The following is a 243,858-nucleotide window of genomic DNA, read 5'->3' on the forward strand; positions in this document are numbered from 1 at the left end:
TTATGGCAAAGAACATGAATATAGATCAGTTCCTGTCATATCTTCTAAACTCAAGTTTATAAAAATGTGTTGTAGTAGTAGCTTCTAGAAATCTCTGCAACATCTGATGAATAGTCATATTCTGGTAAGGGGCCATTTATTATTAGCTATTTCACACACAAATTTTACTTTAAAAAAATAAATAAATAAAAACCAGATCTTATTTGACCATTATTCAAACTAACTTTTTTTTTCCTTTTTATTTTTTTTTCTTTTCTAAACTCACATATGCTAATTGATTTAGATAGTCTGATGTATTCTAAGCAAATACGTGTACTGGAAAAGATCCAGAGCGGATGAATCCTACTATACTATGGTTAGAGGAGTAATATAGAAGCACACCAAGAAAGTGGTGTATGCAATAGTATATAGTAAATACATAAAAAAGTATTTTTGTTCCCCTTCGTATATTTTCCTTACACATCCTCAAAAAATTGAGTGAGAAGATTAGATTTTTCACTTCTTGTACATGAAAGTATATGTTCTTTTCAGAGTTCCCTTTCTCCTAGAAATAACTTAGAAGAATGTAGTGCTGCTGGACCATCAGAAATGGTAAATAGGTTAGTGATTCACCTACCCTTTTGTGTTAGCTGTGCAGTACACTCAGTGTGATCAAGCAAACTATAATGAGTCAAAAGGAACTTTCCTTTTGAATTTAATAATTACAGCTGGTTTCAGCTCATACACTGATTAAAGACACTTTTTATCTTTCCTAGTTATTTTTAACACTTATACAGTGCTTTACATCTTCAAAGCACTCTGCTGACATTACCTTATTAGTCCTTACAATGCTCCTATGCTATTTTCAGTGTGCTTTTACATCCTGGTCCTATTTTAATTGCTATTAAAAGCTGCATTATTTATAATGGACCATAAAGAGGAATGTTTAGTAGGAAAGCCACCGTGTTGACAATTTGTATAGCACATTTCTTAAACTATAAAACATTTTTGGTGTATATGACACTTCAAATTTAGACCAGTATTGAACTCTGCCTATGAAGATTTCAGACCAGTCTGCTCCATCTGTTTTCATTGCCATACTGGTGAGACTTTTATTCCTGAACATGCTGGATGAGATGGAAATCAATGCAAATACTGTCATTGAGGTATCAGCACTCAAATTTCACCAACTGGAGTCAATGAACAAACAGCATAGGAGTCTTGCTAAACAAAGCTGCTTCCAGGAGCAGGTGGTCACGAGGCCCTGCAAAAGCAGAGCTGCCAGTTTTCATGGGAGTACTCTTGAGGACGGTCTTTTTTATTTTTTTCCCATGAGAAACCTACAGTCAATTCTTTACATCACATTTAAGTTTAGTGAGCTCATGCTTTTCTCATAAGTTTGCTTCTTAACATCCAAAATGTCATATGAAATGTTAGGCATTCATTGTTTGAACTTTTCGAGCTGTTACAGAAAACACTGCATGTTTCTTTACATGTCCATTGTCACAAAATCAGATTTGTAAATTCTTGTATTGCTGAGACATATAATTCAAACCCATCATCCAGCATGCGTAGCAGCTTGGATCTGTCCCACCTACTTGATGTCTCTGAACAACAAAGAAAATACAGTTGTTAGAAAACGACGTCTAGCGACCTACTGCACTTAATGCTAGCTTGCAATGAAAAGCTGCACTTCCTTGTTGGTGGTGACTATATAATTATGAATTCTTAGTTAGGGCTTGATTTCATAGGTACTGATCATTTGCAGCCATTGAAATAAGAAACTGCTCATAGTTCCTGCAGTGTAAGTCACTGTTACATAACCAAGTTATATAACCTCCCTATTTATGCTCTTAAATGTGTGTGCTGTACATTGGCATCTCTTGGCATTTCTTGCCCTTAGTCACACCAGAGCCACACCTTTTTGTCACCTAGTAACTTTTTAATAGTCAACATCAACTCAGAGTTGCTGAGCTAGAGCTTGATTTTTGCAGTGTGTGTCGAATATAGTACCTTTTTATATGCTGTTTAAGTTACAAACAATAAACAGCGCAGTCTGAACAAAGGACATCATCTTGTGGAAGTGTCTGAACACCAGAAAATAATTGTGGTAGGACATATATATTCTGAATATAAGATGGAAATGGCTGAAGGTAGGTTTACACCTTCTGCAGACAAATCAGAACAACTGGAAAAGATCTGGCAACTGAACCTGCTAGCAAGACATGTGCTTCTGAAAAGTGATAATGAAGAGAGAGTGGAGTATGTGCTAAGACTGACCTCTTCGACAAGAGAGCTGAGCGGATCTCTCAGCCAACATCTGGGGAGCATTACAGAAAGCCTTCAAGACACTTGCCACTTGCTGAGTGTTCTCCATGACAAACACAAGGAATTGACTGCAAGTCCAGGCAAGTATAGAGCAACCTCCCCACAAAGAGAATGGACTGGGTGTATCGGATGCTAAGTTCTGACATGTAATGATGCTCAGGGACCTCACCTTTCATTTGTTAGTATTTCAGTATTTGGCCACTTGTTAGACTAAATGAATTAATATTTCAACAGTGAAATCATGGTGTATTATATGACTCCATATAAGACTCATAAATTCTCATTATGTGAGAAGAGTATACATACGCACGTATAATGAACTAAGCAGTTCTTTCACAGTTTTATTTATATTATGATGTGCTGGAAGGACCTTGGACAGATGCCTGCCACCCACGCAGCCACACTCTCACTCCCCCTCCTCAACGGGACATGAGGAAAAAACATGATGGCAAGGCTCGAGAGTCGAGATAAGGACAGGGAGATCACTTACCAATTCCAATCATGGGCAGAACAGACTCAAGGAGGGGAAAATAAATTTAATTTATTAAATATTTTATTAAATATTTTATTAAATATTTTTAATTTATTAAATTTATTGGCAAAAATCAAAATACCTTCCCCTACCCCTCCTTTTTTCCAGGCTCAACTTCACTCGTTTCGCCGCTCCTCCCACCACCCAGAGCACCGGGGGCATGGGGATGGGCTTGTGGCCAGTCCCCAACACCTCCTCTCTGCCCCTCCTTTCCTCCTCACACTTACTCCTGTTCCAGCATGGGATATAGCTCACAGCTCCTGCCAGGCCCCTGCTCCAGCCTGGGCTCTCCACAGGCTGCAGTTCCTTCAGGGAATACCTGCTCCGGCGTGGGTCCTGCATGGTCTGCAGCGTGGAGATCTGCTCCACCATGGTCCTCCCCACAGGCTGCAGGGGAACCTCAGCTCCGGCGCCTGTTTGTATTTTAAAATCTCTAAGCATGTTATGTATTGTGAGAACTAAATCTGGATTTTATTCCTGAAAAATGAAATGCAGGTTTCGTGACAAATGAAGCAAATCTCTTTCCTCAGAAACAGCATCTTAATAAACATTTGTCATGGTAGAGAAGAAAATTTAACATTTAATAGTGGTCTAAGGGCATGATTCTAAGACCAGAGGGGGAGACTCCAGACAAAAATCTTCAGCCATGCCCGTATTTATGAGTCTGTGTCCTGAAGGTTTGTAATGTAATAAAACAGTAATAAAACAACATTTTTGACAGGACAAGAGGGAATGGCCTCAAGTAGTGCTGAGGAGGTTCAGGTTGGAAATCAGGAGAAATTTCTTCTCAGAAAGAGTGGTTAGGCATTGGAACAGGTTGCCCAGGGTGGCATCAACATCCCTGGGGGTCTTTAAGGAAAGGTTGGACCTGGCGCTTAGGGACATGGCTTAGTGGGTGATAGTGGTGGTAGGGGGACGGTTGGACCAGATGATCTTGGAGGTCTTTTCCAACCTTAATAATTGCATGATTCTATGACAGGACCTGCTTCCGGACTCCAGGATCAAGCTAGTTTTGCCCTGTTGGCCTCGTGATCTATATGACCTCTTTTGTTCGAGCTTTCTAAGAATTAACTGTCTTGCTTTCCCATAAAATAATCAGTTGGCAAAAGGTTTGAAGACACTTTGCATATAGACTACCTAAAGTCTAAAGTTACACGGCAGTGTCTTTGGTTGGCTTTAAGCCAAGTGCGGAACTATTAATTTATTCTTTTAATTTTAAATTTAAATATTTTATTTAAATATTATTTTAAAGTTCACAATGTAGGAAAATACTATTGTTCAGAAAGACACTATGATCTATATGTTTGATTTTAAGAAAGTTAAAGTTGCTGTAGGTTTTGTTGTTGTTGTTTAGAGAATGCAAACTTCCGGTAGTAAACAGGATAGTTTGCACTGCCAAAGCTTGAGGTTTGCATTAGTGACACTGGGAAATGTTTTTTTTTTACAACCTCTTATGTAAACCAAGCTGTGCAAGCTCTGTTATTTCCAGTCCTTTTGTTTATCTCATGCCTGTTAAACTATTTGGAAGTTCTTCACCATTGTAAAAGTACCATTGGAAAAACAGCAGTGTCTTAGAACAAACTCATTTTCTCCTTGAACTGCCAGTGGAAAAAAAATACATTTAAAATGTGTTGGCTTTTTTTTTTTTTTCTAGATACAGTCAAGTTCCTAAACCAAATCATTTGGAAACTGAAAAAGTATTGCAAAAGAATAATTTTTAGACTGGGATCAGGAATAAAAAAAAATTATACTGAACTGTACTCTGTAGTTTTTAACTCAATCAGGTGCAAACAGAGATGAAAGTGAAAGGCCTATCTAAACCATGAAATATAGCTATGAAAATCTTACTCAATGCAATTACTTTTTGAACTTGAAAACCTTGAGAAACTGATTTACTTCATATGACATTACTGAATAAAGTTAACAAAAATCACCATTTTCCCCACTGGTATCAAAGGTAGCAAAAGTGTCAAATCCCATCTGTTGCCATTCTATTCTCTCCCTCTCCCTCCCTCCCTCCCTCCCTCCCTGTCTCTCTAGGGAAGAGCACACTATACCATGTTTCATCTACACAATTTTCTTATTTGTGTTGACTTCCACTAGATTTAACAAGCAAAACAAAGCTTTCTAGGTGTTTATGCAGCAAAAAGAAAGTAAGAATTTCTCCCAGAGGTTTGTAATATACCTAATTAATGAAGGCATAGTTCCAGTTATAGAGAGATTGACAACGTAAGGTGAGGGGAGAGCTGAAAGTAATACAATGAAACCTCTGGAGATAATACCTGGGAGGCTTTCTAAGAAAAGGTATAAGATAAGACAAGTGAGGGATCATAAAATAAATACTTTCATTAAAGACAAAATATTAAAGGAATGGCAGGGAATGTTGCTTTTGTTACATGCTTCTCCACCCAGTGCTTTTAGTTATATGCAAGGCAAACTTCTACCATTCCTATAACAGGATGCTACAAACTGCTGAACTTCAGCATTGTAAATGTGCTGGTATTCTTGCATTATCCTCTGTTCTTTAGAGCAAAAATTCAAAGCTGCTAAGCATGTTTAATACTAAGGTCACGTATAATAGCTTTGTTGGAGACCTATATGTTAGAATCTTGCAAGATTCAATTCTGGGAAATATATGTAATTAATGTTTAGTTTTCAAGCTGTTCCCAAGCTGATTCGACTATTATTTACCAATTCCCTGCTGTAGATCAATTGTCATTAAGAATTTAGCTTGTGTCTGATCATTAGAATGGGGTTCATTAGAGCTGCCACAATAGTACTTGGACAAGCACACAGTTGTACTTCAGTTCCTCAGAAATTCACTCAAAACTGAATAGCAGAAAGTGCAAAAACATTAAATGAAAGCCAGGAAATATATTTTGCTTCATGTATTGCATGGCATTATGGAATTAGGTGCAATTCACTACATATACATGTAAAAGTCTTCACATTTTTGGCTAGCTTTCATAGCAAAATTTAATCGGTTACTTTTTTTTTTTTCCCCCTCAGAGTACAATGACATTATAGATTGTCTGCAGAAAATGAAGGATTATTTGACAAACACAGTCTCACACCTTCAAGAGGCCAAAAATAAACTTTATGCTGCTAGCTGCAAACCAGATGATTCTCAGATCCAGACTGCTAAAAATACTTCTGGAGAAACAAGTGTGTGTTGTTCTGAAGGAGAAGCAATGGAGTCTGTGCAAGCATCTTCTAGTCCCAGTCAGCAATCCCAAAAAACTCCTTCACCAAACAAGACAGAAAGTCAGAACATTAATCAAATACAGCCAAGTGACACTAAAACTATGGCAAAAGAAATATTTGTATCATCAGCTGAAAATGTATCTGCTCAAGAACAGGACATTAGCAGAGAACCTCCAATGAAAAAGGAAGATGGTGAATACAGAGTGCTAATGACCTCCACTCCAGAGAAAAAGGATAATAATGGGAAAGATAAACCTCTCAGAGATAACGCTCTTACAGAAAAATATTCAGAACTGGCTTGTCAAGATGCTCTTAAGGGTACTCGAGAAGGCCTTCCATCTCAGACATTGGCAGATATTTATGACAAAATTGTCACAAGTCCTTGTGAAGAGGAAAAAGAGGCAGTAGTCACAGAACCGCCAAAAGAGGTGGAAAGTGAAGAACACAGACTGTCAGAGCAAATGGAAGACAGTAAAATGAAAACAAATTATGAGATTTGTACAAATGATCTAATTACCTTCACATCTTTAGCACAAACATGTGATCTTGCTGCTGTGAATCCTTCTACAAATGATTCAGAAGTGGAAAAATCTAGGCACTGGATGAACAAAGAGTAAGCTCATTCTTCTTTCAGACATACTTTGATATTGCTTATTAGCATATATATAAACATCTGTGGGCCCACAAGCTCCATATGCACATATCAAACAGCTGCTGGCCATGCTCATACCAGTTTACAATTTAAGTTTACTGTGTGCAGTTTATAACATGCAAAATGAAGATCCTCAATTTGGTCTAAAGTAAACTGAAGCTTTCTAATTGATTGCACAGATTTTTATTTTTTAAACCAGTGAGGAACTGAGTCACAGACAGTAAAGTCAGTAATTCCAAAATTGCTGGAAATCAGTAGAAAAGGACCCCAGTTAGTCTGTTCTGTAATAATTTGTAAACTGCTCAGACAAGCTCAACATAAAATTTTTCATGATCTTCTTATCTATTCATATATGTATGTTCTTATGAAAGATCTGTTTTTACTATAATGAAGCAATGATTATAGCAAGACACCACCACACTCAAAATACAAAAACTAATATTTTTTATTCTTTTTCTCCAGATTTCTAGTGGAAGAGAGTGGTAAGAATGAACGTAAAGTAGTTTGTTTTATTAAAGCCCCTGCAACTGCTCTGGAGAATCTGACATGTAAGATAGTCAATGACACGAGTTCCTTGGTGGTTGGTGATTCCGAGGAGCTGGTCAGCAATGTTATCAGTATCGAATGCTCTGATAATGAGAAAACAATCCCTTTCCCTATCAACATTGCAATCCCGTTTACTTCATGCTTCAGAGGAAATTATCGGGAGATTATGGTGAAGGTGACAGAAGTGAACTTTCAATCAAATTACTTAACTCCCATTTCTTTGGAGGGATACCAAGGAAACCATAAGGTTGGTAACCTCTTATCTAAACACTGTGAAAACATCAGTACAGTTGCTCAGATTAGCCTGTGTGGAGTTATACAAGTAAAGTTGTCCTTATTAAGCCATATTGCCCATTACATAGGGTTAAACTGAACTTTCCTTCCTACTCCCTCAAGCATGAATTCTATTTGAAAGCTGGTATTTAACAAGGTCCTTTTTTCACTAGTAGTCATAAGGGAAGTGCTTGGTTCCACAATACTAATGACTGAGTAGTAATTTATGATTTTTGTAAATACGTGTGATATGTTGCATTCTTTGATAAAAGTAAAATCTTAAGGGGAATTGGTTTGCATTCAGATCACAAAGAAGTAACACAGTTCTGTGCGTACAAGTCCAAACTCAGTTCTTCTTTTAACTGCAGAAGTAATCACATTGGGTAAGATTCATCACCCAGTTGATGAGCTCATCTCATTTCATGCCAGTCACACACTGGAATATGAATGACATTACATGATGACTAGAAATCACCAGATAACTGAGCATCCAAGTGGCAATAATACTTCACAATAATACTTCATTTCTTTTTGTTTCATACTTTGCTCTATAATTAATGTTGCCCTCTCAAAATGCTAATGTGCTGCAGAACACAGCTTCCTTTCCCTCTGATGTACTCTACCCCACTTTCTCTTTACACAGGAAACATTTGCGGAAGTGAAAGTTTACCAGCTGGGTGTTTTTTCTGTGTTGTCATGCTTAAAGAGAGAAACTTTTACTGTTCCAAAGGTAGGACTCTCACAAAAGCTGAGCATGGATTCTAGAATCTCTTTCTATTATCCTCCGGAAACGTTCAGTTCTCCAGCAGCCATGCAGTTAAAGGTGAGACTGAAATACGCAGTACTTGTTCCACAACTCTGTGTTATCTGATCAGTTCTGAAGTACCGATGATAACAATGTTAAAGGGCAACCTGTTCCATTATTAGATGTCTATGAAAAGTCGTGAGTGGCACCTCCACATCCTGTATTCATAGCAAATGGCTTCCTGTCAGCATTGTTAAAACCACATGATACTGCTAGTAGTCAGTACGGTATCTGCACCTAAAAAGAAGATCAATCAACCTGTGTTCAATATACTTCAGGAAAAAAAACAATTGCTTTCCACAATGATTTAAGCATCAACACCAAACTTCCACTGTATGGCCCAGTTTTTAAGCTAGGGGAACAATTTTTCTCACATGACCTTCTTCATTTCTGCCATGTGCTGCAACAGCTTTTGTCACCACTTAGTGTTAGGCTAGGAACAATCTCAAAATTTCCTTCAGTTATACTGTGTTTCTCCCTTCCCCCATAACAACCAAAGTACTACATGCAGAGAAGCTCAAGTTAACAGTCAAATATTTAAGTCAGTAAAGTTTCCAGTTTTTGATTACTTTCAAGCACTTGGCTGTGTATTGTATAAATTCCTTGTACATTACTAGGGTTGTTCCTGGGTTATAGAGGAGCCTAAAGCCTTTCTAATCTGATCTCAAAAGATAATACAAATAGAAAATGAAGGCATGTAAGGGAAGATTTATTCATTTACAAATTACTTGTACAATTGCTTTCCATATTTAGGTTCAGCCAATTGAACCATCACTGATTTCCACACTGAAAGCAAGAAATGATATGTACTACTCAGTGGTATCCACCAGTGCACTGGTTTATGTCCAGCATCCTTCAGCTCAACCGTTTAATAACTCAGTCACTATTACTCTACCCTGTCCTCCAAACCCAGAAAAAAAAAGGCAAGGAGATGAGACAGAACAAGTGAGAGCCATCAGTGCTACAGTGAAGAGGGTTGCTGCAGCATACCATCCTCAGTAAGAACAACTCCATTACAAATTCAGCATTCTAAAAGCATTAAAATGAATTAATTTTAACAGATGTTCATTAATAATTTTTGTATTAAAAATGTGTTCCTTCCCGAATACAGTCTGCTATAGTTACAAACGTTGTTAGAAACACTAGAGCAGATCCACACAATTCTCATGTTATCACTTCACAAGGAAAATCCATATAACATGTTGATGTATCATGTAAATATGCTAACCGCTGCTGACCACTTTCTTTCTAGCAGGAACGAGGATGAGAAATGCACTGAATTTTCTGATCTCTACTTCTACACATTCCAATGGCTACTTGAGTCAAAATTTCTGAAATAATGATTTAGGGCATGTCAGTTTTTTGGTACCTGCAGCACTAGAGAAAGGGTCAGATTTTTCCAAAGCACATGCTACAAGATTTGTAAAAATCAGACCTTGAAACACCTTTTTTTTTTCTAAAAACAAACAAACAAACAAAAAAAAACACATGAAAACATGGGGACACCTAAAAAAAAATTCTCTAAATTTCAGTTGTTAACTGGCAGTGTAATAACATTTATGATTATCTTCAAAGTAAGCAGGGTACAGATGGAGAAGGAAGACAATGTTCCAGCTTTCCATTTCTGAAATACTTGTCACATCATATTTTAAAGAGTTTACAGTCACATTGATCTCCTTGACTAGACATCCATTTTTATCACAAGCTTCAGATTTGGGAAGGTTGCCCATGGCAGTTAATAGGAGATTCAAAATGCATTTCTCATACCAGAAACACTTCATTGTGCAGCAGTACCCCTGTGGCACTTATCAGTTCTTAATACTAGTTTAAATAGTATTTTAGATTCTCAGTCAAAGCACTACTAGAAAAGACTACGAATTGGTTGTTTCTATACAAATTCCTTAGAAAATGATGCCAACATTTTCCTTCATTTGCATATAGGCTGAGGCTAACAATTATACCCCTTATGTGCTCTGGAGTATTTTTTCAGAAGTAGATTTTCTACAAGGTGGAAAAAAATGCATAGTCATCAAGGAAAGCAGAAGGGAAAGCAGTGCTACAAATACAAGCCTTACTCAAGCCTTACTCTTACTCTTTCTGCAGCTGTGGTTTTGTTTTGTATCATTTCTTGGCTTTGCAGGGCTACAAGTGCTTCTGTGAGAAAGAATGGAGAGAATCTCAGCGATTCTTTGAAATTATTAGGTCATAGAAACAAAGAACGGGAATGGATGGTGTTTGATGATATTAATATCCAGAATGCACGGAATGGGCTTGTATCATTTGAACTAAATGAACATTTAGAAAGGTAATGTACTGATAATTTAATACATTTTTATTTACTATTTACTTCCAAGTGCATGGGTCAATGTAAATTAGTAGAGTCAAGAAGTCATTCACTGTAAATTATTAACTTGCCAGCACTTCTTTCTTTCAGTTTGTAGTATCAGGTCATTCAGACTTGATATGCATATGTACAGAAAATATAAATTTAATTATTTTTTCATCTATTGATTGTGCACAATGTAACATATCCAAAAATTGAGGGAGAAAATACAGATATTAATCTAAATTTGGCAATGTGATTTAGCTCTCTAACTACAAAACCATTATATTTTTGGAAATTTCTTATTAAGAAATAGTTTCTTAATTTCCTCTAAAATTCATATATATTTTAATTCATAGATATAGAGCCAATATACTCTACAGAAGAGGTAGATTTTCACCCTTTCATTTGTTGGAAAACAGAATAAAAAGAGATAGCAAAATGTCTATTAAAGACTGAGCCCTGTGTTATTTTACATAATGATTTGTTAGATGTTGAACTTATAGAACTGTCTACCTTCTTACCTTTTTTAATACAGCTTTGTGGTCATTCGGCTTTCATTCCTCTTGGAAACTACGTATCTTCTCCTTTTTGCTCAGGCTCTGGAAGAAGCTGTTTGTAGCACAATGTCTAATGTGATATTGTATCGGAAAAGAGAAAACCCAAATCAAATAGTAGTCTTACTATGTGCATCCAAAGAATTGTCCTGGGAGCTACAAAATCTCCATGAGGAGGGCTACTTTGGTCCCCCAGAACCTACGCAGCAGTTTCCATTAAGAGAAGGAGAACAGATTCATTTTCAATTTACAGGCAATATATTTGCTTCAGGTAAGGTAATTAATTGATGCTTCTGGATGTACTTTATCAGTCAGCTCAGCTGTTCAGAAATACTGTATGTGAACAACAATAGATTGTGGTTAGTCACATCATATTTAGTTATTTCACTGTTTTATAGCTTATAAATGACAGGCACATGGAACTGCAGAGGAAACTGCTCTAACTGACAAATAAAATGTGCTAGATGAACAATATCCTGAGCAACCTGCTCTGTGGTGGTTTTACTCAGGTGGGCAGCCGAGCTCCACCACGGCTGCTCTCTCACTCCCTCCCCTCAAGGGGGAAGGAGGAGAAAATACAACACAAAGGGATCAAGGGTTGAGATAAGGATGGGGAGATCACTCAACAATTATCGTGACAGGCAAAACAGACTCAGAGTAGGGAGATAGTAAGATTTATTGCCTATTACTAACAGGCTAGAGAAGTGAGAAACAAAGGAAAGAAACCAAAAACACCTTCCCCCCATCTACCGCTTCCACCTCCTCCCCCCGAGCTGTGCAGGGGAAAGGGGGGAATGGGGGCTGTGGTCAGTCCCCAGCGCTTCGTCTCCACCACTCTTTCTCAGACACTCTCTGTCCCTGCTCCAATGTGGGGTCCCTCCCATGGGATGCTGTCCTTCCCAAACTGATCCTGCGTGGGCTTCCCACAGGCAGGAGCTCTTCAAGAACTGCTCCAGATATGGGTCTGTGCCACCGGGTCCATCCGTCAGGAGCAAACTGCTCCAACCTGGGTCCTCCACAGGCTGCAACTCCGGCCCAGGGCCTGCTCCTGCGGGGGCTCTCCATGGGTCGCAGCCTCCTCCAGGCCACATCCACCTGCTCCACCACGGTCTCCTCCTCGGGCTGCAGTGTGGAGATCTGCTCCATGGGCTGCAGGGGGATAGCCTGCTCCACAATGATCCTCACCACAGGCCACAAGGGACTTCTGCTCCGGCACCTGGAGCACCTCCTCCCCTCCTTCTTCACCGACCCTGGCATCTGCAAGGCTGTTTCTCACTCCTCTCTCGCTCCCAGCTGCTGTTCTACAGCAGTTGTTTTTCCTTTCTTAAATATGCTCTCACAGAGGAGCAAACAACATCGCTTCTTGGCTTGGCTCTGGCCAGGAGCAGGGCCCTTATCTAACATGGGGCAGCTTCTGAATTCTTCTCACAGAAGCCATCCCTACGGCCCCCCCACTACCAAAACCTTGCCATGTAAGCCCACTACAGTGACACTGCTTTGAGCAGGACTAGCCTATGAGATGATCTTTAGAGATTTCTTCCAACCTCTGACATTCTGTGAAACCTGGTTCCTTGGAAGCAGCTGGTTTTTCTTTTATTTTAAAAGGGCAGAATTCTATCAATGAAATAATGTCTTTGTAACTTAATGAGCCTTTGATAGGAATTAAACAGATTCCAAATAAAAATAAACAGTCTGCTATTTTATCTGTGTAGATTCACTTAAAGTGAGCAAGGTTTAATACTGAAATCCAGGGCAAAATGGTGGTTATTGTGAGTTGCATCATAAACTGAGGCGATGAGAGAGTTATTATGCTGTTCACATTAGCAGTCTTGAGCATTACATGCACTGGCTTCCACCATTCAGCTTACTTAAAGGGAAATGAGATAAGAAACCTCAGAAAAAAATTCACACAAAGTTACATACAGTTTCTTCTGTCGGCTTTGGAAATTACCTATTGACATGTATGTAGCTCCCTGAACATTTTGTACATCTTATATAAACTCTCCCATTGAAAACTCCATTTATGCTAAAGAAATTCTCCCAAAAGAGAATCCTCCAGGTTGCCTGCTTATCTGTGGAAAGGATAGTGTTAGAGATGTATCACATAAAATGAAGCTACAAATCCTAAAAATGCACGTACCCCTCTGAACTCATTCCAGTTGCTGTTACAGATAGGCAGACATCCATCATGAGTAACTAGAAAACATGTATTTCTAATTCAATTCTCAGCATTATTTTTATTTCTCTCTGTTATATACTTTATCACCTTCCATTTCCCTTTCTTTTCAACTTGTAGCACAGCCTTCACCACTTGTTCCCCAAGCCAACAATTCAGGGGCTAAGACAGCTAACTATGAAGATATTCCAACTACTGAGGCAGGCTAGCAGGAGGGTTTGAGCTTCAGGTGTCCAATATAAAGTAAAAACAATGGCAAAGATTCTTATGTGATTAGTTCCATTTGACTCAATTAATTATTTTAAATACTACACATCCAAATACAACATATAAAATGGTGTTCTGTTTGTTTTTGTTGCATTTTTTTGTTCATCTTTTTTGTTGTTGTTGTATGGTCTGCAGAAAATGGAAAAGATTTTGGAAAAGCCTACAGGCTGACTTTTCATTCACAAAGAAAGCCCAAGCTAGAGCTCCAAATTAAAGAAGTGGATGAATTTGGTAACCACAGCTCACCTCATTACAAAGGAACAGCTGTTTTTTATAAAATTACCAGAGAGATGATAACCAAGGAATGGAAACAGCCCTTGCCATGTGCTGATTACCAGCACCAGTCAGCACTGTGCAAATTAGCACTAACATTACCAAAGGTGAGTTTCTCACTTGATAATGCTAGAGATCTTTCCCATTCTCCCTTACCATGTATTTGTAAGGCAAAAGGATGTTGGTAAATTTCTTTCCATTACAGATAAGCCAAAGAGTTGCTGATGGAGCAGTTCTGATCCATCAGCAATGTACAAACACCCTCAGAATTTCTCTTAGCAGGTGAGAGACTCTCATCCAAGGACCAGCATAGAAAAATTGTACTTAGCAGAAGTTTTTCACAGATTTGCCCTTTCCAGCTTGTATGGCCCTGAGAAATTATTACTTAAGTGTCAGTTAAATACTCTCTGTAACCTTGTCTAGGCAGTGCAGAATTGCAAATTGTAGGTGCATAAATGGTCAACGTAACCTTTCTCCTATCACCTGATTTTCCTATTATACTTGATTAGCCTCTGCTGTACAGCCATGTGGGCATTTGGCTTCATCTCTGGTGAAAGCTATTCCTACATAAATTAACCTTTAATGGAAAGAAATCAAATTGTAATCTTTTCAAAGATCCCAGATATCAACATCCTGTATTGTATAAAATGCTGCCACTAGACTACTTTTATCAAGTTTACATACATTTTAATCTCAAAATCTGTGCAGGTAAGACTGGTCTGAACCTCTAGTGGCATATAGTAGCACCTGTTTCTTTTTGAATTTAATTGAACTCACTCTTCTTAAAGTATTACCTGCAAATACATCTTCTATTCTGTAAGCATAGCTCTTGGTTTCTCTCTCATCTCCATTCTCCCAAGCAAAAAATAAGAAAAGTTAAGTGTAGAAGATTTTGAGAGGAGGCTTCTTTTAGTGATAAAATACATATAAAATGTAAATTTGGCAGGGGGGGAATCGCATACTTTCACCCTCTTTGCTTTTCCACAGAGGTCGCATCCCATGTATAGTACTCAGAGAGAGAGAAATACAAACTCTTGAGGCTTCACTGGGGAAGATCACAATCAAACAAACAAAAACCTAAACCCATAAACAAAAAAAACAGGAACCAGTGACACAGCCTAGGTATCAATTAGTTTTCTTCCATCCACTTTCTTCTCTTCCATCCCATTTTTCCTCTTTAGTTAATCTTACTGTGTATTAAGAATAAGATTTAGTGAAAGGAGATGCATTTTTATTAAACCACAGATAATTATCAAGTGTTTCAGATTTGTTTTGGTGTATATAGTCTCGTGCTATACACACTAGTCTTAAAATGTCCAACTCAGATTTTTCAAAACAATTATTTCTGGCTAACCTTTTTCTCCTACTGAGTTAAGGCCACATTTTCTCTTTCCCAGTGTGGCTGAGATCTTAAAATCTGGTCACTCTGTGTAAGTGTATGAGAATATGTAATATATGTTGACATGCAAGAACACTCAGGCTGCCTACTTGTGTAAAAGAAGCAGAAGAACTGTATTATATGGTTATGGTTGTTAAATTGTAAATTTTATTGGAAAGGAAGTCTAACATCAGGAATGCATATTATCTTCTGTCCTTTCAGCCTTTGACAGATACATTCACATGTCAGGAATTATATAAACTAGGAGTACCCTAGCTCTGCAGGTGGACAGTAAATGATGGGAGAATCCTGGTACAGGACTTTCACCTGACTAGACATGTTAGCACACACAAAATTAAACACACACACACACACAAAATAATAAATAAATACTGCTACTAATAAATAAATAATAATAATTAAAAAAGGGTTATGCCATTTATCCATGAGGCATCCATATTATGACTACACTCTGCAGTGGTTCCATGTAGAAAGACAATACATTAATGGTAACTCTTAAGGCAGTTTTAGTATTAGTGGAAATGTTGTATACTCAGGAAGAGAAAATGGAATGGTTACAGCCCCCTTTGCAGGATACAAGAACAATGATATTGGTAAGTGACAGGTATATATAACTAATGATACAAAAGAACATACTTTTTGCATGCAAAAATAATCAAAAGATGAACTCATTTTCACAGGATATTGCAGCAGTTAAAAATGTGTTTGAGGAACGAATTGACTGGAAGAGAGACAGAACCTTTTATTAAACATAATGATCCAGACGCAATTGAATGATAGGGCAACAAAAATGTAATTCTAATTACTTACCATTTCTTATTGTATGTTCTAAAATTGTTATTAGTGAAGAAAGCACTGACAGTAAAATTAACTTAGGAATTTTATCTTATCTTTACTCTCTATGATGTGATCAACAATTTTTAATCAGATATATATGCACATTTTGGTTCCTAATGAATAAAAGAAATAGAAGGAAATTGTTAAAATTGGATGAGAAAACACACTCGTGGAGAAATTGAACACACTAATTATACAAGCAACTACACCAACCATCTGTCAAATGCAACTGCTATTTACCACTTCATAAAAGAACAAGTCTAGCATTAATGTTCATATAATATGAACAAAGACTAACACTGTCCATAATTAGTCATATGCTGATGCCATTAATGTATATTGCCAAAGCACCTAGAACTATCTGACCACATTCATGTGTATAGACTAACAATTTTCTAACAGTAAGGGGTTTGATTGTTTGTGGTGCTTTGATTCCATGTATAACTCCTGTTTATCTGCTTATTTAGTACAATTTGAGCATTAATAATAGACATTGCCCTGATGATGACAGATATACTCAAGCAATGATTCTTCAGTTCTGCCAGTTTCTACCACATGCATACTACTACAATACAGCAATTTAGCTACCACATCTCTCTCAAGCATATTAAAACATAGTTCTCAGTTTTCATCTCTCTCCTATTGATAATGCTGTTTTGTTAATAATATTGCTCTTACACTAACAGCTGCTTACACATTCCCAGTTGTCACAGTAAGGCTCTTGTCTCTTAAAATGAATTAATTGACTCTAAACTGTAGTGCTGATGAAGGATTTCTCACTTGCTCTCAGTATATTGGGGAACCCTTTCAGGGTTTGGGAATAAAATCCCTGAAATACAGGGTCAGAACAGCAAAGACTACTTACATTTCTGCTACTTTCATAAATATCTTAAATTTAGTGTAAATGTAATAACAGATTAACTAACCATTAACTAAGCCCTATTTATAGGGCTTTCATTTCCTCAGCATTCAAAAACACTGGTTGGTCAAACCTGTTATTTTCAACATAAGGAAATGCAGTGGATCAGGTTCTAATGTCAAGTATGTGTGAGCATATCAGTGATTTTCCTACTGATTTCAAAGGAGTTGTATGATTGTAAAGCTGGGCTGAAGAGTTTAAAAGGTTAATTTCTTCTTTTCTGTCTGTCCTGTTTGATATGCAAGCAGAGTCTGGCCATGTCTGAAGGTCCATTTTGCAGGGCACTTCAGTATTACTGACTGAAATCAGAGCGCTTTGCAGAAAATAGTGGTGTAATCCATTCAAGCATTATCAAATTACTATTCTGCTGAAGTTTCACGTTTAATGACTGCCTAACAGCAAAATAGTATGTGATCCTCTGCTTCAGAAAGGCAGTTGCTTAGCTAATTTTAGGGCCTTCCAGACTAAAAAACTGCTTTGACCGCTAAGAGTATTTTACTTACACTGTCAACCAAAACAGCGGGGCCACATGCCAGTGCAGCTGAACCGTGGATGAATTGAGCTCTTCACCAGAGATATTTAATCTTTAAAGGCAGATTTAATGTTTTAGGTCTAATGCCTTGTATATTATCGCACTATTTCTAGACAATACTCATTTTCAATTCTTACCATTTTTACAACTGTTTTAAAATTAAATAGCTTAAAGTAGTTCAGATTAAAGTCAGTCCATGGGTGATTGAGTTCATCCGTAATAACTTTGAAAATATCATACAGAGCTTTGAGGTGCTAAATTCTCATTAATGAATAAAAATACGTTCAAATATAAACGCATAATAAAAGGAAGCCAAAGAAATTCCTGTCTTGGAAGAAAAACAATGCCCCCTTCTGGAAGAGCTTTATATTCCCCTTACTCTGAGGGGTTTTTCAGCCATGTTATGCTACCTTCACACTTAGTGCATGTCAGAATTGCTGTAGAAGCACACAAATGAGAGTAATTTATTCAGTGAGAGTTTCATGCTATTAATTCATAAATGGAAAAGGGAAGCTCCACGAATAAACCTGGAGCAAGTCTCATAGGGAAAGCATAAACAGCCAGGTAATGCAACTGAATGCGTGATGAAAGTACTTTTAATGTGGGCACTAAAAGAGGACAATTTCAGGTTTTAACAAAAAAGGAGCCCCACTTGACTTGATGCAATTTAGTCTTTTCTTGTGCTCAGTGTTTTTGTAAATAATTTCTTGTTCTATATGGAGTAGGAAACAAGATTAAGGCCCACAAGACTTTCCTTTTTCTCAGTCATAAGGAAAAAAGACAGGTTTTTGTCCTTCTCTCCAGTGTTAAAAGGAAGAAAGAGGAAGAACTCTGTATTTGCTAATGAAACTTGCCTTTTGAATTATGATGATTTTTAGCGATTTATAATTAAAAGTTGAACAATGTAAAATAACTATAGCTACACACATAGTATAATTTCTAGACCTAACAGTTTCTAAGTATGCAGTATGTATTGTTACTTTCCTTGAAACAGTATGTTATGCACACAGTTATAATAAGTACACAGGGACAGGAAGGAAAAGTTAATGCAGCATTTGAAATTAGAATACATCTTGTGTACAAAGTTTCCCTACAGATTTTCTATATCCCCAGTTTCTATACACCTATCACAACATAATGCTACTGAAGAAACTTTTATTAAATTGCGTAAATCAATCTTGTTAATAAGATGCAATAAACATTCATTTTGTGTAAACAGACTTCATTTCATTAGTTCGATAGCTGTTTACTGATCTATACCAGCTGATGGTGTTGCTTCACTTTCAGTAGTAACTCAAATGCCCTGTGTAGGTAGGACCAGTCTTCAGTACTATGACCCATCCCTGTGCTTCATCCCGTGCTCAGCTAGTCATTTCTCTTTCTTCAACACATTTTGTTTGATAGCATGAAAAGTTGGTCAACCGTCCACGAAGCACAAAAAGAATTTCTTCTGATTCATCAGGTAAGAACATTTACATGACACATTAACATCAATATAAATAATAGTTATATTAGCTATTTATTTTTTAAATGGCAAGATTTATTTCTGTTGTAACTGACATTTTAAAATGCCATAATCAGGAACCAAAGTAGTTAATGCATTAAAAGTTATTTAAAGCAAAAGGTGATTTGGTTACCAGGAGATGTAAAAGCTCTTTAAAGATAACTGGGGGGGGGGGGGCGGTACTTGAGCAGCATACAATTTTCTGTATGATAAGATTCAGTTTGTACTGGAAAGCTCCAGTGTAACTAATGTATCAGTTATAGGAAATGCCTTTTATTTTATTGCTATCTTTCCCCATGCTGTTCCAAGAGCTATAGATCATTACTGAATCTGCTTTTGACTATATCCACTTCACGTCTCAGTGCAGTTACCAAAAATTACATTAGAAAGAAGAAGTGATGATGTTTCCATTACAGTAAAAAACAAACCACGTTTAGTTTGGGAGGTCACCCACTGAGCCTGCAGCTTTAGAAAGCTTTTTGAAAGAAAGATTTACATAACAGAAAAATAATAGCATTGCTTTACTAATTTTTGCCCTTCAGAGGCCTTATGGGACAGCTTGCTCTTTTGGCTTGCAGAAGAGCTTGCAGAAGATAATACATCACTGCTTGCTTTACGCCTCCCTGTTCGGCGGAGCGTACTTCAGCTTGTTAGGCTGAAGTGCCCCGATAATTTAACACACCAGATCTATGAGCTTCTTTGCTGCTGGCAAAAGACCCTTCCGAGGTCGGCTGATAAACAGCAGCTCCTGTCTCGCTATTTGCAGAAGAGCGGCAGAAAGGATCTTTCAGAAGGACTTCGTTGTAAGTGGCAAAATAAAGTGTTCACTTGACAGAGTTACTGGCAACTAACAGCCCAATTTCTCTTCTTTCTTGTTGAGAAGAGTGAATGTTTTCAGGATATGTATCATCTGATGAAGCGACAGACCACTGTTTTATTTGTCACTTTGCAAACTCTTTACTAAAACAAAGAATGATAACAATGCCCTTGCTTGCTAGAAGTGAATATTTACCCTGTGGAAAAGTGATGTACTGATAATACAGGTATGAGGAATTATGGACTGGTGCGCACACATGCCTAAGGGCTCTAATTAAACATACCATACTCAGTTGACAGAGGATCGTGTTTGTAAATGCTCCTAAAAAATAGGAATTATTCATTATACTTTATCAAAAGTCTTATGCATCATTCCTTGATATATGGACTACTGTATGTCCAATAATAATAGCTATCAGATTCTTCAGAGGAAACCATAATGGATCATTAAAATAACAGAAGAAATTTCTTCTTAATATAAGGCTGTTTGTAACTATTCCTGACTTTTATGTTCTCTGTGAATGTTTATTATCCTTGTGAATGTCATCAAAACTTTCAGCATTACCACATTTCAATATCTAATCTGTTTCAAGAAATTAACAGATTTGGTGCCTCACTATTATCTATCACGGTAATGTTTCAGGTTTTGTTTTTGTCTTTGTTTTTCACGCTACAATCAAATTTGGAAGAAGTATTTCTTCTTGTAAATTAAAAAATTTTTTGCCTTGTAATTTTATTCATTATATTGACCTCTTGTATTGAAAGTGTAGATAATAAAACATACGTATTTGTACCATTCTTTAGCCATGCATTTTAAACTCTAAAAACTCATTTCTTTTCAGAATGCAAAGTAAGATTAACCTATTTTTCAAAAGTCAGAGCACTAGCAGATTTGGCCTTTTATTACTATGTTTCTGCTGAAATAATATCCTAATTGATGGTCTTCTGTTAGTTGCCACTGTACTGCAATCCACCTCATACAACATACCACAGATGTCTCTAGAAGATGAACTTTGACATTTCTGTTACAAGTCTCAAAGTAGCTGACAAGTCCAGTGAATCACAGAGTTCTGGGGAAAGCTGCTTGGTATTTGCATATGCAAATATCAATTTCTGATTGCACAGGCTGTCACATCTGTGCAGTTTCCCTAATGCACTAGCAATGTGCAGTAGATGCAGCTCTTTCTTAAAGTCCACCGGTACATACTTATTTTTCAGTTATAATAATAATTATTATTACGGTTTCAAATCAGCAATTCCTTTACTCCTCCAACCCCTACCTCCCAGCCACTTTAATTATTTAATTAATAATATAATACAAACTTTAAATGTTAATCTAAATCTAAAAGTTATTAATCTAAGATTTATTAATATTTAAACTATTTAGAATCTCTGTACATCTTGCTGACAAAACTTAATTGTGATACTCATTGTTAGCCTGAATCTTTTATTTTCAGGGGGTTACAAATTTTCATTTGCAACATTTCCAAATCACTACAATAAATGTGAAAATCACATTACAAAAGAAAAGATAAAAAATAGTATTCATTAGTTTCATTATTCTATTCAGTAATGTCTTGTCCTGCAGAATTATCATTTTTTAGTTGTAAGATAGAAATACGAGGAGCTTGACCCCTTCACAGTGACATAATCATCCTTCCCTTTTTTATTTTTTTCCTTAAAGAAATATGTCTTTTAAATGTAGCCTGATGTTCTGTTACCAGAAAATGTTATTGCAGTTTTCTTGCTAGCATATTTTGTCTTCAGATCTTTTGTCATCAGTACCTGCTCTTTAGGAATGAATATTCTGCTGCAGGCCCAGCAGGTGCTGTCAGTACATATATATATCATAATTATGCTTCAATGTATAAGGGTACTACAAATAATACTGGAAATGTTTCAAGAAATTGGATTTAATTTTTCCATCTAAATTAGTATTTTAATTCAACTACCATCATCCTGCCACAAGATGGCCTCTGTGTCCAGCAAAAAACATAATGCTTGTATTTGCTAGAAATAATGCTAGAAAAAAATGTGAATAAAACAAAATTAAAAAAAATTAATAAAAAAAAAAAACTAGCCACCTATAAAGACCTGGATACCCCCACTGTACCTTACAGTATCAACATGAGTGTGAAGCAGCAACTGGGGGAATTTCAGGAGCATCTACACAACAGGGCCAGCTGCATTCAGTCTCTTCTTCCTTGGAATTTAAGATTATGTTTTACACTGACTGACATGGATTTGGAGATCCTCCACAGCTCAGTGTACAGTCAATATGTTAGTTGTATCAAACCAATGTACAGCATCCTACCTGCTCTAGGTAACTTTCATAGTAGTTTTTCCCAATTTTTTGTTATTTCAGCTCTTGGAAGAGCACGGGTAGCACGAAGCACACGCTTTCTCAGGTCACAAAAACATTGTATCATAACAGCATAGTTAAAGTACAGATTTTAATAACAAATTATATGAACTAATCACACAAAGATGCATATTATGTCTGCCCACTTCTTCTCCTTTCCTCTAACATACATCCACAGAAGCACGCTCCTTCTCTAGGTCTTCCTGACCCCAGGGTCTCCAGGCAAGAGGAGGAAATACAGAGAATATGTGCTTTCTTGTTAGGTCTTAACCAGCATATTCACATATAGATACATTTTTTAACTACAATTTTTTTTAACTACAATTTGTGTCAGAGAAGAGATTCTTCCCCCTTCAAAGTTCACAGCCTGTAAATAAAACCACAAACAAATGAGGTATTAGACCAAATCATGTCCTTCTGTGCAACAGAACAGTGACATCAGCAGCAATCAGACCCCAAAATACAGTTCTTTACAGTTGAGATAAATTAAAATTAAGTTGTAACAGAATCTAAAGAAATTTCATTGAAAAGGGAGGAGCAGTGGAACATCAGCCAAGGCAGATCTCCAGTCTTATGGAAGAATGTCTGACTATTTTGCTTCTTTCCAAACAGTGCATGCAGTCATAGGCTGACATCAGTGAATTATTGCTGTGGAAAATCCAGTTTCTCATCTAGCATCAAAACTGTGATTTACTTTTCATTCAATTGAACATTGTCTCCTAAATGAAATGTTTCTCTCACTGAGATTCACTGAACTGAAAATAAAATGTAGTAAAGAATGCAGTCTGTAAGGAACAAATCTGCTCTGTGCCATGTTTTTTATTGGCTATAAAAACTATATGGGACTGAGAGCAAACCCTGAGCTTTATTGCTTAGAGTGAATGTGCTTTCTACCCCTAAGTAAAAGTTGATGCTGCAGATTTCAGCTGAACAGTGGAGACAACTGAACAGAAAATGAGCTAAGACTGGAAGCCACTTGCTCATAAAGAAACCACCTAGAGAGCTGTAATATGGTTGACTGAATGCAGAAGCTAATTATTTAAATACTGAGCAGTTAAGCAAAAAAGAAAGGAAGAAATGTGTATTCCTTTTGTAGCACTGTTACAGGACAGGTTGCCAGCTGTATATGAGACTGATGAAATATAAAGGTATAAAGCAGACTTCGCATTTTCAACATTTAAAATACAAATTCTCTTTAACTAGTGAAACAGGGCTCAATAAGTAGGATCAGTAAGCTCTTGGTTTTAAATTAAAAAAAAAAAAAATGAGAGAGACAGACAGCATTTAATCAATATTCCATCCAATCCCCTTTTTAGTGGCAGCTATTTTATTCTTTCAAAAAAGCCTGGAAGAAGTACTGCTTTTACAGAAATAACTGTGTAGAAAAGTCATTTTCAAGAACTAGAACTTCAGCTTAAAAGCTGCTCCCAAGCAAAGGAGTTGGGGGATCCTATGAAGCAGAACCTCAGCAGAGGCTTCTGCTGGCTCTTCTAGACAACTCGTGTCAGTACGCTGGTCTTACATGCAGTGAACTAAATACCCAAAAGGGCAGGACCACTCAGGGCCATGGCATAAAAGACACCAGTTGAAATTATTCCTTTATTTCCATATAACTCTACACTTTACCCTAAGACAAAGCAAAGTCCTTGAGCATCTCTGATACATCTCAGAAAAGGTGTCAACAAAAGAAACCCTGCAGTTCCTCCGGTTCTAAGCAGTAGAGGAGCTTGAAATTAAGGTCTACATAATCTACAGTAAATACATAGAAAACCTATCAAATCTATAGTAAACAAATATATTAATAATTATTATTATTAAGCAATAATAATGATCATCCTCCCAAATACCTGAGTTGCTTTTTGGAACAGTTTGTATCATTACAAGATCCTGATAAATTGAAAAGCATTGCCTTAGTACTTCTGTTGTTTGTTCTTATCTTAAGAAGAATTCATTTATAATGCTAATTTAAAGAGCTCCCATTGTTAATATTGACTGACATAAAACAATTTTCTCATATAATATTAGAGGTTAACAAAAGACTTGTTATAAATTAATAATCTACAGTAATATTGTAATAAATCACAGCATATCTTACAAGAATAGAAAAGCAGTACCCATGTTTCATCCTTTCTCCCTGAACAATGAAAGTATCATAAACATAAGAAAAATGATTTTATAATACAGAATGCAAATGTAAGACTTTGTCTTTATCTAAGGTCAAAGTGAAAAACTACCCTTAGTCATCACTATTACAACCCTATACTTAGTATTTCAAAAAAAAAAATCATTTGCTTTTTGACTCCCCAGTACATATATAAATACTTTATGTTATCCTGGGTATATCACCTTGGTGGAAGATTTTTCCAAGGCATATACAAAACCTTACATGCCTACAGATCATTGACGTTATTGTCCATTGAGTACCCACCATTTCATTGTTCCTATCAAGATGTTTTGTGCTGTGGCTTCCCAAATGAAAAAATGGTGGCTTTTCAACGTGTTAAAATACTTTCAAATCCATGCATAACCTTTATCATTATTGCAATCTATTTAGGAGTCCAGTTTTGATAATATGACTTCCAGAAATTTTATCACCTATTTTAATTTTGGTCTTTGGTCAGATTATGTCCAGTGGAGAATAATTAAATTTGAGAATCTGGAACAGTTTAATAGAATTGGAAGGATTCCAGCTAGGATTATCATCAAAGGCTAGCATTATAATGCAAGTGCCAATTTAACCAGTAGGTGTCGTAGAAGAACTGCTACAAATACACTGTTTTACCTTTCAGAAAATTTCAAGCCTGAAATCAATATATGTCACCTCACTAAGATAACAGAAGAGAATTTCCTGAAAAACTGTGCATTATTCACTTGTCTCTCAATGATACTTACCCCCCTTTTAGAGCCTTTTGAGATGAAGGGATGCAAGTTGTTTAAGACGCAAATATTATGCAATTAGAAATAGGAAAGCTTGCTTTCTGAGGAAAGGAGCAGAAAACAGTTGAAGGAGCAAACACCTAAAAATATTCAGGAGTATTCTATTTCCAGAAAGGAAGAGACAGTGATTCTGTAATGAAGAAACTGACAACATTATCAGAAGAGTTTGCTGCTTTGTATACTTCCAAACATTTAAATAAACTAGAAAAATTTGGGGGGTAAATGAATAATTACTACCACAGATTCACACACCCCCCTCGCCCCCCCCATGAAGTTTTGCTGAAATATCATTCCCTGGAGAAAACAAGGCAGTAGAGGAAGTTTTCTGAGAATGTCTTTTAAGCATTAAGTTGATAAAATAACAGATTTTATGGTACTTTTAAAACTAAATCCAAGTAGCTTGAAAAATACTGTTTATACATATGGAAGCTCCTAAGAGCCTCAGACTTATGTCTGTGTGCAAGTAAAAAGTGAAAGCCTTCTGTTATTTATTTTTTTAACCTATGCGGACATCTTCTGCAATCTTTCAGAAACTAATCCTTACTGAGAGCTGTGCATTGAACTGAATTGTTTGGAAGAAAATAAGGAAGGACAGAAGCATGCAAAGTCGGCAAGGCTGCCATGGGTTTACTGAATCATTTCTACTCAACTCATTATTCCCTTAGGCTTTGCTTAGGAGTCCTTTTAACTCACAGGCTATGCACTGTACAAGGACTGTGAGTTTTAGTCAAGAGCTCTACATTTTACTCATCATTGCCATGCTATATGTAAATGCAATCCTCGTATATGCCAAATAAACCTTCCTAGGAAGGGCAGCAAACTGTGAATGCCAGTCTAGAACAGATGGAGGAGACCTCTTCTGATTGTGTACATTTCTGCTCATGTTTATTCAACAAGGATGAATGCAAATTGCTGAATCTCTTTGCTAAGTCCATCTGTAGAGAAGGAAGAGCTAACTGATCATGGAAAAGGAGAAGAAGTATAAGCTTGTCTAGTCAAAAAAAAAAAAAAAAGAAAAAAAAAAGGAAATTACTTTGAAATGATGAACACAGTACTGGTTCCCAAACATATACAAAAATATAGATTTGTAATTAGAAGTATTTTCCTAAACATCACAACCTACCAGCAGGATTAATAGGAAAAAATGTTTATGCATTTTGAAATGCAATTTTTAAATTTCATGAAAGATTTTATAACAGGAATCTCCAACTATGGAGCACTGAATTCACAAAGGGAATTCCCTGTCCACTTCTGTGTTCCTAGTTTATACAGACTGGACGGGGATTATCAATATATACTTTATACCAGTTGTTCAATGCATCTTCATGGGCTTGGGGATATGCATTAGCTATGCACCCCTGAAACAAACCACATCTACTGCATATTTGAACAGGGCAAAAAATCAGTGACAGCACCTAGGTTTATAAGCCCCATGTTGCAGCTGGTGATCATGTCAAGTTTAATATCTAGTTCAGTTTAATATCTAGTTCAAGTTTAATATCAAGTTCAGTTTCTATGTGTCTTTATGTGGTTTGCAGATGACTCACTGAGCATCATCATAGATTATGATGAGCATAAAACTACAAACGCTGATCAAGCCAGAGGGGATCTCAAATGGGACATTACGGATCTACAAATCTTTTGTTCTTTGGTTATAGCATTCTTCTATTGCTTACGTGTCTGCCATCCAGAGTTGGGGTGTCCCAGCAAATTTCAATGAAGGTCAACTAAACCCATTGGATTCCCTATGTACACTGCCTGTACGGTATGGCTTGCCTTCATTCCAATAAGGAACAACAAAATAATAACAAGAAGGTTCACATCACTCCATCATGCTACGCACTGCCTATGCACATGCACACACCTAAACCTGACAAGCAACGAGTAGCTCCAGCTCATGTCTGAAAAGAGATGAAATTGATTTGATTTCTGGTTTCATGGCTGACAACAAACTGCTGTCAAGTCTTTGTCTCTTTCCTATCAGGGACTGGTAACCATGGCTACACCTTGTAATGAAGTTAAGAGATCCACACTGCTCTAATAAAGGGTGTGTTCATTGTAACTGAAATTAGCTACTAGTTAAAGTTTTCCTGGTTTTCCATCTTAATAAAAAATGCATGCTTTGTTGAATGTCATAATTTCTTTTCCTGAATAATTTATGGCAGCCAGTCTGTACTATTGAAATGTTCGTATTAATTTTAATGAGCTTGTCAAAGACATTCTATGTTTAATATAGTGGAGGTAATATTTTAACCCCTTGGTTCAGACATAAAAATCTGTTTGATACCAAACAGCTGTTTCATTTTCTTTAACTTAAAGATGAAGAAATATGGTCCAAACAAATATCAGTAATGTTTTGAGCCTCTACATTACATTTTATATTTCCATACTAATGTAAAGTTTTACTCCGCAGGAAAAAATAAGTCAGAATTTGGGGTAGGGGGAAGTAGATTTCTAGTAAACTCTCCAAGGCTAAAAGAAGCATTTCAATGACAAGTTTTGCTCTGCAGAGGTAATATTTGTATTTGCATGATATTTTTCCCGTTTTTAAACTCAAGGTAGCTAAACGTATTCATCTCCTTCGGAACAGGCTGGGCCACATTTGATGTGCATATTTTTCTTCTGTTTCTCCTTTTATAGCTGTTTATGCTTCCATCCAGTGATTCTCTACTTTCAGCTGCTTTAAATCATTAACATTCATTTGAACTATCGATCAGCAATAAGTATAGAAACCCAAACTACCATCATGCCAATTTACTCCTTTCCTTCAACGCCTTCTTCACTGCATTCATATTGGACCTCTTGGAACATAACTATTTACCAGCAAACCTTTAATTTGATAGTTACCTGGGTAACTACCAGGACCAAACTCTGATATAAAAGATACAAAAACTGTTTATGAACTAATTGTAGCAGTTCTGTTTAGAAATGTAACGAGCAGAAAGTAAAAGTATTACTACTGGTACATCCAAAGGGAATGGGAATATGCCTCCTGCTGAAATGTGATCTAGTTTGGATTAGATAATTCAGCTGTTTAATGTAAGAATTGATCCATTTCAGACAACTATTTCTGAACTATAGAAACATTTTTAAAACTTATTTGTATAGTATCATTCTGGTTGTGTGTGGAAATAATCCTCTTCAGAAGCCTATGACACTCTCAATGTTTCTATGTGGCCTTGGTTGAGCTAACACCCAAAAAAAGAACAAAGTGTCAAGTTCTACTAATTCCTGCTTTAATTCACAACTTTATCATTTTAGTTCACAGTGACAGTAAAGAAATAAGTCTGGGATATGAAGTCTCATTCAGAAAATGGACATTCTGTTACCTAAAAATAGATATGGGAACAAGAACTCCTCCACAGCTAATTTAGTAGTCTTCTCTTGGGTAAGGGAGACTAGAGATTATAAATTAACAGAAAAAAATGTCTTAACAACATGGTTTTGTGAGATGCTTCAAATATACATATGTTGTTATAATGGTTTTAGAATAAAAATAGAATGATGGCATGCAATGGAATGGCAAGTATTTATTTTTTCCTCTTTGTCACTATATTATTACAGTGCAGTAAGAGGTTTTAAGACACTGAGTCTCCGTGAGCCTCTAAGTCTACCTTTAGGCAACAGGAGGAATTCTTATTACGGAATAAAGTATAACAGGAAAAAACACAGATGTATAATAAATTGACACAAAGGTCTGTATGATTTGAAAGGTGAATTTATCTTCCAGAAGTATTTTGAACTTAAATCAAGAAAAAGACTCAAAGCATGCAACTCTCCCCTTTTCCTTGAGGGGAAAAAAAAAAAAAAAAAATTATATTCTAGCATATAATTTCAGTGACAATGATGTTCAAGTAAAATCTTTCAAATGAGCTCAAAAAACCACAGCGGAAGGCTTATTCTAGCAATTTTTATACTTGCAATTATTTTTGTAGTCTGTTAAAGTACAATTTTGACGTATTTTTTGTTCTCATAATTGACGCTGTTGATGCTTCAAAATCTGTTAATCTGTTGCAGACTTCCTTCTTTTACTATACTCAAAATCAAGATGGGATTGCAGCCAACTTCATTTCTCTGCAATGGACTTTCTCTTTGTAAGCTATATTTGCAATTTAAGCACCAGCATTTGATGGATCTCAAATACAACAAAGCCATTCTAAGTCTTGTAGATATGGCACTGAAGCTGTAAGATGATAGAGCAGTTATGGGACTTAAAAACAAAAACAAAAAACACAGTATCACATAAGAAATTTGAGATTTAGAGGTTATGGAATTTGATTTTTCCAATGCACTGAAGACACTTGGTACTTAGAGACCAAGTGTTCCTTTCTTGTCAGTCTTTGTCCACCCAAGCCTCATGGTCACAGGTGAGTGGTGATGCTGTGGAACATGATCTCAGTCTCTTACAATGCCTGGACAAACTCCATGTGCTAGTGCAAGTTGGAATCATATTTGCTTACACTCCCATGATGTTGCTTAGAAGCCTGGCAAACTTAGCCCCTGCAAAGTAAACCGGTGTTTTATTTCTTTTATGTACTCACAGCACTACTGATAGTAAGAAGGCAACATTTTAAGATGAGTATTTTTTGTTAATAGAAAGATGGGAAAAAATGGAAGAAAAACTAAGTTATTCCTGCCAAAATAGGACTCTGCCATAAACAACAGTGAAGCTTTACAGGCCTAAGATGTCCACGTGAATAAGAAGAACATCCAAGGTTACATTAGGATAAAATAACATAGACCAGAACATGGGCAGGTTTCACGCATCCAAGAATAAACCATACCACTCACGGCTTTGCAATAGGAAAATACGTTTCATTGCCGCTAAACCAATTCTCACCTGTTTTCCTGAAGCAACAGATTATGGCCACATCAAATTAGACCAGAGGGATGTTGATCCTGTATTGTATGTCTGACATTTCTGAGGTCCAAAAAACTTAGCGAACCTGTAGATTCAAATATTCTAAACACAAAGCTGAATTCCACTGTATTTTGTACAATGTCTCGCACAGCCAGGCAAATACATTTCAGTTCCTCATTTCTCCCAGGGAAGTGGGATACTATTCATGGAATAAACTAATGCATAATATCTGCCATATCATCAAGTCTGTCCTGTATCGTTGGGTCCTTGTCATCTACACTAATTTATTTATTTTTTTTTCCTTTGCTGAATACTTTGCCCATGTTGTGCTTCACAGAACCAGTACAAAAACAACAGTATAGTCTTGCTCAGGATTGCATAATACTGGATATGCTTGAAAACAGCAAAGGCTGTCTGTAAAACCTTAGCTTTGTCATCTTCTGGATTGAACGCTTGTCATGAAATGCTAAGTATATCATATACAAAATACTATCATTAAAGAAAACAGTGCAAAGAGTTTCCACTGTAGTGTGTTAACATAAAGCTAGACGGGAGGACTCTGAAGAAAAGAAGGAAAATCCTCAGGAGAATAGGAACTGCCTAGGGGATAATGACAGGATTGGAAAAAATCCCTAAGGCAAGAAGGAAACTCAAGGAGCATAAATACAAAGGAAGATGACAACGCAAATGGAATGTGCCAGAGCAAGAACAGAAAAAAATCAAGGATCAAATTTATTAAACACTTTCATTAGTGTTGTAAAATATATAATAAAGAATGTGCTCTAAAAATAGTACATGACACCAAGACTGGAAAGGTTATAAGCACAGCAACAGAATCAAAAAATGGCCTTTGAAAAGCAATGACGGAATTCAATATAGAAGTATGACGTTTGGGAAAAAATAAAATGCAAAACTTTAAGAATGGGAGAATAAATGATTAAGCATAAGCATTTTAAAAACTATATTTTTGTGTTTGCCATTTTAAATTTTGAATGTTGAAGGGAAGCATTTTAAATTTCAAATCTTATCTAAGGCAAGCAATTCTTTGCATTTTTATTCTGAGTATATCAAAAATAAAAGTCTCCTCCTTTGAGAGAAATGAACAAAGCAGTTAAGGTAATGTTTCCTTGTTAATGTAGAAAAAGAACTTGCTTTATGGAGAATTCCACGAGGAAGTCTAATTCTGCCACTTTCTGATGGTAATAATGACTTCAGCCCAATTTTATATCTTATCTTCAAATTCTCTCATTCAACCTAGTCTCAAAAACTAGTTCAAAACTTAATTTAAACATATATGTTCACACAGATGACAACTGTAAGCAGGTCATCTTATGACACTGCTGTAGAGTACAAGTTTTGTGCCCCTGAAACAAAGTCTTTCTTCCTGTAGAATTTTCTCTTTGAACATGTAGCATCTTTACCAAAAAATTCAGTGAAAAAGGCTTCTCTGAATATCAGTCCCATCTGGTACAACATCTCTTCCTACAGTGTTGCTCTTAACTTACTACCGCTGGTAATTAAGGGGTATAAACTAAAGATTGTGTCTGGAGATCTGTTTATCCACTATGCTGCAGTATAAACACCAAATATTTCCATTTTGAACACTCTCAATTACCCTCTATGCCAAGACTGGCGTAATGCTATACATGGGGAAGTTTGACATCATTGTTGACATACAGATATTTTCTGACGGTATGATGCTGTACCTTTGCCAGTTCAACCCTTTTTTATTCCAGTATGCGTAAACCTCTGTGTCAGCAACAGGTACCTTGCATCTTTATATAGGGTTCTATTGCATGGTATGAATCCTCTCCATACACCAATTCTGCCACACTGTTAAAGGGATGTTCAATGTACATATGAAGGATGCTTCTTATTAAGATGCTTCATGGGTTATTCAATGACAGTCCAGCTTGAACTGAAGTATTGGATTTCAACAGATATTGCAAAAGTTCAATAATTTTCTAATCAACAATTTTCTTTGTTCCTACCACTCATTTTCCCTTTAGAAGTTTTACAGCAGAGAAAAAAATGAGAAAAAGAACATATTAACTACTACATAACTTTCTGTACTAACCATTCTAGCATGCATAGACATTTTCCTTTTCCCTTTTGGAAGCACCCTGAATAGGTGAGCTAGTCTGGATTCAGAATTTAGAAAGACTAATGCCCTTCCCACTGTCTTCTCAAACAATTACATGAAAAATAAAATCTTTCCAAATAATCTTTCCACTGAAATGCAGAAGTTACAAAGAAGTTTATAGTCCTACTCAGTGAATGCAAACGTGGTATAAATTATCAAATTTATTTCTTCCAGATATATCATTCCCCAGGTAGAAGTACCAAAAACTTCATATTTTCTTCATTTGAGAAAGTCATAATCAATAAAACAGTACCAGCCTGGCCAGTGACAACCTCATGACAGGAGTATGGATGTCCTTTCATTCCTTTAATCACATACTTAAGACCTTCCTCAGCAAAAAGATCCTTATTCAAGAGAATCTTCCAAAGGAGAGAAGCTACTTAGAAAAGAATATTAAATATTCATCAATCTTTCATCCTTAAAAAGTAGTTGTTCAGAAAAAAAAAAAAAAAAGTATTCCAGAAACAGCAGCAAAGGTCCAGATAAGCTAATATATATTCACATAAATTCAGATAGTCTTCTCATAAGTCAGGGGAATCTATAGTTTCAATAGTAAGTGTCTTACATTTATTTTGGTCTTTCAGATCTTATAAATCATGTATAAAATCCAATATCACTTAGGGAAAGAGAGGTATTAGATTCAATCTTCTAATTAGAGCCTCTGAACTTTGCAAAGCCTTTCATTTATCCTATCAATGCTGATTTTCCACTGTGTTCAAAGGCTTCTTACTATTAAAATGCTATGACTTCACTAATTAAAATTAATGAAGGAATGCGATAAACAAAGCAAAATTAATCATATTTTATTATTAAAATAAAATCACAGAAAAACGAAATCAGAAGCAGAAATATAAATTCACTTTAACATGAGCTCTTCAGTAATCTGAGGACCTAGGCTATTGCAAACCAATTTACTAATTAGAAACAAAATGACAAAGTTGTTGGACCAACTTAATCTCGACGATTACATGGAGGATAAAAATGTCCCACCAACCTTGTTCTTTAATTTATATATTTGTTCTTTATTGTGTTATTTACACAAGTGTGTTTTCAGAATTTTGAATGTCAGGAATGGGGGTCTGCGTACAAAAAGATATATAAAAATATATTTCTATCTAATCTAGGTATGAAAATATAAGGATTTCTTCTTTTCAGTTTTACAGCTGATGCAAACACATTCACTGAACTATATTTTGTAGGCATCATGTACTGGGGACCTGACACTTTTTAGATAAATAAAATCAAGCTTTCAAAGTATGTTCAAGCTACTTAATGCATAAAGATATTCAACTGTATATGAAGTTCAATATTGAAAGTATAATAAACCTTAAGTATAAAAAGATACAAGGAGGTGACAAGTACCCAAGATTTCACTCCTGGCCCAGCTCACATCAAGGCCAACTGCTTCTTCTGGGAGAATCATCTGAAAAATATTCATGAAGGGACAGTTTGGTCCTTTGGCCTTTGCACCACAAGTGAGGCTCTTTTTTTCGTTATGTGAAATGTGGTAATATATAGACTACAAAAAATCTAGTTGCTGACTATCAGATTGTAGCCTCCAGTACAACAATGTAAGAATCCTCAAGAGCAAAGGATAAGGCCTGGAATCTATTCTTTTGTTAGGAAAAAAAATGTATAATGTAAGGAAATCTTGTAGACAGATTTTTGAATATGAAAAGCTCCAGGTTTCCATGGAAGTAACAACTCAGACTAAAGTAGCTCTGAACCTTCTGCTCAAATCTTTCAGAAAGAATATTATGCAGTTCATTATTATGTTCACACTATCTTTACATTTTAGCAAACAGGATAAATAGGTGTTTAAGCATCTATCTGGAATATTTAGAGGGGGAAAGAAAAAACCCTTGCATTATCATGAGGAAGATAATCTAAGTGTCATCAGCAAAAGGTCTCATGCTGCCACTATTAAGAGATTGTTGTAATTATGTAAAGACTGACATGGGATTCAAGTAATAAGCAACTAAAGGAAGATAATATAATTACTGCTAATCAACATGGGTACACTGAAAATAGATCTTGTCAAATTAAGTTGATATAATTTTTTACAAAATTATAAATTCAGTTGATAAAAATCATCAAGGCACATACTACTGGGATTAAAAGCTGAGTAACAAATATATATGAACATGTAATGTAAACAGGGAATATAGACAAGTGGCTTTTTTTTTTTCATCACACTTTTCAAGGATTGATTTTACATTTGTGTATATTTTACGCAGTTGGGGAGAAAAGTAGTTCAGTCAATGCTGTTAGTTTGCTGTTGATTCAATGAGTGACCGAGGAAAGCAGGGTCAATCAATGAAGGAAAAACTCAACACGGCAATAGCTGCATTCAGGAGGAGTGGATGGAAGTTACTCTTAGTATGAAAGTAAGAATTTGAGATTCCCTATGCAGGACTCACAGGTAAAGGGGGCACAACTCAGACTCTTCTCTGAAATCAGCCTCAACATCTGAGTAACTCTCCAGAGATCTCTATGCACGGTGCACAAGAGCAGTAAACAGAAACCCACCCAGGCCCTACTCCCGATTACAATAACAGAAGGGGATGCAATATCGAGTGTCAAGGAAAGAGGTGACCCACCAATGCTGCAGGGCAGTTCCATGAAGCTGAGAGTCCAGAAGCTTGCAGTTGTGGTACTCCCATGCCCAACTGCAGAAGCTGCTATAGCACTAAACTGAGCTCAAATCTTTAATTCTGGGTAAGCTACAGTTATAAGGATGAGAGATGAAAGAAGCACTGAATGAGTGACTAAAAGTTATTCAAAGCAGTAAAAGACATAAAATGTATTATAACAACAACGAAAAACCTCAAGAAGCTTTGTCTGTTTATCTTAAAGGATGGAGATGAGTTGAGAAGCTAAAAGAGTGCTTATACGGCTCTTCAGTGTAATTGACTACAGATGAACACAAAAATTCAGAGAAAGAAAAAAAAAGTCTTTACAAGTGTTTGCTTCCTAGTAATATCTGTAATAGCTTATTGTCTCTCTCTATGCATCTGTATGTATATATGTGTGTGCCTTATTAATCACAGTATACTTTCTAGTAGTGATTTGTGGTGATCTGGAATAAACAGAAATCCCTAGAAAATAAAGCCTCCATTTCTTTTTGTATTCCAGAATCCTACAAACCCACAGTTGCGATCTTTATATACCAGTGGATCAGGTGATCCTCTAGATTGTGACACCGCCTTCTACTAACATATCTAAACCACCAAAAACACAGACCTGACATACTTATCACCAAAATACAGAACAACTTAGAGAAACTTAACAATTTGTTAAGCATTTCTAAATTACAAAGTAATGCCAGACCCTTGGATGCAAATATTTTACTACTAATTAAAAACAGTTTTAAAAGAACTTTTCAATATTTGATTTCAGTAGTATATAGCCTTCAAAGATTTCTCTTCTGTTGAAAAGGGAATAAAACTTCCTGATGATTTCAACTCTCATTTTCACAATGTATACGAGTAATCTGGATTCTAATTCTTTCTTTACTAACCTGACCTCTGGAAAGCACAGATATTACAGGAAATGGGACCTTCTGAAAATGTGAAGTGTATCCTGTTGCCTTCAAGCACTCCTGAAGGGCTGAAATATCTCAGTAGAAAGAAGATTTGCAGCTGCACACCCACATCTGTATTTTGGAAGAGCTGGATGTGATGGATGTATTGTGGAAATTCATTGCTTTAAGGGAATATTAATTTTGTTTTGTAGAAGAGACAGCTTTATGATTAGACTTTAATTCTGTTTAACCACAGCTCACTCCCTGGAACAGAGCAGAGCTAATGGTTTATTTTTCTCTGTAATGGCAGTTCTCAGACATTCCTCTTCCTGTGGGAGATATCCTTGAGGATGTCCACAAGCTGTATCGATGAATACAATCTGGATCTATTTTCGAGGGGAAGTGGGCAAATACACTCTTTTATACAAACACTTTGGTCTTCCTTAAAGCATTAAAATTATTATCTATGAATTAGGAAATATAATCATAGTACAAGGCAATGTGTGGAGTGGAAAACAACATTGAAAGATGGATGTGGAATTTTCCAGCCATATGAATACTAAATAATAATAATAATAATAATAATAATAATAATAAAATCAAGATTATGAAAACATGCTAGGAAGCAAATCTATCACAAGGCTGATGTTGTCATAAGCCAATAAAACTGAAGTTGTATAGCTTCTAAAACTGAAGTTGTACAACATCTACAGTTTTGGTAGTTTTATAATCACTGAGGTTTTGGGTGTCCACAATATCAAAGGCTTTTCTGTAACATGAGAAACACCCCTACCTCCTGCACAATCCCCCAGAGATGTGCACACGCACTGGCACCAACAGGTATAATGTCTCCCTGACTTTTAGATTGTCAAGCAGCAGCACTGGCAGGATAGGGCCTGTCCCACAACCCCATGTTTGGGGTGGCAGGGCAAGGGCCCGGCTCCAGCAGGGACATCGAGCCAGCAGGTCAGGATCTGGATCAACAAGGCACAGGCACAACATTGCCACAGAGCAGCTCAAGCAGTGACCAACCACAAGAGCCTCAGGAGCCCCAAGCAGAGGAGGGAGGAGCTCCAGCTGCAGAGCTGCATGGAGGTCCCCTCGAAGGAGGTTTTTGCTTGCTCTTTATTTCAAAGCCATCAGCTGCACTCTCTCCATGTTTGCCCTGAGCCCAGGTGGCCAAAACCCCAAGAAGGTCAGAGGAAAAAAAATCCCTCAGGGCCCTAACACTGATTTCCCGTACAAATGTTTGCTTAGGCTGTAGAAAGAGGTGAGCAGCTCTACTGACATTTTGCAATCTTTAGCATAGGCGGCTTATCTGGGTAACAATTGCATGTGAATTGCAGCATGAAGCTTTTCCTGTCTCCTATAAAGGAATCTCTTTTCTTTCTTTTCTTCCTTTTCTTCCCTTTCCTTCCTTCCCTTCCTTCTTTTCTTTCTTTTCAACTCTTTGGTCTGTTGTTGTTTTTATCTTTTCAGTATTTTGTTGAGGTCATGACATTGATGACAGAAGTAAGAAATTGAAAGTTTAGGTCGACATACAAGAGGCTGAGTTCAAGTGACATTTGTTTATCAAAGGTCCTAATGTAGAAAGTGCTCCCATTAGGAGGTGGGATCCGAATACAAGGAGTCATGTTGAATAGTTACATCTAGGACTGATACCACTGTTTATCATTAAGGTTATCCAACCTTCCTCATTTATAAAATTGCCATACTCCAGAACTGAATGAGACAATATTCTGCTTGTTAGAGATCTGTCACTGATAGTGTTGTTCAAAGGTATTCTATGTAGTCTGGCCAACTTATCTGAGAGTTCCTGGTTGTTGCAAAAAATAGTTGCCATTTGGAAGAATTTAGAGAATAAAACAAATTCAGATAACCTTTTCTTTGAAATGGCTGAAGCACTATGCTTTGGAGGAAAGAACTTGGATGTCTGCAGTTCTGTCTTGGACCAAAAAATATATATATACTGTTTCAACCGAAACAGTAATGCGTTATGAAATCTCATGTACTAAAAAACGTGGGAAATGAAGTCAGGCAGGGTGGTTAAGTGGCAGCTGGACTCAATGCTTAAAGCTACAGACAGCCCAAGAGCAGGCCCATATCACCCAGTTTAGCTGGGTGTGCTTAGCTGCAGTGAAGATGTCATCCACATTGCTCAGTGGTTCTAAGCTGCCACAGTAATACCACATTAAACTATAGAGTTGAGTTGTGAACATTGACACCGTGAGGCAAGTTGTCAAAGGTGTTAAGGACAAAGGACAGACTGGAGCTTTTCTGGCATTAAATAAATAAAATATTTGTTGCAGTATTAGGTATGAGGGATCCCCTATGAAGTAGGAGTTAGCTTGGAATGAACTGTAAATGTTTAAAGTGTTTTACTGGCAATTTCAGAGTCTGTTTGCATCAGAGTGGTTCTCAAATGATGCTAAGCAGTTTATTTAGATTAGGCTGTTCTAGGCTGTGTTCATTTTATGCTGCTTGAATAACAACCATAGTTAAGCTTACAGGATTGCCCAGAAAGCTAGAAATGCACCTGAAGCCAAAGACATTTCCATTTTGGATTTACTGAATTACTACATACTCCAAGAAAATTACGTCCCAGATATCTCAAACTAAGCATTCCTTCACCAAAAAGACTTAATACTAATGCCTTTGTGTCTTGCATTTTACACCTGTAAAATACTTCCTTCCTTTACCATTCTATGTGATCATTCAAGAAACACACATTCTCTAGCGATTCATAGAAAACAAAGTTATGAATAGCTCCAATAGCTCTGTCTGATGCAGATGTTGAACAATATGTGATAAGGATAGGATCACAGACTGAAGAATAAACAATGTAAAGTATAGAATAGCTGCTTAAGAGACAACTGAACTATGAACAAGAACATTACAAAAATAGAAAGCATTATTTTAGAACAATATTGTAATGCACACTTTCACTGTTGGCTTGTGCTTAAGTCTTAATGCTGGAACTTGCTAATTGTGGTGGAGGCTTTTACCTCCTCTGACAGGCTGTTGGTGGTGGTAGTTTCATTTTTTTTCAAAATGCAAATGCTATTTCAACAAGATGCAGCCTACTTACGGTTTTATTCTTGCTGTTGTAATAATTTTAATTAAGTTAATACACTGGGGAAGGTGGGGAGGAAGATATCAGTGTGTTTTGATCATATTTCTGTTTGTGTTGACAGACAGCTCAGCTGTTGACAGCTCTGTTGACTCAGGCTCAAGTAGTCCTGAGTCACTTAAGGCAGCAGATATCACATTTGAAACAGATTAATGCCAAACAGGGCGTACAATAATTAAGGAACTAAAATGAAGCAAAAAGATTAAAATGCAGAGAAGGCATTACCAAGAACCAGATAAATTCCTTCTCAGTTCAGATGTTACCAGTGTTTTATATCTGTGTTTTGAGTTTCACAATACTTTCCTTCTTCCCAACCCCATTTTACAGGGATTACATTTAAATTGCCTACACAAGCACATTTGCCAAGATTAGTAGTAATTATAATAAATTCTTTATGATACTTTGTTGTCTAAAAATTAGATTTGAAAAAGAATTGTTTATAGATGCTCTGCACAAAACCTTGGGGAAGAACTTCTACAGCAGCATGCACACTGTTTTATGTAGCAGCTAAAGCCTTCAAGAGCAGAAGTACAATGAAATGAAGTGCTTTGCAACAAAAGAAATTAAATGCATTTAATCCAAACTTTCCAATGTTCTTTTCTCTCAAGTGACTAACCATGCTCCTTTAAAGTTGCTGGAGATCAAGCAGAAGATGAACACAAGACTCATCAACTGGTATCTTGAGCTTCAGTCCTATGCATACACCATCTGCCTGGACCACATCCATAGATGAAGAATTTCTCCCAGGAGCAAGCACAAATGTGATACTTGAGAAGTATTTCTAACTCAAATTGTGTGGCAAAACCACATCTAACTGCACACTTCTAAGGATCTAAACAAGCATCTGCTATGCTGTATGAACAAACAGTCCACAGATGCTGGAAATCATCTGGGAGGCATGACTCACAGCTGATAAGCTAAGATAGAAGTCAACCCACAGGGAAAATAGAAATGCGTGCTTTTTCGAGAGAAGCCTACTTGAAGCTACAGTGACAAGGGTTTGTCTTCCTAGACCCAAAGAACACTGATGTCTGACTCAACATTATCAGTTTCTTTAAGCTGGAATATCTAGTAACTTTCATATAGGAGGAGAAAATATGATTTGCTTGATAAACTGTTAAAAGACTGCCAAAGCAACATTTGTTACCTGGAGTAGAAAATATCCAGAAGCTACTTGATTTGGTTGTCCAGTAAGCCTGTCAGCCTGACATACAAAGTAGCTAGATTGACATAACTTTTCTCTAGAAAAAATAATACAGATCTGCTACCTACAGAAATCCAGAGGCTTATGCAATTTGGTTATTTTGTTATTTTTCAACAGCATGAATTCAAACACCATCCCTATTTCTTCCATCCACCAGATTTAATTTTTAGTGAGGCTATGACTTCACTGGTCTTCAAAACACATCTCAATCTGGAAAGCCCCCTCATGAATGACCTGTAACTGCATTAGAAGCACTTCATCCATTCTTTAAATATCCTGAGTAAATTTCATCAAGCCTACACTGTTTAAAATTGCTTGACTTTAATTAGATTATTCCTGGCACTGCTAAATACTTCACCTGAAATACCTAAGCCTTCTTTTTCACAGCTGCATCTGAGCAGCAGTCACTCCAAGACTAATTAGTGCACAGAGATGCTTCCAGCTGCTGTGTTTAGCTGGGAGAGCATGATGGCATGGCTGCTCCTCTCCTACCTGCCAGTGCACCACTTTGTACTTGGAAATTCTGTATGCATTTCCCCAGTTGTATTATTTCTGTCTTCTCCAGTCCTTCTTGGCAGCACCCTTTTCTTAGTAGTATTAGTCATTAGTCCACTTCTACTTTTTCTGTTCTGGATTCTCAGTAGAAATGTTAAGATCATTATTCAGAACCAATGTGACAGAATAGGGTAGGAAGTGCCTGCGTTCTCAGGAATTTACATTTGTTTGGTTGTGTGTGTGTGTGTGATAGCCTTTCCTATTATCCACAGCACAACCAGTCTATTCAGTTTCTTGCCTGCCAGCTGCACACTTGGCCAGGCTTCCAGGCTTGACATCAGATAGTCCCTGAATCAGACATTAAAATACCCAAACTCAGTACAAAATGTGCCTTATGACCTGCTCTGTGACAATGCTATATTACTATTTACTTACTGACCTTTAAAGAGGTCAAGATTTGATGTTGCTTTGCTCCTCTGCTCCCATGGCAGCAGCCACTAGGGGTTCTTGTAAATTATGACATTTACTCAATTTCTTTGTTGTATTGGATCAGAGAAGTCTTTTGGAGATGGACTGGGAGTTCATATAAGCAAAGGTCAGCAGCAGGTGTGTAGGCTATTCCTTTTGTGGATGTGCTGGTTCTCATGTAACTGTATGGCTGGATTTTTTCTTTGAAAACTAGATTTGAGGCACTAAATCTGTTCACTGGAGAAAGCACAGATAATAACACTTTTGAACCCTACCCTTAGCCAGGATTTTACAGCTTCACAATAAGGTTGATGCTCCCCTACCCCTAGCTGTTATATTAGGATATTGACTTGACATATTTTTTTGTGTCCTACATAAGCCTTGCCAATTTTGATACTCCTGTGTGTAGCAGGAATAGGACTCTGGCACTGGATGTGAACAGCTTCTATTTGTTTTAATATAAAGACGAAAAGCCTTTTTAAAATTAATTATTTTTTACTTTATTTTGGTATCTTGGCAAGATGCAGTTCTCCTTGAATCTTGGCAATTCTCATATTACCCTTACATATGACCTCTGAGAGAGAGTATGTTTTCTCTGATCAAATGTTTTTTTCTGTTCCATGTATGTTATCAGCTTAATTGTTTGACACTTCACAGATGTTCATTCATTAGTTTGGACTGGTGTTATGTAAGTTCCCTCCACACTATTTTCGCTTGAGATGCAGATTCCTCTTAGTTTTGCCAGTTTTTACAGTCTTGCAGGGCTTCTTCATCTAGTTAATTCTACTAATTAGTTCCCTTAATGAACGAAAGGCTGCCTTTTGAAATTGAGAACTTCATGGAATGAGTACATGGATAATTACGCACTGAAATCCAGCATGTCAGCTGCTCCACAGTAACCACCTGTGCAGTCCCTTGTACCTGACTAATCCTTCACTGAAAGAAAAGTAAACTGATCCTACCTAACAAACAGTATGACCTTACGTACGAATTACTACTTTGTAGTTCCCACTTTATTCCACAGTAATTTGTACCGCAGACTTAAAGATCTTCTTTCATTTACCATTTCAATGTAACAAATTTGTTGTCATAATCATATTCATACCATCCTGTGATGTTCTCTCCTCATTGGATTAAGTGGCATTTAAAGGTGAATTTTGCTAGAGTGGCAATTAATATCTACACCTACTACTGTATTACTAATTATTCTATCTATTCAATGCCATACCACAGACATTCTTGATAATATTTCTCCAACAGAACTGCAAAATCATTTCTTATATTCAAATGAGCCAGTGGAAAAACACAGAAAATCCTCAGCTTTAAGTAAAGTCCTTATTGATCCTTTCCTAAAGTGATATTAACCTTAAAAGATCTTTCTTTATCCCTTTCTGTCTTATTTTTCAGTAGGTTGTTCCAGTGTTGTCAGCTCAACATCATCTCTATTTTTCATCTTTCCTCCCAGCAGAACAATGGCTTTAAAAATAACATCCACGATTATCATTCTGTCACATTTTAGTTACTCTTTAATAAATTGCTTGATATCCTGCAATATTTCAAATTCTTCCATATTCTTTCTCGTGTGAAGCTTTTCATTTAGGAGTAATCTATTTAACTGCGGCTTTCACCAATATTAATACCTTTTCGACCGATATCTGGCTCCCTACTTGGGGATATTCGTCACCTATCTGTTACATTTTTTACTGACTTTTCACCCACACTAGCCCATAATGTCTTTATTTTCCAAGCCTAGCGAGGGGAAGGCAGTTGGAATATGCCTCTTAGTTCACACCCCTTGTCGCTTATGCAGGGCAGTGAGCATACATGCAATAGTAAATATGAGCATAAATATGATCACATACCATTTAAGTACACTGCTAAGACTGAAGTAAGAACAACTTTACTTCAAACATACATGGCCACTCATGCTTATGTGTAAAATTAATTGAATAGTTGGGGTTTGGCTATTCTAATTGTAGGGCTCTGCAAGACTGAGAGGGGTTGGCTGAGAGCTGCTGCCAAGTGAGGGCATGATGGTTTATGTGTAGGTGTATCTGTGGTAGGCAACAGTATTGCTAAAGCTGGACTGAAAGTTAGGATGAAGAGAAGGCTGAAGAATTAGATTTCTTATTGAATAAGCATCCTGTAATAATGCTGGTTCTAATAGGAAAATGTGGCTGAGCACTAATTCTGTGCCAGATACAGGACACACAATGCTGCATTTTGAACAGAGGCTAACTCACAAAAGAGGGATGGGGCTCAGTGAACATAATTTCTCAATACACAGATAGGTTCTCTCTCAATTATTTTTCAGTGATCTTGGGAATCTGGAGAGGTCCCATTGGACTGGAAGCTGGCAAATGTTGTGCCAATTTTCCAGAAGGGTAAGAAAGAAGACCCTAGCAATTACAGGCCTGTCAGTCTCACGTCAGTGCCTGGTAAAATTATGGAGAGGATGATCCTTGAAGTTATTGAAGCGCACCTGGGGGACAATGCAGTCACTGGTCCCAGCCAACATGGGCTCATGAGGGGTAGGTCCTGCCTAACAAATTTGATTTCCTTTTATGATAAGATCACCCATCTAGTCGATCAAGGGAAACCAGCTGGTGATCCTTTTGGACTTCAGCAAAGCTTTTGACACGGTTTCCCATAGGATCCTACTGGACAAAATGTCCAGCATACAGCTAAACAAAAACATCATACGATGGGCGAGCAATTGGCTGACGGGCAGGGCTCAAAGGGTTGTGGTAAATGGGGCCACATCTGGCTGGCGGATGGTCACTAGTGGGGTTCCTCAAGGCTCCATTTTAGGGCCAGTCCTCTTCAATGTTTTTATAAATGATTTGGATGTAGGACTAGAAGGTGTTCTGAGCAAATTTGCCAACACTAAACTTGGAGGAGTTGTGGACTCAGATGAGGGTGGAAAGGCCTTGCAGAGAGATCTGAACAGATTGGAGAGCTGGGTGATCACCAACCACATGAAGTTTAACAAAAGCAAGTGCCGGGTCCTGCACCTGGGACGGGGCATCCCTGGCTATACGTACAGACTGGGCGACGAGACGCTGGACAGCAGCCCCGCAGAGAGGGATCTGGGGGTTGTGGTTGACAGCAAGTTGAATATGAGCCAGCAGTGTGCCCTGGCAGCCAGGAGGGCCAACCGTATCCTGGGCTGCATCAAGCACGGCATTGCTAGTCGGTCAAGGGAATGGATTGTCCCACTCTACTCTGTGCTGGTGCGGCCTCACCTCGAGTACTGTGTGCAGTTCTGGGCACCACAGTACAAAAAGGACATTAAACTGTTGGAGAGTGTCCAGAGGAGGGAGACGAAGATGGTGAAGGGCCTAGAAGGGAAGACGTATGAGGAGCGGCTGAGGTCACTGGGCCTGTTCAGCCTGGAGAAGAGGAGGCTGAGGGGGGACCTCATCGCAGCCTACAACTTCCTCGCGAGGGGGATTGGAGAGGCAGGTGACCTATTCTCCGTTATCACCAGTGACAGGACCCGCGGGAACGGTGTTAGGCTGAGGCAGGGGAAGTTTAGGCTGGACATCAGGAAGAGGTTCTTCACCGAGAGGGTGGTCATACACTGGAACAGGTTCCCCAGTGAAGTAGTCACTGCACCAAGCCTTGTCTGAATTTAAGAGATTGGACTGTGCATTTAGTCACATGGTCTAAACTTTTGGGCAGACCTGTGTGGTGCCAGGAGTTGGATTTGATGATCCTTATGGGTCCCTTCCAACTCGGGATTATATGATTCTATGATTCTATGAGGTTAGTTTCATGTAGGCCAAAGGTTGGGCTTTCCTGTTTTGAAACAAACTCCAAAGACCTGCCACCTGCACAATACCTAAGACATCCAGTGCAGCCTCCCATCCCAGCCATCTCATCACGTAAGGCCATCAGGACAATCCTACTGATTGGTTACAACTACGTTTTGGAGGAAAAGGAGCTAACTCATATCAGGACTTAGAGTGCTCTTCTGCTCAAGCTCAGCACCGCACAGCTGTAATGATCAAGCTGTGATAACTTGCTAGTACAGCAGCTTTAAACGTGTAACCGTTTGACTATCTCTTTTTCCCAACATCATTTATTTCCACTGAACTATCCTTTTAGCCACTGCAGTGACTGTGCATAGGCAAAAATAAGGTGGTAGCCCCACATATATCACTGTATAACCTTTGGATACGTTGCAGATATAGTTACATGATTTGTGCTCTATGCCCTGTTTTTAGTTTTTTTTTTTGTTTGTTTTTTTTTAAGGGGCATATTTGTGCACATGCTATCTATATAGAGAAGATGCAATTAATGTAATTCTCAGATTTTCTGTGCACTCTCTGTTCGTCTACATCAGGACAAAGCATAGCAGCTGAATTTGAGGAGCACTGTTTAAATACACTTAGTTCTCTAAAGATGCAAAACAAAAACAAAAGGACCAGACTGAGGTCCAAAAAAAATTCAAGGATTGCTTTTTTTCTTTTTTCTTTTTTTTTTTTTTTAATTGAGACACTTTGAATCTAAAATGCTAGTAATATCACAGAATCACAGAATTGAAGGGGTTGGAAGGGACCTTGAAAGATCATCAGGTGCAACCCCCTGCCAAAGCCGGTTCCTTAGAGCAGTATGATGTACATAGGTGACCTTTCAGGGAAAGACTACTGGCCACATCCATGATTCAGTTGTAATGTTACTCTGTTTATATATGTAGAAATGGCAGTTCGAAACAACCTTTTGGTGCCTAATGAATACTGGAGCAATATTCTTTACTACCACACGGTGTCACCTTTACAACTCTTGGATGAACAACAAATTCACCACTAAATTTCAAGGGAAACTATTAGATAGCATCATTCCCCCCTTATTCCTGAACTTTCTATGTTAATCTCTCTAGTTAATTTATTTATTTTCACATGAAAATTGAATTAGCTGCATGTTAGAGCTGAGCAGCATCTCATTAAGAATAATTATTTAAATTAGCTGTTGTTTTTGCTTTTGAAATTTTAGGAGCAAACTACAATTTCTTTCAGTTTGCTAGTTCTTTAAATTTGTAAAATAGCAATTATAAAAATTGTGAATAATTGCAACAATGCAAAATTTAAATATTGCACACTGGATATTGGCTAGGCAATATTTTTAATATTTCTGCTCTTTGGTTAAGCACTTGTGCAATTATAAAAATCATAACTCAATATTTTTACACAGCTTTAAACATTCTTTTATAAACTTTTCTTTTTTTTAATGAACTATACAAATTCACAGACAAAATTTACAAAAGGGACAGGGACAAGGATTGAAAGATTCAATTTAAAAAAGAAAACAACAGCTGAATCCTTATGAAGAAAGTGGAGTTTTCTCTTATCATTTTGATAGGAATAACATGCAGTTATAAATAGCAGTTTTAATTGCTTTTCCAAATGTGCTGCTATTCTCTTTTTCAAGCGTGCCTATTCATTATGGTTAGAGTACGTGATTAAAAACTCATTTCCACGAGCACAAAGGAGTGTAGGGGGACATGGGCAGGTAGGGGAGCCCCAGCCACCCACCAGAGCCACAAGACCCAGCCCAGCCCCTCCTGGCATGTCCCATGGGCTTGGGGTGGCAGCTGTCAGGTGCACCAAGGGGTCAGCTCTCAGATCTCCTCACAGACCACCAATACCTAGGCAGGGTTACAGGACTCATGATGGGATGCAGAGGAGGATTGCACCAGATTTCCTATGGGATGTTTAGCAGAAGGACTGAAGATAGGAAAGGGAGGGATCAGAGGAGTCTGCAGGTCCTGGGCCAGCTACCATGCAGGCTGTCCCAGCTGCTGAAGGAGCCTATGTTGTGTGTGCGTAGACATGTCTTTGTACATACACTTTCCATTAAGAAGATTTTCATCCCGCTCAGCAAGAGAGGAGACCAGGGTGAGGTAGCTGGAGCTGTCTTTGTACAAGTGCTCTGTTTTCTGACTGAGAAGATCGGTGTGGCCGGCTGTGGGTATATGTGTATAGAGTACTGCATCTGGGAATGCGTGCTCAGGCTCACTGGGGCTGGACCTCTGTAAGGCTCGTGGATTCAGCAACCCCAAACAATCACCGTACTAAAAAAAACTTTGATAACTTCAGCTATGACCTACTGAAGGTCAATAGAAACATTCCTATGAGCTTCAATAGATTTAAAATAAACCATACTTGCAGTAATAAATACTTTTTACTTTATTTAAGATCACGGAAGAGCCTAACTAATTTCTTAAGAAGACCTATCTAAATACATACATGCTTTAAAGGTTGGAATTTCACTCTAAACCAGGAAGACAAGTATAAATAACCAGCTACAGCTGATGTTAGAAAACTGTTATAGAAAATGTGAAATACGCAGAACTATTTTCAAGGAAGGCCTTGATCTTAACTGGTTCTGTTACTACAGCTTGTGTCAAAAAACAGTTTCATTGCACGTTCTTTCCTGTGATTTCTCACTCAAAAATGCAAACAAGAAATGTTTTAAAGAATTTAAAGGTTACCGTTTTCACTTTAAATGAAGATACAAGCATAACTTGTTAATTTTCTCACTGCATACTTTGTAGAATTATCAGCTACACTGATACTTTTTAACAAATCATGTATAGGTATAACATTGCTCATCAATTTTAATAAGCTGGTGTGATTTTATAATTGCCTTGTAATCACTGATGTGGTAAATATCACTGCTACAGTGCATTTCTACCTGGTAAATGAAGTTCAATTACTTACAAAAACATTTACTGTGACTTCTACAGAAAGCATTGTCCTTCCTCTTCTGAACAGAAGTAAAACCAGCTCAGTACAACAAAATGCTTAGGTTTAGAAAAATCACACCATTACTCATCTCGGGAGGTATCACTTCATAAAAACTTGCCCACAAATTTTTGCTGACGTGTCTGAAGCAAAATGCAGAATAAACAGTACCCATCATAAAATAATAGCATAATATCTTCATATCCATTTCTTCCACACACAACATAAATTCTACTTGAAACAGCTTTAAAATGTTTACATCTAGTTCTTGTTTCCAGTTTGGACCACATTTCTCACATCTATGGGTTCAGAAATGGGTTAAAAGTGACAGAAAAAATATGCATTATTCCTTGCCATAAGAGAATTAAGCAGATGTGGTTGTGTAGAACACTGCCATTTGACCTTGCACCTAGACCAGCCTCAACCTGAGCCTGAGAGAGAGAAGGTAAACTTGGTTAATGACTCTGTCAGCCACTCTCCACTATAAGCAATGCATCCAATTATGCATACAAGTCTAAACAGTATCCAGAGTAACACAAATGCAGTAGTTAAACCATTTTAACTGTTATAACAATACTGGTTGGCTGCATATTCTTAAGTAAAACAAATCAAGGAACAACTCTCAAAGAGGCAACAGGGAGCATGAAAGTAGAAACTAGTCAAGTTTGTTTTGTTAATCATGTTATCAATACATTTTAGCATTTATTTTTTTAAATACTTCAAAACAGTCAATGATGAGTTCGCCTTGATTATTTATGTACCTTGGGTAACACCCCAGGGTGACTGAGATCCTTGGATACACTGACAAAGACTTTGGGAAAATTAAATGAAACTGACAGTTTTTTCCTTAAGTGCTCATCTAAATTTAACCACAAAGGTCATTCAGTGATGCATATTTGCATGGTGATACGTAGCCTCAGATGACAGGCAGCTAATTCAGAGATTAGCACCCTGTTCCAAAATCTGGCTGACAAACTAACCATTTCTAATTGTTAAAGCTATGCCTTCTAGAGGATGAAAAATAACTGGTCTTATTCTGATGCTGTTATTTCTCTTCTCTTTAATAGAAGATGTAAAAAAATCTGCTCACGGGTAGATTTTTATTTTTTTTTTTTTTTTACAGCACAATGATTTTTACAGAGGTGAGCAAACCTATACACTGCTAGTAAGTCTCAGAGTGCACCATGTGAAAGTCCTGTTGGTAAAAGGACACAACCTTTTAATTTTCCTCTAATATGTATGCACGGTGTTCCTGTAGGCTTTAATATATATACCATGTTTTACATTAACAATCAAGGCAAAAGGAACAAATCAGTAGATTAAGGCAGTGCATGCTGAAGTTTCTCACGTCTGTATTATATATTTGCCAGGGTTAATTCGGGATAGATGCAGTCTTGTTCTCGGACCAAATATCTCCACCACACTTGTGGAAGTTTCAAAAGCCACAGACCGTTTTTGTGACAGCAGGCCACTGCTGAACATGATGCCCTGTCCTTTTCTCCATCTCACACAGGTAATGTTATCACATTATTGTCCACATCTGTTCATCCCCCATGATTCATATAAGGCCTCATGGGTGAAAACGTGAGGCTGTCATACAGTGATTTCATTTCCAAAAATTAATAATTTTAGGTTAGTACATCACAGTGATTTCTCCTTACAGCCTAAAAGCTCAATTATCATTTTCTTCTACTCATAACTGAATAAGGGACTCATCTGCAAAACAGAGATTAAGATCTTTTATGGGTTAGCTAAAGAAAAATTTATTTGAATTAAAAGAAAATGTTAATTTTTCATACCATACTTTGCCTAAAAAAGTATACTTTTTTTTTTTTCTCATTACATTGTGGATGATTAATATAAATTCATACTAAAAGTCACGGCAGAAGTGACTGATGAACTCATATTGTTAGTCAGATAACACTGCCAGCATCTAGAGTACTTGTTAGTGAAGGTTTTTGTATGTTTCTTTTTTGTTTTTGATTGTTTGTTTGTTTACCTTAAGTTTATATTGCAGAGCTAACTAACAGAGCAGTCAGAGGAATGCCTCTGTGACTGAGATATTTAATCAGGAATCATCTTTTCCAATTCTTTGTCATGTACATCTGCATTCAGCAAATGTGTATCTATAAATACATTCTCAAATTCCACTATAGTCAATGGGACTACATTTTCTTCTCCATGAGAAGAGAGATGGATGGGACAAGATAGAGAAGATGGATGGGATAAGATAGAGAAGAACTGAGTTAAATGGTTAGGAGGTTCCATTTATTAGACTGAGGACGGGATTCATCTTGAATAATCAAACTCTCTTGAAAGTTAAGCATCTAGTCTAAATTCATTATTTGAGTACTCTAAAATCAATGGAAAGAGTCAGGCTCATTCAGAAGGAGATTTATGACAATTATGTATGCCTTTGGAAGGTGGTTAATTTTTCTTTGGGACCATCTAGTTCTGCCCACTGACTACAGAAGGAGCTTCATCTAGATGCATAACATACCTATTTAAAAGACAGATGAAATTAAATTGATATGATAAAAGCTTTTTGTTTTTCCCTTTATTACCTGATCTTTGAAAATAGGTCATAGAGAAGAAAAATCAGGCAGATTTTTATGTAGTGTATTCTCAGTGTCAACTGAAGTTTAAAATTAAAAGTTTCCATTTATATTGTTCTATTCATTCTTTTTTTTTTTTCTGACAAATTGTACTCAAGTATTTTAAGACAGAATTCTTTTATTACTTCTTTACTTTTGTACTACCGTTTCTTCAAGCTGCTTTCCAAGATAAAGTTTGTTGAACAAGTCCTTTGAGGCTCAGTTGGAAATTCTAGACTTCCCTCTTGTTCACATATAAAATCAAAGTTATAAATAACCTAAAAATAGGCAATATTAATATTCTTTAATCCACTAATTGCTATTGTATAAAACAAAATTTCTTGACAGATTTTGTGTTTATTTGTTTATGTATGGTTTACTAAGTGCAAACATGGATAGGATTATATTATTCAGATGATTGTCATTTATACTTAATTTTGATAGCAACTGAAATAATATTAGAACATCCTGGAAGGATACTGGATCACAAAATACATACTAACTTCAATTTTTCCCAGTGTGAGAAAAGAATAACCTGTGTTTGAACACTGAAGTTTGAACAACCTGTTTGAACACTGAAGTTTTCCAAAACTTTACATTAAGCGTATACGTGTAGGGAGAGTCATTTCACTAACTTGAAAATGAGGAGAGAATTCAGGAAAAGAGGAAAAAGATTAAAAGGCTGGAGGACTTTGTTTGGGTATTTAATAAGAAACAGTAAGTATGTGTGTCTGTGTTTAACAATTACAAATGAGGAGTTAGGAGAGACTTCAAAACTCAGGACCTCAAGAAAGTTTATTATTACTTAGGTTCACCAGTAATTCAATAATTAATTGTTATCACCAGGTTCAGTACTAAGTTTTGTCTTACTAGATATGTAAAAGCATTCTCTCACTGAATTATCCAGTAAATGAGTTTTTAGGCCCAAGTATGCTGCCACATTGGCAGCTGGAAGACTGGCAGCTAATACTTGCTAATGATTTCTCAGTGAACAGCGTATCCATTATCTGAAATATTCTTCAACCAGTATTTGCTAGTGACATGGGAAGCAATCTTTTGCCCTTGCCAGCCCTCTTTAGCACTTTTAAGATTTGTTACATCTGTCCTTTTTCCTTTCTTAGGGTAAGTTCTATTCACACTATTGACAGCAGAGGTTAAAAGTAGTCCACAAAAGATTTTTATCTTCTCAAGTCAATGTACTCATGTAATGAATACCTAAAGCTCTCTGTATCTGTACTCCTGTCCAACAATATAATTAGCTAGAAGCCAAGTATGTGCTGATGGTTCATACCTGCTCCTCTACTACTTTGACTAAATAACAACCTAATACACTAATGCCAGAAGAGTAACATTCTCTTTTACTTTGCTCAGGCACACAGGGTGTATACTCAGACCCTACGCAGATAGAAGGAGACACTATGTTTAGATCTATATCAAGATGACTTAGCCACTACAACTTCAAGTTAACATTTTCCTTCCAAAGGTAAACGTAGATCCTCATCCTCTCCCAAAATTTGTTTCTTGAAGCAAGCATTCAATAGGTTTCACAAGAGTGCAATGAATATAAAATATTATCCTCTAAAACATAAAGATTACTCATCTGTAGGATATAAACACTTCCAACCTAATGATAAATTCAGCCTCAAGATTTTTCCTTGCTCATCCAACAAATGATTTACACAGGGTTTTACATACTACTTTGTGGCTTTATTGGCACTGCTGAAATAATAACATGATTCTAAATGTTATTGCACTGTCATGTAAACACTGCAAATAAGGATCAGCTGACTGAAAAATATATAAATTAGAAATACTTGTTTTTTCACAAGTATTTTATTTTCTAAGTAATTCTTATTTTAGAATAGGTTCTACTCGGTTGAATGCTTTTCTTGAAATTAAGATGGTAGCAGGTGCTTTCCTTTCAGGCTTGCTGATTCTCACAATGCAGAGACAGATTCCTGGTTATGAGCAAACTGGGACATCTGAACTTGAGCAAGCAGGACACTTTTATATAACAAACTTATTGATTCCATCAAATGCAGGAATAACTTTAGTCCATACTAAAAATGAAGTGATAAAATGTAAATGTTGATTTTATTCCTTTAAATTCTACAAAGGCAGACCTATGTGCATTTAATCATATGAAGGCAGCACAAAAAAATAAACATGATCTCTAATAGGAAAGATAAAGCTTTCACAGTTAGTAAATCCCTTAGAGCATTTTAGAGGCATCCAGGTGTTTATATTGGAAAAACAAAAACAACCCTTTAATGTCACAAAATAAGAAAACCCTCTTTTGAAACACAATAAAAAGCTATTCTAAGAATACAGTTTATGAATATAAAGGCAGAAAATCTAGCTTGAAAAACATAAAATAGGTCAACGTATAGATAAATTATATCTATTAAAATCTATAATCCTAAAAAGAAGAGATTTCTCCAGCCTCCCACCTCATCTTTTAAAATCAATTTAGGCAAGACTATCTTGTATCATCACAAAATTCTTTTGTATGTTTGAATGCAGAATACACATTATCCTAGTATTATGAGACTAAGTTCACTGATGATGTGCTCATAATGTAAAGTTTACGTTTACGTTGTATAATGTGGCATTCAGTGGTAAGTGAATGACATAGTAACAGAGAAGAAACTAAGAGGGGGGCAATGCCTCTCAGTTCTTCCACATTTGAGGGCTCCCTTAAGTCCTGTCATATTGATTATAAGGTCTGCTTTGACCACATCAGCTTGCACACTTTTCTTGTCCAACCAGTCCAGCTGTTTCTTTTTATTCATAAACTTAAATTCTCATATCCCTAAAAATATTTTTACATTACACTCTGGAGAAAAATTATAATGGTTTTGTATTCTCATATCTTAAATGCTCATTCATAATGGATACCAGTAAAAGGTGCATGCCTCTTGGGACTAAAACAACACTGCTGTCAAAGGCAGAAGCTATTTGAGTTTGATAGAAAAAAACTTACAAGCTTGAATAAAACAAATTCTCTTTTGCATGCTTGATTTAACACCTCCTTTACAGGTTATTAGAAGACCTTCATCTCCTATGTGTTCCCATTACATCCAGCTGCTCATAAAAACTTTCTACACCTTTGATTTGTCTTAAGATTGCTTAGTATGAAATATTTTTTCATAGCAATTTAATTAGAATATATTCTTGATTATGGCTTTTTTGTGAACTACTGTGAACTATGTACATGATGTCATCTGCTTACTTTGAGAGATGTTTGCTATGTACAAGAGGCCATATGCTTATTTTCCTACTACACATTGAAGATAGACAAATACGCACAGATGTATTAACACAATGGACAATTATATGAATGCTGTTCATATATCACACCATTTTCTAAAAGAAAAGAAAATGAAAAGTTCTTTACAAGAACCATGAAAACCTGTCAAAGGGACAGGTTTAGACTAAGGTGAATAGAGGCAGATGCTGGGCATGAAAGTAGTACGATAAATTACACGGGGAATGTTTTTTTGAGCTGTTTGAATTTTACACAAAAGAGATCAGAGATCAGTCCCCTGTACAAATTCAATTTCTCCTCTGTATATTTATGATGGGAAATTGAAATTTTTGCACTGATGCATCCACATCAGCAATGAAAAAAAAAAAAAAAAAGGAGTCGTAATAACAGCACTTAGTCAGCTTAACGACATAGACACTGAGCGATTTATTTTGTTGTCTGTGTATATTTGATCATTGCTCTCCACTGGTACAGCTCCCTAGCAAGATGTTTGATCTCCAGATAACACTCTAAAGTCCAAAGTCATGAAATGAAAGAATCTGTAACAGTAATAGAAGGCAGTAATAAGATAGCAGAGGGTCAGATAATAATGGGAAATCGTCTAAAATACCATCTAATGGTAATTCCTTCCCCTAGGAGCTGCAGAATCGATATATATGCTGGAAAAGCCAAATCAAGTTTTAGCATACAAAAGGATAAGAGCAAAGTAATTTATAAATTATTGCAACACATGAACCTGACCTGTAAAGGTTACTGATAACACATGATCTTGCAATTTTAATTACCCATACAAGCGATTATCTCACTTTGGCTGAGCAGAGGGATATTCAACTTCTTTCACCGTGTTTTCCTTTCTCCTTCACATAAATTTTGGTTTACAGCTTCAAGCTATAACCTTTCATCTCTCCCTCTTACAATAACAGAGTTGTTTCCCAAAACAATGCGTATTTGTATGGAATACATAAAGAAACACTAACTCAACCCACTGGTTTACATAATGAATATGAATGTACAACCAGCAACAGTGAGGTTTTAAAAAAAATCCAACCCATACCTTGCACTTCGTATGTTAGCCCAGTGATGTCAGGGATTAAATTACTCAGTACTTCTTATCAGCAAGGAGATGAGGAACAAATGCAAGCATACTATTTCTTCCAGTGACATTTAGACATCAAAGGTATTCTAGTTTAAGATTTTAATCAATTTTTGCTCATTGCTATAGTTTCCCCAGTCCTAACTGAAATTATGATTTTCATGTCATCCTTTATATGCAAGTGTAGCTGAAAATTTTCCAGTTTGGAACAAAAACACGGTGTAGAATCCAGCCTGTTTGCAAACCTGTGTAAATGTTGATGTTTGAACCTAAACATCCATTTCTGGTCTTGTCTCAAACAACACAGAGGTATCAAGAATAACTTATATTTTTTGCAAAGTCATGTTTTTTGTGCAAATTTACATATATAACTTTTTGCAAAGCAACAATAAGCTTATCCAACTAGAGTGCTCAAATATCAAGTTTGCATTTCTGGATTTTTACTGAATTAATGATAATCATGTACACACCATCAACTGCTCAGTTTCTAATAAGCTAGTCTGTGGCTTGTGGAACTGGTTAGAAAGCCACCCACAGATGTGCCAACTATGCACGTACCATCCAATTTGCGATATTAAAAAAAGTGAAATAACCTGGAAAATTATTTTTGTATTAGAAGGTTCCTGACAAATTGGGAGGATGATTTTATCATGAAAAGAGGTAGGAGAAAGATATCTAATTGTACAAATTGTATAAAGTTTGAACCTGCTAGTCCTATTAGCTCTATTAGCCTATTAAGTGAAAATTAATTTAAAAACCAAATCAAACCAGCAGAAAAACTTGTATATTCTCCCTTAATGGAAAACAAAAATATTTAAATGTGGATGAAATCTGGTTGTAACTGTTGCAGCTTGGAATTTTTGTCTTTCTCCTTTTTTTTTTTTTAAGATTAAGTTCACCACAGAATAAATCTTAATGCAATAACTGATATTACTCATATCAACTGATCCATAAAGATCAACTGCAACTTCCATTGCATGACTTGATGGCAACTTTTGTTAGCAACTTGTTTTATTTTCAAACAGCGTTTTGCTCCCTCAAACACTGTTTCAAGTTAATTAGAATGCAGATACAAAAAAGTACAGACAGAAAACCCTTAGAATAATCCTGCCTTTGCACATGCATACAAGGAGACAGAATTAACTCTGTTTTCACTTCACTTCTAAACAATCCATGCCATTCTGCTAAAAAATTGACATATGCTTGCTCTTACAGGAATATATATGAAGAGTTCATTGGCTTGGCTATGCATCTAGCTTTACAGGATTTTCTGAGAAGTAAGCATGGCATGATGAGGATTGTTTCTGGAACAGGGGAATTAGACAAAGAATAACTGTTTTTAACTGGGTTTTGCAAAACATGGGTCAGGGTTATTGATAGATATATGCATAAGAACAGCTGCACTTAAACTTTTTTTTTTTTTAATTTAGTCTTGAACATATATTAATAATACTCTTATTTGCTTATTTAGTAGAATATCAGCCTGCATGAACAATCTGGTATCTTTTTACTTAAAAACTAACAGATTTAGTTTGTTCTGCGTTATGGTACTAGAACAGATCCCATCTGAAAGCCGATGTGGCACTCTGCCCAGGCTGAAGTATAAATGATTGGATTTTAAAGATTTCTAAATCAGAATTTTTTATTTACAGTTTATATATAAATTTACTACTGTAGTATTCTGCATAGTTTCACATTAGTATTTTGACTGTTCCAAACACAGGACATGCATGACTTTGAACACCTAAGTGCAAATTGATGAACGCTCAGTTATTGTTCTACTATTGTCAGTATTCCAAGACAGAAGGACTGAAACACATGAATATAGTTTTCAATTCCTTTCTCTTTGGGTATGTGTGTATGTCAAGAACTCTTTCATAAACTTCCTATGAAATACCATATACCTGCCTCATTATCCTTGCAAAAGTGTACACAAAATGGTCTCACAGTCTCACAGTGGAGAGGGAATCATTGTCTGCATACTACATTTTGGATTTTATGACAGGTCTTCTTCACTGTTTCAAATCTAGCCCTTATAATGATTGTGAGAATTATGGAGTTATGCTCTTTTATGTTTTTCACCAGCTTGGCGCCTATAGATCTATCATTTTCCTTGTGTTAAGATTTAAGTAATGACCTAAGCAAGGGAGTGAAGAGAGAGAAAAGCAAAGTGTCTGGAAAAATAAAAATCCTTAGAAAAAATCCTTTCAAAATTGGCATTCAGAAGATTTCTAGAAGGAATCTGTTGACAGAACTAGGTTCGGAATTTAAGGGAGAGGGACTATGGAGAGGTATTGCAGGTGACTGGCTGGAGAAGTTCTAGAAAACCAAATACCCTGAATAAAGTCTTTTCTGAGCGGATAGAATTGATACTATCTGATTTCTTTGCGAACAAACACTAAAAAACAAACCCTGTTGTATTTCAGATTTGATTCTCCTACTGAGAGAATGGGCTGAGGGTGTAACCATATTAGTGTTTTAGTTTGCATCAGCAGCATACTTTTGTATGCACTAACTACCCCCACTCACCATGGTTTTAGTTTACATCGTGTAGCGGTCTTGGAGCAAATAAACTACATTTCTTTCAGATGAAACTGGACTAGAAGATATAACACGGGAGCTTGCCTACTGTATTCCAACCATTCAGTCACTGGAATCAGACTGACTCTAGTCCAGAATAAACTGTTTTAGTGTGAATAGAAGATTGTCAGCACCAACTATTTCACTCTGTAAATCTCCTGCAGGTAGAACTATTGCTAGTGTACACATAACTAAAGTGAGGAAAGTCAGCTCAGCTCAGCAACAATTTCTCCAAAAAGCCTTGTTAGTCACATGTACTTTTTGGAAAAAAAGGCAATTCCAAAATCTAACAGCATTTTAAAATTGTTATTGAATCTGAGATGTCCAGTCAATACAATTCTATTTTACAGATATGGAAACTCAGGCTCAAAATATTAATAAGCTCACCGACAATGTGAGGCATTTCTGTGGCTGAGCTGAGAATTAACCCACTTCTTCTAACTCCCACTTTTATAGACAAGGAAAAGTTGTAGGTGGTTTTACCACAACATTAGAGAATGAATATCTGCTGTGCAAAACATACTGTCATGGATTAGTTAAGGCAAACACATTTCTACTGCACATAGGGATTGCAGAAATATGTAATAGATGTTCTACCTCAAATAAATGCATAGACCTACAAAAGTTAGAGAAAATACTGCTAGGTATCATGACATAGTCATATTTTAATACTCCAAGAATGGAGCAAGACACAAGTAATGCTTTTACTTTAGGAGCCACAAAGACATTTGTCTTCTGTTAAGGAGTCTGGATCTATATTAATCCAGGCTGAATCAAAATATTAGCTTCTGTCCTGAGCAGTGGGAAGGGGAAAGAATGAGATAAGCTTTATAGCCTGAAAAGATCCACAAAGCCCAGTCAAAATACTTCCTCTGAGGAAATTTTTGACTGTTAGAAAAACATCTCTTTACAGAATAAATATTTAAATGTACTGTATCCTACACAATAAATGGCAATTGGTAGCAGCTTCCAGTTCTTGAAAGTACTGATAAAAGAAAGCAGAACCTGCTATGCTGCAATTAAAAAAAAATATTAAAAAAAAAGGATCTTTGATACTTCTGTAACAATAAAGTTGATGTCAATATGACTTTAGCTAGGAGGTTATCAAATGAAGAAAGATTTCCTCTGAGAAAGAGTGCAGTGATCATACATACCTGAATGTATCCTTTGGTCCATGAATACATATCTTAATATTTCAACTCATGCTGAAAAGTCCTATTCAGAACAGAGGTTAATAAAGAAGTTTACCTAGAAATAATGACCCGTGCTATAATGATTTATGCTAAAAGTTATTAAAGAATAGGTCATTTCCCCTACTTAAAAATGCATATTGTACTTATTTCATAAATTGTTCCATAAAGTACTGACTAAATAGAAGTGCAGCATGAACAGTCAGCAGTACTCAGAGGAAGATGAGCTACAACATTTCTGTTTCTAACATAAAGATACGAAAGATCTCTCACGATTGTTGGGAGAACAACTATATCCTGAATTAGATCTACTGGTACTGCACACAGCTATAGAAAAAAAATAAATATCCTTTGTTAAGGAGTTAATTTGTTTCCCTTGTTTTCTTGGTTAACACCCCAAACGATGTCAGACATGCTGTCCACATCATCCCTGTACTCTGTCTGTAGCATACTTGTAATAGGTCCAACACATTGGACAAGAAAGGTCTGTCATGATCTGAAAAATACCAAACACAAATTCCTCAAAGTCTACACAAATAGGGCTAGAGAGAAAATGCAAGCACATGAATTCCTCAAAGCCTAACCAAGAATATCTACCCACATAAGATTTGGGAGTGAATAAAGATGATATACAAGGAGAAAAACAAGTGATACTTCAGGAACTGCTATATAGGAAATTCCTGTACTAGGTTCTTAGACATTCTTCAGAGAGTTCCCTTTAGGTTCAGCTGGTTGTCTGAAAAGTTTAGAGTGGCAAAACCACATAAATTCAGTAGCTAAATCTGAAAAGAATTTTGCAGCAGAGATGAAGAGAGACCCCAGTTCTGTGGGTACCTTCTAACCTTCTCCATTCTGTCCTTTTCCACATTTTCTAGACATCTTTCAGAACTTGCAGTTAGTAAAGCAATAGAAAGAACCTCCTTCGTTATCTCTCCCCATGACCATTTCATTCTGCTTTCAAAGCCACTTTGAGAAGGAGCCATGAGGTGAGAACTCACTCTAACAATGTAGAAAAACAGAAGGCTAAAAAGCATCTCAGTGACAAAGCACCATCTGCCCTCTACATTGTACAAGGGGTTCTATCATAGAAAAGGGATGGTATCTTGTAAGAAAATATCTGTATGATGGGAGCTCAAACCCCACTACAGAGACAAATGCTCATAGAGAGCGCTTAGGAGGGAGAAGCCATTTAGAGGAAGCAAGGTCTGTAAGTTAAACATGCCCTATAGGAAAGGAGAGGAAAAGCATCCAGAATCTCAGAGAATGAACATCATTTTCTCACCATCAGAGATCCTGGGAGAAAGCCTGGTATCTCAGATAAATGTAACTGAGGCTCACCACACCTAAAGGAACTACTTGGATCCTGCCCATACACATTCATAAAAGTTATTCTTCCACACCAGCTTATTGGCTAAAAACAAGAGTCACACATTCCCTTGTAATTTATTGCATTGCAACACAACTGATATTTAATCACAAAGGATTAAATGAAGCTCATATCATCCTTATGATATGACTTTGAAATCATACTGACATTCTTTTTAAAAACAGAGCATTCTACATTTGAGTCTGTGCAACTTGATTTTAGGTATTCCTCCTCTAGCATTTAAATAGTTTATAGCTATTTCAATGCATCACAGAAGTTCCTGAATTTTCTTCTTCAGATCTCCCATTCAAAGAGACAGTAGGTGTTCAGTCCATTTCCATCTTCAGCTACTTCTTTATCTGTGTTAATGTTATAAAGAAGACAAAATTGAATTTCTGAGACTGCATTTGAAATTACTTTCTAATAACATTGCTTTTATATATACATAAACAAATACCCTAATGTTCAGCTTTGAGTCTAACCTGTAAAATTGATTTCTTTTAGGCTCAAGTTCCCCAAGCAAAGGCATGATCATAATACAAAGATACTAATCGTGAGGCACTTGCCATGCGCTTCTGCTTAGTTTTCTGTCTGGAGAGAAAGAAGATGTAGAATTCAAGGTGGCAGCTAGGAAAAATGTACTTCAGGTGTCCAAATGTGCAAGCATAAAGGATGGGAAATAGCTTACCAACAGATAAATTACCCTTTTTTAAAGTCAAATACAGCAGACAGAGTGATGAGTCTTCAAAGAGGACGAAATCTTTGCTTTAGTACCTGTCCATGTTTAATATTGAATACAAGTTTGTTACCAGAGATGAGGTTCTCTCCAGGCAGCTGCAGGAGTTGTTTACTTGCATTTGAACTCTGATGGACTGTGAGGCATGGTAATCTTAGTATCAGAGGCAGACTATCAGAGGCAGGATACTATTTGCCAATTCATCAACTATACCAGGTGAAAACAAACCTCTTTTCAGAGATGCAGAAAAAGAGGGTAGTAAGAAACAACCATTTTGGATTCAGCCATCAAATACAGTAGAGTTGGCAAGTACATTCTCTATCTCCACAGAAATGTGACTGCCTGTGAAATAGCAAAAAGTTCTTGGAACTTTGGCCTTTGTTTCAGTTCACTGTTTTTTTATAATTTGCTATAGATGTCTGCCTGATGTGGAAATGTCAAAATTCATAAGCCTTCAAAGAGACTGTCAAAGTATTCTTACACAGAGAGAATGTGTAATATTCATCTAATGATAATAATTTATGTCCAGAAAATATTGCATTCATGGTATCTTGCAATCATTTCTGGAGGACAAAGGAATGGCTGTTTCTCCATACCTACTGAAAAATCACTGTAGAGTGAACTGGTTTAAGAGGATTTCAAGGAGTCCTTTATTTCTGAGCCAGTCTAGGTGTACACAATAAGTATTAGCTCCAGCTCAGAGGTCTGATTTCATATTTTGGTTTTCTTTACAAACTAAGTTTAAAACAGCTTTCCCCTCCCTCCTTGTCTTCCCCTGATAATGTTAGAGCTTTAGCCCACTAGAGCAGGTGGTAAAACCTAAAAATTTGCTTCCTAAGCTGCAGTTTTAGCTTAATTTGTCAGCATTCAAAGAGATACAGGCAAGTATCTAGACCCAGGAGAAGAAGTAGCAATATCCACAAGTAGCTGATGAATACCTTCTCTGTACTACCAATTCTCCTCCTCTCTGCTCTTCAATTTAATGCTAGGTTACCAGACAGCTTAATGAGTACAAGGGGTCAGTGCAACCACTTATGACTATGGCATCTATGCAAAGAGAAAAGTGACTTGCAAGTTTTTCAACCAGCCTATGTTTGTTAAAATGAAAGATAATACTTTGTCTTTTTTTTTCCGTATAAGCAGCACTTTACTGTCAATTTTATATAAAGGTCATTTAAAGTTTAAGGAGATTGCTTTTTTTAGTGCTTTAATAGACATTTGAAAATATGTGAAGAGATGAACAAGTGGAATGTTGCTCTGTACTCTTTATTGCTCTGTAGATGGGTTTGGTAGGAAATAGGAGTGAATTCACTGCAGAAATAGCTAGCAACTCTCTGAGAACAAAAGCATCTAGACTAAATGATCCTTGAACTAGCTTGATCACGGACATTCATGTTGCTGTAGGATCTATCTTCAGAACCCATCTGAATTTGGTTGGAATGGTGGTTTTCAGGGCTCATACTGAGAGAAGCTCAAGGCTAGGTTTCAGTTAAGTAATGTGAAAAGCAACAGCTTAAAGCTTGAACAATGTTCAGTTCCACATTTAATACACAAATATAAGCCCTGATTCTTTCCACGGTGTTTAGCCAATTCAGCACTTACTTGCTTCGCTTAGTAACCTAGTTTCTGCTGCTAGCTCTCATCTTGCAGACCATCTTTCATTTCTAGCGTTTTCCAATAGTGTTAGATACACCTTGTTTGCTACAACATTTATTGCTAGTTATAACTCCAACAGCCAAATACTATTGAACTGTATTTTAGCATACAGATGGGCTTCCAAGATATACTGCTTTTAATTAACATTTAACAGTTATCATTGGACATAAGGGCATAAGGAAGCATGCAGAAGATATACCTTGTAACACATGAATTATAACTAGGCCTTTCCATCGGGATTTTCAGGAATCAGACCTGTTAACATTTTCAGTTCTACTTTACTTGTCCAAATGATGGCAAAGGATTTCAAATAGCAATTACCCACTGGGAATTTACTGTCTCTTGATATAAAACAGATAAACAGACATTATGGCTTCACATGTAAACAACAAGCTAGTTTCACTTACAATCAGTGTCAGAGATGAGATAAAAATTACCCAAGGCAATGAGGTAATTACTGACTCACTATCTCCACTAGCATTCAGAAGCCATGACAGTATTTTCACAAAATCTCTGTGTATAACATTTTTCTTCTGTGCTAAAAGGTTGTTTATATAAATGTCTATTCACTAATTTACAGATCCCTTTGAACAGGCTGTTTTACAAGATCTGCTACTATTAACACTGAAATGCTAGGGCATAAACATTTAGTATGAGTCATTTCTTCCTGTTTCTCTCAGAAATTATTAGAAGAGAACCTGACTGAATAAAATTTCCTACCATTTCCCAAGACTCACAAGACCTTTAACAGCACAAAATGAAGTTTTGAAGTAGAGAAAAGAGACTTTAATTTGTGTGAACATGTTAATATGATTTTCATCATTATAATGAAGTTAACTGGACATATATTTTCTAGTTTACCATGCTGAAGTCAGAACGAATACAGAATGTCAGAATTACAGGTTGATATTAGAAAAGAAAGTAGTATTTTTCATACTGGTGAAAAGGGGAGAAAAATCTCAACAACAGCATTAGGTACAGTATAGCATAGATGTTAGAGATACTAACTTAATACAACACAGGACCCTCACTTCAGAGTTTTTAAACTTAATTCATTTACCAGTTGGGTTTAGAACTTGCTTTTCAGATAGTGTCAAACAGATGTATCAAATGTAGCCTCTCTGAAGTATGCCTGGTTTGTACAAAGGTCTGGTCCTCCTGATTTCTCTTGATCTTTTAAATTTTCCTTTGAAGTTATAACTTAGGTCATTAAGTGTTTAAAATAAAAATTATGAAATAAGTCTACTCCACTTATATCAGCTACTGTTCTAAAACAAGTGGTCTACACTCTTCATTTGCACATCATACCTAACATGAAAATACTCTATTAAAAATATATGCATGTTAAAGAAACTCAACCTTTTCATTTAATCCCATTTACAGTATTGCTATACAAACTCAAACAGCCATGTTTGAGTATAAAAGTATAAAAAAATTAAGTATAAAAAAGTATTAAAAAAAAAGTATAAATTTCTAGCTGCCTGAAAACATTAATTTGTGTATACTTATGCATTGTTACTGTGTATACTTATTCATGTATAGTTATACTCATTACATTTTGAACCATGGCAATGTAGACATAATTTAGTACTATAGTACTATTATCCACAGATTATTCTACTTGTCAGGTACTGTATATACAAGCACATACAAATCTCTATTTCTTAGAACACATTTTGAATAGCATTTAACTGCAGAACCATAGAAATTATAAGGGCTAGAAAGGACTTCAGGCAATCATTAAATGTGCCATAAAGAGAAATATATACAGATTCTTAAAAATCACCAGTGATATTCTTTAATTCATCACATTCCCTGAAATTATTGTGGCATCTATCAAGTCAATTTGAGATTTTAATGCCTATATATGAGAAGAATGTAAACATGCGCATGCACCTGACAGCTGGTGGAGAAAGATTCTAATGGAAATTCTCTGGATTTAATAGTTAAAAAGTTCCCAGTTCCTCTATGTACTGAAGACAGGATGCTCATTCCCAATCCATGGGATGATGGTTTGAGCTATCTGTCTGTGAGGATTCTGCTGGGATTCATTCATATGGAATTTATTGCATGCACAGAGCAATATCCTATTATACCCTACTTAGCCTCTTCTATTTGCTTTTTTCAGTTATATTATATCAGTTAAATCTGGAAACAAGTGACCGTGATTTTCAAATTTAAGGAAACCTCTTCTTTTGTGTGTGCCTTACACATATACATATATCTCCACCCATAACCAAAAGAAGGATGAAAATAACTACATTGATCAGCTATATTGGCTGTTCTGTAATTTCTATATGGCTCACTTAAGACTTCCAAGCAGACTAATTACCTGTCAGCAGAACTGAAGATAATTCAGGTTATTTTGGTATTCAAAGCTTTGTCATTTCACAAAAGAATTTTGAGAGAAAATACCATGAGAAGTACATGGTGCCCTTCAGGACTGAAATCCAGCTATTCTGTATTCTGTGATCTGGGCAGCAATATCTAAGCAACAGAACTCTGTTTCATTTTTTATTTCGTATTTTTACATTAAAGTTCCTCGGGAATCCAAATCTATGTTTCTGTACCTCCCCAGGTCTAACTCAGTTATCACAGACTTTTAGATACACAAGACTCTCTTAGGCCAATCCAACATGTTCTGCTAACCCCTACAAAAATAGCATCAAGTGTTTTCTTTTAATTAAATGGGGGTAGTGCTGCTCCCTTTATGTGATAGCCACTTATCAAGTTTTTAATAAGCCAAATACAAATTCTTTCCTGCCTAGAGGTATACCAACCCACACCTTTCACGTGTCAAAAAAGTACAATGGTAATGGTCTGGCACTATTCTGTACTTGACAGAAAAGGCATTCAAAAATCTGACCATTTTTTTTTTTGATGTCTAAATAACAGACCTGTTTTCATAGCTCAACTGAGCTCATTCAAAAGATTTTAACCTGCTTTTATAAACTTGGTTTTAAATCCACATGTCTAGAGAAACAATTGTACATTTAAGTTTCAGGCTTTTGTCAGTACAGGCATTTCATCCCCCAGAAAAATTCTACATTCCCTGGAAGAAGTCTTGAAAATACACAATATTTCAGCACTACATAATACCTCATTGCAGGAGTTCTTGGAAATGTCTCTAAAATTTATGTTTCATCCTCAAAACTCATTCTTTGCAGAGAAATCTTATTTAAAATTGTTCATAGCAGCTTAACTATTGATTTCTGTCTTATGAGAAAGATCTAAAGCAACTATGTCCTTAAGCAATTTCTTATCAGTGTTAAATTTTGCATCCGATAAATAAACAAATAATCAGAGAGCCAAGGAATTAATTTGTGCTTTATACAAGGATTTTCTACAAAAGGACATGCTTCTAGACGCAAACACCAAAAAGATGCCTGAGTTAAAAGCATTATCATTAAAGTTTGCCAGTATCTTAATGGGAAGAGAGATGCGTTTCTACATCACCACATGAAGGTGATTCAGAATTTATGGAACCTAAAGTGTTTGTGCTCTTAACTCTGACATCCCAATTTAGTGCCTAACATTAGGTGGGGATAGTTTGGCCTTTGGCTTCTTGAGCATAATCCATAACCCCAGGTGTCATATATATATACATATGCCATAAAATACAGAATATTTTGGCAGGGGCAGTCAATATCAGTGCTGAGGACATATGTATTAAATCTTGCCATTTTCTGGGCATATCTGGGTTATGTTTCTCTCTTCTTAGCTTTTAAAGACCCCTTTTTTTCTCAGCAAGATACAAAGCAATGACCAGTTTTTTCAGAAGACAGTCTGTCACTAATATCCATGTCAGTGTGGCTAAGACCAAGAATATTCAACTTCAACTGCTTAAGAGAATTTGTTTCAGATGATGAAACATATTTCCAGCCTTCCCATACAGTTTCCTAAGCATGCGGGTTCAATCTTGATGACAAACTGTTGATTTTGAGGGTGAAGGAGGCAGGGGAGGGAACGGACACAGGACAGGTTTACTTTAAACACAATTGATAAAACAACATAAACAACAATTGACAAAATGAGTAAAATCCAGACTTCCTGTCCAAGACTAAGGGGTAGTTCATATCTAGGAGTCAACACTGCACCCAACAATACACTTCAAATCTCACTATCATTTTTGTGATTTTTTCTTACTTGTGTCATGAATAACACAGCAAAGGTAACTTGTAATATGAAGGAAGGATGTAGCAGTAGGAGAGTGAAAGCTATGTGCAATAAATTACAACATGTAGCAACTTGCTACATGCGACAGGTTTCCATATGGCTCTTTCCACTAAGGCTCATGCTAATACAGCTTTTGCTAATGCATCACCAAGATAACATGCAGGAGAAGGGGGTCATGTAGGAAAAGCTTAAAAGGACTTTCATTTTTTTCCAAAGTATAGCAAGATAATTTTGCTTTCTTAGTACTGTTTTGATAACAAATGCCCTAAACTGCTCATGTTTTCTATGATATTGTTATCTTAAATCTCTGGTGCATTATACACAGACACACAAGCTTATTGCAAAAAACTCCATGGAGATCCCCAGAAAATAAACAGCATTAAAGCTGCTTCTGACTTAGACCCCGGATGGAGCAGGGACACTCAGCCTACAGCTCCATGTTGACAGAAAGAAAAAGTTGCCAATTATAGCTATAATACAGCCAGACAAGGGTTTTGAGAGGGGAAGAAAGTATGTAAAAATTACTCTTCTCTGTGAAGAAGACAAAGGGTATCTTGCCTAAATCTCAGCTTAGGTTTAGAGAAAGTGAAAGCCCAGAGTGAAATAACAATACAGAAGAGCTCCCAAAGGAAACTGGGGGGTTGACAATAACTAGCATTTGGTCTCTGGATGAATCAAAGGGCCCCATTTCTCAGCCCAGAGATGGAGATCAATGACAAGGAAGGCTTGGAGATACATATATAGCTGGGGACTGGAAAGAATTACCTACAAACTACCAAGGACTGACGCTGGAACTCTCCCACTGAGAACACTGGGTTCCTTTAGGGAGAACAGTTTCCTGGGGTATGATAACTTATGTATGGTTAGTGATGTTAAGGCCAAGAGAGAGCACAGAGCTACAGCTGAAGGCACCCTAGAAAGGGGCTGCCAAAGGAGACAGAAAGCTGCATAAAGAAACGTCCCTGAGGAATTTTTAGTCTTAGGAAGGTCAAAAGTGCCTAACCCAATGCTTAGCATAGCTTTTGGGTTGAGGGAAAGAATAAGCCTAGAGCTACATTTGCAGGGATATGGCAGAGTGCATTTCAATGTAAAATAATGGTTGTTTCTCATATTTATTTATTTATTTTGGTGACATTTATGACTATATCATCTCTAGACAAGATAGCATATCACAGAAACATTGATGTTGTACCAGTGGGCAAGTGAACTACTCCAAAGAACTGAAAACTTCTATAATAGCACGTGTGTTCTACTGAGATCAGAGATTAAACTGAGGAGGCAGATTTTGCATTTAATAACCTTAGGAGAATGCTATTTTGATTGAAAACAAAGTTAACATTAACAGAATAAAATCATATATAGAATTGATGTTCCCTTCCTCGTTGAGGTGTTGGACTGCCAAGTGCTGCTTCTGGGAGGTCAAATTCTGTTTCTATAGAAATAGAGTAAGACTAGGAAGCGTGAATACAAAACAACAAAATAGTGTCAGTAACTGAAGAACATCTTGCTGATGTACTGGCCTGAAAGGAAGGGACATTTTATAGTTATATCATGACAGCATCCTAGAGGATTATTCTGCTATCACTAACAGTAATATAGGTGGGGAAAAATTTAAAGGAATAGGAAATCACATGGACTTCTTCCCTGATAGAGTGGGAGTGGTGAAAATAACACAATGGACCTGACTGTCACCTGATTAAACTAAAACAATTTCTAAGAAGAGAGAAACTCTGTAGGTAATCTGACATCTTGCCTTCATTTGTGAAGGAAGAGAATTAAATAGTATGCTGCGTCTAGGATAAACCCAATTTTATTTTTTTATTGAATCATAATATGATTTCTAATACTACAGACGAACCACGATTTTAAATCCTTCCTAGTAGTTTTAGATAAAATTTAAAGATTTTTCCCTAGTATCAATCTATCTTCTTCCTACAAATTGCATTATTTCAAAGGCTTTGCTATAGCCTCGGAAGATCACTAGATTCCTAATTAATTTTCTTCTGTCTTTTAAAGGTGATGTTTTGCTATACACAGACAGTGATAAATTTTAGACCATGAATGCTAGGATTTAGAAAATTACTTTATTGGTAACAACTTGGCAGTCCCAATCCCTGAATCAATATTAAAGTGACTCATGCTTCTCGACTTCCTCTTTGAAAAGGCAGTGCAGACTATTAATTTGTTGGTGCCACAAGTTGTGAGCACTCTTGCATATGGAAAGGACATTCAGGCACATATAAGCAGATTATATTCCTGGGGAAAGCACAGTACTGTAGCCTTATTCAGAGCAAAAAGTGATCTGAATATAATTTAGATCATAAAAACATTCTTTGAACAGTAAATGAGTAAATAAATGAACTGGGAGGATTACTCTTTGTTACTCTTTCTGTACGAAATTCAAAAGGCTACAGAATTCATTCCTTTTGTATATTGACTTCCAGTTCAGCTGAAGAACAGAAATTTATGAAAAAAAGTTTTAAATCTTTCTGTGTTTCTTACCAGAAATACTAGCTGAGTAGTAGTATTATTAAATGGACAGAGGAAAACTATAATCCTTTGCATTCTCAAAATTGTTACAGCTTAACTTTTTTCTACAATTAAAGAAGCAGTTATCATTATCTTCCAAATTTGACTTTAATAATTTTCGGATAGAAATATAATGTTTTATTATATGCATATTTAACTTGTTTTTGCTCGCTACTAAAAGCAGTTGTGTATCTTCAACTCTGGAAGTCAGCAACAGATGAAGACAATTGAGATTACATAAAATAAATACATGATTTTTTGTGTGTATCTATTACACTTGTGATGACATACTTTCAATTATTTGAATGAAAACGGGCAGATTTTGAACTTTTGCCCCTGAAGTCAAAGAAGTTTCATGCACATACAGGAAATTCCATTTCAGGATCAAGCTATATACTAGAAAAATACTCACTTAGACCAAGGATTCTTAGGTAAATTAGATCATTTGTCTCTTCATAATTGATTGGTTTTATTCTAGTGATACAAGTGATATTTTCTAAAGGGATTAGATCTGCCAGTAATGCAATGAAAAAGCTCCTTTCAGACTGGAGACCAAGAACAGAGAAATAAATTAAGTTGTTCATATTCTTTACATTTTGACTACATCAGGCAGAATAATTCTAAAGCTTTTAAATCTGAATTATGGGATTTCCATATGAATTTTCCTTAGGTTCAATATCAGATTCATGAAAGTGAAGGTTGTTAGAATTTTGTTACTTATTTTGTTAGTATTTTCACATCTTCAAATTTAATGAAAGTATGGAAGAAATCATTTGTTAAATAATCAACAGATAGCAACAATTTTTCAAACAAAGTGTCAGTGCAAGAGCAAGTGGGGAAAAATTGATCTAACAATCATAACAAAAAAAGTACCTAGTAATTTTAGATGAATGATTAATAGGGCACCACAGAACTTGAACAACAGACACATACTAATGATGAGAGAACTGCAAATGCCAAACAGAAAAAAGGAACAGAAACAGAAAGGAATACTAACTCTTAAAAGTAGAACTGTGCCAAGGGAGAGGGGGGGCATCAGGGAGCACTGCCAGGAGAGAGGAAGGACATATGGAAGCTGCTGAAGTTGTGGCACATCTGTCATTATAAACGTTAGAGGACATTTGGAGTTATAGGTAAGGAGAGATTAATGTTTAGAACAGAAAAAGCTGTTGGAGTAATGTAACACAAGGCCACCTGAAAGCTGTGTAGAGGAGCTTGACCCATGAACCATGACATAAACACATAGACGGCAATGCCCTAGAGCTGGATCCCACATTTCATTTCTCAGTCAGTAATGTCTACTGGTAATCCATTTAGAGATGCTCTAAGCATAGACAAATTTAAGTTAGCCAAAGGCAGAGGGAAGTTACAGTCATCCCTCCTTTCCTCCTCTGAAAATTATAGTATTGCTTCAGGGAAAATTAATCTAAGTAGTTAAATACGCACAGGCAAGGGAAGGCCACACAAGTTTTCAGATATGATGGCAGCATATGCAATGTTAATTCCATGGAGGGAAAAGGAAAGAAAATACAGTATGATTTTGCCAAAAAGATTAGAAATGAATACGTGCATTGAAAAACTATGATAAGAGGTATCAGAATAATTTAGTTCTGCTCATAGATGACAACATTTGGGTTCATAACCCAAAACTTGTCTAAGAGTTTGATTTGGAACAGACAGAACTGGAGAGTCTTCTTCCTAGAAGGGTCAGTTTATAAAATTTTGACCAATCATCTGCTGAACAATCTGATATCAATTTCTGACTTTTAGGATTAAAGTCCATGGTGATTTTCTTTATATTAGAACACAAATGATCTGCTTTTGCTCCATCAACTTCTCTTTCTTCAGATGTCTTATACCCATTACACTAAGGAAGGGTTTGTGTCTTTTTGATTTATCTGATTTCTTGAGTAATATTGATTGCCTGACAAACACAAAATAATCAAGTAAAAGGGAAACTACTATTTGGTCTTTTCTTTAAATATGATTCAAAAGATGTGTCAAATGACATTCAGCAGAGGATAGAAAATTTAGTCTGGTCTGGAGCTTTGTCTACATAATATTTTAGTTAGTAGAGCTAAAGAATCCTACATGTAAAGAAGATGGCCAAACAGGAATGACAACACCTTAAAGCATGTTGTGATGGCCAGAGGCAGGCAGTGGCCAGCTGCTTCTTAGATTCAACTGCTTTAAAAGCACCGTGGGTGCAAGAGTCGGCTCTCATTCCAAATATCAGATGGACTGTAACATAAGAACAGGTTGGGAAGAGCTATTCTAGAAAAACTGACATGCCAAATGCTGTGCTTTTTGACAATATCTTGGGGTTAACACAGGGGTCCAAATGCATCCATAAGAAGTATGAAGTCCCATATGCTTGAACATCAAGGTTTCTCTGCCTTCCCCCTCCACCCCAGGACTAAAAAATTACTAAAATATTTTTCCTTACTGAACAACCCAACAGATGAGTTTATTTGAGTAACAGTATATAATGAGACTGAGCAGAAGGTTTCAGTTCATTTGACCTCTCTCATTAGGGAATTTACAACTTGCTTTCTATCACAGATATTGCCTTAGTCTTCACTGATACATATAATTGTAATGAGGTTTGGGGAGTTTTTTGATCCTGACAGAAGCTGGAGCTGGGTATACCAAAACTCACTACAGTGATAAATATCAAGAGGATAAAGTAAGCATAACAAAGATTCTTAAAAATGACTAAAATGTTAGAATTTTCTCAGTGGCAATCTCAATAGAGAATTATATAGTGAACTCTTTAAGAGTTAAATCTCTAAAATGAACTAAGATCTAGCAGAATTTTTATGGCACATTATTAATTTAATATTTACATTTGCAGATATCACTGTGCACTACTTTGTGCACTAATTCTAGATCAGTCCTGCAGCCTTCTATCCGTGATGTTACACAAGTCCTTGGGGTGAGCAGACAATTTTCCTGAGTGAAACAAACCGTACTAATAGACATATAGATGCATTCATTGGAGGAGTTCTTTACTGATATTATTATATGAAAATGACTGCAGCAATAAAGTGCTCTAATAAATACACAGCTGAAGGCTTCAGGTATAGTAAATGTATTGTAATCATAGCTCAAATACTTTACTATTCAATTAGAAAAAAGTAAGGAAAGGTGTCCCAGTGTAATTGTTTTTCTTTCAGAAAAGAACAACTGAGGATATTTTTTCTTTCTTTTCTTGGTCAATGTTTAGAAAAATATTCCTGGCATTTCAAAACACAGCTTGTATCACTTGCACTGATTAAAGATCCCAGTACCCCTTCATAATAGATTTATTATTATTATTATTATTTATTTATTTATTTATTTTGCTTAAGAGACCATTTGCGATAGGCAGTCTTTCCAAGTCTCGTGTATAAGCTTGGGCACAAGTCAAGACCAACTGAAGCTAAACAAATATTTTCTTTCCTCAATGGATTTTAATTCAGATCCTGTTTCTCAGTGTCTTGATTCTGCTTTTGTGTAATGAAGTTAATCATACTACCATATCTCAATGGTGTTGTGAAGTTAAATGTCCAGTGAAAGCACTCATATTATAAAGCAGCAGGAACAAATTAAGCTTAATGCTGTATGGCCCTAGCTAAAATTCAAAGAGGATAATTACATTTTATGCACCTGAAAAATCACATTCGAATTTCCATTTGATACCATATGCTACAGTATCTGCCTCAAACATATTTACAGAGCTGTTCTACATGGATAGGCATCCTATTTCAGTACAAAGAAGTTACACATCAAGGTAGATAAAGTGTATGATCTGTAAAGCAGTTTGCAATTTTTCTAGGTGTAGAGAACTAGAGTCATATGGAGTCTGCTCTTTTTAGAGCAGATAAATATATATAGAGAAGAAGAAAAGGATAATAAATCATTTTATATTGTTATTACCCATTTTTTCAAAGTAGAGTAAAAGGCCAATAACTTTACAAGGAGTTTGTAAAAGGGGTTTTGTTGGCTGCTAATCAATCAATATCATGTTTATGGATTACATGTTATATCCACAACTAGAGATAATAATGCAGATCAGGCTTTAAATGAAGACTTTCATGTAAATTCAGAGTGTTTTTTCTGTGAGTGTGAGAATATACAGTACTGAATATTTTGTAAAGTAGTGTTGGCCATTTTAATATAGCTAGTCTCCCAGACCTTTTGACTTACTTTTTCTCTGACTAGGAAACGGTGCTATTACGGAACATGCAGAAATGTAGCAGCGTGACACAAGCACAAGCAAAATAACTTGTTAATGAGAAATGCTCTACCTGTCAGGCTCACAGTTGCAGAAGTAAAGAGTCTGAACAATTAATTCAGAAGTCCATGTTGGCTAGAAGAAAAAGAAAGGAAATATCCTGCTTCATTTAAGAGACCAGGCAGGTTTGAATATAAGATTGGACAGGCTCATGCAAATGTGAGTGATTTTATGCAAGCTAATAGAATAACATACTGAAACAGAGTTTGCTTTTAATTAGAGCTGGCAAGCTGGAAGGAAAGCCCATTAAGCCTGGAAGCTTGTAAGGTTCATGGTGTGTTAGACCACCCTAGAGAGAATTTAATTTTCAAAGACTTTCCACTCTTCTAGGAGCTCTCCAACATCAAGAACAAAATTGCTCAATTATAAATGATTTAGAATCTAATTGAAAAAAAAAAAAAAAGTTCACCCTGTATCATGATTGATTAATCCTCTGGAAAAGAGCATAATCTTTCATTGCCACTCATTGTCCCTTGCCATCCAAAGGAAAAAAGCGTACCCCATAGAGCTCTGCTTGAGTTACCCGTAGTACTCTTTAGGACTCTGGGAATGTGTATAAAATCAGAGTATAGAGGGAACATGCAACATTTTAGAAAGGAATTACACAAACTTGTAGACAGATCATTCCCTCACAGTGGAACTACACAAATGCAACTGGATCACATCTGAAAGCTGTTCCTGTGAAAACTGAGAATTTCAAGGCAAAACTTAATAAGATTTTCCTTTACTTAACTCCTCCGTACTAAGGAGTGAAAAGGGAAAAACTGTGTGGAAAGCAAACGGGACAGGTGGTTTAAGAGCACTTGTTTAGTAATCAGGAGTCTCAGCATAATAAAAATGAAAACAGTAGAAGAGTTATGTGACTGGGAACTCCACTGATTCCTGGAACCCTGATGTTGGGAACAGATGAAGAATTGAGTATCACTGTTTCATCTCATGTCTTGCTTTGGTGGCATCCCTCCCTATGGCGGGGGGGGTTGGACATAGGTGATCTTTAAGGTCCCTTCCAAACTGAGCCATTCTATGAATTTCTTCTTGTTATCCTCATGACAAATGACTCCTCTTCTCATGCTCACTTTCCACTGACATGAACCACGTGGCATAGCTAGGTTTCATAGGACAACATCTACTTTCTTGCCTTGGAGATGTGGTTGACTGAAGGAGGTGTGTCACCCTTAAATATAACCCACTTTATTATTGGGATGAGGAGAGAGCAGAAACCTTTACTGCTGAGCCTTGTTAATGAAAAAGTATATGGTCACAGAGTTCATCTGAATCACTAACAGTAGCAAGAACAGTCAGCACGAATGCTGTGTATACTCAGAATGGAGTATGCCCCTTTCACAGAAGGTGGAAAGTGCAGAAGGTACTCTTCTCCCCTTTGTAAAAAATAAAAAATAAAAAAAATTAGGGCCTGATTTTCTGAGGTGAAAAGGTACATCATATAGTGTAAAGAAACAAATACACTCTGGATATAATGGTTGCACCTGCCTGATGGAGGATCTGAACCTGGGCAAACCTGGAGCACACGGCCTGGGTGGGAGATCAGCCAGCACCGTAGCTTGGCCGCCCTGACATTCCACCAGAATATCCTCCAATCACCTGGTCCTTCCATCACCTTCTGAACAAGTGAATGCATATTCACATATGCAAATGCCAAACCGTTATTAATCACTAATAATGAATTGTGAAGCATTCAAAAACAATATCATAACATCAATCAACTACAGAATTTAAATTTAAGTATAATTATTTGAGGAGATAATTTTCCATGTACCTTGAAAAATTAAACGTGGAATCAGTTTTTCTATTAAAAGAAACACAATATCAAATAACATAATCACGCTAAGAAACTTATCTGATGACACACATATCAAAAATAATGTTGTGGTTAGTTTCACCCAACATTAGAGGGCAATTGTTAAAGAGTGAAAATAGAATCAGGTAGGAAAAAATAACCCTCAAAGCAAAGCTTACCTATACAACATGTAAATCACAACTAGCTTGAAAATATAACAAAATAATTATTTGTAAAGAAAATATCAGACTGGAACATCTGTCAAAATTCATCACAGGGGTTATTAGTTGGTTCATGGCAGAGTGTTCAGCAATGCCAGAAAAAAAAATCTAACTCCCTGGGAATTCATGGTTATAGGCGAACATTAAGAAATTCACTATTTGAAACTGTCAGCAATTAAACAGGGGGAGAAACTTAGCTGTGATCTTTGCTTGAGAAAGAAAAAAAAGGCAAATTCTATTGCTCTCCATCTTATTGCTGCCTTGTTTAGATTTAAAGAGTACATCTTCAGATCAAAGTAATGCAATATCCCACAAAAGTTTAGGTTAATAGGAGAAAATATTTAACAATGTCAATTTACTGAAAATTAAAATGGATAGTTTTCTTACCTGAGAGAGTTAACTTTTGGGTTGCAGAATGCCTAATGTCAGGCATTCTTTTTATATTCACCTCAAACTATGAAATGATATATATATATACATATATATATTTAGAAATTTAGATATTTAGAAAAGGAAAATGTAAAGAAGTCAAGAAATGTTTAAAATATTTTAAATGCAGTCTGGTTGAGATAGAATTATTATTTTTTTAATCCACCTGCCTGGCCTTCCTCATGTAGAGGTCTTATTAAACAGAAATTGTTAGGAATTTTATACATGAAAGACTGCAAGCATTTGGCCTACTGCCAACAATAAGTTTGGTTAAATAGGCTGGATCACAAAAGAGAGACACTTGTATTTCTTATGGATTCATTTATGAAAAGGGTACAAAATGCTTAATAAAACATAAAAAATTCTCATTTGGGCCTGATGAAACTTAGTAATTCACATCATGTTCATGGACAATGTGATTATTTTATAGCTAAGGTTCTAAGTAATTAATCTGCTCCAGAACATTTACCTAAATTAGATTAACTGGATTCAATTATAGAAAGTAACTAACAGGCAATTTACATGTGAGAAACCAAATGTGATTTGTTATCAGAAGCAGCTGCCAAAACTACTTGGGGGCCAGCAGCGGTTGGGACTCAGCAATCCTACAGACATTTTAGAGCAAAGCTGCACTTTCGCCTTCTCTTTCCAAAACTAGCTAACCTATCTATTTGGACGCAATTACTCTGTGGCTCGGATCCCTAGAAATCCAATATCCCTAAGTACCTTGGAAAATATTCTTTAAGGACGTTCTGGTGGCTGCAGTACATTTGCTTGTTTTCAATGCGTCATAAGCTGAATGCTGTGTTTGAAATGGGGTAGGTGAGCAGCACGAAAGGCACCCCTGGCCTTTGTCTTGCTTGTTTTGCCCTGGGTCAGGTGAGAATCTCCAGAAGTTTTTCCTCTGATAATAAACCATGCATGCTTACTGGGAACAGCTTCAGTAAGAGAATAACTAAGGAGGGCACATGAGGGTGATGGTAAACTTGGGGCTTCAGTCAGTATTTCCAAGGGAAACGTGAATTTTACTGCTCATAGCAATCATTGGGAAAATCAGCCTTAGTGAATATTCTCTCTTTTTTTGTCCCATTAGAAGCAGTGCAACGTTGGGCCCTAAGCAACCTGCTCTAACTTTGCAGTTGGGTCCTGCCTCGCAGCAAAGGCTGGAGGATCGCCACTGTATCTTCCAGCCTAACATATTTTATGGTTCTCTGACCTCTGAGGGCAAGTTTGTCTTTTCATTTCTCTTTTCATTATATTCATAATATGAATATAGCACAACAAATTGTAGCGGGAAAAAAATAAAAAGACACTATGAATTTGATATGTGGATACTTTTTAATGGATGCAAAGAGCACACAACTCTGCTCACCAGCCTGGGGCTGATGCCTACCATCTCCTACCACTTGCCCCTATCTGTGTGGATCTCATACCACCTGGGAAAGCAAGTTACATTCCCTACCACTAGAAGTGCACAGATTCGATCTTGTCAACATAATAATGTTGAGACAACAACAACAAAAACACCCTAACCCTTACAAACTGTATTATACTGGTATACAACAACCCTTTGTGCAAATATTTTGTGTCACAGATGCACAGATGAAACCTTTCTCATAAAGTCATTGGAACAAAAAAGGAAAGCAAGAATCTGTTAGACAGATTTCCTCCAATTAATTTCACTAGACATTCTTGCAGAAGACTAAATTTTACATACTGAATATATACTTCTATTATTAGAAACATAAATGAGATACCCAAGATTATTTTTAATCTGAAGAAGTCATGTACTGAAATCTATTTCAGAAAAGTTTATATGAAAAAAACTTCTGAAAAAACATTGGGTCAACAGGGAGAACAGTCAAATTAAGCCAAATTGTCACACAAACTGTCAGTGCAGCAATGTGATGTTTTGTCTTGTATTATTTTAAGCGAATGAAGAAACAGACCTTTTCGCTTCCATTAAAAGACTGTTCTAATCTGCTTGGTCTGACTGTAGGGACATTTTTCCTGATGCCAAGTTCAGATACTTTCTACTTTCAAGTTTCAGATACTTTCTTCCCATGTCATAAGTTACATCATTGAAATAATTAGGTGGAATAGCAAGCAGTGAAACACTAACTTACTTCTCAAGAACACACAGGTGTTTTGATGAAAATTAGAAAGGAAAGTTTGCGGAGCTTTAAAAACATGCATGTGAAAGAAACATAGCTTTGTTTGAAGTTTAGCTCCTTTATATTTTTCTCCAGAGGTGAACAATCTCACTAGCTAGCTCTCGGGAACATACTGGGAAAGTAGGATGAAGGCCATTTCAAGGACCAATTATTTCCAGAGTCAGTGGATGGTCTTAAGTGCTCACCTGTAGAGGAGTGAATAGCCCCACTGAAATGTCTACATATAGAAGCAGTAACTTACATAGAAAGTAAAGCATTTAAAATAAGCTACAAGCTGTGGGCTGAGAGCTGTGTCCATAAAAATCTCTGACACTGATGGTGTTGAGCATGTATCGCCTAAGCTCCTAGATGCCTGGCCTCTGCAGCAGAATCCAGATCTCTGGGCCAAGTGCATTGTCTCCCTGCTTAGTTTATATAGCTAGAAGTTTCAGAGAGGGAAATATAACAAGCATTTTCAGTGAAGATGTGCCAAAATTCAGACACAAAGCAGGAGAGCTCATAGAGGAGAACAATCTGAGCAGAAGCATTGCATCTTAAGTCTGCCTTATTGTAAAATTTCTGGACTTGGTGTTTCAGAAAAGAAATAAGCATCATTCTGTTGTATTGGGCAGCACTTGTAGTAGTGGTTCAGACATTCTGCAGACAAATGCTATTTAAAATGTAATTCTGTCCTCAGTTCTTCACTGGTCAATGTACCCTCTCCTCGAAGCACACCCAGCAACACTAAAGTCCCCAAAGCACTCGAGATAACATCAAAAATCTTTTCACCTCCCCACTCTGCTGAAGAGTGGAGGTACTTCAAAAAGGAGACTTGAAAGTAACTACTGCGTAAGAGTAGTGCATGATCTGTGGAGGTGGAGATGTGGGTTTGAAACTGTTCAGGGACGAGCAGTATTCAACCCAGGTCTGTTATAAACCATTTGAACTGTAACCGTAATAACTTTGCAATCTTCATATCTTTAAGAGAAAGGAAAACACCTGTGCAAGCTTTCTGAGTTTGCTTGCTTTTCTTGGTTAGCCTTTGTGGACATCTGAAGGGCACGGTGCTACTGTATGAATAGACAAGAGGCACTTCATCCACCTCAACTTGAAGTCAGATGCCTGTATCCTGAGCATAGGCCAGAGACTCGTAGAATAGATACTTTTGGAGCATGTCTGCTTGAGTCTTTCAGGAGAGAAAGATCAAGAACTACTAAGGTTTTACATTCAATTTTTTCTTATGAGGAGGCAAAATGATATTCAAACAAACCTGAGTCAGGTCTGACAGTGCTGTCACTATGTTTGTGTTCCTGATGTACTGTCTGAGAAGCCAGGTAAACTCTCTGCACTAAAACTCCTGCAACCACTTTGCCAATGCTAATTTAGGCCAACTTAAACTGGCAGCTTCTTCACATCTCTCTCTGCCATGCTGCAGTAACTTGTATGCCTGTACGCTCTGGGTGTCTGCACAGTTGCATTACTTTATAGCACATGCAGATCTTGCAGTTCTATACGAACTCTCCTGTGTGATCCTCAAGAGCACTATGGTGTTTACATGTCTGCAGCAGCTGGCAGCAATTGAAAAGGATTTTCAGGCTCTCCATTTGGAATTGAGAAATCTCGGTTCTGTTATCTAACCTTTAGCAAAGTCCTTCTTGGCGATCTGTCTCTGTGTGGTACTGAAGCTGAGTAAATGTCAGATACTCTCAGTAAATCGCAGAATAATAGAAAATTCTAATAATAGAGGTGAACGGAAATCGGAAAGATTATACAGTCCATCTCACCATCTTAAACCAGTATCAGGTCCAAATGGGCTATTCCAAATATTTTTCACGTGTGGTTTTAAATTGCATCTGTGGTTGAAATTCCACAACATTTCTATGTGGTACTATTTCAGTGCTTGGCTGTTCTCACCATAAGAAAATGTTCATTATGCTAAACCTAAATCATTAGTGCAACTAGTGACTATACTAAATAAATCATATAATTCATATACAGCTTGGCAGCTTTTTCTTGCAGATAATTGGCTTTTTTTTTTTTTTCAGAATAAGCTTTGTTTCTTTGAAAAACCTTCAATTACTTTGATTTTTGTGTTTCTTTCATACTGGCTTTTTTGATGTGAACGAGATTATTTTTTTCCAGAATATTGCTTTAATGATTTACTTGCTACTACATCATTTTATTAATGAAAAGTTCTCAATAAAAAATTACTATTTTATTCCTGTCTATTCTCATAATGCCCGCTGTGGGTTTGCACAAGAAAAATAACAATTTTTCTCCTTATACAGAGAAGAAAAATGCCTAGCAGGGTTTTCACAAATGCCTTGGTATATTTCTGAAAGTCTGATTTAACATTTCCATTTCTTTTAGGATTAGCAGTCATACAGGATCAAAACTAAGGTTTGAATTATTTACCTATTATACCATCTTTTATAATAGCAGGTGAAAAACATATCTTTCCTATATCATGGATGGCATTACACATGTGCAGGGCTTTCCCTCCCTTCACTTCCCTTCCAAACCAAAGCAGCCTAGCCCTATAATCTCTGCCTGTAAACTGCTCAAGTTTGAACAAACACCAGTCTCTCATTTCACAGGTAGTTCAACAATGATAATAATACAGCCAAACACTCCCAAGTCTCGTTTCTGAAATAAGCCAGTAGCAAATGCTTGCAGGGAAGGTATATAAAATAAGAAAAATAAAGATCTTTTCACCCCTGTGCTCTTCCATTTTCCAAAAATAAGATGACTACGGCTGCCATCGCTAATTAATTTGCTTAATCTCTCTCCTATTCCTATGTAATCTTTTGGCTACCACAGCTTTACAGGTGGTTCTACAATACAAGCATACATTTTGTTAAAAAAATAAATCAAAAAAATAAAAATCTGTTGTTTAATATCTTCTGCCTGGCATTATCCTATAACTAGTCACAACTAGCTCTTCCATTTTAAGAATTAATAAATAAATGTCCTCTGTAAGCACTGCTCCACTACATTTTTAATTTCAGAATTCTTTATTACATCTCCTCTCAGTCGTCTCTTTCCATGCTGAAGTGCGTTAGTTCCTACAGCACAACTACTACTGTGATAATTAAATACCAGTGTAGCTGCAACCTAATTAGAGAAATGCAGACAGATAATTTCACTTTCAGCATGTATCCAATTTATCATCATATTATAGTAGCGTCCTTTTTGTAATGTCACTTTTTTTTATATATGTAACTGAATTCACACTTGTTTCTTCTAGTGTGTTGTTTTTTTTTTTTAAGTTTGGAATTAAAATGTATATGGGAATAAATCATTTCTGCTGTTGTTTTGCTAATGAAAACTTTGTAAATGAAAGCATTTGGCAACATTTCTAGATTTTTTATCATCTTAAAATGTTATTGCATTAATTGATTGAACACTTTAAATTTGAAACCCGATCCTGTAGCAGAAGGTCAATATGTATATTGTGGCAGGTCTTTGCATTAGTTGCTGAACTCAGAACAGTTATTTTTTTTGAATAAAGAATTGTATAGCTTAGCAAAAGAGCAGGTTTCAGTGAACAAACTAGATTTTGGTTATTTGAAAACCATCTGTTTTCCTAGTATCTGTATTATTTAGTACTAAGTTTAAAATGTTACCTGTACTGAATAACATGATTTCCCACAAAGTTACAAAAAGTTGAAAATGCCCATTTCTTTTATCAAATCTTAAGGAGAAGGTATTGGGTATCCTTTGACTTTTTGAAGTGCGTATTTAAATCCCTTTGAAAGAGCTTATGGCAGTGCATGACTAACCTAATGGGTCTACAGTAAGTCAAGTGTACTTTGCTTTGTGTGTGAAAATCTATATGCAAGCACAATACACTTCTAGGCAGATTATCTAAAAAAATTACCAAATGTTTTAATTCTAAATATATGAGGACAAATTAGCTGAGCACCAGAGAAAAGCTCACAGTGTGGGGAAACACAATGCTTCTGACTCCAGCAGTGTCTACTTTTCACAGTTCTGAGAAAGGCAAGAAAATATGAACTCCAGAGGGTTTTTTATTTTTTTTTTTCCAGAAAGGTTATTCCTGGGTTAAAAAATATCACTTTTCTAGTATTTATTATAATACAATATGATCTTCCCAGCTCCTTCCTTTTCAATTAGTAGAAAACTATACATATGAGAGAGTGGTACAGACCTTCGGAGGATTTTCAAAGCTCTTACTTAGGGTAATTTAGTTGGCCAGACTACAGTTAAATGGCTAAAATTAACAGAAACAAATCTGGGCCATTCTGATGCAACACAGCAACAAAAACAAGAAGGCAATCTCAGATCACTTCATACAAAATCATATTGAGGTCATGGTCCGTAAGTTCCTCAATGCCTAATGTACAATGTGTAAATTGGCTTCAGAAATCCTCCAGCAGTCTCCATAATCTATTTCTCTCACTCCTCTCATTGCATTGCTCACTTGACATCAGGCCAGATATACAGGAAATCTTTTACAGTGTGAGCTTATGCCAGTCATGTCATAAATGGTGCAAGAAATTAACTTAGAACAGCATATCTCTTTCAAAGAAACCTTTCTCATTTTATATATCAAAAGACAAGCATCGCTCTCAGTGGGGGTGTAGTTTGTCTACTCAGGTATTCTATCATATATGGAAGGCTGTGTATAAATTCACTCCACAGATTCGTTTTCACAAGTGCCGGGATATGTATTTAATGTTAGGAGATGTACCAGTGTAGCAGAAGTTCAGATACTGGTCCATTTTAATCATGACTTATAATGGAGTGTTTATGTATAGGAACCTATTTTTAAAAATTAATGCCTCTGAGAATATGATAATCTCTGTTTTACCTAGCACAGTATTATCTTTAAAGCTTAACCTTAATGATCTCAAAGAGGAAAAGCTTTTTTCTGATACTACACAAGTAGAAAAATATGAATTCTGTTTTCGTTTTGTTTTTTCTCAGTAAGTCTTTTCCCTAAATTTAGTTATATAATCCAGGGTACACTGGACATGTTCAAAGAGAACAACTCTCTACAGGTGGTAGGTAATGAGGGGATTCCATCTACATTTTCTGTTGTTCACAGGTCGTTGAAGTATGCTGAAGAACAGATTTCATCAAATGTGAGAAGTTGTATTAGATTTTAATGGCTTCTTTTTAAAGAACAATGAACTAATGGTCGCTTTTCTTTCTAAATATTTGCACAGACGGTTAAATCACCAGAGCACTTCTGGTCAAATATTTTGAATTCTGCTATCTACAAAACAGTAAGTCATTTTAAGGAAGAGAGTATATATTAATGTTTTCATATGAAATTGATGAGAAAAGTATTTACATCTTTTCTAGCCTAATCAATCTATTTAAGCAATCTACTCACGTAAGTAGGAGACAGCTAATCATTGTTCTGAAGCAGAAGGTGCGAGTTTGGTAACAGGCATCCAACTGTCAAAAGCAGCTATCCACCTTTGAAACAGGACTTTGTTTTTAATGCCGACAAGATGGACAGCTGTAAGCCTCTAACCGAAATACAGGAAATTGAAAATAAATCCAAACATAGTTCACCTAAATAAAGTGTCTCAGTCTCTGGAACCTCACTCTCATTGCTTCCTACATCTCTACTCTGAAAGTTTCCAATTTAAGGGGAGCAAAATTAAGATATATTTGCTGTTTTATTAAGGAATGGAAATGTTTGTAGCTCATTGCCTAATTTACCATGTAACAGGATTAATGTATCATTTTGTACTGCAGAATATTGACTAGACAAAAATAGTACATAGATGTGTGCTAGGATTTGAGGGAAATCTATGAAATTACAAGCAGCATCTGCCTTTGAGGGGTGGGTGGATTATATTTACAAAAATTATGCATGTTCCAGTAAATAAATAAAAATCTCGCTTAACGTTAGCTTCTGACTTAAAATTTTTTCTTTTCTAACTTTCCTGAAATTATGTACAAAATCCTATTATTACTATGAAAGAAATACCACCACTAAGTTTATTCAGGTTTCGTGCCTGCCATGTAAGGATAGTGAGCACATACATATTTCCAACAAGACAACTATTTAATACAATGTGCAATTGGCCAAACAGACATAAAAAAGTAGTACAAATTTTAGAATCCAAAGAGCAGAAAGAAATACTCCCCTATGTTAGCTGCCATATGCTTTTTAAATGCTCTTATATTACATGTATAATTTATTGTTTATAAAATTAACCATACTTCAGATTAAGAGAAAAATTAGGCTACCACAGTTTTGAGAAGGGATATTGAGACAAAACAATCCATGTACCTGACCTTTACATAACAGAAAAGAGTAACTATTCAAAATCCGTGTCTGGGTAAAGAGAGCATCTGCCATTTTACACAGATTAAGTGACAGAGGAGAAAGACAACAAAAATATTGACTAAAATAGATGATTCTCAATCCTTTTAAAGCTTTGCAAATACTGAATAATGAAGATGATTTCTGTAGTAACAAGAAGATGCCTTTCTCTTACATTCTTTATAAAAGAACGGAATATGGAACAATTTCAGAAATACTGTATGTCAGCACTTTGACAGCGGCCTATTGCCACAAAGTGCTGAAACAATAGCAAGGGAGATTTTCATCTAAACAGGTGACTTGCATCAGTTTCTTTAGATTGGTTTGTCTTCTGTGGTACACTAAATGAAATTTAAGCAAGTCGTGCATACTGAACTTAAACTTAGACCTTGTTTGTCACAATGATTACAGATTAATTATGTTTTGGCTTTCTTGGGGTGAGTGGCAACTGATTAACTACTGTAAAGACTGTATATGGATGAACTGTGGAGTAATATCAGTCAATGATAGGCTTCGATTTGTTGGTTCCATGGCAGCATAAATTCATTTCTTCAACAAACATTAAATGCCTGAAATTTCCTTACCCTGTGATATAACTGTATGACACCTTGGTATTTTTTAATTCAGTAATGCTGGAGGCCTCTTTATAATAAAAATAGAAGTGATTGAACTTGGATTGAACTTCCAAAATTTGGTATCAATATTAGAACATGGAAAGCAATCTTGCTGAAGCAAATGCAGGTGAGATATGGTAAAACAATACACTTGGAAAAAGCAGCATGACAACTGAGACATCAGAACATTATTTCAAAAAACTCTAAACTGAGTCTCAAATAATGTCTTTTTAGTTAGATAATGCAATATTAAAAACAATCTGTTTAAAGATTCCTGGTCCTAAGTTATGGTGAAAAAACAAAAACAAACAAAAAAACACCTTAAAGAATATCTAAATATTTCTTCTCTTTCTTTTAAACACAGATATTGACAGGTTCCCAGAACTGTGAAGTGGTATATGATGAAGAACAATGAAATTCTGAGAAGTTCCCCACCTGAGTCATGGTTGTCTGTGACTAAATTATTAATAAGAATTTTTCCCAAAGGAAAGGCATTGGTCAGTATTATGAAATTTTCATTTATCTCCCCAAAAATCAATTTCAGAAGAAAAAAAGCAAACCCAATCATTTTGGAAAGATTAAACCCAACCTGATATGACTTATTAATGCAAATCAAAGCATTTCATCCAATTCAACTTTTAACTCTGTGTTCTGTGAGGGGGAGTTCCATTTACGTGTGCTCCAACACAGACTGGAAGTCCTGTCATCTTATGTCTTGTACCAGCTGTTAATGCTGGAGCAGGTACAACACCCAGTGACTATTTTCTTCTGCCTCCTTCCCAGCAGAAAGGATATTGCTCACTTCTCCAGTAACTGCTTTTATTCATCAGAAATGACAGCTTATGTAGTTACTAGATTCTCCCATTGTATTTTTCCCCAGAAGCAGGACTTGGTATGATCTATGCAAGCAACCAGGCATTCTGTTAACTAATCATAGCAGCTAGGACGTTTTTCCTAACTGAAACACAAATGATCCAAGCTGAAGTTTCATTGTGCAGAGCTATATAGAATAACCTCCAGATGCCACCAAGCTAAGCCACAATGTTCTTGTGCACTGTTTACTTAAGGCAAGTTCTATCCCACTGTTTTCTAAATAAGCAGGGATGCATGGACTGCAGTGATCTGCAAATTGCTGCTACCTATTTCTAGCATTTTGATCCTAGCAAACTGTTCACTGACATCATGTCATTTCCCCGTGTTATACAGCAAATGTTTTCAGTTAGCATGCATAATGATTTTCAATTTACAAAGAAGGAAAAATTACCTAAGGAAACAATCTTGTATTTTCATGCAAAAGCTTGACGACCTTTGCCACACAGGAAGGCACTGAACTGAGAAATCTCACCTGTATACCATAGCTAATTCCAGATCATTGGCTTAGAATCTTAGTTCCCAAAATATTTTCTTTAAACACTCTCATAACACAAAACAAAGTTTACAGAAGATTACCAGATAACCAACTGATCTAACTTTGAAAAATAGTGTTTTCTGAAGTACAAACACATTGACCAATTATGCAGTTTAATGAATCTGCTACCATGAATCAGCAGCGTTTTCTAAATTAAGTCATATTCACTATAAAAGCCTCATTGTTATTCAGAACACTTCTCAGCTACAGCTGTAAGATTTGATTAAATCAATAAGTGCCTACTAGGAACTTCTTGTTGAAAGAAAGCAGTGTGAAAATACTTGCCATGTTCACAGTGCAAGACAAAGAAAACTTCCACCAATAAAGTCAGAGCATGCACTGAACTCTGAGACTTTGGCTCTATTATAGCAGTTTTTTTTATAGCTATAAACTGCTAAAGATTGAAAAAAATGAATCAGAACATTTGAGATTACTGTACATACTGTCTTTACTTCTTGCATATCAAAGCATGTAAGGTGGTATAAAATTAACACACCACGTTACGCAACAAATCTGAGGTCATAGAATCACAGAACAGTGAGATTGAAAGGAACTCTGGAGGTCATCTGGTCCAAGTCCCCTGCTGAAGCAGGGCCATCTAAAGCCAGCTGCTCAGGACCATGTCCAGGTGACTTTTGAATGTCTCCAAAGAGGAAGACTCCAAAGTCTCCCTGAGCAACCTGTGCAAGCGCTCTGTCACCTGCACAGTAAAGAAGTGTTTCCTGATGTTTAGATGGACCCCTCTTGTGTTCCAGTTTGTATCCATTGCCTCTTGTCCTGTCACTGGGCACCACTGAGAAGAGCCTGGCTCTGTCCTCTTTGCACCTTTCCTTCAGATATTTATAGATACTGACAAAATCCCCCTTGAGCCTTCTCTTCTCCAGGCTGAAACAGTTCCAGTTCTCTCAATTTTTCCTCACAGCAGAGGATCTCCAGGCCCTTAACCATCTCCATCACCCTTCACACATTGCTGATATTCAACTTAGCATCCACCAAGACCACCAAGTCATTTTCTGCAAAGCTGTTTTCCAGCTGGCCATCCCCCAGCATGTACAGGTCCCTAGGGTTATTCCTCTCCAGGTGCAGAACATTGTACTTCCCATCACTGAACTTCATGAGGTTCCTGTCAGACCATTTTTCCCATCTATCAGGGTCCCTCTGGATGGCAGCCCACACCTCTGGTGTATCAGCCGCTCCTCTCAGTTTTTTCTCCATAAAGTCCATGCTCATTCATGACATAGAGGAAACAAGATGAGTATGAATTTAGAAAGACATAACGAAGAAGAAACAGTTTCAATAAGAATTTTATTTTTGGATTTTATTTTGATCTGCAGTTTTCTTACCATTTATGTCAGTCATTGGGAAAATACGTTCCTGATATTCACTATAGAAACGAGTTTCAGGAATCACCACTATTATTTAAAAATACCTACTACTGGCTGCAGGTCAACCGGAGCTACAACACATTTCTAAGAGACTGGCATCCACATAACATCTGTTGCAGTGTATTGTTGCTATTACAATTACGGAAGACACAGTTAGCTTTGAGAAGCACTCTAGTGGGTAAGAGAAAAGAATGGAAGCATTAGGATCTTGCTAACAATGGCTTACAGAGGTACCATTCTAATATGTTTTAGAATCTCTTCCAAAATAGGGCTGTATTTTTCCAATCATGCAGTTTTTTCTGTGAAACTGAAGTGTATTTTCTTTATGTTCACTATACAGGATTTGAAGTTTTGTACACCACTTTCACGCCTCCTCTATTTTACTGGGGGGGGGGGGGGGGAATACAAAAAGAGACTGGCATAATTCAATACTAACAAAAATGATACTGCACATCATCTCTCTTTTGGTATTTCCAGGAAAGTCCAAGGAACCCAAGGAATACAAAAGTGATTACAGCAGTGCAAGGCTTATAGTGATTCTAATGAGCAGAGGTTGGCGATTCTAATGAGCAGAGGTTGGCGAGCTCTTGGAAATTACCCATGATAACGGTATGAATATTGATGAGGTAAATCTTTCTCTCTTCCCTACCCTAGCACTAGAGCAAGAAGGTTCTGCCATAGGAAAAGGAAGTCTTTGGAAATCAGTTCTTGATGCAGGATGACACCTTAGCATGGGCTACAAGTACACTGGGAGGAGCAGAACAGCTCAAAATGCATAAGTAGAAACCGTTACACACACTTTTTTACGTCACAGTTCTATAAATGTTTCACCCTGTTCCTCAGGATGTATTATCTGGACCATTATAAGTTCAATAAACTTAATTAATGTGAACTACTTCTAGATAGATTGCTCTTAAAAATCAAGAATTTATGTTTCGCATGAATTAATGTCTACTTTTCCAGATCATGGTAACTTCTGTAGCAGAGATAAATAACAGAATCTGACGCAAACCAGGGAGTTAGAATTCCATTTTAAAATTTCATTCTAATTTAAAAAAATGTAACCTCCAGCAACTCTACTGTCACTGCAATCAACGAATGTGATAGCCTTGAAACTGCAAACTGTTTCCTCAGTCACATCTGCTACTGCAATATTTATGAATTGCTTTCTTGGTCATAATAATTTAACTGCTACTGGTTTTGGCTGGGATAGAGTTAATTTTCTTCCACGCAGCTGGTATGGTGCTGTGTTTTGGATTTAGGATGAGAATAATGCTGATAACACACCGACGTTTTAGTTGTTGCAGAGCAGTGTTTGCATAGAGCCAAGGACTTTTCTGCTTCTGGTGGTGGTGCCCTGCCAGTGAGCAGGCTGGGGGTGCACAAGGAACTGGGAGGGGGCAGACCAGGGACAGTCGACCCAGCCTGGCCAAAGGGGTATTCCTTAACATATGGCATCATGCTGGGCAATTAATATGGGGTAGCTGGCCGAGGTTGGGGGTAACGCTGCTCAGGGATAGGATGGGCATTGGTCAGCGGGTGGTGAGCAATTGCATTGTGCATCACTTGCTTTGTATATTCTTTTATTATTACTATTATTTTCATTACTATTCTCTTCCTTTCTTTTTCAGTCCTATTAAACCATCTTTATGTGAATCCATGAGCTTTTACCTTTCTTTTTCCCCCAGTTCTCTCCCCCATCCCACTGCAGGCAGGGAAGTGTGAGCGAACGGCTGTGTGGTGCTTAGCTGCCCGCCAGGTTAAACCACAACATGTTACTACAGAGACAATAGGGCAACAGCATGTCGAATACTAGCTATCACGATTAATGCACAAAATTGTTAATTAAATACACTTTACGCATGTGAAAACTATAGTCATCATAGGTAATCACCGTGTACAAAAATAATAGCTATTATTGAAGCATTTTAATTGCCCTTTAATAATTAAATGTATGGGGTGTTACTTAAGTACTTTGCAACCTTCTAACACAACACAATAAACACACACACACGTATGTGCTAACATATACATACAATATTTCTCCCATCAGCTAAAGGTCCATGCTATTTTCAAGATGAAAATGCACCACAGCCCTCTCTAATGAAGGGGGACATTTAATTTTGTCTCCCCATTTTACACGCGAGAACAGATGAGAAGATTAATGCTCTGTGTCACAAACATGACATCTGTATTAACTTCACAATACCCTCCAGTAGTTAAGACTGTGTTCCAGAAAGGAATCAAGCTCAGGGATGCAAATCCTAACTGCTTTATGGCTGGTCCTTGGAGTGGGTTTCAAGCCTGAACAGAGCCTCCCTCTAAGGTGCACAAAGGGGAACAGGCCATAGGGACTGGGACCCTCATAGATCTGGCCAGCAGGAAATGCACATGGATACTCTCAGGTTGCACCCTTGTGTATGTGCCTGACGAGAGCTGTAAACTAAACAACCAGAAGTCAGTCTGGGCTCAGAACCCACTCCTGGGACAAGCATTTAGGATGTGAAAGCTCAGATGTTCTGAAGCATAGCTTTGGGCTTAGTCATCTAAATTACATCTAGGTTTAATCTTAGATATAGCCTTGATTTTTGTTTCTTAGATCTGTCCATCATACACTTGCTGATCTCAGGAAAAAAAAAAAAAGAAGACGACAGAAATCCCACACTAATCCTAGTGCCATTCATAATTTGCAGTGAGTACAATTTGCATTATTTATAAGCCACTTGTGAAAGTATTTACATGAATTTAGCTGAAAAAGAATTTCACTGGAGCTGCCTTCTGCTGCTTCTTATAGGATGTTATTCTTTAAACATACATAAGTAATACAAACACTGATCTGTGGCCAGGCTTCAACTGACTAATAAATCATGATTAATTTGCAGTAGCATTGCAGTTGTCAGACATCTCAGAAAGAACCCAAGCAGAGTGGGGATTGCATCTCACTCCCGATTGCTTTCACCTTTCTCAGTCTTGCACAAAATATTACAGTGGATCCTATACCTAGACTGAACAGTTATAAGCTCTCTCAAGATATTATAGGCTTCAGGCATATTTCTTTTCCTTTTCTCATTTATTCTTATTTCTTTGAAATTGCTTATAGCTACACAGACATCATGACTGGGTCTTGAAATTCCAAGGGGTCAGTACCATGGCTTGGATCCACACGTAAATGCTTCTGGTTCTCTAAGAATTTGATTCCAGAGCTTTAGCTTAATACCAGAAACAGCACTGTGTGACTTCATACAAGAACCAGGATGTCCCTCTAAAACTGGAGTGACTGCTGATTACGTTCTGTTCATGTGAAAATCAGGTAGACAGAGGAACACAGCTCCCTGTCAGATTGTCTGCCACACATCAAGTGTAAATTTGAAGGCTTAAATCTAAGTAGCTTGCAACAGTTCTAATCTTCCTTCTAGGTCTAAGCATCTTTAGATGCTGATGACTGTCCCTTTGAGAGCAGTCCCTGAAGTACCAGTCTTTTTTAATTTGCTATAAGTAACATGATACGTAGTATGATACAAAAATACTGCCCTGACACACAAATACCACCCTGGAAAAGTCATTATGTTATTAAAGTTGATTTTTAATATCTGCTTGTAACTAGACAAGATTCCCCCCCCCCATTCCCAACTTCATATGCCTTTGTTTGTTTTTTTTTTAAATAAATTTTAAAAATTAGTACCCTATTGTAGGAGCCTGAAGAGAGCCGTCTTACAGAGTTATCAGACCATTTCTATCCCAAGACCTCATTGAACAGAGGAGAAAAGCAGTCCACTGTTTGAAACTATACAATGCGCAGTTCAGCCAACATGATAGGTCCTAATTTGCTTTCTAAACCAAGGAATGAGATCTAGCCTAAGTTCAGTTCACAAAAAAAATCATGAGCAGACATAAGTAGAAAACCATCTCCTTGTTTTCTTCATGGAGGGAATATTAACTTGTGGTTATTAAAAATAATAATAAATTATGAAATCAGAATGATCTATTTTATTGACATCAAATACACAAGGAATATCTCATATAACTACAACTTTAGCATTGAATGGTAAGTTCTTTGGGGTAATAATAAAAGGAAGTTTATGTGTTATAAAATTAGCTCCCATAAAATTATTCACTACATTTTGAATGAAATGGCTTTAAATGTTGTTACTGGAAAACAACTACTTCTCTGGATAATGTAGCTTTGAAGGCACAGGCTCACATTTTTGAAGAAACTAGGAGAGTTAACTTTACAAATCTCATTGGAGCTTGTGTTTCCATTAATTTTCTCCAGCCTAAATGCTTAATGCATTTCATATTAATCAGTCTTTCCTATCTGAAACATTCAGATCTTTATTAGAAATCATGTTTGTTTGGTTTTTCCCTAAATTTATAATTGATCCTGTTGACTGAGCATGTTAAATGTTAAAGGTGATAACAGAAAGGTCCTCTGACTGATCTGTGTCCTCACCAGAATCCTAAGAGTGAGTGAGAATGTGGTTTAAAGACAAATTTAAATAACTAGGCCTGGAGATGATTCAAACTCCTGCTATAGTTTAAATATTCACCCCAATTTCCTTATGCCAACTGTAACGATCTTACAGACTGGTATACGGAAATACTGAACCTTTCACAATCAGAATTTCTAATGAAGTTCCAGGTGTTCTGCACAAGACTCAACCAGCTATTTGCTCTTTTGATGGTTCATAATTATGCTAATCAATTATGTTTAATAAAAAGGGCTTTTGTTTACATATCTACCATTTTGCATGTGCTCACTCAGAACATGTTTTGGCAAAGCACTTCAGAAATTCCTTGTGAGCATGCCCTTATATGCAGTATAATCTTTGGCATTTCATCAAATATCTCTCATTTTTAACCATATTCTGTAACACGGTTGCAAAGTGACACTTGACAGAGTGGCTGTTCTAATTTACTTTAAAGAAAATTGTGATAAATTGAGCTAATATTAATTTTCTGCATTCAGAAAGGGTAAATCCAGTGTTCTTGTACTTCTAGCTTTTGGCTATTTTGTCTGTCTTGAAGCATAAACTTCTCAGGAGTCCCAAAAACATGAGTCACCATGCAAGATTTACTAACGTGTTTCCTGTACTGCTAAATATGTTATAATAAAGTAAGAAGAACCAATGGGTCATCTAAAATATATGCTGAAAATAGAAAATAAGCAATGCAAAGACCTCAAGCTTTCACCTTTTTTTTATGAATGGCTCAAATGAAATTAAAAAATATATATATCAGCTTGATAAAAGAGGTTATATATGTTACACATAGATACAAAATACATGAAACAACCAGTGTGGGACTCAAGAAAAACAATTTAGTTACACTCCTATTTTCTGTTCACCACTTTCTTATGTTCACATTACAGTGCTTATTTTCAATTGTTTCTCCTCAGCTTGCAGGTGTACTACACCACTGCTGTCACGAAGAACACTTTGACATGCTGTTCTAAGCACTGCCTTCTCAGTATCACAACCCAATAAAAGAAGCAATAATGCTCTGACAATCTTTGTAGCTCCAGAAAAAAAAAATGTATATATATATAAATTTTTATACGTGCAGTTGAAGGCAAAAAGTGTTTATATTTCATCCTTACCCTTTACTAGTTTTTTTCATTTTTTTCTACACACAAATAGATACCTGCAAGGAACAAAACAATAATATGGAAGAATGAAAAACACAATGTTCTGTTTCTACAGTGCAGCTTCTATCTCTTTGCAGTATGAGTATCATGTACCTGTGTGGCTAAACAAATATAAAAGAAGCAACAAAGAATTAAAGTGAAATCAAGAAGTTTCACTTCCATCAAGGAGAAATGGGACAATCTGTGACACTAGAGGATTTCCAAACCAATATCTTTCAACTCATTTTTTAAACAGTATTCTCAAAAATTTTACTACTAGAAAGCTTAGTCTGACACAATATGGGCTTAGAGTGGTGTCTAAGGACATTTTTCCTTCTTTCTGTGTTTACAGGGCACCTAATGAAACACAGACATGTTCAAATCCACCAGACACTGCTATAATATTAAACAACAATTGTTTGTACTGTACAATGAGACACCTATTAATAGACAACGTGAAGCAATTTAGAAAATTATGCAGTGTTATTCCCACCTGACTTTTTTTTTTTAACCCTGAAAACTTGGCTTTTTAAAATAATCTTCATCTCTCCTAGTTTTTAGCTCCTTTTGTTTTGCAATTGTCTTGCAAAAAAAAAAAATGTTAAATTTTTAGCTTTAGGCTACCATCTGACTTCAAATACAAATACATATGTATCTGAAAAAAAAAATGAGTCATCGTGCTAGATTTCTCTGATTTCCCCCTGGGTTCAGAGTTCCCAAAGCTTAAGAGTAGTCCCTCAGAGATATCTAAATTTAAATGAGTTGAATTCTAAGAGACATATAAATTATGAAACATGGAGGTTATTCTTAGATCTTCAGCCTTTTTAAATGTTCTTTACTGCAGAAGACTACTTTGAATGGCCCTTATAGCATTTACGGTGGTGAGATCTTATTTTCTTTTCATCTTCTCTACCTATCTTCCATGAAAGATATCTTTCATAAATAATCTGTGGTCATTTTGCCTTCCTCATTGTCTTACTTTCTGTCAGAACTTGTTCAAAGTGTGATCTGGGATACTTTCCTTATCTTCCAGAACTAACCTACATAGTGAGTACTTGAATTCCTTCAGATGTAAGATGCGTTTTCCACCGATGTAAAGGCTTGTATATACCATCAGCATATTAAGACCTACAAATTACCTACCAAGAATAAGACAACCTTCAGTCCTACTTCATGTACTGGTACTTATGTATTCAGTATCACCTGTCATAACAAGACACAGATATATGAATGGGATACTGATGACTAACATCTTTTTGCACAAATAACTATAAACGTATCTTTTTCTGACTTCTATGTCAGACTATTTAAAGAAGTATCAAAATTTATTCCTGGTAAATAAATGACTGAGAAGTTAATAGATAATGGTAATAAAATGTAATAGAATAAAGGAAAAAAACACATTCCCTAGCCTTAAGCCATCTAAATGGAAATCACACAATAAAATAGAGATGGCAAGTCAGTAACAGTTGTAGTAACTAGAAAATTATTGCTACCTAACAACTCTTGACAGACAATCAGCACAGAATATAAGAATCAGTATCTACCATATTATTTTGAAAATATATCACATCATTTCTTCTGTATTTATTGCAATTTAATAAAATATTCATGACTTTTCAGATAAATTTGTGATGCATCACTGCAACTAATACTAAAAATGAAATCACATATTTGTTTACTTTTGTACTCTAATTAAAAAATATTAAAATGTGAAAATATTTCATTCTTGAATTATGGCATACAAAATATGTATTAGCCTGGTAAATATCCTATTTTTGCATTTCACTAATTGCCTTTGAAAGAAAAACAGATGGGAGGCGTTGGTTACCAGAGAAATTAGTCATAGAATTGTTTTTTGGTTATACAAACACCGAAGTTACATTAATTTTTGAAAGTTGTAAGGGAAAAATTACATTGTAGGTAGATAACTCATCTCAGCAGCAGATTCTTCTTTAATTACTAAATTTTGTCATAAAACACTGGAAAGAATTTCCCTTTCTTCTTGGAAAATCAATATGATTACATCTAAGAGCCAGGGTATGCTTGTCTTTCAGAAAACTATCATACAGTTGTATTCATCTTACAATCTGAAGTGAAGTAGGAAATATTTGTATCTTTTTGTAGCTACAAACTAAGTGTTTTTATGTATTTCTTTGCCACAGGCTTTGCCACAGGGGAAAGAGACATGAAGGTCAAAGAAATCCAAGCAATGAAACACATTTTGCTAAAGCAAATAAATCACTGAATGCATTTTTAACCTTAAAAAACATTACATGACTTTTACCAAGACTACTCCTTAGCAGTTTAGATCCATCATTTGGCCTCCAGTGGATGATAGGAACAGAAATGATAGAGCTTAGCTAAACAAACGTGGAGTTGATTGATAACAGAGATAGGTGATTTGATCGATTTATGAGAAGACAGAGTGTTCAAGGCATCACAAAAAACATTTTGTGCAAGAAAACTCCAAGAGGCTTACAGAACTGTGAATATCGGGGTTTTTATTTCCTACAGTATCACACAGTGGGATTACAGGAATTTTGTATGAAATAGGAAACGTATGGAGCCGGAGCAGAGGTTAATAAAGAAGGATGCTTTGGATACAACACATATGAGGGCTTTAAAGTTTCTTTCCCTTATTTTCATACCAACAACATGAATGAAAATATTAAAAATTATCTGTTCAAAACTATGCCATGAGGACAACTGTAACTCCACTTTCCCGATCTCACCACTTTCTTTATCTGCCTATTACCATACATTCTTTATTAAGCTCTTTACTCAGTTAATAATATTTCAGCTAGTTCCCACTTTCTCTAGCTTCATAGTAATTTTCCCATGTGTCATTACAGTATATATTTTACTACTTCGACATAGTACTACCTACCACAAAAACTCTGCCTAGATCACTTATCAAAGAAAGTTAAGTTAGATATTTTATGATATCCCATTTTCCACTTCCCCACTTCTTTAAGTATTTTTCTTTCAAAGTTGGTTATACCACCTGGCAAGCTGGCCTTTCAACCTACCAAATAAGTGCTTGGGAATAGCCCCTTCCAACACATCAGACCAATGAACTACAGAAAGATGTGATTGTTTTAAAACTCATCCTTGTGTTTCCTTCATTTTCCTGAATTCCCAGTTAATGGCTTACAGCAACAGTATAGTGGGGACACTGTGAAGTGACTAGAATTACACTGTAGTTCTCAACTCCTGACGGAGCAGACTGTCCTCTGTACTTCCAACTTTATCCATTATACGATTCATTTTTTCTGACCTAGCCTTGAAGAATTTCATTGGAAACAAATGAACAGGGGAGACAAAAAAATCTAAGCAAAGATAGTATAAAAGAAAGACCAAAAAATCTAACTCAAAATGTTTCTTTGCACATCAAATTCTCATTTTATATAGTCTGACTGAAATGTGATTTCATAAATAAATTTGAGGTTGAAAATATGTTCTTATAACCCCCATCAATACAAAATACAGTTGGATTTTTTGGAAGTGGGGTTTGATCCTTATTTCCCAACTGAGGGCTGACATATATATCTCATTTTACTCATTTGACATTACTTTGGTTTGTTGTGTGAAATTAAAGAGGGCTTCTAGCCATAACAAACAGGAAAAAAAGTAATGTCATCATTAATAACTCTTTAGTCGGAATACTAGGAATCCCTGAAGGAAATAATTGGTGAACCAGTCAGTAATAAATATGTTTCACCAGCCCATTTCTCAAGCTTAGAAGGACCACTGAACTGTTAAGGGCCTTGGCCTGGAGGAAAATAGAGGTGAACGTGCAGCTGAAAGACTAACAGTATTCAGGACACAAGTCTGTCTCTCCATGCCAAGTTAGATGGAAGCTGTTGCAATGCTGTGGTACTAAGCTAGGGTCATTTTCCAAGACTTCAGATCTCAGCTATGTTTTGCAATAGGTGAGCTCCAGGTTGTATGCATCCTATGTACTTTTGGATGAAGAAACAATACATCAATTTAAAAGATGTTATGCCATCTCTCTGTAATTAGTTACTTGCCTCAGGCTCCTGAAGAAACGTCTTCTAACTTTAACTTCATTGCACTCTCTTGCAGGGAGAGCATTTCAAACACACGAAAGAGGTCAGTATAAAGACTGAAAGATTTGTGAGGATCCACACAGGAAGATTTTAATACAGTAATGACTGTTATCAACAGAATGTTACTCCTCCTAACAAACCACAAAGAAAGACTACAAAGCCCTTTCCACCTCTAAACAGACAGTGAGGACAAGAAGTGTTATTATCATGTCATCCACCTGTATGGCTAGCCCCAGTAAGAGAACCCACGGGACAGAGTCCAGGAGAGAGCTTGAAGGTACAATTTACCCATAACTAGTCATAGCAGGCAAAGTAAAAAGTGTGAAAAATGAATGATTTGACATGAAATATTTTGACACTGCTGAAATTAAACAAAAAGGTAAAAATTCATTTTGACACACTCCTGTCAAAAATAGTGTTAGAATTAATGCAGTCCCACAGGATAGTTCAGTTTTCTTTAGAAAAATACAGTTTTGTCAAAATTGTTCAGTGTGTTACTTTTCATCCAGATTTACAGCTGTGGCAGCAATTCCCTCTTGTTATTAATATCATTCTTCCAGAGTATCCATCAGTCTCAAGAAGCTTCACTAAGAAGACTAAGTATTATCCTCATTGCCCTTGTTTCACAGATGGGAAAAGAGATGCATAGGTGGGGACAAAGGATAACTGACACCAGGGCACTTCATCAGTGGAAACAGGTATGGAAACATAACTTACATGGTATAGCTGGAGGACTAGGTCATGAAGGACTGCCACAGCTGTCCCATGATCAAGCCACCTACACCAGTGAGGCTCTTGATTACTCTGCAACCATTTCCACATCACTGTGTCTTCAACACTCACTGACCATTTAGAATTCTGACTACAAATCTTGTTACACAAGCCAGCTACTCCCTCACTACTTAGATGAGGATACGCATATAAATTATTAATGGATTTTGCTTTAAAAAATAAACAACCTGTTTTCACCATGAGAAAAAGGAAGAAGACGTACTTACTAACCACAGCAAAGGCCATCTACAGCTGTATATCATTGTTCTTGGTCCTGTAAATGAAACACATCAGAGGAAATGTTGTCAGGATCCACAAAACACAGTACCTCCTTCTAGCCATTCTCCCATCCACCCAGCCCTACAACACTCCCAAGGTCAAAGTTCTCAGTGGCACTCAAGCTCATGCAGGTGCTGGTGGTCAGATGCCAGGACCATGCTAAGGAATTCTAACAAATTAACTGTGTGGATAACTCTACAGTAGACCACAGAAATGGCTTGGCACTATTTGCTAGTGCAGAGTATAAGAATTACAAGTTCAGTATCCAAAACCATGCTCCATAAGAAAAGCTCTCCAAAACCTGCACTTCTCTAAACCTTAGTTTTTTTGCGGACATGTCTCAGCTTTCCATGGTGAAAATCCCATAACAGTGGTAGTATGTCCATATGTCTCTGCTTTTATTGTCTTTCTATTTAGACTGAGCCATTAGATACATTTACACAGTGCATTGAGTTTTACAACTCCAAACTTAGCTAGGTCCATCAGAGTTACTTTTAATACTGTTAGCTATTGCTTTGACAATACTGTGTCTTAATTGACTATATTAAATTGTTCCATTTTTCTATATAAAAATTATTTTGTGAGCTTTCCCCGAAGATCCAAGATACCTTTAGCCATTTCACAAATGTTATGTGTACTAAGCAAACTAGATCAAGACACTGCTTTCACCAAGTCCAAGTTTGTTTTCCTCACGATGCTTTTATTTGTTTGGCCTGTAAATAAATGTTCTAGTCCAGTGCTCCTTAGAAGAAAACTGCCTTAAATTTAAATCATATCAGAGGTTGAAAAAAAAGAGAATAAAGATTATCAAATTACAGTATCAGGGTAGCTGAGAGGTCTGTTAAAATCAAGATGTTTCAAACTGTTCTAGACCATACAATTTTACACTATCACTTCTCACTGAGAAAAGGCTGATATGCCATTACTGGAGCCAGTGGGGAATATCAGACACTGCAAAGTAAAAAATGTGAAATAGCAAATAGTGAGCCTTCAAACAGCACAGAAGAAATGCGTGCAGAACTGTCAAATGAAACCCCAGGGAATACTGTATTGAATTATGAAGTCTTTCTTAGCATACTACTTATAAGGCAACACAAAATTCCATGGAAAAGTTGGACAAGCTAAAACCTTCTGTGGGGCAAGAGAGTAAGAAAGATTGGATATATTTGACTACTCTTTCCATCTTCTTGAAAAAACTACTTTTCTGATATTCTTATCTAAAAATTCCTTTCATTTTATGCAGTTGTAAATGAAAACTGTTACATTAATCACCTCCAGTGAGTACTCTGAATCACCATTCTTTTGGATGGTGACATTATTGTTGGTCTCATTCGTGTCTAGCTATGTTTTGGTTGCTAAGGAATACAATGCATTAATTAGAAATTACACTGCCAATTACAGTGGAAAAGATCTAGTCTTTACTAACATAACTTATAAAAGAACTTTGAGAAAAAACAGAAAACAATTAAAAATTAAGAACAATCCACTGTTTCTCAAATTCCTTAAAGTTTGCTTTATGACATTGACTGTTTTGTTTTTGAAAAACTGCAGAACAGAATCATAGAATCATGGAATCATTAAGGTTGGTAAAGATCTCCAAGATCATCTGGTCCAACCATTCCCAACCACCACTATCACCCACTAAATCATGTCCCTAAGCACCACGTACAACCTTTCCTTAAACACACCCAGGTACGGTGATTCCACCACCTCCCTGAGCAACTCATCCCAATGCCTAATTACTCTTGCTGAGAAGAAACGTCTCCTAATTTTCAACCTGTACATCCCGGGCACAACTTGAGGCCATTCTCTCTTGTCCTGTTGCTAAGCCACTGCATTGAGAATGTGCATCAGTTCAAAAAGAGATTGTGGCTTCCTATTACATTGTTTACTTCATCAGTAGAAATTATAAAATCATCAGGTAACTACAAAATGTGTAGAAGACAGCAGGATTGTCAGAGTTTTTTGTTCTTAATAAAGTAAGATTAAGTAAAACATTTAGTATCAAATGTAATAATAACCATTCTTAGCAAAAATTCAGTTCAGCAAGTGAGTAGAGGAGGAAAAATATCCTTTTACATTTTCATGGTTTTGGCTCTATATTTAGAAACGAAGAAAAAAAAAAAGCTGGTTTTGGCAGGCTGCAATAGGAAGTCAGTATTCCTGTTTCAAGATGGACACACCAGTGGTAAGAGTCTTTGCTAACTGTTAGAGCTCTCTACAGCCAGTCAACTTCATAAACTCATCATAACAAAAAAAGGTTAATATACTGTTAATACTGTTAATTTGTCTGCCATGCTCAGAATGATTTTGCAGATATCTAAGCTTATTATTTATTTAAGTTTCATGATATGAAAGTCCCAGTGACTAGGCATAAGCAGTATAATTACGTTTTCCACTATGCACCTCATTGTGATTTACAGCAAGGACAAATTCACAACACCATTCTGACTAGTTAAGTCTTTCTAGAAAGGCCTGATGCCACACAGAGCAAAGGAAATGGTGGCAGCTCAGTCGGCTTCTCAGTCCAGCTCCTTTTTTTTTTTTTTTTTTTTTTTTTTGCAGTGTCTGCTGTGAGCAGTCCAGAACCTACACAAAAGCTGACCTTTGCGCAAGGGCTACATCCATCATGTCTAAGTATCTAAAAAGGGTAGCTGCTGGAAGCACAGTTTCAGCAGAAGGCTGGCTCTTAAGCACATGCTGTCTGAAATCCCTACTCATGAATGTCATGAATGCTTAGCATGCAGTCATAGCAGAGATCAGAAGTTGTTTCCTCATGACACTTGGAGAAAGGGTAAGAACCTAAGTCTCTTTCTCTCCAGAACTGTGCTGATTGCTTGGCATCAGTGTCATGTTTCCCACCTCTGAAACATCAAATTATTTGTTGCAAAAAGCTCAGTCCAACCAGAACAGATCAACTTTTCCTTGTTAGGTTACTCTCCCAGAAGAGAGAATATGAGGTTTACTTCAGTCAGAGAAGGCACTGAATATTCATCATCCACACCTTATGGCAATTATCAGGCTAAAAGCAAAAAGGGAGCTCTAATCAGTTATTTGAAAGAAAGAATAGAAGACTCAATGTGCAACCCTAAGTGGTGTGTCTGAGAACTAAAACAAGATCTGGGAGTCAAGAGGATATTCAGCCTGTCCCATTGGCTACCCACAACTACTCATAGTTAACACTCCTAGTCTAAGTCTGGTAGGTCCCATTCTGAGAAGCCTGAGGGTCTGCCTACATGGGTGGATGTGAAGAGACAGGAGAGAGCTTTGGCTGCACCCTGAGCTCCTCAGACATTACTATACTCAGTAAAGCTTGCAGTAGGCCAGCGTTGTGCTGTGTCGCATTGCCAAGACTGAAAAATAAATCCCAAATAAATCACTGAATGATTTCGGCAATGCCGGACTCAAAGGCAGTGTGTTCTTTCTCCACCTCTTACCACTGCATGTAAGCTCAGGCATAATTAGACTATCTAGTGGTAGGCAGCACTATCCCATATTCCATTAGTGGATGTTACCTTTCCACTTAATTAAAGAAATGGAGGGATTTATTGCAGAGTCAGGCTTAATAATCAGTCACTGTAAATGTATCTTGGCCAAAATCCCATTGCTTAGCAGCAGTAATAACCTTGCATTCTGCATCGCTTCTAGGTTAATTGACACAACAAATCTAATAACTTTAATCAGGCCAAAAAATACTTTGTTGACAGCAGTAACTAAAGAGTTACCATGGTTGCTGTTTCATGAGTAACTAAACAGCTTTTTTTTTTTTCAGCCTGTCTTCTTAAGCAAGCAAGGTTTATATTTCATCCATATAATACAGGGAAGTGGCAATATTCACTTGTTTGTCTGTTGGTCCCCTCATAATCTCTTTCAAATTTTTTAGAAATCTTAATCAAACTGGAAAAACAGTAACAGGCTGAACAGGTATCAGAATTTTGCAGTGGAAGAGAGCAAATCTGCAGGGATAAGCACAGCATGAAATCACTTTCAGCTACACTGCATAAAGCCTGTGCAGAGGGAGGCATTCTGAGCGTCCCAAGCACAAGGAGAGCTTTGACTGCCTGCAAGGGACTGCTAGGAATCTGGCTGCAAGACATGCATCTGTAACAAACTACTCCTTGTTTGTTCCACTGGAAATAAAGCTGTGAGTAGACATGAAGACAGAAGGCACATCCCCTGACTGCTATCTCTGTCTTGGTGAGGCACAGGCATTGAACTTTATGCCATCAGCACATCACCCACAATGCCTGAGCTGAGGAGGGCTGATGGGGAGATGGCTATGTGGCTCACGGATTTCTGGGAGATTTCTCTTGTCGCTGGATCAGGCTGTTTGGTAGATTTTCTCAGCCTGGCCATAGCACTGGGCTGATGTAACATTTAGTGAAAGTAAAAGAGTATTGAAAGATGTCAGAGAGAAAGATGGGGAAAGAGAAGGCAAACAGATAACATCTTCTAATGTCCACTTCTTACAGCAAGTGTAAAGAGAACCGAGTCTTTGGATCTATAAACTACATCAGCAGTTTAGAAAATGCAAAATTCTAAAATATAGCTATTTTACCAGGATAAAAGACAATTTGTTTATTATTTTTATTTATTTTTTTCCAATTTTAACAAAGTGCGTGTTCTTTCAAGCCACCCCATTTTCAGGGGTGTGATGTATATGTGATTTTCCTTTCATGTCACCTGTTAGGACTTTTAATAACAGAAATTTAAACATATGAGCCTTGCACTGAGCTTATTTTGGTATGATTTGATATTTTCCAGTCACAAACCATCTCCAAGGAGAAATTCAGCTGCTTACTGTAAAGAACATTAAGAACATAATTGCAGTTAGCATAAAAGAAATTTTCTTAACATGAGAAGTCAAGTCGCTTAATTGCAGTAGAAAACTTCAGGACAGAAGACATAGAAAAGAAATTAAAAGAAAGATAAGTATTTTCTTCTGGGCAGAGCTGATCATTTCTAACATTGCCTCTGTAGTTGGAAAATGGGCATGCTTGATTACAGTAGTGTTACAGAAAACTATTGTTGCTACTACCTTCCCATGAAATACTTAAAACTGCTCACATGGGACTGTGAAACATCCCCATCCATAACTGGGAAATAACTGCAGTTCCGGTGATAACCACAGATGTTCTAACCAGCAACTCCACAACATTAACAACAAAAAGTGATGTTGCAAAGACCATTTATGGTCAAGTGTAAGATTATCTTTATTTAAGAAAAACCACAAAAGATGAAAGTTTACTCTCACATCTACATTCTATAGCTTGAGGATATCTGATCAGTCTTTTCAGCAAGTCAACTACTTCTATCATGTTGTCCACTAGACCAAAACGTCCTCCACATTCTTAAGGGAACTTTTTGTCTGATATGATCCCACTTGTACAAGTGTTACTCTGAAATCTGTAGGGCTTTGGCCATAATTTCACCAAAAAAAAAAAAAAGTTGTCAAAGCAGGGTTTAACCATTCCCTTATTCCCTTCCTCCTCTCATTTGAACTTTTTCTCCCAGTTTAATCCATTTCTCCACACATGCTTTATCATTGATTCCTGTACAAATTTTTTAATAAACTTGCTCAGGGTCACTTCCAACTCTCTCTGCATCTTAATAATATCCTGGACATCTCCCTCTTTGGCTGCTGTTCAAAAATAAAATGTCACAAATGGTTTTAGCTCTATTAGGTACAGGCTGTGTAGTCAATAGCAGGAAGCTCTGCAGAATTTGGTCTAGAAAGACAGCAGCTCTCTGAATAATCCCCTCTTCGAGAATTAGTTATTTTATTATTATTATTATTTTAAACTCCAGGAAGAATCTCTAAATCAATAAATTATTCTCAGCAACAATGAAATACACTGAGGTGTCTTTTAAAGACACATATATATATTTTTTTCCATTTCCTATGTGCTAAGTGGTAGCTGAGCTCACTGGAATTGATACCAGACATTTCAGTTTAGCTGGGGTAACAGCCTGCTCTCACTGAAAGAGAAGGTTCTGCTCCTCTCCTTTCACACTCCTCACATGCCCTTACTTCTAGATTTGTTTCAGGAAAATGGTAGAAAATTGACAAACTACTCCGACAGTTAAATACTAAGTGAACAGCTTAGCTGGTTTATCATGCAATCAGAGAATTCAGTATAAGGGAGGCTGGAGAACCTGCACATGGGAGCTGGAGGGGAGGAGTAGGCAGTGGGGAAGGAAGACTGGAATCTCTCTTGAGCTGTTGGCTCAGCCAATGTCTTCAGAAGTTCTGTTGTTCAACTTCCTACAAAACAGCAAAAGTTTTTTTTTCACTTGGACCATATTGAATGAGTCACAGTGGGACTGCTCTTTTTCCTAAAATTCCATATAAATCTGTCCTAGCTTTCATACCATTCAATTTATGAATGTAGTAGAGAAGACTGTAAAATGGCATAAATTCACAATCTGATCAATTTGCAGGTCCCCTATATTATAAACAGAATACTCGCAAAAGCCACAAAAACTTCATGAAGATGCAATATTTTTCCTTCCATTTCCCTTTAAATTTTTCCAAAAAAATATATTTGCAAAATTTATATTTGCAGTGATCAAGGCAGTGTATATTGCGTAGTATACCTGCATTTTCACAAATGTATATCAAATGGAGTGAGCCCTAAACCAGCAGAATCTTTTGATCCTTCAAATAACAGAAGAAAATCCAAATTCGCCAGTGACACTATCACTGTTCTCTGATATCTCCTGGGACTGATTTTCAGAAGGGTAAACATTTATCTGCAATTTATTTCTGCTTGTAAACAATGGTCTGTCAGAAAGCCTGCTCAGTAAAAAGTGCACAAGCAGCACAGAATCATGAATTAAACAACACATTTTAATTTCTAAAGTCAGAGGGAAGCATGTTATATTGTACTCTTTCTCAGATTTAAAACTCTATTTCACTTTCCTGTAAGCTGGTCATTAAGTATATCATCGTTATATATATGAGAGAGAAAAGAACAGAGTGATAGAGCCATGACTAAAAAGCAGAATAATGTGCAACAGAGAAAAGACTTGGAAATTTTTATGTGCTGAATCACATCCACTGAATAGAGTAAAATATGAATATTTGGCTATAGAAAACCACTATAGCTAAATGTTCATATTTAACTGTATTCAATTGGTTTCTTTTACTAACACCTGCAAAGGCCTTTGTTGATCTTACAAGCAAGGTGCACCTTAGTAGTTTCCATAGGCTGCTTAGATGCAAGAAGAGAACACATTTGTTTTTAAGACAAAAGCTGACTAAAAAGATGGAAAGGCCACTTAAAATTTCAGCAGTGTTGCTTATTCCGTGTCCAAATTATATTTTAGTTGAATTTCAACAAAGATGCAACTTGTTGCCATGACAACAGCTGAGGCAAGAGGTATCGACAAAAGAGAATTTGCACTCCACATAAAGGATGAGCTGTGTGTTAGAACAGACAAAACAGTAGTAAATGGCCTCTGTCTTCCAAGCTTTGTGAATACAAACACCTCAGAACCAGCCTAGAAAGGATATTTCTTCTGTTCACAAAAGAGAACAATGTCTACGACAAGTCTTTGACATTGCAGATCTCGTGTTCTTGAACAGGTCACCCCTTACGCTGGCTCTATAAACACCATCTGTGTACAGTGAAGAAACATTTCCAGAAATAAATGAGTCATGTACCAGATCTCTTACTTGTCAGTAATGTGGAAGACAGATTTGTAGCAAATGGTAAATAAAACAATAATAAGCTAGTATTCTAGAATCCATCCCAAGACTTATAATTTCTTACATAAAATGGATAAAACACATTAGAATTTTGTTTTCTTGTTTTCTTCAGCTTTCTAACATGCCCTGCTTGCTTCTTACCTTACTACTAACCACAGTCAAATTGAGGACTGTCAGCATACACCATTCTTGGATTTCACTCAAAGTCTCATGATTTGAACATACATCAGAAGACTTGTAAAGTTACTTATTAAAAATGATTTGCCACATCTTTCAAACAGAACAGAGGAAGAAGAAGCAGGCCTAGGAATACCTGTCAAACCATGCCAAAATAGAGCTTTGTCGAGTTTGCACAGGTCAAGATTTGCACGGGTCAAGATCAAGTGAACATGAGTGAATTGCATCAGTGCATTTAGTTCTTACAGCTCATGGTATCTGCTATGACAAAATCTAAGCTGACACAGAAACATTGTTGGCAAAGCCCTGCACAAGTACATACTACAAGACAGACACTGTCCCAAAGACATTACGAAGGAATGAACAAGACAGATTAAAGATGACACAACAAAGAGAACTCAAGGAGACGTTTGCCTGACAGAACCCACCATTCAGCCATTACTGCAGAGGTGCAGTAATGAGCCCTGTGTCCTGGCTGAATCTCAGATTATTCATTCTTTTACACCCTGAGCTGGGATCTCTGGAAATCTGAGCTTCGTGTATTTGGCTTGTTCTGTTTGTTTCCTTCATTCATTTTCTTTACATGAAACTATATTTTTTGGACAACTATTTCCATGAATTTCTTACATACAAGGAATTACATATATCATGAGTAAAATGCTGTTTTCCGTGGGACAGAATGTAATGGCTATTTAAGAGTATGCAGATAAACCATGTTGCATTCTACAATTGTACAAGATGCTTTCCAAATGTAAAAGGAATACCAGCTTCTTTCTCTAAACAGCACGTATCCTCAAAAAGACAGCTGGAGAGAAGAGTACAAATTGATCAAATACATATTTCTGACTTTCTCAGATGTGTTATAAAACTCCTGAATAAGGAGTGGCCTTGTGAACCAACTCAAAAAACACTTTTGAATCAGGAAGACAGAAGAATGCTTGGAGACGACTCTTTCAGGACCAAAGAACGAATTGATGAGAAAGACATCTTTTGCAAGTCATGTAAAATAGCAGTATGAAAAAAAGACACAGGTATCAAATCAGAGGTGAAAGGTTGTGCAAGAATGTTGACAAGAAAGACTAAAAAACGATGGCATTTTCTGCAGCATGAGAAAGGGGAAGAGAAGGCACGGGGGAAAAAAATGGTTTGAATTGGGTGGTCAGGGGAGATGATCCATGAATACTTCTGAGTAAATGCCTACCCGGGTGAACACAATTTGCAAAAACAGTACTTTTCATGAAAGATTCAGCCCAACTTTCATCCCCAGAACAATGCCTCACTTCTCAGGATAAAGGTTATTTTAGGATGAATAAATGTGGGGAAAAAACTGCAATTTTATTTGTTATGTTAGTGGAATTCACCTGGAATCAGAAAGTTTTGCCTTTGGGATCTGAAGGAGAATAAAGTGAAGTCAGAGAAAGAAATGAATTCAAGGAGAAATAAGCACAGACAATAATCATGATGGCAAGAACCAAGTGGTTAGCAGAAGCAAGTTAAACAAATTCAGACATGATCTGGACAGCACAAAAGTGAAGACTGACATCTGGAATATGAACGATGGACTCAAGAGAAAGAGAAAAGCCTCTTATGCTGCCTATTCTGCAATACGGTATGTGAAAGAGTTTTAGAAGAAAACAGAGAAATACATTTTATAAAGGTAAGATTTTATAAATCATTTTATATAGGTTTATAAAGTGTGAGATAACAGTATTACCGGATGAACCACGAGCAGAACTAAATAAGTGACCCAAGAGTGAAAATGTGTTCTTCCACAGGATACCAAAAGAGACGAGGCAATCACAAACTACTTTTAAAGACCAGACTTCAGTATAAAAGATTGCCCTCATCAAATTCAAAAGTTTCTCTTCACATAGAAAGTACTATGTTCAGAAAGCACAATGTCAGAGCGCGAAGCAATATTCTGCAACTTTACAATATAATCTCTTTCACTCTGTGCTTAATTACATCTTTCATTGGCTTGTATGATGTTGAGCTTTCAGACCCTGCTTTTATATTTTTTCTTTAGCTTTGATCTAGAAATGTTATTTTCTGTGCTTCGATTTTATTTTTGTCATTTTTATTACCAGTGCATCAAAATGCAGTTTTCACTGTTCTGACCAAGCACTTACAAGGAAGCCCATTAGTGAAATGTTGAATTTGTATTTATTCTTCCTGTGGAAGACAGACCTCTAAAACATCGCTCTTATCTCTCAGTTTTATCCTTTGGCAACAACAGCCCTTCTAATTTTGAAAGTTCAACAGCCAAAAATGAGAAAAATGGGGGAAAAAAACCTAAGTTTTCAAAGTATAACACAATTTTATTGATGTGGAAGATTTAAAGTGTCTTGTATTTTCTCGCTTAAATGATTGTGTAACACTTACAATTTTTATTTGTTCCTCTCCTAATGTTCTCTGTCCTGTTATCTCCATTTATATCAATGAAAAGTTTAACTTAAGAAGACTTCTGCAAGACTGTGAAATATATTGCACCATTAGAAGCTGTTATACAGACCACATGTGAATTTATGTTTTGTGATATGCATAAACTTTGTGGAAATAATAATAATTCTCTTCCTCCTTTCTGGATTCAGACATGCCTCATCTTGATGGGGAGTGCTCTAATCAATGAACCTGAGGCTAATCTAAGGGGGAATGTCAAAGCATTTTATTTAAAAATGGAAAAGAATTGAAATGGATGAGTCTTGATTGCCAGCCCCTGTTCTAAGAATTGTTTGTATTTTAATTAACAGACAGCTAGTATTAACAGCAAAAATTACATAAATTGTGGAAATAGTTTTGCAAGGCCTGAAGCTTAAGCTTCTATTTTATCCTGTGGATATTCTCAGCACTCTGCTTTACTCTCTCTCCTTGGCATGATGAATGCTTTAGTATTTGATGATAAATGTCATCCTGAAGATGAAATATACGGGTCTGAAGGAAATGGATTTATCTTCTCAAGCTCTCTCTGAACTGCTCGATAAGAAATAAGGTGCCCTCCCTCCTCTAGATAAGTTTTGTGGGAGCCTGATCTACTGGGTCCTATGCAGAAAATGTTGTATTTGGATCCCAAGGTAAGATAGGTGTGAAGCAGTTATTTAATCCTGTCAAAATGGAGATGTTTCCTGATACATCCAGAAAAAAAGAAAAAAAAAAAAAAACAAAACAAAACACCTCTGTTACATAGGACCTCTACATATTGAAATATGCAGACTAGCTAGCAACTGGCTGGTAATCATGATCCTGAAGGTCACAATTTCTGTATAGAGACACTAGAATCATCACTCAGAACCACTTACACCACACTAGTATCATATTCTGTTTTTACAAACAGCTGAAAAGTGTATATATTGCAATGAAAATATATATTTACATATACCCACCCACATACACCATATATATATGAAAACTATGACTTACAAATCTGCATTTTCTCATTTGTTTCTTAATTCAGCATATGTAGAGTAGACAAAAACAACCCTGAGTCAGTTGACTCAAGTACAGAGTTGTTACTCTTTGTCTAGCCAAAAGGAAACCGTTTTGGCTCACCTCATAGAAATGCTGCCTAGGAGTCAAAGGCGTCCTAGTTCAGTTCCTGATTAATAATCAGCCTGTGCACACACACTAGAGTTAAATCTCCAGATGGGAAGGATGTAAGCTTTCCTAATTAGTTAAGTCTGCTCTTGTATCAGTCCATCACTTGGCAGATGTTCAATGCTCTGCTCTAAGCTATTCTGTGGTTTCTCAGCTTCTGCAGAATTTACTGATTCTGCAGCTGGCTATTTCCCAGACACTCATCATTATCTTTACTTGGTGGATCCAGCAACATTTTCAGTGTCTCTCCTTTTAGGCAGTCATCACATAGATTAATTATATTGATCAGTAACCTCAGACCTGGAGAATTTAAGCTGATGAATCTGTCTTTAACTCTAAATCAGAAAAGTATCTTGTAATTCATGTAAAAATATCAATTACATAAACCTCATTATTGCATATATCAAAGTAATTTAATCCTGTGCTATTATTACCAATCAATTCACCTTCAGATCAAGCATCTTATCGCTATTCTTTTACTTCACATAGACAAAAAAAAATGCAGTTTTATTTTGTAAAAAATGAAACAATCGTTTCTTTCTTTAGTTCAACAGAAGCATTTTGTACTGTTTGGTAGTAGTCCTCCTAAGGAAAAACTGGATTTATGTCTGATCTATACAGCTACCTGTAATTATGTCTAGATTTTTCCAGTTGCTTTTTAATATGTGGCAAACATTTACTCAATCAACAAGTGAGATTATTTGTCATCACAGCAGTTAAATCTTTGAATTGTGGAGTGAGAAACAAACTGACAGTATTTATGCTATACTGTCTTTATACATTTTAAGAAGGTTCAAAGTACATATACGAATAATAGGTAAAACAATAAAGATAAAACCATTTTGTTTTACTCTTTAGACCTCCCCACTGATAGAAAAAAAAAATCTTAAAATGTGAACTTCTACCATCACATATAGAGCAACAGTAATCTCATCAGACTCTATTCTGTGGAATACGGATTCACAGAATCACAGTTTCATCCCACATCTCACATACTTTCAGCTATGGGGACTCCACCACTTTCTTGGGTAGCCTGTTCCAGTGCTCGTCATTCACAGTATCATTCTCTTGTTCACATGATAATAGATATCTTTGCTATTAGAAAAAAGGAGTGCCTGATAGCATTAAATCTTGAGTTGTAATTAAAATATGAATGGATGCAGCAATATCACTTATAGCCTCATATCACTATTTACCAGATATTATAGCACATAATAGTACACTAGATGTTACAGCTTCCCCTGTATGAAGTAAAAAGTGAGACATGTTATGTGCCACTCTTAGCGAGCCTTAGAAAATACTTACTTTTGTTGCTCTAAGTGCACTAATAAATACTACCACACTCTGGTTCTGGATCTTCTGCTAAAATATTCTCAGGTATTGGATTCTAAAGGAAACCTGATTGTACAAATCCCCATCCACTTAAAATGGCATTTTTTGCTTCTGTTATGCCTCCCCAGTGTTTTATAAAAGCAGAAATGAATGCTGATTATGAAGAATTTCCACAGATAAATTCAATTCTCAATAAACAACCATAATTTCTACAGAATTAATCTACTCAGGTATTCTACAGAACCGTATCTATGCATATATTTCACTGTTATTTCCTTACTTCAGATACTTTCTTTTTGGTCTTGTCTTCTCTTCAGTTGCAATGAGGCTCATAGCTACAACACAGGGTAAAGCACCACTGGTGACAGATGGTTGATTAAAATCATGGGCACAGATTAAACAAGAAATAAGTTGGAGGGCTGAAAGAGGTAATTTAAATGGCAGCTTGCTCAAGAAAGCAGAAGAGAGGTCATTTTTGCCCTTAAGAAATGTATTAAGCTACGCTACAGTAATCAAGATTACCAACTGCTCAATGGTTAGTGACATAAAATCCACTCTATGTGTATTTTGCATCAAAATCAGTCCTCAAATTTGATTCCAGAAATGCACAGTTCTTTCTTCAAAACTTAGAGGAGCAGCAGCACAGTCAGCTCTTCCAAAAAGACCATACAAGTCCTAGAGTGCTTGTTGCAGCTGTGGTGATACATTTTAAGTACAGGAAACATTACCAAATTTTGCAATCCTAATCATTTAAAAGGCACTGTTTTCTATTTTATACTGAGCAAAATAACAACTTAATGAACATCTTCGGAAGCAGCTTTAAATGGCTATATTTCTTGTGGCCACATGTTGAGAACATACCAACAAGTTTCTTTAAATGTAACTTTATTTTGCCTTCTAGAAATATAAAGCATTCAAAGTCTCCAAAAACTAAACAGAAACTAAAATATAGTATATTGTGCTTACTAACAAAAATTAGAAAAAAATACCAAGAACTTGGGCCAGTCTAAGTAAGTTGCTGTTAATGGATATTCTGTCTCATTTATTTTATGATTACATTAATTTTTTAATTTTTTTTTTTTTCACAGATTCAAAGATTCACAGACTGGTTGAGGCTTGCAGGGCCCTCTGGAGACACCCCTGCTCCAGCAAGGACACCCCCAGCAGGGTGCCCAGTACCACGTCCAGGCGGTTTTTGAAGACCTCCAAGGAGGAGACCTCACAGCCTCTCTGGGCAGCCCGTGCCAGGGCTCTGTCACCCCCACAGTACACAAGTGTTTGCTGGTGTTCAGAGGGAACTTCCTGAGTTCCATTGCCTCTGGGCCTGTCACTGTGCACCACTGAAAGGAGCCTGGCTTTGACTTCTTTACTTTCTCACTTCAGGTATTTATATACATGTAAACTAGATCCCCCAATCTTTCTTTTCTCTAGGCTACCAGGAGAGATGCTCCAGTCCCTTCTTCATCTCCATGGCCCTTCTCTGGACGGTCTCTCCAGCATGTTCATGTCTCTCTCATACAGGGGGGTCCACAACTGCACACAATACTGCAGGTTTGGCCCCACCTGTGCTGTCCAGCCACTTGGCCCACATGTGCTGGTGCTCTGGGTTCTTCTTCCACAGGAGTAGGGCTTTACACTTCCCTTAAATAAATTCACTTAAATAAAATATATAAATAAAATATATTTCCTTTCAATTTTAAATATTTCTTTTTGTTCGGTTATAAATAAAGAACTTCTTCACCATTCCTATAGTAGGTGGCAAAGGAATTTGTGAAACTCTAGTTGTAATTGCAAAGATAAAAATATATATGGATTTTACCATTCATTTAACTTGGATTCCACCATAAACATTTTTTCCTGAACTTATGTGATCTGTTTATACCTTTTTTTTTTTGGCTTATCACTTCACAAGTTTTGCAGTTCAAGAAGAATACCAACAGCTCATTTTCACTTGAACAAGATGCAAAGTGAGATAACTGGTGAGTAGAGCTTCTGGAATATGAACTTTACTTTTTCTATTTTACTTAATACATATAAAGTCTCACATATTAATAAAATAATCTCACATTAAATATAAGAATAAATAATCTCACATAATCTCACATATTAAAAAAAATAAAATCACTGAATAATAAAAAAAATCACTGAAATCTGTGTGATGCTGCCAGATTGACTCAGTTATAGTGAAATGAAATGATAAGTACTTTTGGCTAAAACATATCCCAAGAACCTCAATAAAAATAATTTTCATTCGCATTCAGTCTATCTCAAGAAAACAATCATTCAGTTAGATCCCACCCAATAAATTCTTCTCATCCCAGACAAGTGGTAATTTTTAAGTCTTTACTGTATTTGTTGAAGTCCAACAGACATCCCAGCAGTACTCACATCTACAGGAAAGACCTTTTGCAAGCTGTGAAAAGAAACAATACACTTATTTTCAGGGACCGATTTCCACACTACCAAAATCATTATTTCCACATTTAAGATGAGATACCCTTTATTTCATGGGTCTTTCTAACTTAAATATTTCAGCCTCTGGCTATGTTTGTTGCACTGTGCCTGGGCTCAGGTGGAACAAAATTGACATGACCCAGTTCAAATGTGTTTTTAGTCAGAGTACAGAAATGAAACTGCTCTCCCATGTGCATTTCTATCAATCTTTATCCAAAGTATCGATTGGATAAAAGGTTGCTGAAAGGCATGTGAGAACACACAGAGAGGTTCAGATGTAGGGGAAAAAAAGATTCTACTCTACAATAACATCAACAACACAAGGAGAAATAGAGAAGCTAGGAAGGCTGTGAAAAAAGTACCAAATTCATCCTCGTAAGCACAAAGCTGAGCCAGTATTAATCACCAATTTGTTTTATGAAATTCAGCAAACAATTAAGCAACCCCAACAGCTCACCTACAGTTCATTAGCTTAAAGTGGTTTCCCTAACCATGCTCTCTGCTACACTACCTTAGGAATAGCAATAGGTGCTTCGGTGCAAAATGTTCTCTCTCACACTTTTAACACCAGGAAAAGATCAAGGCAGGGAGGGTAAAGTTCAGATAAGATGGACCTACCTATACTCGTCATTTGTTGCTGAGAGTTTCTGTAAAGCTCTTTCTTATGAGAAAATCAAGATGAAATTTCAGTACTCCTCCAAACAAATTAAGAGTAATAGAAACTGATTAAATCTAAAGTCAAACATGTAAAGCAAGCACCCATTCTCAGATCTAATGCAGGAAGGGATCAAACTAACAGATTTGGGGACAGCAGTCGCACCCACTCAGGTGACATTGTTTATTGGCAGGGTCTGTTGCCATTCTTTCAAACACCTCATTATTAATCCTCAGCAATTTGAAATGAAGTATGGAAAAAAGTAGCCCTGTGCTTCAAAAGCAAAAGTATACTATGTGAAACATCAGATAGATGTTATAATGAGAGGTGCTGCCAGGTGTCACCTAGCAATCTCTGCACAGCACAGGCTAGAGAAACATCGGGGTTTGAATCAGTCCCTAGTATCAACAAATGACTGAGTCACCAGACATGAAAATTTAAAGTTAGAACCTTTCCATAGCAAAGAAATACAGAAACTGCGGAGGGCACTTGAGAAGTAAGCTTAACACCAATTGCCCAGGCTCCTCCTGCTCAGGACCGATGCCAACAAACCACATCGCTCCAAAGCAGCACATGTGGGACTGTAGGTGAAAGTCAGGGGACTGACTTTCCAAGGGCAGTGCTGTAGGCGTGCTTGCTGAACCTTGCAGATGGCAGGAGAAACATCACAGTTTGAAACGTTTCTTTTTGTGTTTGTAGCTCAACCTTCCTCCAATGCCACTTGTTCCCTGGAATAAACAAGATGGAGAGAAGCCTGTGCATCATATCTGCATCTTTCACCCCTCTAGCTCTTTTCTGCATGTTTTAGAGCACTTCCAATAACCCAATGAATTTTAGGGCACTTAAAATGATTGCCTTTTAAGCAAAAGCGATGTTCAATCATCATGGCAGCACAGCTGCTGTCACACACTCTAAAATAGGGATTGAGAGTCTATTTTAAGTGCCCATAGCAGTGACTTGGAGGGAAGTACACACTTGCATCTTTGCAATATGAGTCTAAGGCCTGTTTAAAACATGCATTTTCATATGAGAAAAAAAGAGTTTAAGTAATAGTTTTTACTTGCACAGCTATCCCTGCTCAAGGTGTTACAGAAATACCAAATGCTCACTTCATGAGAAAAGCATCGTGTTTGAGGATGACCAAGAACAGACTGTAAGCTCACATAAGTAACAAACTACATTCTGCGTTACCTTCTACACTTATGTGTACGTATTTGCATTAAAAACAATATAACAAGTAGAAATGAATAAAAATTATTTAGCTTTACCTTATTAAAGACCAATGAAGGGAATTAAAATGATCAGTGAATGACCAGGTTTTTAAACTACATTTTAACACCTTTTGGAACCATTTTCATTGTTGGGAGGTTGTTTGTTTTTTATTGACTCTTACAGTCGCGTTTGAAGACGACACTTCTGGGTTGATCCTAGGTCAGCTGTTCTAAAACAATTGAATATTTCATAGAATGGGCTGAAAGGGACCTTAAAGACCACCCAGTTCCAACCCCCTTCCATGGTCAGGGACACCTCCCACAAGATCAGGTTGCCCAAGGCCCCATCCAACCTGGCCTTCAACACCTCCAGGGCTGGGGCATCCACAGCTTCTCTGGGCAACCTGTGCCAGTGCCTCACCACCCTCTGAGTAAAGAATTTGCTCTGGATATCTAATCTAAATCCACCCTCTTTCAGTTTACAACAATTACCCCTTGCCCTACAAACAAAATAAAAAATCAGTGACTGGACTAGAGAAAGAACTTCAGAAAGGGGCAGATGGAAAGAAAAAATAACTGTGAGAACAGAGAGAAGCAGCTCGTACAGAACCACAAAAGACAATAAAGAAGAGAATGGTACAAAATTAGAAAAGATGGACAAACGTCAGAAAGTCTGACATGTTAACTTAATTTTGATCTGAGTTCAAAATTCCTCTTCAGAAACTCACATTAGCAGAAAGGAAATAGTATTAAAAAACGTGTCATTTTAGGGAAACAGCTTCACATTCTGTCCTTCATTCTTTTAAATCTTTCTTTTCTGAGGCAGGATATAGCACAGACATTATCATATAGGGATTTCAGCACAGAACTGCTCAATTTAAATTATCTAGTGTAATGGCTTTCTTATTTGTTTCAAGTTAAATGTTGGTGTGACTTCTCTTAATTTTTCAGCATCTTTATAGATTGCTCTCTTTCAAGTGATTAATTAATTTGCACCTACTATTTTGCACCACACATTTCATGCTAGCACTTTTTTCCTCCTCTTTTTTTCTGTGGTTAACTTTAATTAATACTTTGTTTAGGATGGTTAAGACTTTTTCTTCACTAATGCAACTCACTTATTTTTTTATGATATCTGCTTTAAAGTTGGTTGTTGTTTTATTGTTGTTGTTGTTTTGTCTTTTGGTGCCAATTTTTGAAAAGTTATGATCATGCTATGTATTCTTTTTATTGAGTTTAAGTTAGCCAGCCGTTTCATTAGTTTTAGCATTTTACTACTTGATTTACTTTTCATTTTTTAACTGATAAAACCCTAAAGTTTATTGCTTTTCTCCCTCTAGCCATAGAATAATTCCTAATCGTAGAATAATTCTTAATTTTGTAAATTGCTGAGTGTTTTCTGGTAGATTAATTATGTTTCATTTCTTTTTACTTACAGAGTATGTGATACCATTAGAACAAACATTTAATTCAAATTAAGTTAATGTAAATTTTTTTTAAGCAATGTCCAAGCTTCCGACTTCCATTACAGTTATTAGTTTGGCAAACCCATTAAAGGCTGCATTCAAATAATATGTGCTCTGTCTTACATTAATTTTTAGTAGTGCCCCAAATGCATGAATTGGTATCCCACAGACAGATCCAATATGTGATTGATTAAGCAGTAAGACAGATGGTTTTAATGCATTTTGCTTTAAATGCTTGGTTTCAAGTTGTTGCAAAGGCATCAGAGTGATCACTTGAGGTGTGGCAGCTTCCAACAAATACACTCAGCATAACTGATGGTCTGCATGACTCAGCTAACTCAGGACTCCTTGTATTTATAAGTTACTAAAACAGCAGTGCAAAGGTTTTTATGAAGTATTCCTTATTGCATTTCCCTTCTGAAGTTTACCAAATTCTTTGTACTGTCCTGTGCCCTCCTTGGCTGAGAATGACAATGACATCCAGCTCAGCCAACTGAAGGCAGGGTCTGATTCTGCCTTTCTGACCTGATCGGGATCATAGTACTCCCCAAGCAATCACTCTGCAGTCATCTGTGAGGAGTAGCATCAGTTCTTACAGACCCAGCAACAGTGATATTGTACTTCAACTACTTCAAAACACAAGGTGAGAAAAATTCTTTGATGCCTTTCCTGCGCTCCCCTGCAGAAGGCTGACTATAAAACATGCAATAAAATCCTCGAAGCAGAAGCCTTGTTTTACAGGCTGTGAAGCAGCTAGCATATTTCTGTCACTATATCAATAATAAATAAGAGTTGTGACATAGCACATGGTCGTAGTTACTACAGGTCATGCAATCTGCTGGGAATAGATTTGGGAAAATTAGGAACTGGCTGACCCTCAAACTGCGTGGTCAGAGCAGAAGTATAGTACAAGAAACCCATTTTCCATCTGATGAGAAATGCTTCAGACATTTCACTTAGCGCTGTCCAAAAGATTTCTGTTACTATACTCCCAACATACCTTATTGGCAAGTCTTTCCCAACAAGATATTAACCAAGGTCTCCCCGACAAAAAAAAAGTCAAGCCATTTTATGTTGTCCAGTGTCTCTACCAAACAGTTGAAATTTGACTGGCTCCTTTTCTATACTGTCCTCATCCTTGACACTGAGCTACACGGCAGCATGCTTAGAAACTGCTGAGCATGCCCAAGTTGGAGACTTGTTTGTTGTCTATGTTATGCAAACACAGCAAGCTTAAAGCACTGATCTGGAACTCTTGGCCAGTTGTATCCTGAGGATTATGACCATCCTCTTTTCATTCACAGTTAGAAAATGGAAGGATAAATGAGACATAGGAGTACTTAATGCTTGGTTCCAGAAGAGAAGAAGATTTGGAAAAGAAAGTTGTTACATGCTGACGTGTACTAATATGTGCAAGGCCAGTGTTATGGTCAAGGTCCAAGCCAGGCGCCTCCACAGACATCTTCCCTTACTTACAGCCATTGCACTTTGGAAACCTCTGCTGCTTACTTTGTGATTCCTCAAGGAAAAGAAAGATGACCAAGATTTGGTCCTTAAAAAGGGAATAAAAATCTGAAATAACATAATAGCCTAATCAGCTGGTATTTGGGGGGGGCATCAGAATCACAGAATATCATAAATAGTCAGCTCCAAGTTGAAAATGAGTATGAAAATGAGTAATGACAATCTTGCCAGATCCTTTACAGGTGTTATTTAATATCACTATTTTAGTGGCGAGTCCTAAGCTAAAGCTTGTGGCATTCTGGCTCGTCAGTGATGGCATTCAACATTAGATACTAACATAATGCAATGGATGTAACATTAAATAAGACCAAGAAAATTGAGACAAAGTTGGAGCTAGAATAGTTAATGCAACTGAAAACACAAACTACAGTACTGAATATTATTGAAGATAATCAGTCAAGAGTTAAAAATTACGTAAGTTATAAATCTACTTTAAGTTAAATCTTCAGGAAACCTTACTTATATATGGCTTGAATCTATTTAAACCAGAACTGAATTTTTAAAATCTCCTTGATAGTCAAGCAAAAGGAGCTCTATGACAGAAATAGGAAAGGATCTTCATTGTGTCAAAAAGTTGCCAGTAGTAGTTTTGGACAGTGCAATTGTTGAATTGTTACCACAGCAGTTTGAAATATTTCACTATGTATTTTCATATTAAAGTAACTACCCATGATTTCCTTTACTCATCTCCCTTGCCCAAAACAAGGAAGCATTTTTATTAGGTAAGGAGAGCAGCCCTGAAATTGTGGCTTAAGTCTTGTCACAGCACTTTTAATTCCAGAAGTGAAAACGCTTGCAAATGGCTAATACGATTGTTAACAGCCACTGATGCAGAAACATGCACTTGCACAGCAGTGTGGTGCAGGAAAGGAAGGCACTCCATACAGCATCGATGTAATGACCAAACTTAAACGAGAGAAAATTTCAGCAAGTGGGGTGCAAAAGTCACTGTCAGAATTCAGCAAGAAGTCTTTAGAATAGATTTTTTTTAAAGCTTTTCATTAAATATTCTTTCTTTGTAAACCTTTTGCTCTCTTTCAAGAGGGTATATGGGGGAGGAGAGCCAAAAAAGAAAAGCTATGTCTAAGGACAAAAATGCATGTGAGTTTTGGGATGGATATAGGGGAAGAGATCCCCTTAGACGCACATAAGGAAAGTTTGGGGAGCAAAGATAATGGCAGATGTGAGAAACAGGTGAGGGGTGCTTTGTAGAGTCTTAAAGCAAGAATAAAATATTACTTATTTAGGAGCCAGTGAAGTCTCAAAAATATAAGATGGAGCTATAGTAGAACCATTAGCATTATCCAACAGAATTTGACAAGGGACCAAAGAAAGAACAGGGAACTGCCATATCAGAAGTGATAGCATAAGCCACACAAGTAGGCTAAAACATTTTCTAGAAGAAAATCATGAACATTGTATACTGTAAAATAAGAATTATTTTAATTATTAGTTGTGCCACACTCATTAATTATAATATTCTGATTCTAATAGTTCTCTACAGAATATTCTATTCTACTTTATTCCAAAAAAATTCTACCTGATATCCTTCTCTGAATTATAATTTATCCTTTGAATTAAACTTGAAGTATTTAAAATAATTTCAGTAGATTAAAAGTCTTAAATTTCTGACCCTTTCTTTCTTCAGATACACTACTTTTCACTTATGGTGCTCTTGTTTCTTTCCAGTCCTGAAAGTCTGTAGGATATCCTTGGACTTCAGTGAATAATTTTTTATTTACTTCAGTAAAGAATTAGCGAATATATAGATTTAGAAAGGATTGAAAGTGATTTTCTTTCTTCCCACTATTCTTAGTCTCTTGAGAAAGAGCACTGTACTATAAAAATAAATGAATAAACAAGCACAAGTAATATTTCCTGATTATTTTCAATATTTGACACTAAAAGATAAAATTGTCTACAGGGAATTTCATAAAAACTATGTGGAGCTTCACACTTGTAAATGTATTTACCTGGCGAGCCCCTGCTCGTTATTTTATTACTGGGAGTAGAAAGTGTTCCTGTTTTATAGCCCTATTGAAGGCTCAGAAATTTAAACAAATTGTATTTTTTCCCTTCTAAGACCATATAATTTATCAAGCCCTGGCCTTGCTCAGTTTATTACATTATTTTTCCATGCATGAAAATCCATTTGCTGCTCTGCTTCTTATTGAAAATGGTAATTTCCTGGGTGGATGCACATCTGTTATCATACTGGAGTCCAGTATGATGAGCCTGAGTGCAGAAGTGGCACACCCACTTCTTTTCAATGACACTAGAGAAAGGGTAATACTCTTTTTTTGTTTGTTTGTTTCTATTTTAATGAAACACCACCAAGAAAATAAAAAATAATATTAAAAAATATCTATTTTTCAACACTGGATGCTACTGAGAGCCATCTCCACTCTTTTCATGTCTTTCAGTCTCTTTTTGAAGTCATATAGTCATCAAAAGTTATACCTACTTCTATATGAGAAAATATTTGATGAAAATGTTGTTTACATATATTATGAGTGCCTTGATTAATACATTCTATTGCTTTGGGTAATAGAATCACAGACTAATTTAGGTCTGAAGAGACCTTTGGAGATCATCCTTTCCAACCTCCTGCTCAAACAGTATTAACTCAATCAGGCTGTCCATGGCTGCCCATGACCTATTGAGTTCTGAGTATCTCCAAGGGCAGGGATTTCACAGCCACGCTGGCCAACCTTTTGCAATATCTGACTAATAAAATCGTTAAACATAATCCATAATGAACTTAAGATAGTCCTAAATATCTAGAGAAAATAAAAATGGCAGTTCTTAAAGGAAGAATAATTTCTCTTAAGTGAAACCACCTAAAGGAAACTAAGTGTACTGTGATAATTGCCTAGACTACCTCAATAACAAAGAAAAGGAAAGAGAATGATCCTGAGTAGATATTTCAGCCTGCCTTCATTTTAGCTGCATTCAAGGACCATATGGTGCAATTCCTTATAGTAATTCCTATTGCATTGCTTACCAGGAAAAAGAAAAAAATTTCCCTTAAATTTCTTTATTCTCTCTGCCACTACAACACACTGTCACAATGCTGTTTCTGATTTATCAATGATACTTTAACATGGAGGTATCCATGAAAAAGTGTATTGCATGTCAAACATGAAAAAATTATAACTCAATGAGTCAGATAGATACATGTTACATAGCAGGATACATAGCAGGATAACACACCAACAGAAGCTCTATCAGATTTTTGCTATTGAAATTCCCTTAGTAGCACATACATGTCCCCTTGTCTGCACATACATGTCATGAGGACAAAGTCAAACAAAACCCATAAAAATAAAGCATTATAGCTTTAATGAAACATTTATGTGAGCACCTTTAAGAGCAGAAATGTTTTTTAAAAGCCTATTCTTTCTGAAGTTGACCACTTCCAAAATATTGAAAATACAGGCATTATATTTATAGCACAGCATGAATTACTAATCCAATTTACAATTTATTCTCACATATTCTTATTAAGTGAAAAAATACATTCAAAAGCAGACACCTTTAGTATCTTCCAGGGACTTTTTTAAAGGAGAACACTGACACCAGAAAGGATTTTCATTCTGTTGAATTTCCTTCCATTCCTTTAGAAAGTCAGAATGTCAGGAGAGCCATGTTAAGAGTTTTCTGTACAAAACTATATTTTGTACAGAACATGGAGCTCACAGGTTAAGTCATGGGGATGGATGAGCTCAGTAAAATGTCCAGAAAACTGAAGGTTAACTATCTTCGACTCAAGATTAAGAAGCCCTGCAGTTGCTTTCAGTAACCCACCAATTAGTCTTAATAAGACAGGAAGCATCCCATGGGGAAATACAGACAAGACTAATTGGCAGCACGCACCTGCTTCTAAAGAGAAGAGGAACACCTCCCCACATCAAGGAGAGCATTAGAAAGCATGCAAGTTGAACTACCACATCCCCAGAGCCCATATGTGGGCTTTCGCAGTTTTTTAATCTCTGCTACCTTTAATAGATCTTTTGTGCAAATCAACAGCTTTCATTTTCTGTTTGATATCAGGTGGCAGTAATTTCCTGCGTGAACATAGAAGAAAATGTTTAATTATCACAAACATCACTTACGTTAGGCTAAAAAAACCACTAGTTTGCTAACAAGTACAGTTCTGTCAATAGTTTTAAACCTATTCTAATATTGACCTCTTAAACACCTGATTTTATTCGGAATAAAGTAAACTCATCCTATGTGCTAAGCGTTTTTCCATATACTGCAGCAGTACAAGGGGAATCAGTAAAGAGTATTGGAAATGGTTATTTTAGACTGTATTAGAAAACAAGTATGAGAACCTGTAAACCAACTGCTTGATAGCAAACCCAGGAACATCAAGTTGCTCTGGGGATTGTAGTAACACAATGCAGAGCATTCTCTGTGAACATAACTGCTTCTGATTTGATCAAGGTTAGTATCTGAAAAGCTACTTCCAATACATATTCTGCATTCTTTGCGGACTCATATTCTCAGACCAAGTTATTCATAAGAAGTAACCCTACCAAGAGAATCACAATACCTCTTACATCCTGTGACAATGGTTTCAGTTCTGCTAAAAAAAATAAATTATTAAATATAGTGTTTCCAAGACAGAATATTGTCTACTATTCAACACTGTGAAACTAGGTCTTTATATGATGTGTGGTTGAAATCCGAACTTTATTCTCGCAGCCTGAAGGGTAAACTGTATTACATTAAAGAGTGTAAAGTATAACCTCACAGCAAAACATATAAAAATATATATATATATATATATAAAATATATATTTTAACAGGATACTTGAAAAGACTGTAAATAGTTTTAGTAGTTAGAGCACCACTCTTCTTATTTCTTTTATTGGTGTGTATTTCCTCATAGCCCTGCAATTCACTTCCATTTAATTGCCTGCAAATTTACTTCAGCAAATCTTTATACCTTTTACTAAAGACATGAATTCAGGTCATTTTCATTATATATTTTCCCGCTTTTATTGTAGCTAGAACAGAACAGAACTTAGCACAGCTTCTTTTATCCTGTTTTTCAACACTTTGTCCCTTGTACTATGTCAAGCAAAGTACGGATGATAATAATATCTGAAGCCTTTTTGAAAGATTAATGGGCCCATCTGTCAGTATGATCATTCCCTAGTCACACGCTAGCTTGAGCACTGGTAACTACAAAGGTTCTTAATACATTGATGTTTGTTTCCACTGTACATCAAAAACAATCAGAGAAACTGAGGCAGGCTTGAGGTCCTAAAGTTGCAAAAGTAAAAGCAGGGGAATTCTGCCATCATGCAATCAATGCATTTAAAAAAAAAAAAAAGTTTATTTTCATCATTGTTTGTTAAATCTGGAAGAAAATCATAAAAGAAACGTGCACAAATTAAAACATGCTGTTAAGACCACCTCCTTCAGAAGTGTTTGAATTGCAGGAATGGACTTTCAGGAAGAGACTAAAAACGCTGATGTACGGGATATAGCTGAGGTCCCATGGTTTGCACAGCCCCTTGCATCCTGCCCCATTTGCAGAGGACATCAGCTAAGACCTACTCTGTTCCATTCTTCAGGGGCTAGAGGCAGCAGGGAAACAGCATTTTAGAAACTGGCAACAAACCTGAGGCAACAAACAGTATTTTGTGCTGCCACATGATTTTTCAGTGATTTCACTGCAGATAGTGTGGAAGTCAGAGAGAACTGGGAACCTTATTCTCTCTTTCATCCTCCAAAAGCTTCCAGTAACACTTCTCAGGTCATACTGTATAATTCTTGCAACAAATCATAGCAATTTCAGGTCTTTTGCTATAAATAGTTCAGACTAAGATATAGAGCAAGATTTAGTCTTTTTATGTTAGTAGAACTAGAAAATGATTTTGTTATATTCTAGTGCCATATTTCAGTGACTGCTCCTACCACACCTAACAACGAGGCCAGGCAGTTTTGCACATATTGCTTGAATTTTCTTTTTGGTAGGAAAAACTGTAAGAAGAACCCCTTAAGTATGATTAGTTCAAAAGAATTATAATTAAAACAAATATCTGAATAGTGAAAACATAAAGCCTTTAGCTCAGGAAAAACAAACTAGTGGAAAGTGGAGTTATTTTACACTTTCTCTTGAAATTCACACGCTAAACTTTGAAAGTAGTACATTTAATCTCCAGCCCCTCTTCAGACCAAGTCATTTAAGATTAAAAAGACCAGAGAGAGATCTTGCTGAATTACCACACCCATTACCCAGCTCCTGACACACAAGTCTGATCAGCTCCTGATCATAAAATTGCATGCAACCTGTCTACTTAGAAAAAACAATGGCTGGATGAATTACCTGTTATGGCACAAAAACTCTCCAGTAAATAGTACACTACATAACTGAGACAAGAGGAAAGATATCTATCATCCTACTGTTCAATGTGGCCTATTAATTTATATACTCAGCCTCCATAGCTCTTCATTTATTGTCAGTGAAAACGGTGCAGTTCCCCATAGACATCTACAGGGCTTGTAAGCCAGGCTGCTGCCCAGAGGGAGCCTCTCTCTCTTCATTGACAGCATGAGATGAGACATACTAAACCCCAAGCTTCAGTATCTACAATAGATATCGAAGAATGCCTCTTCAGAACCATAAAAATGAAAAATTAAGCTATTTTGGTTTCCTGTATCTGTAGCTATATTTCACTGTTACCATCAACGAACTCCCTGCTCCTTTCAACTGACTTCCTTCCAAAGTTCTACGGTCACAACATGTTGTGTTTTTTTTTTTTGTTTTTGTTTTTGTTTTCCTAAATCCTGCCCAGAGGATGTTGTTTTGGGGAACACAGTCAGCAGACATTTAATTTCACTAGTAGCAGAGCACCTACTGGAAAACTGTGCCAGAAAATCCCTTCATATCTACAAGATGTATACACAGAAAATTATTTTTATGTGATCTCTAAAACTCTGAAACTTATGCAGACTGATTACTTTTGTTTAGACAGGTACAGACAATTTACCATCTTTGGCCTATTCTACAGTTAATCCCAGATGCCTGGATAAAAACTGTGATAGTGTGAAGCAACAGTCCTCAAGTATGTTAGTTAAATTATGAGCCTACTTCCTTGGTATAACCTATGCATGAGAAATAAATATGTTTTTATTCACTGCTCAGCTTTGCAACCAATAACTCCCTGGGAGTTTATCATCAAATGAAATCCAGAAGCCTCTTGCCAGCCACTCAGCTCCCCACAGAGATCACGAGTACAGCGATAGCTTAAAAAAAAAAAAAATACTCGCCAGCTGAACTCCTCACACAAGATAGATACGAAATATCAAAGACAAACTCTGAGAAAGCAGTAGGGTTTAAGCACCTAATCCTGGTATGCCTGACTGCCAAAGGAGCTACATACCTTCCCCTGCTTAAGACCCTCTCCTTGAGTAATGTTTGCTTCTTATTTATGGATTGTATTTTCGAAGTTCCAAGGGTTTTGATACAAATAGGGGGAGCTGAAACCAGAGCTTCCTTATTCCACAAGGCAATCTAGTAGAAGTACTGGAAAGATTTAGACTATATCCTTCACATGTAACAATTCTGGTGGATTTTTGTTTGGAGGGCGAAACTCAGCTCTGCTATAGAATCATAGGCAGCGCATAATGCTCTTTAGAATATGTTAATTAAAGGGTATTCTATCAGATAAGTAGTTTTATAAGATAGCCAATTTTTAAATGAAATCACGTCAACTGTGTTTCTCTAATGTGACATTGTTAATCCTAAAACAGTGTAAATTACAAAGCAAAAATAACTAATTAACATTGTTCTTGTGAATGGCAGTTACATGAAGCTATTGGGCAGCTTGCAAACACCACAGTAATCATGCCTTTAACTAAAGATAAGAAAAATAGAAGCAAAGTTCTAAGAAGAGCTAATACGTATGAGAGATGTTACTAACATCAGTAGTTATCAATTCATACAGAGAAAGCATTCCTAATGAAGTCCAAGCAATATTTACCTGAGTGTCACTTATCTTGTTAATCTGATATCCATGTCAGGTTTACCTTTATGCTTTAATTTACCACTTTACCACAGCTGTGATAATTAGAAGCTAGTTTTCAACTTAAAATGTTATGAACAATAAAATACTTAAGGCTCCAAAAAGGTTATTTTTCATCACCATACCTTATTATACGGGCTTAAATTTCAAAGTCACATCAAGGGAATATAATTTTTATCACATGATCTTGGGTTTGGTTTTCCCTTTTCACTTAATTATTGTTTAACATCAAAAATACAGTGGCTTTGCAAGCTCAAAATTTAAAGCCAGTGATGTTTACATAATACAAAGATATAAAAGGGAGTCCTATCAAGCTATTTGCAGCTTAGAAAATGAACATCTTTCAGTGAAATATTTTGTTTTTAAAGAAATTTAATTGCTTAAAATACAAATGATTTTATTCTTTACTCCCTATATCTTTTTTTTTTTTTCCTGGAATGTTTCAGTGGATTACAGAAGGTTAATCACTTAAAAGATCTCTCATTTCTAGGTTGGATCTTTCAGTGTAGTTTTGGACATTTGGGACTGCAGGCTCATGCATAGCGTAATGCCTCTAGGTATTTGTTTATTAAGGCCGTGTGCAAGACTATGTCAAAGAGACTAAGAGAATTCACAGGAGTGTTATTTTCACAGACTGTCAAATTTTATCAGTTGCCATAAAACTAGCGCAGTAATCCACCTCTAAAAGTAGCTCTCTCCTACATTTTACAGAAACAAACAAAAAATCAGTATTTCACATTAAAATCTCTTCAAAGACCTCTAAAACCAGTTTGGAGTTTTCCAGTCAAAATTTTAGGAAACTCCAGAATAGCGAGTTTGCTAATTATATGTCATACAACTATGAAAGAAGAGAGAATTGTTGAGAATAAATTGGATCACATTTTGTTTCTCTGCTCTGTTGGAATTCTCTTGGGGTTCATTAGTAGATAGTTACAGAAAACAGGCATCCCAGAGAACGTACTGGAGAATATCATTTTCCTTAATTATTCCCTGACTAGCCTGCACACGTTGATCTTGAGGCAAAGACCTCCAAAGCCTGATGCTTAAAAGCAGTTATTTCACTTCCTTTCGATTGTACTTATGTCCTGCTGGCACTAACGTGTATAGTGTGTTATGCACAAAATACATTTACATTTTGTATTATGAAGCAACCCTTTCAGGCCATTCTGGAATGGTCTGGAATTTTCAAATATTCCCTTTAAGCACTGTTTGTTTCCATTTCCAGGAAGAACTAATATTTTGAGAAAATTAAAAATATATAATAAAAATAAAGGACCACTTCAAACCTGCCTATCTCTCTCTCTCTTCTGAGAGAGATTTTAGTCTAGCCGTTATGTAAGAGCCTGAGTGTTCGTGTATCAAATCAACAGCAATAGCAACTTTCCTACTGGAGCATAAGGAAACTCCTTCAAGCTAGTAAAATACATAAGGAGTTGCATTTATCCAAGATTTAAGCTCATAATTCAGCTCTTGGGAAAAACTGCAAAGAGAAAACAATATAATATCAAAATATTTTTTATGACTAATCTATTTATTTTTAATGAGGCAATTTTATCACACAGGAATTGTTTTGAAAATCAGAATCTGTTGAGCAAGGACCCTTATGATCAACAGGTTGCTCTCATTAAATGGATAAGTTATTCCAGACTTACAAATTAAACACAGAACTGTTTTTGTTTTCACTGTTGCTTTTGAGTGATTATGAATGAAGACAACACAGAGGCCATTCTCATGCTTCAACAGCAGCATCTAATTCCATAATGTCCATTATGCCAAACCAAGGGCAGCAGTATCCACTTACGCGCCCAACATATGTTAAAGAACATGTTGCAAAAACAGCTTTTACACAGGCAACAGATGGAGAACACCTTTGTTTCCTGACAGTCCATCTGCTTTTTTCTTTCTTTATCAAATAACTTACAGTTTTGAATATGTTAGCTGATATTATAACCCTTTGAAATTCATTTATTTGGCACTGTTGGTAAAAGGTTGAGAAACTGCATTTTGATGCAGTTCGTTATCTATAATAGAGGGATATTTTTTTCTTATTTTAGTGTTACCATGAATGCAATTTTCTTAATTTTAGACCTTATATGGTGGCATTACAGTAGTCTGATGATTGAATTACAATTAAATAACAAGTTCTGCTAGAAGGCGGAGCTCTGTGACAGGTAGCCTCAACTCAACATGTACTATGCAATCCCTCTCCATCAGCTCTGGGTGCGCTGTCCAGGTGGGAATTAACTGTGCCAAGACTTGGCTCCCTGGGAAGCCATCCTGCATCTGGAAGCAAGGTAGGTTTTTTTTGCATGGCATATATAATCCTGTCTGAACTCAAACTGGCTAAAGCAAAGCTGGCTCCAGAGTCCCTGTGCTACCTCAGACTCCAGGGAACACAATGATCAGCACAAGGCCAATTCAGCATGGCTGGGACCCAGCTAGACATACCAAACCCAGCCAAAACTGAGCTCACCTCTAACGAAAAGCACTCAGTAGCTTGAAGAACAGAAAAGGGCTACCAAAGAGAGTTATTCTCAAGCATCCTAAATTCAATTTTGTCTTTTTCAGAGCTGCTCTGATTGGCTTCAACTTCATACAAGTTACCTCACTCAAATAAAAGCAGTTCCAAAGTACACTTAGTCAAAGCCATATGTGAAACAGAAAGGATTGGTTCAGAGAACAGCTTAATTATTGACTCATCTGTATGCTTACAAAACATTGGCACAAATGTGTACAGCAGAGCCTATAAGGTAGGCATAAGCATGCTCTTTCTGGAAGAGCGAGGGCTGCTGTGGTGATATATGACACTGTGATTGAGGCTACACAAACCTGTTATTTGCACATCCTGAAGCACAAGAAATAACTAGTACTCTTCCTTCAGTGGGCCTTGCACAAGGGTGGGCTGTGTTGGTATCCTGCTACAGCAGAAAACCTAAATATATTGCAGAAGGATTGCCCAGATTACCCTGGCTAATATACAGCTACCATACAAACAACATATGAGCCTGTCCTCAAGTGGGTCAACAGTGGAGAGACTGATATTTAACGTTTACTCTGGCAATCTTACAGACAAAAATTATTGAGCTTACATAAGTATCCTGGGGCTGCAAAACTTCATATTGTGGTGCAGTGCCCCTGCTTATAACATCCTAAATAAGGCAAAGTTTTTCCAGACTACGGGTAAAGTAAGTGGCTCAGAAAAAGTGTAAAATCTAAGAGAGGCACAGAGTTGCTCAGCTTCCGTCTCCCTTCAGCCAAGAATGGCAGAAAGGGATGGGATGCCTGCAGTCTCCGTGGCATTGCCTCCCGGCTCTTCCTCACCAGTCTCACATCTCCCATTCAAAACGCATAAGTAGAAAAGTGACCCTGAGAAAGGCTTGCACAGATGAAACAATAAGCATTTGCTTAACTAAAATAGTTTTCTGCTTTGCACAGAACAATTAGGCAAATCACTTTTCAGATTTTTTTTCCACAGAAAAGATCAGAAGAATACATGCCAAAATATCTATGCTGTTGTATTATATTTAAAGCTCAACATTTTAGCTCTTGTAGCTTTTTAAGTACAGTTGGTGAAGACAAATGAAAGACCATATTATGCAACTGACAATTACATTGTCTAACTTGCATCAAGTTACAATGATCTATTTAAATTAACATTTAGTTTAAAAGCTCATCTATTAGAGAAAGAGAGATTAGGCTTCCTGAACACAGATTTGCAAAGCTTCCTCCTTTTGGAATCCTTCCTTTTGGCCTTAGTCAACCAACCTCCTCCCTTCTCCGGGCCTGCATGGCACAACCCTTCTCTCTTAATAGGCCTTGCCTGGAACACCAACCAGAATCAAACATGAAACCATTCTAACGTTGAGAGCCATCTGTCCGTGTGCATGAAGCCTGCAAGGTTTTCTTCCACTGCTCACTGTGGGGTAAAATGTGTCACAATCTGCAGAGGGCTCCTGTCTTATGCAAGCAGACACAAGGGCTTCAGAGCAAGAGCATTTTCTTACTCTTTTTTGCCACCTCTGTCCTACTGAATAAGATGGAACTGCATTTGAAAACCCTGCAAGCTGAACATCAGCCTGGCAAAGAGGGAAGAATAATGAAGAACAGCACAGAGGTGATACACTATTGTTTCCTTTTCCCTCTGAGCAACCTAAACAAAGCATCTGGCCCCTTCACAGAGAACGTCATGGGTGAGCCTCACTTGTGTAAGGACAGTCACCAGCTCCATCTACATTTTCTTGCTGTAAGGATACTGGACTAATTATTATTAAGGAGCTTGATATCAATTACTGCAATCCTAAAGTGGGCTACATTTCAGGCAATATTTTGTCTTATTTTCACTTATCCTGTGAAAAGTATGTCTGCATATACTCGTTAGTATAAGAGCTATCACATGCATCAGCTGGAAACAATATCCAAAGTCCCAATCTTGGTATTACCAAGACATCATTTGGGGTAGGTAACAATCTAAAAAATATGTGCTCCCTGATTAATTCATAAATGAAGATGGATAACTGAAAGGAAGTTGACATTAAACAAAGCAATCTTCAGGGAACAACCTCAGCTCTTGTCTGCTCTGCTGGGAAATATCCTACAGGACTCAAAAAGCTTGTTTATCAAGGCAAATAAGCCAAGGGGAAGTTATCCAGATGTAGCCTGAAAACAATATAGCTTTTAAAATTGACTTATTTAAGGTGTTATAAGGACTATTCCCCAGAGAAAAGCAGTTGGGATGTCACACAAACAGCAAATAAATGTAATCAATGACTAAAACTATAGAATAAGAAGAACAAAAAAGTAAATCAAGAATAGATACACAATTGTGTTTAACAACAAAAATATCAAGAAGGCCTGGGTCCAACCAGCCTACACTGGGACCCTCCTACCCATCTTTGTACCTTTCTGTTTTGGCAGTTCCACCTCTATCACCATTCTGCAGCTCTGGCCTCTCTGCTTCCCTGTTCCCACATGTCATCAGTCTTCTTCCATTCCTTGCACCATTCTTACACCTCCTCCTAACACATGGCTGCTGAATGAGTAGAGAGAGAAAGAACAACTTGAGAACAGGAGCAGTCTATAAAGTCAGGGAGGAATTTAGAAGAGTCTGTAAAGCAATGCTTGCTTCTGTCAAGCAAGAAGATTGAAAGGATTAAAGATCTGATATTGGCAGCACCGACAATCCTACCTATTTGTCCACGGTAGGAGTTCTTAAACCTTGCTACCTACACACACACTATGTGATAAGCAACAAAGGCTCTCAGATACTGATTCAGACAGCCTAAAAAAACAGACACTAGTCGGTCAATTCCAGTATCATCTCTCAGACTCAGTGGCCTACCTCACCAAAGAGCTAAAGCTACATACTTAATTTAGACTTTGTAAATTCCTGTATGAAGCTCAACACCTACTCGATCTCATACTTGTTACCTTCACTACCAGAAAAACAAAACATAGAAGACATTTTTTTTCTTAATTAGAAAATGACATTTTAAATTTTATGCCAACAACTCTATGTTCCATATTTGCAAAGCTGACAACACAATCAACTGTCACGATTGAATAGACACGATGTACAAGTTAATGCAGAGATCCCTGTATCTTATTTGATATGGAGCAAGCCTAGAAAATCACAGAGCTAGCAGCTAGCATTTGATATAGTAGTAAAGAGTAAAAACTAAAAAAGGGGGGGAAATGCTCTTGATTCAAGAACAAACATAGGTAATGCCAGTCCTTTCAGCTGAAGCTAACCATCTTTTACTGAAACTTATGTGAATTCAAACTAGCAACTAAAACTTTCCCAAAGCAGATTTTTGGCTAGTCAGAGCTGAGTGTTCTTTACATACCTGTTTCTTAATCCTTTCATCATCTTTGCTTTAGACAGTCTCATTAGGCCAGCTCAGAAGTTTGAGGCAAGTAATACAGGGTAATCAGGCGAAACATATATAAAGCAAACACTTCTTTTGGTGATTGCTTTCATCAGACATATGCTGATAAAAGCTTTGAAAGTAACTCCTCATAAATCATCACTTTTATTTCCAACAATAAGAGAAGAAGCATACAGTGAACATCCCTAAATTTAATACTATGATAGGATTATCCTCCAGAAAAAAAATCTTTGCAGAAAAATTATTGGCATATAAAGCCCTCTATAGAAAGCTTGAGAATGAATTTATTGTAACCAGGATAATATGATATGTCCCACTACCTTCTCAGAGAATGCACAGGAAAAAAGGGCAATTTGGAGAAGAATCTGAATCAGAATGGCTTTGAATTTCAAAGCTACTCCAAAGACATGTGGCAGTGCAGTGGTTCATTAAACCTCTGCACAGTGATAAGAAAAGGGCCTTGGATTTTGCTAGAAGAAAAAGCGGGGGAGCCTTTATAATAGAAGCCTCCTCTAACTCTTCCTCTCAAATAAAAGGATCATTAGAGCCACAAAGGTGTATCTGATTTTTAAGCTGCAGAACAATTCCTCCTTCTGTTCCATGAGCTGCAATATGAGTATTAAGATGGCTTCCTTTTATCATCAGTTCTTCTGCAGTTCAGATTTAGACTTGTAAGAATGATCCTGAAGGTATTCCTTTGCCTTGGTGTTCTTCCTTCTTCCTCACATTTTAGAACCAGTCTCATCATCTCCAATTCAGTCTGTTCAAACATGACCTTTACTAACTTAACAATTCTTCTATCCTGTTTACCTTTTCTAAAGCATTCAGCAACTCTCTGCCCTTTCTGTTTCTCAAGGTTTATGATAAAAACAAGCAAGTAAAAACTATAATAAAAGTTCTCAAAGACAACTGCTTTTCTGTTCTCAAGAAAACACGAAAAAACAGATTTTTATTTTTTTTTGCAGACGGGCATATTCTGCAGTTTTGAAAGGTTCACACCAAGAAACTCATATTAAAGTGTCATCACTAGCATTTACCCTAATTTAGGGAGCCAAAAAGATCAAGTCATATAGAAAGCTTGACATTCTTCTGACCTGCAACACTTATCCTCCTAATTAAAATGTATCTAGCTGTCATTTTACATTCACAATAGTTTCAGCTGAGAAGAAGCTGTTTCCTCTACATCAGGACTTAAGGGAGTATCTGGCCCCAACCTGCAAATACAGAACAGTAATGATATTGAAAAGTTCTTTATTTTGTTTTTGCTACTATGGAGATTTCCACAACTTCCAACTACCAGTAGAGTCAAATGGGTAGATACAATTGCTATTATACTTCAGAAAGTGAGATATTGGCCTTTACTTCACTGGTAACTAAGATTTTTTTTTTCATCCATTTCCGTTATTTTCCTCCAATTCCTAGCTTCTAAATTAAATTACTAGCTTATGATAATATTGATTCCTATCAAGTTACCCTTTCTCATACCTCTTCTTCCTCTTCTCGGGAATTTGTTTTTATAAATAAGCTTCATCTCCTCTATAAGCTAGCTTCTTTTTTAAACAGCACAGCTTTCTCCTCTTTTTATGGCACTGGGGATTTGGGGACATCTAATTAAATGTTCTTAAACCGCTCCCAATTAGCATCATGCTATTTCAGTTTAAATTGTCTTCCACCTGAATGGGCTTATAATTGCTTTCTAATTGCCAAGCTAGTCCTTTGAATACACAGAGTAGATGTCTATTAAATATCTGAACTTTAGTATATGTAACTCAAGTTGAAGTGTCCCCCATCATAACTTAGGTTTTGCATGTTTTATACATTATACAGAGTACTGGATAAGACGATTATTTCATTTTCTATTATGCCTCACTGTTTTGCTGAAGAAATTGGTCTGCACACTGCATTCACTTTACTATAGCTTGTATAAATTAACATTGACTTAAACAAATACAGCAAGTCTTATTTTTCCACGTATTTTAAGTACTCATGAAACAGAGGACTGAATATCAATATAATCTGTGTTACTAAGAGATTACAGTTATCAGTTATTCACCTTTTTTAGAAGGTAAATCAAAATTTAACAGCCTACTGTGAAATAGGAAGAGCATCATTTTAAGGCCATTCGACCTGTGCTCTAACATTTTCATTTCATCATAAAGCCTCCTCTTCAAATCCTGAGTTTATTAATATTCATTTTTGTGTAAGAGACTTTGAAATTGAGTAACACATGAAACTACACTTTTTTTTTTTTTTTTATCTGTGTGCAAGTAATAACTGGAAACCCTTACTGGATGAAATGATTTTGGTGTGGGTTTAGGGATTTGTTGGTTTGTTTTCCTACATAAAACTGCATTTGAAGCTGTCTTTAGAATCAACAGCCTGCAGTCACCCAGTACTCTCCAGAGATTTCACAGAAGATGAAGAGGGACTAATTTCTTTCTGTGCTTTCATGACCAAGTTATTATGTAGAGGTATGAAAAGTTAGTGCAGAAAGATTCTTCAGTCATCCTCCAGTTAAGAAGCTTAGTAAGATATTATTTAATACATTCTTACTGGTAATTCTTAACACTGAAATTATTCATAATTTGCTCTAATATTAGAAATGGGCACACTTCAAAGGAACAAAAGATTAGTTCAGATAAGCACAGAAAATCTGGAAGACCAAGCAGCCACCTTGGAGTTGGAAAACCTTTGAATGTGCTGCCTGACACTTAAACACAGGTGTTATAGTAATACTGAAAAGCATTAGCAGGATGAGGTAACACTGTCATAGGACCAATGCAGACTGTGGCAGGAAGAAGAAAGTGCAAAACCTAAAATGTGAGTTAAAGACACAAGCTGAGCTCAATACCACTATGGTTTCCATTCAATACAGTAGCTAACTCACATGTCTCTGTATGATATTCTGCAACATATGTATATGCAGAGATTTAATATGCTTCATGTTCTTAGGTGGCCACTAGCAATGAACTTAGTCAACAGATAACCTTTTTATGTATTTTCCTCGTAGCAGTTTTCAACAAGTATCATTGTCCAGTTCCACAATTAAGGAGGATACCCGTACGTGTGCAGGGAAAAAACATAACAGTACAAGGTATAGAGCACCTGGAGTAAGCACAGCAAAGGGCTGCGAAGATGATGAAGGGAGTGGAGTATCCCTCATCAGAGGAAAGGCTGAGAGAGCTGCAACTGTTCAGCCTGGAGAAGAGAAGGCTTGGGGCAGAGAGGGGGATGCTTTATCAATGTGTATAAACATCTGAAATATTCTAAAATGCAGCCTTCATATGCCATTCACGTACACTTTATAATTTACAAACATTAATCTGTAATTCAAGAGAAAAAATTCATTATGTAAGCTATTAGTAGGTCCTACTTTAATACAGTAATATTCTCACAACAGATCATGTTTGCAAAAAGGATCTATTTTTTTTCCTTTTAAAAATAAATACATTAAAAATCACTACAAATTAAGCTTCCTAACTCAGACCTGGAATCTGAACAGGTAGTTTTATTTTCAGCAATAGGTGCTGCAAGGCTAATGCATGCATCTATGTGCTTTACATATTTATCTACGTTATTATTAGCACAAACTTTCACTACCTGTGATACAGAATTTCAGTTTGCAATGCTTTTCTGATAACTGTTAATTTTCTCATGTACCAAGAAGTTCATGACGCTCTCTGCATTAGAGAATACATCTGTCAGCACTGAAACTAGCTGCAGAATTGATATGAAAGGTATACCTTGCATGCTGTTGAGAAAGACCACATAAATCTAACCTGGCATTTCATAATTTCTTTAACCTTCTCTGTGACAAAACAGACATAAAACGAATGACTATTATCGCTAAGAGGTGAAGATGGAGTTGCACTCCCCAAATTTAGCAGAAATTTAGGTGGTTATTCACTTGTGTGAAAGTATTATTCCAAGACTGATCTATTGAGGAAGGTTTCTTTAGTCATTCACTTCACGTAGTAGAGCTGTCAATTTTGCCCCTTACCCAAGGAATCCTTCTCCCATCAAGCACAAGGACAAAAGTTCTGTTTAAATTAAAGCATACTGTAAGACCTCTCATTTGGATCACCTTGTATTTCAGCATATTACTAACATTTCTTCTGTTTCTTTGGGGTTTTTCAGATTTGCAGATCAGGAGCTTTCCTGCATCCAAATGCTATTAGTTTGCTAGCTGTGTCCTCCCACAATGGTTGTCCCAATAAGCAGTGTTCGCATCAGTGTGTCTTTCAGATTTTGATTGAGATAGGTATATATATCTGAATGCAAGAAGGTTTTTTCCAGTAACTAACTGGTACTTCCAGAAACTTTGACACTTTTTGACACTTACCAACAAACTCTTCTTCCCAAATATTACAGACTAATTCTAAACAATGATTTCTTTTTATTTTTCAGTCAACATCTTTCCAATCATTGTATGCTGCTACACCCTTGTGTCTGCTATAGTCAGGAAAGACCTATAGCCTTTCTAGTTATGCAGCATTCACATAAAATATTATTCAGTATATTCTTAACTTTTACACTCCGGTATTTTCTTATCATTTCTACCTGAAACCCAGCTGAAATCATGGACCTGTTCTCAGTCAGCAGTTCTAAAAATCTAATTCACTTAGAAGTCCTAATATATCCATATAAGCTAATGTAGGCAAATTTTACTTGCAAATAAGTTCATACATTTTTCCATTAGAGGATGATTTTAAAGAAATCTTAGGATTAGAAATAGCTAACAATAGTTTTATGGTATTCCCATGTGACAAAATCACATGAGCTTTAAATAAAACAGACAAAAACGCAACAGGTTGAGGTTGGAGTCTGGGAGAGTGCCAGAAGGAACACCATGGGGTTACTACTTCCATCCCCCTGTTCTCCGCTACTTTCTTGAAGATAGAGACTCCTCCCCAGGAGTCAGCGCTAAGTCTGTGCTCTTTTGCCATAACCTGCAAAAGTGTATGACAAGGCAGCTTTCTCCTTTACACCTCAGACAAAAAGAAAAATTGTACCTTTAAAGAAGGGTACATTATAAAACCTAGGACCTATTTATTTCTTTAACTAAGTACACTTTGAAGTATTAACTATGTCAAAACAACAAAGAATTACCGGAAGAAAAATTAATCATGTACCTGATAATTAAACATTTAATGACTATTTGCAAAGATTCCAAGAGCAGCATGCCAAATTTGTTGATTCTAGCAATTAATTGTAAATTGCATCTTAACCTGCAAGATGCTGACAGTCATCCATGTGGGACTGTTTAAATCATGCTTGTGAGATCCTAAGCCTGACAGCCTCAGACCTGGGGCTCAGGGATGGAGTGTGGTCTTGTTTTCTCGATGGCCTCCTCTAACAATCTGATGGTCCTAACGCGCCTTGTGTTTCAATGAAAATCTACTCTTTGTGATATGGTATCCTCACTGCTTTAAAATGTATTAAAATTTACTTAGGGGAAGAGCTCACTAAAGTATTTCGTTTCCACCCCAGCAGAGCAATATATTAAGGTTTTTTAAAGATATCACGTATCTTCATGCAGGTCCATGCAATATTTTCAAAAACAGCCAAAAAACACTCCAAAAATATTTCTAGCAAACACTTTGACCTGTGGGTGGTGAACAATGCAGAGAAAATAAATACCAAGACAGGAATGTAACTTATGTATACAGAGAATTATGAAGTTCATTTACTATAAAGTAGGAAGTTTGCAAAGTACATCAGTTTGCTGTTAGTATCATGGTCTCCATATATTTTCTGGCACTTTTGACAAATGTCTGTCCAGGATCACTGATGGACTTCTCGCAAAGAAGTAACAATTTTCCTCTGCACATATTCGCTTCAAACTTGTATACACACATATTTACAAAGTGAAAGACTCTAAGAATCATGAGGATAGTTCTAGTGCATTTCTTCCTTACAGTGCTGACAGATAAATAGAAAACCTCAAACAAACAATGCTATAATACAGAGACAAAAATAACTGCAATATTTGCAATTGGAGAGACTGGTATTTATTCCTTACTTTTTGTCAACAGCCTAGCCAGATAAGCAAATTAATTCAACAGTAAACTCCAATTCTTATTGATAACCACCTGAGAATCTACCACAAACATTCCAAAAAGTAAGGTTGACCTCAAAGCCTGCCTGCTTACTCTTCCAATAAACACTTTGGACAAATCCATAGCATGACAAGCGATTTCATTGCATAGACATTTCAAAATTTGTTCAGACCGTCTGCCACAAACAAAAGCATATTTTTAACTGACGTATGAAATGTGATATACATGAAAATAGCATGATGCATTCTGCTAACATAAACTTTTACTTCAGCAATCAAAATATATTTAGTATGGATGAATGGATGCAACAATTTTTGCCTCCTGACAAAGAGCATCACGTAATGCCTTGCAACTTCAGGTTCCTTCTACAACCTCTGGCACTCAGCAGGTTTTCCAAGGACCTTGGAGCCCCAAGCAAGAGATGCTCTTCCCTCCCGCTCTTTTGGTCCTAACAGCACCTTAATTATCCATCTTTTCTTTTTTTTTTTTCCTCCTTCTTCTGAAAAGATAAGGAAGTGTGTATTTTCACCATGTGGAAAAGATTGCTCATCTAAGAGAGGAAACCTTCCCTCCAGTAAAGAAAACATGAGGCCCAGGCTGAAGTCTGCCAGAAGGTGACTGAAGTCATAACTGCCACATACCAGGTAAGACTGACAAACAAGATACTTGACTTGTAATCAAACCAGGGTGCTGCCAGATAGAGTCTTGAGGTCAAATGGAGAGTAAGCAAGAATAAAGCTGTTCTGCATAGAGCACACAGTAGGCAGAACTTGAGCACCATAACTAGCTTTGAGAACGCTCAGTCAAGTAACAGGAGACATTACTTGAATTTAAAAAGCAAAAAGGTTATGTCTGAACACTATCGTTGAAAGACACTTGAATTTTGCCTATGCATGTGTTAGATGCTCAGTTTCAGAATCTTACTAAGCTGCAGAACTGACTTTCTATTACCTTTATTCATTTTTCCAAGGAACTGATTTCTCCCGTTTGGTTATTTTGGGAGGCTATAAAGTTCAGGCTTTCTCAATCTAATATTTCTGCTGCCATTTCTTAAGCTGTGGAGTCTAAAAATGTCTGCTCTTTGTATGCACATCAGGTGAGCTTTTCACACAGATCCGATTTATATCAGACACCAAAGACCCGTGGTCTTTGTCAAAACAGATTCCTGAGCTAAAGTTAAACATTTCTATTTAACTGAGTGCTCTTCAATGTTATGTGAATGTTATTTTTTGTTTGCTTTCCTCTCCCTCACCACAATCACTTTGCATAATGAGATGTGGCACTACTACAAGTTCAAACCTCAGCTCATGGGCTGCATGAAAGAAACTGTCACTTGTAATCATCATCAGTGAGGGTTTTTTTCCATGTTACACACAGTGATAGCATTTTATTTGCCTGTTTCTATTATTCGCAGAGCCAGTAACTTAAGGCTGTGATAGCGCAATTCATGCCTAGAGACATTCAGAGAATTCCATTCAAGGAAAAATCCATGATTATTTATTTGTCACTAATTCACTCATATGCAGAGGCAAAGAGCATTTTCAAGGAGAAGGAATAATTTACTTCCCCCCCCCCCCGCCCCCCCCAGGGTTGCAACAAGTCTCTTACATCAAATACTATCCTCTTAACCATCTCATTTAGACTTTAAGTTATGTTGCTAACTAAACTATAACTTGAGATCATTAGGATATTGAGGGCACAATAAGATGACGAAAGGTACGGCTTTTTCCTCATCATGAAGATTCTCAATACCCTAGCTTTGCCCAGGACAATTGCTTCAGTACACATTTAGGACTGGCAGCAAGCCATCTATTTGTCCCTAAAGCTGAATAGGCACTTTGGCAAACTCCACCCCTCGTAGCAAATGAGCTTTCAGAAACAGCCATTCTCCTTGAGTGGGCCAACTGGAACAGGGCCAGGCTTGATAAATCCTGAAAGAGCTTGAGAGCCCAAAAAAAAAAATGCAGAGAGGAGAAAGACAAAAAGTTAAATAAAGGAGAACAAGCATTAAAACAAATCTTCAGTGAAAGTCAGAAGAAAACATGTCAGATAAAGAAGGAGGCAAGACAGAAGAATAGGGTAGTATACATATTTTGAATTGGCCCCCGAAAACATAAACTGAGCATTTTTATGCTATTTGACATGTAGAGCGCTACTTCCACTCTGAGATTCTCTTACACCTTCAGCACCTTTTACCCTTCAAACAAAAATACTTGACTTGGAACTCTTCTTTGTGAGGCTGTGTCCATACCTTCACTGAGTCTCCCTCTCCTGTCCTGTTGCCTATGAGAAAAATAGCAGGAAGAACATGCAGTAGTATAAGCCTTCTTATGTTCAGAAACTGGGTTAAAATTAGGCTCAGAATTATCTTATTTTGAGCCTAATTTTAACTTCATTGCTGTGAAGATTTTGGCCTTCTAATGCGTGGATGAAAACCTAGGCATTTTGCAAGTAGGGAATGGAGACACATTTGTGCCTTCATCCCTCCTTATAAGACATCAGCAACTTCAAAGCAACTTTAAGGTAAATTGTTATTGGACATAATCCACACATGCACAACAAGCACTTCTTAATTTTAAGAGATTTCTGATTTTATTCCTATGGAGTATGCTCCAGCTCCTCTCCATATTGCTACAGTGTGTGCACTGTCTCAGAGAGTGCAAGCTCCCAGGCTTGTGCACACCACAGATGTCCTTGTCAACAGTCTGACTTGGCTCTGCGGAGACCCAAGAGACCTTTATCACCATTAATCTCTCTCTTGGCTGATGCCAAGCATGAATTCTAGTTCTAGAGATCAGAAAAAATATTCACCTCATAGTTCCATTCACAATGCTCAGGGCTGCAGCCAAGAGGAGTCTGCCGAAAAGGTGAAAGGGATTAAAAATTGCAGACAATGTCTGTACAGGGAAAAAGTCTTAAAGGGGATAAAGAACTACACCTACACAGCCAGCAACTAGTGAACATGAAGAGAAACAAAAGAGAGAAAATGAGGCAACTACAAAAGAGTGAAGGAAGGAAGATGAGACAAACAAGTGCACAATAAGAAAACAATTTCTAGCTATGTGCTCAGCCCCAACATCTAGAGTTTACGTTCAAAATTCCTGAGCAAGACTGGTTGTCAGCTGATAGCAAACAGCTGAAAAAGATTACATCTCCTCTAGAACTGCTCCTTTTTCTTCTTCACTAAAAGAAAGTAACATCTATATGCCGTGGATCTAAATATCTGAATTCATTATGAATTATATAAAGCCATGGACATTTTTTTCTTTCAACTCTCCCTACCCTTTTCTACCAACTTACGCGCTATTTTTAAAGCAGCCTAGAGATGAAATCCTAAAACCTGTATCTGGCAGGAAAAGTACTGCATCATTTTTTAGCTTTTGCAAAGACACTGTAATAAATCTGATTTGGCCCATTTTAGCAACTAGACCAAAAAGTTAACATAAACACATTTTCTCCTGTCATTATTCAAAGTTTGGTTGGTTGAGTGTTTGATCTTGATGAACTGCATATATCTTTTCTTAGACTCTGAAGGTGAACTGAGTGATTTGGCCATGGATTCCTTTTCAACTTTCTGTTTAGTGTCCACAAAGCACAGTGTCTTTGGCTCACAGTCAAACAGGCAGTCTGTAAATTGCATTAAATACATAGCTTTTTGAAATCTGGGTTCATCCAAATTCAATTTCCAAAATCTAATATGGCCTTGTCTCTCCATTTCTTTAAAAATAAAAAATAATAATAATAAAAAACCCAACTAATGAAACCTTACAGTGGAAGCTGTAGAGTGCTGTAGAATGAAGTCATTACAATACTTAGGCTACACAGCAGATTAAATCCCCACCTCAGTTTAACCCTTACAGATTATTGCACAAAAAGTGTAATATCATAAATGCTGGGTTTTCTTTTTTTTTCTTCCCTCTGAGGGCATAGAGGAAGCGGAGCAGTGCTTGATTTCCAACATTGTATACTTTTACAGTTCAGTGGATATATATCCCTACTCTACTATTTAATATCCCTACTCTACTTCATATCCCATTTCTTCCTTACTAGCAGCACAGGTCTTAAAAGTTGGTCAATGCTTACATAAATTATTTGGTATAGAAGGAAGGAAGCAGCAAAAATTACCCATTAATTTATATTGCTGGAATAGTGAAGCTGGGATACCAATTTCAACAGAAAAAAATCTTTGCTTATCAGAAAGAAAGCAAGGGTTCTTCATGACAGCTGGTCCATGACAAGGCAGACACTAAGCAGCCTCTACTCCGCTGCAGCAAAATGAGATCCAGCCCAGGGAGACATTTGTTTCTGAATGAGGAATGAAAACTACACATTTCCAAGTGAAAGAGAGAATGGATAGTAAAGCTAGTGGCCATGTCCTTGCCCTTCCACTGGTCTATACCTCAGCATTTTTCCTCTGTGATAAAACACACCAAATCCTTAGAGAACTATGGTAGACAATTACACACATGATCAAATGTCATATAGATGACGCTCAAAGTTCATCAAAGACAGGGAAGAATCCAAGTAGATGATCAAAACAGGTAATTAACTAAGTCAAGCACAGTACTGAGGCTAATCAGGAAGAAATTGAAAGGGATAGGTCAGCTGAACTTGACAGATTAATGGCGTTGGGCTGTTTTGTTTTTGTTGTTTGTTTTTGTTTTTTATTAGCTCAGTCTCTCAGTCACAATCTTACAGTTTTTAGACAGTGATATCGGGCACATGTAGCAGTCACTCCCCTAGCATCTAGTCAGACAGAAAAGATGCGTAACAGGTATACAAATATTTGTGCATGAAAATTTCAGCTACAAGGTAGAGCTGGTAGAGTTCATAATTTTAAATCTGTATCTGTTCAGGCTGGTGATCTCTTTGCTAGTTTTATATTTATACATATATAGTAGTTTTTATTTTATTCCACTACTGCTATAACATTCTTTCAACATGCTTTAAACAATCATTTAACAACAACAACATGTATTTATCGACCTACCAGCTTATCTGCAGAGCATCTCCCAAAGCTATTTGTAGGTGAATTTTATGTCACTAAATTGTCTGAATAACTGGTAATAACATGCCATAACTAGTAACAACATGCCAATCTATAATGTCACCAGAAACCACTGAAATTACATGTTCTAAATATACCTTAATACACTGTCTAATAAAAAGAGTGGAAAGTAACATAGCAGAAGACATAAAAGACAGGTTAAGACATGACTGGCCAGCATAGTTCAAATATGAGAATACTGCAAAACAAAACTAAACTAAAAATAAAAATGGGATAGCCATTTATCACAGTTCTTCAGCTTTAATTCATCAGCTTTAATTGTCAACAATTCCCAGTTTTGCTTTTCCAAGTTATGACATTATCCAAGGTCTCACCAAAACTATAAATTATAAATATTAAATATCTTCATGCATGATCACTAGTTTTTCTAGTGAAAAGAGTTTGAACAATGGTTTTTAGGAGAAGTTTATTTTGCCAGATCACTGCTTAACTTCCTTGGTTATGTATATATTTTCTCTCTCTTTTTTTTTCTTTTTTTTTTTTTTTTTTTTTTTAACTGAAGAGCAAACATGTAGTTTTGTAGCTCTGCATGTCACACAATCAACATAACTATAAACCCTCAGGCCTAGTACTACCCTGCAACAAAGTAAAAAAGCAGATTCTCTTCACTAGATGCACTTAGTGATTCTAGATTCACCTTCAATGTAATCTGCATTTAGCTATGCCTTTTCCAGTCACAGCTCTCCGTCACACCTAAAACCACCAAAGTGTTTCTTAACTTCAGCCCATAAATACATAAACAGAATAGCTAATAAAAATTCAGGATTTAATTCTGCAATTCCCTAATAAAGGACAATACCTTGTTCAGAACCAAGTGTATTTGGCAGCCTCGCCTAAAAATTAAACTAGATTTCTACAATACAGCATAGTAGAACCCACAAAATATTATAATGCTCGAAAGATCTCACCTCCTGATGCCATTTTCAACATGTGCTGTACACAGAAGCCACTACTGGAGTACAGCCAAGTCACCTCAGAAAACGAGACCTTCTTCTGGTCATTAAAGCACACAAATATATAAACAGCATCCACAATTGAAAATCCCATTGTGGCAGTTAATTATTCAAAACTGCAATGAAAAGATGCAGAATAAGCACTAGCTAAAACTTCTATTAAGTTCTAGACATAAATTGCCAAATGCAATAGAGATGAATAGCTTGGCAGCTGGTTTCTAAAAACTAGCAACATTTTGGGAGGGGACATTGTAGGAATATCTCTCTCAAACTGAATTTTCAAGATAGCTGTAGACAATAGTGAGTATAGCTCCAGTGACCTGACAGCAGTTGTTTCTACCACAGCTATTATGCATTGAGTAGCTGACCTTCATTTTTGTTCCCTTTTGTACTTAGTACCATTACAGACCCACACCCCCAGCCAGCCCCAAGCCAGTAAAATCCACCTGAGGAAAAAGTGACAATACAAATTTGTGATATTGTACTACTTTGCTATTGGCATGGGATCTGGAGGACTGCAGTACAAACAGCAGTAGCATGCATTTTAGCTCATCTGTCTCACAATAGCATCTCTACAGGCTGCCAAGAGAAGGATGTTTGAAGATGAGGTTTTAGGAGAATACCAATAGATCATCAGGCAGTAAACTGAGTAAACATTTTACCTTTTACCAGGTAAAATACTTCTTATGCTTCTTACACACCTACCTCTACAGCTTCTTTTCACTCTGGTAATAATAAGGATCAGCATTCACGACAGTATCCCGGCTTGCTCTGTCAATGGTTCGGAGTGCTGAGATCCAGTGGGGTGCTCTGCCACCTGAGCTTTTATACAATGAATGGAGATAGCATCTGCACGTCGATCTAAAAGAATCATCGTTAGAGGTTTATAATAAGTATACATAATGTAACAGTGTACATAAGTAGACTAAAAAGATCAACAACAACAAAAATTAAGAATAAGTACAACTTTTCTTAAACAGTCACCAGAATAATTAAAAAAATAGGCAACATACTGGATGTTTTTGTTGATATCTCAGGAATCGTTTGGAGAAAGATTTTTAGAAAAACAACATTCTTCAGAGCCCATCATGCAAAATCTATAAACGAAAATGTCGACAGATATAAAAGGTCAAAATGTTTCTTTCTGAGAACAGTTAGAAAAAAGATTCACAGATTCACAGATTTCTCTAGGTTGGAAGAGACCTCAAGATCATCGAGTCCAACCTCCGACCTAACACTAAGTACTCCACTAAACCATATCCCTAAGCTCTACATCTAAACGTCTTTTAAAGACCTCCAGGGATGGTGACTCCACCACCTCCCTGGGCAGCCCGTTCCAATGCTTAATAACCCTTTCGGTAAAGAAGTACTTCCTAACATCCAACCTAAAACTCCCCTGTCGCAACTTTAGCCCATTCCCCCTCGTCCTGTCACTAGGCACGTGGGAGAATAGACCAACCCCCACCTCTCTACAGCCTCCTTTCAGGTAACTGTAGAGAGCGATGAGGTCGCCCCTGAGCCTCCTCTTCTCCAGGCTGAACAAGCCCAGCTCCCTCAGCCGCTCCTCGTAAGACTTGTTCTCCAGACCCCTCACAAGCTTGGTCGCCCTTCTCTGGACTCGCTCGAGCACGTCCATGTCCTTCCTGTAGCGAGGGGCCCAAAACTGAACACAGTACTCGAGGTGCGGCCTCACCAGAGCCGAGTACAGGGGCACAATCACTTCCCTCGACCTGCTGGCCACACTGCTTCTTATACAGGCCAGGATGCCGTTGGCCTTCTTGGCCACCTGAGCACACTGCTGGCTCATATTCAGCCGACTATCCACCAATACTCCCAGGTCCTTCTCGGCCAGGCAGCTTTCCAGCCACTCATCTCCCAGCCTGTAGCTCTGCTTGGGGTTGTTGCAGCCCAGGTGCAGGACCCGGCACTTGGCCTTGTTGAACTTCATGCAGTTGACCTCAGCCCATCGCTCCAGCCTATCCAGATCCTCCTGCAGAGCCTTCCTGCCCTCGAGCAGATCGACACACGCACTTAGCTTGGTGTCATCTGCAAACTTACTGAGGGTGCACTGGACGCCCTCATCCAGATCATCAATAAAGATATTAAAGAGGACCGGCCCCAGTACCGAGCCCTGGGGGACTCCACTAGTGACCGGCCTCCAACCAGATTTGACTCCATTCACCACAACTCTCTGGGCCCGGCCATCCAGCCAGTTTCTAACCCAGCGAAGCGTACGCCAGTCCAAGCCCCGAGCAGCCAGTTTCTCGAGGAGAATGTTGTGGGGAACGGTGTCAAAAGCCTTACTGAGGTCAAGGTAGACCACGTCCACAGCCTTTCCCTCATCCACCAAGCGCGTCACTTGGTCATAGAAGGAGATCAGGTTCGTCAAGCAGGACCTGCCTTTCATAAACCCATGCTGACTGGGCCTGATCGCCTGCTTGCCCTGCAAGTGCCGCGTGATGACCCTCAAGATAATCTGCTCCATGAGCTTCCCCGGCACTGAGGTCAAACTGACAGGCCTATAGTTCCCCGGGTCTGCCCTCCGGCCCTTCTTATAGATGGGCGTCACATTGGCTAGCCGCCAGTCAACCGGGACCTCCCCCGATAGCCAGGACTGCCGATAAATGATGGAAAGCGGCTCGGCCAGCTCCTCCGCCAGTTCTCTCAGTACCCTTGGGTGGATCCCATCCGGCCCCATCGACTTGCGCACATCCAAGCTCCATAGTAGGTCGCCAACCATTTCCTCATGGATAGCGAAGGCCACATCCTGCTCCCCATCCCCTTCCACCAGCTCAGGGCACTGGGTGTCCGGAGAACAATCGGTATTGCCGCTAAAGACTGAGGCAAAGGCGCAAAAGATGCAAACATGCAACTAGCGAAGACAGAATTAAATTGCAGAGACACCCCAGTGCAAGCAGAGATCAATCCATCCTGTGAGAGCATTTCAATGAATACATATACTGCCACATTTCTGGTTTCCATATTTGAGAGCCCCAAATGCAGCATACTTTAATTAAAATTGCATTTAGCCTCAGACAGGAAGTAAAATAAGTGTAATTACAGCTCCAAAGGAACAGCTTCATACATGTGAAATTTTTCATTATTTTTTTTAAAAGATATTCCAAAATGTCCAGTAGTCCCACACAATTAATTTAAGTTATATTTAATTCATGCACACACACACAAAAACGCATCTGTGTAGCAATAGGTTATAATGGGTCTGTCCGGGACATAATTGGCTTCCTTCATAGCAGACCACAGGGTGCTGTGGATTTATGACAGATTTAAGACAGAGCTGATAACACGCTGCTCTTCGGTCTGTTGCTGAGCAGCGCTTACACAGCCTCAAGGCTCTCTCTTTTTCCCCACTCCACTACACACCCCTGCCCCAGCAAGTAGGCTGGGGTGGGCGAGAAGTTGGAAGAGGACACAGACAGGACAGCAGACCCAAACTGGTGAAGGGATTGTACTGTAGCATGTAATGTCATGCTCAGCAATAAAGATTGGGGTAGTGGGAGAAGGTTGTAGGGGACAGCTGGGTTTCCAAGGGCTGGCCATCGGTCTGTTTACGGGAAGTGGTAAGGAACTGCTTTTGCCTAACTTTGGGTTTTCTTGTTTGGTTGTTTTTATTCCTCTTTCTTTCACTTTATTAAACAGTCTTTATCTCGTCCCATAAGTTTTCCCACTTTTCCCCTTCCTATTTTCTCCACCATCCTGCTCAGGGTGTGGGGTAGGCAGGCACCTGTGGGTGCTGAGCAGCCCACAACACAAGTGAACACACACCATGTCCCTACATACTGTACTAATGGTTAGTAAAATGCATTCATTAATGTGTAGTCATTTAGTAAACAAACAACCTTTACCATTTGCCATGGTTTTCATCTTTTATCTTTTTGTTTGTTTTGTTTTTGTTTTAAGAATTCCTGTACAATTCTTTTAGGTATAGACATGATACATTTAGGTTTTAAAAAAAAAAAAAAACAGGTGTAGTTGAACTGCACTTGAAACTCAAGTTTCACTTTAAAATGCTGTTTCACTGAACCAAATGTACTTCTCTCTATCCCCTACAAATTAATTTTCTGTTGTACTTGCCAAGGAAGGGTCTCAGCGGATTTCTGAAACCCATCTCCATTGGGTCCAGTCATATCTCAACCACAACCCAGCCATTACAATTTCCAGACCGGAGACTCACAGGCAGCTGATCAGTAAAACTGACTGCTTTTCCGTTTTCATTTGTGCTAATAGCACAAAGTAGAAATGTAGAGAGGCAGCTGTGGGATTGTGGGGGCATTTTGGTTTTGAAACAGTAAATGCTCACGTTCCCCTGATGAGACTGTCAGACTTTTTTCAGTTCATGTGAGTGGGTAAGTAGAAATTACCCAGGAACCAATTTGGATTTAAATCAAGTTTTCATTAGAAAAAAACTCCATAATCCAGAAAAATACTTTTATATGTTCATCTTTATAATTAAAGTGGTAAAATTCCAAATTCAGACCAACCTTTGCTTATACAGTACAATACCACCTTTACTTACACCTGCTTACAACAGTCTCACGTAAGTCTCAAGCTTAATTACCATACAAATGAAAAGCTTTGAAGTTCCTACACATTTCTGTGAAATCAAATTCTGAGACGGGATCTGCTTGGAAGAAACTGGTTCTCCTTAGGAAACAGGTGACAACTTACAGCCTTAAATACTCTGTTGCGTAAGTGTGACTAACTTCTACTCTGCTGGCTTCATCAGGAGCAGGGAGCATCCTCCTGCAAGATCACAGCTTGGGTCAAACAGACTAAAACCCTGGTCATCAGCCTTTTCACTGAGCAAGGAGGAACAGGAGAGCTTCCAGAGCACAAGAGCGGTGTTTGGGTTTGAGCCACTATGTAAGAACTTGAACACTTTTCTTTTATTTTTTTTTCAAATGAACAAATCCTAATTAAATTGAAAGCATTAATTCTGCACAGTTAGCTCACGACAGCGATCATTCAGCTGGCAGGCTTTGTCATCCTCACAGAAAGTGAAGAAGTCCCCAGGTGTTAACTGTATTCACAGGTTAAAATGTAGTAATTTAAAAGGTAATTTTTTGTACCTTATCAGTACCCCACAATAGATGCTTAATAACATGCCTGATCAGAAAAGGATTTTAACCTAAGAATTAGTAAGGCTCTAAGATTCTTCAGTGAATAATTTAGTATTTTCAATTCCCTTCTTACAGCATAACAGCTACTCATTAAATAGTTGTATTTTTCACAGATAGACATAGCATATAATGGGGTTAGGGACTCAGGGACACGGCAAGAAAGAGAAGCATTCTCAAAAACAAAATTGCAGCCTCAGTTGTTTCCTAAACCCAAAGGCATCCCATAACCCAAATGTCCCATAGGCATTTACAATTTCAGCAAGAAATTTTTGCCAGTGTTCAGAGGGCAAGTCCAGAATCACTCCATCCTGCAGGCACCAAGCAGCTCCGTACCCAGCCATTGGCTCGGTTCTGCCAGGACCCATGAATACAGTGAGCATTATCACCTGGACTTATTTTTTTCCTGGTAAAAATTTCCCTCATATAACAGATGTTAAATCAGTTTGCTGGTGGGAAGCGGTCAGTGAGTACCTTTACATCAGGTAGTTGGTTGGTGTTTTCTTTCCTTTTTTAAACCATATAAACTGTCTTTATCTAGACCCACAAGCATTTCTCACTTTTGCCCCTCGAGTTCTCTCCCCCATCCCACTGTTGGGAGCGAGCAAGTGGCTGTGTGGAGGTTTAGCTGCCAGCCAGGTTCAACCCACCACCACAATGGATATTTAATGTTTTAAAGAGTTACTGTACAATTCTCAAGTCACTGAAGACAAAGACAGAGAACTTTATCCTAACTTCAGAGCTTCTGGTAGATAACAGAGCAGATTTCTTCCATACGCGTGCCAGTACATACAGTAGCAAAGCAGCATTTAAAAAAATAAAAATAAAATCACCGACACTGATACTAGCTTCTGACTGCCTCATACTGCAGTTATTCTATCTGCCCTTGGGATGTGATTTCCTATAGCATATCTGACTGTAACATTCGAAACTCAGATGCTCACAAATGCTAAAACATCTACATTGAGCCCCAGGAAAGATTCCAGACCTTAAACTGAAAAGTGTAGCCCTTAAACTGCTGCCAGGCCTGTTGCTAAATACTTCTTTGCCATCCGAATTGTGCTTTAGGGCAAGTCCAAACCTGCAGCCACACAGGAAAGGCAAACAACTTGGTTCCCAGCTCAGGACTAAGGCACAGCATGAAACACAGCAGCCACAGTGATCTTCAGAAACTCAAGCTCAGCCTGGAGACATTCAAAGTCTCTCTTCCAACCTGGCACAGCGGCACCCTAAACACCCTGAGCTACTTGGGAAAGATTCCAGCACTTGCAACACATGAAAAGCCACACACTTCAACTCAGTATTTCTTGAGAATTTTGTGATCCAACATTCACTTTCTTTGAGGACAGAAAACTATATTTGACTCTAAATTGCATGATTTTTAATCATTTTTCCTTACTTCACTCTACGACAGCAAAGCCCCAGCTGCTAAAAGGGAAATTGTGTCATACTTTAAATAATGCTTTATCTTTAAGTTTTGAAGTCAAATCAGTTTAATGTTTTGGTTATAGTAGAGTCAGGTTCTCACAGTTCACCAATAAATAAATAAATAAATAAATAATCAGGAATCTTGAAATTAATTTTGGAAAGTCACACTCATCATGGATTAAAGATAATCTCTAGAGTTATTATTTGCATAATTTATGTTTCTAAAACAAGTATCTACACAACAGTGACATCTGCAAAAAAAGGAATTGCACTGAAAAAGCTCTAGAAAGTTATGATCATAAACACAGCTTAATCAGTTTAGACTGATGCTGTCCAAGAACACCTGAATCTGACATTCCAAAGTAATGTTACTTCCACCTTTGCACACCTAATTGTCAGCTCCTGAAAGTCTCCCTACCTGGGGACACTACAGTATGCATTAAAGCCTATGCTTTTTTTCTTTTATCACCTAGTCTCATAGTTTCTCTTAATTCACCTAAATAAAATTCAATGTTAATGTTACGTTGTTTTAAATAACTAGGATTTCTTCTACTGTAGTTATATAGTGCGTGGAATAGATGTTGAAGCTATTTGTAGTTTTATGTACTGAAAGAGATTGTTAAAGATATCTAGAGCTGAACGCTATTTTAGAATATACACTAAAATATGCTTAAAGGCAGAAGGAATAAAATCTGTCATAACGTACTCTCTAAGGTCATCTGAGATGCAACTGCATATGGTGATTCCCAGTACCGCTATCCAAAGATACAAGAAGCGCAGAGTTAAAAGCGAAGTTTTCAGTTGTTCTTATAAGAAACCTTCACTGAGAATCTTGTGATGTTGGGAGATTTTCAGCTTAAGACTCCACTGATTCCCAAAGTACTCGCTGGACTATCTGGTATAACTGTTGCTGAAGCTTGCAAATACTGTGTGCAAATACAATGTTCTGAACATATCTATACAAAATCAGATCAAATATATGCCACTCATGATGCTTACACTTGAATTATTTCCTTGCATACTGAAATACAATGGAGAGACTTAGAACATTCTTGAAGGTGACAGACCACAAGCAGAAGATAAGAAATAACAGAGTCTTATGACAATCAAAACACATGATTAAGACAGATTTCAGCCACATTGGAAAGCCAGCCAGGTGCAAAGCAGGAGAACAGTTTTCTAAATATTTATATACTTTACAGTAGCCACACAACAGATAGTTGGTAACAAATACAGTAGTCTTTCTTCCACTTAATTCTGTAGCAGCTAAGTTACTAGAAAAACATAACATATATACATAGTTACCCTTATCTTTCATATCACGAGGCAAAGTGCAAATTGACTTGTTGACTTACAATAGATTTCTTATAATCCTAGCTAATGCAGGAAAGGATTGCTAGACAGTGTGTTTTATGTGTCAGTTCATTCCCTTTTTTGATCATACAACAAAAATATAAAACATAATCAAATACATAATTTTAAAAGGCAAAGTTTAGTATGTAACATATATATATGTATATATACACACACATACACGCACACCATATATACCTTGTCACAGATACCAAATATGAGGCAGTAAAGGTACATCAACATTCATACAGTGTCAACTGAAATGAATTACCTTAGATTAGCAGGTATCATAATTAGAATCGTAATTTGAGCAAACCTAACAAAAAAGGAGACCTTTTGGAAAGATAATGCACATTTAAGTGTAAGAGGCCAAGAGTAAGAAGTCAATGCATGACTTAAAGAAACTGATATCATATCTCTTAATTTACCTCTAAAAATATTTAGCATTTGGATCTCAGTTTATCCAACTGCTTTTATCAGGTTATCCATCACTTATCACACAGAGTGATGACATTTGATTTCCCTTCCAGCCCTCTGAAACCTCTCACCATGATCTTTCAAAAACAGTCTAGAATGGCTTCTCAGTGAGATCAACCACTTCAGTCAACACTGGTAAGTGTATCCCATTAATTTATGTATGCCCAATCTGTTTGGATATTCTATAACTTGATCTTCCTCCATTGATGGCATTGATGGCAGTCTTCCTTACTCTGTATTTTCGCACTGGTCTCAAGACCTGAAACTCCAGAAGGCAGGACCAAGGCAGAGAAGACATTGAGTACCTCAGCCCTTTTCATATATACTGTCACCGGGTCCCCTGATCCAATCAGCAGTGGGTCCACATTTCCCTAATATTTCCTCTGCTGCTGATAAACCTGTAGAATACCTTTCCTGTTGCCCTTCTATAACCCTTGCTAGATTCAACTCCAAGCGGGCTTTGGCCTTCCTAACCCTATCCCCATGCATACTTGGACAGTGCCTCCATCCTTCCAGATCTCCTGCCCTTGCTTCTACCTCTTTATATTTCTTTCACATGTTTTTAACATCTTCCTTATAAATATATGTATATATGTGTACAGTGGAATGAAAACAAATGACTTTATTTACAATTGTGTGTGTGTGTGTATAGCTTCAGTACCACAAAAATTCTTAATGTTAATCAGCCAAGAAATCATATGCCACATATATTGAATGCATCCTTTTTCATCCTCCTGCAGATCTGTAGTGGTTTTCAACCACTAATATCAAATTAATCATGTTCTGTGAAGTAATTACGCTGTTCCCCATTTAATCAATAATCAGTGCAATCATTTGCAACTCTAACTACTAAGGTAGTTCTGATTCCTCTAGCAGAAAAATCTGCACTGAATAAACTAGCCTGACTCCCAAGCCAGGGCCTCCATTTTCATCTTTAGAATGGTCTCAGTGAATCCATATGACCATATACATGCTTTAGTAGCTACAAGAAAGAACACCAGAACATTTCTGAAAACTGCATCTGTATGTTTTAGGAGAGACCCAGGGGTTAAGCATTTGTGATGAATTTTCCTTACTCATTTTAGGTAACATCTTTTTAGAATTATTCAGATATGTCTGTAAACATTATCCTGTTGCATTCTGTGATTTTTAGAATCATAGAATGTGATTCTTAGAATCACAGAATATTATAGGCTAGAAGGGACCTCTGGAGATCATCCACTCCTATCCCTAATTCACATCAGTTCCTCTTCAACCAGTTTCTTCAGGGACTTTTCCATTTGAGTTTTAAATATCTCCAAGGAGTGAGATTCCATGGCGTGTCTGCGCAACCTGTTCCAAAATTTGACCACTTTCACATCAAAAGAAATATTTAATATCTATCTGGATTTTCTGTTGTTACAATTTGTGTCCAATTCTTTCTGTACCTGTGCACCTACAGTAAGAGTCCAGCAGCTCCATCTTCTCTATAGCATCCTATTAGGTAGCTGACAACAGCAGTAAGATCCACTTTTTTTGGCTTTGCTTTTTTTTTTTTTTGACATAGACTAGCATGAACATAATCAGTTCAATACGTACTCCAGTATGAGATGGAGTAACCTGAGACATGAATTCAAAGGATGGGATACAAATAACATAATTTGCTGCTATTGAAATAGAAGGTAAAAGATTCTTTGGTTGGTTTGATGTTAAAATCTTTATCAGTCTATCACAGACTTTCTGACTGTCCCCTGGGACCTCTCAGACTCATTGGGGGAAGCTTTAAATCAGGTGCAAGAGGGTCACATTTCCAGGCCTCCTAGAAAGCCGCTGTAATAGTATGGTGGAGTAAGAATATTTTTTTTTTGCCTATTGCCTCAGTGTATCTACCACATACAACTTATTTTTTACAGTCTCAGGAAAACATTATATGACAAACAGAAAAGCAGCAGTCACTAGAAGTAGAAAAGCAAAGGTTTTGGAATTGAGATTTAATGTCAGGAGTTCAACTTGACAGTAAGCACTGTTTCACACTTCCAGAGTGCCCATTTCAGCAAATGTATTGGTGAAAGCAAGCAGCAGTATTCTGTCTGTAAGCAGAAAAGGATACACTGGAATATGTAAATAACTCTCACAGAGATGACACTTATATTACTTCACCGTGAAAAGGAACTAAGCCCTCAACTGGATTTTACTCTGAGGAAACAACAGCTACCCAAAGAAAAGCTCTTTTGGCCTAGGCCCAGCACTGCCTCTGGTCAGGCACCAGAGCAAAGCACAAGCACCACCCTGCAAGTGGGCAGGCCAAAGGGACAGAGCACAGGGAGAGGTGCGATCCTGAGCACTCTCCCAGTTCCACCACCAGCCAGTTACTGCCCAGCCATAAGGAAATCATCGTGTGCTCTGATGACCAAAAGGCACAGAGAGTTGCAGTTATGGAGCTGGACAGGTCTCCCCTGTTCAGATGTGACCTCATGCTTATTGCTCCCCTACACATCCATACTGCTGACATCAGCATACCTGCCCTTCCCACTGCCTCCGAGCTCCCCATCAGCATTGCTGGTGACCATTTCCTTGTGAAGGGTAGATTTCAACAGCAAATTCCCTTCATTCAGTCAAAAATTAATTGCTCTGGGACTTGGTCTTTCCCTATCATTCACAAACTGAGAGGGTTTGGTCTCCTTTCTCTACCTGCCCACCACGGAGTGCCCAAACAACTGCCTTGCAGGCCTGTGGGAGGCCGATGCTTCCCTCAGTCAGGGCAGCCACTCCGTGCCTGCACACAGCATGACCCAAAATGGAGAGGAGTTGGAGAGGAGAGGAAACACAGGGAGCCCTGCCTCCTAGCACCAGCTCAGGGGCTGTCTCCATAACACGGTGTCATCATGGAAACAGTAATAAAATAGCTTTATCATTTCCGAGAGCACAGAGTGGGAGTGGCTTCTTCAGCATGGGACATAGCCCTGAAGTATTCAGTATAAAAATTAAAAATTCTTAATTTCGTGTTAATGAAATAGATTTTAATAAAAGACAAAATGGAACAGTGTAAAGGCTAACTGAGTTTAAGGGCAGGCAAAGTAATATATCAGACTGTCATGAGCAAGATAAACAAGGTGATGTTTTTCATGCTTCTGGATTTTAAACCATCAGTAGATTTCTGTTATTATACTGCTTTCCTACAGCTTGAGACACTCTCAGGATAAATCTATTTCTGTGGTCTTTGTACCATTTGGTTACTCTTGGTTGTTATGGCAATAGGTCATCTGTATTAAAATCAGATTAAATGAGGTCATCTGCAGCAAAATGCGTTCACTAAGCCAAAAACACAATTATCACATAATTTTAAAGGAATATTTAAAGAATTAAATAACATGGTCTCCCCGCCTTTTTGCATGAGAGAAGTTACTCGAGGCAGACTTAAGCTATTCAGAAAATGAGAACAAAACGAACATTTTTTTTTTTATTTTGTCCCATCTGCAAGAAAAAAATTGTTCTTTTAATTAGTTTGTATGGAGACAAACTGTGCCAGTTAGTATGCAATGGTATCAGGCATTTTAAAGAATCAGCATGAGCCAATTTGGGGAATTTGAGCATTCTAGAAGTCAGGTAATGAGTAATTTTGTGCTGTCAAATGGATAAATATTTTTGCTATATGTAATTTTTGACTATCTTTCTGTGAAAGTTGTGGTTTTAGAGTAGTAAATGGGTAGGTTTTGATAGTCTCTTCACTTTTATTAAATCCTTGTTACTAGAAATTGTCATTCTTGTCACAAAATGCATTAGCATCCCTTTGTAAATCATTACACTTCTAATAGATAGGAAAGGCACCATACTTTAACCCTGACAATCTTTAAATGTTCTGTATGCCAGATCTTCCTCAAAATATTGAAGTGTTTGCTGGCATTTATAAAACAATACTTCACAGAAAACAGTTTTGCTACAAAAATAGTCAGAAAATCTGTCAGCCACCAGGTGTGACTTTCCAGTACATTACTTATTTAACCTCGTGAATCTAGCCTGGATGGGGCGTTCAAAATGGTAACACTACCTGTTAAGGATCCAAAGCACAAACACGTGCTTTGATTCTGCGAAATTCAGAAGAGAAATAAAGGTAAATATGCAACAGTTACAGCAAACTATTTTTCTGACTAGGACATTTTTATGTTTGTTTTGTTTTTAACTTAAGAAAATAAAATTTAAATTGATATTGATATGCATTACCAGAATACAGTATTAGGCCCAGTCCTTGAAAAAAAGAGAAACAGATCTATGTATAAGGATCCACGTGCAGGGATCATAGTCGTACAGATTAAATCGGACAGTAGAAACGTTGCTTTTATTGTGGACACAATAGTTTAACATTTACAGAATTCTAGCCACTAACAGAAATTGCTTCTTGTTTTATCTCAGAAACACACACATTGAAAATTGTGTAGAATTTTTATATTTTTTTTCTCCAGAATTTCTACACCAGCCTAAACATGTGACATGGGGAACACAATATTCTTACCCCCTAAAAGGAAGCATACAGTATGGGTTAAGCCTAAACCAAAGGGGAAAAAAAAAAAGTTAAGAACATGCTGAAGTTTTATTCATTGCATAAGGTTAAGTTCCAGCTGGTACAAGAAAGCATTAGCAGTAGGAAAAATACACTAGTATTCATCACTTACTAGCAGGAATTCAGTAGTGATTGGCATTTCTGAAAACACTTTGCATTTATGCACAAAGAAATTACAGCACTCCCCACTCCCTGTAATTCTTCCTCACCAGATACACACACAATTTGAGTTATAATAGCCATTTCCTAATTATTCTGTAACTTGGTTTCTATTTAGAGCACTCAGGCTTTGCTTTTGCCATGAAAAAAATGTACACAAGCCATCTCTTCACTTTTTCTCAGAGCTACTGTTGCCAAGAACTAGGCACATAAAGCTACTTCCTACAGTGAAGAATTTGAGAGATCTACATTTTTAGGACTTTTGTGCATCTCACTCTGCGTGAGGCTATGGAAAAGGGAAATGAGGGAATGCAACACTAGCCAAATACCAGAAATCTTAAGGAAAATAAACAAATAAATATGAAGATACCTGAACATGTAATTACTGGTCAAAAAAATATGTGGATGATTTCCTAAGTCTTAGAGCTCTGCTGAACTGAGTAGACTCTGAAGAGTTAAACATTTTCTGAGATGATGGTGATGATTCAGTCCTCAAAGTACCTTTTGCAAAGAGCCATCTAAGGCCCTGAGGGTTACATCTGTGGGAGCAAGGTAGACCCAACCTTTGAGACAGTTAAAGCAACTCAGGGGGACCAGACCAGGACCCTGCACTGCAGCTCCTTAGAGTGAATAAACCTGTGTTTTGAATACACTGTTTTGTATTAGCTGCTGGTCCTGGAACCATAGGGAGGCTTCCTTTGGATATTTAATTATTTCCAGGCTCCTGAAAATGCCATCACAAGAGCATGTCAGGGGTTCCCAAAAGTTCAAGTGCAGAATGGTACAGGGTTTAGGTATAGAACTGTAGGTCACAGGTGTGGTAAAACGCTACTTATTTGCATAGAATGTTTGCAGCCAGAAATAAAGGTCATCACTCTGTATCCCAAAATTAGGAGTTTTAAAGGAACAGTGCAGAGGCTGACATAGCTAATGACAGTCTGTCATTACCAAAACATGTAGTAGCAACAAAAAAAAAAAAATCAGTGAGAGCAATTTCTACGTGTTTTCTAGGAACACAAGAAAATAATGCATATATGTAGATAAGTGTGGGAAAGAAGCTCAAAGTGAAAAAGACAGAAGTTAACAACATGAGGGGGGAGCAATGGAATGAAAAAAATAAAACTAAGTATGAAATCAGAAAGCCTAAGCAATGAAGAAGCAGACTAAAGTAATACTTCACTATATATTTTACACAAAATGATCAGGAAAAAAATGCTGGAAGTGAAAGGAATTTTGCACAGAATCCTCAGACCACTCATGAAAGATCTGTAAGTAGATGTCAAAGATGGAGACAGCATGGTAAATCCCTAGAGGCTTTATAAGCTGATGTAAGAGATCAGAACTGACTTTCCCATGTTAGTACTGGCCCATTAGGAAAATGAAAAGCAAAAGTACTAGATGTTGAGAATGAAATAAGGAAAAAGAGAACAAATGAGAACAAATCTATAACAAAATATTGTACATCAGCCTAAAAATAGACAATGTCTAAAACAGAAAAAGAAATATGAAACCCAAATGTAGCAAATGTACTATTAACTATATGGAAAAAGAAGAAGAAATATTCTTAACTATGACCATACATATGATCAATTTGAAATGGAAATACATAAACATAGAAGAATTTGTAAATATGATTGTAAAAATGACATGTTCAGAGCTAGGTGTTACTTTGGACATTTGATCAGGACTTCAGAGAAGACAATTTTACTACATACTTTAGAGAAAACGTAGAAATATAAGCAGTCTGATCAAAATTGATTTTCTTGACAGAAGACAAATAAAAAAACACTTTGATTTGAGATTGCCAATGTTTTCTGCAACAAGGTTTTGCTTGCATGAATATATCAATTTAACAAGCCTATAATTTACAAGCATGGTTCTGGATTCAGCAGTTCATGAGCAATGTCTTATGCTCTAAGAAGCAAATACTTGCAGCTAATAATACCAGCAATATCTTTTTTTTTTTTGCAGGGATTTTAAGACTTAAGGGCTTTCATATTGTCCTGCTTGAGATGAGGAGTTCAATCAATTTAATGAGAAAAACCTTAAGAGTTTACAAAAGAAAAACATACCGGTGCCAAAGTGAGCCTGACAAAACACACCTGAGACTGAACACTGTTTGGAAACACCTGTCTTTCAAGGTTTCTGAGCAATGCATCCTAGTTGCAGAAAGCTCTGTCACAATGATCACAACCAGGAAATTTCTACTGGTTGTAAGGTGCTGAATGTTCTTAAAATGTGGAAGAAAGAGCACTACTGCCATTCAAGATATCTCCCTTCACTGGTATGATAAGCAAGAATATCTGCTGTAATGGATGGTTTTTTTCTAGCCAGAAGTAGATATACATCTCTGATAGTTTACACTTCCTACTGATCAGAGAAAAACATACTTGTAGTAACATAGTACCTTCCTAAAGTCAACAGTTGAAGTAGATTAGAAGAATCATGTCCTAAAAGTAAAAATACCTCTAAAGAGGTGACTTGACAGCTGTGGAGGTCTGTGCTATAAACTTCCAAATTCAGATAAAGGTTAAGATGTGCATGACTAGGTTTTCAGCTCTTGAGTACACCACAGGAAGTCCCACAGACTTATCACATCTGTGAGGCAATTCCTCACTCTTTGTAGAGCTCACATCACATGAAATATGGAGAATCCTACCCTATTTCACCTATATCCGACCCATCCTCAAAAAAAAAAGTTCTATTTTTTCTCCCTGTCTTCTTTTCATGGGAAAGTCTTTTCATGCCTCCTATTATTTTCACTATTCTCTTCAGATTTGTATTAAAAATCATTTGGCTTTATATTTCACCTACATGATTAATCCCCTACTGTAGAGCTAAAAGTCTCAGCAGAGATAAATAGGTGAATATAATGCACCGCTGTTGGTTTGATAAGAAGTAGATTCATTTTGCATGCATATCTGTGTGTGAGTGGCTTAAAATACAAAGATTTGGTAAGTTTATTGATTTCACAGATTCTAAGAACCTGAAGTTTAAAACACATCTAGTAAATTTCAGGGCCTAACTTCAGGACCCATAAAATCAAAGTATGTTTCCCACCTAAAACAAACTATTATTGGGTTTTCTTGATAAGATATTTAGGATGTACTTCTAACATACAACTTCAATGAGATACATAGGTTCTAAGTATCTCAATAACTCATTGATAAGGTTCATAGCAGACCACTGAGCACAAGGAGTACAAACTGCATTATCGTGAGAAGATGCTGAGGTGGTCAAGGAAGTGGGGCCAGCTAGCTGTCGCTGCCCTGCCGTTCTCACTATCCATTGTGGCTCCTGCTTTCTTTTGCCACAGGACCAGTTGGTACCAGTGCACTTACCCAGCCCCTCACTGGAACAAGGTTCCATCTACAGATCACAGAAATGCAGCTGGCAAAGGCAAATCTACAATACACTCCATAATTTCATTTGATAATCATGCCTTCTTCTCTACCAGCAACCTCCCCATTCTCAGTGAGATGCTTTTAATATAGTTTTAGAAAAGACATCTAAAAGCTATGTTCCTAACAATTTTCTTGTTCAAATAAAATAGCACAGAAATGAAAGCAAAGGAGTATTTTCCCACAAAGAAATGAGAAGTGTTCTTATTCTGAAAAGGCAAGGTGTATGTGCCATGGAACCAATATCAGCTGTCAAGCAAAACGTAGGTAGGAAATCTGCAGGAAGCAGGGGGGAAGAATCAATAGCAGAAATGTTTGCAGGGAACAAAAATTCTCTAGAACAGCTTGCAATGAAGTAAAATATCACAAAGATCTTCTGTTCCCAAATACTATAATTTCCCCAGATACTCTGGCAAGCTTAGATTATCCTTCTTATTATGTAAAACCTGCCATCACCATCTTTCTCTCATATTTTAAGTAGTAATACAGAAAGACACATTGAATTGTCACCATGACTCACCCAAGAGCCCTTTGACTCATTCTTTTATTAATAACCCTTTTTCATCTCATGAAGCACACAGAAGAGGCAACCTGCACACTACAGAAATACGTTACTCCTATCTGCATTTAAAGCTTCTTATCAGCCTTATTAGGATTCATACTTTTTCAGGGCTATATATATATGAGGAGGGGGGGGTCAACATTTAATGATTCTTTCTTAAGAAATATCCACCTGAAAGTAACTTTTCACTTTTTAATTTTTAAGGCTGTCTTGTTTTACTTTCTTCATTTTCAGCACTTCCAAATGGTTAAAACCAAGTCTGGCTGAGCATGTTTCCTGCAGTCATTTTCTGGCTTTGGAGACTGTTTTCTGACAGATGTGAAAATCCTTTGACCTTTTAACTTGAGCATGCTTCATGATGAATGATTCAAACATTCTTTTCTGACCTTCCTTACACAAATACATCAAAGCTGATGCTGAGAGTTTTGTGTACAAGTAAAAAAAAAAAAAGTCATTTATTCTATTTGTTGCTATTTTTAGTTTGCTACATTATTCTTTAAGGGGGAAAAAAAAGTTATGACCTGGTTGCCAGTAGCTACCTATCCACAATACACCCATACAAAAGCTCTAGCCATTCCTTGCAAGCAGGGTTTCTGAAAGTTTTCAGAAAGAGGAATAGGAGAAAAATTAGAACATTTTAGGAAGCAATTTTATGAAGCTGATCCTGCTCTTACTGACATACAGGAAGAACAGGTGACATGGGTCCCTCAAATCCATGACCCAAGATGAACTGTGTCACTTTTATCAATTCTTAGGCAAATTTAGAAAGTTTTATCATGGCCAGATATAAATTAATATTACTAATAATCAAATACACTAGTATCTTGGGGCTAGCATATAGGGTCAAAACTGTTGCCCCATCTTACCCTTAAGCTTGACTGATAATCGAACACATACACCATACAAATGCCAGTAGAATAGGGTGTCAGCAACTCCATGGTGAGAAAGTACCAGAAATAGAACTTCCATTATCAAGGAATTCCGTTGTCATAGCTCAAGGTCCGTAAGTATTAATAAACATATTTCTAATACACTAGTTAAGTATTGGAAGATGTGTTAAAAGAACTTTTTTTTTTTTTTAACACTTTTCTTACACGGACATTATCAACTACTACTAGACACAATTAAATAGGATGTGCAACAGAAGAGCACAGTATGACATGGGGCAGGAATCACAGCAGCACCAATGAACATTACCATACAGAGAAGACATGAACGATCTTTAAACACTCAGTAAAGCCTTGTCTAATTCCTATAAACTAATTGCAATGTTCTACCTGTTTCCTGAAAAGACCCTTTATTGACCATCCCAATAGTTTCTACTATACCTCTTCTAATAGAAGTAACTAAACATAGCTGGGAGAAGCAAATGAATCCATTTTAAAAAAAATGGCCAAATTTTACCTTCTTTTCCTACAGACCTCTCAACTTCAAACACTACCTATAACACAATCCTTCAAAGATGACAAAGAAGTATCCCAAGCAAGTCAATCAACCTTCAGTAGATGATAGGAGCTGACCACAGATTATCTACACTATTGAGTCGGTAGTCTGCAATGAGTCCCACAGTCTGGTCGGACTTCCCAGAGCAGAGACTCTGATTGCAGGTTTTCTGAAACATTTTTCCTCTCAGCTAAATAGAAAAACGTTTGGGGTAAATATGAAGCGGTATTTGTTTCTTCTAAAGTGAAATGTGTGGGACTTGGTCTCTTATTTATTGGTTTTATCAAAACATAGATAAACGTCAAGATAAAGTGTAATTACAAAATGAGAAAAGGAAACATTTGCTTAAAAAAGTTGAAATGAAACATGAGTGCATCTCTAGGACATTTAGGATCAAAGGTCAAATCTAAGCTGCAGCTCTGTCATTCTTGCTGTTGAATACAAGAGTCAGCTCAAATATTTTGCCTGCTCTATTTTTTATCAGAAAAAAATCACTTCTCAGATGCAGGATTTCAACTACGCAGGAAGTAAATAGGTGAAATTCAAAATAAAGTTCTGCAAAAATAACTTCCAAAATATTGTGCGGTCTAAAAATAAAGGCTAAAATTCTGGTTTCCTTCCAGAATTACACTTGTCAAGTTTCATCATACTCTTGCAGATGTGCTTAGAGCACAATCCCGACAAGCAGAGCGGGATATTTCTTACAGATGATGGGCCATGATGCACTTTTCAGTCAGTTGGCTTTCTAGTTTTCTTGGAAGTATGTTGGAGGTTTTTTTGTTCCACTAAGTCCCTGATTACATCTATGAAGGTCACCTTCAAAATTAGGATACTGGAAAGCTGAAGGGGGTGGTGGTGGAGGGAGCATCCACACAAGTATCCAGGACTATGGATAATTCTGAGCTTTTTTTTTTTTATTTATTATTTCTTCCACAATTGATGTTCCATGTTTATTTAATGAGAACACACAAGTGCTCAAGAAAAAATAAACTGTGGGCCAATGCCCCAAATCCTGATAATACGAATTAATAATGAGATGAAAGGTGTTTAACTTCAGTAATCACATCAAACTGGGTGAATGCAGATATGCCTTATTTCTCAAATAAAGTTGTGAAGAGGGAGAAAATTGAGATTTATGATTAATATGATAACCGAGTTTACTATGATTTACAGAAGCAATTTTCTCCTGAGCTCTTGTAATTTTTGAGGAAGTACTATTAAGTAATTACTCAAAGACATTATTAGGAAAAAATATACAGAAATAAGTGAGGGGCTTTGTTGTTGTTGTTGTTTTTTAAACGAAGGTAGAATATTCTTAAGGAAGCATGACCTAACAGATTTAAATGATATTTAAAATAGAACTCAACTACTTTGAATACTGTTCTTGCATTAACTTCCACAGAAGAAAATAATATCCAATTTTTGAATGCATATGAAAACAGTGAGGAAGGAATTACAAGTATTCATTAAATATTCCTATACTAGGGAACCCTCTAGTTTTAACCATAATCAGCAACAAAGATGGATCTACAGGCCCGATTTTTCAAGAGAGAACTTGCAAGTCTTCTATCAGCATATAGATTATATGTGCAAAATAAAACTAATGCACTGTACAATTCTGTAAGCAAGAGTCCTATGAACTTTGAATTGTACTTTCTAGAACCATGGCTGCAAAGAGTCATTCTGTGGGTGTGTACAGCTAAAAATATTCCTAACTGAAAGAAGAGACAAAGAAAAGGCTGATTAATAACAAAAAAACTTCTCCCAGAACTGCTGAGAACAGACTGTGTGCTCAAGACACTTACTTTCTCTGTAAGTATCTGACTACATTCAGATTGTAAATCCTAGGTACAATATAATTTTATGCAAGATTTAGTAAATCATTCTGCTCATATACAATCAGTGTAGCTAAGCTAAAAATAAGCAAACATATAACAGTATAAAATTATACCTGGTTAATATAAAGAGTATCTGCATTTCCCTCCCACTCTTCCAAATACAGACAGTTGAGGTTACTACTCTATTTACATATACTGTTTAGGGTATCCTTTTTGTTGTTTAATTCACCACTGCCTTATGCCAGAGCATCAATACAGATAAAACAAAGTAATTGCTCTCTGCAGAGTGAACTTAGCAGATGATCTGCATTTCATAACATATTTGTCTGCCTCAAATGCATGAAAATGTGCAGCAGTACATTCAGGACACTAAAGAAGGATGAAGCTGGCACAAGTATCTGTGAATCTCTTAAGGTTTTCTCTTTAAAAACACAAGCACTACAAGTGTAGTTAGGGTAGTGCTATTCCTTAACTCTTCAAAGTTCCCTGAAAGAAATAAACAGAAAATGCCAAGATCTGACAATCCGTCACATTTGTAACTGCTATTACATTGTCACCTTTACAAAGCCAGGTGTGCTCATGGCAGATGACTGCCTCTTAACAAGTCACAATGGGAACTGCTAGGACTGCCCCTTGCTCATTCATGAAGACAGACCCTGCTTACTATTATATCCACCTGCCATTATAACCACCACTGGGCAGTACCCAAGATATAGGTTCTTACACAAGTTCGACTGCTTACTCAATTGCTTACTCCCCCTCAAATAAACCTCTTCCACAGGTAAATTTGTATTTTCTAGAGAAAGCTCATTTAAACATCCCACTAGTGACTGTAATATCCCTTGATGTCCCTCACATCCCCCTTCTGTAAGATTTGCGGAACTGGACCCTCAACATCTAATGTAAATCAGTCACTGAGACAGCCCCACCTGCTTCTTGCCTGGAGGGAGAAAGACACAAAGGAAAATAGAAAACTGCATAACCTCACCACCGCAAGTCTTCGAACTTCCCCCAAAACCTTTCCTCTTATTCTTCCTAGTACTTTAATAACCAACAATACTATTTCCAATTCTTTTGTTTCAATATCAAAAGACATCAAAATATGTCTAGGAGCCAACACCTAAACTACTCAGGTGGCAATATTCCTTCACAAAGCAGTGTGATGAGTCCCCTTTCTTCCTTCCCACCTTGTGCCGATCTAGAAGCTCCCAAGATGCTGCTGACAACACGAAGTGACCAGTTTCCATCAGGACTGAGAGCAGCAGAGGTCCTGCCCCGTCCTCCCCACCCACTACAGGCAACACCATGCTTCATGGTTAGCAAGAAAGTAGTGAAAGGAAGAAATGGAGTCTACTTTTAAATTGTGCATTCATTTCTTCCTTTCTAAGTTGACCTAAGATGAGGTGTGAGACCTTCAAATGTAACGCACTGCTGCTGGTTTTATAACTCTTGTTCGTCCTTCACTGCACTACACCAAGCAAATAGTTAAGGGGGAAGCCAGCTACCCTATGACTCACACAGCCAGAGATTGAGTTAATTTTCTTTCTGTGTTTCCTTACAAAGGAAAGAAACATTCCACAGTGGGGGTGGAAAGTACAATTTCTATATCTAGATTTAGCCATTAAAAAAACATAGGCTGTGATATTGGAATTTAATAGCTTACGAAACATGGATGGGGGGAAGGAGGAAGAGAGAGAACAGAAAAGCTTGCAAAAGCCCTTGCGTTAACTCAGTGACACCAGTTTTTGCAGTGCATAATTTGGTTCCTTCTAGCAAAGCTGTTTCTCATATAAAAGATATTTTACATAACCATTCTAAATGTGATAGATGTGCACAGATGCGTCTCATTCTGATTTGAGCCTTTCTGATTTAAAAATTATAATAAAAAACTAAAAATTACACGACTAAAGAAATTAACACCACACACAACTGAAAAGCTGAAGCAGTAAAGAAAGTTTTACACATGGAATTTTGAAACAATTTAACCAGGAGATCAATTTAAGAGAGATGGTTTTGTCCTTGCAAATGTTAGATGAGAATGTGTGTACTTTTATGTACATAACTACATGTGGTGAGAGTGCATATTTTGTTGAGAAGTGATATTTCCAACATTTCTAATCCCTAAAGAAACATGCACCTCTTCAGTTGATCCTACAATATCACTACCATCAGGATGTAATACCATCTAAAATATGTTAACACCTTGTAAGGAGTGGAGGGACACAGCACAAGGACTAAAAAGTTTCTCAAAGACGAAAATGCACCACCAGTGGAGAACTCTCCAGAGGAATGTAGCTTTTAGAAATTAATAGCTTCACATGGAGGCCTCAGTAAGTCATTTGCGAAGGGTAGTGCTGTGCCCAGCTGAGAACAACAGAAATGCACAAGATAACAGTTCACAGAACCCATGGTGGCAGATTTGAAGCTCAGTTCTGAATACAGTCTAATCATGTTAATTCAGCTTTCTAACTCGCAGCTAATGAGTCCTAACTAATCATGGCTTGTTAATTCAGGTGCAGGATCAGGGAATGCAGGTGGACTGCATGTGGAGCCAGACTGGTTTGTATCCGATTACCTGCAGCAGCTTTGCACCAGCTCAAACAGGCTCCAAGATAACACCCTCAGCTATCGCTGTGCTTGTCAGGGTGTGCTACCTCCCTGCGCTCCAAAGAGCAAAGGAGTTCTTGTTGCATGAAAGCAGAGAGCCTGATCCAATAAGGTTCTCCTAAACTTTAATTTAATGCAGACAAAATACTATGATTACCCTAAGCACTGTACCTAAGCTTAGCAATGCCTCCCTCTTCAATAGTTTGTCTGAATGGGCCTGAATACTTAAATCTGCCTCTTCGAACAAGTTGCTAAGTAAAACAAGCTATAGTTTTTGAATAGAATAGCTTGGAAGGGAATCTTAAAGACCATCCTGTTCCAACCCCCTGCCATAGACAGGGATGCCACCAACTGGACCAGGCTGCTCAAAGCCCTATCCAACCTGGCCTTAAACCCTTCCAGGGATCAGGCATCCAACAACAACTCTGGGCAGCCTGTTCCAGTGTCTCACCACCATCTGAGTAAAGAAATTTCTTCCTAATATCTAATCTAAATTTCCCCTTTTTTAGTTTAAAACCACTACCCCTTGTAGTACTGTAACTGCACCCCCTGGTAAAGGGTCTCTCTCCATGCTCTGTCAGAGTAACAGAGCAGGAAAATACACTTTCTTTGAATGTGGAGGAAGAGGTTGTGTATTTGTATTCTGCAAAATAGACAAGTTACACTACGCATTCCTTTTGTACCTGCGTGGCTCCAAACTGGTCTGGCTTCATCTTTAGCAGGTGCAAGCAGGCTATTTTACAAGCTTACAGCTATAGATGCAATTAGGGGGACTGTAGGCTAAGCCTAGTCATCAAGTCTCAGCAGCAGTTATGCATGCATTGTCAACCTTAATTTAATGTCCTGGGGGAATAAGAGAAGGCTGACTGCTCTCCTGTATGAACAGCCAAGGTAGCTCATTAATGGAGCTGCACTGCCTGTTTTGTCACTCTGCTCACAGTGCCTTAGGCAATAGTGACAAGAATAAAAATTAAAACAAACAGTTCAAGGAACCTGCCAAAAAACATTACTCTGATTTGTGCAGGGCTGTATCCCATCACTATTACCTATAAGAGCTCACACATCACATTAAAAAGGCCAGTAAGTTGGTATCTATCTCAGCCTGGTGCCTCAAGATACAGATGACCCTTAGAGAAGAAACAGAAATTTAGATAATTAATAGTAAAGAAAGAAAACAACAACAAAACATAAAACAAACAAAAAGATGTAAAGCAGTGGTTGATAGTGTGGGGATACATCTCTAATCTTAATTCTTACATTTCCCACATTGCCACATTTACTATAGATGAAATGTGGGAAATATGCATAAGACTGCACTGCTAGCAGCTACTGTTAAGCTGCTGCATCAAGACTATAATCATAATCCATCAAGTAATATAAGGTAATTTATTGTACACTCAGTGCTTAGTGTTGCTACATTTTCTTCTAGAAATAGCTTTGGCTCATTTGGACAACACATTCTACTTTTGATTAAATTAACTGCTTGGGACCTGATTGATGTGAGAGTTTGAAAAGACAGCAATTGCCAGCCTGGGTTGCTCATCAAAAGCTTGCATTTAGGAAAAAAAAAATCATTCACTCTATGAGAAGCTTTTTGCTCTGTGAAAAGTATGATGATCATGGCTAGTCAGTGCTACATACCACAAAGACCCTAAGATAATATACGAAGACTGAGGAACTTAAATTACCCTGAACTCATCTGCAAGGTATCTGTTTCTCTTATTTTTGTCTGAGAGACAGAAGTGACTCCTGTAAACAGTAACTAAACTCTTACAATAAAACTTCTAAAGAACTTTAAAGGTCAACATTTTGTGAATTTTGCTCAGTGAAGCAGGCCACCTCTGACATTAATTATTTCATTTTGTTGTTCATTGATGCACTTGAAGGATGATTATACCTTCTAATCAAATTGGTAATCAGTAGGATTAATTTCTCTCTTGCCCCATGAACTGCTTTTGTAGAAATATTAATGACTATCAGTAGAGGAGGCCTTCTACTCTCATATTAAAAGCTCAGGTTATAGGGTAGCAGCTGAGGTAGACTTAACAGCTACATGTAATTTCATAATAATTATAGATTATAATTACAATACTAATATTGTACTGTTCTATACATATATGCATAACTAAACGCAATTGCAGCTTACACGAGGAGGTATGCTTATGAAATTAACTTTACTCATTAAAGTATTTTGATGTGAGCGGTTCAAGAGCTTATGTACATGCAAAATTTTGCAGGATCAAGACTGAAGATATTCTATAGTCTATATATTCATCCTATAGCTACTAAGGGACTCAGAAAGGATTCTAAGGCCTAAACTAGGTTAGGAAATAGTAGGAGGTCTGTCAGTAACAAAAAGTCATTTTAAAAAGTTTAAATACAACAATTATAAACTAAAAGTCAAAACAATGAGAAAAATATGCTGTGGCAAAGACTATGTCATCATTTTACTTCTATATGTTCTGATCTGAAGGTGTTTATGTTCCATATGCATGATTTAAATGAAAAGATAATATCACAAGTAGCTACCTAAAAAAAAGTAGTAACTAAATTAATGCAAGGATTTCATTCAAATTCCACCATGATTTACAAACACACAAAAAAAAATCAATCTAGCACACCATTAATGAAGTCATCTAACTTATGGAATTGAGTACTGGATTCCAGTTAGTATGCCTTCTGAAAAAAGTGATGAACTTTCTCAGTATCCACTGTACAATATTCTTATCTCAGTTACCTGGGTTATTCCCATGAGGTTGAAACCTGCTAAATTCATCACTTAGCAATTGGACTTACAAATGTTTAAACTGGAAAAGAATATGGATTTCTAACTTCTCCATCCAAAAAAAAAAAAAAAAAAGGATTATTTATATTTACAGAAAGAAATAGATGGAGCAAGGTTTTGTGTGTCAGGAAGGTAACAAAGGTAACGTGCTCTCCTATAGAAGGAATCTTTCAGCAAAGCGCAATTGCAAATCACTGAAAATACAAAGGAAACTCAGTGTCATGTTGCTATTCTTACAATAGCTGAAAATTAGTCAATGGAAACAAGTAAGGCTCAACCTACTTCAAACATAGCATTTGCTTTAGAAACTGTTAACAAAGGAGCTAGACAAGTAACACAAAAGGAACCACTGCCTGGCTTATTGTCATGTATTTCAATGACTTTTACAGAAGCCAGCAGCTATAAGAAAAAGAATTCCATGGTCAATTCGTTAAGAGGAAGAAACACAGGAGAACAAAATGTATTTTAAAAGATTTGCTGGACCAGCACCGTGTTTTAATTAAAGAAAATAAGAGAGACCATAGCAACATACATCACTCCTAACATACGGTGTAACTCAGAGGAATTACTATATGTGCAAATCAATACCTTCACAGGACAATGAAGGTGTCTTGACATGGAGTTAAAGTGTTTTCCATAACGAGCACAGTAGAGCTGTTGACATTTTACTTTGAGAGTTAAAGCTATTTCAGCTGTTCTGACCAGTAGCATCTTTGCAGCAGTGGGAAAAAAAAATAATAATAATAATAAAATTGATCATCTCTGTTCAGTAAGGATGAGGTGCAAGAGGTTATTTTCATTATCAGCCCAATAACCCCTCCAACAAAAGCTGAGAGCAGAGCAAACTAACCCCATTCTGAAGACATGATTTAGTTTCCCACACTCTGGAAACCTGACACAATCAAAGTTCATTGAATTACTGAACACGAGCAAAATCTGCTATTCATGTGCTATGATGCCAATGCATCAATGGATCTGTGCTGATCCACCACCTACATACTCTTTGCACAAGGGACAGAAATCCAACAGATCCAATGCCATTCCAGACCAGCTAGATTTTTTGCCTACTCACACCACTCACATTCAGTGCTCTCTTGCAGACTGTTGTACCAGGTAATCCAACAAATGTACCACACTAAGTTACCTTAAAAGGTACAGATAGGAGGCAAAATCTCCCTGTAAAAGTAAGAGCTTCCTTCTGAATGGGCTACTACTATATAAACTCTGAACTCAGAGTTTATGAGCGAGTTTCTGAGAACTTACATATTTCTAAATTGATCTACACTTAGGTTACTACAGAAAGTAGGATGCACTCTCTTTGATGCCTGTTTAGGAAAAGGAAGCCAGCACACCACTGCCCTCCAAACAGGAAATAATTCCAGTTTTCCCTACAATGCTAGTGGTAGGAACAAGGACAGCATTGTTAACTGAAAGATACAGGTAAGCGAATGGCAAAGGAGAGAGTGGTTTTTATTTCTTAAACCCTTGCATATAATGTAAATTATAATTACAGCAAATGATAAGCCATGACACTTAGATTTATCATGTTTCCTCCCAAGTCTCTTATGTTGCTTATGTCCCAGTATATAAACTATTCTATGTCCCAGAATATAAACTGGGACCATCTAGGTCTGAGATTAAGAAAAACAAATTATGTCCTGAGAAGCCATAGTGACTGTTCAGTTGTCTGTTGAATATTGTCAAGGTCTACCATCCTTAAACCTCAGTGACAGTCTAATGATGCAGGACAAGTCCACAGGGAGAGATGTAGAAGGACTTATACCCTTTCTGTCGAGTCCTTGAGCCCATCAAATACAAGTCAGCTCTAACCTAGGAGCTACGTAACCATGCCAACACAGCACCAGGGTGAAGGTAGCATGCCCTACTTCTTAACAAGGTACATTATTTTTTACCTCAGGCTTTCCCTCGTGTTAATACAGCCTCCAACTGCCTGGTTTGTCTTTTTTTCTACAAGAGAGGACACATTACTGCTGCTCTCACATTGACACACACTAAGATATATCTTGTTCTTGAATAGTTCATTCCAATCAATAACTGGCCTAGATCCACAGCCTATGAACAACATTTGCTGTTTATGGTGTCATCTGATTTCATTGTCAGCAGCACTGTGAACAAGCCTTAGTAACACTGAACATTCACCTGGTACAAAGAACCAATCTTGGACAAGTTTCCTTGACAAAGCTACTAGATACCCTTTTAAAGCAAAGAGAACAAACGTTCATAACCTTGCCAAGGTACTATTAATTAGAAAACTTGCATAAGCAATGTATTCATAGAGCAAAAATCGTTTAATTTCACAATTTCATTTAATTCCCTAAAATTTGTGTTTTCTAAATACATGTTGTATGTGAATAGAAGCTAGCTGACCTCTATAAAATTAACTTTGGAAGAGCTCAATTTTATTTGCATGTATTGATGTTCAAAAACCATCATGTGCAAAAGGCATATGAATCACATGATCAGAAGAGAAATATTTGCTTATTAGCTAGTTGAGCATTGGAACAGTAAGAAAGATAAGTTTAAAAACAGTGAAGTTTAATTTGACACATCTGGGAAAAACTACTTCATGTAAAAATTTTCTTTGAAAGCAATTCTCTTATTTTTACATTCTTAATGCTAACAAAATATTGCTTCTTCTAGTATTTAGAAATGTCATATAACATTGTTAACAAGGAGGATACAAAATGATCAAATATTTAAACAACAAAAATAGAAAATTAATATTTAATATATTGATACTGAAATTATATTTTTGCTGCATATTAATTTCTCTTTTTAATTAGACCAAATTCAAGACTAGAGGCAAATTAAAGCTTAAAGCAATATGTTAGGATTCAAAAGTAGCCCCTCAAATACTTGTCAGAGTAAACCTCATTTGTGGAGGAACCAAAAGGATAAGAAACCACAGCTGTTGTCTTTTATGCAAGTTGTCCCATTTAAAAACCTCACTACTTTCCACGCCAAAATGAAAGGCATATTCCTTTATGTTTTTACTTGCCACAGCAAGTACAAACCTAAAAAACATAAAACAAATTTAAATAGCAACCTTATTTTTCCCCTCAGAAAGAATAGTAAGCAAGACATTTCTGAAAGCTGCCTGGATAACTAGTGATGAAGGCAGTACAAATTTTGATTAAGACTGAACACAACATTTGCTGTCAATAATCACACAGTAATGCTTCAGACTCTGCACACTTTTAATCTTGAGGAGGATGCCGTTTGGCAAAGTTACTGGCAGTTACAGTTTCAAAATGAATGTATTTAACACCCAGATCACAGAATCATTTTAGAATGGCTGAGGTTGAAAGGGACCTCTGGATGTCTTCTGATCCAATCCCCTTGGCCTAGAAGGGCCACCTAGATCAGATTGCTCAGGACCATGTCTGGGCAGCTCTTGGGCATCTCCATGGATGGGTACCCAACTACTCTGGGCAACCTAGACCATTTCTCAGTCACCCTCACTGTAAACAACTGACCAGCACAACTACAGACTAACACCACTTCCTTGCCACACCTTGTAGTGCCCTTGTAAAATATATTATTTACTTACCAAAAGTCCCAGTTCATCCAGGTTAACCACATTACCACCACTGAAAGGATATGAACCTTGGAGAGGCAACAGCAGACAAGCATTTGATGCTGTCACTGACCTGTGCATGATTCAGTTTTGCCTCTCCGTTTCTCTTGATCCTCATTTACACCTTTCAGATTTGCCTTCTGACTTGCTGGAGTATGTTGGGGTTTTAGGGTTCCAGTACTGATCTTTGACAAAGGCAGGATTCATCCTGAAACCATTCACATACCAGTGTTTTCTAAAGCTGAATTTTGCATCAGTTGGTAGCTTGTGTGTGTTTTTGTGCGTGTGTGTGTTTTGTTTGTGTTTTTTTATCACCTGGTTTTTAGATTTCTTTATCTGTTTATCACTTCCCTTATTACTTGTTATTTCTTTTATATTCTATAACCACACAACTCAATGAAGTAGATGATCCCACATTCCAAATACTAATACAGATTTCATCAGAAGCATACCTAGTTTAAAAACCTGTCATAACTTACAATGTTATTTAGGTTAGAACACTCTCTATGGCATTGTTTTACTGCATAACTATAATTTAACTGTTTTTTTGGATGAAGGTTTAGGCATTTCTAAAATGAGGAAACAAATTTGTCAGAATAAATTCTATTCGGTACTTGAATATGATAAGTAATGAAAATGAAACAAAGAAATAGACAGTAGTTTAACATTTACTATGCAAGATCTTGAAAGCAATGAGTTTCTAGAGAATTTAGTTCCTAAAAAAATTCAAATCAGCCTCTCATTTTCCCAAAGTAGATAGACGTAGATAGATGAAATTCACTTAAATTTTATATGTGCCTGTTTTAGATGTGATCTCAAAAACATTATCCATTATCCATTTACCCATTTAAGATAAAATTATCCTTGTGTTTCTGTAAAATATGGCTGTTTCTACACAGCTTCTCATTAACAACTGACTGTGAAACATTTTCCATATCAAATTGTAAGAGAACAATTTTGTCGCCTTCTATGAAGAAAAATACCTTTTGTCAACCATGTGGAGCTTTCCTCTCTAGATAGAGAGCAATAATATCACTTTTCTGTGAATACTCTATTAACTTCATGAACTAATTTGGAAAGAGCTGATTTACTTACTGCCCCTAACGTGGTGGCAGCTTACACGTTAATGTATCAGTTCATGTTGCATATTTTTTCATACCCATGTGAACTGATAAGCTGCCAATTACTTTTGGTATAATTAGCTTTTTGACACATTTTTGCCATTTTTATCTATTCTTGAATAGATGGGATTGATGACTAAAATTTTCCCAAGATCACAGGTAATTTCATAGAATTGTTTTGATTGGAAGGGACCTTAAATATCACCTAGTCCCACCCCCATTCCCCCCTGCCCCCCGCATGAGCAGGGACTCCTACCACTAGACCAGGTTACTCAAAGCTTCATCCAACTTGGCCTTGAACACTCCACTTCTCATCTTGTCTTCATTGGAGACGTGCTCCAGCCCCTTGACCATCTTCTTGACCCTCCTCTGGGCTAATTTTATTATGTCCAGGAACTCCTTGCAAGCAGCAGCATGCCAGGTGCTGTCATTTCACTGACCATGTTCAATAGCCTATGACTGCCAACATGCCATAACATACACATTGAGAAACATGACCAAGTTCACAAACCAGCTCTTATAAAATCTTTCCACATTTGACTAACTTGTAGAAAATGATTCCAGCTTAACTTCTCCCAGCTTCTCCAAATTTCAGTCAATCATTTTTATGCTAGGGTGGAACAACTGTGACAGCCAAGAGGCCTCACGCCAAAGAAAATCTCTAATTCAAACAGAAAATCAACACTCTTTAAAAGGTAATTACCAACTACTGAGAAGTGCTAATGTTCTTCCTTTGTTAATATCCAGCAAAGCTTCACTTCTTTCCCAGAAGTCTCACAATTGCATCACTATATGCCCATTATTGATTTCAACTGCTCTGAAATCAAACACTTCTAAGAACAATTGTTTCATCATATCATAAAGAGGAAACAGATCAAAACAGGAAAATATGATAGTGTTAATACGAGAAAAATATATGAATGCTTCAGTATAGATATCCCTGTCTTTTTTCCCCAATAATATTCTCTGAAATACTAACCCTTAAAAGTTCTTAAAATAGCAAACCATAAACTGGGAAGAGAAAGAAGCTGTTCTTGAGCAAAGCAGAAAACGTAGCTAAGAGTACAGGTTTCAATGGTTATTGCTGAGTGAATTTGCCTTATTTGAATTTTTTGAAATTATTCTTTTTTCTGTTGACCTGAACTATTAAAAATAATTATCTTATACTTAGAAATACTAGAGCCAAATCATATTCCTACATGTCACCAAGGCTATCCCTAATCTCATGGGGAAATCACTAGTCTTTTCTTTCCAGTTTGGTTCATATATTTACATTTCAACTAGAAGACTTCTAGAAGTCTTGATCTTTTCTCTCTAGGTGTTTAATTCCTGATATCTGGATCTTGGAGGAAACTGAGCTAATATCTGGCGGTAGGATTTACCTGAAAAACTAAGACACATTCCATTTTCACTGAAGAGAATTGCTCTTGTACACTGCTTCCTCTAAAATTTTCCAGATGTTGGTAACTAAAATACCTACATACTATTTTAAAACCAAGCCAGGAAAACACAGTAAAAATTGAATGTTATCTCCTATGTAATATTTACTATTATTATCTGTTGGCTGTGCACAAAAGACAGTCTGTATTCCAAACAGCTTAACAGGCATATTTTGACTTTAACCAAATTCTGTATTTCAAACTCTTGGCACAGACCACTGAGACTTTCACAAAAGCCAGAAATAAAACACATCTTAGCAGAAGTAAAGCAAACAAAAAGGGAAGAAGCAAAGGAACCAGAGGAGTATTCACTAGAAATATAAGAGATCGAGCTGAAGGATAAGAGCAAGAAATCAGACTAAATGTAAGAGAGAAGGAAGAACGTACAAGACAAGGACAACTTCTTCAACTTGGAGAAACATTTAAATTCATTAAATCTGTTGTAACTTCATTAAATGAGAACAGATAGATTTCTAAAAGCTGAAGGAATAGAAGTCTTCCAATATACAACGATTTTTAGTCATTGTCCTTTACTCAATTGGACTGGGAAACTTGTGGCTCCCTTTTTCCCACACCCCATTTGAACAAAAACAGTGAAGGGCAGGATAAGTCTTCTCTAAGGTAGGTAGCCACCAACACCTTGTCCTGAAATGGATCCAACTCCTAGGTTTCCACTGTGCTAGATTCAAACAGGGACATACCCTTGTGGATTTCAATGGTCTCGTCTCCAGGATCAGCAGCTTAGTTGTTGGGGATTGAGCACTGAGTTATTACAAACACAGATCAAATACACAGATGATATGCACAGCTTACAGAAATGGGAGTCTTTAGGTCCAAGATTTCAGAGACTCTTATTCATTCATCACCATGCTCTAAGTACCGGGCAACAACATGATCTAGAGTGATCATGTTCACTGTCGCACTGTGCATGGGATTGTGAGACACCCTGGTGTGATAAGCTGTCATTCTGAAGTCCTCAACTGGTACCTCAAAGATGGCTGTATTTTTCTTATCATGAACATACTCCCTAGTTACATGCTGTTTAAGTTTTGTATGTTATGACTTGCTTTCATCGTTGAAGTAATGTTACCTCCAAGAAACAATGTATAACCATGTCAGGAGCAGAGATTTGACGCTGTACAAGCAGCAGCAGTAGACATGGTAATATGCCTCCCACAATAGCATGAATAATTGAAATTGCACTATGACATGTCAGGTGCCACTCAACTTCATTCAGCCAGTTTCTTGATTATCAAATCATGATAATCAATACAAGACCCATTCTTCTGTCTGGTGCAATTTTACATCCTTTTAGATTCTTAAGGTTACATAAAAATCAGAGCAATAAAGATGAAATAAATTGGTGAGACTTGACTTTAGTGCTGCTATGTAGCAAGCATTACTCATTTTGAACGGATGGTCCATTACAAAGGAATGATAAATGTATGATAACTAAAATAAAAAGTCAATACAGTCTCTTTCCTTCTCCACACAATCGTACACACACACAAACTTTCCAAGACCTTAAGAACAACAATACTACATCAATAATTACTTCAAGTGGAAAAAAAAAAGGGGAGGATGGTGGTAAATAAATTCCATCTCCTCTATTGTGAGGCTCCAAAGCAACCAAGGAGAGTACAATTCTCTCCCCACCTCTGTTTCTGACTGCATCTATATTCCTGTTCCTACCTACTTGCCTTTGCTTCTTGCATCAGCTTGAGAGAAAAAGTTAATTTGCATTTTGGTAAATCTTTGAAATCCTCTTTTCATTCTTGGTAGGAATGCACTACTGGTTGGGGAACGCAGAAGGAATGAGAAGTTAAGGAACATATCTAATAATCCACATCAAAACAAGAAATCAAGAAATGATCTTTCGATTTTTACTCCAGGCTTTAAGAAGAGCACAGATGAAAATCTATTGGGATGATACAATACAAAATGTTTAAGTCTAAAATTGAATTCCCAAGACTTCAGCCTAATCCTACTGTATACACCACTCTACATAGGTTTCTAAAGTCTCATGTAATTTTGAGACACACAGTTAGAAGAATCCTAAACCTGATCCAAGCAATTATTTATAAAGTAACATGGGTTTCTTCAACATACAAAGAGTTAGGAAGTTATAAAACTGACAAGCATTCTGTGGTAACCATGGTTTTTGTAACTGCTGTCCACAACCACAATACTGGAAATATCCTTCACTCAGGGATAAAAGAAGCTATGAACTACACTGATACATTTATTTTTTTTAATGATATAAAAACTGTGACTTAACAGGGCACTGCAAGAACCTGCTTTTCCTCACCTGGCAGTAGTCTTTGCAGAATCTAAAAATCACTGAAATTTTAGCACACACTTCAAAAACTTTAAGATCCACTTTGACTAAACCCTTATGCAAAATATTGACGTCTTTAAGGTCAAACATGCAAACCTCTTTCTCTTCCTCAAATGAAGGCAAATGCATTGCTTTTTCCTATCCCATCTAAACTCAAAAGGCAAGCAAGAACAAAAGGAACTGAATGATGTTTTAAAATGTCATTTCTGCATTTCCACCGAACTCTAGATATATGCATCTATGTTTAAATTCATTAAAAATATCTGAGGAATTTCTGTTCTTCCTGTGCTCCATTCTTCCCATTTACTTCTATAGTAGGGTATTTTAAATTTGATTTGTTATTGACATAATGACATTACACAGGATCTGCCATTCTGAGGTCATTTATTTTTCCTTATTCAACTCATCTTCTTAGCTAACTTTACTGGAATTTTCTAGTTCTCCTTATGGATTTCTTTTTCTTCCAAAAGTAATGTGTATATTAAAAAATAACCTTTCTCCTAAAAGGCAGGAAAGAATACAGGAGCAACATACATATACATGCATACATACATATCGCTGCATAGATGTATAAGCTATAACGTATAAGCTACAAGCTGTTTGATTGTGAACACAGGGAAATTTTAAGAAAGTCTCAGCTTGCTAAGGAAGGGGTAGGTTTTCCATGAAATGAGAATGTACAACCCTTCTTAATCTCAATAGTCAGTGTTCTTACCAGAATACAAAAGTTAATTGTTTACCAAGTTCTTAACCCATCTGTATTCTGATCTGCAAGTGAGTGAGTAGCAGCTCCAGTACACAGCTAAAAGCTCTTAAATAGGAAAAAGTTAGTGAATAGTCATTTTCATTACTTAAGCAGAATGGACAGATATAGAAGGGTTCAAGCTGCGATTTTGCAGTGTTTGACACCAGCTTTATGCACTGTTACAATGTGAATTTGACCTGTGCCAGACAAACATATATTGCATTCTTAACCACTAAGGCTATGCTATAGGGATTTTACTACTGAAAATTTTTACAACATTTATGCTCATATCAGAGTCTTTTTGTTGGGTAGTGGTTTATTGCTGCTAGTATGAAGCTAATCCATTGGTGTTCTTTATAATATTATGTTCTGTGTAAGGAATCCTAAAGCTGCAGGGGTTATATAATTAACCTGCAGTCTCACAGCGTTACAGTCTACCTCACTCAGCCAAGAAGTTGAGCTAAACTGAGCTACTTGAGCCATAAAAAAAATGTTTAACCTACAAGTGTACTAATCTTTTTCTCAGCCATGATTTTTCACTACTACATGAGCCATGACTAATTTGCATAACTTTTAAGAAGTAGGAGATACTTCACTGAAGGCATTATGCTGGTAAACCATGCATGTAATGTGATTTTTTCATGTCAACAATGGGATAAAGTATGGGATTCTATTCTGAAGAAAGTGGAAGTATAGACACTAAAATCCAGGACAACTAATTAGAATGGTAATACAAAAACTCATCCCTCGACTCCAACAGAAGGTTATGCAAAGGGTACAGTATTTGTATTTTAGTGGGTGTCACCTTCCCTCCCCACCAAAAAAAAAAAAGCAAAACAACAAGAAAAAAGGATTTTCCATTTTACTTCAGGTTATGTACCATTATATAAAGTCTGTTACTGAACTGATTTGAGCTGCTTTTAGGAAAATCAGTAATTCAAATAAATAGCTTCTGTTCATTTGGGGTTACAAATTAGATATATAAGGCAGCACTTCATCTACCACTGAAGTGCAGCCATCTGTTTTATAGTAGACATTTATACAGAACAGTTTGAAAAATGAAGAAAAATATTATAGCAAACTGAGAAGAAAAATACAGACGTCTTGAACAGAATGCTGAGAACAGCTTCCCTCAAGCAGTCAGGAGCTGCACTTCCCACAGAGCATATAGACCAATAGTTACACACTGCGGACCCTAAAACTTGGGTACACGAATCCACATCTAGACAGCTAAATACATCACTTTACTTTTAAAGCTGCCAGATGTCATTTTATAAGATTTTTTTTTCCAAAAGATGACTGTACACACCCATTCCTACGTATGGATTTCAATCAGTTTGTTTCCCCCAGTCTTTTAAGCTGCCCCCTTGGTTTGCACTGACCTTCACTGTGAGCACATAAATGTCCACTGTACAATGAATATTATCCTACTATTTAGGAGCCTGTAAAATTTTGATGTTTTAGGTGAATGACACTTCCAGATAGACTGTCATGAATTTTACATGTACTGTGTCCGTCAATATAATAAACAGGCATCTCGTGATGTAAAAAATGAGATATTTAGAAGACTTGCTTTTTATGTAATAGTCTATAAGACTGTTTTTAAATTGCTTTCAGTGTAATTCTCTAACAAGGCATTTTGCTTTCTCTAACAATGTTAAATAACTCCCCTATTTCTGAACAGCTTATTTCAGAAACAGACGTTCTGTGTAAAGCCTGATTCAAAATATTCATAAATATACCAAATATTTTTGTGAGTAACCAGAATACATTTTAATAGTATATTAAAAAGTATAGCCCCAAATGAAGACTGTGGGAGTTTAATTAGGGACACATTCATCAGAAATTTAGTCTGTACTGTATTTCTCTATGATTTACCCTTTCCATCTGTTGAATACTACTGTGACATATCAAAATGCCTTAATATAGGAAAACATCTGCCAGATTTGAGAGAAGGAATCAACTGTCCCCTTTCAACAGCTGAAGGGAACAGTTAATCAAGAAAATAGTTTGGCCTACCTCCATTATCAAAAGAGAGGACTTTCTAAAGGGAAAGTCACCCTCTTAGATGACTTGATAAATGCCTGGGCGATCACTAAAAGATTTTATCCAATGGGACGAAAAAAACAGCCCAATAAAAAGTATTAAAGACCAAGTACGATGCATGATACATTTGCTGTATTTTCAGCAATTACATACGTATTAGGTTAACCTACTGAGTAACCATAACAGGCTTCCGCATATATCACTAAATTAGCTCCCAGAGAATATTTAGAAAGACCATTTAAAGAGATCACATTAAGCCTAAACTTACGGTTAAATCCAAGTATCTTGATAGAAAGGCTGCATTTTCTGCAAGTACACCATTTAACTTGTCTACCTGAGTCTCTTTCATTTGACAAATACTTGAATTCATAGATGTAAATGTTCTCTACATATACAAATCCAAGGAAATTCCTGAACCGAAGATCTGTTACCAAGCATGAGAAGTTCTAACCAATTTACCTTTATGCAAAGGTGATGCTTAAAAAAAAAAAAACAGCACACATATACATCAAAATTTAGCTCAGGTAATCACAAGCGCTGATGCAAAAGTAGTCTTCCAAGTAACCAGAATACCCTGCTTGTTTCTACTCACGCTAAAGTTCAGCTGAAAATTAACATTCAGCCATAGAGAACCACAAAACTTTAAAATAATGGTTGAATTTTCTACAATTAAAGTTAGAAAGCTCACAAAACTCGTTGACAGCATCAGTTTGAGTGGTCACCAAGCTTATTTCTATGGAGAATATATTGTGATGAATTAACTTCAAATAATTCAGACCTACTTAAACATACAGAATGGTAACCTGGCAGCCAATCATATTGACATAGAGTAAATGGATCAGCATCAAATGATCTAACATCAGACCAAGAAAAGCCTCCATTTCCAAGTCCTAAGTTTCCTTTACAGTGCTTTGCAGATAGATCCACACATCCTGGCTACAAATGTTGTTGTCATTGGCAACCACTTTCAGGATAGAAGTAGTGTAACCACATGAATGTGATATTTTGAGGGAACAAAACTCACTGTCAGAAGTGTTGATCAACTCAGCCAAACATTATCATAAAATAGCTACAATATTCCATATCAAAAGTGAGGGAAGATTTGTGATTACCTGCCTGAGCTGTAAATTTAATTCTGTCTGAAGAAGAAGGGTAAAGATGTAGCTTCATAAACAGATTAACTCACTCTGCTTATACCTTTGTGCTATTTGGGAGATGATTCTTTTCTGTTTTTCAAACCGATAGAAACTATTGTAGTCCCCATCAAAGTAAAGCTTTTGGAGAGCCTTATTAGCTATGGTACGAAAAAGACTTTATTAAGTAGTATAGCTGGCAGATTGCAGCAGATCTATCCCACTGGCTTAAACCATGCAAAAAGCTTGTGGTTGGTTTTCTGGCATAAATATCGACCAGTAATACACTACTGGTAGCAATACCTGAAAGTAAGGAAACTACACCGATTTACACTTATTAAAAATAATTTGAAGCACTGTTTTCTTGATGTTTTCTTTAACCTAATTCAAACAGGCAGGAAATGGAAATTGGAAATATTTTTCCCTGTGGGCCTTGTAGTCTTGAGACTTCCAGCACCATGGAGAGATCACAGCAGTGGCACGGCGCTCCCAGCTCCAGTCCCCATTCTGGCCCCGTTAGTGGTGGACGCACGCTCTTCTGGGCCAGGAGCTGATGTAATTGTATTCAAAGTGCCCTCACTTTGCAAACTAGGCAATATATGAGATAGAGAAATTAATTTCTGGCTATGCATTCATCCCAGACAAAACCTAATTCCCCCTGATAACTGAAGTATGTTCAACGTATTTAAAAAGGCAGAAGCATGTTTAGGATTTTTTATTTTATAGACAATTTTACTTATTTGAAGCAGTTTGTGAAAGATAAATGTTTCAAACTGGACCAAGTGATTCAAAGTTTTTGTCAGAGTTGGTCCAAAACTACCCATCTAATTTGTTTAATGAAGTTAAAAAACAGAATTCTAGATGAAGATTTACTTTGAAATAGAATAAATATGGAGAAAACTCTCATCTCAAAATTCTTAACTAATTATGGTAAAAATGCACAAAAGTAACACCAATGTGCAATAACAGTAATTAGGGAATTCTCTTCTGGGTAGAAGCTCAAATTTCACAACTTACTCCCCTGCACACTTCCAAGTATACAGCACTGTGATTTAGTAGTAACAACAGGAAAAGTTTAATAACTCAATATTTTTCCATTTTATCCCACAGTCATTTTGCAAGCTCAGTCATGCAATAACCTTACATAAAGCATAGGAAGTAATATTAAAGTACTACCATCTTCCTATTGAAATGACTGGTTGGCAAGACGACACACAACATCAAAAAGTATACAGGCCACAAAGTGTCACCTTCACATAGGAAGGAATTCCCTGCAGTGAAACTGGCAAAACTCAGCCTGGCCTTGAGTCATGCTAAAGATTCATTTAAATTATTGGAGGGCATCCAAGCTATTTAAAAGTCTGGCTACAGGGAGTAACATGTTGCATTCCTGTCTCAGTGCTGCTGCAATTGAGCATAACTAGATCATCTTTATTTCTTTTCCTATTTTTTTTCCAGTGCGCAATCAAAAAGTATTCTACTTACCTATCAATTCCCCCCTTTGACTTTTTTTTTTTTTTTTTACCTTTCTTATACCCATTTGACACACATTCCAATGAAGATTCTTCTGCTTGGAAGACCAACATCTGTAACCATTTTTTATTGAAGATTTTTTCAAATGTCCCCCAGATTTATGAAGATATCAGCCTATTTCAGGAATATACAATATTTCTTGAAAGAAACAACAACAAAATCTCAAGAAGGCTGTTAGCTCAGTAATACAATAAGAAACTTTTCGGCAAGACCATCAGGAAAGAGATTATAAACTGACTGCTATATGATATAAAAGTTCTGGAGGAGAAGAGAAGCCATACCATGAACTACAAAAACAAAACTACAGAAGCTCATTGTCTTTATGCTACATAGTCTAAAAGTTACACTTATGCTGTAGTTTGGTGACCTATTAATTTATGTGCCTTACAGTGCTAAAAAACAAATCCCATGATTTCTCACAGCTATAAAGATTGAAGCTTTTGAGTTGAACAGGAAAGCTTCTCTCAAAGTTTCCTATGACCATTCAATAGCCACAGTTTAACAGGAATTTCTTTCCCCATGCCTCAAAAAATTCATCCTAGCCAGTTCTCCCCACCCCCCACCCCAAAAGAGCTGTTGCAGAGACAGAAGAAAAGAAGTAAACCCCCCCACTAGCTACAAGACAGGTAAAACAGACTTTCAAGGTTTGAAGTGAAAGCAAAACAATACCAGCAGAGTAACACCATCATCTTACATGAATGCCTAAAATGCACATAAGACTCTAGATTGGACAAAACATATTATCCTTCCATCATATTTTACCTCTAGTATCTTGTCTATCCTCCCTCCCTTTCAGCATTTCTGCAAAGATAATAGGCAAGCTCCATCTTACAGCAGGAAAAACTAACAGGACAAAGGGTGCAAAATAAGCAACAATTTCTTAACTAATAGAATAAACTCATCACCAGCAATTCAGTTTCTGGAAATCGTTTCACCAGTGTTACTAAAGCATTGTTCTTAAGAAATACATGAAAATAATAACAGTAGAACCCTCCTGACATAAGTTTAGCTAAGCTTAATCATCTAAAATTTACATGCCTATAATCTAGCACACAGCCTAAACAGTCATGAGAAAACTATTAATTCCCAGTTATTCATCCCCTCAGCCCCAAGGAGAAATACTTGTCTTGAAGCCAGCTACACGAGACTCCCAACTTTTAGGCAGCTAAAATTGGCTGGGATGAATCACAAAGAAAGCTTAAAGAAAAAAGAAGAAAGTGGGGACAGAGAAACTGGCCCCATATACAGAACCTAGCTCTCCCAAAGTGTTAATTTACACAACTGTTATGGTGGTAAAAGCAATATTCAGAATATTTATGAAAAATGATTGAGCTAGGGAATTATCTTTTAATAGTTCTAATGACTAGTCAACTGCTTATGCTCTGACTCGCTGTTCTCAGCTCTGACCCACTCATTATGTTTAAACGGCAAACAGTTTTGTTATAACAAAATATAGCAACAGTATTCTGAGTAGGTCAACATCATGACATGCCCCACTCTGAATGCTTAGAAAAAAGTCACTGAAAAGTCACATGACATCAGGCGAACAAAGGACCAATAACATCCTCATACACTTTCTCAGTAGTCCCTGTTGTACTCAGTTGAACGGTCTTATCAGTTCATTTAGATCTTTAACACTTATACTTGCGTCATCTCTATATAAATGAATTGAATAGTTTTGAAGCTTTAGCAAGTTGGACAAGTAAGCCTCCTGTGGTGTTCTATTTATGTTTTTGTACTCTGAAGTACGGCGTACGAGCACATTGAGAAAAACACTCAGAATTCAATGCTTTGTCATATACTCAGTGCTATACATCTGAAAACTGTTTATGCATGTGCAAAGACCGTTTATGAAGACAAAACATTTACTTATCTTCAGAAAAATGAGGTTTAGGCTACAGTCAAACAATGAGTCATCCTAGATAAGTCATGGAATTCTCGTTTACTTGACTGTTCAGTATTTAATACTTATTCTAGTGCTAATAGAAGTAGTCAAATCCTAATAAACCCTTGGGACCTATGAATACAGTCTTTTCGCCCACATAGTCTTTCTCTGCTGTTCATTGCATTTCCTACATGATCAGAGACATACAACAGGATGTAATCTGAAGCACATCTTAAGAGAAAGTGAAAGAAAACCAAGTATAACAGATGAAGAAAAAACGTAGAATGGAAAAAAATATTAAGACAAAAAAAGGTAAAAGCCCATCTAAATAGGCCACCCACATTGTTAATGTGGATAAGTGAATAATTTTAGGTAACAGCATAAATGTTAGCATGTTTGTGTTACAAACTGGTAAAATGCTCCAGATAGTGCTTCCCAAAATAGCAAGAAAGTGGCACATCTCTCCTCATGAGATCTCAGCATCACACTCTGAGCTATGAAATAAACTAGGTTACACAGGTTTATTGGAAAGTCTGCTTATTGCCATTGGGAAAAGGGCATTTAATGGACTTGGCTAATAAAGAGGCTGTAATACTGAAACAGGTCGTGTGAATACACATAAAACAAGTAATTCTCAGTGTATTTCAACCTTCAGTATGCTTAGAAGGGTAAAAATCCTCAGGTCCTAGCTTCCCATATAAGATCCCCCAATAGTAGTACCCCCTGTATTACTTCCAGGGTTGACTACACAATAATTCTAAGTAACAAAACTTCAAAATAGAAGTCTTTTAGAGATCTTTAAAACTTAAGATATTAGACTCCAGCAGTGATTGTCTTGAGCAGAAATAATTTGAAATTCTGTTGCTATAGAACAGTTGAGTACATCTGTGTTTCAGCTATTGAATGGCCACTGTAAAATCAAGTAATTAAAAGTGCAATAACCTCTTATTCAGAGCTCATTTGACAGGTTTCGATTTTGTAAGGCAAAACCAATTATTATTTTTTTTTTTGTCTTCAATGGCCCTAGATAAACAACTAAAATTTCACTATCCTAATTTTTTTTTCCCACCTTGATCAAATATAGTTTCAGCTGGCTCTTTCAGCACTTGCTTCACATTCCATTATTGGGGTCAGATGGACTGATACTCTCCTTGACAAAGGGGGCCTACTCCTAAGGCCAGATCATCACTTGAAGGTTAATTGGATCTTCAGAATCCCTTAAGCTTTCCTCTAGTCAGTTGTGATTATTCTCTTCCTTTCCTAATGTAACACAGACCCCATCTTTTCCATTTCCACTAAAATAAGGACGAAAGATGTCACTAGTTAAAGACCTTATGAGCTGCTCATATAAAACAGACAGAAATGCAAGGTGAATCTTCAGAGAGAAAACCTAGCCAAGCTACAATGCTTAAGACCAAACAAAGTGATATCTTTGTTTTCTTGATTTTGGGGTCACTTTATTTCTATTGCTTTTGATATCTGATGTTCAGTATAGTCTTTTTCATCCCTTATTTTATGGAAAATTAGGGAACAAAAACTAACTGGGGGTAGTACGTCCTAGGATATTTTCAAGGGTGACTCCCATCTCTTTCAGATATTGTAAATTTCCTGATACTAGCCTTCAAAATCGTGTAAATATGCAAGCCAAAAAAAAAAAAAAAAGGTTCTTTTCTATCTTGTTCTTACTACAATAATCTGATGGGGCTAACTGGCTGTACAGGATGAAAACTGGTAGTTATGTCAGATTAATGTCACTGTTTGAAACTATTGCAAGCCAATCAAGACTATTCAATGTTAAGCCCATTTTATAACCATTATGATAATCAGTCTAGTAAGAGAGTGATCATTTTCAATTTCTTTCGGATTGAATGTCAAAATATCACTGCTATTAAGTTGATTAACTCGGTTTCATCTTTTTCCAAATGGGTTGTGTTTTCAATAGAAATGGCTAGCTCTTCACTATTCAAGCATAACCTTAAAAATCCAGAATGTGGATTTATGAACACAGAACTTGGTTCTCTCGTACATTTTGCACCACAGTTGCAGCAGCAGTTCTGTTGACTTGAGCTGAACTACTTTAATGTAATTGAGAGGAATTCCAAGCTCTGTGGAAATTTGTTCTAAAAATGGGCTTGAAATCTTACAGAACTGAAAGCCAGTTCTTTCATCAGCTCTCAGATCTCTTAAGGAAGACATTATTGAGTATTGTAGTACAGCTGGTTTTTGTCAACAATTCAATAAAAGGCTGTATTGCTGAGAGAACATGAACAGCCCTAATTTCTCATTTTAAAATTATAACTAAGTTTCTCTAGAACTGATTTCCACTATTGTGTTACATAATGCGAAACCTCAGAGGAGATCTCCCTAGAGCTTTTTTACACTTGTACATACATGCATTGTCTGTTTTGGAGTAGAATACAAATACTACATTTTCCCACTGAATTCGTTCACGAAACAGCAAAGAATCAGCCTAGTTTTACTAACTTTTGGTATACATTGTAATATTTGTCATGTTGTACATACCCAACTTGAGACCAACCTCAAGAGCTCATGGCTCAGGTAGGTTTTGTTGTTTTGTTTTTTTCCTTCCTTCTCCGCTGTGGACTATAGTAGGACTAACACCTTGGAGTATAAGGCTGTTTATGTTCCTACAGCCAGCAGTAAAAAAAAAAAAGCCAAATTCAGATGTCTGTGACCTCTAATTAAGAGGAAAATGGTATTTAGCAAATACTGCTTTTAAATACATTTCTGTTTTCTAGTCGAATAAAAGCAAAGGTTAGCATGAAACAAGTGCACCTTCACACATGTACTGGGAGATGAAGCTTTAAGAAGCACAGATGGTTGCTTTCATGCAACTATTTTAAAGCTTCTACTGTAGTTATTACAGAGGTCTTGCGCTATGTAAGAAAAAAGTTTTGGAAAAGAAAATTGTGTCTTTCACAGAAATAGTCTTTATGAACATTACATGAAAAGAGCTAAGACCTTAAAATAAAGAAAGCACCATAATTAAAATCACATATGGACATCCAGGAAAAGCTGAAAACCAATAACCCATGTACCGTCATGTCACAACACTAGCTGGCAGACAGGTGACATGCACTTGGAAGAAAAATTCTTACTGTTAGGGGAGAAATAAGCAAGACTTGCCTTTACCTTCCCTCATTCAAAGAGGAATTAACTGAGTCCGTTCATTTATTGTTTTGTTTATAGATAAAGCAAGGGGAAAAAAATGAAACAGATCCTTGATACATTTACAGTTAGGGAAACCAATATTAGCAAGTCACAAAAAGAATACCTCCACCTGTATTTCACTTTCTGCATGAAGCAGAAGAGAAAAGATGGTGGTGGCCGGAGATCACCGTCTTCCATCTTTGCTTACACAGTTTACGTACACCCCCAAACAGGCACTGGAACAAAATTTGAGATCAATCACCTCTGCTGCTTCCATAAGTGCATGCCAAATCAGGAATAGGATAAAGAAACTAATTGTCTTATAGTCGTGTATATGTTGTCTTTGGAAGAACAGACCATACATGATCAAATATATCTGATCTTGTTCTATTTTAGAGGACAGTCTTTCCTTCTTGTTCCATACATAAAGATTCCCTGGAGATCCTATATATGAGCCTGCGAAAAAACCTAGAATGGATTAAGTTTTAAAAAATCTTAGCTGATCACTTTTGAGGCAGCTAGCAGGAAATTCACTCTGACAAAAATGAAGCAATAAGGGGATTTGCCTTATTTCTGGTTTTCCAGCTAGTTCCCATCCCCAGCTGAAAGCAGCAGTTCAGTAATAGTAAATGTAGAACCCAAGTCTGCATATAAGTTAGAGCTGGGGAAAGATTATTGTCTTCAGAAGTGAGACATTAAGAAACCATTTTCAGCAGTTGTGAGGTCTGCAGCTGCAGAGGGGGACCACAAAATTCTCACTAATTCAGTAGCTTTGCAAGAATCCCTTGATACCATAAGCAGCTAAATGATTACAGGTTATATTAGCATAAAAGAGCCAAGGAAAAAAGCACATCACACAACCACTATCACTTTTCCAATAGCACATACAAGGCAACTTCAGACAACAGCTTAAGATTCTACTTAAGTAGGATCTGAAATACACGATAGTGTCTGGCATGGAAATGCATTAAGTGAAGAAAACATGTACACTGCAAGTCACAGATGGATGCACAGATATGCAGATGAGAAACTGATGAGTGTTTTTATTGGCTTCCAACCAGTGACAGATAAAATCAATATCAGAAAGGTTACAATTGATGATATCCCCTGGTGCTGTGAAGGTCTCCAAGGCCTTCTGAAGGAAAATCTTTGATCCTTGTCAGGTGTGTTTATTTTCTAGCATTTTCCACTCAAGAACCATCCAAAAAGTTTGTCAGATAAGTTTATTATCTTCTGCATTTATCAATCTGAGAAAATATCTTTGTACTTAGGCATAGAAATGCCCTTGGAAATCTGAATAATAAGTGTTTCAGTGTGCCAAGAGTGCAAGCCCAGACCTGAGAAGACACACATTTTATTTCATGTAAACTTCAGAAAAAGTAATCTATATCACGTGAATCAATTCCCCAAATGCAAAAAGTCATTCCTGCCAACATGCTAAATAAGCTGCTGCACAGAGGCATATAACACTGACAGAGATGTTGCACAGAAAGCTGCCTATGTGACCAAAAGGACTTCTGCAGGTATCTTCAATGGGCTGCTGTCAGTATTCATAGTGCTGTCATTAGCTCAGCTCTTATGGCACTGGCAACGACATCTGCAAAGTGTGGCAAGTCTGTTATAATGCCCTACTGCTAGGGCACCTGTCCCTACTACTGCTACCTATATATTATGTAGTAGTAACCCTCTCCTATTCTTTCAGACCATTTACAGAAATAAAGTGAGAAGAAGTTTATGCTCTCCACCATTAACTTTTTGTTTTGTTTACACTTCAGAATAAATCTGATCTTGGTCTTCTTTAAGGGACATTCCTCAGTGATTTACCACAAGCTTACCCTTTTTCGACAGTATCTCCTACAGGAAGTTATCAGAAAAGAAATGCAGCTATAAGCAAGACGAAGCCTCTCCAACCTCTCAAACTTTGTTTCAGCATGTGCTACTGTTAATTTAAAAGCTGAGAAAGAGTAGGTGTTCTTAAACAGTGAAGAAGAAAAGATGCAACAAAAACCTCCTTTGACTACAGGGAAAATTTTGGCTGGTACTCAGTAGCTGCTACTATAATTAAATTCTTTAAACTTCAACTACACTTCAGCATTTTGAAAGAGAGCCTCACACAATGAAGAGAATCATGAAGAAGTGCTTGAAAAAGAACCCCAAGTCTCAGATTCAAACTATTCCTCTCACTCATGGTCCCACTCAAATCTGGGAATGTGTGTGGCATGGGAGATTAGCAAAGGGTCTTCTCACATGTACAATCATGTCTATGTACATTAAAGAAAAAGTTACTGATCTTGTCCCTCTAGCCTCTTTCAGTCCAAAGACTTTTTTTTCAGTATAGGTCAAGCTCACGTAAAGCATTTGCAGGATCCAGATGATACTACATATACAACCGCAATAATCGAATGATCTTCCTGCACCACTTGAAGCAACTTGAATCAAAATCCTAAAAAGAGTATTCTTTTGCCATTATTGCTAGTGTTTATTCTAGTGCAATTAAAGTTACCTGAAAGAATAAAATAGAATATTAAACCAGTTTAAATAATGCAACCATATAGAGTTAAATAGATGCGAGTAAAGGTGAAGTAATTGTTACAAGCCTTCATTGTTGCTCTTACTGATGGCAAAATGTCATCAAAAGGTTCCCAGCAACACTTCTGAAAATGAGTGCTATTCATGGGACTAATTCTTGAATGTGAAAATGGAAAGTTTGGGATCACATCCAGCCTAAGCAGGAAGTAAGGACTGTAGAAGAAAAACACTGCCCTTTCTGCATCTATATGGAAAATACCATGCTTTTTTGCCATGCTGAAAGCTGAAAGGAGCTGGCATCACACACACATCTTTGAGAATTGAAATGTCATGTTCACTCTGGGAGAGAAAAGAATCCTCAGGTGCTCATTACTACTAAAAAGTGTTCCCACAGAAACCAAACCCCAGGCTCTCTCTACATGATCAGCTTTTAAAGGTTAATTAACAATAGTGAGTGATAAAAATTTATAACCTACTGCTTATAATTTTTTAATGATGTGATTTCCAACCTTTTATCTTTGGGCTGATGCTTAAAATCTAAGTCCCAGCTGCTCACATCTCAGAAAACTCCAGGAGAAAAATATATATTTAATATTCTAAACCTTTTGCCCTATGCTGAAGATACAGAACTCATTCATTTTCCATCCCTATTCCCTCAGGACAGATTTTAAGGAACTTTGAAATAAACATCTTCAAAAGTGTTCTATCATTAGTGTGCTACAACACTTTAGCAAGAAAATCTGGAAATAGTTCTTCAAAGAATATCTATTATTAGCTTGTTTTTGCAACTCTAGAGGTAGATTTTCCTGTAGAATTTTTGTTTTGCTATAAGATCCTTCTAACACACCTTTCTACAAACAAGTGAAGATCAAAAACAAGAGTAAAGTTCTAGTTCAGTATTAACTGAGAACTCACAAACAGAAGTCCCCGAGTTCTGTTAATTTCAAGGGAAGTGTATTTCTTTAGTAGTTCTTTGCTTGAAATTTGTTAGTGAAATTTTCTAGTACCTCATAAAATCCAGTGTGGTGGTTCTACCTTGTATTCTTAAATTAAAATATATATTCCCTCACCTTGGACATTCTGTCCAACACATATAGAAGTGGTAGCTAGACAATCCTCAGAAAAAGTTTCCAGTTTGCCAAGCTCAAAAAAGACATGCAACCCTGATGTAATTTATTTGTTTGAATCTCTGCCACATCCCCACTACTCAGCACCGGTGAGTAAAAATCACCAAAGACAAAGAAATCTCTGAGAAGAAACAACAATGAATATAGAAAGATCCGTGGCCTTCCTCTGTCTTACCTATTATGTCTTTACTGTGACTTAGATGAGGTTATGATGTTACAGAAAAGACTGTCTGTGAAAAATCTGTCAGGATGATTGAGTATGAATGTTTACCCCTCTTCAAAGCTCAAAATGACTTGCAGTCAAACACGATTGTAAAGACAGTATTTATCAGTAGCTAATCATTCATGGCTCAAGAAAAGTCAGATTTTGTTTCTCATGCAGTTTTGAAAAATTAAATGAATGATAGCTTTTAACACAACTGTAGGAAGCCAAATTGTAAGATAGAAAAATAAAATAGAAATACTGACAATTTCAGGTTAAATCTGTCTATTTAAAAGATTAATGCCAGAACTTAATGACAAAATACTTTTCTAATATAAAAGAAGAATTCAAGACTATCTGGAATTTTAAGAACTCAGATCATTCAATCAACCCAGAACAAGATCAAGATCCCAACTGTTCCAATGTCTGCTTTCTACAGATCAACTGTCAGCTTTCTGTACCCACATTGATCCCACAGAACACTTGGCATTTACCATCTACATTTCCTAATATTATCAATTCAACAACAACAAAAAAAGTCAAATGCTGAGCTCCCCAGTCAATCATTTACTGCACTGGACTTGCTTGCAGCTGAACTAGACTGTAAGAGCCATATTGTAAAAGTTATTGACATGTTGAGGACATTGACAGAAAAGAATCATTTGGTCTAGTGATCCACTAAAACAAGATAACAGATATTACATGTACAAGCAATTGACAAACATTTACTTTCACATCTTGAAAGTCTTACCATCTGTTATTTATCTACCCATCTCATTGTCTCTTCTTTCAAAATTGAGGGAGTGGTTATGGGGCACACAAGTATAAACGCACACACACAATTACGATAGTTGGCCAGTAACATGTAGCAATACAACAAGAATCACAGGCAAGGGTCTGCCTTTTTGGTCAAACTTCAGTATCCCAGAATCACAGAATCATCCAGGTTGGAAGAGACCTCCAAGATCACCTAGTCCAACCTCTGACCTAACACTAACAAGTCCTCCACTAAACCATATCGCTAAGCTCTACATCTAAACGTCTTTTAAAGACCTCCAGGGATGGTGACTCAACCACTTCCCTGGGCAGCCTATTCCAATGCCTAACAACCCTTTCAGTATAAAACATTTGGACTTTTTTTTATTGTTTCTAGAAAAGATCAAAAAAATTTCTACCTATTCACTTTGCTCAACTCTAACTAGTGGCTAGTCAATTTCTCAGTGCCAAATAACAGTCTATGATCATTATTTTGATGGTAATGTAGATGGCAGTGGTAATTACTATTATTTTGAGGTTTGGTATGCTCTTTTTTTTTCCTTTAGCTCTAACTCATTCACATATTTTTTTAATTTGAAATCCTTTCAATACAGCAAAACAGATTACAATCCTTAATATTAACATATGTTTATGTTGGGAGAAACAGGTGGAGCTAATGAGAGCAGTAGAGAGATTACAAAAGAAGAAACCATTGTATCATAAATCACATGCAGAACTGCAAATTCTAATACAGCAACATAAAAAATTAAGCTAGAGAGCTCAGCACTTCTTCCTAGCTTTTTAATAACTATGAAATAAGCTTCTTAAAGTTCCCAGAACACCATCCAATTGATACATAACTTTGACATACAATAGTCTCTTGCATAAATGATCCCATGTTATAAGGTAATTAGAAATTCCACCTTATCAAACAGAACTGCATTTTGTTTCTTTGAATCATTCTAGAAATAAAATCTGTTTTCAGATTATATATGCAAGTATTGCACAATTTGCACATGCAGACATTTTAAGTGTAAACAACAGAAAAGCATCCACAATTCTTTAGTCCCAAGAGAATGGTTCCATTCTTCTAGTTCATTGAATGTTTTCAAGCTATGAGTAGATGCATCTACTTTATAATATTTGACTTGCACAATGACCCAACAAACATCATTTGCAAGCCAATTCTCAACCTACACATAAAAATAAATAAATAGAATTTGTAGCAGAATGTAATTATAACAAGCTGGTAGTGTTTGTACATTCACCACAGGAGGGCAATCCTGATACAACAACAGGAAGGTGTGTACCTGTGCAAGCTTTTATGTGTCCATGTTTCCCAATTCCACCTAACTAGATGAATTTCTCATAGGGGAGTTGTGTCTGCGCCGTAAAGGTGTCCATCATTAAAAAAAAAATAAAAAAAGAGTGCTTTTTAACTGTGGAACACTGTTATGCAGATTTCCCTTTGGCTTCCATGCTGATAAAGATTTGTTTCTAGACAGTTCAGGGTGAGGACAAAATAAGCACTTTTGGAAGTGTTAGTGTTGGTTCAGTAAGTATCAGTTCTAAAACTACATGAATCATTACCCAAAAAGTTTGGAAATCATCCATTGACCAAGTAGACATCTTCCAGTATTCAGTGGCAGAATACTCTTGATATCAATCCAAGGAGTAATTTAGGACACTGCCATAAGGTTTAAAACTAGACAAAAAGGAATTCAGAACCCAATTCTTTTTCTACTTCTACTAGAATTATAATTACTACTCTATTTTATTTTTTATTCACCCATTTCCAAAACAGATCCAAAAATATCTATGTGAAGTACTGCAAATACTTCTTATATATTGTGAGTACTTATGAAAGTATTTTGGGATGTAAGTACCTCTCAATGATTGCCCCATTTTTAATCTAGATGCTTTCATAATCAGTAGTGACTTACTCCAAGATTAGTGACACCAATTTCTTCAGCTCACAATTAGCTTGCTTGATATCCGCAACATATTTTTGAATGGCCTCAAATCATGCATAAAAGCATAAAATCTCTCTATATAGATATTAGTTAATGAATTTGTTCTTTCACTGTATTCTAATGGGCTTGTGGACTTAAAGGAATAATTATACCCAATATGCAACTTGGCTGAACTAAATAAACTTTCTATGTATGTTGCCTCAAAGAGATACATTACAATGAAAGGGCTAGTGGATGTTTTTTTCAAGGACACTGGAACACCACTTTGAATTCGTTTGAACTCATTGATATCCATTAGATTTCTACCGTAGAAATCAGTGAGAAATACTTCAGCTGAGACTTTCCTAGCCTCAAAATAACTTGATTCCATACTACCAGCAGTAACCTTCACTAAATAGAGTTTGAAGCACATTTTTAAACAAAGTAGTCAGACTTGAATCTCTGAAAAGCAAAACAACGCATTACAGACCCTAGACCAACTCAATTCAACCCAAGCACCCTGCCTTGTTGTGAAGAACTGTCAAAGCACAAAACATCACTTTATTCTACCATGAAAGTAACCAGTAATATCACCAAAATGTTGCAACAGTAAGAGGAAGTAGTTAAGACAGTTCACATCTGTGTCATTTTTAAAATATATTAGAATAAATCCTACCTGTGATTTGCCATTCCTGTCCTGGGCTGCAGCACATGAAGTGTAGCTAGCAGGTCAAGGGAGGTTAGTCTTCCCGTCTACTCTACTCTCATGTGGCCCCATGTAGAGTAAGAGATCCAGCTCTGATGCTCTCAGAACAAGGACATTGATCTGTTAGAGAAGGTCTAGAGGATGGCCACAAAGATGATCAGGGGGCTGGAGCACCTCTCCTGTGAAGAGGGCCTGAGAGAACTACGGTTCTTTATCCTAGAGAGAAGACTCCAAGGAGACTGCATTGTGGCCTTCCAGTACTCAAGGGGGTCCTACAAGAAACAAGGGTAAAGACACACTGTCAGGAAGTGTAGTGATAGGACAAGGGACAATTGTTTTAAACTTTAAAAATGTAGATTTAGATCAGGTATTAGTTTAGATCAGATATTAGGAAGAAATTCTGTGGATGCCCCATCCCTGGAAGCGTTCAAGGCCAGATTAGATGGAGCTTCAGGCAACATGGTCTAGTGGAAGCTGTCCCCGCCCATGGTAGGGGGGTTGGAACTACATCTTTAAGGTCCCTTCCAACTCAAACCATTCTATGATTTATGATTCTGTAGTTAATAGTTGTAACCTGAAACCTGCTGATCTCACAGCCAGTAAAGCCTGACATTGTCAATATGAAGTAGAGCTGTTGTTACTGTTTTTGACTGTAGGCAGTCCTTTAACTTAAGGATTAGAAGCTTCCCCCTTTCACATTACTCTAATATGGCTACTCACAGTAGCCTGCCCCGTATCAACATTGTTTTCCATAAACACTTAGAATTCAAACACACAGTTTGAAGTGCTTCCTGTTGAGAGTGTGCATACAAACACATACTTAACAATTAACACGTTATGCTTGCACACAAAAAACAGACCAAGTGTATGCACATAAAAAATTGCTTTCATGCCAAATTTTCCTAGCACGCAGACACCAAGCTCAAAACACGTTGTCAGAAACCTGCAGTGAATGCAGGTGCAGCATAAAAGTTCAACCATCTCTGAGCATCACTTGGGCTTTAGGACTCTGTTTATATATATTGTAGATTCATTTCATGGAGTGAAACTTTCAAAGCCTCCAGGTAAACTGGGATGTGTTTTAGGGGCCTATGATCCCCTCACATGTATCTGCTTCCTTTGTGTAGTAACCAGGTCATATAGCAGCAATGAGGAGTGCAGCACAGGGAGCAATGTTTGTGTTACCTGTTAGATACATGTCCAGGATCTTAATGCAGGCATTGCATTTTCAGTATGCTCCTCTGTCAGGCTGCCTGCAAAAATTTTGTCTTGTAATAGATTCTCAGCACAGTAAATTTATTTTCATGTTTTGTTGTTATTTTAATCCAGAAAAAATTCACCTTTGCTTTCCATAGACCAAGTCCTCTAAATAGTGTTATTTCTAGGATTTGAATAGGAAGAAGGACTTGAAAACAAAAGATACACTATTAGTATCAATGAAGTAACTGAAGATTTCATTATACTGCAGTGAAGGTCCTGAATTCTAGAGAATCCTTAGCAGTCATTTTTAGATCAGAAATACTAGTCCTATCACTGATTTTTGAAGTTTTAGTAACTTTAAGGGCAGCAGTTGTGCAGCAACGTGTATCTTGTCTTGTTCTATTGAAATTCAGTTTAATCTTCCAATTATAAAACAAAAAAAAATTGAAGTACTGTGAAATTACAAGCTAATTTGACAGAAAATACTATCTTTTTAGAGATCGTATATCTTGATATACACATTTTCCTCAATTACTTCCATGCATATAAACAAATACTTAGGTGCTACAAGACACAGAAATCTAGCTCACAAATACTACCAAAACCCCCTCTATCTGGGCATGATGGAAGTTTACGGTAGTTATTTCCCAAGTTTTTCCTCACCTTTTTCACATTTGTCCCTCTTCAGCGAGGCACTCAGTCACCCAGAATGACTCTGCCTTATATTAAAGCTTATGATGCAGCAAGCATCTGCAGCTCCTGGAGTGCTTCAATTTTATAGGTGTAAATATATGTGTATATATAGATGATACAAGGTTTCCCGTGTATTCAGCGTGTACACACACTGTTATAGCATTTTGGTCCCTCTTGGATTTGACCTTTTCCTAATTCATACCTGTCTTTTCTCATCAAGCTCATGTATCAGAGCTCTAAATGAACATGTACCCACTTTGCACGCTGTCTCAGGGATGATACATCGCTGAGCACAAATCAATCCTAGATCCTCAGCTAACAAAACAATAAGAAATACGATTTTTCACAGACAACATTGATGCTAGTTTGTGCTAACAATTCTTCTGTACTGAAGAACAGTAAACGTACTGTTCTTGTATACAGCACTATTAAAGAAATTAAATCATAAAAGTTTCAAGTATCAGACACTATGTAGTTTATAAATGAGTGCAGTAGACAGAAACAGTTCTGTACCTATAAATGTTTCATTTAATTATGGATTTATTCAATAAGTCTCTTGAACCTTATGCTGCAGTTATTCTAGAATACCATCATTTTCCATACATCCCATCCTTTCTTTTGTGGATAGGATAAAATCCACGCATCCTAGTTTCAGGTAAGATAGTTAGTTCTCTTCCTAGTAGTTGGTATGGTGCTGTGTTTTTCATTTAGGAGGAAAATAGTGTTGATAACACACTGATGTTTTAGTTGTTGATGAACAGCTGATGAACAGCAGTACTTACATTGAATCAAGGACTTCCCAGCTTCTTGTGCTGCCTTACCAGCGAGGAGGCTGGGGGTACACAAAGAGCTGGGAAGGGACAGAGCCAGAAGAGCTGATCCAGACTGGCCAACAGGATATTTCTTACCATACGGGGTCATGCTGAACAACAAAAACTGCAGGAGTCATTCAAGACCAGGGGGAGAAGGCATTGCTCACAGACTTGCTGAGCATCAGTCAGCTGGTGGTTAAGTAATGGCACTGTGCATCACTTTTGTTTATTTTGTTTGTTTCTTCTCTTCTTCTTCCTTATTATGTTGTCGTTATCCCAACCCATGTTTTCTTGTACTTTTCACTTTTCTTCCCCATCCTATGGGGGGAGGGCGAGGGCTAGGCTGTCAGGGTGGAGGGACATAAGCAAACAGCTGCATGGTATTTAGCTGTATACTGGATTAAACCATAACAAAGACTCACTAACAATCTAAATGCCATATTCTGAACTTTATCCTAATAGCCACTTTTCAATAACAAAAGTAAAAGCTGCAACAAGTGACACAGACAGCAAACAAAGGAGATAACTTGCTTCCCTCCTTTACCACTGACCAGCAACACTCCAAAAAGACCAAAAGTTGAATCTCATGAAGCAGAGATCTTACGTTTGTTCTAGGGATAATGATGACAGTATGCTTTTCCACCTGAGAAGAAGAGGCAGGGCTGCATTGTAAGAGGAATTTTGTAGCAAATATACTCAGTTTTTCTCATTTTATGTGTGCATTAAAAGATGATCAGTTCTGTGTAGAGTTATGTTCTGTTATAGCATTTTTCCAAATCCTTTCTTGAGCCACTATGAGAAGCAGATGGGCAAGTCTTCTGACCTTCTACCTAAAGATACCTTCACATTTTTCTTCTGTAGAGACAGAACGGTCTTTTCCAGAGTATGACTACAGTGAACACTGAAACTTTCATTACTGTAGACAACAGTTCCTGATAAGTTTTAGAGCTGCTGTGATAAATAGATCTCCTTTTGGAGGAAGTAACCATACATACCATTTTTACGCCACTGAAGAGGACATTCATTTCAGAATTTCTGGAATCTGATTATAAGAACAGTATCACAAATAGCTGTCAACAATTTTTTATTCAGTGACTTACATTGTTTAATGCTCCTGACCAGCAAGTCATTATGATTCTTTTCAGTTTCATAAGTGACATTTCTCTAGGTTTATCTTTTTTCACCTCTTTGAAGACATCCTCTTAATAGCATATGGGATTCGTAAGTGCATTATGTTAAATCAATATCTGTCAAAGGCATTCATTTGACTAAAAGCTCTTTATACACTTTTTCTTCTTAATCACAGCTCGTGTGTCTACAGGGAGCAATAAAGCAAGGGTTAGCTTTAACAGAGGTACAAGAAAGTGATCTACATATTTCATTAAATATGTTTTCTTGCAAGCGATACAAGCAATACAGGTCCTTCATTTAAGAGGGTCAGAAGTTCATTCACTGAATGAAATGAAAGCCCACTTCAAGTTGACTCTGATATGGAATATCAAAAGCAACAAGAAAGGCTCCTATACATACATAAGTACACCAGTGCCACAGAACTGCATAGGAGGTATTGAATGCCCTCTTCACCTTATTCTGAGAAGACATTACCAGCCTTCAAGGAAATCCAGGCCCAAAGATTGTGGGGAGAGTCTGGAGGAGGGAAAAAACTACCATGGTTGAAGAGGATCAGGTTAAGGATACTTAGGCAAGTTGGACATACTTAAGTCTATGGGCCCTGATAGGATATACTCATTACTGCTGAGGAAGCTGGCAGATATTTTGATACCAGTCTCAGTCTTTGACTGTGGCAACTGAGGTATCTTGGGATTAGAGGAAAGCAAATATCACTCCTACCTTCAAGAAGGAGGACACAGGAAACTACATGTCAGTCAGCCTCACCTCAGTGTGTGGGAAGGTGATAGAGCAACTCTTCCTGGAAACCATCTCCAGGCATGCAAAGGGCAAGGAAGCAATTGAGTAGTTAAATTCACCAAGGGGAAGTCATGTTTGATCAACTTGATAGCCTTCTACAATGAAATAGCTCACTTGGTAGATGAGGGCAGAGTAGCACATATAGTCTCCCCGGACTTTTTACTGTCTCTCATAAGATAATCATGGAAAAGTTCTTGAAATATGGGCTGGGTATGTAGACAGTGGGGTAGACAAAACAAGCTGAATGGCCAGTCCCAGAGTATGGTGAACAAAGATATACAAAGTATAGTTGGAGGCCAACAACAGCAGCATACCAATGGATCAGTCTGGTCCAATCTGTTTTAAATTCTTTATTAATGATGACAGGACAAGATGCAGTGGGCACATACTGAAACACTAGAGGTTCCCTCTGATCATCAGGAAGCACTTCTGTACTGTGTGGCTGACTGAGCACCAGCACAAGTTGCCCTAAGATGTTGTGAAGTCTACCTCCTGGAAATCTTCAAAAGCCATCTGGATGCAGTCCTGGGAAACCTACTCTAAGTCACTCGAGGGGGTTAGACCAGATGACATTCAGCTGTCCCTTTCAACCCCAGCCATCCTGCGATTATAAGTAGAATCAAGATGCAGTGCCAAAAAAAAAAGCCTAGCTGTTATAGTTAGATACGGATCCAAGTATATCTTCAAGTTTAGTCATACAGCAATAGATATGGAAGTGCAGTCTTGAATATTTTCTGTCTTTTTCATAGGGAAAGTACACTTATATAAAACTTGGTTTTTTAGACCTCACACTTATGCTTACTAGGAAATGTAGCCATCAAGTAATTTCTGCCCAGGCACCTGCAAATAGCTTGATTAAAGTGATTAAATGTAAACCAGAACTACCATCCAAAAGTCAAAAGCATAGAATCCTCAGTCCTTCCCATTCAGCTCCTCCCCTAAGGGCATAGATGAGTAGATGAATAATGTGATCAGCCATCTGAAAAAGCCAGACGTGAGCAAGATAGTGAAGTGAATGAATTCTAATATCTTCAGCCCAACACTATGAAAGTGAAACGAATAGGCAAAATATCTAAGATTTGAACACAGTACCTCATACAGATGAGTTAAAGACCCCAGATGTTCAAATTTATTCCTAAACAGATATTTTCCCAACAGGTGCCCCATTTCTGTTATCTGACATAGAACTATAAAATCACTTAGTTTGGAAAAGACCTTTATGATAGTCTAGTCCAACCTTTAACCTAGCACTGCCAATGTTTCTTTCATTCTCCCTGTGTTGGGAGTACATATCCGAAGTCTAAATTTTTGCTTGTAACTATTTAAGAATTTCTTTATACTGGAGGAGTTTATACTTTGAAGCACACACACAAGTTGATACTACACATCCAATAAAGGTATGGTGAATGAGGTAGGTTAAAGTTCTCACTTTTATTAGACGTTGCCTCTACACAAAAATTTTCTAAGCTGCAAAACAAATATGAAATACCCCGAAGGGGGAGTTAAACAGATGAAGTTACAGTAAAAAAGTATTGATTTTCAGTATTTTTGCAAACCTTCTAAACAGAGTTTTGTAAAATTGCAGGCTTCATGCAGTACTTCTGCCTACAGTTAGCATTAATGACAATAAATAACGTCTGTTCCTAATAATGACGATGTCGAAATATTCAGGGGATCTTTAACAGTTCTCCCTGCAGAACAATAAACACAGATATGAAAAGTATTTTTTTCCAGTAATCAGAGTTGATTAATGCAATTATACACAAAACCAAGAAAAGGAACCAGAGGGATCTGGATCTTCCCCTGGGTTTCATTTTCTCAACTGGCAAAATATAGATTAGGTAAAAGAATGGTGACATGAAAAAAGAATCACACCAGGTTGCGAAACGGATATTTCTCTAAAACTCCATTTTTTCAGATGAGTATTAGTGGGTCATCCTAGAACCCATGGTATAACAAGTCAAATACCTGTTTACTTTTTAGAATAACCTCTCCCGTTTTTGCACGGCCTCTTCCCCACACCACCCAGCAATTTTACTTTTTCTGCCTCTCCTACACAGATCAGGATTTAGATCAGATATAACAGGATGCATTCAAAATAATGGATATTTACTATCGAAGGTCATTTTTATTTTCAGTAATTCCTTATTGCAGTTGTAGGTAGAAAATGTTGGGGAGTTTAGAAGAAATATGACCATGTTTTAAGTGCACATGTAGTTGTCTTTTAACAATACACATTCCTAAAATACAGTTCAAAGACATGAAATGGAATATCATTTCAGAAAAATGTTTAGAATGGTTTATATTCTGTAAAGTTTATCTACTCCAATAATTCAAACAAAAACGCATGATATTATCAGAGCTTAGAAGATATATAGGTTTAAAGGTATAATCCCAGAGAGACTGGGTGATAAACTTCAAGCTACTCCTACTGGTTTGCACAACCAAATTTTTCTATTCAAAAAGAAAAAGGCATTTTAACCAAAAAATAGTGATTTATTTTTCCACCAAGTGTACTGTATTGTTTATCATTCACTGAAACTTACAATAATTTGTAGGACACTGAACAACATAATCATTCCTCACCATCTCTGAAAACTGATTTAAACTGTTGCCAAAACATTGTGTTTTGCTTGTAGAAAAAAAATCAGTACTTTGCACTGCTTTCTGCATCTCCATAGATGACCATAGATGATCTACTTCATGGAAAAAGACTAGGAAAAATAAACAAGTATAAATAAAGCACTTATTCCATTCATTCTCCTGGTTATACCCTGTAAGTGTAAATAAAGGCCTTTATTCCCTAAAGCACAATGAAACAGATGTGCTAAAGGTTATTGCAAACTGAAGTCTAAAATTCTTGGTTGTTTTAAGGGAACAGCACTTCACTGATAGCAGAGCCATGTCAGTTTTCAGCAGTTAAAAATATGATTGAGGTATTTGGGATTTAAAATTACTCTTTCAGAGTCTGTGCTTACAAGATAGGGAATCTTCAGGATAGCTTTCTCTAGAGACTATAAATCTCTGTGGATGCATAGCTTTCAGTTGAAATATCAATTTATATACTTCCCTCTTTTAGCATTATTTATATCAAAGATGATCTGTAAACATTTAGTAGCCTTTTGTGTTTGCTCACATCATATTAACATATCTACACTAAGAGACCACTACATCATATTATTTCCAACTAATGAATTCCTGGTTAGTAACAGTTTCTTCATTTAGCTCAATAATCTAAACATTTCATAGTGTGCCTAATAACTACTTATTTATGGCATCTTTTTATTTGCTCAGTCATCAGTTTTGTACAATTCTTAACACTTCTTCACACAACTCTTCACATTCCCTTCTGCATATTCTGAATATGCTCCTATTTACATATATATGCAAGTTATTTTTAACTTAAAATTATATTTCCACATGGTCTGCAAACAAGCTTTAATTCTACTCATCAGCATTGATGTTTATATTCATTTTTATTCACATCTTTTCCCTTCTCATAGGTCACTGCATGGTACCATAGTCCCCTTGGTGTCTCACAACAGCTGTTCAGCAGTGCCTGAGAGGTCTGGTGTTCCAGATTGAAACTTTTGCTTTTCCAAGTTTTTCCCTTCATTTAAGGATATAATTTTTAAGAAAGGTAGACAAATTAAGCATCTGCCATGTGCTTGGATTTTACTTTTTTTTTTTTAAACCTGAATTTTCACAATTCAACATTTCAGGAAAAATGCAGGTCTAAGGAAATTTAGGTACTATGTGGAATCTTGATCAGCAGAAGGAAGAAGTTGAAAACCCTTATTCTAAGGGAGTACAAAATAAATGTTATGTGCAAAATGCTGGGTGAAAAACTCAAGTTAGACTAATAACAGAGGTATCATCCTGCAAGTGGCATTCAGACTGTAAACAAAGGTTATTTTTTTATTTTATTTTATATTTATATTTATTTTATTTTTTTTTTATTATTATTTTTCTTTGTGAAGAAGGTGCCTTCTTCAGTGATATTCCAAGTGTGTGTATGTATACACAGTCTCAGCCTCAATCAGTAGCTATCTAGTAGTATTAATTAGAAATGATTGGCAACTTCTGTTTTTTAAACGATGCATTTCAGTACCAGGGCTGTGGAGGGTCAAGTCTCAAAAGAGAAACACATAGGAGCTGTGATAGGCATGTCTCCTGTTCCTGTCCTACAGCATCCAGATGCTGTCTCCCACAAGTGATTTAACACTCCTCCCAGATTTGATTTCTCATTGCCTTTTCACAGCACAATGACAGTGGATGATTAAAGAGTGGGACACACACACACCTACCTTCCCAACCTTTTGGTTCACAGGCAAACACTTACACACCAATGAAGAACATTAACCCTCAATAACCCACAGCAAATGCTATACAGATAATCCATTGATTACAGTAAGCTGTAAACATGCACAAAAATTCAAATCAGGCATAAGAAGAATGATTTCCATCAAGCAGAGGAAGAGGCTCCCTTCTGTCCAATGCTAGATATTTATAACGGGTATTTTGAACATCCAAAATTATCCGTTTCCATAGTCTGCAAAAAAGTTTTCACTGTTCTCTAAATTGAAAACATAGTAACACAAACAAGAAAGTATAAAAAAACTTAAGATGAATAAGAAACACTGCAACTGATTAGTTTTTCATGACCAAAGCCCAGGCAAGCTTTAGAAGCTGCTCTGTGTGTTGGTCACCTCAGAGCTAACAGGTTCTGCCCAGGAATGTAGTATGTGGTAATAAGAAATGTAAATTCAGTCTGAATAATTGACAGCTTTTTTTTTTTTAACCTCAGGCCAGCAATTCAAAACCATCCCAGCTTGTTAGGGGACAGAAGTTGTTTTAATTTACCATCTGTTGAGTGGCTTTCCTGAAGCATGTCAGTGATCTCTATTGAATTCAAAGCCGATGTGTCTGTATCACAGCACGCTCAGATGCCATTTGACAAAGCATCTTATTGCCAGACACAGGCACAATAGATATTTCAGGTTCCTCTTTTCCTTCACTAACTCTTACAAATAAGAAAGGGTATGTACAACTGAGATATGCATGCAAAGCTGGTACAGTGGTTGTCTAATTTTCTTTGGTTTCAGAAGAATATAAAGCAAAAAACATCAATTCATCACTGTTACCTGTGTGGTGCCCAAGAATTCAGGCAAGGGGGTTGTTCCAGCTGTCATTCTTATGTTCAAGGGGGTGCACAGTGTCAGGCCTTTCCTGGCCCTCATCTGGCTTCAAGTGTCCCTGGGGTACAGGACTCAAGGTAATACCCTGCAACCATTTTGTATGCTTCCAAGTTCACTTTAAAAAACTCACATACACAAAGTCCCGATGAAATCACCTAGTAAGATTCAATGGTTTCCTAACACTATTTTAAAATGTTTCCTTAATGGAATATTACAGTATGTAATCAAATAAAAGGCACCTCTTAAGGTTTGCTAAAAGCCTTTGGTTGTTTTCCCAGAAAAGGAGATAGATGCATTTTCCAAGTTTATTTGGCTGTCTTCAGTCACTTTTACATTTAAGCCATATTTTAAATTGCATCAGGTTTATTTGTGTCAAGAAATGGAATTAGATAAACACACAGCTATGTGTATTCAAATTAAATAGCAGAAGTATCTAACTCAAGGAAGTAGTTAGAATGGTAGGCTGTTCTTAACTTTGAAGATCTTTAAAAAGAAAACAAAGGGAAAAGTATGTAAGACGTGAGTTGTAAAAACACATAATTAGGCACAAAAAAAAGAAAGTAACAAATATATGAGCTAAGTATTGCCTCAGCTGCCATGTGTTCATGGTCTTCCATCTTAAAGTATGTAACTTTTCTTCCAGGAAACCTTCTGTTTTTTATTTCTGGGCAAGTCAGAGCCAGATTTGCTTTAAGCAAGTACCACAAAACCACTAACGTCACACAGAGCTTTGATAAATAGCACTTCTGTATCACTACATGCAGGTCTTTAGATGTACTTTGAGCTGCTTGACAGTTTGAGACTGAGGTAAATCACCCAGCTGATATTTCTGGTACAAAGCTTTAATAGATAGCATCCCTCAAGTGCAGAAAGGGAAGGCCCAAATAGCAAGAACACATTTTCTTGTCCTTAACTTGAACTGTTGGCCTTAGAAAGAAGAATCCACAGTTAAATACCAGGGAGTCTGATGTAGGGCCACTGACAGCCTGCGCATATCCCACATGCCTGGTCACAAGCACCAACAAGGATCCAGGACAGCCCAGTTCTGGTGCAGATGCCTTAGGAGGACCTAGATACCTAAACAGGATCTCCATGCAATTCTAGTGGACCAAAGGTGTCCATATGGACTCACTGCTCTAATCCTGCAAAAAAGAAGTCAGAGCAGATTTTTTCCATCACCTTACAGAAATCTGAGCCTACAAGAACTACAGCCCTGAAGTTGCCTACAGACTTAGTAATAAACCAGAGTATAGTTTTCAGGTCTTCAATATTTCAAATGCTATGAGTTTAGCTTTCAATTATTATAATTAAACTGCATCAAAAACACTGTATTTGTTTTAACACAAGATATTGATCTGTCTTGGATGTGAGAATGAAGACGACAAAAAGAAGGAAAAAAAAATCAAGGAAAGAAGAGGCAACTAAGATATTAAAAGGGTGAAGTAGGTGACAATGTCTGCTGGGCAGCAAAATGTAAGTCAGCTTTTGTTACAGCTCTGTCCTAAGAACTCACAAGTTTGATGTTTCTCACTTATTGCGTTCTCATGGGAGATTCTCCTATCTGCTTTACACCTCTGATTCTTGATGCTCTCACACCTATCAGTTCAGCCTTCTCTCCTTTGTCAACTGGCATGTATCTTGAATGAGTGATAGCCAGCTAAATTTAAGCACAGACAAAATAGACCTATTCCTCTCCCAGCAGCACCTTCTACATTTTTTCCCCATGTTGCTTTTTGGCAAACCCTTTTTCTTCATTATTCACTCCTGCAGCAAAACAGAGCCTTGTGTTTTATATCACATTTAGTAAACTCTCGCCAACATAAAAGCTATCTAACCTTTTCTTTGTCCCATGGACATAAGCATTCATATTCTAAACATCATAACTTAACCTCCATACTCCTATCATTGCTTCCTGATAAGCTCTAATAAGCAGCTGTTCAACCAGTCTTCATTCAAACCACACCCATTCTTTTATTTTTTTTTTTTTACCCTCTACAGTACTTTTCTCTGCATTACGATATCAGGTTAGGTTTGGTCTTAAAGGCTTACCATCCTAAATTATTTCTTGGACCTCGCCTTCTGTCACGACAGCTTACTCAGAAATGCCTCTTTGCCTCCTTCTCCTGCTACTTTCACACTTCCTCCGCAAAGAGAAAGCCTTCCACTCCAGTATGCCATTCCCCTCCCCTCCCACACACATTCTCATTCAAATTCCTCCTGAGAGCTATTTTTGGTCAACCTTAAATAAGTCACATTGCTTCAAGCCCAATATTTAGCTGAGCAAATGCTGAAGATTAACGTGAAAAATCTAGCCACAATTATGTTCCTATTTCTCCTCTAACAGAGTTCCTCCCTGTAGTCAGCTTCCCAAAAATCACTGCTTCTTCTTCCTGCCCTCTGTGAATGATATTTCTTGCTTCTGTGTAGTCACTACTCTGCCAATGCATAAATCTGTCTCAAAAAAACATACTTCTGTCAAGCTGCTTATTCCATCTCAAAAGTGATTTGTGATTTGGTTACAAATCATTATAGAGCTCATTCGCAGCATCGGTACTGAAAGTTCTCAAAGCAGAGACAATTCCCTACATCTGTTGAGATCAGATAGAGGAAGTGTTCATTCCAAGTCATTCAGGCCTACTTTTCATTTTTACACTTCACATTCAAAAAAGTTTAATAACTGCTAAACATTTATTACACAAATAAACCAAGAGAAATTAAATTCCCTGGCTGCAGAGGTAGATGCCTTTTAAAAATCAGACCCATGAGCGTTCAAAAAAATTAACAGAAACAAGTAAATGTTGCTTCAGTAAAGGGTAGACAGTGGGTTTAGTAACTATGCATTTAATTTTAAACCAGGATAAAATATTTCAGTATGTGGGAAAATGATCAATGAGAACTGTAAGATCTTCTATTGTACTACATGTGCAGACAGTAAGTTTTGTTTTCTTAGCCTTCCAAAGTGAAGGCTACATGTCTACTCAGAGACATGTGAAAGAAGTCCCTTCTCATTTGCATTGTAAATGCACATAGCCTACTCCCACAACGAACACCAAGAGCAAACCTTATATAGCAATCCAGAACAGATTTCCTTGCCACAGCAAATTCAGTGCCTGCTGTCACTGCAGCACTTCAGAGAAACAAGTTTGAAGCATTACTCAAATGACAACTTGGAATCCATTTTAATACAGGAATTCTTACTACACTAAAGTCCAATAGTTCATTGTTTCTAGAAGATCTATCAATTCTTTATGAATTTCTTAACTCAAACTAAACACAAACTCCTTGCCTGTTTAACACCAGCAAGATGTCCTCCCACCAGTCCTCTAGAGAGGTAGAAAAGGTGCTGCCTCACAAGCATATTACTACTACTTCCTGGATGGACAGCCCACTGGTACTGAATGAAAAATACAGACCAAGCAGGGTGTTCCAAAGAAAGGATTTCATGAATATTTAATTACATGATGGCTTCAGAAGAGTTTTTTTTGATCCTGTGTATAAATAAATGCTATTAACTCAGTACTCCTGGATTTTTAGCTCAGAAGAGCTGCTGAGTCCTTACTTAGTCTCAGCAGGATCTGTTCTTATGTATCACAAAAACTTTTCAGTGAAAAGTATAATGCAAGGACTAAAAAAAAAATCTATAACCATCTATATCGTACATCACCTGTCCTCAGAGCAGTAGTTTCTGCTTATTTTCCTTCACTCTTAAAACTACTATTTGCACAGGGTCTCACAAAGCATAGAATTTGTTGTTCCAGAGAAATCATTGGTGTCTCATAGCAGCTACCAATTTGACACTACCTGAATACAAAGGAACACCCTGCAGTTTTCTGCAGCTCTTGGACCACTTTTAAGAGGTCTCCATGAAGAACACAGATTCAATACACAAATCTAATTTCATTTTCATAGATACTCAGAATTAACAAACCTATTCTAAACCAAAACTAATGCAAGTTGGGGTATGACTTCATTTCATAGCTATTACAGCCTATTTAGGTGCATCCAAGCATTTAGTTGAGGAGGTGATACTATTTCTCATGGCCATATGCAAAACATGTTTTCCAGGCTACCCTTCCATCATTAAAATGAAAGAGTCTTCTATGTGTAAGCTGCCTACCTCCTAAACCCCTTGGTAGCATCATGAGGCACAAGATGCCAGCCAAGCCAGAGTGATTCTTTATCCATTGACCCTCTTCTGAGGTGCCTCAGACCTGGTCAGGAAAGTCAAGTGGAAAGGCCATAATCCTGAGGAAATTTTCTAGTAGAATAAATCATTATCCACAGAGGGAGAGCGTACAGCTCCATGATTGGGATCAACACACCATTATAAATAAAAGCAGAAACTTCAACAGCTCACTAAAAAAAAATCATACCTTCTTCCTCAAATCCATTTACAGAAAGATCAATTAAACCCTGTTTTCTTAGTTAACTAAGTACAAGAAGCTGATTTTTATTTATTTTGAAGACTGTGTGAAAGCTTTTGTGAAGTGAGTGGCTCTTAACAGGGGATAAAAGCAGCAGGCAGTAAGGTCAAAGTGAGCTGAACTCCCCCCCACCACCAGCATGCAAGAACATGAAATGGAAAAAAAAAGAGCCAAACACTGCAGTGTCCAACCTACAACATTAGAACAACAAATCTGGTACTGCAATCCAAGCGAGGCAACTTCAGTTCAAGAGAGGTTCTGCAGCTCCTCAGGTGCTCTGACTTCAGTGATGTCGGGGAAGACAGCAGTGAAGACAGAGCCACAGCCTTTTTCCACCATCATTCTTGGAAGTTGCATGCAAGGTTGCAGGTTCAACCAGAGAAGGTAACACTAACAAGCAAGAGCACAAATCAGTGTGTTTTTTTTTTTATCATCATTGTTTTTATTTCCAGGCTAGGATTTGTGCCCATTTACTGTGGCCTAAAAAAATTACTGCATGTGGCCTGAGCCACGTTACATGGTTTTAATTGCCTTCAGCTGCAGTGTGAGGAGCTAACAGCACGTCAATGAACAACTGCTGAACATTTCTCTAGACAGCATAATTCGATCTTGATGTGAGGTCAGTTAGAGATGGACCAACCTTCCACAGTAATTGTTAGTTGAAATATTTGAATTTATTAATAATGTAAACTATATTTTATTCTCTCTGCAGTGCCTGAGGCACCTGTTGGAGGACAACACTCAGCAACAGTGACATGCCACAGTAACTCTACTGATGTTGCAGATTGCACGCTTGTATAAAGACATTGTGTAACATCACTCATGGCAACAGACAGCAAAATCTGTATCACATGCCTGGAGTCACATCCTGTAACCGCTGGAATATAAGAAAAAACAGAAAATAAGAAGTTGTCAGACAGCTACTGCCACAGCCCACATCACACAAACAAATGCTGCCTGATGTCAGTGGATCCCTTATAAGAGGAAGATTATCCCTACACTGTAAATCCAAATGGCTTTCATCTCGTACAGCAAATGTATTGGGCTCAACTCAAAAGCTACTGGGAAAGTAGCTTTTCTTCAGCTTCATTATGTGTAAATATGAGTTATAAACCAGGACTTCAAAAACCTTTTTATTGGCTTTTTAGCTGTTGCAGCAAGAGCACCTGGCATCAACCAATGCTGCTTCTCTATCGCCTTGTGCATCACTTTGAAAAGGTCTGCAGAGCACTAGCAATATAATTTTTCCCACCCAGGAACTTCTATTTTCAGCTTCAATTTCATATCTATTCCCATCCTCAAAACTCACCTCATATTGCATAAGTTCAGTAAGAGAACAGACAGGACTTGCTCTCCCCAGCTGCTGTAAACCCACAGAAGGTTCAGAACCCATGCAGGCCTGAATTAAGAGCTGCAAAGCATACACGGGGTAGAACAGGCACTGACTTCATGAGGAACACTAAATTCTCTTGCCTGCTTGTATTGTTCGGCCTAGCTACCAACAATCTCCCAAACCAACATTATTTAATTTTTTTTTTTTAAACAAGTGTCTGTATGAAATTTGCAACTTGAATGCATCCACATCTTTCTCCATCTCCCCTGTATTCAGCACTTAACCTTACTCCTTCCCGTAGGATTTTCCAGTTTAGCAATATTATTGCATTCCAAAGATCTTAAAAATCTATATAATCAGAATCAAGTCATTTTGCTATAGACACTGGGAAAAGCAATATAATGACATATATACTGATTATAGCATATGTCAGCCTGACCTTTCTGTCAGATGCTTCAAACCACCCTTATTAATCACCCTTTGTGATCACAGCTATAAACATTCCAAGAATTTTTATGTTTTACCAATTTGCTCCTGTGAGCTGCTCTTCTTTTTTCCTCCAATCTGTGGAAGCTTCACCTTAAAATTTTAGGTTCAGAAGATTTGTTTTTCCTTTTTCGACTGCAGTCCTTCCCCTCCCATTCCTTACCTTATTTCCATGCCCTATCTGCAAGGCATGTATTTTGTGCCTTTTCAGACAAAGTCTGTTCATACAACATAATAGACTGAAATTTTTTTACATTTGTTATAAAACAAGTAATACATTTTAATAAGACTAAAAACTAGAAAAACTGTAAACAAATCTTAGTCACTTTGGCTTAAGAAAATTGTGTAAGGGGAATACTGTCTATTAAGAACATAACCTGATTAAACTATTCAACCTGTAGTAAGTATAGCAATGACCATAACATGAATCAAGAATTCAAGTTAAAAAAAGAACAGAAAGAAGATTATAAGAGCTGAAGTCCCTGAAGTCCTGAGGGCTCTAGGGCATGATAAAAATTTGGCCTGACATAAAGTATCTGTTCTTTGAGTTGAGGTTGTTCAAAGTGCAGACTGGAAGAGTAGTAGATTACAGTTCACAGTATTGAAACACAGTACGCATTCATTACACCTATAGTTTCATAGTAGTTGAAACATTCTTTATATTTTTATTTTGAAAAGCAATGAAGCCTTGTATTTTTCAAAGAAAGCCTATACTCACCAGTATTGCAAATTCCAGTCAATTTTTCAAGGGATTAGAGCTGATAATAGACAGAAACCCTACTACCAGCTTCACTACCAATGCAAAGCCGTAGTACTACGAGATGTAGCAGATAGTGATTTTTGATGAGTAGTGAGGTTTACATACTTTTTAAAACTAACAGTAAGTCATTAAGTTTGCCCAGGCCCTCACCAAACATGAAGAAATACTTGTACATTCTTCCATGCAGAAGACTTGGAGACTGTTCTATCTCATGTGAACATAGATATGAATTTAGTTGCATTTAGATAGTTAGCAGGGAAAATGCTAACTATCTGATATCTATTTACAGATACACTTAGCAGCAGAACCAATACGTACCTTTGGTTGCAAAACCAGTATGGTCATGACCAAGCACGGCTACCCAAAACCTAAAATGTTGTTTCTTTAGCTTTATATTGCGTGCACGTTTTACTTTGCATGTTTCTTTTATCCTGCTTCCTATAAGTTGGATTCTTGTTTTTAAGACGCAATTATATAACAGTTAAGTAAGGGGAAGGTATAGAGAAGACTGATCCAGACTCTTGTGTCTGTTTCTACCTGTACAGAAACAGGCAAATTGCAACAAGGGAAATTCTGCTTATGTATAAAAACTTGACCATGACAGTGGTCAAATACTGGAATTGGTTGCCCACAGTGGCTGTGGAAACTATTCCTGGAAATAGTCAGAATTCACCTGTGCAAACACCAGATTGTTCAGGGGAGAGTTTTGAGCATCTCCAACCTCCTGCTTGAATGACACCCAAAGTCACTCCACAGCTGTTTCAAGCTGAATTAATCTGATTCAAGAACTGACAGCTGAGTCAAAGGACCATTTTAGCCCATAAAGACATCAAACAGCTACAATCTAAGCAATGAGCAATTCTTTTATGTTGGACACTCCTGAAAACATGCTGCATCTTTTCCATAATCTTTCAAGGAGTAGCACATGCAAGACATTGTCAGTCTGAAATAAGGCCACAAGGCTTGTTTCCTTTAACAATTACCTTTCAATTAAGCTTTTATGATGTTCTTATTGATAGTGATACATTTAAGTATTCTACAGCTTTTTAAAAGCATAAGTTCCAAGTGTCTTGCAGATACTGTTGGTTATTTTAATTCATGTTTGCTTTTCATAAGATAGACACTGGTAATTCCTCAGCAGTTTGCAGTGATGATCCCTATAAAGATATAAGGTCCTAAGTACATAACACCTACATAATTCCTAATACTATTGTTATGCAAATTCTGAGGTTGTTTATACCACAAAGCATTTTGGCAGCCAGAAAAAGCCAGTTGTACCAGAATTTTGTGCAAAGTTGAGCAAAACTGTGCAAGTACAATGCCCAGAAAAGGTAGGACTGGAAACAAATCCTCAAGCACACAACTGGGACCAGAGGGTGAGCACCTGCACTCTAGAAATCAGCTACAGGAAAGCCATACGGTGTTTTCTCAATCTTCATTACTTTTTCCTCAAAGCCAATATTGTGTATTTTACTAGAATTGGAACAATTATTATGTCATAAATTCCAAAGCATGAAGAGATTTAATCCACATTTTCCAATATTTGAAAGTAGGAAAAAGTTTTCATTCTCAGCATGAGTAGAAGGTAATAATAAAATTCAAGTGACAGAGCAGAATGCACAAGCATGACTTGTATTAGCAACTGGTGACTCCAAGAAGTTCTGTGGTTGCTCCAGTTAGAACTTTAAAATTTTTGTCTCCTCAGTCTATTTACACAGAACAGCTGCTTAGCAATACTTAACAGATTCTTTTCTTTTAAGAAATTTCACTTCTTTCCAACCTCGGATGAGAAATCCCTCAAGAGTTGAAATATTGAGGAAAATGTTTCTGTAACTTTCTCTTCTGAAGTTCTTCTCTGGAAGTTGATTGAATTTAAGAGACTAAGAGAAACAAAACACTATTACTTAGTTACTCCATACACACACTTCAAGCCCCTTCTAATCTTTTAGTCTAAGCTTCAATGATAGGTGTGCCTAGCCAACTAGCTGAGCCTTTTTCTTTCACACCACCATAGGAATTGAGTTTGAGAGCACGCCAGTCCCCCCACTTGCTTTCGCTGAGCAATACTGCTAAGGCAGCCAGTTGGCTCAAAGTTAAAGCTGAAGGCCAATGTGCAGGTAATACAAATTCAACATAACTTGGGTTAACCGCAATTTGAAGCTAATGTAGTAAGGCAAATGAAGTATTTGAATCTGTTCCCCTTACACTCCAGCTCATTTTTTCCAAGCACAATGGTCCTGGTCAGCTTGAGCAGAGACACAGCCCAACAGACCACACTTCTCTTCCAGATTCACATCTCTTCCATCCCTCTGGAAGGACTGACCATGACAACCAGCCACTAAAATTTCCCAAGACAAAGTGATATCCAGTAGCTAAACAAAAGTCCTAAAGCAAGGTCTCCTTAAGACAAAAATAATACCGATTAGAATTTTCTAAATAAACGTTTATGTACACAGCTATTTCTCCTTAAGTCTTATGCTCAAAGAGCAACTTCTTGAGACTGACTTCAGACCCTCTTTTCATCAGTCTTTCCTCCTGGACCATTACAGGTTCCTCTTTCTTCTGAAGAGATATTTTTGCTTTTGAAACTGTTTCAGTCTGCCTGAAAGACAGGGGCCAGAACAAACACAGGCTGCATACACACCACAATCCTGTTCCTTCTGTTAGGTGGAGAATTTGGGGTGGAGGGTGGGGTATTATTGTTATTTAAATGCTGTACTGGTACCATTCCAGTGGCAAACTTTCTAAGTCAATATAGAAAAAATATTATAAACCAATGTACAATAATGCCCTTGTTGATTGAGATTCACTTCAGCTAACTTTCAGACAAAGAGATGCCTCCGGTGTAAGCTTTAGTGTTCCCCTTACACTCCCTCTGTACCCCCCAAAACAATGAAGTGAATCATTGTGTTTTTTTTTTTTTTAAAGGGGTGATGAAATAGGATAAACTACTCAACCTCTGACTTTAGAAGGGGTGGCCTAACTCCTAGTTCTTCAAAACCTGATATCTGAAGAGATAGTAACCCTATAAGGTGGGATCTAGATGTCAGCAAACTCAAAAGACGAAGGTAAATCCACATCATGAGGACAGAAACGATGAGCAGGAATCTGTCCTCCCTGCAATCTCCCCAAAGCAACCCAGTGAGGAGAGAGCGTACCCCTTGAATAGTGAGTGGGAGAGGGGGATCATGACAGCTCCATGGACTCCTGTCAGCTCCTGTAACAACCTTCAGAGAGTAACTTAAGACAGAAAACCTCCCCATCCTCCTGTTGCATACTGGTTGCCACTTTCTCAGAGTCCTTCCCTAGAGCTATCTGGACTCTGTGTTTAGGCACTTACACTTTGTATCTTCAAGTCCACAGTATTCTTGGCAATTGTTGACCATTGTTCAGGCCACCAGCAGGTAGAAGGGCTCTCGGGAAACATTCCTTATTCCCTGTGACTGACGTGTTGTGATATGCATTTAGTTACAACACAAAAAAAGGCAGACAACTGTCATATGTAACCAAAATCATCATCAGCAAAAATAACACAAGAAAGGCAAGAAATGAATAAATCACTGATTGCAAACCAGCACCAAGCCAAAAATACTATTCCGTTTTTCCCTTTAGGATCACGATTAAAATCCCCGCTTCCATATGGGGGACCAAATTTACTAACTTTGGGAATGTTAACAGAAAACCTTTGGAAGGACTAAATGCTCAAACATAAAATGAATTTACTGTAAGTGACTCATGCCTGCACTTCAGGAAGCTTAGGTAATATCTTAACTCATTTCTCATTTGGAAGTGAACTTTTTTGCTTATGAGATAATTATGAAAGTAGAACTATAATCCTAATGATGCTGATCCTAATCTTAGGGGGGTTATTTTGAGCATCTCCAAATCTGAGTGCATTCAAATCTTTAGACCATTAAAGCAACCATTAATTTCACTCTATATTTAGGTCCAGATTTTTTGAAAAAACTTTTTTCCCCCCATCACCCTCCACCATTTCTGAAAAATAAAGTTCTAAAGCAACCTGCATTAAATGGCAGTCTTTTTCAGCATTGTTTTTTTTTTTTAAATCATCTAAGCAAGGACATCTATATACAGATATGGATTGGTTTATTTTACAGATATTTAACTTACAGACAGGGACCAGTATCAAATGCACTAAATCAACACAGCAGCCTCACTAACCACTAACCAGTTTTATATCAGGTGATCTCAAAGCAATGAATTAATTCCATCCCCCCCCCCCCCCCCCCCCCCCCACTTCCACTGCTATTATGCTGAAGACTGCACTTCAATACACACCTAACAAATAAAAGGCTTCCAAGTCTAACTTCAACTCCATCAACAATTACTTGGATACAGCCATGTATGTAGTGTTCCCCAGTGGAGTTGTCAGGATAGGGACAGCTTCGTATTTGCTATATCATGCATAATGATAGAAATTGCTAATTATTGTGGCTATTGCTAAGAACAGAGAACAGACATGCTTAGCACTTAGAACTTCCCTAAAAAGAAGTAGGTTCCAGCCTAAACCCAACACAAGAGTCTTCACTGATTTAAAAGAAGAAACACAGTGGGTGAAGCTGCTGTTCTGCCTTTTTAGTAACACCTGTGATGTGTTATCTTTTCCCAGACACCGACATTTAGGCTGTACCTGAGAGCATATCCACACAATATGATGCAGTGCCTCTGTAAATCTGTGAGAGGGTGCTTAGATTATCACACAATTACAGACGCATCACAGGAGCATAGCACTGGGGATAAATAGCCCTGTTGAAAAGCAGAAGGTAGTATTCAGAGGAGTGTTGGCTCCTTGTTCAGCAGATATGCCCTAAACCTGGATAATATTTAAAATACATTGCTTCTCCTTATCAGCCATGATGCTAACACTTTGCTAGCAGTTTCCACAAATCTTTCATTGAAAATCTGATCTAACAAAAGAATTAAATCCAGCTTTAACTTAGAAGATCAACTTTTAGAGCACCTTTGGTGCCACTTCCTTTAAAAAAGTGGAAAATATTCTGGTTTGTTTTTCCTGCTGTGAACCAAGGCCCTCTTGTGCTTTTGAGAAAGGCAGTGCAAGTGCCAGGGATGTGTTTTCTGCTGATGAGCAAACCCTCACTTCTGGTTATGTTTTACATAAGTGATAAATTTTTCCATTCATACCTGACATGAGACAATTATAAATCCTTGTTTCTACTTGCACTAAATGGATCAATTCCATGAGCAAATAGATTTACTAAGGGCACCTCTTCCCTGCCCCTAGATGTTGCATGCGCATTTAAAATATTTTTCAATCAAAAAAATCCATATCAAGTTGTGAGCGAGCTTAGTAGCTTCGAAATATCAAAGTTACTTGGTGTTCTGGAAACGGTATTGCTAGCAACATGGGAATAAAAATGGACAACTGATGTGGCTGCAAATAAGTTCTGATTATAGATAATAAAGTTTGATTTAATATGTAAATATGTTCCTATAAATAAAGTTCTGCTGGGCTACTTGAGCTAGATTATATCTATACAGCTGATCTATTTTCATGCTAAACTCCTCCTTAATACAGTGTTGAAACAAATGGAAGTTTGGCTAATCTAGTATTCAGTTGAAATATACCTCTGCCCTTTATTGTATGTTTCCTCATAGCTTAAGAAATTCACAAACAAAAAAGGCAGCAGGGACTACACTTCCTGAATCCTGCATGCACACTGCTGAGCACCTGCACACCAATGAGGAGACACAGCTCACCTGTAGCTGCTGCATCGCATCCCTGACCTCTGGCACCTATCCTGCTTTTCTGTTAGCACGCAGGGCTAATTTTCAGAAAATTTCAGGGATATTTACACCATTAAAAAAAGGCAATTCTGGAGACCTAAAGTTTGTGTCCCACATTCCCCCTGCATCCCCCCCTCCAATTTCTTTGCCATGGCATACCCCTTCCACTTCCATCCACAGTTCCACTCCAGGGTGGAAATCACCCACAGCAGAAGGTAAGAACATTTTGGATAGAAAAGCTTCTGTGCTTTTTCTTTTTTTTTTTTTCTTTTTTTACACATGTTCTTTCAGGTTTTGTTTGGTTTCTTTTTTGTTATGTAAACAAATATTAGAAAAGTGCCCAACCCTAAAATTTATGCAGATACAGGAGTCAACAAGTCAGGCAAAAGAGTGGATTGCCTCACACCCCTTCTTTACACAGGCAGTTATGAACAAGACTTACTGTAGTATATCTGAGAGATGACTGAAAACAGGCGCAGCTCCTCCTGCTTGGACTGGATCCTACAATAATACCCCTTCACTAGACTAGAAGTGAATCCTATAAGCAGTTCACACTCCAGACTCAAGCACAGCAGTGCTGCATTTCCTACAGTTAAAAACTAATAGGAACTGGCAACCCTACGCCTTCCGGGTAATTGAATTTTTATTGCCTCTAGAAGTTTGCTTGTCCATTTGCCTCTGACTTGACTTTCACACAGCTAAGGTTTCTACCTTCTTCCCCCTCCACATCAAGCAGCATTTACAACTACTTCTGCGACAACCCAGCCATGATATTATTATGTTTAAAAGCCTTGATGCTTGGATTTTGTTCACATATTTCTGATTTTTTTTTTGTCTTGATACCAGCGGGGAGTTTCCATCACATTTTTGTTAAACACAGATACATGAAAGCCTTCACTGAAGTGGGAATTTTGCTCTTCAAATTCTCTACAAGCTCAACTTAGTTGTAGGCACCAACTACATAGATGAAATAATAATGATAATCTTGAGACCTAAGGAATACAACAAAAAGATGGTACCAAGGACAAACATTTGATCATTCCCCGACTGTACTTTGTACTATTGAACCTTCTGCTGTTACTTGCTCCAGGGCTTTTGCAGCACAGTCCCACTGACCTACTGAATAGTTAAACTTTTTTTAATTAAAAACACCTCCAAGTCCACTGTCATTGAATCAACTGGATTTTTTTCTACTTAATTTATTCACAGCAACAAGAAAACAGACCATCTTGAAATATCTATGAGTATTTTTGCTGTTTTTCCTTATACACACTTGCATGGTTTTCTAGTTTTTGTGAAAGCCCTGACCTCCCAGGAGGCTAAGAGGCTTCTTCAAAAACTAGCCATTTATTCAAACAACAATAGCAGCAGGAGTTATACTAATGATAGGAAGTGACAGGAGCTAGCCATATCTAGCATTCGGTAATTTCTGACTCAGCTGTGACAAGTTCAAGAGTTCTTAGAAAAATTTTGCATAATGCCATGGGTACAAGTATGATCAAAGACAACTAATGCCTCCCTAAAGTAGCTAGTCATTGCCACTTAATTTTTAGTCCTAGACATGGTTCAGGACACATCTGTTAGGCACTTAAACAAAATTAAGTTCACCACACGAAACCCACAATGAAGGGAAACTATTAAGAAGAATTTGGTAGTAATTGCGGCAGCAAGCTGCCACTCGGTTTTGCTCTGCGCAATTAGATTTACTCACGTGAAGTTCGAGTCACTTTACATGAACTCAAGAACCACTTCTACCCGTGCAGATGGAATGTGCTGTACACTTATCAGAGCAATAGGGGCAAATGCCAACTGTAACTTCTACTTAGATGAGTCAGGTGCCATCAGATGAAGAACTAGGCTCATCATCTCCAGTGGTACCTTCTTTATTCAGTAGTACTACGGAACTGTAATCCTTCCTTTTTTCCGCATGATAAAAAAAAGTAGGGAGACATCCTCAAGCCAGCTCTCTTCACCATTCAGTTGGTGAAGATGGTCACTTCAGCAGATAATATGATCTGTGAAAAATAGCCTCTTAACTGAGAGTTGTCAACAGCTCCTGTGAGGAATTAACTCCTTAGCAGATAACATTAGCATGAATATGCACACAGCATAGATATCATTCTACAGTCCTAGGAAAATTTTCTTTAGTTTTATCAGAAACACTTCAGAGCAGGTACTTCCCAGTGCTTTGAGCGTATATGATGTATGAGTAGAATCTGAAGTAAACATTAAGTTATTTAGTCAGAAAAGACCATGCATTTTAACAAAACTGTACTTTTGGAAATATGGGAAGGGGGTACATTGCTTGCAGTGAAGGAATATAAACTGTCATCCCCTGCATACTTTTCAGTAGGCTGCATAAATCTTTCAATGATCACTTAGATTTCAATGTGAGAATTTATTATACAGAAAAAAAAAGGTAAAAAAATCCCCCATGCTCTGCAAACGCCCTTCCTGGGAAATGATTTAGTAGCCAGTGGAGTTTGTCCTGAAACAGCTTCAATCCCTGGAAAAGTGGCATCACTACTTCAGGTTTTTCCCTACATCCTTTCCACAACTGCAGATTACATCTGAAAATTAAGTCAGCTGAAAGCCATTTTAAATACAGAATTCAAGTGCTGCCTCATCCAACCTGAAGATTAAATTTGCTTATTATTCGAATGCTACTCTAATAAAAAAGCACCAGTGGAAGAAATCTTGCATTTTTCCCCACACATCCTGTTTAATGCCTACAAGGTTTTTTTTTTTACTGCAGAATGGAAGATTAATACAGAAGCTTTACTGTAGCTTTGGACATGTACTAACAAGGACTACTCTGCCAACTGATTCTTCATCTGGTCATAAGCATAATATTGCAAATTTAGTTATTAACTTTAGCCGTTCCAGCTAGCCAGGACCATGAGTTCAGAGACTTACAAATTAATCCATGCAACATCTGAGAGGACTCTGAAATTCTACTTCAGCTCCAGTTTAGATTAAAATAAAAAAGCTTTCAGAGGTCTTAGAGTCATATAAAGTTCTACCTACAGAGATCTCCTTTAATTTATTTGGGGGGCTGGTAGTACTGTGCATGTTAGACCCGTTGTCTCAAATCTGTTCTTGTCTACAGTTTCTCTCATAGAAGTGTTTGCAACTGCCAAACCATACAAGCTTTGGTACTTGCATGTCTTCAGTACTAATCGTAAAAGTGAATCAAATGAAGTAATCCTTCAGTTCAAAAGCTGCCTCATACAAGCTCATGGGTTTCCCTACAGACAGGAATATCCTCTATTAATCTTCTGGTGGCTTCAGGACATTAAAGAAAATAACCTGCTTGTATACCTGTCAGGCAGCAGCCTGGCAGATACAAGCAGCTTTCAGTGTATGGCTTTAAAATTCAGGATCTGCTCCCCTAGAGTTAAGGGACTATCACACAGCACGAAGCTGGCTATTTCATTCATAATGCATCCTTGACTAAAATCAGCACTTTTTCCAAGAGATAGAAAAATTAAACAGAGTGCTTAACAAAATGTTACTCTCAACATCTGTTGCCAGTGCTTAAAAGGGAAAAAAAAAGTACACTTTAGAGCCCTAACCAATTTCAATTGGCAAAGGAGAGCTGTCTCAGCAACCTTAAGTCCCTTCAGGATTCAGGAAAGTCAACAGATAGGTTAGTCTAATTCTCTGCTGAGTCTTCTGCCCCCAGAAAAGTCCTTTTTTAGGACTTCTGACAGAATCAACAAGCCCTAGACTTAAAACGGTTGTTGGGCATGTTACCCTTTGGGTAGAAGGCAGACCAAATGGGATGCAGAAGACGTTGGGGTGAACACAGAAGTTATGGGGACTACTAGAAACACACAAAAACGAGAACATGGAAAGCATAGCCTTCATGGGATTGCAGATTGCACTGTAGGGTTAAAGGATCTTTTAGTTGCAGCAGAAGGAACTGGATGCAAGAACAAAGTGCAGAGCACTTGGGAAACCTCAGTGAGGGTCTCTTCATCCACCATAGAGAAGGGCAGCAGAGAACTTGAGGTTAGTTTTTGGTAGTTGCACTTCTCACAGGACTTTCATAGACTCTTTACAAGAGCATAGAAGGAACCTTTACTTACATCAGAAAGTAATTCAGCAAGAAACATCAGGAAAAAGCATATCCCTATAAACATGTATAAAGAATCCACAATTCCATTTTTCCCTCACCACTGAAGGAAAAAACTCAATACAAACACCAGATTTATAGCACAAGACTGCACAGTAAGTCACTGCAAGGGCAATAGTGTTTGAATTAGTGAAATCAGGAGAGCACAGACCTTGCATGGAAACAAAAGAACATAGATGACCAGCTGAAACACGCGCTGTCTTCTTGCAAAACTCTGAACAGTTTAGCATAAAAAATCTAGGTATAACATGAATATAAACAACAGATTATTGCTGTATGACCCAACTGTAATACGTTAACTTCATTTTTGATTTATAGCCTCCAAGTGCTTACATATGCAGTAAGCATCCTTTTATCCACCCAGGAGTGCTGTCTTACCAGCTAGAGTTCTTCAGGTGCAAGAGTATTCAAAAGTCAGTGAGTTTCCTCCACTGATCTTGACACAACACCAGCTGCAAAGTCATGCCTTTAGTTGCTAGAAAGCAAGCACACCTGCTTTATTACTCCAGCTAGCAAAAAAAAAAGCACTTTTAAACACAAGAACTAGCTTCACCCCTAGCTAATTCACTGTAGAGTAAAAGTTAATATTTTGGAGCTAGCCAAGCACGCACCTATCAGCACTGTGGCTGGTTACTCTAAATTTATGTACACATTTATATCAAGACTAATGTGGCCCTTCATTTTTTTTTTTATGACTAGCTGCTTGTGATGAGAGCTTATTTTCTTCATAGCCATACTGTATTTCATAGGCTACCCATCTGGCCCTGTTAAAGCAGCCTCACAGAAATACAAAGATAAAAAGTAAAGCTACATTTCATGGCTTAGGCCCATAGCAAGAGTTAAAGTTAAAACTGCTTATTCTACTCTTCAAGCTATTTTTAAAACTACTTATCCCAACATGCACATTACTCATCATTTATACGATACCCAACAGGCATTACGCTAAAATGAGATTTTACTCTGTTAGGTGATGGCATCTTGTGAAAAAACATTCTCCAGCTACCAGAGAGTGGTTGTTATTCCATTCTGAATACCTGACTTGGTAACTGACATTGGGAGCATTTGACATGAATATGTAGATATGTGAAAAAGCTGTGCTCAAAACAAGACAGACTATGATGAAAAGGTCAAGCCTGACAGGCTAGAAAAAGCCTTAAGGTTCCTCTTCAAATCAGATTTGAGTTTTCTACAAAGGTCACTGTCACTGTGAACTATTTCAATTTTCTTCATTAACAGGCCTCAGGAACACTTTGAAATATTATTGCTCTAAGCATTTGAGGAAATCCTTAGAAGAGATAAGTTATCATTGCGTCACCAACACAACACAGCCTCCATAGCATGTCAGCTCCTGAGATCAGAGTCTTTTCTATATCATCCATCTTTGTGTGAAAACTTAGAAAGTGTCTCAATGTTCCAAAAAACACCCTATAAATATGCTCAGTTTAATGAACACTCCAAGTATGATGCAAGACTTTTACAATCAGCGTTCCAAATACTCTGGTATTTTTTAGTTATGAAATAAGCCAATGATTCTTATACTCCCAGAATACACCAATCAATGGTCATTACAGCACTCACAAGAGAAATCAAGATGCTACTTCTATTTTTGACTGCTTTTCTTTTTTCCTAAGAGGCTTCTTCAAACATCCTGCTAAGATGGCACCTTGCCTGTTCAAGTCTAGTATGACAACTGGCATCACAGGTGAGATCTATAGCTATCAACTAAAGGTAGCAATAAGTCATTTCCAAAGAATAACAAGATACAAATTTGAGGTAAAAAAAGCCTTCAATACTGATGTGTCAGCTTAGGAAGAACTACACTGATTCAATATCAGATTAGTCAGAAGTCTGGATAATAGAAAAAGAACAGAAGTTAACGGGTAGCTTGTAACAACAGCTTGACAAGATAGTACTTACTGATCAGTCATTTCTTCGCTCTTAGATGCCTACTTCAAATACACTGACACCAAAGTATGGCCAGCATGAAGACTTCACAGGTGTCCATTTCAGCCAGCCACCAGGAAAAGATTTTTCTGTCAAAGTCAACATCCAAGACCATATGATGGGATTTCATAAGCTGAATCATACCAGAAATTGTAATCGTACCAAAAATTGCAATACAATTTCATAATAAAGCAGGTTTTCCTGAAATGTTCTTACATGGCACAGGTCTGGGCAATACCATTTGAATCTCAGGTGGTAGTAAAATAGCAATGCTGCTCTTGACAAATTGAGTTTGTAGGTATCTCACAAGTGCAGGGGAGAAAACGCAGCAACATACCCACATTACCACAAGCAGTCCAGTCTTTCAGGAATTAGGAAGTATGGCTAGGACCAGTCCTTTGCAAATGTCACCTTTCAACAGTAACACCAGGAGCTACACTATGGTCAATATATGTATCCCCCAGGACTTAGCAAGGTCTACTGACAAAGTTGATAGCACCCCATAAGGATTCTGCAGGAGGTCAGGAAAGGTACAAGTATGGCAGTCACTTAAGTGACATGAAAGTAAAGTCAGAAGGAAGTATTGAGTGGGCTAAAACTCAAATCCTACATAGTTCATTAACTATCTACACTGTCCTTAGCCTGATGGTGCCTGCTCAGATGACATGTCTGTACCTTTGCCTTGGAAATTAGCGGAAGTGGAAGATACTTACATTTCAGGTTTAAAAGTCCAGCATCCTTTACATACAGACATTTAGGGCAAGATACATAGATACAGTACGTCAGAGTCTGAAGAGCTTTTTTTAAATTTTTAATTAGACTTCTCACTTTTTATTTAAGTTGTTTTAGTAAGAAAAATAACATTCATGCTTTCAAACAGGCGGTCTCAAATTTTGCAGTCCTACCCGATTCAGTCAAGTCTAGCTGGAGACACATCAGAAGAACCTGTTTCTTCAGCCTGACTACCTTGAGTAGTCACACTTTACGTTGCGGAGGGAAGAAGCACACTTGGATCACAACAGTCAATGAGCCCATTGGAGGGGAGGAAGAAATGAATAGGGAAAACCTGTCTGAACTATTGAGCTTACTAAGCCTGTTTGTCTGAAGACAATAACCTGTGTGAAGACCTTGACTATCAACAGCTCACATGGTGGATGCAGCAGAACAGCCACTTCTCCAGACAGGTCCAGCTCAAAGTCTGTTTCCTCCACTGAAGCATGGAACAAGTATATCAAATATTTATGAGGAAGTTATGAAAAATCTGTTTCGGTATGAAGCTAATTTCTCTTTCATGTTGTAAGTAACTGCAGAGTTCATTTTAGATCTCAGGAGCCTCTCATTAAAGTTGAAGTCTTCAAACTACTTTTATTTCAATTATTCCATATTGCATTAAAAGCACTCTAAAATCATTGATTGCCTTGAAATAACAGAAAGAGGTAGAAAGATACAGCAGGCATGCATGAAAGGACTAAGCTCTTCCCTAGAAACCAATTAAAGAAAAATTGAGTCTAACGACTTTCCCCCTTCTATAAACCTATTTAGGAAGAGATCTCAAACAGTTCGCATTCCTACCCAGTTCGGCATCCTGGAAGTGTGATAACGCTACTGGAATAGCTGCAGAGTGATACAAGTTAGAGAGCTTCTACTTCACCTACCTTAATAAATAAATATCAGTAACACATTTGTTCACCCTGACAAAAATAAAAGTTTATGGCAGGTGTCTCCACATAGGCCTAACATTCTGTGCTTTGTTCTAAGGTTTAAATATCATACAAATAAGATTTTTATTGAAAAAAGAAAAAGACTACAATATACTACCTTTTTTTTGTATTAATTACCTTCAAAAAGTATACAGCTCCTCTGAAAATTAAGGGATGAAGTTCTTTAGCACTAATACACATTTCACCTAGATAGTAAGACACTAAAGTACTCACTGTACTCCCTGATGTATTGAATACAGTTCACCCCCTATCCTAAAAGGAATATTCGTACTATTTATACCATAGCAAGCTTCCAAAAGTGCCATTTGAATGCTTTGCAACTTCATAGAAAAAGCTGCACAAAGGTTGAGATAAATATTTGCATTATTGGTAGAATTGCAGAGTACAGTTTAGTACAAGACAGCTTTAATCACTCTGTCTGTAAAAGTTAGACTATACATCTAAACAGTAACATGTCTTCACCTCTCACTGGGCAATTGTTTTTTCTGTCTTCCAATCAAGTACCTTCAGTTCATTTGGGGACAGCACCTCTTTGCATCACTACCTGGCTAATTTTAACACACTTGTTGCAAAACAGATCCCCACACCACCCTGTTACATCAACAACATATGGTAGACACAGGAAAGCTATTACAGCAAGAAAACTAATTATTCCTCAGTTCAGACACCTGTGGACCACACAAAGCTATTTTGCAGATATAGAAGAGATGTGGGAAAAGGATGGACATTCATAGACAACATACGCAGCCAAGGGTTTGTTTGCTGGAGCTGGAAGTTCTGCTTGCAACCTTACAAAGTACCTTCTACAAAAACGGGGCAGTCCTCAGCAAGTTGCTGCAACTCCATTCTATATAACTTAAAACATTATCTCTATTCTTTCTTCCACAATCCAACCTCGAGATTCAGTAAGTCAGGCATATGGCAGACACGCAGAGCAAACAGGACAAGAAAAGCACTTACACTAGAGGAGGGTTTACCATGTCTGCTTAGGAATCAAAATATCCCAAGCTGGAAGGGACCCGTAAGAATCATTGAGTCCAACTCCTGACTCCATACAGGTCTACCCAAAAATTCAGACCATATGCCTAAGAGCACAGTCCAAATGCTTCTTAAACTCCAACAGGTTTGGTGCCGTGGCTACTTCCCTGAGGAACCTGTTCCAGTGCACGACCTCCCTCTCAGTGAAGAGCCTCTTCCTGATATCCAGCCTGAACCTCCCCTGTCACAGCTTGACTCCATTCCCTCAGGTCCTATCACTGGTGACTAGAGAAAATAGATCAGCGCCTGCCCCTCCACTCCCCTCTTGTGACCAAGTTGTAGGCTGCGATGAGGTCTCCCCTCAGCCTCCTCTTTTCCAGGCTGAACAGGCCAAGTGACCTTAGTTGCTCCTCGCATGTCTTCCCCTCTAGGCCCTTCACCATCTTAGTAGCCCTGGATGGAGGAAATCTGGACTTCAATATGAAGTAAAACATGCTGAATTAAGACAGCTGCCAGAGAAAAGTACACAAAGATTTCAATTCAAAGTCATGTGAGGATAACTGGCTAGTCAGCACAACTCGGTATTCATTAAACACTGGTTTAAAAACAAGCAAGTCTCCTCTCCCTCCCTGTCTCCTCCTGCTGGAGGAGGAGTTTTCTCTCCTACAGCACACAGAGAAGCTGCGAGCATACCACAGAGCCAAATTCACTTAAACTATTCTTGCTGGCAGGATTAGGGAATTCTAAGGTCATCTCACCATGTTTCCAACAAACCAGAACACAGGCACAAGATGAAGATGTTGTTCAACACCCCACAGTTTAGTGAGATTCCCAGTCACTAAGGGACAGTAGTAGGCATGTTAGCAAAAAACACCACCACCAGAGGCTGCTCACATACCACTAAGGTATTATACCTCTAGTTGTTGTTTAAATAATAAAAAAGGCAGATTTTTTGGACTGAATTGCCTACTTGCATAGACTCATCTGTCTAAATCCCGACAATACTTCTAGCAGTGCCACTTAAAGATGTCAGATACAGCTGTATAACCCTTTTTATTAAAGAGTAACTATTTTACAAAGCCCACAAACCAGATATTCCATTTTTAGAACAGCCTTGTAATTTATTCCTATAAAAGGCCATTACTATCAAGTGATCTTACCTCAAACTGGAAATAAAGAAAACTTTGCCCAAGTACACCTTTATAAGCCTTCACTCTGGCCTACTTCCTCTACTTCCACTGAAAGCCCCTCATTAGAGCCCAGTAGCTGAAACCTACTTTATCACAAACGAGCTACAGCTTCTTTTCCCATATAGCTGCACACTTAATTACATAGCTCCTTGACTTCTCTTAATGGAGTCAGGTACTACCTCTTAATTTATCTGAAGACGAGAGTCACACATTATTTTACCATAGGCATACTGCTGGCTCATTCCCCACGTTCCTCTAAGCCTCTAAAACAGCAGGGACATCCATGAGGCACCTCTCCCTCCTTCAGAAGCATATATCAGAATACTCCAATAACATGCAACAGCAACATAAACATGCCTATACCTTCAGGATCCCCTATCATTTTAATTATGTTTTTCTAAGCCTCTCTCCTAGAGCTTTTCTCAGTAAGAAAGCCACAGCCCCTACCTAGCAACTCCTGTCTGCTTCTTTACCTTGCCCCCATGCTGGAGAGATCAGTAAGTGAGCTCCTACCCATCCTTTTCTTCTTCAAGGGACATATAACAAGCAGACAGAAATTTCCACCCCTTAAAAAAAACAAAGCCAGCAAAACTTACCTTTGTGACTGCAGGAGAGCCAAAAAGCACGTGACAACCCTCAGGAAACCACAGAACCAGCACGAGGCCTTTCTTCTAGTTTCTAGGTTCAGGTGCCACCTCACCCACCCACCTCGTCAGGGCCAGACGGGGAGCACCTGGGAGGGCTGCCTATATTTTTCTATTCAGGAAATAAGTTCACAGCAGTTTCATTTCTCTGTGTGTATGTGTCTTAGGAAGACCTGGAATGTCAGTAATATCATTTTAATAAAATCCTGCCCAGTTTCCATAGGCATTTCACTTACAAGGGAGGAAGTTAATGGCATTCTTTTTTTAAAAAAAAAACGCTTGTATTGAATCGCTATCTGTGGTGAAGTTATAGCTTGGGTTTTTTTCTTTCTCTTTTTCAATTTATTTCCTTTTTTATTATTATTTTAATATGATCTATGAAAACTGTGGTTCTGTGTAAACTGGAGCAATTTTTGTTTAGTAAGGTAGTATATCGTTCCTTTTGCGGAAAAAAAAAAAAAAAGTCCTAATTATCTATTCTGGACCAAAGAGTTACTCTGTGGTGTTTCCATGTGTCAGGAAGAGCTGAATAGTCTTTTACTGATTTAAACCTTTTGTAGATCCCAAAAATTTGAAGATTTGTATATAGATTTGTATATAGCTCATGAAGCTTGAGATACCAGAAGGGAATTGAAGAAGTAAGACTCAGCTATGAAAACATGATGTGCTAGCACCAGGGCAAGTTAATCGAAAACAAGACTAACCTTCTAAACAGATGGTCTGTGCCAGTTCTTACTGTAATTGAACCTCTGTGTTGTACTTTCAGCTGAACTATGGCTTTGTGGTTTCTTCCTTCAGCCAAACCAAGGCACTTACAAGGGTCATTTCGTGTACCTCTCAAAATAAAAATAAAAGCATATTGTAGTTGTGAATGTTTTAGTTCTCCTTTACTTAAAAATGCACAATTTTTATACACCGTGGTCCAACTGGCAGCCCCAGCTTGCTTCCTCCTCCCCAGGGAGAAGGAAAGCATCTTGTCCAGTGAACTCAGCCTGAGCTGTGCCTCCTCCTGGTTCTCCACCAGCCACAGTTGGCCACGGGGAGCAGAGAGGCAGCTGCTGTGAGCGGTAAATCCTCGCCTTGTGCCCCTAGGCACCAGTCCAGCTCCCTCTACAAGCCGGCAAGGCAAACCAGCTCCTTGCGTTAGTTCTCCCACTCCCAGCAGTGAGAACCAAACACAGCCCACAAGGCATCCTAAAACCCAATCTGTCCCTCGCAGCTGACAAAATTGGACCACCCTACAGATAGGAAAAGAACACATTCAATGTGGAAGTGCCGGATCTCTTTCCGTTAGATAACATACGTTTGGGGTTGTTGGGAAATGTTGCTTCTTCACTTCCTTGCGAGAAGCCTAGTTACCATATGTGCATTGACGTTATCTTATTGCCAGAAGCTAAAAAAGTGTGGGTGCCAGTGTGCAAATACCAAATAATAAAGGAATCCCCCAGAGATGTCTGATTCAATTTCCTCGGTAGTACAAGACAAACATGAAAATTCATTGTCTTGATTAGCTTTAGTGCAGGGAAACATCTTTCACAGCTGATTGTAAATCTTCTGAACAGTCTCATTTAGCTTTTAACCTTCCTCTCTTTTTCATCCATGTGCAGATTATTGCAGCCCAGACATTCATTTATTTGAATAGCCTAAGACGTGTATGTTGGCTCCAGTCAGAATAGGAAGCCTCTGAAGTACACAAATAAGACCAAGAACATTGTGCGCATACTTCAGAGTATCTTAGTACAAATGCATACTGCAGATACTATATACATCTTAGAAATAATATGTCCCCATCACAAATAAAATACATCTTCTTTCCTTAACACTGCAACTGTTCAAACCAAGGAATGATTAAATATTTTAAAAACTAAAAAACGCATGCTGTGTTTTAAATCACCTTTCTAAGAACCTCCATGTCACTGCGATAACATAAAAACTAGTTATGTGCTGTAAGCAGTGCCACTGGCAGTCACAGAAAGAGGGGATGAGTGTTGTGATCGAACGAGACACTTGCAGCACATACATACAGCTGCATTATTCCTGCAGTCACCGCATCTTGTCTATCAATGCCAACTTCTCTGTCCTTCTATTATTTCCTTCATGATTTTTTCCTTCAGTTACCAAAGGAATTCTTCAGATGTCGAGGACTGTTATTACCAACAAAGAAATCATTATTAACATGTTTTTCCAGATTTCTGCTAATGCAAATGATCGTGAAAATTACTGATCTGACTTCAAAAGGCATATGGGAGATTAAAACACAAACACAGCACCGTTATCTCACTCTGGTTCCTATCAGTATTCCTCCTCATAGGCTGGGAAATTTAAAATCAAATTGTGACATTCTTCACGAATGTGAAGGCAAAAGATAAGGAATCAAAATCTCACAAGATATAGTTCCGCCTCAGATCTCTTTGGCCTTAATCATGTTCTAGAAACATCTGTTAGCTATAAAGTTTAAAGACTCTTCATGAAATAACTAAAATTTGTCATCTCAGAGGTTCAAAACACCCCCCAAAAATCAGATGTGTCTTTTTTTCCACCACCTCTTCCTGATGGAAGAGGCAACAAAGAGGCAACAAAGATCAGCAAGAATATTTTGTTTCTGTGTACTTCGTTCACACACATTTCCCATAAGATCTTAGAAGAACTGTGAAAACTAATGCCTTCCTTCAATTAGATTTTAAAGACAAAGATTCATGTTGTCTCACTTTAATTCTTCAAATTCTGATCTAATTTTCCTCTGATAGTCTGTGGGGAGACATGGGTATGTTAAACCAGCTATTCAGTTCACCTACCCTAAACTCTCTCAGGTTAGGACATACAGTCTGTGGAGATATTTTCTTTCTTCATAAACAACAGCCCAAATAATTCATTGAAGTTAGATATCTCACTCTGAGAAAACTAAGCCTACAAAAAAACTACCTAAACTCTTCATCTTAGATTTTCCATAAAACTTCACAGAGGGAAGAAATAATTAGTAAATAAACGTTATCATCAATACTTTGTCAGTGTGTCATCATAGAGGTACATATTTGGACAGTTCTGTTAGCTGGCTGGCATTCAGACACCATGCTGACACATCCATTACAACTGCACAGAGCGACCACCATTCCTCCAGAAAAAAAAAAAAAAAAAAACTGATAGGAAATCATTGCATGATGTGTTTTTTGATAGCTTTAATTGCAATTACAAATAATGAATATTTAACAACAAAAGAACAAGTAAATCAGTTTTTAATGTTTTATATGTGTATTGTTATGAATGCATCCAGTACCTACCATTGTCCAGAACTTCCAGCCAGAGGCAGAGGAACATTCCTATTCTCCTTAGGGAGAACAGAACAAATCTGATCCTGATTTCAGCAGGGACTGGGATTGGCAGCAAAGGGTCTGAAGTGAAGTAGGGCTCGATCTTCACTCCTTTGGGCAATTCTTTCAATTCATAACAAAGGTCACAACTTAATTTCTTATGCATTTTGTCTTCCTCCAGCTATTTTATTATCAAATCAATAATACAGAATACCAACGGTATTGGCACAGCCTGAAAATACATCTCTAGACATCCACCAACCATTGTACAAGCATATCAATGCCTCAATAAGTACAAATGACACACATCTGGTCAATCTGAATCAGAGGACAAGTGTTGAGGGAATCAAGTGAAGGCTGCCACCTCTTGGTGAATTAAATAGCACAAAAATTGGTTTATCTGCTGGAAAATGACACACTGTATGTATATAATTGACACTTATTCATCTGAAAGTATGCAATCAGTAACAGATTCTTTATGTTACACCACTGTAGGTTTTATTGTCATTAAAAATTATCTAAAATTATCTAGAAACTTCAATGAAAGCCAAGATTACAGAATTTCCAAAAGATGTGAGCTTCATGAATTTCCATCCTGAAGCATATCTAGAACTGTCAAATGGTAGTACTTGTTGCGGTGATGTCTTGTGTTCTAAACAGATGATATACAGTGAACATCATTAAAACAGTCTACATAAACTTGTATACATAGCATATCAAATGCTTAAGTCTGAAATACTCCCTTTATCTGATCTAATGTCTAACGTGAAGTCATCGGTAAACTCCCCTTCAATTTCTCTCTGTAAAAATAACCTTTAATAGGTGACAATAAATGACTTTATATAGCATGCTTAGCACATACTCAAGCATGTTAGCATTTTTTTCTTTCCCTAATTGAAGTATAAGATTGATTTGTAAAAAGTTGACAATTCCTGGTTATTTTGGTTTATTTTCATCTATTTCAACACCCAGAGTTGACTGCTCCAGCCTTTTATTTTCCTTGGCAAAAGTTCTGGAGCTTTCCTAAAAGTTCTGTAACGTTCATAAAATCCCCAAGTCAGCAACAGCAGCACTGCAAGAGTTGCTGCTGCTGTTTCTGTAATGTCCTTTATATTGAATTAAATCTAATGATGACTCTGCAACATCTCAGTAAATATCAGCATGTATTTGAACTAACATTTGTCTTGTATTTTACTTACATTACCTTAATCCAGTTTGTCTTCACACCTTACCATGGACAGCAATCCGACAGCAACATAATCCATGTACTTTTTCTTCAGGTAAAATCACATAAATACAAAGTCAGTGCATCCAAATGCCATTTAACTTCATTTCTGTAATATTTCTGCTTGACGAAGAAATTATTTATTCATCTGACCATTACTAAGATCAAATTAAAATGCAGCTTCTATTTTACTGTAAAGCAAGAGCACTATGCATTTATTAGCATATAAATACAATTACCACAATGATACTGCTTCTGCTGACACTCTGTATTTTATCTTAAGAAGCCGGAGACATAAGTTCCACCTGGTGACTGGACAAATCCCATTCCAAGAAATCTGAAAGAGGACAGTTTCCCCATCTGCACTTCTTCCCCTGATTTTGGGATATTGGAACAGGGGTGAGGAAGAAGGTTTAGTCTAGTTTGGGGAGGAGAAAGAAATGCTGTACTTCAACATCCCCTGAAATTAATGATAATCTCTCAAAAGAAGGTCAGCTGAGTCCTACATGTTGGCTGAAGTGGAAACTCAGTTCCTGCTTTATCTTTAATACCCTTTCAGGTAATCCTAAAGGCCCAGTCCTTGCTGAGGTCAGTGCAGTTGGGGATTTGGGTCGAGACAGAAATGGTGGCTAAATGCTCAGGTAAGTGCTAGAACCACACAGCACTATGTTCACTGTTCTGCTGGGATTAGCTCCGCTAGAAGTCTCTGAAACAAAATTTTTAAAATTATCCATTATCTCTGATAAATCCATCTGTGGAAATGAAAAATTTATGCTGGGCCTCTGCAGTGTTGACAGGTCTTTTAATAGGCCTACACAATGTATTAAAGAAAATTTTATCAAAATAATTGCTTTGAAAAAGGCACACTTTGACATCACTCATCGGCTCTGAGTTCAGAGCTGACAATGTCACATGAAGCAGTATATCCCACTTCAGTTCAGAATAAGGACCACCAGATATTTATGGAATAAAGAAAAACGTTTTAGTATAAAAGAAGTATTTAAGTCTTTAATGGGATGGATTACCAGCTCTATCTCAGAAGAGGTGTACAGACAGATACAAAAAAATTGTTGCTAAACTGACATTGAAGAATTATTCCCACTATAGGCATGTCCCGCAGAATAGAATTAATCTGCTCATAGTGCAAATATTTTTGCTTTTAACTACAGGCCTCATTTAAGCAGTATGCTAAGTTCTAGAGCTAATTTTTCACAGAAGGTCCGCACAGTATGATTTAGCTTAACAATATCCAACTCGCCAACATTTTTTTTCTTCTGAAAAGCTTTCTGACTTCTAAAGAAAGTTTGCACTCTACATTACACTTAGTGTACAGAAAAGAAACTTGAGTGTCAGCATGGAGACTTTGGTTTCATAACAGCAAAGATATTCCTAGGAGAATGAAACATTCTTGTAGCTTCTTAAATTCTGTTTTCTGTACTACAGAGTGTGAATTACTTCCACAGACATAGACTATATAGAGTATACCCCTTAGATGTCATTTTCGTATTATTTATATATTTATACCTATATGTATAGGTCTGGCCTAGTACATGCAGAGCTTAACCCAATGCAAGTTCAAAAACACATTTTCACTTGTATGCTCTTCCTCACAACTAGCTTCTCACCATTAATTATATCACAACTCTGAAATCATATGTACTTACCAGAGTTTATGGTACTGGACTTGGGGTCCATGCTGGACTTGGGGTCATCTGAGCACACAGTCAAAAATATGATGCAGTATGAAAACTTTGTTGAGATCAAAGCAGCTTGTTCTTCATCCAGCATTTGGCCTCCAGCATATTTGTGACTTGCCCTCCAGGTATGTAATAAATCTTTTCCATCCTGTTTCATAACTTCTTGACAAGGCTAACATACTTCCCGTTAAAGGCCTAAATAATTTTTTGCCACACAGGCAGGCTCTAACTACTCAGTAGGTATCTGTTCTAAACAGATTGATATATTAGGGGCAATTTTAAAGAGTAACAACCAGGGCATGCATGTAGTTTTAGTTCAATGACCCTCCTCAAAAACTTGCTCCAACGCATAGACCCATTCCATCTGGAACCAGCTGATTTGAGTTTGGGAGGAACAGATTGCTTCTGAGAGGTCAACAGGTTCCTGGATGGAAATGAGGGTGTTCAGGGATTTGGCAGGAGGAACTACTTCTATCTTCACAGCAAAATGAGTTTTCAGTGTAGAGATATGAGAAGTAAATGTATCATTCATATCTGAACAGGTGTTTAAAATCTTATCCTCCGAGCAATATAGTAAAGTAGCTATGCTATTATGTCAGGCTGTGCTCCCACAGCAGAATCACATCTACAAGAGGCAATTCTGAAACATCGCTATCTCTATTTTAAAATAATCTAGCACGGAATCAGAGCGGGAGCTAGGGATGTTGTCACCAACAATTTGTGGTGTCTAGGTGGGTGAGGCAAAGATAATCCATACGGCAGTGATAACACAATATGGAACTTAAGCTTAATTCCCTAGAAAACCTACATCTGTCTACTATAAAAGTATTAAAAAATCTGATTTTAGGTGCCTCAAGGAAATATATGTTTGAATTACTGTCTACATCATTTATAATTAATTCAACAAAGAATTATCCTTGTTCATAAGCTGTGTTCTGAATACTGGAACATTCTGAATAATTTTTGTTGGACATTTCAAGGTCACTTTTCTCATAAAACTTGCATTCATTTCCAACAAGACAAAGCCACGTAAATCAGTCCAAAGTCATAGTGCAGTGGTTTTCTATATATATGTAAAACATGTAACTTGAATAGATAGTAAAAGTGCCTCCACAAATATTCAGGATAATTACATGACATTACCAATTCACTGGCCATTTTAGCCACTGCTCAGTAATTTTTAATATTAGCTTCTCTTGTACTTCAGCTAGCTATAAGCTGCCTGAACTAACAATAGCAGAGAGGATATTAATTTAGCACTGAAGATGCATGCTGTAGTTTGACCCAAATATATCCTATTGTTGTAGGAATGCTTGGTGAAATATTATGGCTCTTGTTACTCAGCAATTAAACTCGCTAGATACGTTCGGATGAATGCTTGTCAGAAAATGTGGAACACAAACTGTTTTGGCAAAAATACCTATGGATTGATGAGCTTTTGCCAAATGCTGAACAAGTGCTCTAAGGCATGAAACTCAGTGCAACCAAGAGTCCTCGATGGCCCAGATGTGCCATCACTGGGACCTCCCCAAAGTCAGGAGCTTTTTTTTTTTTGATGTCCACACCTTCAGGGTGGATCTTTGGATGAACAAACCCAGGACTCCAGCTCTGGAATCTCAAATCCCTACCTCTAGCCAAAAACACAAACCCTGGGATTTTAGACAGCAGCTCATTGAATTCAGCATTCTTTTTATTGGCCACCACAAATTTGGCAAGAGTTTTGGTTTCACATAATAGCTCCAAAGTATAACAAGCATATTTAAATCTGAAAATACATTAATGTTTTTAAGAAATTCCATGGAAATTTTCAAAAACCATAATGGCTCCAGTCCAGTTCTTAATGTAGATCTAAAAGATTAGTCTGGAACTGGAGATCTGGTAGTACCTACCTCTAACACAGACTTTTTCATTAGCTGAAGCAAGCTGGTTGGTACATCAGTTTCTCACAGTCCAAAATGACAGCAGTTTTCCAGAAGTCACAGGAGCTAAGGAAAATATCCATGGAGAAATGCAGAGTGCTTATGAGATGTAATAAACCAGCTTCTGAGTATTTTGTAAATAGGTGGTGTATCAATGAAAACTATCCTCACACAGTGCAGTAACTAAGCAGTCTTAGAGAGAATTCTTGTAGTTTTCATCGTTCCTGTGTTTAGAAATAATCTATCAAACTCAAAGATATTAAGATAGTGGGAAGAAAAATCAGGATTGGAAGAGAAACGTGACAGATGTAGCAATCAAAACAGGTCAGACACTTAACAAAACATTTTTTTTTCCCCCAGTCTCACTCAGAACCACTGCAGAGTTACAATATGTTATATAATAAAAATGAAGCCTCTATTCTGTAATTTAACTCTATTAGCAAGAACATGAGAACTGCTGTCAAGAGCTTAAATATACAAAATCTCTGAATAAAAACTGTTGCTCAAACGAAATAATTCTATGCCTCTTCCTCTAAAAAATCTCAGTAGACACATGAGTTTTGCTTCAGACAACCAAAAGCAACCAGTCTCCAGCTCACCCTCCATTAGGGCTAGGTGTGCCCCCTCCCTCTTTAATACCCCGATGGCCTCAGATTGAGCCTTTGTCTCTGGTGCCTCCTTCATCCTCAAGCTGCTTTTTGGCAGGAGCCCTGCTCCTCCCTCGCATCACCTTGTAAAGCCCCCTGGGAGCCTTCCTTTAGGCACCGCTCTGGTATCTGACAGCAGCCACCTTTCAATGCAAGGTTGTTAAGCAGGGAAGGGAAAATCATCTCAGCGTTACCAGATGGGAAGTAGTTGTGGGATCAGGACACGACCTCCCTGCAGTTTTTACACTGTGGGAAGGTAGCTGCTACCTCCGGAGTCTCTGCAGGCAGAATGCCTCAAGGCAATACTACTATGGATATAGTAGACAGAATAGATCCTTGACTTCCATTCATACATAGCTGTTGTTTGTAACTTAGCTAAATGCTTCTGAGTCTCAATCATGAAGCTCCTCATACTCCTGTGCATTCAGCTATCTTTGTCCTGCCACAGCCATGGCCTCTTCTCTTCTCCATGACCTTCTCTTGCTTGACTTTGCTTGTTAAATTAATTCTTTTTCTCTCTTTTGACATCTTTCCTTCTCATTGACATCCAAGGAATCATTAGTATTTTCTACTCTCACACGAAGCCCCTTAACTCCAATTTCTCTCTTCAGCCTTCGTCCCTACTACTGTCATCACATGGACTGAGTGTGACGCCTTTAGGAAACAAATCCAAAATACTTTTGTGATTCCCCTTCATGTTTAAAAACAAAACAAAACAAAACTTGAAAAGGTCATTAGCCTCTATTGCACTCCTTTATATTGTTTCAATACCTTTCAGGAACACTTCAGCACACACCTGACATTGTCTGTGGAGAGCCACTTTATGTTACAGGTTGATGAAAGAATAGTGAATGTCTGTAAATAGTTGAATGCTGGTGTAGAAATAAGTGTTGCAATAACAATATCCTCTTCAGCAGGATATTAAGTACAAGCTGTCGTTTGGCAGACCTCCTTGCATTTTTATAGATTTTTCTTTCCAAAACATTCAGGAGTTACTGGATGTGAAAGTCATAAAAATTAATTCAAATTCTTATTCTCCACACAACATCACTGTCCTAATTAAATGGCTCAAGAGTGAGAATCTCAACATGAAAAGGTGCTAGCTCATTGCCACCTGCAAGTGACAGACACAATGAAAAATGTTAGAGGAAAATTATTTTTTTAGGAAGCTCCTTTGCGTTATGGTAAAGTATATGTGCACAAAAAACTTGTTCTGAAATCTTTCCAGCATTTCACAGTCACCTCCGTGACCAGGGGTAGGCAGTCACCTAACTTAGTTAAACAGATTCCACACATTCCTTCAGTCAAGACTCTACATCTGCCCCTTCTCTAGCATGGAAGACAATCAGTTAGTGTAAGGAGCAACAAGGCTACAAGACCTTATCAGGAGGGATATTAGCAGACACAAATTCTTCAAGAAATCAGATGATCAACTCACACATTCCTGTCAAACGAATTTTATATTCCAATAAGCCTTGCACAAACTGTATCTAGACTCTGGAGGCACTGACGATCTGTCCCAGAAATAGTTCCCATGTTCTCATGCATCCTTTCATGGTCAAAGTTCTACATGGAGCCAACAGAGACGTCACCAGGCCATCCAATCAGTTAGTGTATTAGGCTCTAGCTGTAGAAGACAGGACAGTTTTCTGCCTAGAAATGAAAGGATACTACATTATGCGAAGTGTCAGATGAGACAGTAGTCCACAAAACTGAAGGAAAGGTTCCTCTCTTACTCTCCTGAAGAGAATCTGAAACAATATCCTCCCTCCACTTATCTCCATGACACAGAGCTGCAGAATATGCAGTTCGGCAAACAAACTAAAACCTACTCTTTGAAAAGTGCTTATTTATTTTGAGTACCTGTTTTTCATTGCCCAGCTTGAGAAGACTGGAGTTAGTTTTCTGCTTGACATTTGCCACTCCGATTTGCTCAGCCCTTTAAAATTACAGACCTGATTTTGCAAGTTTGCAGGGTCTCCCACAACCACTAGAATGCCCATGGAGAAGAGTCACTCTGTGAAGGCAGCTAGCCTTGATTCATGCTGCTATAGGGCGTTCAGTATGCTGCTATAGGGTGCTCAGTTTTGTTTCTGGAATCCTGCCCAGTTATTTCTGACAAGCTGGTTATGTTGTAAGTGCTGTAATGCAACTAAAAATGAGGAGGTTTTGCATGAATTTCTACAGATTTAGAAACATTGAGCCCTGTTGTTTTCTTTGCCCCCGAGAAAAGTCCATCATGAAATCTACAGATCACACTACTCAAATGGTAAATTTTCCCTTTTATTTGGGCAAATAGCCAGGCAATGAAGCCTTTCTTATCCAGAAGAACTAATGGCTGCCTCTGTCACCTTTTCCCTTCAATTATTTAGACTTCCCCCACACTCAGGCTGCCTTCCTGCTGGCAGCACTGTGGACTGTGTCTATTAATCATTAACTGTCATTGTGTTTTAAAAGAAGGAAAGTGAAAAGATTGCTCAAGAACAAAAATAGATTTTTCCTTTTTTTTTCCCTGACAAATAAATGACAGCTATATGCTACCTGGCTTTACAGCGTCTTCAAATATGCTTTCCTGTTTTCCAAGGAAAACTTAGCATTCTAGACACACAGAGCAAACTGGCTGTTCCCAGTAAGCCCAAATTTCAGGGCGGCCTTTCTCCTGTCATATCAAGGTTTGGTAGCCTCTGTTAGAGCTTTGGAGTCCTTCTCTGCCACCACCGCCATATGAGTATCAGGGAATGAGGACTATGCTCACAATGTAGTACTGGAGACTTAGCCTCCTATATCAATAGGAAGTTACTTCTACCAGCAGTAAATCTGACCTGCTTTACTGTTTCCCAGGAACCCTTCCAGCTGTATGTATTCTTAAGCCGTCTCTCTTGTCCTTGCCAAAACAGACCTCTTTTAGACCACAGTCCGGATCTTCCTCTGCAAGTCCTCCCAGGTGGCCTTCTCTCTGAGGAGTCCATAAGGAGGTCCGAGGTCCAGAGTCTCTTTTCCTGAAAACTTGGATTTCCCCCAGCTTGTTTTCCTGACAGGTCTTCCTCAGTCGTGCGCTCATCTTCTGAAAACTGCAGGCACAGCTGAATGCCTGGCTGTACTGAGACAGACACCTCATAACAAGAGTATTTCCTAAGCCTTGTGCTTTAAAGACACATAAAGCTCATATCAACTCAGAAAACAGGAAAACACTTGAGCTTCTACTTCAATATATACTCTCAGTTTTGCTTTTTAGAGACTGAAAAGCCACTACAAGCAGAAAATCATATCAAACTGCTTCTATTCATTGCACACCGTTTTGCACTTAGAATAAACTATTGCCATGTGCCTGACCCAGTCACTCCAAAAAATAATTCATGATATATCTCACTCTCACGCTTTCCTGTGGTGTCCAAGAAAAGAGGGTTTCAGAGAAAATAACACGTCCTATAAAGAAATGGCCTTTTGAGTAATCATAATGAAAATACTCCTTGAGATGCAATACATCCTGCCAGACACAGAAACCAGTCCCAGTAAGGCAGATGCTAGGACTCAAAGGAGCCGACCCTACAGGGCCAAAATGGTTTGAAGTCAATGAAACAGTGGTTGATTTGGACCTAGGGAACATGATTTCTCTTGCCTCATGAGGAATTAAACATACAGACTATGCTTTCTCTGCATTTTATTCTATGGACACCCTGTTACAGGGTGTAAGAGGTGAAAGTTTCATGAAAAAATTTCCATTTACTATTTATAAGGCCTAACATTGACTTTATTCTCTGCAATATATTGGACTGATGTCATCAATCAGTGTGGATTAGCCCTATGTGTGTATCATAAATACGTATATACAAGTGTGTGCATGCAGTTGTGTATTATATAGTCCTCATCACCTAGTTTATCACCTATGTTTATCACAGCTGTAAGCAGACAATGCACATAGCTGGGCTGCACAGAAGCATTGTTACATAAGTTTCATTATAGGTGATTTCATTTGTCATGAACAGTGAAATAGAGGAAACTAAAATTAAACAAGTCAAAGGCGCTGACAACACAATGGTCACATTTTCAATCAAAAACTGATTATCTAGCAGTAGAGAGAAACTGGAGCAGCAGATTAAACTATTTCCTGGCATTCTTACTTCTGATCTTTCAATTGCACAATAATTCAAATAGTGCAACTTAAATAAATCAGCAATAATGCATAAGAATGCTATTTCTGTTCTGACTACTGAAAAAATATGAATCTCTAAGTCTCTGTGTCACTCTATAGATGAGGGATACTTTCTGTTCCCTGCTATCTGGAAATCATCAATAAAAAAAGCCTGTACTTTTTGCTACATTAGCAACTAGTGTGGATCAAAAGCAGTACGTCTGTAGAGTAAAACTGTTGATGCAGAGGATTTGATACCTACAGCACACACATTTTAGATTTTGGTACTTTACTTCAAACTATCTCCAGTCTGGCCCCATGGGCTGAATGCCACAATTGCTGTTCAGTTTAGTATGACCTGAACGGATTCCAGTTCCTGCAACCCGAGACTACTGACGATGCCAGCCCAAACCCAGGAAGCGGGGACAACTGGGAGAGATACCTCAAAACTGCAGTTGAGTTCAGACTGAAGCAAGAACATGTGTGAGCCCACCATAACACAGGGGTGCCTACACTTCTGCTGCTGCCACTTCCAGGTTGCAAAGTTAATCCACACCACAGAAGAAAAGGCATCTCTGTTGCTAAACATCCACTGATTTGTTAACCGTAGCATGGCTGTTTATTTGCAAGAGAAAGCAGGGCAGGTGGGACCAAGAGATATTGATTTAAGTATCCATTGAGACATTAATTAAATTATAGCGCAGGTACGACAGCAAAATAACTCACACTTAAGAAAACTACAGTTGATTAAACCTAATCCTGTTTATATGGAATACACATAAAATTAAATGTCTATGACGAAGAGAAAAAAATGTCTCCATTGATCATTTGAGTGCTTCCTGGAAACGCTCGGCAAGACTCTGAAATGCAGTAGCTCTGAGGTGCCACCTATTTCTGTACTGGTGCAAAATGCTACAAAAGCTCTCAAGTAAAGAGTACAGAATTAAGCAGCTTCATGCATTTGACTGTCATACCTGAGTCTGTAACTTGTGAGATTTAATTTTGTGAGATTTTACCACTCTCGGACTTTTCCAGCGATGTTTTCTCCTAACAGTCATGGTATCACGGCAGTCTGAAGGCACAGCCAGTTATTTGCTCAGTGGATTATTTGGCAGTGTGCTTTTATCTCCTGCACAGTTCAACTGCCCGTCTCCTCTGGAGATCAGCAAGTGACCTCTGTGATATCCTTAATATGAAGAGTGAAACTTTAACTCATTCCTAAATACAGGAAAGCCCTTTGGGGAGCTACTGGCTTCCCGAA

General features: G+C 37.2%; 1 protein-coding gene and 2 long non-coding RNA genes across 5 annotated transcripts; 1 reads left to right on the forward strand and 2 right to left on the reverse strand.

Moving 5' to 3' along the window:
• The first annotated feature begins 1,484 nt into the window (after positions 1-1,484).
• DTHD1 (death domain containing 1) lies at positions 1,485-19,964 on the forward strand. The gene is made up of 10 exons (XM_013185928.3): positions 1,485-2,387; positions 5,849-6,656; positions 7,158-7,488; positions 8,158-8,337; positions 9,073-9,317; positions 10,460-10,624; positions 11,181-11,470; positions 13,778-14,022; positions 19,007-19,064; positions 19,649-19,964. The coding sequence occupies exons 1-10, from the start codon at positions 2,117-2,119 to the stop codon at positions 19,936-19,938; spliced, it is 2,883 nt and encodes a 960-aa protein (XP_013041382.3). The 5' UTR covers positions 1,485-2,116; the 3' UTR covers positions 19,939-19,964.
• On the reverse strand, positions 8,388-13,630 carry LOC106039073 (uncharacterized). 3 transcript variants are annotated; one of them, XR_001209026.3, is made up of 3 exons: positions 13,340-13,630; positions 11,167-11,272; positions 8,388-8,556 (listed from the first exon to the last, which is right to left on the reverse strand). It is a non-coding gene; the product is annotated as an uncharacterized lncRNA (long non-coding RNA). The 3 variants fall into 3 exon arrangements; XR_001209027.3 differs by lacking the exon at positions 13,340-13,630 and adding an exon at positions 11,403-11,503; XR_001209025.3 differs by lacking the exon at positions 13,340-13,630 and adding an exon at positions 11,327-11,416 and having other exon boundaries at positions 11,167-11,254.
• Positions 19,965-60,209: 40,245 nt separating the features above from the next.
• On the reverse strand, positions 60,210-229,784 carry LOC106039081 (uncharacterized). The gene is made up of 5 exons (XR_010831017.1): positions 229,622-229,784; positions 196,424-196,725; positions 145,153-145,308; positions 98,268-98,314; positions 60,210-60,244 (listed from the first exon to the last, which is right to left on the reverse strand). It is a non-coding gene; the product is annotated as an uncharacterized lncRNA (long non-coding RNA).
• Positions 229,785-243,858: the final 14,074 nt, after the last annotated feature.

Source organism: Anser cygnoides, chromosome 4 (genome assembly GCF_040182565.1).
Source record: "Anser cygnoides isolate HZ-2024a breed goose chromosome 4, Taihu_goose_T2T_genome, whole genome shotgun sequence".
Classification (NCBI taxonomy): domain Eukaryota; kingdom Metazoa; phylum Chordata; class Aves; order Anseriformes; family Anatidae; genus Anser; species Anser cygnoides.

Excerpts from the sequence above, each read along its gene's own strand:
- DTHD1 (XM_013185928.3), top strand. The coding sequence starts at position 2,117 with ATGGAAATGGCTGAAGGTAGGTTTACACCTTCTGCAGACAAATCAGAA. Across the intron at positions 2,388-5,848 it reads GGAATTGACTGCAAGTCCAG|AGTACAATGACATTATAGAT; the intron begins GCAAGTATAGAG and ends TTTCCCCCTCAG. Across the intron at positions 8,338-9,072 it reads CAGCAGCCATGCAGTTAAAG|GTTCAGCCAATTGAACCATC; the intron begins GTGAGACTGAAA and ends TTCCATATTTAG.